The 225,138-nt window shown below is 38.6% G+C and overlaps 4 protein-coding genes across 5 annotated transcripts; all 4 read left to right on the top strand.

Moving 5' to 3' along the window:
- Positions 1-14,458: 14,458 nt before the first annotated feature.
- Positions 14,459-30,575, top strand: SLC33A1 (solute carrier family 33 member 1). Of its 2 annotated transcripts, XM_032225318.1 has the most exons (7): positions 14,460-14,959; positions 15,437-15,643; positions 20,015-20,205; positions 21,578-21,762; positions 23,964-24,081; positions 24,720-24,935; positions 27,268-30,575. In XM_032225318.1, exons 1-7 carry the CDS (start codon positions 14,878-14,880, stop codon positions 27,433-27,435), a joined length of 1,167 nt encoding a protein of 388 aa, XP_032081209.1. In that variant the 5' UTR covers positions 14,460-14,877; the 3' UTR covers positions 27,436-30,575. The 2 variants fall into 2 exon arrangements, with proteins under 2 accessions (XP_032081208.1, XP_032081209.1); XM_032225317.1 differs by having other exon boundaries at positions 14,459-15,643.
- Positions 30,576-35,526: 4,951 nt separating this feature from the next.
- C10H3orf33 (chromosome 10 C3orf33 homolog) lies at positions 35,527-53,221 on the top strand. Its single transcript, XM_032225761.1, has 5 exons — positions 35,527-35,670; positions 39,349-39,408; positions 41,061-41,214; positions 45,372-45,532; positions 51,491-53,221. Exons 1-5 carry the CDS (start codon positions 35,587-35,589, stop codon positions 51,755-51,757), a joined length of 726 nt encoding a protein of 241 aa, XP_032081652.1. The 5' UTR covers positions 35,527-35,586; the 3' UTR covers positions 51,758-53,221.
- A 6,726-nt stretch (positions 53,222-59,947) lies between these two features.
- On the top strand, positions 59,948-181,228 carry PLCH1 (phospholipase C eta 1). The gene is made up of 23 exons (XM_032224816.1): positions 59,948-60,054; positions 72,548-72,664; positions 110,886-111,032; positions 112,229-112,472; positions 117,815-117,944; positions 124,419-124,589; positions 130,587-130,680; positions 134,600-134,803; positions 135,712-135,832; positions 138,254-138,425; positions 148,520-148,627; positions 151,026-151,187; positions 154,783-154,845; positions 156,408-156,502; positions 157,744-157,844; positions 163,643-163,822; positions 165,266-165,373; positions 165,867-165,991; positions 167,510-167,594; positions 169,582-169,728; positions 169,968-170,047; positions 173,836-174,202; positions 178,203-181,228. Exons 2-23 carry the CDS (start codon positions 72,586-72,588, stop codon positions 180,227-180,229), a joined length of 5,010 nt encoding a protein of 1,669 aa, XP_032080707.1. The 5' UTR covers positions 59,948-60,054; positions 72,548-72,585; the 3' UTR covers positions 180,230-181,228.
- A 24,823-nt stretch (positions 181,229-206,051) lies between these two features.
- Positions 206,052-216,751, top strand: LOC116514374 (membrane primary amine oxidase-like). Its single transcript, XM_032225936.1, has 4 exons — positions 206,052-207,618; positions 209,489-209,777; positions 211,630-211,759; positions 216,467-216,751. The coding sequence occupies exons 1-4, from the start codon at positions 206,052-206,054 to the stop codon at positions 216,749-216,751; spliced, it is 2,271 nt and encodes a 756-aa protein (XP_032081827.1).
- The last annotated feature ends 8,387 nt before the right edge of the window (positions 216,752-225,138 follow it).

Here is a 225,138-nt window from a genome sequence, read left to right as displayed (position 1 = left end):
TGGATTGTACCACTTCAGAATCAAGGGGTGGTAATGGTAGGAAAGATGCTGGTTGAAAGGTTCTGTTCTGAGGAAGAAAAACAACAAACATAATTATTCATATGTCTAAAAGCAGTATTGTATAGGAAGGAATGATGAACTTCACAGAAATGCTAATTTATATTACTAGAGATGGTTGTGGCACCAAACTAATAATTCAGGATTCGTTTCACGTAGTTTACCAGACTGAAATGAGTTAGTTGTTTATGGTATCAGTACAATATATAGAAGATAGTATAGCTCCATGGCATTGCTGTTTCATTTTGTTTTGTTTTGTTTTAGGTTGGTGGATACTCAGGGGCTGCTAGCAAACTTTCCTCAATACACTAACAGCTCTCCTAATTACCCTGTGCTTCACATCAAATTGCCATGTTCATCAAAAGTAACATGGGTATTTATACACTACCCCAGATGTCTGCCTCCAGATTTAAGGGACAACTTCCTACTGCCTCAATATGGTCCCAGTCTGTCAGCCAAATATGGGAAGTGGTTTTCAAACTATTATAGATATGACTATTTTGGTAGGTAAACAGGAGAATATGTTCTCCAGTAGGGAACAAACTGCACATGCAATAGGTCGGTATGTGGCAACGTTCAACCTAGTGTGCAAATAGAGCCAAATTGTATTTGCATCATTATGGCTTCTTTCACAATTCTCTGCATGTTCAGTCTTAGAGTTGATTTTTATGGCTATTGATCCCCATTTTCAACTTCCACGCTTTGCTAAAGGAACAATAGATTTTATATGTTCACCAATACTGGAATATCTGAACCTGAGATGAAGATTTAACAAGATTTCCAATAATCAATATGTCTGTATAGGTGTAGTAACATGTGCTTAAAGCCTATTACTTCCTTTAGCTGAACACAAAATTAAAAAAAGATTTAAAAAATTTACTTGATAGGAAGGATGAAGCTAGAATAAACTTAAAAGTCAAAAGTCAGACAATCAGTGGAATATTGCTCCCACTTTCTGAATGCATGTTTGTTAAAGTGATGATAAACTTATTATGATGTGGCAGAACCATGAGATGGTTCATTTAAGTAAAACACAGTTCACTGGTTCCATGTGCCATTCAAATGCAATCAGGGAAAGTATCCGGTGGGAAATACATTTTTCTTTTTTCCCTAGCAGCTGTCCTTAGAAAAAGCTGTTTTTCCTATTTGGGAATCAAATTGGAAGCAACATTAGAATTTAAGAATTGACAGCTCCAGAAGACATTCACAACTATCTCTCCTCTTCCTTATCACAATAGACCATGACCGGAGATCAATTATAGGTAATTGTGTAAGTGTCTTTTGCAATATTCATTTGTAAAATAGGAATATATCTGTATAGTTGTATTTTCAGCTGATGTAAAACCATTCAAAAGTACGTAAAAATAATTCAATAGCTTTGACTTCAGCAGGTTTGATGTTTAACAAATTTGATTCAGTTTTGATTAACTTGGCAAGTTAACAAGGGGGAAGTTCAAGGCTGTGTAGTTGTTTCTATGAGTAATTCTATTTTTTCAAAATTCATTGAGCTTAGTAAAAGAAAAACAGATGTTTCCAGCTTCAGTCACCAAAGTTACAATTTGCTATAAGGGTTGAATTCCATGTTCTGGAAAAAGCCCTTCCTACTCCCAGAATATTCTCAGGGTAGCACATGCCTTATTCCAACTTGTTTCTAATTCTAGACTAAAGTATCATTCAGAAAAGTTGTAACTCAGTCTTCATTGACAAGGTTTTTCCTCTGTTATTATTAAGAACTCTGTACAGCTCTAATTCTCTAGCAGATATAAAGACCTTAGATAATTACATTTAAGAAGGCATACATGCAAACAATTCTTCCATCTATAACAGGGCTATCAAACTCCCAGTGTCAACCCTGAAGTTAGCTGGTCATTTTCTTTTTTGCAGTTTCTAGGGAAGTTTCTTTTCTCACTGCTTCAGGACTGACGCAGCATGGAGTGAAGGGGCCAGGGAGGAGGGGGGTGTAGAGATTAGCTGGGGTGTTGTAGCCTAAATAAAATTCTTTCCCCTGTGAATCAAGGACGTTGGTGCCAGAGATGGATTCCTACCAGTTCAGCCCGGTTCGACCAACCCGGTAGTGGAATTCAGGCCTGGGTCACAGAACTGGCAGTGATCCAGGCTTGACACGCCCCCAAAATGGTTCCCTCACTGCCGCTGATGTTACCACCATGTTGAATGCGCGCAAAACAGTTTCTATTGAATAGTGCATGCACGCGCAGTGCACATCTGGTGCGCACACGGGTTACAAACTGGTAGTAAAACCAGCAGCAACCCTCCCCTGGTTGGTGCAGGTGTCCAAAGGGTAAAGACTGAGGTCACCTAGCAACTGGGCTGTATGCCATGTGACTGAGACTCTGGGAAAGTGATAAAGTTTTACTTTTATTTGGGGGGAAAACGGCCCCAACCCAGAGCTGGTTTTCCACCAGGAATATGCCAATTTGATTTGTCCTAATAAAAATGTTCTTTGAGGAACTTGCCTGCCTCGGAGCTCTTATTGAACGAGATGTGTTACTTGGAACCCTGACACCCGTCTGCGCGGGCTGGATGTATCACGTGCTGACCACGCCCACACCCGGTTTAGCAAAGAGGAAAAAGTCCTGATACATCACGTGATGCTGCCATGACAATGTGCGTTTGACACCCCTGCTCTATAATATGTCCTCAGATTTAACTCTGGGGACTTTTCTTACAATGTTTTCCCCTCAATGGCCATGTTGCCCCTGGATTTGTTTTTCATTACTTCATAGCCAAATCCGATTTACGTTTTGGTGTGACTATGTTTTTTCCTACTTTACTATTATTCTGCCTCATTCTCAAAGAAGTCCTGTGAGTTTATAGCAATATCATATAACAACAACTATAAATACATTGTTGTTATTATTCCCCAAAATAACAAATGAGCTCAAATATTAAAGATCTCTTAAACAATACTGTTTTCACTGCCTTCTTAAATGTGGGGGGAGAGAATATTATGGGAACACTCTAGGAAAACTTTTTCAAAGGGTTGGAGCCATAATCAAGAAAGTGTTTCTTGAAGAAACACTTTCTTGCTCTCCAACCCATCCGAAGGCTCACAGAGATGACGCTCAGCATCTCCACATGGAATATATAGATCAGACAGGTGCTGTCTACTTGAAGCAAAGAGCCATCATATATAATATTTGGGCACCAAACCATGTATGGCTTTAGAGACCAAAACCATTTCAAGTTACCCTTGGAAACCAGAAACTATGGTATTATATACATAGAGTGGTCTTCACCAGCAGTGAGTGGGCTGCTGCATTTTGAACCATGTGCTGTGGTTTCTGGAGGCTGTAGGGGTCTGAATGGGCAACAACAGGCTTTAGCTGTACCCATGCAAGATGGACTCAAGATCTAGTTGTTTATCATGATTAAAGCTGGATGGGGTTGCACTATCCCAGACAGATCCCATGTCAACTTGATAGTTCTCCTGGACTCACAACTCCTGCTCAAAGAGCAGGTGGCAGTTGTGGCTAGGAGGGCCTTTGTGCAACTTTGTGCTGTGGATCTTACCTGGATCATGAGGCCCTGAACATGGTCACTCGTGCTCTTGGCTGGATTACAGCAACACACTATACATCGGGAAGAATACACTTGGAGAGTATTCAGAAGCTTATAGCTGATGCAGAATGTTGTGGTCCATACAGTCCTTGGAGTCTAGGATTGAACATCCCTGAACAACACCACTACTGTGCGAGCTGCATTGAATACCAGTTTGCTTCCAGATCCAATTCAAGATGTTGGTTGTTACCTTTAAAGCCTTTAAAGGCATGGATCCAGGATATCCGAGGAACTGTTGTATCCCCAAAGGGACTAGCCTGCCCCACTTCTGCTAGTGGAAGAGACCTGCTATGGATTCCATCTACTAAGGAATTCCAGGAAGTGGGTTCAAGAAGAGCCTTTTCTGCTGTGGTCCCATCCATGTGGCTATACTGGAGAACTGCTCCCACCCTTTTGGTCTTCTGGAAGGATATTAAAACCTGGCTTTGCAGCTTAGCCTGATGTCTTGAGGGAGGCACTTACTGCTGGGTAAGAAGACCTCATCCCCATCCCATCCATCTTTTAGTTCTGGTCTCAGAATTTTAAAACAGTTTTTAAAATCTTAATCTGCGTAGTGTTAATGTTTTAATGTTCTAATTATTTTTGTACTTGGTTTATAACTTGCAAGCCGCTCAAAGTCACCTTACAGGGGAAATGGCTGGCATAAAAAAAAATAAGAAAGAAAGAGAGAAAGAAAGAAAAAGAGAAAGAAGAAAGAGAGAAAGAAAGAGCAGTCATTTGACTGCAGGTTGTTGCAAATGACCATAAATGTGGTCTGTTGCCTTGTGCCTAAAATGCAATGATTTGACCCTGTGGGGATCAGTTGTCAGAACTTTGAATCCAGGTCATAAGAAGCCCTGGAATGGTCCATTATAACTTTGAGCTGTTGTTAAACACCAGTTGTAAATTGAGGATTACTGGTATAGAATCAAGCAGCTTCTTCAGAGACAATTCTAAGACCAGAATGCAGAGAAGAGAGGGTGACCTGTGCTAGACAATTACCTAAGACCAGGAGTGGGCTTCAAAAATTTTACCAAGGGGTCCTCTGCTGGGTTGGCATGGCCATGGTAGCCGTGGCCTACTTGGTCTCCTGCACTATTGGGAGGGGCATTTTTGCCATCCCCGGTCTTTGGAGGCTTTCCTCAAGCCACCGGGAGGGCAAAAATGGCCTTACCAGACTCTGGAGGCCCTGAAATGAAACGTGCTCATTTCTACCCTTCCTGAACTTCCAGTAGGCCCATTTTTCACCCTCCCTGAGCCTCTGTGTACACTCTGCTCTTACCAGCATCCAAAACAGGCCATGTGGGGACTCCTGGGGGCCGGGTGGGTGGTGCCAGCCAGGACTGGGATTTGGGGCTTCTCCGAACTGCACAGAATCTTAGCTAGAGGTTCTCTTGAACCCCTGTGAACCCCCAGCAGCCTGCCCCTGCCCAAGACTTGCATGTTTGTGAATACAATATGGGCAGACTTGAAGGATTTGGTTTGTTGTCTTTTCTTCCCCCTCATTTTCCTTTCTTTAGTATATTGCCAAATGCTACTAAATGGAGGCTAAATGTTCTTTGCGATGGGAATTTTGCTCATCTGTCACTCTGTCTGCCCACTCTACTTTACTAGTTGCTACTTATGATACTGGGAAACTTCCAATGTGGCAATTGAACATAATTCATTTTTTTACATTTGAGGGCAAACCTATAAGCTCACTGGTGAAACCAGCCTTGCATATATGAAGTTGCTGTATCTTGCTTCTGCTTTTGAAGGACATCATATATCTGTCTAGGACATTAGACAGTCTTTGCCAGTAAGAAGGTAGGACTTGGCTGATATATATACTAAGCTATAATGCATACACTTGTTTGCTCCATAGGCTGTGTCAATCTACTCACAATGATATGTCAGTTTGTATAGGTGTGTAAAGTATGGATATTACAGAATTACAATTCCCAGAAGCTCCAAACCGAGTACTCAATGCCGTGTTTCCCTGAAAATAATACAGGGTCTTATTTTCTTTTAACCCCCGAAATAAGCACTTGGCCTTATTTTTGGGGTGGTCTTATTATTTTTGAGGTGCAGGAAGCGGCAAGGGTGGTCACCTCATGGCTGCTTCTGTGTTGCAATATTTTCAGGGGTGGCTTATTTTGGGGATGGGCTTATTTTAGTGCATGCGCTCAAAAGCCCAATTGGGCTTATTATTCAATGAGGTCTTATTTTCAGGGAAACAGGGTAGTAAGGATGGCAAGGAACTATAGTTTAGACATATCTGAAAGACTTCGTATTGTACACTTACAATACACTTAACACTGGCTAGTGTATTGTGGAAATTCAGCTGCTTGAAGTTTCTTCAGGAACCGTAGCTAAATTAACTACTTCTGAGTTATCTGAGTTCTTTTAAGACATGATACAAGAGGAAAGAAGAGGTTTGACAACCTTCATGATTAATTACAGCATGTGGTTTAAAAGGAAAGCTCTTCAAAGGAGATAATTTTTAACAAGGGATCATTCACATTTTTCAAAAATGGACACGTCTTATTTCTTTTCTTTGAATTGGAGGGTCTTGTCAAATCTTTCCTGCATGCAGAAACATAAGAGTTGGAGGGGAAGGACAGCTGGGCAACATAGCAGTCTTTAATGTGTCCTATGGTTGTGGTTTTTTGTGCTACCAGAGAGAGGAAAAAAGGCAGGGGGTGGGGAAGAAAAGAGAGAACTTGGAAGTTAGCAAAAGAAAAGTGAGATGAGAAACAATAAAATGACTACTGCTTTATAGTTTTTTTACCTATAGTTTCTAATTTCAAAATCTTATTTCAAATTTATTTAAACCCTTAATACCTTTCTAATTTTCTAAAATTGGAACTTTAACTATATAAATATAGTAACTGAATTCCTAGCTTGTTAAAAATTATTGCTACCTGGCACATATGTGATGGACATGTGCAAAAGCAAAGAAGTATTGGACAAAAATACATACATGGTTAGAAAAAAATGTTAAAGCTACATATAGATTATGACCCAGTAATATTTTTGTTAGTTATAGTACTAGAGAAGTATGATAAGGAGAATTGGTATTTAATACTACATGTTTTGACAGTAGCAAGAACTGTATTTGCACAGTATTGGAAAAAATGAGGAAACCACGAGAGAAGATGTAATTAAAAAAATATTACATTGTGCAGAAATGGATCAACTGATATTAAAGATAAAAGAAAAAGAAGATACAGAGTATTTTCGAACATGGTACTTGTTTTATAAATTGTTGGATTATAGAGGTAGAAATTAGGAGCTGGAAAAGTATTATGTATACAAATTGACCCAGACAACTGTGAAAAAATAAGACTCTTGTTTTTTCTGGTAGCTTGCTTCTAAAATATCTATAGTCAAGCTTTCCTATGAGAGTGTCTTGTTCAAGAAGGAGGATTAGTACAAAGGACCAAAGGACAATTACTTGATACTTGGAAGTCAGCAATTTTATATTTGAGTTAATAATTATTGGAGGATTGCCATCAGGACTTCCTCTGCTGGAGAGACTGTTTAATCTGTCAAAGATTCCAAGAATATCTCCTGAGAAGATCAACACAGGCTCAGATATCAATCCATTATCTTTTATGGCAAATACAGATGCCAATATTTCATTCAGTTTATCTGCAATCTCCAGATCTTTCTTGAGTATTCTTTTCACAATACCACTCTTGATGGCCCAATTTCTACCTTTCCTGTTTTTCTTCATTAAATATATTGAAGGAAGCAACTGTTTTCCTTCTTTTTTTGCAATAGTCTCTTCAGATACTTTTTCTGCATTCCACATTATCAGGGGTGGGCTTCAAAAATTTTAGCATGGGGCTCTCTGCCTGGTTGCTGGGTTTGTGGGGCCCTTGTCGACCTGAACCATGGTGAGGGGCCGAATTTTTGCTCTTCCCGGGTTCTGGAGGCTTTCTTTGAGCCTCAGGGAGGATGAAAATGGCCTTCCCAGCCTTCTGGGAGGCCCGTTTTTCATCTCCCTGAGCCTCTACGTGTGTATGCATTTACCTGCATCCAAAACGGGCCATGTCAGGACATCCAGGAATGGGATTTGGGGGTTTTCTGAACTGCACAGAATCTTAGCTAGAGGTTCTCCTGAACTACTGCAAAGCTTCAGCAGTTCACTCCTGCACATTATCATGGTTACTTTTCTTTGTGCCCCATTTTGCTCTTTGTTAGAATTGGCACATAGTTCCTTTCATTTCTCTTTAACTTTTATGGTTTCTTGAACACTGCTAGAAAAACATGCTGGTTTCTTTCCAGACTTGGTTAACATTGTTTGTACTCTGTGGAATACCACCCATCAGTTATCAATCATCAATCCCAAGAATCAAACTGGCAAAATTATCATTGTATAACAGCCTGCCAATAGTGACTAAAATAAATGAATACATTGATGATGTTGTAACAGAGAATTGCCCAAAATTGTGTATTTTAAGCACTACAATGTTAATCCTACACCCAGTTTTAACTCATAACCCTTAGCAATCAGCCAGGTGGAAACTAATCTATGAATAATGTCTTCTTGAGTAGGCACTTCAATTCTGTGGCAATTTTCTTTGCAGGAAAGTTCATTGTCACATTGGTAAAACATCAGTATTCTGGAAACTTTAGAGGTTCTATTTTGGTAGTTTGAAAGAGGTTGATACTCCATAGGCATTTTTTCCAAACCACAACAATGCTAAAAGGATGAACAGTGCAATGTGACATCACAACTTAAATTTTAACCTTCAGTAATAGCATTGTAAGTTGTGGAGTTTTTTGCTGGTCCCCTTACACACCACACTCCCTATAGATGTCCACATGTCTTTGAGCTGTAATAGAAACACTCCCTGCATCATTTCACAAATATTCTTAACTGACTGTTTCTATAGACCACCTACATCTTATGTGAAGCCAGTCTTTTTTGACATTGCTGTGGAGTTTTTTGCTCATGGGAAATTGATAAACATTTTGTCTGTTATATCCAGATACCTCTGGTGACAAATATTGATTTTATGTTACATAAATTGCTATTGTGCGCTATAAAAAGGATGACTTTAGAGTACTGAATAGAATAAACAATCTCATAAGAATGCCTCGTTTAAAAAAAAATCCATGCCTTCTTGAGATCATAGATTTTTTTAAGGTTATGCAGAATTTATATGGAATATCCAATAACAAAAAATAATTGAAACTAAAGTATCAAAAGGAAAATGTGTATGCAATTCCCTTCTAACATGGAGAAAATCTATCAGGATCTAATTATATTTCTAATCTCACTAGAGTGATCATGACTGGATAATATTTTGCTACTTCCTTTGAGGTTGATTGATTGATTGACAAAAATGTATTTTATTCCATAGATCTGCTAGTGCCATGCTGGAGGTGGCTGCTGAATTGATGACAGACTCCCACCTTCCCTCCCCTTGCGTTCTGCTCTCCACCTGTCTATCTTTTTATCATATTGATATATTATCATTGTTTTTTCATTGTTTAGTTTACTGTTTGTTTATTTTACTTCTCTTCTGTTTACACTCCTTTCATTTCCTTCCTTTTTAATATTGTAAGCTCCCTAGAGAAACCCCATGTCTAGATAGATGGCAAATAAATGTAACAAATGAATAACAAATTTAACAAATAAATTTATCAAGAGGTGTCATATTAATTCAGAATAGACAATGGACAGTTCAGCAGAATTTGTGATGCTGATTCAGTGACATCCTTCCTAGGTTGTCATGATATAATTAAACTCATTTTATGTACCATATATGTGTGTGCTTTTGACTTCTGGCGACTGCTTGACCTAGCCTGGGGAATTTTCTTGGCAAGATTTTCAGAAGTGCTTTTCCATTACCAATTTTAAGATAATTTATGTCTTGTCCTCAAATGCATGGATCCAAGAGAAACTATATTATATGACATCACATAACTCTTCCTTTCTCTAGCATAAAACAACTATATATTAAATAACTAGTATTTGACTGCATAGTTATGATACAGAAAGCCAGCTACTTCATACAGGAGCATCACTCTGCCTAATTATAGCACTGACCCCCAATTTCTTATACTCATATAGTTTCATTTTATACATGTAAATATTTTATATTTAAAATATAAGCACCCTGGTATATAGCACTCCTTTTATATATACCTTAGAATGGCAATTACATGTTTAACAAAGCAGGGTTTTTTGAGAATATCTTTTATATTTTCACTGTTATGTTATGATTCTAATAATCTGTTCAGTATCTCCCTTCTCCTTATATACCCATATGTTTTATGTATCTAACTATGTATTATTTATATTTAGAAGACAGTCTCTTTGTTAGTCTTGTGATCAAAGATTATTTGAAATATTCTTATAACTTACTGTTTTCAAACTTGGCTTAAGATGTGTGAAAATCAACTACCAGAATTGCCCAGCAGCATGAAAAACAACAAAATTGATATCATTTCCCATATGTGAAAGAAATGGTTTTGGAAAAATACAATTCTCTCTTCCAAATTAGTGTTGTAATTCTCTCTGAGTCTCACTGAACTCAGCAAGACTTAGGGTACCCCCAGTTAAATGGATAGGTATAAATTTGTTCTTACAGGTATTTAGCAATTGGCACTGGAGAATTCGCTACTCACAAAATTAATGTCTGATCCTTTTCTTTCATATTAATCTATTCTGGAAACAAAAGCCAGGCAAGTTAGCAAATGCAGCACTGTTTACTGAGAACCCAATTTCCATACCTAACATGAAATATGGAATTTTCTTATCTTATATCTTAATTCATCTATATTGTTTCACTTCAGAAATTACATTTAATTTATATTAGAGCAGCCCTTTTTGAGAGTAATATTCTTGGATAGTTTAATTTAGAGGGAAGTCCTAATCCAAACACCTGATATGGCTCTTATTTAAATTAACTGATTAATCTATTATTTGATCTTTATCTTTCTTTATACAATAAACAGACTAGCTTCGTATAAATTGCTAAGTCAAAGTGTGTTGTATTGTATTAATCCAGAAGACATATATACCAAAGATAAGCTCCTTACATTCAAAGATAAATTCTATTTATTGTGATAGTAAAATGCAAAATATATTGCACTTCCCTCCAAATAAGGCATGGCACAATTAAAAGTAGTTAACAATCATGCTGTACTCAATTAATTCTGATTCTCTAAACTAGTGTGATGCAACTCTAACAACTTTAATATATGTAGATTTCAACTCCCAGAATTCCCCAGATGGCATATTAGCTGGTGAAATCTGGGATTGAAGTCCATGCTCTTAAAGTTGTGTTCATACAAGATACTACACTGAAGCATGATAGTCTCCTTTGTGGTTTAACATATTGCCCAAGTACAAGATGTCTCTCTGCAATTCTAAGCAGATTGGTGAAGAAAGTGGGAATCAAAACTATAAAAACAACCTCAAAACAATGGTGAATACAGTCCAGTTGATTAAATGCAACAGTGGAATGACTTTATTTATAATTCTGGAGAAAGACACAAGAGCTTATGCACACCGGACAATAAATCCTACTGGAATGACTCAATGGGACTTGCTTCTATAACGTATATTTAAAAAGCTGAGAGATAGTATTCCATGATCTAGTGCCCTCAGGAACTGCCTGCAACGCCACTCTCCACAGACAAGGGCTACTGTTTGATGAGGGGTTTTTCAGTTCAGTACCTCCTGAGGATAGCAAGTTTGCTATGATGCTTTACCAAAACAAAATTAAGCTAGCAGGTTGCAATATCGCCCCAGAAACAAACATTGTACTAAGAAACCATTTCTTTATTTGTTAAGATTATAGGAGTATAAGTCATCAGGAATCAAACATTATTGATCACTGAAGTGTGGCTTGCTCCAGAAAGTACATAATGCTATAATAAATGTGTTGTCTTTAAAGCACTGTAAAGCTTTAATCTTTGTTGGGTTCGAACAGTTCCATGCATTGCAAAAAACATCAAAACAGACATTCAGTGGCTCAGAGGGTTGATTTCAGAGCTTTGCCTTTCAGTGGAGTGGCTTTGTTCAAATGACCTGTTCATCAATAATTATTTTACTCAATATTAATTCAAGAGTTTTCTGAATTCATGCTGCAAACTGGACCAAAAAATAATAATAATCAACCAGCCAGTCTGGGTTTACAACATAATTTAGGTCATTTCTTAAACATTTTTCTCAGGATCCCTTTCTGCTTTTAAAAATTAAGGAGGACCCCCAAAAGAGCTTTTGTTGTATTGACTATAATTAATGATACTGAATTAGAAATATAAACAGATTCATTTGCTGCCACAGTAGCTTGATAGGATTTTAATATTGTATTATTTTTCAACAAAGGCTGGCACATAATTCTGATTTGGAGGACCCCAGAGGGAAATCCCAAGGGTCCTAGACCACACTAAGAAACACTGCTCTAGACTAGCTAAATGAGTTAGCCAGTCAGGCCCTCTATGTGGCATGTATGAGGACAATTAAATTATCAACCTGGCACCTCATAGACAAAAATCTACAGAATAACAGAGTTGAAACAGATCCTGGAGGTCTTCTAGTCCAACACTGTTTAAGCAGGAATCCCTATACAATTTCAGATAAATGTTTGTCCAATCTCTTCTTAAATACCTCTAGTGTTGTAGCACCCACAACTTTGTGCATGCACCAAGTAAAACAATTACTACCAACCTGCCTTTCATTGAGGACCTGTACACTACACGAGTCAAGGGGCCGTGAAAATATTTACAGACCCCTCGCATCCTGGACATAAATTGTTTCAACCCCTTACCCTCAAAATAATGCTATAGAGCACTGCACACCAAGACAACTAGAAACAAGAACAGTTTTTTCCCGAATGCCATCACTCTGTTAAACAAATAATTCCCTCACCAATATCAAACTATTCACTAAGGCTGCATTGCTATTACTATTAGTCGTCTCATCATTCTTATCACCACCCATCTTCTCCCACTTACGACTGCAGGACTATAACTTTGTTGCTTGTATCCTTACGATTTATATTTATATTGTTTCCTGATTGCTTATTTGTACCCCATGACTATCATTAAGTGTTGTACCTTATGATTCTTGACAAATGTATCTTGTCTTTTTATGCACACTGAGAGCATATGCACCAGACAAATTCCTTTGTGTCTAAGCAGAGTTGGCCAATAAAGACTTCTGTTCTGTTCTGTTCTGTTCTGTTCTATTCTATTCTATTCTATTCTATTCTAGTTGTTCCACTGATTAATTGAACCTAAGAGTTAGGAAAGTAGTCCTTAATTCTAGGTTGGTTGCAGTGGTGGGTTTCTGCCGGTTCGCACTGGATCGGGAGAACCGGATGGTGAAATTTACCGATCTGGTGAGAGGAGGTTTGACCGGTGGACCCGGAAGTAACTTCTGGAACGCCTGCCCCAGCCGTCGCTCCTCGTTCACCCCCACCTGTCCGGAAGCTGCTCCATTGCTCGCTCTCCCCACTATCCTAGCCCAATTCGGTGTCAAGTCCCATACCTGGGAGTGGAGGTGGTGAACGGAGAAGCATGGAGAGGACCAGCAGCACAATCCACCAGACAGCAGCGGCAAGCTCAGGAATTTTCTCCTGGATTCCTGTCTGTCATGCCTCCTCTGATCTCCCAAAGATTTTTCTCCAGAGTGTGATAGCTTTGTCCTGGATTCCCCTCTGTCTTGCCTCCTCCATTCTCCCAAAGTTCTTTCCCCAGCGTGTGATAGCTTTCTACTGGATTCCCCTCTGTCTTGCCTCCACCGATCTCCCAAAGTTCTTTCCCCAACGTGTGATAGGTTTGTCCTGGATTCCCCTCTGTTCTTTCCCCAGAGTGTAGTAGCTTTCTACTGGATTCCCCTCTGTTGTGCCTCATCCCTTTTCCCAAAGTTCTTTCCCCAGCGTGTGATAGCTTTCTACTGGATTCCCCTCTGTCTTGCCTCCTCCGATCTCCCAAAGTTCTTTCCCCAGTGTGTGGTAGCTTTCTATTGGATTCCACTCTGTCCTGCCTTCTCCAATCTCCCTAATTTCGGCCCTTAATCCTCCAGTTGTCTATTTTTGGAAGTTTTTCCCCTCTCCCCCTTCATAGGAGTCCCAAAAAAATTTGCCACATGGCTTGGGGGTGGTGGTCATGTGACTGAGTGTGCATGAGTGATGTCAAATTGGTCATACATGCCCAATCACATGACTGCCAAGCCACGCCCACAAAATAGGCCACACCCACAGAATAGGTTCTAAAAAAAATTGAAACCCACCACTGGTTGGTTGTCTCCTTGATTAGTTTCCATCCGTTTCTTCCTGCTTTGCTTTCAAATGCTTCGGAAAATAAGATGGCCCCCTCTTCTTTGAGGCAGGTAGCCATAAAGGTATGTTAGGTATTTAGCATAGCTTTAGGCCAACCCTGTCCTTCCTGTTCCCATTGTAACATGTAACAGGATGGGCCAGTGTTTCTCAATCTCAGCAGCTTTATGACATTGAGACTTCAGCTCCCAGAATTCCCCAAGCCAACATGAAGCCCATTCATCTTTAAAGCTGCTGAGGCTGAGGAACAACACTGGGGTAGAAGGTACACAAAGTCTGCCCTAATCGCTCTTCCCTGCGTTGAGGGGCGTCTCTCCTCCCTCTTACATGCATGGCTCGTAACTTTAACGGGAACCGGAAGCGTGATTTCGATTTCATTGAACGCGTCGCCCTCTCTAACCGGCAAGCGCCGCTGTCATTTATTTGTTTCTCGCTTTCCTCTCCCGGACCTTTCTCTGATAGGGCAGCTCTTTCGTGACGAAATCACCCCTCTCGGCCAATGAAGTAGGACCACGGCGGCGCGGAGCTTTTGTTGCTTTGGCGGCCCCTTCGGCATTGGCTCGTGTTTCCAGGTAGGACCCTTTTATGGGTCGGACTCAGTCAGACGGGGGAAAGGATTGGCCAATGAGTTGGAAATCGGTGGAGGCGAAGGAAGTTTTGTGGCAGGGACCGCGGACGAACGGAGTCCCCATAGCCCGACTAGCATTCACCAAAAAGAGGGCCATCGCTTCCCGATGCCGAAGCGGAAGAGACGTATTTCATTTGCTCTCCTCTTCTTGTCGTGGTGAGGGAACCTGCCCGCTCGGCCGGCGGAAATAAAGAGAAGCCGCCGCAGGGAATCTGCCTGGGAGGTTGTTGACCTGGGAGCCTCTCGCCGTCTGCGACCAGCGCTAGTAAAAAGAGTCTACGGTGGGGAGGCCCACTGGCCATTCCCCTCGGTTTCTGAAGCAAAGCAGCGCTGGATTACGTGTGTGACATGTCTCCAGTCATCTCCTCTAAGGATAATAGCCGGCATCGCCGGCCAGGCAATTACCAGAACGCCCTGGATGTGATGCAGAGTAAGTCTCTAGATTTCTACGAAGATGGCCCTGTGGACGCCGTCGGAAAAGATGACAGGGAGCCGCTGCTTCAGGAACCACGTATCCAACCTGTGGAGCCTCCCCAAGACTATAGAGCGGAGTTTGGCAATATCTTGCTCCTTCTCTTCCTGTATGTGCTGCAAGGGATTCCTTTGGGGCTTGCGGGTAGCATCCCCTTCATCTTGCAAAGCAAGAATGTAAGCTACAAGGACCAGGCTTTCTTCAGTTTTGTTTTCTGGCCTTTCAGTTTGAAGTTGCTCTGGGCTCCCTTGGTGGACGCTGTGTACTTCAGGAACTTTGGTCGCCGAAAGTCTTGGCTTGTGCCTACTCAGTACATTATAGGTCTTTTCATGATGTACTTGTCCGTGCGGGTGGATTCTCTGCTTGGGGAGGTCGATGGCCAAAGCCCAGATGTGGTGGCCCTGACTGTGACCTTCTTTCTCTTTGAATTCCTAGCAGCCACTCAGGACGTAGCTGTAGATGGCTGGGCATTGACTATGTTATCACGAGAAAATGTCGGCTATGCATCCACTTGTAATTCTGTGGGTCAGACGGCTGGCTACTTCTTGGGAAATGTCTTGTTCCTGGCTCTTGAATCACCTTCCTTCTGCAACAAGTATTTACGCTTTCAGCCACAAGCCAAAGGAATTGTTACACTTTCAGGTAAATGTTGGATACAGACTCTTATGGTTTTTAAGGCTTTTGTGTCCATTTCAAATTAGAAAATTTCACATATAAATATGGTGATAGGTTCATTTCTGAGCCTATTTATTGTACAATTTATATTGTTGCCCATCTCATGACAATATGAGAGTTGTCTGCTTTGCATAAGATCTTTTTATAGGATTGAAGAACAATGTAATAGTTTTCAGTGTTTCCATATCTATCCAGCTTTGAAAATACAAAATCAGTGTGACATCTAACACATGCTTCTGTATTAGCATATTTACTAAGAATGTTAAGTTATTTTATAAAGATCTGGCATGTGTCACTTCATGCCAGATGGCACTTCTTTATTTGAATATCTAGAGTATTCTGATTGGTTATATCATAGCTGAAATGTTTTCACTCATTTACAAAGCTACATCAAGCTAGTTTATCCTTGTCCAAACCTACCAATTATATCAGTGAAAAAGGCAAAATTTCCTATACATGTGGCCTAGAAAAAGAAACTAAATAGTATATATTACATTAATCCTACAAATAAAAGCCCCCAAATTTTAGAGCTTTCTTAGACTATTCTTCAGGGAAGAAGCATATTGGCTCCAGTTTTTCCTGATCAATGTAGCTGGTATAATTGATGACTTGGAGATTTTTATCCAATACCCATGTCTCTTGGGTATAGGCTTTATGCTTGTATGGTTGTTATAAGACTTTCCAGGGCTTCCCTGTGGATTTCTGGACTCTTGGAGGAACGGCAGCTGCCTCAAGCCTCAAAGTCTGAGAAAGAAGACAGGTTAGATTCTACAAGAATTCCTGCCTTTGTCCTAAAGGAAAGGAAGCAATAGAAGATGGATATTGGAAACTTCTTGCTGAGAGAGATTGGAGTAGTAGTCTGTCAACTGGATAGTCTTTAAAGACAAGTGTGTCTTTCTAGAGACACATTTGGAATGTGAAGGAAAGATGTTGAAGACTGATACTTCCAGTAAGAAATATTTCTTTCTGTCATTCATGTGGAAACAAATGAAACAGCACTGAAACATGTAAGGTAGTATGAAATGTTGGGCAGGAGGACGAAGAAGTTGAGGCACAGGTGATGTTTTCTTTCTCCTTTTTATTGGTGTAAATGATCTAAGAAGAGAAAGAGAAGACTACTGGAAGTATACAACAGACTATCCAGATAATGCCAATGGAAATGGTTTAGACTCTTAAATAATAGGATACTTTTCCAAGTTGAGGCACTGCTGGCAAGAGAAAATTGAAAGTGAAGATGTTTGAAAGGTGTCTTGAAAGCATGATAATGAGGAGCAATATGTAGAATGTGTAACCATCCAATAAGCACATAAATCAGGAAGGTCAAGTTACATTTCTGTACAGAATATGGGAAACAAGAAAAGCTAGAAATGTTAACACTGGAATGTGAAAATAATGTAGTATTAATGAAATGGAACTCATAGTATTCAAAGATTTAGTGGTATAAATTATGCAAAGGAAAAAGCTAGACTAGTGTATTGTGTATGAGATCATGTGAAGGAAATGGACATATATATTGAGATCCAGTTAATTGAGCATGGAAAAATTGAAGATAAAGAGCCAGCTTTTCTATAGTATATGAATAATTGAATAAGTGAAATCTGATGCTGATCAATAGGGAAGAACTGACTGGGAAAGTAAAAGCAATAGAATTTCGGGACTGTGTAACCATGCCATTTTCCTGTAATATTATGCTAAGAAAAAGGAAAATTGGACCATAGTCATACACGTTAGAGTTCAAGATAGACAATTTCAGCAAGATTAGAGAAGTAGTGGTTCCCATGGCCAGAAATTGTCAGGTCCAAAGAGGTACACATGGGTTGTGTACAACTTGAAAATAAGATTCTGGAAGTATAATAGAGCACTCCGTTTCAACGAGAGGGAAAAAATAGGGGGCAGCTTAGGAAACTTGTGGATAACATAGATAGCTTTTTAGTAAAGATGTATAGGAAAGGGAGGATGGGTGAATCAACAAGGAACTATATCTATGCAAAGGAAGTTAGAAAGTATAAAATACAAAATGAGATTTAGGTTTGCAAGGAACAAAATGGGCTTATTTGGGTCTGTCATAAGTGAAAGAAGAAAGGGGCAGGTCCACTGTTAGAATGAGTAATAGGAAGTAAGAGGTAATAATGGACCCATCCCTTTCTTATAATTACTTTTTAAAAGGTAACTCAAAATAAGAAAAAAAATATGGTTAAAAGCTGGCTACCATAAATGCTTCAGTTCTTCCTGACCAGACTGATTATATCCAAGTCCTCAAATATTTATAGATGACATCTCAGAGTCCTTTCATGGTTAGTGGGTATAATGAAGAAGGGTAAGGGTTGTTTTTGTCTTTAGAAGAAAGGATTTAGCTAACTGATGTGAGAGTTTAAGAGAAACCAGGGTGAAGCATTTTATTTATCTGAGAAGAGGCAACACAGTCTCAATGGGAAAGATTTGGGAAGAAAGCATTTCAAATATATATAATAATATTTATAATTAGCCTACTACAGCCAAGGATGGGGATTTTTAACAGTTTTTAAAATTCTGTATTTATCCCAGACTGGCATTAACGATACCATCTTGAAACCCATGTTCTTGCTTCTTTAGTTTTGTTTAGTTTCCAGCTGTTTTTTTATTTTTACAACTCAGGAATGATGCTGATACTGGGCAAAATTGAAACAGATTGCTAAGCAGTCTGTGAGCATTTAGAAAATAATGCATTGCTTTACAGGAGTCAGCATGGGTCAGTCATGAATAAATCATTGCCAAACTAACCCAGTTCTTTTGATAGAGGGATCAGTGATTTGACCATGGAAATGCAGTAAATTAGGATTAGGTTAGAATTTTTCCAATTACCCATTTTAATTAAATGATCTGTCACAATACATTGTTTAGTGGTACACAACATGTTTGATAGCTGGACAAAATGTGGCGATATATAAAACTTTTATTGTTATAGAAATAATTATATAAATACAGAATTGCATAAACCTGTATGGGTACTTCTGCCCAACCACCGTACTAGATTTGTATATTTTCTTAACCCTATCAAATCTGTCTACTTTTGATGTATCTGCATCAATTTATATATGTCCTCATTATAGTAGCTGTACTGTACAATTGGTGTATGTATTATACTTAAACAAACAAATCCATTGTAAGCTCAACAGAGTGAAACTTAAATCTCTTACTTTGTAAGGAAAGAAAATAATATCAAATGTCAAAGAAAATCCAAACAAAGATAGTGATGTTATACAGGTAGATCCAGTTACTCATGGGGGTTACATTTCAACATTCAGCTGCAGATAATGCAACTGCTGAAAATGGAATGTTAGGTATAAGAGCCCCAGAAAATGATTGAAAAATCAACAAAAAATCACCATAAATGCAAGTAAAAAGCAGAAAAAAGGATAATGTATTTTGACCACTTCAGATTTTTTGCTCTCATATATTGTTTTATTTGGGCTATAGAATAAGGCAGGGATGAACAAAAAGGAATGAATAATTAGCCTTTCTGCATATTTTAAATACTCTATTTAAAATAATGACTATAGAATAAAATGAAGAATAAAAGAATATTGTTCCTTCATTCTACTGGTGAAATGAGCAACACTATCTCCAAATAAGGATCAAATAAGGTAGCATGGCACATTGTTCCTCTTTTTCCTCCTCAAAATTATGGGAAGTTTTATATTGCAATGTGAAGATGATCAGTTACATAGTAGCTATAACTGTATTTTCAAAGAAGGAGATAATGATGCTTCACAGAGCTCAGAGTGTACAAGATTGGTGATCCTCTCAATTTCATCTCCTGTTGATGGAATTGATTCAGTAGATGATGAGGTGACTGCTCAAGCATTTTTACATTGGGTTCCATCTGTGGAGTATCCTTATTGCAAAAGTCCTAGTCTCAGTGCTGTTCATGATGCTGTCTCCTTCAGAAGTTATGGACTGATGGAGAATGCTAATTCTTCAGCGGGATCCAGCATTGTCCTGAAAGTGCAACAACTGTAGAATGATCTTAGTCAAACAGATAATATTGTATGACAAGATCTGACTTGGTTTCTAACCTGATTTCTTAACCAGAACATTAAATTTACTCTCATCTAAGTGAATTATATCCTTGAATAAAGGTTTGTTAAGTGCAAGGAACTTCTGTAAGACACATGTCCATATTTAAGTGATACATTATTTTATATGGTTCAAGTCTAGTCATAATATATGTACAATTTAGTATTTATTCTGTGCTTAGAATATAGTGGCTTGCCCCTGTCTGGTTTCTTTAGATATATTCCACTATAGTTTCAAAGGTCATTAATGAAAATTTGGGATTATATATGAATATCGTTTCAGATTTCCTCTTTTTCTGGGGTGCTGTTTTTTTAATAACTACTACATTGGTTGCACTTTTGAAAAAGGAAAATAAGACAATAGCACCATCAAAAGAAGAGACAAAAGGAATCATGGATACATACAGGCTGCTTTTCTCAATAATCAAAATGCCAGCTGTCCTTACATTTTGTGCCCTGATCTTAACAGCAAAAGTGAGTAAATAATTTGTACAGTAGTTTACAGTTGGGGATTTGAGCCATTTTTGCAAAAGGTTATTTATCTGTAGACCTATGTGTCAGTCCTATTAAATCATCATGAGTCAGATGACCACTAGACAACATGAACGCTATACAGGGAGTCTTTCACTTATGATGGCATTTGGAACTGGAATTTCTGTCACAAACTTATGCATTTATAGAGTGTCACAACATCACTTGGCGATGGCAAGTCCTGCAGTTCTGGCTCCCGTCATTAACTGAAAGTTGTGATCATTAGGTGAGCTAACTTCCTGCTGACTTCCCACAAGCAAAACTGGTGGGGAAGTTGACAGGACGTTGTAAGTCCTAGACTGGCAGGCAGGTAAGTGGCTTCTGCTGAGTGGGAGAAGGAGTGCAAGGAAGGCACAGTAAAGTTTAGGGAGCTTGTGTAAGAGTGTGAAGGATTGCATGAGAAATGCGACAAAGAATGGCGAGCATTCACCAAGTTTGGAAAGGATGTGGGAGGGGTGCATTGAGAGAGTTCATAAAGTGCAGTGAGGAAGAGTAAGGAGATGCGTGAGCGGCACAGTGAAGGTTAGAGAGGGTGCACGAAGGTCAGGGATGATGTGTAAAGCATGGGTGAGGCGGATTTACCCCAGCAACTTGCAACTTTCCCTGACAGCTTCTCTATTGACTTTCTGCAAAAGGCAGCAGGGAAGGTTGCAAATGATGATAACAGGATCATGGGGTGTGGCAACCACTTGTAAGTGCAAACCAGTGTCTAAATGCCCAGATCACAATGACACGACAATGGTGATGCTAGGACTACCATTCATTCAGCGTCATTCTTATTTTAGTCACTGATAGGTGACTTATAGTTCAAGTACTGTAACCTTAATGTTGTGCCAGGTTACATCTTACACCTTATAAAGGTGTAAGATGTAATAAGATTATTTTTTTTTATAATCCCAAATGGTACTTATTTTTTATTTTAAAGAAACAAGTTTTATAATTATTAGTTTGCATAGCAAGGAATACCTGCTTGATTTTTTTATGTTGCTGAAGAGTTTTTAAAGTATATTTTATGAAAATATAGATTCTGATGGGAAAACAAAGTGATTTAAAATCATGTCTGAGTATATTTCTTGTTGCATAACAGTAAACAGGATGTATAACATTTTTTTGGGGGGGGAAATCAATAGTTTTATAAATTTCACATTATTGACTTCAACCAGGGTACAAGTTTCATTTAAATCAACAGTGGTTTGCCTCCCTATCTGGCTAGTGAACAAGCAAGACCCAAGTTATAAAATTAGCTATCAAGACAAATTTGAGAAAACTTAAAATTAATAATTTTAGAGAAAATTAACAAGATTTTATGTTGCAGGTTGGTTTCTCAGCAGCAGATGCTGTAACAGGTCTCAAACTGGTAGAAGAAGGTGTGCCTAAGGAACATTTAGCTCTGCTTGCTGTTCCAATGGTTCCATTGCAAATCATACTGCCCCTGATCATCAGCAAATACACAGCAGGGCCAAAGCCCTTGAATACGTTTTATAAAGCCATGCCATTCAGGTAAAATGTTTAGATTATTACATTTGATGATAAATATCACACTACCTCTTTTCATGGAATTGTATTTTTATATTTATTAAGTTAGATATATACCTCAAGAACAGGCAAATCTGGTCCAGCAGGGCTGAGGCTTATATTGATTCTTTAAAGATATATCATTTTCTTCCAACCTTTTACTGATCAAGAAATAATATTATGTTCCCACATAGTAGCAAATCTCAACAGTACGTTATTCTGTCTTCGCTAGGCATAAGGATCGTGCGTAACTCAATTGGGTCTATGCTGGCTGGGGAATAGTAGGAGTTAAAAGTCCACAAATCTTACAATTGCAAAGTGAGAAACCCTGAACTAACCAAATAAGAATGGATCTCACCTTGTTTATTTTGTACAGATCGACAATCCCTACACTTCCTCTCTAGACCAAACCAAATTTAGACAAGCCATAGCTTTCAACTTTATCTTGCTGTTTCCTTAACAAGCCTTAGTGCACGAATAACACTACACAAAGTATAAATGAAGCTGTCAAAGCAAGATATAGAAGGACTGTAGTTTCCTGTTAAAACATGTATCAGTTTTATGTTATTTGTAAAAGTGAAATTTTATTTAAGAAATGTTTTACTTGATATCAGCTAAGTGCATCTGTGACTTTGTATTTGTATTTTGTATTTTATTAGGATTTATAGGCCGCCCTTTTCCCTGAGGGGACTCAGGGCGGCTTACAATCATTAGGGAGGGGGTGCAATTCAAAATAAACAATATGTGAACAAAATAAAGTAATAAAAACACAACTTGCATTCAACATTCAACACTCGGGTGGGGCAAATTAGAGGCTTATCCCCAGGCCTGTTGGGATAGCCAGGTCTTGAGGGCTGCGCGGAAGGCCTGGACGGTGGTGAGGGTGCGTATCTCGACGGGGAGATCGTTCCACAGGGTCGGAGCTGCAACAGAAAAGGCTCTCCTCCGTGTAGTCGCCAGTCGACATTGACTGGCGGATGGAATTCGGAGGAGGCCCAGTCTGTGCGATCTTATCGGTCGGAGGGAGGTAATCGGCAGAAGGCGGTCTCTCAAGTACTCAGATCCACTACCATGAAGGGCTTTAAAGATGGTCAACAGCACCCTGAAGCGCACCCGGAGACCAACAGGTAGCCAGTGCAGCTCGCGGAGGATGGGTGTTATGTGGGCGAACCGCGGTGCGCCCACTATCACTCGCGCGGCCGCATTCTGAACTAACTGCAGTCGCCGGATGCACTTCAGGGGCAGTCCCATGTAGAGCACATTGCAGTATTCCAGCCTAGAGATCACAAGGGCTCGAGTGACTGTTGTGAGAGCCTCCCGATTCAGGTAGGGTCGCAACTGGCGGACCAGGCGAACCTGGGCAAATGCCCCCCTGGTCACAGCCGACAGATGATGGTCGAGAGTCAGCTGTGGATCCAGGAGGACTCCTAAGTTACGAACCCTATCTGAGGGGTATAAAATTTGACCCCCCAGCCTGATAGATGGAACATTAACCAAATTGTTGGGAGGGAAACACAACAGCCACTCGGTCTTGTCCGGGTTGAGTACCAGTTTGTTAGCGCTCATCCAGTTCTTAACGGCCTCAAGACCCTGGTTCATCACGTCCACCGCTTCATTGAGTTGGCACGGGGCGGACAGATACAATTGCGTATCGTCCGCATATTGATGGTATTTTATCCCGTGCCTCCGAATGATCTCGCCCAGCGGTTTCATGTATATGTTAAATAGTAGGGGGGATAAGACCGAACCCTGCGGCACCCCATATTTTAGGGGCCTCAGGGACGATCTCTGCCCCCCGACCAACACCGACTGCGACCTGTCCGAGAGGTAGGAGGAGAACCACTGCAAAACAGTGCCTCCCACCCCCACCTCCCGCAGTCGTCGCAGAAGGATACCATGGTCGATGGTATCGAAAGCCGCCGAGAGGTCAAGGAGAACCAGGATGGACGCATGGCCTCCATCTCTGGCCCTCCAGAGATCATCGGTCAATGCGACCAAAGCATGTTTCTCAATTCACATATGTTAAATAGCACACCAGAAGCTGACCCTTTTGTTAGTGAATTAAAGTTACCTCCCACTCATAACTTTGATCTAAAACTTGTGAAAATCAGAGTGTCATGTGGGTTCTGTATATCATAGAAACAGTTTCGTTATTAATTAAAAATATTCTCATCTTTTTGTTATAGGCTACTGTTTGGATTAGAATTTGCTCTCATATTTTGGTGGACTCCCAGAGTAAAGTATGAGGGAGGATTTCCAATCTATTTCTACATTATATTACTGCTGAGTTATGCCTTACATCAGGTAAAGTTGCGTATATGGGTGGAGTTATTAGTTCAGTTTAAGTATGATTGCTTAAAGATCCTGGATCTTTAATGAATGGATTATTGAAAGCAGTAGCATTTCTATTTAGGCTCACATGGAAATCTGAAAAACACTGGGTTGCTTTAATAAATAACAGTTGTAGTCTTCTTTAATAAATACCGCAGTTGTGGAGATTCAAAACATTTTTCAGCATCACTTTTGAGATGTGTATAGCTTATACATACACATATACATGAATGCAGAAGAATATGTATGTGTGTGTTTATGTACAGTATATGTGTATGTATACACATGTGTAGACACAGTAGCATTTCATTTTTATTGACTAATTGGGTGCATTAATTGTTGAAGAGTTATGTGATTTATAGCAATTTTTTGTCATATAATTAATAATTTCATTAGGCAAAGAACAATCCTGATGAAGCTTATTGACAACAAGAATCTTGCAAGGTTCTTTTAATTCAGTGGGATAGGAATGAGATGCATGGGGATCTGTTATATGTGCTCTCAGGAGCAAAAAAATAAAAAGGTTCTTATCCCATTTCTAGAAGATTGAGCAGGATATTAATGTTTTGAATAAAAAATCACATCGTGCCTTGGTGCTTATTGTCTTCCAGGTTACTGTATACAGCATGTATGTTGCTATAATGGCTTTCAATGCCAAAGTTAGTGACCCACTCATTGGAGGAACGTACATGACACTGCTTAACACGGTATCCAATCTGGGAGGAAACTGGCCAGCCACAGTAGCCCTGTGGCTTGTGGACCCACTTACAGTGAAGCAATGTGTTGGAATTCAAGGTCACAGCTGTGGGACTTCAGCTGCTGCAGAAGTAAGTTTGGTGCAAAACAGATTCTCCATCTTAATGGTAGCATGCTGATACTAGATTTTCAGACTGATTATATAAATTATGAGCCCCTTTAGAAACTTTTTAAATAAATTGTTAGTTTGAATTTGCATCCTGCTTACTAGTGAGGTACTTCTCCTTTGTCTTACTAGATCCCATGTTTCATTGGTCCACATAGAATGTTTTTGCTCTGCTAATAATTCAATTGCAGCACAATGATTAAAACTATTTTCTTGAACAGCCTCTTCTACTTTGGCTGCAATCCATTTTTTAAAAAAAATTCTTCTCCTTAACTTGAACATGATAGCTGCATTTGACTAATCACAAGTTGACCTGATTACTTGGGATTACATGCAACCCTTGTGAACATTATGCAATTTATACCAGGCATTGCATCAGAATGGTACTGACAAACAAATTGGATACCTTGCATTGATTGTAATTTCCTGTTTACTCCAAACTAGAAAGTTGTGATTAAAGATTCCAGAAGAAGCTAACATATTAAGCCAAGTTGGGCTGATATCCAAACTTCTTCAGAAGCCATGAATAATATTTTTAAAGGTTAGAAAAAATATCCTGAAAAAAGTCTGTCTGTGTGGTTGCTAAAAGTAAACACTTAAGTTGATAGCACATTATCAAAAACAATATAAAAGTATCATTTATAGATGACTTCAGTGTGCCTGACTGAAACATTCATTCAATTTTTATAGTTGCCCATCAGTCGATAACTCTAGGCAGCTTATCAATCAATCAATACAGTTAAAACACTGAAAACATTTACAACAATTTAAAAAAACAATAATTTACGTGGAGAACAAAATAATAAAACCAAATACAGGTAATCCTTGACTTACAACAGTTAAAGACCATTCAGAATTAGGACTGTTGTAGCATCCCTTTGGTCACATGTTCAAAAGACAGATGCTTAGCAACTGATTCATATTTATGATGATTGCAATGTCCTGGGGCCTCGGAAAGGATGCTTTTCACAGCCTGTAAAGCACTTCTGGCTGTTATAAAATGTCACACTCCCCTCAATCACATGACTGCATTTCAGGCACTTAGAAATGAGCACTTATGATCAGTTGTAGCATCCTATGATCATGTGACTGCTAATTTTTGGCCGTTTTTTGTGGAAAAAATCCACATTTGGGAGAATGGATTCACTTAACTGCACGACTGCTTAATAACAACATGATTCTGACTTACAACTGCATGATTTGCTTAGTGACTGCTATAAAAACGGTAAAAAGATAAGAGTCCATTCATGGGGGTACCTAGACTTATGACCAAAATGAATTAGGACCAAAATTCAAGTCTCAATAGTGATTGAGCACTACCTGAATTAGCTAATTTTATTGAACTGATTTGTAATTATTGTTTTGTTTTTGCGTTTTGTACTAACTATACCATGGGGAAAGCTTATGAGGGTGACCATTTTAGACAGTGGTGGGTTTCAAAAATTGTTTGAACCTACTCTGTGGGTGTGGCTTCCTTTGTGGGAGTGGCTTGCTGCCCATGTGACTGGATGGGAGTGGCTTGCTGCCCATGTGACCAGATATGAAGATGCCGACGACACTAGTCAGAACCACCTTAAATTACCTCACACACAGCACTGGCATGCATAAGAATATGATGTAAACTTGCTTTTTAAAAGGCATCTTTGGTTTGTGTTAAAACAACTTCAACACACGCAATGTTCTGATTGCACCACAAACACAGTAGTCATCCTTACCTTTCACAGAGGTACTGAGTTTTATAAATATGAGCATGATAGTGTAGAATAATCATATCCAAGGACCAGTGGTGGGTTTCAAAAATTTTTAGAACCTCTTCTGTAGGTGTGGCCTGCTTTCCGGGTCCACTGGTGGAACCTTTTCTAACCGGTTCGGTAGATTTGACGAACCGGTTCTACCAAATAGGTGCGAACTGGTAGGAACCCACCTCTGATTTTAGGCCATCAAGACAAAACTCCTGTTCATTAAAAAAAATCCAAATTAAAATATCCCTAGCTATTCTCACTTGTTCCACCTTCAGATTCAAAGATGAATCTCCACCTTTGTAGTGTTCCTCTTTCTTAGGCCAAAGATTGTGGGTTGTCAACAAATATTCTCAGCAGCTTAGTCCATTTTTTAATATTTTACACACTTTTTAAATGTGTGCAAAATGTTTTAAAGTAATGGAAGTTACACATTAAGAAAAATGTTTAAATATGTTACATATGTAAAAAAACAATTAGCTTTTTTATACCTATATGCTTATCATTTGTTCCCTATCGCACCTACCCCTTCCTCCCTTCTGGTTTTCTGTATTACAGCTTTGCTCAAAAGAAGGTGGATCTTGTACTATTACTCTGGATGGTTATTATGTGGAATCCATAGTATGCGTAGTATTTGGATTTGCTTGGTGGCTGTTTCTTGGGCCCAGACTGAAAAGGCTGCAGGATGAGCAACCAACGTCATGGAAATGCAGAAGAATCAGTTAATGAAAATGAAATATCACAAGAGACTGGCTAAAATTGCTATAGCTTTGTCATATATCATATACAAGAGAATAAGTATACACATCTAAAAATGGTCAATTTATACATGCCAAATGACTTTACAAAAGCTAAAGTCAAGTACTGTACGTATGGATGAATTATAAAGTTTGCCCTTATCCAAAATTACCCTTAAAGTTGTTTTTTAAATTACTTTATAAAAACATTTAAAATCTGTTACTATTCTGCTAAATTACAGTTGTTGCCTTCCTTTTATGCCCTTAAAATTATCTTTGAAGAAGAAAAAGTCTTTAAAGGAACTTACAATAATTTTGATTTATAATAAACATTGGATCTACGTGGTTAAAATGCTTTAGAAAGAAAAAAAAGTTTTATATATTTGTATATGTTTAATATTGCTCACCGTAATTCCAAATAGGTCAAAACAATGAGGATAACAGATTTTATCTTTTTTTTTTTGCCTTGCTCCTACAAAATTTAGTTTTATAAAAAATAATATATTTATAATAGTGATAATATGCTTTTTTTTTAAGTTCAAATTTGGTACAGTACTAGTAGTTTACAGCATAAATAGCCCCAACGTACAGAGGCATATTAATTGGTTCTGAAGTTTTTCAAAATATTAGAATCAGATATAACATCGATGACAACAGTTTGCACATGAAAAACCGAACTTATGGTTTATGAATATATATATATATTTTGCATATGGGACCCCAAAAGGACTAAGCAGAATATTTAGTGCCTTCTGGAAACAAGTTATGTAGATGGCGATCAAATATCTGTACTGTTAAATTTTAGAACATAAGTGTCATTCTCATAAAATATACCCATTTCTGCTGATGTCGGGAATCTAAGTAATTGTTTCAATGAACATTAGAGGACATTTTTTAGATTCTAATGATGTACAATATAATGTATATCATATTGAAATGGGCTCTGTATAGCATTTGATGTATTGTATACATCTTTCATATAAACATTTAGTGAAAAATAAAATGGTGTCATACTTTTGACACTAGGACGAAATATTGAAACACTCATATCAGGGATATATACTGTCTCAGTTTTACTGATTATTTCAATAAGTCAGTTCTTTCTGAAATTGACATTTTTGATTCCATGTGAATCTTTATGATTTACACTTTTGTTTGAAGCTCTTTTCAGAGTGTGAATAAATTTTAAAACTCTAGTATTTATGTTAGAAAATATCTTTTAAAACACACTTCTGTGTGTTCCAATGAATAGGAATCCAAGAATGAGTAGGAAATACTTCCAAGAAAATAAAATAGTGTTAGTTTTCAAATACATTTTAACCTTATCAACAGGGGGAAGATAACCTTTTGTGTTTGGTTGACACTTCTCTTAGAATGTGTAATAGAAATTCTGACATGCTGCTCTGAAATACTGATAAAATATTATTTAAATACTATAGATAAGAACAATCAAATTTGGTAACTTGAATGAAAACTCCATAGTGCTCACAATAAAGAGACTTCATTTTCATTACTATTTTACAACAACCTGATTTGGATTTTCTTAAGTTTGACGTATCCTTACTGCATAGATTACCACAAATTCAATAACCATAATTAATGGTTTTAATAAATATAGTGAATATGCTAGAATATGAAGGCCAGGGATAAGTGGCTAGAGATGAGATGAGAGGAAAGGAGAAATATTTAAAAGAATTCTTCCCAGGATTTCCTTCTTTCAGATAAGAGTTCAGTTAATATATTAGTTGTTCCTAGGCCTTTTCAGTAGGAGGCAGGGCTTTCTTCTAGAAAAAACTATGTAACAAGGAGTATTCACCACAAATGATAAAATAGCCTTTTTATGTTTTCCTATTCTGTATTACTGTTAATACAATGTGCCAAAATAAATAAAGGTTATCCATTTAAACAAAACTCTGGCAATGTAAAATAAATTATGTAAATTGGTAAAATTCAGAATCAATAGAAAAGTTACATTTCTAAAAATATGAGCTTTGAAATATCACCTGAATTATAAAAGTTGACATTGAAAAAATTGTGCTCAAGGAGATTGTGGGTGATATTTCTCAAACAGCATTCTCCTTTCCACAAGCATTAAACACACTTTTGAAATGCAAAAAGAAATTTAAAATAATTATTTTAGTCTTGATAGCCAAATCTAAATCCGTCATGTGCCCCTCAATCTAAAATAAACCCAGCTTGTGAGATACAGCATTGGTTCCCCCATCCTGTCCTAGGGCTTTTTTATATATTGATTTAGATGTTTGTACACAATCAGAATATGTCCCTCACAGATACAAATTAAGCAATTATTTCTAAATATTGTTTTCAAGGCTTTATACAAACATAAAAACACACAAATATATTCAAATTTCAAGAGAAGCTTACTATAAGCCTCTCTTCTAAGAGTCATGGGTTAAGGTTTTTTAAATATTACTTTCAGGAACTAATTACTGATGTGATATACAACTGTCCTCAAATCTTTCAAATATAACCTTGGTAATATTTCTATTTTTGCTGTATAAAAATATCTAAATATACTATAGGCTATCATAAGTTAAAGAGATGTTTTTGTGTTTTTAACCTGAACCAACATTAAATGAGAATTAAATACACTATATTTCCAAAAGTATTCACTCAGCCATCTGCATAATCAGAAGCAGTTGTGAGCGAATACTTTTGGCAATATAGTGTACCTGTAGGCCCTAAAAGCTGTGGTGGTGAGGTTTTGTGCTAGTTAATAAAATTTCTGTGGAGACTCCAAATGAAGTAAGCTGGTTGAGAAATATTCTGATGGGTTTTCACCAAAATTTGATTAAATAAGTTACTGAATTGGAATAAATAACATTTATCATTTGCAACTTAATCAGCAGTCTGCCACTGTCTCTTGGTTTGCATTATTAAGATTTATAAAGCTAAGGTTTGGTTTGTTTGTATTAGTTACCCATGCCATGCTTTTATTCTGTCTTGATATTATGATGAACTCATTCTCTTCAAAGTTTAATCAAGCACAACCTTAAAAATAACGGGCAGTATATTATTTCCCTTGGTTTGGATAGCCTAAAATAACTTGAGGGAAAACAGAATACAATCAAATCTATTTTCATGTAATTTTATGAGTTGTAAATTCTTGTTGAAGAAAAGCATTCTCAAATGTTTAAAAAATATTTTTAGTTATGAACAATTTAATGATGGGTAGTAACTCTGAAAATATTTTGATTATAATACAGAATGGAAATGCATATTTGGGAAAATTGCTAATTGAGCTTTGAGGGGATTCCTCGGTAGTGGAGCATAAAATCAGAAAATGTCACTTAAAAGCACATCTTTTTTTAAAAAAAAAACTTTTGAACTAACTGTTAAGCACCTTGAAGAAATTGCTGGCCTTTTAAGATAAAAATTGGTTCACTTCAAAAATAAATTCATGATAATTTAACAAAAAAATTGTTTACTGGATTCTTTAAAACATTTAATATTTTATAAATATTTAATATTTAAAACATTTGCAAACCGGTAGCAAAGGTAAGTTGATTTCACCCCTGGATTGCAGAGATGTTAAACAGTCAAGGTTTCGGATACTCAGATATTTTCCAAGAATCCTATCTCTTCCAATAAGAGAATGGCAAGTATCTGCAGGATAGATGGTGCCAAGAGTATACAGGTGGTCCTTGACTTACAACAATTCATTTAGTGACGATTCCAAGTTAAAACAGCACTGAAAAAAGTGACTTATAACTCTTCTTCGTGCAACCGCTGCATCATCCCCATGATCAAAATTTACATGCTTGGCAACTAGTTCATATTTATGACATTTGCCGTGTCCTGTATCATGTGATCACCTTTTGCAACCTGACAAGCAAAGTCAATGGGGAAGACAGATTCACTTAACAATTGCGTTACTAACTTAAGAACTGCAGTGATTCACTGAACAAGTGGAGCAAAAAAAGTCATAAAATGGGGCAAAATTCACTTCATGTCTCACTAAGCAACATAAATTTTGAACTCAATTGTGGTCATAAGTTGAGGAGTACCTATAGTATATACTGTATAGTATGTACTCAATGGTCAAAGACGAGTCTACAGATTATATTTTTCACTTACCACCCCATTTTCAATCAAAAGGATTTCTAGAATGGCAACAAATTCCTGCTCAAAAGCTTTCACTCTAAACATCATGATACAAAAAGAATATAAGAAAAGGGGAAAAATATTTGCAGATGAAATACTAGGTCTTAAATTATAAGATATTGCATACAACCATGGGAGAGAGAGAATCTTTCGAAACTGATTCACATCATCTCTGTCTGATCCATGGATAAAATAGTGCAGCAGTTTGGTGCAGCCTTGTTTCTATTTAAACAAATTCAGATTGTAGGGATTATTATAATTACTCATTGAGCTCCACAACAAAGTTCTTAGGCTTCCCTATCTTGAGTCCTATTATTATTTTGTCAAGGAGTATGAAGATCTCATTTTCCAGAAGTATCCACAGAATCAATTTAGCAATCTTTATTTTGCCTTTATATACTGATACATCATCACTACCTATGTACAAAAGGGCAGAGGTTATAATGAGACAGTGCTTCTTCATTTGTCCCCAGTAGATACCTCTATCCTTTTCTTGAAAATGTATCTTCATTTACAGATTTCTTTACTGTGTTATATCATTCACAAAGTTTTAAAAACTTAATTTTTAATGTCTTCACCCTTTACCAGCAAAGTATCTCTGAGTCTCACCTGTTGAGTAATTAATATATGGGAATTTGAGGTATTCACCTTTATTTATGGCTAGAAGTAGCAACTCAGTATCCTCCAGATGTTTTGGATTGCAACTCCCATATCTTTCCTCAGGCCCTGTTGGTTGAGGTTCATAGATACAAAACACAGCAGCTTGTCCTGCATGGGGAAATATTTAATTATCTTAAGCTTATCAGAGAATTCGTTTATAATGTGTGCTGTGCAAAACACAACAGGATATAGGCTTCATTAAAAACCCACAACAACTGGATTCAGGCCTATGGCGAATTTGCAGTCTTCCAGGGCACGGTTGTCCCAAATGTGCTTTGTGAAAAGGCAACTGGACTTCGTTTTCTTTTCCTGGAAGATGTCTCGCTTCTCATCCAAGAATAAGGTGACCAGACGTCCCGCTTTTGGCGGGACACCCCCGCCTTTCAATGCATTTTCCCGCGTCCCGCCCGCCTTTTTAAAAGGCACGCTTTTTTTGGCGCTCGCAGCTCCCGCCCATCAGCTCCTAGCTTGCTGGGCTGGCTCATCGTTTTGTTCTCTATCCTACCGATGAGCCAGCCCAGCAAGCTAGCAGCTGATGGGCGGGAGCTGCGAGCGCCAAAAAAAGTGTGCTTTTACCTACCTACAAATTTAAGCCAGCCCAGCCTGCCCGCTCACTGATTGGATTGGCCTGGACTCCAGCCAATCAGTGAGCTGGCTGGGATGGGAAATTTTCAGCACGCCTGCGCGAGTCTCCATTTCCTTTCACCAAAAGACGAAAGAGGTTGCAGCTGCGCTGACTGGTGAGTATTAAGAGTAAGGTGACCAGATTTTCAGATTGCAAAAGAGGGACACCCTTGACCGGGGGGGGGGGGGGGGGCTTGATTAAAAAAATTTTTTTTGTCAAAAGGTCACCCCAGGACACTGAAACCAGCATAAATACGAATCTGTTGCCAAACAAAATTTTGATCACGCGATCATGAGGATGCTGCAACGGTCGCTAAGTGTGAAAAATGGTCGCAACGGTCGCTAAGTGTGAAAAATGGTCATCAGTCACTTTTTTCAATGCCATTGTAACTTTGGTCACTAAATGTTTTCCCCCTCCTCGAGACTCCTCACTTCTTCCTTCATTCCTCTTGCTTATCTACTTTCACCTTATCTGTCTTCTGTTCTTTCCCTCTCTTCCTTCCTCCCTCCCTCCTTCCATCCTCTTCTTTCCTCACTCACTCCCTTCCTCCTTTTTTCTCTTCCTTCCTCCTTCCATTCTTTATACGATATAAAATTCAATGAGGGTGAAACACACCAAATCTGGCAAAGCTGCCTTGCACCAACCTGGCCTGCCCATAGAATAGCAGCCACTTTGAGACACATAAACCTGGTCTGAACATATTGCATCACAAAGATTTGCAAAGATCACATTTGCAAAAAGGAACATTTCTTGTAGTAAATACATTTTATAAACAATTTAAAAGTAAAATTCCCCCCAAAATAATAAAAAAGGTATTCTATAAATAAAAGAAATCCTTAAAAACCATTGTTAAGTATTACACCAGCAATAATTTATACTGTCACCATTTCAAACTATCATCAGAAATACGAATCTGTTGCCAAACATCAACATTTTGATCGCGTAACCATGAGGATGCCACAACGGTCGCTAAGTGTGAAAATGGTCGCTAAGTGTGAAAATGGTCGCTAAGTGTGAAAAATGGTCATCAGTCACTTTTTTCAATGCCATTGTAACTTTGGTCACTAAATGTTTTCCCCCTCCTCGAGACTCCTCACTTCTTCCTTCATTCCTCTTGCTTATCTACTTTCACCTTATCTGTCTTCTGCTCTTTCCCTCTCTTCCTTCCTTCCTCCCTCCTTCCATCCTCTTCTTTCCTCACTCACTCCCTTCCTCCTTTTTTCTCTTCCTTCCTCCTTCCATTCTTTATACGATATAAAATTCAATGAGGGTGAAACACACCAAATCTGGCAAAGCTGCCTTGCACCAACCTGGCCTGCCCATAGAATAGCAGCCACTTTGAGACACATAAACCTGGTCTGAACATATTGCATCACAAAGATTTGCAAAGATCATTTAGTGACCAAAGTTACAATGGCATTGAAAAAAGTGACTGATGACCATTTTTCACACTTAGCGACCATTTTCACACTTAGCGACCATTTTCACACTTAGCGACCGTTGTGGCATCCTCATGGTTACGCGATCAAAATGTTGATGTTTGGCAACAGATTCGTATTTCTGATGATAGTTTGAAATGGTGACAGTATAAATTATTGCTGGTGTAATACTTAACAATGGTTTTTAAGGATTTCTTTTATTTATAGAATACCTTTTTTATTATTTTGGGGGGAATTTTACTTTTAAATTGTTTATAAAATGTATTTACTACAAGAAATGTTCCTTTTTGCAAATGTGATCTTTGCAAATCTTTGTGATGCAATATGTTCAGACCAGGTTTATGTGTCTCAAAGTGGCTGCTATTCTATGGGCAGGCCAGGTTGGTGCAAGGCAGCTTTGCCAGATTTGGTGTGTTTCACCCTCATTGAATTTTATATCGTATAAAGAATGGAAGGAGGAAGGAAGAGAAAAAAGGAGGAAGGGAGTGAGTGAGGAAAGAAGAGGATGGAAGGAGGGAGGAAGGAAGGAAGAGAGGGAAAGAGCAGAAGACAGATAAGGTGAAGGTAGATAAGCAAGAGGAATGAAGGAAGAAGTGAGGAGTCTCGAGGAGGGGGAAAACATTTAGTGACCAAAGTTACAATGGCATTGAAAAAAGTGACTGATGACCATTTTTCACACTTAGCGACCGTTGCGACCATTTTTCACACTTAGCGACCGTTGCGACCATTTTTCACACTTAGCGACCGTTGCAGCATCCTCATGATCGCGTGATCAAAATTTTGTTTGGCAACAGATTCGTATTTATGCTGGTTTCAGTGTCCTGGGGTGACCTTTTGACAAAAAAAATTTTTTTAATCAAGCCCCCCCTCCCCCCCCCCCCCCCCCCCCCCCGGTCAAGGGTGTCCCTCTTTTGCAATCTGAAAATCTGGTCACCTTATCCAAGAAGCTTCTTCATCTTTTGAAGAACAACTGAAATCTTGCAGCACTGAAGAAGCTTCTTGGATGGGAAGTAAAACGTCTTCAAGAAAAAAGGAAAAAAAGAAGACGGTCCAGTTGCCTTTTAAAAAAGGGACAGCTGGATTCGGGATCACACGCAGGGGGAGCGAGCGAGGCTCTCCACCCAACGGCGGAAGAAACGCTCCATCCTGCAGCTCCGACTTCAACGCAGAGCGTCTCCAAAAGGCCTTCGGGTGCTTTCGCAGAGACGCAACTCCTCCCAGCGACCAGGAAGCGGCGCTGCTGCTGCTGCTGCTGCAAGGCCCGAAGAGCCGCGACGGCTGGTAGGTGACCATGGCCGGGCAGCGGGGCGGAGAGCCGCCGAATTATGTCGCGCGTCTTTCCGACTGGGCGGACGCGCATCTCACCCTCGTCCGGGTACGCGCCGGGAATCGGTCTGGGCCGTGTGTAATTTTTGGGCTGCGCTGCGTCGCTGCCTGAGGCTGGAAGCGGGGCTGCCGGAGCCAGCTTTGCTCCGGTTGCAACTAGAGCAAAAATGGCAGTTAATCTATTGTAGGATCTTAGTATATAGTAAGGGGTAGTTAGAGAGGCAGAGTTTCCTTGTGCTTTTCCTCCGTAGCCTGTAACCTTCAACCTTGGCCTTAAAGTGAGACATGTCGGAACGACCATCAGTTCTGGGCTTAAATGACAACCATTGTGGTCTTTTAGGACCTGGTTTATTGCTCTGCGTCTTCTTTACACATCGTACGTTCTAGAGATACAAGAAACGGGCGTGTGTGTTGTTTTGAATGAACGGTTTAATTGCCTGGAAGAAAACCGTCCTGTGTTCCAAAGTTATTGTGAATAACATAAATACAATTTCTATCTGGAAAATGTGTCTTGAGACGGCTTAAACCGAATAATGGTGCATTATGTATCCTTTCAAAGACATTCAGATAACTCATGATCTTGGGGAGATGGGATGGTGGTGGAATCATAAGGGTTCCTAAGTTGAGGGATCTTGTTAATTGATCAGAATTGTTTTACCTACTGTAATTTGCGGAAGGCCCAGCTGTCATTGTCAAAAAGTATGGAGGTTGTAGCTGAAAAGTTCTGGGAGGCATCAAATTCCTAAACTGAATTCAAGGCAAAGCATTTCGACAGAAAAAAACAAACAAACTGATTGCAACATTATGTTTTTCAGACTATCTGAAATCTTAGTGTAAGAACCTAGCAATATAAATCAGGTTTATGAAAAGGTCTCCAAATTCATTGCTGGAAAAGGTCTTTATAATAAAATAATGAAGTAACGATGTTATTTACAGAATTTTTAAATTAGGTTGTAGAAGTTAGCAAGCTGGTGTATAAACATGAGGTAATAATAATGGCAATAACCAAGATGGGTTCAATTTCTGATAACTTCAGTATCATAGTAGTTTGTTACGGTACAGGCAATCCTCAACTTAACAACTATTCATTTAGTGACTCTGAAATTAACGGCATTGAAAAAAGTGACTTATGACCAGTCCTTGCACTTATGACCATTGCAGCATCCCCATGGTCACATGATAAAATTTCAGAAGGTTGGCATCTGGCATGTATTTGTGATGGTTGTAGCACTTTAGGATTATGTGATTGACACTTGCAAACTTGTGAGACAACTTCAAAGTCAGTGGGGGAAGATATATTTGCTTAATGACTCCATGTTTCATTTAATTGCAATGATTCGCTTAACATTCATGACAAAAAAAGGTTATAAAACCAGGGACAACGCAGCAACAAAATTCTGGTCTGAATCGTGGTCATAAGTCAAGATTACCTGTATAGCAGTTATTACAATTTTGGGGATTTTTTTTTCAATTTCCTCATTTAGTTTACCGTGTAGAATTTCCATGCAAGTACTAAACTAGTACAAGCCTGCTTAATTTTTTTGAGGTCAGCCAAGGTCAGTTAATGAAGAACACAAATTGGGTACCATAGGTGGAAACAGTATTAATTACCGAATACCAAAGGAAATACGTTTCAAAGTTTAGAAGTGATGTACAAAAGGTACTTTCTATTTGCTTGCAGCAAGCCTCTGTAAGAGCCAGCATCTTCAAAAGGGCTTTCCTGCAAATTGGTTCTGATCCCTTGGAGAGCCAGATCTTAACCCATAGGACACAATCTGAACCCTTAGAATTGCATACAACTCTTGAAAACATTGTTTATGACCACTTACATTTCTAGAAGTGTTTTCAAGTAGTGATTTTTAACAATGAAATATTTGACAGAAGAACTATGTTAACTAATTTAACCTTTAAATAAGGAAATAAAATCAAATACATTTTGTGGTGATATCATGCACTAATTTGCAGTTTCTATGTGCCACTCAAATGCCACAAATATCCCTCAGCCTGCAACAATTGTATACCCTGCCCAACACAATTTAAGGTTTTAAAAATTTCAAGCAATACTTTGAATGGACTCTATAAAATGGAAACCAACATAACATGATGTGTACAAAATACATATAGTTTACTAATTGCATTTTGCACAGATTGAAGCTTTTGGGTAGCTCACAATAAATTATGTAGTTGTGGGTTTTTTATTTAGAACTATAAAGTGCTTGGGTTCAATCTCCAAAATGTTATAGAGCAGCGATCCTCAACCTTTTTGGCACCAAAGTCTGGTTTAACAGAAGACACTTTTTCCACAGTCCAGAGGGGAGGGATATTTTTTGGTTTCACTCACTTGCCTGCTCACAGTACTGGTCAGTGGCCATGGGATTGGGGACCCCTGTTCTAGAGCATGAAATAACACAAAATGTATGTTGTATGCATACTTAAAACAGCAGCCATTTTTCTCAGGATTATACGGCAAGTAAAGAGACATTTCCAAATTCAAAGCACCTGTCACATTCATCTTCCCTGAGTCTTCGTACCACCTGGTTTCGGGTCGACGTTTGGGACTCAGGACCCCACAGCACCTCAGAGTTTGGGGGAGCTAGTTCAGTTTTTAAAGAGGATATGGGTTAATGTCAGGGTTCCAAGTAACACCCCTAACAAAAGAAGGCTTTGAGGCTTTACTTTCCTCAAAATTCCATTTTATTAGAGATGTCACAGTGGCACATCTGGGAAAACCCGAATCTGAAAGTTTCCAGGTTTTCCCCATCCAAACGAAACTCCAAGTCCCTGCCCAACACCCACATGTCCATCACATTGTCCGATCACTGTCCCAACTGGAGATGCCTCCCAGTCACACCACTCCAGATGCAGGGCAAAACGTCCTTGACTCTCTTAGAAAGGAATGTTACTTTGACTATATCTATTACACTCCATATGATCCCCCCTCCCAATTTCCCACAGCATTAAATGCGGCAGGTCTGAAGGCCCAATGCAAAAGTTGGCTTCCAGGCCTGACAGCAGCCTTCGTACAATAGATTTTAAATACTGGTAGTCCTCAACTTGTGACCACAATTGAACCCAAAATTTCTCTTACTAAATGAGATACTTGTTAAGTGAATTTTGCTCCATTTCTTGCCACAGTTGTTAAGTGAATCATTGTAGTTAAGTTAGTAACAATGGTTGTTAAATGAATCTGGCTTCCCTCATTGACTTTACTTGTCAGAAGGTCGCAAAAGGTGATCACATAGCCACAGGACTCTGCAACCATCATAAATATAACCAGTTGCCAAGCAGCCAAATTTTGATCACATGTTCATGGGAATGCTGCAACGGTCATAAGTGTGAAAAACGGTCATGAGTCACTTTCAGTGCCTTTGTAACTTCAAGCTGTCACTAAATGAACTATTGTAATCAGGGACCACCTATACTCCTCAGCTGAAATTCTTCATACTCAGAATTGTCTAGTTCCAAATTTGCAGAATCATTTCAATTTAATAAAAGATTAAAATAATAAACCTATGAAGTTTGGAGATTTTGTGACTTAGTTTTTTAAAACTTAGATATATTTGTGACTATTACATATTTCATTTTTAGGCAGCAATTGGTATTAAAAATGCACATATTGCATTTTGTAGATCATATTCCTAAGACTGAGATAAAGGATATGCTTAGGTCTCATGCTGTGAGATGGAAATACATGTTTTTGAAATAATTTATGGGTTTTTTCCCCTAGAACATAAGTACTGGATTGGCAATAGCTGGAGTGATTGCACTTGCAAAGAGTATCAAGTTGGTAAGTTACATTTTGAGTATAAATATATATTGAGTATATATATTTAATTTTAGGAAGCACATACCGTTGTAGCCAATAAATTGGAACAATAAGTTAATACTGAGCATGCTGCTTGCTCATGTACAACTTGCAGCCAAGTCTTATTTTAATGTAGCCTGTTTTGTTTCAAATAAATACCAAAAAGTTTTATTACTTATTATTAAACGAGGACTACCTGTTCTGTCTTTTCAAAGCAAAATAGAAAACAGATTTATATTGCTTTGAATCTTGTTTGCCTTTTTGGGCAGCATTTTAAAAACTATCAACCATTATAGGTTTTAGTGATCTCACTTTATTCATTTGGCCTCAGAGGCCATCTTCTGAAATACAGAACGTTGCTGACTGAAATAATGGCACAGAGATTTTTCATTAACAATCCTATTTGATGGGTTTTTCTAAATAAGGAACTTGCAAAATCTTTCACTAATGGATGTAAAAAAAAAAAAAGAAAGCCCTTAAATATTCACAGACGTTTGTACTAATAATCACAATCTTAAAGTATTACTGCTGTACATATTGAACACTGAACTAAGCTTCTGTGTACTTGCGGTCTTCATTTACAATGAAAAACTTTGTGGCCATAAATATTCCCAAATTTTATTTTATTTTAATTTTAAAATATGCTTGTTGCTTTTTTAAAAAAAAGTTGTTTTAGACCTTGAATTGCCATACTGAGTACATTTCTTGGAATTATGTTACTCAGTTTATCTACAGACCTTCACACATTACTTTCAAGGGCTTCTGTGTTGATGAAGAGGCCTTGTAAGAGGACAAGAGAGACATTGTACAAATAATTTAAATCCTGGTGTTCTAACCTTCATATAATAGGGATGGGGTGTTATATGAATAGCATATCTCAAGGACCAGTCTGGTAGGAAATACTAATTGTATAGCAACTCCTTTCTTCTTGTTATTACTTCTTTTAAAGTAGAGTTTCAACTGAAGAGGCTATCTAGGTTTATTTCCCTATAAAGTATGAAAACATTCTTATGTTAAGTAAAATTCAGGGTGATGCTTTTATAAGTTTTCTATAAAGCATGTTCTATTTGGGTATAAATTGTATACACCAAAGTGTTCATTTAGATAAAAATTGCATGTTTAAAGTGTCTTTCCTGAAACCATTGCTATTCAATCTTTATAGCACTTTATAGAGTAAGAATTGTAATAAAAGGAGCTTTTTATAATACAATGGATATATATTGAAAATTTCATCCAAGTGAAACTAATAATGATTTTGCAGTTGTTATATGTATTCTAATATATACATTAAACATGTTGTGTAATTACATAATTAATTTTATAAAGGAATAAATATATAATACATTGATATTTTTATCCTGCCTTTATTATTTTCATAAATAACTCAGAGTGAGAACATACTGAATACATCTTCCTTCTCCTATTGTCCTCAAGACAACAACCCTGTGAAGTGAGTAGAACTGAAAGAGAATGAGTGGTCCAAAGTCACCCAGCCAGTTTTCTTGCCTAAGGCAGGACTAGAACTTCCAGTCTCCTGGTTTCTAGCCTTCTCCATGAGCCACTAGACCAAATACTGTATGCCCACATTTATATTCTTATACTATTTGTTTATATTCTTTTTTTCTTATGAATAGACAGCCAAATTCACAAATGCTTTGGAAATACCTCCAGAATTTATACAGAAGAATGCTAAGCTACGTGGACAATTGCATCGAATAACCGAGCAAGGATTAGAAATTGAACATGTACCTATTACCCTTCCAATCATTTCCTCTCTGCAGAAAAGATGTAAGTACAACGAGTAACTTCATAGTGGCCAAGTTAGTTTTTTTTTTACAGGTTTGAAACATTTTTAGAGGTTTGAATTTAAGGAATTCTAAACATGAGTGAGTTAGAAAACACATATGAAAACACATATGAAAAGCAACCTATATTTTACCATGTACTTGTATGTTGATTAGAATTCTGCAATATTCAGATTCAAAGTAGGCAAGAATGCTTTGGATGTGATATGAGAATCCTCACTGCCTCTGGAGGTTGCTTCTTAAAGGGACTTCAACTTTTCCCCAAGCTGGCACTTTTTCCTAGCACCTTGGTGTTTAAATTGAGGAGGTGTTACATAATAGGGTAGTGGAAGCTCTAACTGTTCCCTAAAACACTAAAACCATTGATAGAGAGTTGGATGGGAATGAAGATAGATATGTTCATGTACCTTTCAGCCATGTGGATGACTTGTGTCAAATGAGTGTCTTTCAGCCTGAAATCCCACAATGGCTTTACAAGTAGTTCTTGTTTAGTGACTATCTCACTTAGCAAATGTTTGAACTTATAGTAGTGATGAAAAAGTAACTTTACGACCAGTGCTTGTATTGGCAGTTCTGTAAAGCAAAGAAAACCTGGAGAAGATAAGCACGCTCATAATTTTACTTAGTGACCACTTTACTTAATGACCAAATTGCCTGTCCCAATTATGGTCAGTAGATGAGGACTACCTGTAAGAAGATAACATGGGGGCATACTTGATTTGAGTTTCTGGAGGAAAAAAATGAGATAAAAAGGAAGAAAAATAATGTGTTTATTTTAGTAGGTTTTTAACCCCTACAGAGGGAATGATTCTTTAGGCCTTTCTAACATGGCTTGACTCTAAACTTCAAGGTGGCTTACATGGAATTTTCTTTAATTTTATCCTTACGACCGTAGCCATGTCAAATTGGTTGGGCTGGGTGAGAACAATGGGTTCAAACTCACATAAAGAATTCTCATGGCTACAGGCAGACTTCAACTTCGTTCAGTCCTAGTCCAAACACACAACATTAAGCTGCACCGCACTGGCTATCCTTGACTGCTATTGAAGCACCCTATTAGGCTGGGTAAGAAAAAGGTTAATCACAGACTATGGGTGAGGTTAAAAATAAAAAAAAAGAACCGGAGGCAGAGATTAAGGTTCAGACTGCTTTGAATGGAGTAGATTAAAGAGTACCGTATATACTCGAGTATAGGCCGACCCGAATATAAGCCGAGGCACCTAATTTTACCACAAAAAACTGGAAAAGTTATTGACTCGAGTATAAGCCTAGGGTGGGAAATGCAGCAGCTACCGGTAAATTTCAAAAATAAAAATAGATACCAATAATGTTTTTGAATATTTATTTCAAAGAAAAACAGTAAACTAGCGGTGTATTCAATGAAATACTTCACTCACCTCATGATGCTGATGTCCCGCTGTGATGATGATGTCCCGTGCAGCCGCGGGAGCGATGTCCCGCCTCCTATGACACACGGCACAGTGATTCCTATCATTGGATCACTGTACCAGAGGAGGTGGGACATCGCTATGTGGCTGCTTGCCATAACAAGGAGGAGGTGGGACATCGTTGCAGAGCGGCAGGAGGGGGAGGAAGGGGAATCGTAAGACAGCCCTGCATTACATTAGAACGTGAGGAGGGGGGATGGTGCGGTGCGCGCTGCGCAGCAAACTGACACAGAGGGAGGGGAAACTCACAGGGGCACTGGGCCATTCACGAGTGTCACCCAGCGGCATGGCCCCGCCCCTTTTTCTCCTCCATTTCGGGCAAATTTTTCACTGACTCGAGTATAAGCCGAGGCGGCTTTTTTCAGCCCAAAAAGTGGGCTGAAAAACTAGGCTTATACTCGAGTATATACAGTATATTCATAATCTTGGAATATTCTATTCTTTAGCTGTCACTGGAATCACTGGCGGTAGCTGTTGTGAGAAGTGCCTTTGTACAGTTATATGTGGTATGCCAACTACATCCCTTTCCCAGCCTCATCAGTTTTGACAGTGATTATTTATGCCTTGACTACATCCATGTTGGCTACTGCAGTGTAACCCTGTAGAAAATAAGGAAAATGATCTTGACAGAGTTAGGCAAGATCTGCTACCAAAGCAACAAGGAAAAAATATGATTTAAATCCCAAACAAGCAGAAAGTCCAAAATAAGTGGCTCAAACAGATCTTCCCTAATTCATTGGATTGTAAGAAAAAGGTTCTGCACAAATGAACTTGCAAGATTCTGTTATGAGAGCCCCTCCATAGAGTATCTGTATTCTTCCTGATTCATGATCTGGTCTATCTGACTTTAAGATGGGACAACCTATAAAAATGTCCCATGAGTTGGGACAATCAATGAATTTTTCATGACATGGAAATGTGCAGAAGTTGTAGTTATGTAAAATATATCAGCTAGATTGTTAAATGGGGTATATTATGTCTACACATAACAAAAAAAAAACCCCACCCTGTGCTACTTGCCAGATGTTTTCTGGAGACAATTTAAAATGCTGGTATTGACTTTTGAAGGCTTAAACTGTTTAGAGTATGAGTTTAAGGACTGTTCCTTTTGTTACGGTTGTCAAGTTGTTAAGATTAGCAGGAGAGGTCCTTTTGAAGAAGCCTTCACTGTCAGAAGCTCAGATTTCTGGGTGTGTGGGAAGGGAAAGTTGCATTTGCTTCTTGCTTTTTCTATGTTTAGGAAATAGATAAAGATGTGGAGTGGGGGAGGGGGGGTGGCTAGACTTGTTAGAAAGTGTTAATGTTTATTTTGTTGTGAATTTTAAGTACCGTATATACTCGAGTATAGGCCGACCCGAATATAAGCCGAGGCACCTAATTTTACCACAAAAAACTGGAAAAGTTATTGACTCGAGTATAAGCCTAGGGTGGGAAATGCAGCAGCTACCGGTAAATTTCAAAAATAAAAATAGATACCAATAATGTTTTTGAATATTTATTTCAAAGAAAAACAGTAAACTAGCGGTGTATTCAATGAAATACTTCACTCACCTCATGATGCTGATGTCCCGCTGTGATGATGATGTCCCGTGCAGCCGCGGGAGCGATGTCCCGCCTCCTATGACACACGGCACAGTGATTCCTATCATTGGATCACTGTACCAGAGGAGGTGGGACATCGCTATGTGGCTGCTTGCCATAACAAGGAGGAGGTGGGACATCGTTGCAGAGCGGCAGGAGGGGGAGGAAGGGGAATCGTAAGACAGCCCTGCATTACATTAGAACGTGAGGAGGGGGGATGGTGCGGTGCGCGCTGTGCGGCAAACTGACACAGAGGGAGGGGAAACTCACAGGATCACTGGGCCATTCACGAGTGTCACCCAGCGGCATGGCCCCGCCCCTTTTTCTCCTCCATTTCGGGCAAATTTTTCACTGACTCGAGTATAAGCCGAGGCGGCTTTTTTCAGCCCAAAAAGTGGGCTGAAAAACTAGGCTTATACTCGAGTATATACAGTACTGTTTTATGTTTTGTTGTTTAGCTGTGTTGAAACTCACCAGAGCTGAAGGGCAAGTTTTGAATCAGATAAAATCTCTTCAGTGTTTTCTTGCTTCAGAAAACAAAAGCTTATTTTTATCCTGCATTTTTATAGTAACAGTAATTGAAGCAACATATATAATATATTTTAAAAATGAATAAAAAGTAATGCTAAAAATACAGAGCCTTCATCTTTCAGATCTGCTTTATAGATTACCTGAATTGATTTCAGTTTACATAAATACACATTACTTAACATTTTCTACACTCACTTGAAGTAGATATTTATTATCATCATCAACACCATGCTGTGAATTCAAAGCCTGTAGTGAAGCAGTTCTTTGTCCTTTCTGTCATTCCATGATTTAGAAAAAGAAGACAAATGTGCAAATTATTCCTGTTCTAGTTTCTCCATGCATGGAACAGTCACTTTTGGATAGCGGATTTCTGAAATAGTTTTTAGCTTTCTTCAGCCATAGAAAATATTAACAGCTTTAGCAATAAGAACATTAATTTTGCCTCCTAGAATCTTTCATTTAAATCGTGGACAACAAAATTCTAGTTTATCTCTCCCCTTTAATTGTTTAGATCAATGACCTAAATGAGGTATTTTCACTAATGCTCTAATAAAACAACAATGCATGTATATCATTTTAGGGCATTCAAATGGTTTGTTGCTTGTCAGGCTTGCTGGTGTGGAGTTAACATCTGATGGTGTAATCTGGTTAAAAGAAGAAATGAAACCTTCACAAATGATTTGGTTCCAGCTTTTGGGCAGAAAAGAATCATCACTTGATTGCTTCGTAATAGTAAATAAGGTAAGTAAATGTTCAGAGGGAATAGAAGAGTTTCCATGAGTGCAAACAATAAGTGTGCTTAGTGTGAAATAATTTATGCTGAGTTCAGTTACTCTTACTCCTAAGTGAAAACTTGCAGTAAGGCCTTGCATCAGTTCTGGATTCAGAGATGCTGGTAATGTTATGCAATGTCCTAGACCCGTAATGGCGAACCTATGGCACGCTTGCCACTTATGGCACGCTTGCCACTTGTGGCACACGAAACCCTCTCTGCGGGCATGCGAGCTGTTGCCCCAGCTCAGCTTCACTGCACATGCACACGTGTCTCCCGCCGGACAGCTGAGTTTTGGGTTTGTGCTCTGCATGCGGGAGATGTGCGTGCATGCACAGGGGAGTGCAGGGGGGCGCGGCACATCCCTTCCACACCCCATTTTTGGTCCCAAGAGGCTCCAGGGAGGTCTGCGATGCCCAAAATGGGGCACGGGGGATCACATTCATGCACAGGGGGTTGCACATGCATGTAGGGAGGGTCGTGCACGCATGCATGTTGGTGAGGGAAGCATGGGGGGTCATGCACGCATGCGCATGGGGTGGGGCACATGGGTTGTGCATGCACATTGCATTATGGGTGTGGGCATGCAAGCGTGTGCTGTTGCGTGTGTGTGCTTTCGTCAGGTGAGGTCAGAAAGGTTACCCATCACTGTCCTAGACCTAGAAAAACATTTGACAAACTATTGTATTGGAAGTGGAGGGAGAAGAGTTTGGTGCACAGGTGAGAGTTTATTGCTGGTCTTAGCCTATGGCAACTGCCCTCCAACATGTTATTCCCTGGAATTCCCAACCAACATTGCCAAAAGTTGTAAATGTAGAAATAGTAGCCCCAGGGCACCCAGAAGTAAAGGTAGTTTTCAACTTACAACTTTCAATCATTCTTGGATTGAATCAGAATCTCTGTTATTAATCAAAGTGTTCGTTAAGTAAATCACAGTCAATTTAAAACCTTTTTTTGCTACAGTTGTTAAAATGAATCATTTCAGTTATTAAAAGAATAATCCAGTCATTAAGCCAATCCAGCTTCCTCGTTGACTTTGCTTGTCAGAAGCCAGCTGACAAATGGGGATCACATGATCCAAGGGTTATCATATGCCAGTTGACAAGTGCCCAAATGTCAACCATGTGACTGATGGGATATATTGAAGGTTGCAAGTGGAAGGACTGTTATAAGTCACTCTTTTTACTGCCATTGTACCGTATTTTCACGACCAAAAGCCGCACCGGATTATAAGCCGCAGTATCAATTAATGTTAATTTTTCAAACTTTTTCCACATATAAAGCGCACCGGGTTATAAGCCGCACGTTTCCCGACGCTTCTGGACATCTGTTGCAGTCGCGAGGAGAGCACGAAGGTTCTTGGCGCTCCAGGAAGCCCCTAAAGCAGCTGGGGGAGGCGCGCGGTTTGGTTTCTCCTCCCTGGATGTCGCAGCAGCAGCCCCAAGCGCACCGATCTCTGTGTTTTTCGCATCGGGGCATGCTCTTGCAGCACACCCCGGTGCGAAAAACACTGAGATCGGTGAGTTTGGGGCTGCTACTGCGACATCCAGGGAGGAGAAACCAAACCGCGCGCCTCCCCCAGCTGCTTTCGGGGCTTCCTGGAGCGCCAAGAACCTTCGCGCTGTTCTCCGCTCCTCGCGACTGCAACAGATGTCCAGAAGCGGATTTTGGGGCTAATGGGGATTGGATTTCCAGCTCGATAGCCCCTGCCGCTTCTGGACGTCTATTGCAGTTGTGAGGAGCCGAGGAGAGTGTGGAGAAAGCGCGGAGGTTCTTGGCGCTCCAGGAAGCCCCGAAAGCAGCTGGGGGAGGCGCGCGGTTTGGTTTCTCCTCCCTGGATGTCGCAGTAGCAGCCCCAAACTCACCGATCTCAGTGTTTTTCGCACCGGGGTGTGCTGCAAGAGCATGCCCCGATGCGAAAAACACAGAGATCGGTGCGCTTGGGGCTGCTGCTGCGACATCCAGGGAGGAGAAACCAAACCGCGCGCCTCCCCCAGCTGCTTTAGGGGCTTCCTGGAGCGCCAAGAACCTTCGCGCTCTCCTCCGCTCCTCGCGACTGCAATAGATGTCCAGAAGCGGCTTTTGGGGCTAATGGGGATTGGATTTCCAGCTCGATAGCCCCTGCCGCTTCTGGACGTCTATTGCAGTTGTGAGGAGCCGAGGAGAGTGTGGAGAAAGCGCGAAGGTTCTTGGCGCTCCAGGAAGCCCCGAAAGCAGCTGGGAGATCTTTTTCCACATATAAAGCGCACCGGGTTATAAGCCGCACTGCCGGTTTTGGATCAAATTTTAGGATTTTCAGTGCGGCTTATAGTTGTGAAAATACGGTAACTTTTTTTTTTTTAAATATATTTTATTCATTTTCACATTCCATTTTACAATCACTTATATACAGAGTATTTGCTATAAGAAAAAAAAAATAAAAAAAATAAATAAAACAAAATAAAAAAGAAAACACAACTCATCATTCACAACCCCACCTGACACTTCCATCCTCCATACACCCCATCTACCCCCTCCAACTTTCCTTTCCTCCCTCTAACACTCCCCTCCTACTTCCCTTTCCCCTCAAACCTTCCTTCTCCCCTTACTCCCAACACGCCCTCCTTACATTCCCCTTACTCCTTCCTTACTCCTCCCTCTTCTTTCCCTCTACCTCCCTCCTTGGTGTATGCCTTTATTCAAGTGTTGTTTAATCTGATAAAAAGTAAAATAAACCAAGGAAAAAAAAATATAAAGAAAGAAAAGAGAAAAAAAAAGGGAAAAAAAACAACCGTATATAAGTGCATTCTTGTTCTTATTGAGACTATGTTAACACCCACCCACCCACCCCCCATAAATCCCCATCCCTAATCCTCCCGACTTCCCGGGGCCCACACCTGGCACTGCCTTCTATCTAAAGTATCTTGTGTTCGTATGGATTAAAAATAAAAGTAATATATTAAAGGAAAGAAAAACAAGAAAAAAGAAAGAAAAGAAAAAAGAAAAAAGAAAAAGGAAAAAAAAGAAAAAGAACTCTTTGTGTTAAGCTCAGCCCCCCATCTTTATCTATGCTTAAATAGTGTAAGTCATTCTATCTATATTTTATTCTCGTCTCTTACTTCTTTGTTATTTACCCCAACCTCCTGTAGACTCTCCCGTTCCTCTTCCTTAACCTTGTATTCAGATAAACATTTGTACAAATTTGTATAGACATCAATATACAATCTAGCTCAAAAATAATCCCTTCTAGTAAAATTTAAGCAGCGTGGATCATTCCACATATTCAAATATTACTTTACAGAAGAATAATCAAACTTTCCCTTCTAATAGGATTTAAACAGCGTAAATAATCTTTCTTAACCTTATTTTCAAACAGTAATTCAAAATAATCTAACCAAACTTTCCCTTCTTAGTAAAATTTAAGCAGCGTGAATCAAGTATTACTTTACACAAAAATCAGTTTACATTCTATCTTAAGATGATCCCGACCGGCTTTCCCTTCTAATAGGATTTAAACAACGTAAATCATTCCGCATGCATTTTACCCTCATCCCTTGCTTGTCTGATATTTACCACTATCAAATTTATGCAGACATTAGTTTAAGATCTAGCTCAAAATAATTTCACCAAACTTTCCCTTCTAATAAGAATTAAATAGCATGGATCATTCCACATATTCAAATAATACTTTCAACAAGAATCAGTTAACCTTCTGTTTTAAAAAATAATCTTGTCCAGCTTTCCCTTCTAACAGAATTTAAACAACATAAATCATTTTGCATCCTTTTACATATATACATTCAATATCACCCCACCAATATACGTAAATCATTCCGCATGCATTTTACCCTCATCCCTTGCTTCTCTGATATTTACCACTATCAAATTTATGCAGACATTAATTTAAAATCCAACTCAAAATAATTTCACCAAGCTTTCCCTTCTAATAAAAATTAAATAGCATGGATCATTCCACATATTCAAATAATACTTTCAACAAGAATCAGTTTACCTTCTGTTTTAAAGTAATCCCTTCTAACAGAATTTAAACAACATAAATCATTCCGCATTCATTTTACATATATACAATCAGTATCACCCCACCAATAAGTTCCGCTTTTTCTACCGGAGAGAGGTCGCAAACCCCCATTCAGTCCACAACTTTGGCAAATATTTTAAAATGTCTAAATCCTCGATCTCCGCTTTTCTGCTTCTCTGAGGGAGGAAAGGCTACCCCCTCCATCTTGCAGCCATGTGGTCTGTTGCTTGCCTTCTCCTTCAGCTTGTCTCTCCTCTTTTCCAAGTGAATCAGGAAGTCCCGCCTTCAAAGTCTTGTAATAGAAATCTCGAGCCTCCGAAACAGAGTTAAGACGAAGTCTTTGATTCTCAAATGTGACCGTAATGCCGGCTGGGGCCTCCCATCTATATTGAATCTGTTGATTTCTAAGCTCTTTAGTTAAAAAAGCATAGTCTCTTCTTGCTCTCAACATCTGGAAAAGTATTTCTTTGAAGACAATCAAGTCCTGGTCATCAACTCGCAGACTATTATTATGAAACTTTTGCATAATCGCGTTTCTGGATTCTTTTGTGGAAAAATATATAATTATGTCCCTCGGGAGCTGTCGCTGTTCCGCTACCAACGAATTCTGGCGATAGATTTTCCGAATCTGCCAATCAAAGTTAAGTCCCGGGCTTCCCACCGCATGGCTGAAGGCTTCAACAAAGGTCTGTTTCAGATTCTCTCGCTCCTTTTCGCGGAATCCTCTGACTCTTATTGCGAATGCCTTCTTATTAAAGTTTATCATCATGAGCTGTTCTTCATTGTCTCTAATTTTTTGTTGTAATATTTGAATATTAGTAGTCAAATTAAAATTAGCCTCCTCCAAGCTTTCCAATTTATTCTCTATTTCAGCAGAATAATCTGACAGGGCAGACACGGCTGCAAACGTATTCGCCTTCATTTGGTCAATTTTAGACTTTAAATCATCATATAGCTCCAATACAAATTCCTTAATTTCTTGTTTAAAATCATTAAGCATTTGAAAGAAAAATTCCTGTGTTAAAAATTCTCCAGTAGAGGGCGTAGGAGACAAGGGCTGCGATTCCAGTATAGATTCTTTAGATTCTTTAGGCACATTTGTAGAGAGACGCTTCGATTTTGACCTGGGTGCCATTATAAATAAACAAATAAACAGCGCTTTCGCTCCCCTCTGTTTCCAAAAAAAGAAGAATTTATTTTGTTAAGGAGCGGTCTGCAGGAAGGTAAAACCGGCTAAGTACATCCCCTATCAGTCACCAATGGGGAGAAATCGCCATTTTGAAGTCCGTTTAAACAAAGAAGCCTCTAAGACAAATGGTGCTGGTGTTTAAGATAGTAATAAAAGCATAAATCTCACAGGGGTGGGACCCGCCCGTATTAATCCTAGCTTCAAACAACTTTGCTTTGTCCTGGGGGGGGGGGCTCGCCTGTCTGGGGCTGCAAAAAAGGCAGCTGAGAAGAACTGGCTGGAGATAAAAGCTCCGCTCATGCTGGATCTAATCTCTGTCCACAGCCAAAAAAAAAGAGAAAGGCTGTGAATTACGAATAGACCCTAGCACACAGAGCTACTCCCTGCCCCTTTCTTAGCCAAAAAGGGGTGATATCTATGATCTTATTTAGATATACAGACCAGATCTCTGAGAGGAGCTCGGTTGAGCCCTCCTCGGCAACAGGCTCCGCCCCCCCGGTCCCCAAAATACGGTAACTTTGAATGCTCACTAAATGGTTGTAAGTCAAGGACTACCTGTATTGAGGTTGGACAATGATGGCGTTACTTAAAAAAATTTATACGGCTGCCGAAGTCACTTGAGGAATTCAACTTTAATGTTTGTTCCTTACGGGAATGGACATAGTATGTAATATGTGAATTATATGTCTTATGCAAAATTCTAATGTCTTTTTTGAACAGGGGAGATTTTCCAGTATTTGTCTAAATGAAGAGATCTTGCGACGGGGGCTTGGCAGGACAGTTTGTATTGAAGGATTGGCTCATGAATCTCAGATATACTGGAAGCTTCACAAGAGGCTACTTCAAGCAGAAATGAAAGCTGTGAAAAAAAAGAAAGGAATCTGGAAAGAAGAGACACTCATTGAAAAGTTCAAAGAACACATCAACAATTATAAACTTATCCAAAAATTAAAGCAGTTTGCAACATGGTTGAGAATGCGGCTATGAAAACAATTGCTTGGAGGAACCTAAATGGAGCAGGGAGTAGCATTGCGTTCATTTGTGAAAATGATGTAACTAAGTTCTTAAGAAGATGAAAACATCTGATACCGATGTCTTAAGAAAATGTGCATATACAATACACATCATTATTGTTAAAAAATGTATCTACGCTTTTCACAAAGAATAACTCTTTAGGCTGTCTAATATGGAAATATGGAATTATTGGTGATGTATTTTACAAAGATTGCATGAAAGTTCAGGGAACGAAAAGAAAAGAAAAAGCAAGGAATGGTTTCCATTATTACTTTTTGTGCAAAAAATTGGTCAGCTTTTTTATGATAGGACAGCTATAACACTGATGCTTGACCTTTGGCAACATTATAAATGTTTCTAGATCAGTGATGGCTAACCTTTTCGGCAATCAGTACCAAAACTGGAGCCTGTGTGTGTCCTGGAACACCGAAACCTGGAAGAGAGCAGCTGGCCGGTGCACATTCGTGTGGTGACCAGATGCTCTTTCGGGTTCCAGCCCGCAAATACACACCAGAAAGCTGGTCTTCATGGAAAGACCCGGAAGAGCAGCTGGTGACAGCACGCATGCCCACAGAGAGAGCTCTGCGTGCCACCTCTCTCACGTGTGCCATAAGTTCGCCATCACGGTTCTCGATGCTGAATTTGGCTTAGTTTGGAAGACTGCTTTCTGGCTTCAGTTTATGATGGCATGATATTATTTAATGCTCTTGGGACAATGGTCTGATTTAAGTTCACACTGGCACTGGTTGAAGATGATTAGCTAATAATTATATAAATTAGCCTCATAAACATTGTGCATTTGGTGCTGTCTGTTCTAGAGGTGGTTCTTAATAGATGTTATGATACCACCCACCACCTATAAATATCAAAGTGTACCAATTGCAATTCTTGGGTCATTGCTCCTATATCAGGTTTCTTTCAGAAAAGGAAGAAATTATATCAGCCAAACTATCTTATCTGTACATAGTGTATGCTCTCTTTGGTCTGTGTCTGTGTGGCTTCATTCCTTTGTTCTGTTTATTTCTCTTTGCTTTGTGATGCCACATGGAAAAATTAAATGCAGCGGCCTGTATAATTTGTTTATCAAAGAGAATAACTAATTTCAGAGAGACCAATGTGCTCAAGAGTCAGTATTACTGCTTATGTTTTATAGACCTAGTGTTTTAAGGGACGAAGAAGGAAGTGACATTGAAATTATGGACTTGTGCTCAAGGCAAGTTTGTGTTGGATTCGAATGTAAAGATTAATTGACCTGATCATAAGATGTGCTCACATGAATAGATTTACTTTGGTAGAACATTATGTATAACTTTGTGTTCTGAACCACTTATTTATATGCTTAACTAGCACTTGACAACATTTTGAATGGTCTTGCCAATGTAGGTAATATATATAGAGAGAATATATCTACATTGAGAATTAAATCTTATAGAAATATTTTTTTTGCTGATCTGTATTGTCTTAAAATTACTTCAATACAAAGCAATATGTATTCCTTAAATATCAATATATAAAATGCAGTTCTTCAATCCCCCTAATATAGTTATTTTTCCTTGTAACTTTAGCTATACTGATAGTAATTTTGATATTGGTAGAAAGACAACTCTGCCTGGCTAGAAAATGAGAGGTTGTGAGTTCTAGTCCTGTCTTAGGCATGAGAGCCAGTTAGGTGACATTTTGGGCCAGTCATTCTCTAGTCACTGAGATAGAGAGTGTGACTATCTCAATGTCACCCAGCTGGCTTTGTGCCTGGGGCGGGACTAAAACTCACAATCTCTATACCCGAATGGCTCTCTTGGGTGTAATAAGCCCAATTCATTTTTCATTGTCTTTAGGGATAAGATTATCTCATTCTTCTCATAGAATGTGTTTAAAGTGTGTTCTTCAGTTAAAAAAACACTGTTCAGATCGGAATGATGACTTAAATAAATCTTATGAGTATTAAAAACCTGTTTTAAGAATGGAACCGGGTAATATAATCTGCAGATTTATTTTCCAGACCCAAAGCTAGCGTAATTTCCACCACAAATTAAACCTTCCTAATAATTTTAAATACAGTCCTGTTGTTCTACCTGATTTAAAGCCTAGCTTTTAAAAAGTGCATTTTATATCGAAGAATGACATTAAATCCTGATTTCTGTCTTCAAGATTTTATCCTGGTCACTTCATTCAGCATGATTCCACTGGCTGGTATCATAGGCTGATAAATAGTAGCAAAATTATTTCTGGGGGATAAAGGAGATTCATTCTGGCATGTTGCTGTTATATTACAAATATTGTATTTAGTAGAACAATAATGCTATAAAACTTCAGTGGGGAATTCCTCTCCTCTTTCTCTCCATTTATGAAGGGTCCAGCTCCCCAACCATGTCACTTCTAATTATCTTTGGATAAAGTTTCTTCAGCTGGAGCCCATGATGCTTTGCTTTGAAACGGCACTCTCTTCAGGCGATTTGAATAACATCAATGGGGTGTTTCTATGGTTTCAGCCAGGCCAAAACTGGACAGTGATGAAAAGGTGAAACTTAAGCTGGCTGCTCCTAGAGGTCACCGTTCCCCCATTCTAGCCTCCCTTCCTTCAAGCTGTCTGCAAAGCCAATGTATCAGATTGACAATAATTCCTTTTTGCAACCCCTAGGATAAAGAAAAGAGTGCCACTTCCAAAACCTGCACTCTTTCTTAGATGCAAGGCTGCTTTGCATATATTAAACATAAGAGCTGATGTGATCTGCCGGTTAAGAATCACTCAGATCTGATTGCAACTGAACTTCCTACTGCTGTAGCCTCAGGCGCATGTAATGACTGTGCTCAATTGCACTAACATTTAATTGGTTTGTTTAGTTTTAGTTTGGCTTGCTTTATGTGTCACATGAACCAGTCATGGGTGATACATCATAATCTATGGTTAAGCAGTACTGGATACAAATTAAAAGTGGTTGATTTAGTAACCATGGTTTAGGGTCTTGTGGGAACCCAGATAATAGAAGTGGAATCCTTTTGCAGCCAGAAAACACATTTAAGATACAAACGCAAAACAATTGTCTAATACAGAGAGTGACATGGTGATACCTCAGGAAGAGACATGGCTAATAATTTTGTCCAATACTTTCTGTGATTCAGGATGTGGGATTAAAGCAAAGTCAATGTTTAGCCTACTATAGGCTTAAAGCTCCTGTTGAATTAAAAAAATAAATAAAGCAAAATACTGCACGCTGACCATCTGTGATTTGCCACAAATTTCATTATGTAATTTTGGGAAACTCCAGGGATCACAAAAATGGGATTGGGGCTTTGTGGTTTATAGGTTTCCCTCCTAGACTCCCTGGGACATGTTCCATAGAAAATGTGTCTAGCTTTGCCTTCTCTGTGGATTTAGATAAACCACTTAAGATCGCCTTATGTCGGTATTTCTCAACCTTAACAATTTGCTAAGAAATTCTGGGAGTTGAAGTCCACATGTTTTACAGTTGCTTAGATTAAGAAACACTGCCTTATGCCATTGCAAATTAGAATCACCATTAAAAGGTTGTTTCCAACATAATATATAATACAGGGGGAAATATTTTGAACGATAGAAATATCCCATATAAACTGAAGAAACAGGTATTTTTTCTTAATTTGTCATGTAAATTAATAGAGCAATTGACAAGGGCAGGATGAAGCAGGTCTTTTCTAGCTGGAACTGTGTTTTGTTTTAAAAGAGAGCACTTTCTTCACTAGAGAGCGATCCCACGCATTTAAAGCAGCAGTTACATAAACAATACACCCCAAACTTTCTTGCCTCTTTCTTATTGGCGGAGAATTTGAAATAGGTGAATGACAGCCACTTGGTTCTCCCAGCAGACTTTGAACCAGCAAACAATAGAGGCAGGTTGAATTGGACAGAGGCGAGAATAATCTGGAATTCCTGGTGCTGGATTATACCAATCCTGGGCTTTTTTAAAATGAAAGTAAAAAGCAGTGGCTCTGCAGCATTTTAAAAACGGGCATGAAATAGGAATTTGCAGCCAGTGATGTAGGACACATATCCAAGTGGACCTACACTAAAACAGATTAGTGCTGTGCTGTGTATTCTTTTTTTTTTTTAAAGAAAAAAAACCCCCATTGATTTCAGTGTGGTTTGCTTTTTCCCCAAAACGAATATAATACAGTGACATTTTCGTAAGATGTGTCCAAAGATTTTGCACTTAATTTAGTGATGAGGTGGCCCGTGTGCATATAAAGGGTCTTGTCTTACAGGTTTTTTTTCTTTTCCTTGATGCTCTGCACTTTAATTATTTAGTTATTTAAAATAATAAAGCCTCTCTTCTCACAAGTTGTACAATGGGCAATCAATAACAATAAAAACACAGTACAAAACCAAGAATAATTCAACAAAATCAAAAATAACACAGACTCAAGGCTGTCAGTGAACAAATACACCTACCACAGAATGGACTCCCTTGCATTTCGGTCCAGAGTGCTAGAGAGAAGCCCTTTTTATGTGTGCTTCCGCAGAATACTAATATGGTAAAAGAGAAACAGAAGGATTTCATTTCAGGATGGGCAGACAAACAGATTGCAAAGGAATGGAAGCTGTATAGTAATTGCTTTACCCTTCTGTTCAATTGTGGTCTCTGAGACTGCTTGGAGATGTTCTTGCAATTTCCTTGGCAGGGTTTTTCAGAAGTGATTAGCCATTGTCTCCTTCCTAGAGCTGAGAAGAAGTGACTGGCCCAAGGTTCCCCCAGTTGGCTTTATGCCCAATGTGGGACTGGAACTCTCAGTCTCCCAGTGTCTGGCCAGTGCCTTAATCTCTACACCTTCCTGTCTCTCTATACCAATAATATCACTAGTTTTATCTAGTACTGCTGCACCTCAGCCAGGGGCTGCACTGCTTACCTTGGGCAATTTTGCTAAAGCCACTTTTGATGCTATCTCCAAGACCTATAGTTATCTGACCCCCTGATCTCTGGAAAGAAACTGTCTTCACTAAATCTCCTTATCAGGAGTTCCCTGGTCATCTGGCAAAGACCCAGAGACCCACCAGAGTGTCTGTGCAAAGAACTCAGGCAGCTGTTGTGGCAACTACTTAAAAGATCCTGTACATTATCAATAAAATAACATTTAAGTTTTTTTTTAAATCACAAGCTTTATCTGTTTTACAGTATGAAAGGAGATTCAGAAACACCAACAAAGGCGCTGTCAGAGGGTAGTAGGAAAACAAAATTTCTTGGAGAAGAGAACTTGCCAGAACCTGGAAGACAAATTTTGACACAGTATTACTTTTTAAAATTAACTAATAGCAAGCAAATGAAACAATATAGTTAACTCTATATGGGTGGACATTGCTTGTTTTTGTTTTAATTTACCTTCTGTGGTGTTCCACGTGGCATTCATGGTACCTTCATATCTTATTCTTACACTGAATGAGGCAAATTAAATGGAGGAATTGGTTTGAATTGCACAACCATTAAATGGAGGAATTGGTTTGAACTATGCATTTGTTGTTCATGGTTTATCAACTAAATCACAATGGCTGAGTTCATAAGAGTTCATTAACCTATAATTTAAAATGCTTAAACCACAATCAATGAATTCATAGGACACACTCAGCCAAACCAAACAATCTTCGGGATGACTTCATGAGCTGACTAAATGAAGATTTAAAGCTGTCTAATTAGAACTATTCCCTGTCTTAATATTGATCCGCTACATCAAACTGATTGGTTTTGAAGAATGCTAATTTTGGTCTGCAAGTATATAGTAAAGCAAAAACTATAAAGCCGTACGATTAGTTTAAGGGAGATACAGAAAATGGAATGGGTTAGCAGCATTCTAAAGAATTGTTAAATTGTATCACTTACATCCAAGGTCAATGTAATTCTGATGTACTACTAGCTTGGACAGGACTAGAACTCACAGTCTCTTATTTTCTAGCTTGATGTCTTAACCACTAGACTAAACTGGCTCAAAAATATACATGTATGTATAAGCAATAAAGGTGGCACAGTGGCTAAGATGCTGAGCTTATCGATTAGAAAGCTCAGCAGTTCATCAGTTTGAATCCCCAATGTCACGTAATGGAGTGAGCTCCCGTTACTTGTCCCAGCTTCTGCCAACCTAGCAGTTTGAAAGCATGTACAAATGCAAGTAGAAAAATAAGGACCACCTTTGGTGGGAAGGTAACAGCGTTCCATGCGCATTTGGTGTTTAGTCATGCCGGCCACATGACCACGGAGACGTCTTCAGACAGCGCTGGCTCTTTGGCTTTGAAACAGAGATGAGCACCACCCCTAGAGTCGGGAACGACTAGCACAAATGTGCGAGGGAAACCTTTACCTTTAAGCAACGTATCAGCATGCCAAGTAATTATACATTCATGTGAAATAATTTCTAGAGATACCTTAAAGCAATTCTTATTAACATTACTGCAATATACTCATTAGTGAAAAGCAGAAAAAGAGTTATTGATGTCACATAGCCTTTTATGTCTCATTTCTCCCATATATTTTTCTTTATTGAGGTTAGTGTCCCAGTTAACTAGACAGGTAGTGTGGTGTAGTGTAGTGGTTAAAGGTGCTGGGTTAGGAAAACCTAGGTTCTATTCCCCTTAGGCATGAGAGCCAGCTGGATCTTGGCTCAGTTATTTCTTCCCAGCCCAAATAAGCATCAGACTGTACAACTGGCTGGCTGAAACAAAGAAACAAAATTGGTCCATCATATACTGTGAATTAAATGTGCGCAGTGCAAAATAAGTGGACTTTGTAGTTGTGTGGAGCAAATCCTAAGAAAAGCAATAATAGTATCCCAATAAAGGATAACTGGGAAACCTGAGTTTTTACGTCCCACAACAAAGGTGTTAGATAAATATGTTTATTAGATCCACCCTTCAAGATATCGGAATATTTCATTATGTTATATTCAGTCTATTATCAAATATATTGTCATTGTCATTGTCATCATCAGCCATTCAGTTGTGTTCAACCTTTAGCCAGTCTATGGATCTGCATTTTTCATGTCCCTCTGTCTCACACTGCCTTCTTCAAGTCCACCATCGTCATCCTGGTGTTATCCTCTTTAGTGTCCAGCCAGAGGGTAATGAAAAAATATTGGACAGGGAGAAAAAAGATGTAGCAATGAAGCCATCAGACCTTTATAAATATGCATAAAAATGACCTCACAAGATATATTGGGGGAAAAAGTATAGAAGCCATATGTTTGCAAAACCCATGTTCAGTCATTAGGTGTTCATGTTAAATAGGTCTTTCCTAGGTACTATTTAATCTTCCTGGATCCTAACGTCTAGGATTCATGGAGTTGATTGAACCTCCACAGGGAGAGAATTCTAGTGTGGAGACAACAGTCAAAAACCCCATTTCCAGTGTTCCATCAGGATGAGACATGAAGGAAGTTGGTCCTGTTGGATCTGATTAGATAGGTAGATAAATACAGGAAGTGATGGTCTTCAATCAACAGACATCCAGATTACATGCAGATGAGATATAATCTACTTGTTATTACAGTATAAGCATGGTTGCCTAAATGTTATGATTAAAAGTCAAGGAAGTCATGGAGTTACGGTATACAATATATTGTACCTTTGCACTAGTTTTGTGAGACACAGCCAGGCTAAAATCAGGTTGATAAACCTGTATTTCAAGTGTGTGTGTGTATGTGTGTGTGTGTGTGTGTGTAAATAAAGATTTTGGGCTGGTCTGAATGATTGTGTAAAGCCAACCCTAAAATAGGTAAATAATACACAACTACATTTCCCCTAGTACAAATCTTTTGTGCGCTCACTGTGCCATGGGGAAGCAGATTTAAAATATTCACGACATTTCCATGTTTGACCCGGGATGGGAAGTGGGGATTGGGGCTTTTAATCAGATTTGAGCCCAAACTGGCAACCAGGCACCATACGCTATCAAGCAATTTAATCCCCAGCAGTTTGCAGGAGCCATTCCGGATTCAAAAAACAAACAAACCGCCGCGCTCCGAGTTTTTCTCCTCGCCTCCGCGCGCCGTTGGGGGTGGCTCGCTGTGTGTTTGAATGAGAAAGCAGGTTGTGGCGGCAGCTGAAAGGGGGTGGCCGGAGTCTTTGCTGCCTGGTGCGCGAAAGTCTTCAAAACCATTTCAGCAGGAGGAGGAAAACAAGAGAGAGAGAGAGAGAGAGAGAGAGAGAGAGAGAGAGAGAGAGAGAGAGAGAGAGAGAGAGAGAAAGAAGAGAAGAACAAAAAAGAAAAGAAAAAAGGCGCAAGGAAAGGGGAAAGCAAGGAACCTGTGGAAAGGTGGGTCTGAAAAGAGCGGGGGCTGCTGAACTGGATAATGGAGGAAGGTGCAAGGGAACTTTAGCAAAGCTATCTCCAACCGGACGCCCTCCAGGTATACTTGGGTCTCCTAACAAACACCCCCCACCCAATGCCTGGAAAGTATGAGAGCGGGACTACTCAACACGTTTGGAGGGCTTGGGGGAACAATTGTTTCGCAGGGGGAGCCGGGTGGTCGCGGCATGTAGAAAGGAAGAGTAGGACATCCTTTGTGCTCCTGGAAACCTCGCAGGCACAACCCCCCTCCCCCCCGGACGGGTTTGAAGGCGGTCCCCTCTTCCTTCGCAGCCCCGAGGGTGCCACCTTGCAAAAGGGGCAGCTTCCCCGGGCGGCCCACCTGCACGTGTCCCGTCGGGATGCCGAGGAACTCCGTTTAACTTCTGGAGCGCCTCCTTCCAGCTACCGTTGAGCCCCCTAACTCCCCAGTGATGAGCCACCCTCGGCGCCGGTGATCACGGAGAACAGCCTCTTGCTTCCGAGGGAGCCTCGATCCCCCGCACTCTCCGGCCTCGCTCCCTTAAATAAGCAAGGCTTCCTTATTTGTATTCTTTAGGGTCGTTCTTCCCTTACTCTCCGGCCCAATGCGCCTTCCCTGGGAAGTATTGTTAAGATCTCTAGAGGCCACCTCAAGGAAGAGTGCCTTGGATTGCAGTCTGCAAAGTGGTGGCAAGTATTGGAGGCTTGCCTTTCCAGCTGGCCGGGGGGGGGGCCGCGGGAGTGCTTTTCCTTGGCCATTTCTCTTATCCTTTTAGAAGAGACAAAAAGCCGCGGAGGGGGCGGAAGAAAGGGGGGGGGGCTGGATTGTGGAGGCTGCTTATTATCTTCCATCTGTTTACTGAGATCTCCTCTCTCTCCCCTTAGTCGTTAAGTAGCCTCGTGTGGATTCACTCCCCTCAGAACACCAGCCTCCCTTGATCAATCCTTCCCTTCCCCGTCTCCCCAAACTTATTGAGGGGAGGGGAGAAGAAAGGTGACTGAGAGCTCCCTTTGTTGTGTTAAATAAATCAGCCTCTGCAGAGACCTTGGCTGCAACAGGCAACAAGCAAAATGAGCTGGTGTGTTTGTTCCCCTGTATTAAAAATTAGGCCAACGTTCTCTACAGATGCCTCTTTCTCATTGACTTGAGTTTAGCGTTTGTTAAGTTTTGGATGTTTCTGCGTTGTTAAATTTGGTTACCCCCTCCCCCTTTAGTGGTTGTTTGTGCTAAAGTGAGGGGCCTTGTATTTGAAGTCATAAATAAAACAATGCTCAGGTTTTTGAGCACTCAAGGAATTGATCAGGCAGGATGAAGGCCTTATTAAATTGGAATTACTTATTTCCAGGAGTGGTTGATAATAGGTATCAGTTGGATCCAAGTTACTAAAAGCTAACTTTTGGAATAGTGTAGCCTGAGTTTTGAACTCTAATGTGAGAGACTGAATTTAAATTCCCCTTTCTGAACCTGTATCATGAATGATTGGAAAAAACAGAGGCTTTAGCCCTGATTGTACTATAAAGTAGGCATAAAAAGTTGTTACATGGAGTAGCTGATAAAAATTCATGCTTTAAACCACCAAGGATATTTAAAAGAAATAAAGCAAATAGTTAATGTAATATTGAGCTTATTTACTCAGAAATTAAGTCCCTTGATCTTTAAGGGACTTAGTTGTGAGTATCTGGTAATAGATAATGTATCCAGAATTTTGATGAGCTGAAAGCTTTGTATACTAATAATATTAAATACTTAAAAGACATTTTATTGAAGGTGATATCATGACCTTAAAGGCAGCTTTGGTATAATGAAAAACTTAATGAATAGATCTCTGCACAAGTTATATAATTGTACATGTATAGATCTACATTAACTTCACTAGGATTTAGGAATAGAAAAGGTAAAGGTACCCCTTGCACATTTGTGCTAGTCATTCCCAACTCTAGGGAACAGTGCTCATCTCCGTTACAAAGCCAAAGAGCCAGCGGCGTCTCCATGGTCATGTGGCCGGCATGACTAAACACCAAATGTGCATGGAACGCTGTTGCCTTCCCACCAAAGGTGGTCCTTATTTTTCTACTTGCATTTGTACATGCTTTCAAACTCTAGGTTGGCAGAAGCTGTGACAAGTAACAGGAGCTCACTCCATTACGTGACACTAGGGATTCGAACTGCTGAACTGCGGACCTTTCTGATCAACAAGCTCAGTGTCTTAGCCCCTGAGCCACCACTTATATTATATTATATTATAAGGAATAAAGGGACTACTTTTTATGTCTTAGATTTCCTAGATATCCATTGGTGTCTGGTCTAGCTTAAATCCATCTGACAGTACAGAAGATTCAGTGTGCATATTGTTCCTCCAAGAATGCAATATTGCTAAAACAGGGCATACCCTAGCTTTAGTGATTCATGTACTTCTCATGGTTAGACTACTGCAGTGCACTTTATATGGGGCTGTCCTTCAGGAGGACAGATACAGTTGGCTGAAAATGCAATGAAAAGATACAGTTGGTTCAAAATGCAACGAGTGACCTGACTGCTGAGAGAAGATCCAGCAGCATCATAGTTACCTTAAGATAGCTGCACTGGTTACATTTAACCTCCCAACTCTAGTTCAAGATGCTGGCTTTAACCTTTACTTTTGTACTTGCAGGATTTCCTCTCTCAACAAGGACCATCCTGCCTTGTGCATTCATCCTGAGATAGGTTGAATGTACAAGGCAGAATGTGAGATGTGGGTGCCTGTAGACACTTATTCTTTTATAGTGGCTCCCATGACATGGAACACCTTGTCACCAGAGATGAAGGAGCAGAGCAGCATCTCATTCCAGTGGGCTTTGGGTACAGACTTTGGATTTGAATTACACATGCAAATTTTATTATGTGAATTATGTTTATGTAAACTGCCTTGAATTATGGTTTTGCAATTGATTGATTATATGCCATCAAGTTGTTTTCGACTGCTAATAACTACATAGATAGACATCACAGTAGATAGTGGACCACACAGATAGTATTGCGATAGATAGATATTAAATAGTTTTTGGGTAGAAAAAAAGACACATTGTGGATATTGTGGCTTTTCAAATATGTGTACCAAAATAGGAATGTATTTATTTTTATGTGGTGTATTTGCTTCTTCCTGTATAAGAACTTGATCATAAGCATCTCTATACAAACTTATTTCCTTGAAACTAAAGCTATCTTAGTTTAGTTGGTTTGCTGTTTAGGTGGGTGCACTTGTGAGTCCTTTGGACAGCAAGGCAATCAAACCTGTCAGTCCTAGAGGAGATCATCCCTGACTGCTCTTTAGAAGGCCAGATCCTGAAGATGAAACTCAAATACTTTGGCCACCTAATGAGAAAGAAGGACTCATTGGAGAAGAGCCTGATGCTGGGAAACATTGAGGGCAAAAGAAGAATGGAATGACAGAGAATGAGGTGGCTGGATGGAGTCACTGAAGCAGTAGGTGTGAGCTTAAATGAACTCCAGAGGATGGTAGAGGACAGGAAGGCCGGGAAGAACATTGTCCATGGGGTCGCGGTGGGTCAGACATGACTTTGCAACTAACAACAGCAACATAAGATTATAACTTTTTTTTTACTAGCAAGTATTTAATGTTTTTACAGTATTTAATATTTTTTTTAAAAAAGGACTCCTTAAATTTCAAGATTTTTTTTGCGAAGACAGCTTGATCCTAAATGGGCATAAGAAGTGTTGCTAAATTAAATGGGAGTTCGGAATAAACATTCTGGAAAAAGTAATAGATCATTACTAGAAGCGCCTTCTTTCTCTACTATCTTATCTCTGGCAGTGTATGACAAAAGATGGCACGTAAATGGGGTTGACACTTTTCAGTCTGTTCTGTTTTGATATTAGATGAAGTTATATCCAAACAATGCCAGCAGTGGTGGGTTTGATTAAGTGCTCTTGTTCCCAAAGGTAACTCAGAGTCTTCTGGGAAGTATGGGTGTCACTTCCAAGTTCTTATCTCCTGCACCATGCCTTATATGTGTTAAATAGATGGATTGTTGTACAGTGCAGGCAGAGCAAAGGGTTAACCTCTTACGAGTTGGTTGATTGCTTTCCCCCTTCACCTCCTATCTTACTACTTTACCCTCTTAAAGCACTGGCAAACTGACAGAGGCTCCAGGAATCTGCTGGAAAGCCCTGTTTCCTCATCTTCTCAAAACAGCCTCCTTGCTCCCTGCTAGCTGTACTTGTTGGTTAACAACATTACATTTGGTCCTTTTCAATACGGTTAATGTCTAGGGTCAATCGTTTTTATAGTTCTGGGGGAGCTTAGCCTAGCTTTGTCTTTAAAAGCAGCCAGACATGCACTTATCAAACCAGAGAACATTTGTTGGTCTCTCTCTCCTTTTCCTTGCATCAATTTTCACTAATCAACATAGATTCCACTTCATGGGCATTTGGTGCTGGTAATGATTTCTTGGCTGTGAAACTGGACAGCATTTTTATTGTTTGAGCAACTGTGGACACCATAAGGCAGTTTTAGCCTGAACACATGGTGTTCCAGTTAACTCTTTATTTTCTTTTCACTGCATTGGGTCACTTTTATCCGCAACATTTTATTAACATATGGGAGGAAATTATGTAAGGTTTGTTCCATGCAGTTCCTAACCCTGCTAAGACCCGGTTTTGTATTTTATATCAATTTCCGTATTTTGAAATGGATTTCATGTCTTCTGAATTGTCATAATATCCTAATTTCCCAGAATAATAAGATTATGTAGACCACTAGAAATAACTCAGTTAGGATAGGAAGTGACTTTCTAGTCATGTCTGTTTAGGGTTATGTAGAGTTGGTTGATATCTTTATTTTAATGGACGGAAATGCTAGAAAAGAAGGTATAAACTTTTGAATTATGCAGAGCTTTTCATCAGGTTAGGTGAAAACACATTTTATTTCAATCCAGTTGGTTAAATCTCTAGTCTGTGTTTTGTTACCTAAATGACAATGTATTTATTGTCCAGAGGATTTTGTAATTCTTAGCATGCTTGGTTTTTTTTTTTTAATAAAATCTGAACATAGGTTCTTTAGTTTTCAGCAAGAGGTATAGTTTTTATTTTCAAAAGCTAACCATAAGATAAAGCAATTATTTAGTAAGATTCCACCCCCCCCAGTGGCAGTTGTGATAAAAGATATGATGAAATGATGGTCCTAGAACTAAATAAGGGATTGAATGCATTGAAATTATTAATGGCTGTATCAGCTCCTGGGTCAGTTTTCACTGTGTATACTTAGATAAGATTTTTGCCATGAAAGAACCATCACCAGGTTTAAATAGTTCTCCATTACTTCAGAATTTCCTTGCTTTTCATTCCTGTAACCTGTATACTTTTAGAGCGATCTTTGCTGCCACAGATGCTAACTGATTTGTCATTTCCACATTGGCAAGTAAAACAACAAATAATTAAAAATTACGTTTATGATCTTTCAACCACACATTTTGCAAAACGCTTTACAAAAAATAATATAACACCTGATATAAAGAAAAAAGTGAAATGGAATTTTATCCATTCTGTGCTAGCTAAAAAAGAAAGGGGGAGGAGGGAAGCAAGAGTCTGGTGAAGAAGCAGGCTTTTTTTTAAAGGCCAGGTGTTGTGGTCATGAGGTCACTGACCTTTAAAAAGCTTTTTGCTTCTTTCCCATTCCCTCCCTTCTGTGTCCCATCATGTGTGATGGGCATGATAATGTGGAAAATTTCACACACTTTGTTGGCATTTGGATTGGTCCTGATAACATTTTTGTCCAACTGTGAATTAGGAGGCTTTTTTATCTTAAATTTTGTACAATAACAGCAATAGCACTTAGACTTATGCACCACTCCACAGTGTTTTACAGCCCTCTCTAAGCAGTTTACAGAGTCAGCCTATTGCCCCCAACAATTTGGGTCCTCATTTTATCCACCTCGGAAGGATGGAAGGCTGAGTCAACCTTGAGCCTGGTGAGATTTGAACTGCCAAATTGCACTCTAACCACTGAGCCACAACGTAATGACTAACATCAACCTTAAAGAACTAACGTGCTATAAGTCGTGAAGTTAAAACCATCCTTCTAATATTTATAGGATTTACTTTTCATTGATAGTAAGTAATCATGCTGATTGTCAAAATAAACTTAGTAGGAGAACTAATAGAAACATATTGAAAGTCCTGACTAATACAAAAATTGCTATAGTGCACACATAGTGATACACATTGTATTAATAAAATTGTACAAGTGGTTTCCTTGTGAATTAATTCAGAGTACCTCAGGACCTCCTTTTTAATGTAAAAGTTTACTTTCCCGTGCAAGCAAGAAAAATGCAAGAATTGCAGAACTATGCCTAGAAGCTCCAATTTATTCTAGAAGTTGAGTTTGAATCTGAAATATTAAAAGTGTAGGAATAATTGTTCCCACATTGTTTTTCAGGAGCAAAATTATTGTTGGCAGTTGATATTAAAGAAGAATGTGGTGCAACAGATTTGTTTTTATTTGTAGATTTTAATCCCACCACTATTATTTTTATAAATAACTTAAGGTGGCAAACATACCTAATACTGTTTCCTCCCCCTATTTTCCCACAACAACCCTATAATGTGAGTTAAACTGAAAGTGAGAGTCACTGGCCTTCATGTCTAAGATGAAACTAGAACTCACAATGTCCTGGTTTCTAGCCTGGAACCCTAACAGTTATATCAAGCTGGCTCTTTAAAAAGCAATTGACCTCAAAGAGAAATCCATTGTTAGAACAGTCGTCAAGAAATTTTATTCTTGGCTTCCTCACTATGAACCAATCATAACAATTAGGACACAAACAAGGCATGTCCAGCTGATCTTAAAATATAAGTTGGCTAGTATTCAGGGTGGTAGTTTGTTAACTGATGAGAACTGCTGTAACAAAATAACACCAATATTGTGGCAGCTACCTGGCCTACAGATGTTCAAGATACTGGGTATTATCTACAAGCTCTTTCTGGATGAAACCTTGTTATTTTTACTACAGGTAGAATCTGCCCATCTGGTATGTACCAAGTGAGAGATCGGGTTGCAGATTTCTCCCCCCCACTTCCCCAAAAAATTAAGTGGTGGAAGCCTAAAAGCAGATATCTTGGTTGAGGCCAACTTTCTTTAGAATGCTCTCTTCTTTATCTAGGAAAGCTATGCATTCTTGTAGAGACTTTGGAATGGAGACATCTTTTGAGGATGGATTTTATGAACTGTAGCTGTTGTGGGTTTTTTGAGACATAAGATGCATAGACTTGGTGGATGAGGTAATGTAGCTGTATACAAAAACATACCGAGTTTCCAAGCCTAAAGACTTGTGGACATTTGTTATTTTTGAGATCCACTGACATAACATTAAATTGCAGAATATTTTCTGTGATGGAAATGATCTTGAGACTGAACTTATGCTGATAACTGTGGATTCAAACAGAAGATATGACACCTTGGTGAAACATTTAACATTGAAAGAGACTGAGATCACCTGTGTTTTACTCATGAAACTATTTTTCCATATTACAGAATAATAGATGATATGCAATTACATATTTTTTTGCTTAACATGGTACAACTTTCTGCTGCAGTTAATTTGAATCAAAAGTAAAAGAGTCATTTTATTTTAGAGATTTATTTAATGAAAAATAGACATATGGATGTTTCATTTGTGAAAGCAAAGTTTAGGTGACTTTACCCAGCCTATTGTAGCACTTCCCTAGAAATATTGCCCCTTTTGGGTGTGAGAGATCATTTCGTATAGATTAAATGGTAGATTTATTTTGAGCATCAGTTATAATGAGTGAACCCTTCATGTGTCAGTGAGCAATGGCTGACATTGGAGAGATACATGAGGATTCCAATTTATTCCCAAGGTCATCTATTGAATACATAGCTTGGCCACATGATCTTTCTCTGGAAAACATTATCTTTCTATTGATTGACTGTTAATGCATAATGTCATTTTAGTAGATGTGCTTTCCGCAAATTGGTACCATCCTGATTTGTTGGATTATAGACCGCAACATTACCACCCAGCATTGCACTGTATATACTTCTCTGAGCTGCTCTAGACAAGATGTCACATTTTGATTGATCGTAGTGTGGAGTACTATCTCCTTATTTCTAAACAGTAGACTAGTATGAAAATACAATTGTGTTTCTAACAAATCAATCATTACTGGAGCAGTTTGGTTTCCCGCAGGAAGTTAAGGAGGTTAAGCCAAGAATTTTTTGGTTTATCAAAACTGACGTAAAAATTTAACATAAGACCCAAGTCAACTCTCATATACTGGAATTGCAGGAACACCAAACAACTGTTGAAAAATGACCCATCCAATTTACTTATAAAAAAAACTAGCAACTTACTCTCCCTCCTTTCCATTGCTACCTTGGTCTTTTTTGTTGTCCAATATTTTAAGCCTAAACTAATTGTAGCTTGCCTTCATCTTGGCCCTCTTTCTAGAATACCAGTATAAATATGTAGGCCTTCTGCCATTGTTCACAGACTTTATTTTGATTGAACGTTTTAGTGCAAGGGAAGCATTCTGACTGAAGTGAGAAATTGCCCAGTAGCTAGAACAAGAAAACATGTTTAGAGACTGGATCCCCAATGTGTTTTGGAAGGCATAATTCCAAGGGACTATTTATATAGATCATGTTGCTGCAGGAAAACTGGCAAGGGAAGGTGAAAACAGCAATGCATGTAAGTTGACTGTTGAAGATCCTGAAGAAAATCTATTCCCTGCTAATGTAATGTCATAACAATGTAGATTGGTGATTGGATTGACACTTTCCATTGGGCCATTAAATGTTTGGTTTTGGTTTTGACCTGATCTCAGCCATTATATTTATACATCTTGCAGCATTATTTATTGATTCAACAAATTGTTATTAAGTGATGTTTTAGTACAATGCATGAATCAAGACAATTTGCTATGTAGGATAAACAGGAGATTGTTAATTATAGTTGCTTTCTGTTTATTCTCTTTCCCCTTATATCTACTTTGCCACTTAATTCTTATGAAGTTTATTTTAATCCTCATTCTACTCTTTATTCTATTTGGTACTTTATTCTTAGGAATAAAATGTTGGATTTTCATTTGATCATGTAATTAAAGAATTGGGAGTTGCATTTTTGCAATAACAAAGTAACATAATTGTGACGATGTCAAGCCCCATCAGACTGTCACATTCAGGCAACAAGAACCACATGGATGTCTGGAAAGATGTGTATTGATAATACGGTATTGTAACAGACTCTTGGAAGTCTGTCAAAGAAATTCTTCAGACAATTTATATCTAATTAATTAAAGCAGATTTACTTTAAGTGTCTTTAAGTGTCTTTTTCATGTTTTCTTTCTTCCCAAGACAATGAATATCCTCCTCCTCCTGATTTGTATGGATTTCCATCTCATTTGATCTCAGCTAAGCAATTCTGCCTGGTTCACAACGTCAAAAACCAATATACAAATATATAAAAACTCTTCATAATCAATTTAAAATTCTCCAATTTTCTTTTTAGCTTTTCCCCGTTACACATTCTGTCATATTTGATAGCTGCATCCACTTGGCCTGGATTACACCCCCCATCTCTCTTTCTCTCCCTTCTCTCCCCCCCATGTGTGTTTGTGTCCGTCCATCCATCCATCCATCCATCCATCCATCCATCCATCCATCCATCCATCCATCCATCTATCTATCTATCTATCTATCTATCTATCTAAAATCTCTAGCACTCAAGATCCTGTTGTGTCATTTTGCTGCATCTATAGATCAAGTCACCATCTAAGCATCAAGTTTCTTCTGGCATGCCGTTTTTCTTCCTCCATGAAAAAACAGTTGCAGTATTGAAACTATGGCTAACATAACTTGAAGGAGAAAAAGAAAGCCAGATGGCTTACTTGTCAGTATTCACTTGTACCATTACCCAGCTGGCAAGCAATTCAGAGGAAAAAGATGACAGCATGATCACATGTTCCTAAAGGATGGATGGAAGGACTCTAGGGAGGCAAAAACATGGAAAGGGAGGAACATGGCAGCTGTCATGTTTTAAAAACCAATAAGGAGGGAGGTTTGTATCTACCACCTGGTGTGTTAAGGTTGCTCTAAGAAGGATAGTAGAGAAGGTTGACTCTCTCCTGGGGACAGTGCAAGAGAAATGGTCAATCTCAGATTTAGAAATCTGGTTATTATATAATCGGCATAGTGCAGGTTTTCAACCTGGTAAAATTTTCCACATGGCAGTAAAACATAATGTGTTTGTAGTTTATAAAATCATAATAGTTTGGGGATGTAAGGTAAGGATTACTTTCAGAAATGACTTGGTGTATAAAGAACCACTCTTGGCAGCTAATCTTATGGCTAGAAAAAAAGCTGAATAATATACACACAGACTATATTGATAATATGTAATCACTTTGCAACTGATTCACATGGCCTTTGCAATTGACATAGTCTAAATATAGATCTGAGAACTTCTGGAGAAGAAGAATTTCTCCCAGGCCATCTGAGGATGAAACATTTATGACATTAAACATTTACGCTGTGTATAAAATTCATTTCAGTGTCCAGTTTAATTAAAGATTGGGCCAGTGCTCCCTTATATTCCTTAGGATAATTGCTTTCTAGGTTGAAGAGACAAACTGAACTGTGACAGTCTGCTGTTCTGATCCAACGGCAAAGCTAAGGAGATCCATGTGTGATGCCATGTATGCTCTCTTCACATAATCATAGATTATCTCTCAGTGAAGGAAATGGAAATGGTTGGTGGTAGGCAATGGAGAAAAGAGGCAAGTTAAGCAGTTGGCAAAGTGTAAGTGGTCCAGGCAAGCTGAGATAGGAATGAATGGTACATTATGATTACTAGGACCATGAATGGTACATTACAGGTTATGGTTATCTACAGAGAAGATACATCATCCTAAACTTGGTATCTCTGTTGCGCTTGTTTTGAAAGAAGAGCTTGGAAATGTTCTTTCATTGAGGCTTTCTGGTTGAATATGGCAAAATAACAAGTAGTTTTATAGAGTACTGAACCTTTTCAGATTTTTAGCTGAAAATGAAAAAAAGCTAAAATGATTTTTAGATTGAACAATTAAGACAATTAACAAGGGGTTAAAGGGATCCTGGTTGTATTTAAGGAGGAATAACAATTGTGATAGTAATTGCGGTAATGAAGATCATAAGTCACTATCTTTCCCCCCTTCTTTTGTTTTAACAGTATTGCTTCCTGCACAACTCCTTTTTCCTCTTCCTTCCTTCCTTCCTTTTATATGTATATTTATTTTTTATTTTATTCAAGTAAAAATTCTCAATAAAAATTCTATATAAAAAAGAAACGTTCTGTCATTGCTTCCATTCTGAAAGGACAACTTCTTCCCAGTTTTGGAATGAAAAGCCAAAGAAAGAGAGCTCAAAGAAATATTGTCTGAAAAATGTAGGAAATAAGGGGAACAATGTGAACTATGTACAGCTGGCTGCCAATATGGATGAGTTCAAAAATGTTTTTTCACCTCCTTTTCCAGTAATGCCTAGGTCAGCTAGATGTCATGTTCATTTGCCCCCAAGATTTGGCATTACCAAAAATAACCTGTTCCACCTTCCGAAACTATTATCCATGTCTCCTCCTTTCTGTCTTTCATCATGAACAGTTAGGTTAATTTTTCGGACTATATGCACATATTATAGTAAGCTTTTGTTTAAAGTGGATTTGAAAGAAAATATTTTTCTAAGATAATCTATCACCCAGCCAGCACATTTATTCTTGGGACTCCAAATAGCCCAATGGTATTTTATGGCCATCCTATAGTTTTATATGTTCTGTATCTAAAAATGCATATGGTAGGATATTGCCATGATAGGGTTGTTTTTTTTTTGCAGACTTAGAAGTGACTCTGAGGACCACCAAGGTAATTTGAGGCCATGCAGCTCTGGGAAATGTGTGACCTCAGTTGCTATGCCTCTCTGAAATTCTTTTTCCAGTGGAAATTGAAGCATGAAAATCTTTTTTTTTTTTTGCACTTTGTCTTAAAATAGTAAGATTGGAATAGATTTCTTGCAAGAATTAAGAGAAATGTCTTAATGGTAAAAGCTCTAATAATGCAATATGGTGCATTGCAGATCCTATATTTAGCAGTAGGTTAGACTAGGTGACCTCTTAGCTACTTTACAACACAGTAATTTCTATATAAAATGAAGCTATTCATCTACTACATTATTAGAAATCAGCGTCTTGCATTTCATCCATTTAGAAGCTTTCCCTGGGGAAATGTAATAATATACAAATTGCTTTAATGATTACACTAGAATGGCCGAGTCTGAAAGAGTAATGGTGGAAACATTTAGAATGAAATTATATTTTTATTTTGTACTGATGTTGGCCCCCAAATGTAATTTCTTTCTTTGAATGAATTTCATTAGATTGTTTTTCTTAATGATTCTCTGTGCATTGCCAACCCTTTTCCCTTCTTTTGCAGAGTAACAGCCTTTGACATTAAGAAGAAAGTTTCTGACAATGAGTTACTGGAACTTGGAGAAAAGAAATTGTCTTCAGTACTGCAGACATTTTTTGGTGGACAATAGTGTGTTTCATGGTAAGATGAATATTATCGCTTCAGGTTTTTTGTTGTCTCCATTTACTTACTTCCATTTAAGTACATCTAAAATTACACTGTGGTGCCTCCTAAATCCATGGCTCCTATTTATTCTTATTTATCTCTTATGAAGCCATATAAAAGCTGAATTTAGTTTTGAAAGTGGATTACTTGCTTACTCATTGGCTGCATTTTGTGCAATTTGTAATGGCAACCAACGTAATGTTTGCATTCTGTGGAAATCTTTAAGCTATTGATCCAGATTCCAGTGTTGTCTTTTGTGTTAGTTGTAGGTGTGTTTCCTATCCTGTCAATTGCAAAATGAATCAGTTTGATATGCCCTTTTAAGTTAGGGTCCAGGATAGAATGTACTAATTTCTATGATTTTACACTACTGAAAATTTTTATTGTCATTCTTGACTAAAACAAAACAAAATGGGATCAAAATGCATTTAAGAATATTTTTTTCAAGATAAAATAGGTTGACAAATATGTCATTTTATCTATTTGATGTGCTGCTTATGGTTCTATATTACTACTGTCCAGTTTGCTATTTTAGAATGTATCTATTATTTCATTTCTAAATTACTATTAAATAGTCATTTACTGTGTTTCCCTAAAAATATGACTTGTCCTGAAACTAAAGCCTTGCCGCATATTTTGGGTGGGCAAAAATATTAGCCCCACTGAAAATAAGCCCCTTGGACAATCCCCCCCTCTGGCCAGGCAGAGCACTGCTCGCTGACCTAGCGGTATCCCAAAGGCGCCAAGCCGCGGGAACGAGGTGGGGGGCAAAGGTGCTCATGTTGCTTGGTGCTTTCAGGGTACCGCTAGGTCGGTCAGCAGCACTGTGCCCAGCTGAAGATGGGGGGTTGCCAGGCAGCTGCTCTCTTGCGAGTGGGCTCCTGAAGAGCTGGGCATAGCCTCAGGGTCAAATGGCTATGTTGCGCTGTTGCAGCAACAACACAGCAGCCATGAGGTGACCACAGCAGCCGCCCGGCAACACCCCTTTCCAGCCACTTACCGACCTAGCAGTACCAGGAAGACACCAAGCAACGTGAGCACCTGTTCGCCGCCCTGTGCCTCCCACGGCTCAGCGCCTTCGGAATGTTCCTAGATGAGTGAATGGGGCTCTGCATGGCTGGAGAGGGGGGGGGGGTTGCAGAAGCGGCTTTTCCGCTCCCCACTCGTGCGACTCTCAGGCTCACAATGCCCTTGGCTAACTTTACAGTACCTGCAGAGCCAGGGCATCTCCGCTGCTGGTGCCGCCCACCGCTTGTTTTTTTTTTTTTTGCGGCTTTCAAAGCAAGGAGGACGGATGCCACTCTGGGAGTACGCTCTATGGTTGTGTGCTGCAGAGCAGCATCCATCCTCCATTGCCACTTCCAAAGCACGGAGATAGGATACCGCTCTGGGAGTACACTCTATGGTTGTACGCTTCCATAGAGCATACTCCCAGAGCAGCATCCATCCTTTGTCAACGGCACTGTGCCCGGTTGGAAAGGGGGGTTGCCGGCGGGCTGCTCGCGAGTGTGGTCACCTCATGGCTGCTGTGTTGCTGCTGCAACAGCACAACACAGCCATTCGACCCTGAGGCTGTGCCCAGCTTTTCGGGAGCCCGGTCGCAAGGGAGCAGCCGCCCAGCAACCCAAAAACAATAAGCCCTCCCCTTTAATAAGCCCAAGGCCATATTTCGTGAGTCAAAAAAATATAAGACCCTGTCGTATTTTGAGGGAAACATGGTAATAATATAACATCTCTTTAGAAACTTACTGGACATACACTTTTGAAGTCAATAAAATATGCAGTTAACCTGTCTAAGTAATCTGTGAAAATCTTATGGTTTGTGTCATACTTAAGGGTAGACTACTCAAGATAGAAACATTCCCAATTTCTTTTTATATACCATTAATTGCAGTATAATGATAGATTGATCTTGACAGTAATGATGGGCAGCGGAGATGCTTTCCATACTGTTTAAAAAAAAATCACGCACATCCCTTGGTCAACTCAGTGGGAAAACAAACAACAATCCTATTAAGTTAATGGGGGGGGGGTCAACACTCTATTGTAATTAAATGAATATAAGTCTAAATGGACTTACATTTATATGAATGTGCTTCTCAAAGTCTATTTTTGCACGCTTGTCCTTTAAAACTATACTACATAACATGTTATATGAACTATACATCAGGGGCAAAAAATCACTCAGAATCATATGTTAAGTTGCAGTTAAGATTTATTACTCATGCCTATATACGAGAATCTAATTAACTGTTAACATTAAATTAGTGCTAGATAAGAGTCAACAGAATCCAAGGAGTGCTGGATTTGGATTGGTTATGGGAACATAATGACTCCAGACTGATTCTTCTCTTGATTCCACTACATGATACTACATATCAGTCTTGTACATTTTTTTAAAAAAGGCAACATGAAAAACAGTCCTAAAATGAGCAGCTTGTATAATTGTGGTGGTGTAAGGTCCTGTAAGAAGTACCTGAATAAATAAACGAAAATACATTAATGAATCCCGCTGAAGGTCAAATTTTAAACTATCTCTGGCAAGAATCAATGACTTGCAAGCACAAGCAAAAACTGAATTTATTGCTTGAACTTAAATCTACAGAATAACTCACTAGAGGGCAGCATATGATTTGGAATGAACAATATCATTTGCAAATGTTTTCAGTTTGCAGCCTGAAATCATTTACAATTAGCATTCTCTGGTCTCGGGATACTATTATTAAGAATTACTTAATTTAAAATAATATATAATGTCAAAGAATGTGATGCTTATAAATGGAGAAAAAGAATTACTAAAGTTATATAAATTATGCTCAGTAAACCATTAAAACAATTGAGTGTATCTAATCAAGTACATTGAATTATTTTATGATATGAAAAAGAATATAAATCTTTGAACTTAATGCCAAAATCTTCACTGTACTATAATTTTTAATACTTTAAAAAAAGAACGAAAAGGAACAAAAATTAAGTACAGGAAAAAATACCTACTAAAAAGTATAAATATTTGGTTTCTGACTTCCAACTTCTGTGTATTCCAACTATTTTACATTGTTTATAATCATAAACTTTAGAAACCTTAGTTTAAATATTTGTATTTGCCATGATATATAGTATACATGGAAATCATTTTTGCCTAAATTTAAACTCTCTCTCTCTCCCACACCCTGTGTTTGTGTGTGTGTGTGTGTGTGTGTGAATATAAGTTCCCAGTCAGATATTGTCAATCTGTCTTTTTCCAATGTTGTGTAAAGTAAAGTGACCAGATTTTAAAATTGGTTAAGCGGGACACCATTGACCGGGGGGGGGGGGGGGCCAGTGTGTTCTTGATTAAAAATTTTGCCGCCCAGCGCTGTGGTTGAGGCGAAGCTGCCAAAGCTTCCGCTGGCGCCCCCGCCCATGGCAGCGGCAGTGCCGCCTCCCTTCCCCTCCGCTCGGAGCACCTGAGCTGGGCACCACATTACCCCTGCTGCTGCCTCCTCCTCCTCCGCCGTGCTTTTGAGAAGCCATGGAGCCTTTTGTTTTCTGCTCCCGCCCCCTCCACCCCCTTCCTACTGGCTCCCGCGGCCTCATGGCTCCTCAAAAGCATGGCGGAGGAGGAGGGTACAGGGGTAATGCGGTGCGCAGCTCAGGTGCTCCGAGCGGAGGGGGAGGCGCCGCTGAGCGGGGGTGCCGGCGGGAGCTTGGTGGCTTCACCTCAGCCGCAGCACCGGGTGGCAAAAGTTTTAATCAATAACACCCCCCCCCCCATTCCATTCCCAGGCAGAAGAAAGAGACTCCAGGGAGGGGGGCTTGGCCGGTCATTGGAAGGCGTTTGAGAAGGAGAAAAGCAGGCAAGGAAACTTCTCAAGAAGTTCCAGAAGCAGCTGCTTCTCCTCTGGGCTGGAGTGAGGGGAGGAGAAGGAAGGAAGGAAGGAAGAAGGAGGAAGGGAGGGAGAAAAAGGAAGGAAGAAAGGGAGGAAAGACGGGAGGGAAGGAAAGAGGGGAGGGAGGTGAAAGGGAGGAAGGAGAAAGGGAGGAAGGGAAAAGAAGGACACCTTTTATTGTCCTCGTCTTGTAAAAGCCCCACAGGCTGCGACCCCGAGCTCGGCTCCTTCCCCGGGCACGGCCCACCTGCTCTGCCAGCCCCGCTTCCTTCCGAAGCAAAGCTCCCGGGCGTCGGCTGCCTCTTTGTCAGAAGGTGAGGCAGAGCCGCCCTGATCGAAGCCGTTTCAAGCAGGGCAGCAGGGAGCAGAGCGGCCATCTGCCCGGGGAAGCCGGTGGGCTTGTTGCAATTGCTGTGGCGGGCTGCAACGCCCTACCTTCCGTGGGGACCTCCACTCCAGGCGCGTACATGCAAAGCGTGGGGCCGAGCTGGGAGGGGCATCACACCGGGGCCGAGAGCACTCAGCCCGCCCCCTGTCTGCGTCCCCCTCCGGGGATGGAGCAGCCGCAGCCCGGCCGCTGCAGGTAAAACAGCCGGGAGTCTCCAGGGTGTTTGGAAAATCCAGATGCACCCCTGGGTAAAAACCCTCATTGCAAGTATTGCAAAGCCCATCTAAAAATCGGAACTTTTTTAAAATGCCAAGAGACGCGGGACAGATTGTTCAAAAGCATGACTGTCCCGCCAAAAGCGGGACGTCTGGTCATCTTAGTGTTAAGTCTGTCCTCCCAGCTGTAAACATATATCTTAGTAAGTTATAGTGTTATTTATTCATATGATATGGGATTACATCTAATAAAAAGAATTGTGGTTTCATTCAAATTATTAAAATTCTCTGAAAGATGCTGTGTATGTGTTTTTACTTACTAATACAGGTGAGCAATAGTTTAAAAGATGAAACATTGTCTTTGAGCCTTGGATTGAAATGCTCCCCCCCCCCCCAATTCTTGTTTCAAGTTCAGTTTTGTTTTCCTATATCAGTTGAATTTATCATGAGAAATGGTGCTAGCTTGGACCAGTTCATGGAAGCCACAGAAATCAATGATTAGTAGTCTTGATGACCATGTGACTGCTGCTGTAAAAACAAAATGCTGGACTAGAAGAGAAAGGGTGTTGCTTATGTTTTTAGGATTCTACAGCTCAACTTTTTGCAGGCCTTAACATTGACTCTACATGCAGTTCTGGGCTGGAGGTTTCTTTGATGCTAGCAATGTCTGCTTTTGTTGCAGTTTATTTTCAGTGGTTTTCTGCTAGCTGTGTAGTAAAACTAGAAATCAAAGCCCTGGCTAAAGACTGTGGATTCATTCAGAAATGCTGAAAAAAGCACAAGCCTAAAGTGCTACAACTTGAAATAACAAGAATTGAAATAGAATAGAATGGAATAGAGTGGGTAGTCCCAAAGGTGCTTTTTCAAGAGGCAACTGGACTTTTGGGGCTTTGAAGATGTTTCATAGAAGCGAAACATCTTCAAAGGAAAACCAAAAAAGTCACTCTTGAAAAAAAAAAAACACCTTGGGACAACCATGACCTGAATGACTAAGAATTTCCATAGACAATAGAATTGGTAGGATTGTCAGTGGAGAATAGATGCAATAGGCTCTCATTCATTCGTGTCTCCCCATTGTGTTAGTTGTGGTTTCAAAGAAAGCTGGTTTAGAGAAGTCAGAAGAATTAAAGACAAGAACACTATCAGAGCTGTCAGACCTGGTGATCCAGATAAGATAAGAAGTACAATCCATGAGTACTAACACTACCTTCATTGTAAAGTCACAGTAACTGAATCTTGCAAGACTGAAAGCATTGATCTTCTTAACTTTAACTTTCCAGGAATATTTCTAAGACGCTTCCTGTACCTCTTTTCAAAAAGATACTTTTTGCACAAAGCTTGTTTATATTGCAGTGCTTCCTTTTATCTGCTAAAGTAATTCTCACAGACCATTACAAGCACTTTAATGCTCTTCTTCTTTTCTCCCCCATAATTACCACAGAACTTGACTTCATTCTTTTTTCCTGTGCAAGTGGTATGCTGATGGTTTTTGGCAGTGATAGTTGAAACGTACACCCACTGGCGTTGCAGATCGTGGTTTCTGAATAAAGTATAATTCAATAGGCTCACACAATGTACTGAAATTTAATTCATGGATTTAACTTAGTGTATGGTGTAAATCTAGTATATTATGAGTTATTCATTTAAGCAAACTATGGTTTAGTTTGTATGTGAACCACAGATTATTTGCATAAATTGACTTTGATTTGAATCTGTATCTCATTTTGATGTATAGAAATGTCCTTGGCAAATGGTCTTTGCCATGGAATTTTATTCAAGCCAGTTGAATGTTACATATTTTCATATCTTCTATTGTTGACTTGATCCAATGATGTGGCCTAGAGAAATTTGGATCCCCGAGCTTATGCTCTCCAGATGTTGGGAATGCAGCTGCCAGGTAGATCTGTAGTCCAACTCAGATGGAACATATCAAATTGAAAAAAAATCTGCTTTAATCATTATTTTTATATGAATGTAAGTACTTGCTTGCTTGCTATTAACAATAATATTTTTTTACGCAATTGTTGTGTTTCCTTTGGGTTAAAAAGGGTAGGTTATTTAATTTTTTGCCTATCTGATCCCTATTTTATTTTTTTGCAGCAGAAACCTGATTTTATGTTAATTTTGATATGAATATAAAAAGGAGCAAAAACTAATATCCATAGCTGAAGCTAGAATTACAATTAGCATATATTAATTCAAATTCTTATCATCTTGGAAACCTAATATTCACCAGGTTGATGGCAGAAGTAGAGAAGACTGCAGATATTAATGATTAGCATCTCATTTTTTATTACGTAAGAGTAAGATATGGAAAGTTTTTGAAACAACTAAGGTGGATTAAAGGGATTAAAAAAAATAGTGGCCTGGCAGTTAACTGAAAATCTGGAACTTCTCTATATTTTCAAAACATTGTTGCTGCTCTCTAATGAGAAGTTGGTGTGTTTGAATGTATATGTGGAGAAATAAGAAAATTAGAAGTTTCGGTTTTTTCTCATAGTAAGTAGATAATAAGGACATGTTCTCTCATTACAGATTACAGGTGGATTTAAATAATAGGAAGGCAGATTCCAACTGAAGGTTAGAAAAACAATTAACAGTCAGAGCATTTTGAGAATGAATGCAGTAAACCAGAAAAGTAATGAGTTCCCCTTCACTGAATATTTTCACCTAGAGGTTAGACGCCCATCTGTCTGAGAGGCTTTAATTTGGATTTCTTAGCAAAAAAAGGGAAAATGATCAAAATACCTCAGTGATATGATTCTTTAATTCTACTAAGAACGACTTCTCAATCATATGGTTAGAAAGTCTTGAAAACTGTTATCATTGGGAATGATTACTTCCCTCCCAATTACATTGCTAGTTTCTAAAATTAATTATTTTTAGTCCATAATTTTCTAAAGAGATAGTGTGTCCATAGGGACTTGAAATATATATGTAGGACGTATAATATGTGTGAACTCACACTTAACTTTTGGGTTCCCTGCTGAAGAGTAGCTAGCGGCAAATCCCTCTGTACCAGAATATGTTAATAATTTTAAAATCTGCTAATTGGCCACAGAGAACTCTCCCACTAGTCTTAATCATGTAACAGAACTATCCAGCTCCCTGCTATGAACAGGCTTCTGGGCAACAATTTTGCAGGCCCAGAATGCCTGGCGGTTGCTAAATTGCAGATGGCTGATCTGTTTGTTTGAATATTAATTTATTTGGAACCATACATTTAGAACTTAATAATTAATAACATTTTGAGTTGCAACTTAACTTGTTTTCATATGAAGCTAATGACGCTTGGTTGATTTTTTTTTCAGTCTCAGTTATGTGAGATCTATCCTAACATTAAGTGGAAAGAGGACATGATTTTTCCAGACAGCTAAATTTGTTTTATTGATTCTGGGATTTTGGGGTGGGTGAGAACAGGGCTGGAAACATAATTGTTTGCCATTCGTTTCATTCCTCACCTAGTGGTGAACTTTTTTGATTGACAAATAAATTTTACAAAATAGTCCTGAATTCACTTTGCTGAAGATGGTTGTCCTCTTTTGATCCCTTCCTTGGATGCATCAATATTGAGCGAACCGAGCAATCTTAGGATCCTGTCATATTAAATCAATCATGCTCTGGCATCCCAGCACCTGCTGTTTTTCTGGTTATTAGAATTAACTACAGTATATCCCTGTACAGGTAGTCCTCAACCTATGACTACAATTGAGCCCACAGTTTATCTTGCTAAGTGAGAAATGTGTTAATTTGTTAATTTCTCACTTGAAATTTGAGTTTTGCCCCGTTTTGTTACTTTTCTTGCCACATTTGTTAAGTGAATCACTGCAGTTTTTAAGTTAGTAACAGGGTTGTGAAAAGAATCTGGCATCCCCATTGATGTTTCTTGTCAGAAGGTCACAAAAGTGGGTGACATAACTCCAGAACATTGCAACCGTCATAAATGTGAGTCAGTTGTCAAGCATCCAGATATAAATCATGGGGATGCTGCAATGGTCATAAGTGTGAAAAATTGTCATAAGACACTTTTTTAAGTGCTGTTGTATCTTTAAATGGTCACTAAATAACATCTCAGAATGTGACAGAACTGTTTTAAGTTGAGGACTACATGTAGTTGATTTAAACTATCATTAGAATGTGTTGCAGATCTTGTTTTATATGTGGGTACTTTATGTAAGAGAACTCAAATGATGAGTCACAACTTTTGGACCTCTCTAGGCAGCCTGAGCTTTGTGCTTCTTTTACTCCTTGCAGAAGGTGATGCTTCCTTACAGGGAAGCCAGTCCATCTGGGGTGCCTAGAAGGGGCAGGTGAGCTCAGCTCCAGGACCCAGGAAAAGCTGCCCCTGGAAGAGAGGCAAAATGAGACTAGGACAGTAAACCTCAGCCATTGCCGGGTCCTCTTGTGCAGCACCAAATAGTGGTTTGGAGCTGTTGAAGGAGCCATTGCTATAAGCACAAAGGCTACTGAAGAAAAGTCCTGGCTATAGGAATGTAATGATATGTGAGAATGACTTTGGCCGATAGAAGGAGGTGCAGCAGACTAGACAATAGATAAGTAAGAAACAGTTGAGCCCACAGAATGTGCACAGTTGCATATGGCAAGCTCTCACAAAGGAACCTCCTTAGTTTCTTGCGTGCAAAAGTGAGTGAGGAAGAGATATACTTTCAGACTTACAAGATTCTGTTGATATAGTTTCACAATACAGTTAGAGCTATTACTTCTAGTGTGCATCTTGCCTGGTCTGCCTTCAAGACTGACATCGATATTTTGACTGATCTTGTAAGTCTGAAAGTCTGAAATCTTCCTCTCCTGTCATCTTCACAGTCCAATAAATTAGGGAGGGTCCTCCCCTGTGGTATTTGGACTCAGTTCACTTATATGGCCATGGTCATCTTCTTCCTGTTCCATGATCATTCCCACATGCCATCACAAGAATTGTGTTCTGACAGCAATCCAAAACTGAATGTGTGAGCTTAGATTGCATAGTAACAGCTGGATAGGGTAGGGATGCCAGATTGCATCCCTACCCTGCCTGACAAGTGTCTTGTCAGAGCATTTTGTCAGTTTTATTCTTACATGCGGACGGTTACATAGATTCATTTATTATTTTATGGGTCATGGGAACACAACATCTGAGAAACCCCTTTCTAATGAGTTTGGATTGGTGGACCTATTTGAAATTTGAAGAGCATATTGTACAGCCTGTACTCTTTAGAAAGATGAGAGGGTGACAAAGAGGAGATTAATAAGAGAGGATCTTTGCAAGGAATAAGGCTGGGGAAGGAATACACTGACTACTTTCTCAAAGATAAGCTTAATACTTGTGAAGGAAGCAGGCACAACAAGCTTTAAAAAAGTATAATTTATAGAAATTTTTCTTTAGGACTAATAATTCTTAAAGCAGGGAAATTCAGATACCAACAATAGGTCGTATGGAGGTAAAAAACCAGCAGGGGAGGGATGCTTTTCAGTTTACTGCCTAAATGGATGATTTGCTACTTTAGGGGCATAATCCATGCTTTTTTTTTTTTGAATGGGCTTTTGGCAATCTAGGAGCAAGTTTGTTCCCTTGAAATCAAATTGTCTGAACCAGTGATGCTTAGATAATGAGAGAGATATGTAGGTGAGACAAATTATATAATAACTTTATTGCCTTCCTAATATTAGTTGCCTGAACTATGAAATGGACAGCAAATATATTGGATGAATAAAATAAATAAATGGTAGCTCTACTATCTTCAATTTATGACTATTCGTTCAGTGCCTATTTCAAATTACAGTGGTGCTAAATCAAAAGAGTTACCACTCCTGTTCAAAGTTATGGCCATTGCAGTGGTCCTTTGGTCATGTGATCAAAATTTGGATTCTTAGCATTCATACCCTTAGGGAAACTTTGTGCAAACTCTTGTAGATCTGCTGAAAGCCCTATGCGAACAGGATTTAGGAAAGAAGGCCTGGTGTGAAGGTCTGGTTTCCTCCGATACGCCTCATGGGCTTCTCCACAGCAGGAGAAAACCACCTGAAGATAAGCAATGTGTGGTTGGTCCTTGGGAGCGCCGAGTGATGGGGGCAATCACGCAGTTCCCCAAGGCTTCCATACTTTAGAAAACAGTGTGAGGCAGACTTTGTGAGTGCACTAGGACTGAAGTAGGAGCCTGGAGCAGTGACAATTGAATGAGACTGCTGAAGGCCCTGGGCCTCCACTTCACGCCAGATGCTGTGGTCGAGTACTGCTGTGCAGAGTAGCCTAGATGGAGAGGGAAATAGGCAGGTGGGGAGTTGTAGTTCCCTCACTTTCTAAGGCATCCCTGTGTTCTGATTAATGACCTGCATGATCTCTTAATGATTGCAACTGAGAGTACCAGTTGGGTGGTCATTGAGTGAAATGATCATGTGGGTGCCTTGAGTTAAAACCACAATGATTTGCAACTTCAATTCCAGTCCCAATTCTGATCACAAAGACCAGATGGTCTGTTCAAAGACCATTGCTGCCTGAGAGAATGACGCAGCCTGAATCACCCTCAGCTTCTCAAGAAAAAGTCATCCCTGTTATTTCAATCTTTTCATTCAACCTTTCAAAGTGGAAAGGGCCAAGACAGATGTCAGAACTGTAATTTTCTGCAATTGAGAGTAGCCTCCTCTCCTACATCTGCAGATTGGAAGGAAAAATAAGTATGGATGGATAGTGCCTGCCAGAACAGATTTACCAACTGGATAACATATTCTGGAATGAGAGAACGCTTCTGAATATTACTGGCAGGGGCTAGCAAATATCTCAAAAAGAAGAATGTTACTGTCCACAAAAACCTGGTCGACCACTAAATAAACGCACAGTCTGTGCTTGTTAAGCTCAAACGTTTTATGACTGAAAAACTGCCTGAAGATCCTTTATTATGCTCTAATGTTATTAGAAAAAAAATGTTCCTATCACTTTTTGCATGATACGAATATTCTGATCTTAACAAATTTCTAGTCACAAACATTCAGGCTGTCATAGTAGTTATCTGTTTCTCCAGGGAGATTCTGTCTGCCCTGAAGGAAAAATTGTCATACATATCAACCAAAGAGAAAGAGAGATATTAAATAATTTTGTCACTGTTTTCATAACAGGATTCTTCAGGATAGTATACAGTTTCCTTCCTTATGCGCCACACCTTGCAATGAATGGATTGGATAAATTTGGGTGTGCCTCACTTCTGTTTAAAATTAATACAAGCAAAATTTGTGTGTGGCCCCATGAAAAGCCCTTCTTGGCTGAAACATAAAGTGTCTGCTATTTAACAACTAGATTTTTTCAAAGTTCAACTATGCTTTGGTTTTTATGTTTCTGTTTGCACCTTAGGCCTTCCATCAGGAGGTTTTCTTTTCTATTCTTTTCATTTTTATTATTTCCAGTCATCCACCTCAATAACATTCTTGTATTGGTTCATCTAGGGCAGTGGTTCCCAAACTTGGCAACTTTAAGACTTATGGACTTCAACTCCCAGCTAGCTGGAGAATTCTGGGAGTTGAAATCCACAAGTCTTAAAGTTGCCAAGTTTGGGAACCACTGATCTAGGGCAAATATTTAAATTAACAAAACAGGGAAGACGGGAAGAATATGGCTTTGGAATTCTTCCCAATCCTTTAAGATTGCTCTGAGTCACATGGCTGGGAAGGAGGACAAAAACATTTTCCTCACATTCACCTCACTTCCAACATGGAAGTCGTGATCATCAGTCTCTGCTTTCATTGGCACCAAGAATCTTGTTTACTGTTAGTATACAGGTAGTGCCAGAGTCTAGACATATGATTGTAATGGAGCCTGCTGTAGGGTTGTATGTCATGATGGTTGTAAAAGGTACAATCCTGTGTTTCTATGCATTTCTTTTCTACGTGAAGCCCTTTGTTAGTTCTTTAAGTAAACAGAAGAAAAGGAAATACAAACAATTCATTATAATAACATTCTCTAACAAAATATCCTTCCTCCCCATTGTGTTGAAATTACAACTCAAAGAATTATTAGTTAGGAGAAACTTTCCATTAGGAAGGCTGTTTTATATTACGTGAAGAATTGCTGTCCATCATTATAATCATTCTTGTTTTGAAGAATCTGAAGAAGCAATTGTGTCATTTTCCTATTCCCAATAGCCAAAGTAGAACACATGTGAGAGATGCATACATAGTTTGTATGTCTCTGCCAGGTTGGGGGGGTCAAATTTTATACCCCTCAGATAGGGTTCGTAACTTAGGAGTCCTCCTGGATCCACAGCTGACTCTCGACCATCATCTGTCGGCTGTGACCAGGGGGGCATTTGCCCAGGTTCGCCTGGTCCGCCAGTTACGACCCTACCTGAATCGGGAGGCTCTCACAACAGTCACTCGAGCCCTTGTGATCTCTAGGCTGGAATACTGCAATGTGCTCTACATGGGGCTGCCCCTGAAGTGCATCCGGCAACTGCAGTTAGTTCAGAATGCGGCCGCACGAGTGATAGTGGGGGCACCTCGGTTCGCCCACATAACACCCATCCTCCGCGAGCTGCACTGGCTACCTGTTGATCTCCGGGTGCGCTTCAGGGTGCTGTTGACCATCTTCAAAGCCCTTCATGGTAGTGGATCTGAGTACTTGAGAGACCGCCTTCTGCCGATTACCTCCCTCCGACCGATAAGATTGCACAGACTGGGCCTCCTCCGAATTCCATCTGCCAGTCAATGTCGACTGGCAACTACACGGAGGAGAGCCTTTTCTGTTGCAGCTCCGACCCTGTGGAACGATCTCCCCGTCGAGATACGCACCCTCACCACCGTCCAGGCCTTCCGCGTAGCCCTCAAGACCTGGCTATCCCAACAGGCCTGGGGATAAGCCTCTAATTTGCCCCACCCGAGTGTTGAATGTTGAATGCTAGTTGTGTTTTTATTATTTTATTTTGCTCACATATTGTTTATTTTGAATTGCACCCCCTCCCTAATGATTGTAAGCCGCCCTGAGTCCCCTCAGGGAAAAGGGCGGCCTATAAATCCTAATAAAATACAAATACAAAAAAAAATACAGGTGAGTTTTTTTCCTTAAAAAAGAAAAAACTGCCTAAGGTGCCCAAATGTTCTGTGAGAGAAATTGCCCACCTCTCTCAGTTAAATCCAGTTTCAAGTACAAGAAATTAAAGTCATTGCAGGTAGCTGCATTAAATTAAGTAATTTAGACATGTCCAGAATGTATTAAAGCTTCTTTTAAATGTTTATATATGTAAAGATCTATATCAATTCATCTGCAAAATGGCTCTGTTGATTTTTAAAATTGGCTGCCATTCACTTTTGAAGTTCTCAACATTTTACAAAAGATTTTGGTATATAAAAAGAAAGTCATTTCTCTAAGTACATTAGTTAATGTATGCTGTGGACATATTAATTGGAAGTATGGAGTTAATTATTCTGAAAAGTTCACCTGCTGTTTTTAACATTTCAAATCTATTTTACAAATCTAGGAACATTCTTTGTTAAATTCATCACTTTTAATAAAATAAGAGGGGAAGAAGGGAAAAGAATTGTGTGCTGGCTTTCTTCTAAGGAAGAAATTAAATTAAAACTAAAAAGTGCATTATTTTAACAAATGCACTTAAATCTTGATTTAACAAATGAAATCTAAAATTTTGCTGATGCGTGGTTATGAATGCTAAATATTGAAAAGCTGTGTGAAATACTAGGTTTCACATAATGGGAAATTGAGTGGAATTTGATTATCACTAGATCATAAAAGTAATGAATTCATTTAATCATTTATTCTGGCTCCTCCAGAGACAGAAAGAACAAAAGAGTTAAATAAAAACTTCAATATTACTGTGTTTATTTTTGTTTCAGTCCAAAGGACAAGTTCACTATCTCCTCTCTTCTATCCTATTTATTGGATCCAATTTTCATCATCCCAACATCACTGGGCAAGGGGGGATTGGAGTTATAATCCAGTGGTTGGTTTCAATTTTTTTTGAACCTCTTCTGTAGGTGTGGCCTGCTTTGTGGGAGTGGCTTGCCGGCCATGTGACTGGGTGGCAGTGGCTTGCTGGCCATGTGACTGGGTGGCAGTGGCTTGCCAGCCATGTGACCGGGTAGGAGTAGCTTGGCAGTCATGTGACTGGGTGGGCATGGCCAACTTGTAAAATGTGGTGAAACTCACTTAACAGCGCTGTTGCTTAGCAACCAAAATGTTGGCTCAGAAACGCTGGCATTGAAGTGTGCAAGTCTTAAAGCTGTCAAGTTACAAGACCCTTGCACCCCTAACCCTTTAGAAAAAAACCCAGGGGTGTTCAAACTTGACAGCTTTAAGACTTTAAGGTTTAGATAGGATTCTTAGAGGCAGGTGGGGGGATTGGTGAGCCAGCCAATCAGTGAGCGGCGGGCAGGGCAAGCGTGGTGCGGATGGGCAGGGGGAGAGATCTGGAACCGTTTTTTTTCTGGAATCATGTGACCACTGCACATGTGAACTTTGAAGTGTTGTGGCTTCTTTAGGGAAGCATCAAGATGTGTTTCAAAAGCCTCCAGGCCCTCTTTGTGGCATTCTCATAAAATAGTTGTTGAGTTGTTGAGATGAGAGGCTTCCTTTCTTATAAAATATCTGCTGTAGTGATCATGACCAGGCATACAATTCCTGCACTAAGAGTACAAAGTACTGTAATGAGGCCATTCCCTCTTAAAGACTCCAAGCTGTCCAGTGTGTTTCAACTCTTACCTGGTTTTTTGAGTTGGGGGAATAGAGAAACTTAAAGTCCTAAGTTGCATTCACCTATCATTTTTGTCTTGGAAGAATGCATATGAAGCTTACCTTAATTTTTTTTTAATTAAGAAATTCTCTCACACACAAATAACTGAAGGAATAAATGGAAGTTGGGTCAAATAGAGCTCCTAGAAGGTGTTCCCAGCTATATTTGAAGTTAGAAATTCCATGTTGCCCATTCTTAACTTAGTTTTTGGTAAGTCTCAATTTACCATCATCCTGAGACAGAAGCATATATGCACACACAAGTAGGTCAGAAAGTAATCAATTATGTCAAATATGAACAAACAATATTAGAAAGGAATGGATGAAGATCATATAGGATACTGGCCTCTGTAAACTCATCGTGTAGAAAACTACAAAGCCAATCAAGATAAAGGCAGTATATGGGAAGAATGTTACTATTCTTGTTTGTATATAGAAGGACCAAAGAACCATCTATTAAAACCTGCTTTGAGACATAGTGACTTAATGTGATTTCCTATAGTCAGATATATAGAGAAGTTTGTGGTTAAACCTAAGTCCTTCTATCTCTTTGGTATTTTTATTCCACTAAGCTATAACTTTATCTTTTTTGGTTTGTTGAAGCTGTAGTTCTACAAAATCAAGTTAATAATATGAGTTTTAAAATGTATCCTTCTATGCATAAATATGATTATGGTCATAATTGGTGGCTTAAACTAAAAAAAATTAGTTGCACTCAAATCCAGTTGAATAGATTTCTGTAATTATAAGGGTCAAATAATTAAAGAAGGTGAAACTATGGTACTATAAGTAGAAAAAAATGAAACAGTTGTAAGAAATGAAGGAACAAAGAGTCACAAGGAAAGAGTTATGGTTGTGCGTGTTTTAGGCAAAAACTGTTAGATGGTTTGGAAGCACTTTTAGTCGAGCAGAATTATGAATAAGCTATATGTGTAATAGGATGAGAAAAATTGAGAAGTTCAATATAGATTAGACATAAGAAATTACTAGTTGTTGTGCAGTGACAACAAAGGTGTTCACCAATGCAAAGTTTTCTTGTCCAAGGTGAGTACATTTAGTGCTGCCCAGAATAAATATTTGAAAGAAATTATCTGAATTGTGGTGGAAGCCCTCTTCTATTCATTTCTAAATATGGAAATGTTTGTGAAAACAAAATAATTAGTATTTTATGCAAATGGGTGCAGAGACACTGTTGATTGATGCTTTTGAAGATTTGCTTGAAAATCAGATGTGGCTACAGAGGGCATTGCCTAGTCAATTTAATCTTTTCAATGATGCCAACCAGGGTACATTTTTCTTTTATCTCTTCCATTCATCATCTGTTGCCTCTTCACATTGTCTATATCATAGGTATCAAACGGACAGTGTCACATTGTCGTCTTGTGACATATTGTGACCTTTTTCTCTTCATGGAGCTAGGTTGGGCATGGCCTGCCTGTTTCCTTTTTTCTTCCTTATATTGTGTAGTTTCCCAACTGTATCTCCCTTCTTCCCTCCCTCCTGGAAGGAGGGAAAAAATATCCATGTATTTCTATATATTTATTAGTTTTCATCTTGTGTCTATATTTTGTGGCTTCTGTGTATGGTTTCTGGAAGTGTATAGGCACAGAGGTATATATACATGCACAAATGTGTCATAGGCACATTTATGTGGCAGGGCTGATGGGATTTCTAGGATAAGTTTAGCTAAAATTGGGAACATTGAACTGCAATATGACCATGCCCATTTCACAGGATTATTATCTATATTCAGATTCCCTCCTCCTGTCTCTTCTTTCTTGAAGAGTGTTCCTTTCAGGTAAAAAGAGACTATATCAGCTGGATAAAGCTGGATACTTCAGAACTACTAATGTTTCTAATCTCTGCTTCTATTATTTTAAGAAATTAGGCCAGGGTAAGGATACGGGACACTAGCTTTTGCAAGACTGGTGGTCCCCAGAGGTATCTAACATAGCCCATTTATTAGTATCATCTTCATTCAGCATGGCTATGGAAGATGGGATCGAGGGAGGGTTCTTTAATGCATCTAATCTTTATAGTGTTGTCAACACCCTGCAAAAACAGACACAAGAACCAGAGGTATCTTAAATCAGTGAAGTATCTTGATCTGGCCAAAGAGTTATATGGAGAATATGTGTAGAGATGCTAGACTCTCATCTAAAGTGGTGTATTAATTATTTTCAAAAGAGCTTGACTCTTGTATTCTGAACTGTGCCTGGATTGATATCCTGTTTAAATGCAACTGATCAACTGATATGCTAATAAACTATCTTCTGCTGTTGCTGCTTTCATACAGCAGCTTTCTCTAAATCCGGAAATGAAAAAAGAAACACCCCAGAACGGCAGGTTATGCACTTCAAAGATCTGCATTTATGGAGGACAATACATTCCGTATGTGTGTTTGTGGTGTCAAAGAGTTGAATCGGTGTAATTCTCTGTCAAGATATTGCCTACATTGTGGGCAAATACATGTTCACATTTTGTCCAACATGAAACCTGTTGAATTTTTGCCTTCTTCATTCAGGGATCCTATTCTCCAAGCAAAACACTGTGAACTTAATGATGCCCTTGCAATTCCCATTCAGAGTTCAACGCAGCATGAAGTGCTGCCTAATTACAAACAGTAATCACATTATTTGTTACTCCTGATATATTCCCAGTAGGGCTCTGAGGGCATTGAATGCTCACCTCTGTGTTGTAAATACAACTCTTGGAGTGACAGTCTCACTTTCCTTCCACTTCATGAATTTCCTCAGCCAGAGATGCTGAGATAGATGAGGGTAGGAAATGGATTCGGCTTTCTTTTCATCTTCAGCAATCATCCTGCGTCACTCCACCCTCCCCACAGAACCCCTCTGAATAACCAGAAGGTGATGGTAGTTTATTCTTTCTGGTGCACCGTGGATTTGCTCTTGACGTTGCAGCTTCCCCACAATGTTTCCTGCACATTTGATGCCTTGAGGATTTTAAGCACTGCACTGTGCATGCATGTCTCATACCAAAAGTGGTCCTGCATTTCCACAAGAACAGCTGCAGAAAGCAGAGCCTTCCAAGGTTTCTGATCAGACTGGGAATTCTTTCTCTTTTTCCCAATTGTGGATTGGAGCAAAGTTGTTCAGGATCACCTTGTGGATTTCTTTAATTCTCCTGAATCCATGCTATGGATAACATGATTGCATTACGTTTCACAGTGGGCAGGATTGTCAAAGTTCTTTAATACTTGTAAGGATGGCACTGCAAATGTATTAACCCTGGACATGTGAATCTGGGCTTTGCTTCAGGAATAATTTTGATTCTGTTGACCAATAATGACTATCAGTAAACAAATTAATGGCAGACCTTGAAGTATATAAAAACCTTAGCCCAGAAAAAGGTAAGGATTCTAAAAATCTTGTAGAGACTTTATATCTGATTCTAAAGATATTACGCATATCTATACCTTTTTAGAATAAAAACATACATGCTTGTTTAAAACGTGTTCTTTACATGTTTTTAAGTTGCTTTCTAACATTTGTCGTCTGACTGAGTGTTGTGTTCCAATGTATGTACCTTTGATCAGGGTAGTGAGTTGTGAAATTATTGTCAGTATGGTTTAATACTTTAAGGACTGGATATCTTTAGACATTTCCTTTTGTTTGACGTAGGAATAAATCTAAAGATCTCCACATGCAAATAGCAGACACTTCTGTTCATACATAAAGGAGTCACCAGGTTGTTGTTTTTTCCCCCGTTCCCTGCAAGATGCGGCATTCTCTTTCCTCTTAACAAACCTCTTTAGAGGAGCAAGGGAATCTCTGGTGTCTGGTAGAGAGTGGCATTTAAGCTGCAGTTTTAGGGAAAAGCTCTGAATCTTCCCAAAAGCGAGACAAAAGTGCCTTTCACGCTTCATTAAATGTAGTAGTATGTAAGATAAAAGTGTATAAGGTTCCAGCCACTCTCATGCTGTACATTATTTGTTCATTCTTATTTATATTCAACTTTCTCTAATTGGTAAGATAGCAATCTACACTAAAGTTTGTTTTTTTCAAAAATGCACTTTGGATGAATTAATTAACTAAACACTTTGAATGTTGCTTTATGCTGGAAAAATAGGCAATTTAATTTTAGAAGTACATTGTGATACGGTACTAATATTATATCTGATTCTACTTATTATCCATAACATAGATTCCCTTACTGTTTCTTGGTCAAGACAAGGTATGGTATTTTGGGCTATTGGGAAATCACACTTTCACAACTAGAATCTGACACAATGTTTTTCCGTTTTAAAGATACCCACAAGTCTCTTAAAAATAAAATAAATCTAAAGTTCTGTCCAAATACAAAAGATGAATAATATATCATGTGCTATGAGAAAAAAAATTTTTGGGGAGTGTTGGCACAATAGCCTTGCACAAGGTTGTAGTTGGGAAAATAGAAGTTGGAAATGTTAGGAATATATGTTGTCGTGTTGAAGTAAAATAAAGATGGGATAAATAATAATACAGTAATAAAGATGAATGGGTCAGATTTATTTTTCTATTCCGTGGAAGAAAACTACTCCCTATGTAACAAGTGAACTATCTACGTAATTGTATATTACTGCTATCCAGTAATAATCAGTGCCAGCTTTGACTACAGACTTCTTTAGATAAAGGATCTTGCTTATTAAGAATTAAGACTTGTTGTAAGAATCAGGTAGAATAACCACTTGTTCATCTATCTCTTCATACCCTCCCCTCAAATAAAGACGAAGGAAGATTTGGGTCACATTAAAGTCACAGGTCCGAATTATTATACATGACACTCCAATTTAGAAGGACACACATAATGCACTTGTGGAGAAAGCAATAGCCAATGATCTCTACATCTGATCATCCTTTTATGTAGGTACTAATGGTTGATGAGAACATCTTTGGGATTCCTCTTTTTCAGTCTTCTCTTTCTTTAACTTCACTTTATTACTAACTGACTGACCTCTATGTCTCTCCAATTATTCAGCATATTCTGAATGACTTACATTCCCTTCTAAACTTGAATGGGGTTATTCCTCAAATAGATAGGGTCAGCAAAGTGGATAGTAATCTGATTCAACTCCCATTTCTTTTGTAATTGACATTCTCTTTTCCATCATGTCATCCTGATACTGATGACTAATACATAAGTGAAGGGTGGGGCTGAAAGCCTAACGAATGTCACTGGTACCTACTTTTATCCATAACTGGACCGAGGAACTAAAATAATAATTACAACTGATGTCACATATTTATTGATAATCATGCATCTGGTCATTATAGGTGAATAATCATTGTTTATGTAGCTACCCGGGAAGAGCATTTGGCTAATACTGGCTTGCTTTGCTTACTAAATGTAGTTTGATTTTAAGAGAGGGGGAGATTTTTTATACCACACTATTTATTTTATTTTCTACTTTTCCCCAGGAGCTCAAGGTAGCTGACTAGGTATTTTTTTTACTCATTTTATCTCCCTAATGACAATCATTTGAGGTAGGCTGGGCTAAGAGACAGAATCAGTGGTGGGTTGCAATTTATTTTACTACCGGTTCACGCATGCGCGCTCGTGTAATCACATGACACTTCTGCACATGGGCAGGTGGCTTCCCACTGCTGCCACTACTGGTTTGACTGATCTGGGGCGAACTGGCAGCAACCCACCTCTGGACAGAATGATTATCATCATAAAAGGACTCTCTGTAGTTAAGAATGGACTTGAATCCATATTTTCTGTGTTCTAATCCATTATTTTAGCAATTGTACCATATTACGTTTGTGGCCTAAGGTAGCCCCACCTGTTCAACACAGTATTTGAAAAGTATTTCTGTATGAATGTTCTATGTACATTCAACAAAACATTTTTTCTGTTCACTAAACAGCTACTATTGATATACAACTTTTTCTTGCTAGCAGTATGTCCTAATGACTTTGAAGGGCTTCTATTGCCTAGATTACGCAGGACGTTTTGGTTAGCTAACATGAAAAGGACAATTATGAAAGAGAGCCTTTGAAGGAAAAGGTTAGTTGGATTAAATTACTGTATAAAAATACTGCCAGATTTTAAGAAAATCTGAGAAAGCGCTTCCTGAAACCATATTCTCTGCATGACATGTTAAAAATCAGATATATGTACAGAAGTGCTGCATTTCATTTTACTTATACAAGTAAAAGCATTGGGCAGGATTATACACTTCATAATGATTGTTTTAAAGTAATGAAGATTAGCTTATTAGCTAATATAAATTCCGCATCACAGCTGATCATCGGAAATATCAGTTCACCTGAACCAGCAGCATTTTTTTTTACTACTGGTTCAGTTGAACCGGTAGTATTTTTACTACCGGTTTGGGCAAACCAGTAGCATTTCACCCCTGGTTTTCAGTGCTACCAGGAATTTTTTTAAAAAAACACCTGTGATTTACAACCAATTGTGGCTTACTGAAACTGTGGTTAAGCAAAGCATGGCTATGTATGAACATAACTTTACTGTAGCTTTCAACTGAAAGCCCTCAAATTCCTCACCATACCTGCCCTATTACCTTTAACTCCTTTAAAACAGATGTATTAACCATCAGAAGGCATTCTTCTCTTTACTAGTGAAAGACCAAGGGAGTGTTTGATTGATGCCCAATATTATGCTCCATCAGAGACCAATTCCTCATCTGTTTCTTCTCTTTTTTCATGTAACTTACATTAGAGTTGAGATGAAAAGAAAAAATGGGTTCTTTGTTCAACTGCCTCGTACTGCATATATATATATAATCTAGAAACTGCAGTGCTCTTGATCATGTCACAAATTATAGAGCAGAGATGTCTCTCTGTTGGATGAAAACAGCAGACCCACTCATCCATTTGTCTCATTTGATTTGTCCTTTAAAAAAATAAATGAACTCTCTAGTCCTCATGATTGAAAGGAAATCTTGAAAAAGGAACAAAGAGAGTTGGTTCCTTGATCAATGAATGGAGTGAGTCACATTGGAAGAGAACAGTTTTAGAATGCTTAGATAATACCTTGTTTCTCTCTGTGACATTATGACAGTTCACCCCACGATAAAAATGTTCCAGACTTTATCTTCCCGTTTTCTCTGCAAATCTAATAATGCTTTAGAAGCTCATTCATGACATTTACTGGGTGGAAAGTCTTCAGGTGCTATGCAAATGCATTTTCACTGAGTATTTTGATAACATTTAACCTTAGCTTACTGGGTATTGTCAATCCCAACCATTTCTTCACAGCCTGCTGTGTATTTCCCTCTTATTCTCTCTCCTAAAATGATGGTAATTGTTGTTTTATTTTACTTTATAACCTTTTGTGGAAAAAAGATGTGTGTATTTTTGCTTTGGAGATTGGCCAAACCAATGGCCAAATTTACCAAGTTGGTTAATATTTGGAATTGAGTTACCTCTAAAATGTATTTTTAAAAAGCACTAAAAATCTTCATTTAGTTTTCCCAATGAAAAATGAAACCAGTTTGATTGGCTTAAGCTTCTTAATGATTTAAAAAGCAGGTTGGGGACAGGAAGAAAGACGATTGAGTTTAGAGTCAATATCTATATTTTATAGATTCATTGTTTGCCATCAAGTCTGAGCAGACCATATAGACAAATTTTCTCCATGAAGATCTATCCTTAAGCTATTCTTTTAAATATCCCAATAGTATACTCATTGCCACTATGATTAAGTCCACCTGGCTGGTCATCCTCTTCTTTTTCCTTCCACCTTTCCCAGTATTAGAGCAGAGCAAACTCAAGGCCAAGGAGAAGGACTCAACCCTATAGAAATGCAGTCACAATTCTAAAAGCAAATGAGATTGTTTCCAAATCATTCCTTAAATCTGTAGAGGTTATCCATATTTCAAAAATGGTACTTCTTACATTGGACTAAACATTCTTTTCCATTTTTTCTCTTAACAATTCTCATTCAGTTTGATGGAACAAAGGTAACTTTTTTTCCTTTGCGAAGAAATTAAGATTCTTTCAAATTCTTGGTGTGGAGTGGATTTTTCTTCATACAACTGAGCTACAAGATGGCCAAGAATGAATAATTTTAATTCTTCAAATAAGAACATTATCTATACACTGATATATGGATATTATTTCCTTGCCATTTTTATTTTCATAATAAGTCATTTGTATGAGGTGTTTAGGGGGTCAATAGTAAAATCGATTACTACTTTTTGTGTGAGCTGCCTTTGAAAGCCAAGCCAAGGCCCTGTTGTCAGGGATTTGCCTATACCAGGGATGTCAAATTTGATTACATGGAGGGCTACATCAGGGTTGTGTTTCACATGGGGGCCTGGGGTGGGTGTGGCCAGCTCAATATCACTCTTGTGGTGGCCCGAGTACTCTGCCAGTTAAAACAGGCTCTCAAGCTCCGTTTTCAGCTGCCATGGCCTCCTGCAACCTTCTGTCAGAGAAAATGAAGGCATGGGAGGGCCGCACACTCTGTTTTCAGTGGCAGAAGCACCGTCGGTCAATCCTTCACTGTTTCAAGGGCAGCCCCATGGTCCAGTTCTAAGTACCCCATGGGCCAGATTTGGACACTGGGCTTTGAGTTTGACACCCCTGGCCTATACAATCAGATTATGTCATTTTCACTCTTTATAAAATCAATTTCCAGACTTAATTCAAGAGATAGTAAACCTTTAAGGACTTAAATGATTTGGAATTGGATAGTCTGAGTCATCTCTAACCCTTGTACATTTGCCTGGACACTAAGCTCATCTCTTCCCTGTGACTATGTGCCAAAGAGGAAGAGACATGGGTTATTAACAGGAAGAACATTTACAGTGACAATATTTTGGATTGTACTTTTCCAAATACCCAATTTATTTTAACTCAGAGTTTGAAAAAAAAAAGGATCGTGGGAAGAGTTGGGCTGTCTGGTCCCAAACATATTATCTTTAAGTTGACAACACAATGCTTGTGGATGTTCTCATGCTGACATGGCCACTAAGTACTGTTATTTACATGTTTTGTTTTTAAACAAGATTTTCTTTTTTTAGTTGTTGTGGCTGAAACCTTGTGCATTCTCTGTGTTTGCTCATGGCACTTTCTGAGAAAGAAGTATATTTCTGTGTGAGAGGAGAGTGTCTCAAAATCTACAAGATAGTAGACCTATTGTGATTTAAGCTTTGCCCCTTTGATATATGGATATCAAAGATGCAAAGGGGTAGGCCTTGAGCATGATAGCGTGACCACCATCTTGAAGATTTTGTCTCCTCACATTTGACAAATATGTCCAAATATGTAGTGGGAATGGAAGGAGCAGCAAAGTTTTAATATCTCTTCCCCTGTCACCTTCATGTCTCATACCACTGCAGGGCTGGGGCTTCGCAGGCCTGATATTGAAATAATTCACTAATTATTTTGTTTTGTATGGGTAACTGTTATTTCCAGGCTGCTCTGAGATAGCTAGCTTTTAATGTCAGTATACAAAGTTCAGTATTTAAATGGGGTTAATAACTGCCTTCTTGAGAAGTCAGTTGCACTGAATAAAAACCAGAAAGCAGGATGGCGATAAGAGATTTGAAGCATGGTTATTTTCACTGACTATAAATGAAGTTGTGATTATGAATAGGGTTTCTGAATAGTTCTGACATTCTTCACCTCAACAATTCAGAAACTTGTGGCCCTTGTTCAGAATTAATGCATTCACAACCAGAGGGAAAAAAAGAATGTTAAGAAAAATGCCTACAAGCTCATGATAGAAAAAATGATTTTACAATAAAAATTGTTATACAACACACTGAATTTCCTAGGAGAAAATTGCTTCAAAATTGTGAGTTTTTGTGTACTGGTTTGTTCAGTTCATAAACTGATGAGACCAGTATTTCTCAACCTTTGGAATTTTAAGATGGATGGACTTCAACTCAGAATCCCCCAACCAACTCGCTAAATTTGTCAAGGTTGAGAAACATTGGATGAGGCAATTGTCTGAAAAAAATACCGGTGCAAGTGAATATGGAAATAAAAAAAAATACATATGATTGCTGATACTGTATCTAGGAACAGGTATACTAATTTATCATTTGGGGCCATTTCCAAACTTTGAGTTTCATCAATATCTATTTCTAATAATTGCTTACTACACTTGCTATTGCTGGCCTACTGTTTTTATTCAGCAGTCTTCTATTTTTCTATTATTTGGGGTCATCTCCGAGCTTTGAGTTTCAAAAATATCCATTCTGATTATTGCCTTCCATATCTGCTATTGTGGCACCTGCTGTTTTCATTCAGTATTCTACTTGCCCTTTTCCATTTAGAGCAGTGGTTCTCAATCTTGGCAACTCTTAAAACCAACTCCCAGAGTTGCCTCGCCAGCCAAAATTCTGAAAGTTGAAGTCAACATACCTTAGATTTGCCCACCTTCAGAAGCACTGCTTCAAAGAAATGGAATGGAGTTATAATAGTGAAAATTAAGCATGTTCCTATGTGGGATGTGCTGTGGTTTGGATCAGAAGCAAATAGTGTGCAATGTGCATTGTTTGGGTGTGGCCATGTTGCTAGCATCTTCTTACCTCAAATATGTATTTTCCTTGGATGCAAGCCCAGGAAAAGATTCAGCTTCTTTCAGGAGATGCTAACAAGTATGGCAAGCGTGCTCCTACCTGTTCCATAGCATTTTTTGGCTTCAGCACAAATTATTTGTCACTGTTCTGATCTTACTGCCGCAAGGAAAGAGACCACAGCAAAAGTAGAGTAAAACTCCTTTACACGGTAGCAGACTCGGCACGAGGTGAGGCAAATTTAGTTAGCGTTACAGCCTTCCACCCTCCAGGTGATTTTGAGGGCTCACCCTGCCCCACCCTGGGAAAATGTTCGCTCCTGCAAGGAATCACGGTCCCTCCTTCGTTGGCAGGCCCTGGAGTTCTTGGCTCCATGCTGGCCTCGAACATTGCAGTTTCATGCCATGTTGATCCAACCCTTTCATGAATCCTTCTCACATCCCCCCCATTGTTCCAAACCTATCCATGGTGGCCTCTCCCTCCTACCCGCATGGGGCAACTCTAAAAAAGGCACACAGGGCCCTGACCTCAATAGTCACCATCTTGGATGTTGGCATTATTCTTACTACATGTATAGATACTGTATGTACACATTTCTATTCTTTTTTCATGCAAGCAACTTTATGAGTCACATTTAGAAGTACATTCTAATACTTTTTCATGTTGGATTTATCTGTTCTCTTCCGAAATTCTTCTATTTTCTCCCTAATTTTTTCTCCCTCCCTATCTTTAAGGTGCTATCTTGACACTATTAAACAGTGAACTATCACTCTTTCAGAAAATCTCATATCCTTCATGTATCTCTCAATCTTTTTTTGAAATCAACCATGCTTTTGGATTATATTCAATTTTTACCATGTGTGTATGAATACAGGTAGTCCTTGACTTACAACACTATGTTTAATGAACGTTCAAACTTACAATGACACTTTAAAAAAGTTACATTTTTTTAAACTTTCCTGAGGCTGGTGATTGGAGCTGTTTTCTACAAGGGGTGGAGTCAGAGAGACAAAGGTAGGGGCCCTTTAACTCCATTTCATTTGAACTTCCCTGAGGCTGGTGATTGGAGCTACTGGCTACAAGGGGGGAGTCAGAGAGACAAAAAGGAATAGGTAGTAGCCCGTGCACCTAATGGCGCACAAATCATATATCTATAAACCAAAATAGCAATAATACATTCTGGATTAGTGCGCTTGAGATTGTGATTTTATTTTATTTCAAGATGACCAGCTTAGTTCAATGTAATAGCTGTTTTGCACTTGTCTTTTGCAGTACTCTTTTCAAATTTGGATACTGTCCCCTTTGTAAACAAATTACTAATCTATATAGACAGATTACCTATCTAGAATCTCTAATCTGTGCTCTCCAAGCAGAAATTAGTTGTCCAATTTGGCCATTCCACACTGTGGAGATGCCACGCTATCAGCCCCCTCTACCGCAAAGATCCTGCAGGAAAAGAGCAGTCTGGACAACCATGGGATCTGGCAGGGTGAGAGCTGTGAACTATAAACACAAAGCTTTTGCTGTGACCCAGAATAACAGATATAGCACTCTTGTTGACCTTAATGGGAACACTAAAGAGACAGGTCAAGGTAATTGTGATAATGATGACTCAAATAAGCAGGGGATTGTGGTCCAAAATGAAGAACTTTCTTTGGAAAGGTGAAATGGGGACGCAGGTATCACACATCAGTCACACAAGAAGACCAAGGTATGTAAAAAAAGAAGTCACTTCTGGTTGGTGATTCAATCATAAGGAATGTAAATTTAGGAAAAGATATGGAGGTTTTAAAAGAGATCAGGTGTCTGCCAGGTGCTACTGCCAGCTGAGACAAGAGGCGTATTCTTAAGATAGTCAAGAATGCAAGCAAGGACTTGACTTTGATGCTATTATATATCTTGGCACAAATGATCTGTCCCAAAAAGATGTACTTTCTGTGAAGAATGATTTACAGAGCTTAGGGTATGAACTTAGTAGTATAGGTTGCAGGCTTATCTTTTCAGAGGTTTTACCAGTATATAAGGAATAAAAAGTGAAGGGCCAGCGTATAGCAGAGTTTAATGTGTGGCTAAAGGAGTGGTGTAAAAAAGAAGACTTTGGTTTTATTAGTCATGATGCCTACAGCTGGTCCAATGAAAAACTGTACAAAAGAGATGGTTTGCACCCATCCAAGAAAGGGACTGAGTTACTTGGCATTAAATTCACAGATTTTCTGGATAAACATTTAAACTGAACAGCAGGGACAGATAATTAATTGATACAGAACAGTTATGTCCCCAGCAATTTAAAACTCATAGGGTTATCAATGCATGTAACGTAGATGTTTGTGCGGGTAAGATTATCACTCCTGCTGCCAAGCAAAACCAAGCATTTAATAGTGAGTGCCATACCATGTGCATGAATCATACAAGTGGCAAGAAAATAGGGGCAGTCAGGCATAACACAGGTTATGTAGACAGTAAACACAGGGTCAATCAAAATGGACTCAAATGTCTATACACCAATGCACAGAGTATGAGGAATAAACAGGGTGAATTAGAAATTCAAATAAATGAGGGCAGATACGATATTGTTTCCATTACAGAAACTTAGTAGGATGAAACTCACAAATGGAACATACAGCTAGAAGGATTTAAATTATTTAAAAGAAATAGACCAAATAAAAGAGGAGGTGGAGTTGCACTATATATAAGAAATAATCACATCTCTACAAAAATAGAGCACAACAATGATGAGAACTATTTTGAATGCATTTGGGTAAATATTAAAGGTTGCGGCGGGGGGGGGGGGAAACGACATTGCCATAGGTCTATACTACAGGCCACCCAACCAAGCAGAGGAAGTAGATGCACTTTTTGCTAGTCAGCTAACTAAGGTATGTAGGAAGCACACCACAATAGTAATGGGGAAATTTAACTACCCTGAATCAACTGGGAAACAAACTCTGCACCAAGTGGAAGATCCAACAGGTTCCTAACGAACCTAGCAGACAACTTTGTTTCCCAAAAAGTAGAGAAGGGAACAAGGGGATCGGCCATATTAGACTTAATTCTCACTAACAGAGAGGAAATGATAGGTGTTGAAGCCATAGGAACCCTGGGGGCAAGTGACCATGCAATATTGGAATTCAACATTATGCAAGCACAAGTAATAGAACAAAATCAAGCTAGAGTCTGGGATTTTAAGAGAGCTAATTTCAATAAACTTAGAGAGAGCTTGGGAAGAATTCCATGGATGAGACTCCTCAAGGGGAAAACAACTCAAGAAGCTTGGGAAATTTTGAAAAATGAGATTGCAAAAGCTCAGTCTAGCACAATACCAATGAAGAAGAAAAATAACAGCTCCCAAAAGAAACCAGCATGGCTGCATAAAGAACACTCTGACAAATTGAAAGACAAAAAAGATAAGTATAAAAAGTGGAAAGAGGGGGACATAAGTAAGGTGATTGACCACTGATATTTATGAAGTTGCAGATACTCTTCAAGGACATTGATTATTTTGCTCTTTTCAGTCTGGATTTAAACCTGTTTTGAGAAATACAATCACTGTATTTGTCTAACAGACAACATCCTGAAAGATGTTCTTGCTCTGTAAATGCTTTCAATATTTTCCAACATGATAAACTTGATGAACCCATTGGTGTCTTGGTCCTTTCTTGCAGGGATAGTCCCAGTGACCCAATGGTGGGTTTCAAATTTTTTTAGAACCTACTCTGTAGGTGTGGCCTGCTTTGTGGGAGTGGCTTGCCGGCCATGTGGCTGAGTGGGAGTGGCTTACCAGCCATGTGACTGGATGGGCATGGCCAACTTGTAAAATGTGGTGAAATTCACTTAACAATGCTCTTGCTTAGCAACCAAAATGTTGGCTCAGAAATTCTGGCATTTAAAGCATGCAAGTCTTAAAGCTGTCAAGTTACAAGACCTTTGCACCCCTAACTCTTTAGAAAAAAAACTCCAGGGGTTTTCAAACTTGACAGCTTTAAGACTTGTGGACTTCAACTCCCAGAATTCCTCCTCTCGCTCTTCATCTTGATGATGTGCGGCTGTGCAGGGGGAAGGAGCTGGAACCGGTTCTAAATGGCACTGTAGATTTGTTAGAACTGGCAGGAACCCACCCCTGCAGTGACCTTAAAACCAGGTTGCTAAATGACCTTTTAGGATTATAACTATCCAAATTGACTGAGTCTACAAGCTAAGCCTGAGAACAAAACCCAAAACTAAATCAAACTAAATTGATTACGTTTAGCATTCTGGGGCAAATGCAATCACCAAATCTGTAATAGATTCAGCAGAGCTTGTTATATAAGCATAGCCAGAGAGAATTACAGTGTGGTATGTTTTTGTACCCTAGAACCTACACTACTTATTCTACAAAACATTTAATACCAATATGAAGTTGTAGGGGGGAAAGGCATCAGAAATGTTCATGTTAAGTATTTACTCTCAGTGCCTTATACTGATTTGTAATGGGAAAGGGAGACAATTGATAATAATAATACAAATGTCATCAATTCACTGATGATATTCAACCCTACTTCTTCATAGGATTTAAATAAGAAAAGGCAGTGCATATTCTGAATCAGAGGCTAGATTTAATGATGAATTAGAGCAATGGTGGGATTCAATTTTTTTTACTATCGGTTCTGTGGGCGTGGCTTGGTGGGCATGGCATGGTGGGCGTGGCAGGGAAAGGATACTGTAAAATCTCCATTCCCATGCAACTCCAGGGGAAGGTTACTGCAAAATTCTCATTTTCTCCCAATTAGCTGGGACTCAGGAGGCAGAGAATAGATGGGGGTGTGGCCAGTCAAAAGTGGTATTAACTGGTTCTCTGAATTATTCAAAATTTCTGTTATTGGTTCTCCAGAACTGGTGAGCACCTGCTGAATACCACCTCTGAATTAGATAGGAGCCAATAAACAAGACACATGAATCCTGATAACAATGCTTTTTTGATACGTGGGAGTAAATAAGATTACAGTCTCTCTGAATAATAGGAATATTTGGTGGTTTTTCTGAAGTTTTTTTTCTTCTGTAGGTAACCCCTATGATTATGATTGCTCTTGAGCTGCCACTGGTGCAGAATATGATAGCCAGAGTGTGATTGTGTAGGGTTCTTAAGCTGAACTAATTGTTCATCAGCTTCTGAGCCACTTATGGGTTTTTCCTTTTGATGTGTAATATTCATAACAACATGGGAACAGACTACCTGAATGTTGCCAAGGACTGCAAATACTTTCTTGGCAGGGATGCCTTCATTCTGGAATACTTTGATTTAGGGGAATTTAAAATACTCTACTCCCTGAATTTTGTGGGGACTTACTAAAATTTATTTCTTTACCCAAACTTTCCCACAATGAATGATATTTGAAATAGTTTATATTTTGTTTTTTCTTCATTCTGTTGCTTTTAAATCAAACATGTACTTTCATCCTACTTTAATAGGTTGTTCAAGTTTTGTATTTTAATTTTCATTTGCATACCAGCTTAAGATTTGTAATCATGGGAATTGGCAGAGAAATATAAGAATGAATCAAATAAACAAAACAAAGTGTAATAGTAACAAACGGATAAGTGGGAAGGAACTAAAATGCAGTAGAAATTGGATGATGAAATGATACTTGTGTTTCTTTCTATGTAACTCAATTTCTTTATGCCTTGATCTTCCTTTCGTTATTATCAAAATGGTATGTGAAAGACTGCGTGCCTCCACTGAAGTAGTTTGACCCAGAAAATAAACAGGTGGAAGTAACTTAATCCACAGTTATAACAAGATGAAGTATAATTATCATCTGTCAGTAGAGACTTCATAATGCATGTAATCAATGTGTTGCATTGCTTAGGGCTATTGAAACAAGCGAATTAAGTATTTTAATAGGAGGAAAGCTTGACTATAAACAAACACATTTTTTGTTATTAGAATACATGATAACATGTTCATATTAATATAGCTAATGTGTATATGTGTGGAGGGTGGGGAATGTGGGCATAATATTTGCAAAGATCTGCAGCTTTCCCCAATAACTTGCTGCCCTCTGGCTGGTTTTCTGCTTGCACAGTACTCTTTCAAAGTCTGCATAAATGAAAAGTATGATAGAATTGACCTTATGCGACTTGATTTAGTTCCTGATTTAGTAGCCAGCATGGAACCTCTTAATTAGGCAGTAGATACCTTCCTTTTTTTTTTTTTACTTTGGGAGTAAAAAAAGAGAAGTCTACTTAGGGAGACTTCTCTGTTTGACAAATTAAAAAAAAGCCTTTAATAGTTCAAAATCCTTACACTCTTGAATTAACTTGCATGAACGTTAGAGAATTCAGTGTAAGGCAATCATAATTTCCTTGATTTTGCATTTAAATCTTTGGGGAAAGGTGAAAGGGAAATTGTTTCTGGGAGGGAAAGATGAAAAAGAGGAAAAATGATTTTTAAAAATAAAAACTAGATGTTTGTATAGGATCCTACCAGAAATCCAGAGATGTTTTCGATCCTTTCTCAGCATACCATACTCACTATACAAATTATCTGGTTGTAAGTGATGCAAGCCCTGGCTTCATTGATTCTGAAATATACAAACTAATTTTTACTTTAAAAAAAACTCATGAGGGGATCCTGATCGCTTAATTACAAATTATTCTGCTTCTCTTGAACCCTGAAGAATATTTAAGTTGAGTTAGATCCCATCAGCTGATGATTTTGTTGTATATTTTCCACTTGACAGCCTATGCTGTCTATTTTGCTGCATCACATACCACAGCTGAAAAAGTATAAGATTACTACTCTCATATCCTTTCGCTGTAATAGGTGGGACCTATTAGTATCTATGGAGTATTGCATGCGCTTTCCTATTACATTATTTCTATGAGAGGGAACTGTCAGGGTTCCAAGTAACACCCCCAACGAAAGAAGACTCTGAGGCTTAAGTTTCCTCAAACTTCAATTTTATTAGAGATGTCATATTGGCACATCTGGGAAAATGGGAGGGGGGATTATACAGAATGTGGATGATATGTAGCCATAATAACATTCTTTCTCAGAAAGTCAAGGTCAACTGGCCCTGCAGCTGCGATGACTTGACTGGGAGACATCTCTAGTTTGGATGGCATCTGATGGACATGTGGGTGCGGGGTAGAGACTTAAACTTTCTTTTGGGTGGAAAAACCTGGAAACTTTCAGATTCAGGTTTTCCCAGATGTGCCAATATGACACCGCTAATAAAATGGAACTTTGAGGAAACTCAAGCCTCGGAGTCTTCTTAGGGGTGTTACTTGGAACTCTGACATTAACCTGAATCTCCGTATAATCACCCCTCCCATCTTCCCACAGTAGAAAATGTGGCAGGCCTGAAATCCAAAAGGTAAAAGATGGCTTCCAGGTTTGACGGGAACAATACTCACGTGAGTGGTAGCTATGCAGCTCCCTCCTTGCTTGGTTTGTACACTATAGAGTATCATGGGAATAAACTGCAGTGTCATAGCTCGGTCGTAAATGGAGGATTTGACGTATGTGATTTTCTCTCCCCCTGGCCCCCCAGACCCAGTACCAATCTTCCTAGAGAACGCCCAAGTATCGAATTGCCATCGTGTCTAATATATGACGTATTAAATGCTTTGCTTAGGCATGTAAACCATACCTAAACCCTATTGTATTTAGATATGTACTGTATTTCCTCAATTTCTGGCTGTTTTTGATAGGAGAAAGTGTTTTAATTTCTCTTCCTTTGTGTTCTCTGCAGGGACATGCACAAAACTGGTCAATGAATGCTTTGTTCTAAGCTCAGAGGAAGCAACTCCTCTTGGAATGTTCTGTCTAAACATTTTTACTGCTTTTCAGCAACCATAAACTCTTAATGATGTGACTGTTGCCTTTTCTGAAATAACAATGCTTGGAATGTTTTGAGTGTTCCTCCATAAGAATAATAGGAACATAAGAGAAGCCCTTGCTCCCATGTTTTTCTTCCTAGGTACAATATGGAATGTTTCTTATCCCCCAAGCTACAGAAACATTGGCTTGGGGAATTTGAAAAACATCATAGAGAAGAAACAGTATTTTGGCATATAGCACTTTTGCAGCCTTTACCTCCATAAACAGCAAGTGATCCCAACAAGCAACAGCCAATGAACCATAAAATAGCAGCAAAATTCCCTTCCCTGGTTATTTATTTGTATCAACCTCCTAATATGTGTGCAGAACACCCATTTGCCTTTGGCAACCTGCCTAAAAGGAAAACAAATATGTGAAACAGCAGATTTTTAAAAAATAAATTTAGCAACTTGAATGAAAAGAAAAATAGGAACAATAGAGAACACATAGGGAGAACTGCATCAAACTGAAAGAGATGGACAGTTAGTTCAGAGATTTGGTCATTTTATAAGAAAATGTAAATCTAATTATTTTTTCTCCCTCTGAATTCGTGAGAGTGAATTATTTTGAAATTGCATCTGGATAGAATGTTGGATAACTAGAGTGTTCGATTGAAGTCATCTGCTCTTTATTCCTCTTGCTTGACTAGTAGATGATGAATATAAAAAATGGGCCAATATAAGAAAATAGGGCCCATTTTCTTGCCACATCTTTAGCATAACCATTTTTTTTTAAAAAAATCCCATTGCTCTGCAGAAATCTATATTGTGAAGATTAAAAGTGGAGAAGTAATTATCTATTTCAGATTACAGGTATTTCAAAATTCCTAGAAAATCAATTTGATTTATACACTTGGATGAAAACACAGGCATACCTTGGAGATTTTGTGGGTTTAGTTTCAGACCATCACAATACAGTGAATATTGCAATAAGGGGATGAGAGTAAGTCTGGCATAGTGGCTAAAAAACCAGGAGACTATGAATTCTATTCATGCTTTATGCATGAAAAGCTGGTTGGGTGACTTTGGGCAGATCATTCTCTCTTAGCCCAACTTACATCACAAAGGTATTGGAGGCTGGGCAAAAGTTGTTGGATCAAGAGTGATCAAAACGTTGTTCTCCAAGGTGCTCTACAAGGTGGCAATAATCACTTCCTCCATCAAAAAGACAACTATCACTTTCTGAATCTACTCTGTCATCCCTGAAGTAGCTCACAAATAAATCAGGAGTGAGGTGGGACCAACCTATAAATACAGCTATTTAAGAAAAACAACTTTGAATCTCTCTCCCTCTCCCTAGGTTCTACATTTACAAAATTATTGATTTACTAAATTAACAATGTACTATATTGTTCATGGGCATTTATCACCAGAAGCCTAATACAATAGTACCACACTGAAGTCAACCCGCATATTGTCATATTAATACATATACATAACTGAGTCTACAAATGATACTGAAAAATAGGTATACAGCAGGAGATGAATGACATCTGTTGAGATTCCATGGGATTGGAATTTCAAAACACTATGTTTAAAATGAATTTTCTGGGTTGCAGAATTTATGTTCTTTTGACCATTGTTTACATCTTCATCAAACTGCATGGAGTATATCTTTGAGGGGATCATGATAGTAATACATTGTTTGCCTAATGCAGTATGCTGAAATAAAATGAAAGTGTACCTATTTTTAAATGCTTCGGGCTAGGCATGATTCAGAGAGAAGCATAAGCTGCTTAAAAGCAAGCTTTATGCTACAAATGGTCAATGCAATTCATAACATCAAGTGCTTCACCGAAGCAATGGCAGGAGGTTAAAGACTTCATTTTACACAGGGATAAATGACAAATGGAAGATGGCATTAGCACAGATTAGGATGCTTTTTGAAAACATGCCATGTGTGTCCTACTGCTCAGGCTTGCAGTTTAGCAATCCCAATCCAACAGCTCTTGATTTTCTCTGTACTAAAGCATTGTTTATCAGGTGGGATAAAGATTGCCTGCCGTTCGCCCAACTTTCAGGCCATCATCTGGACTCTTCTTCCTCCAATGGCTTCCATTCTAGCATCGGAGATCTATCTTGTAGTGGGAAGTGTAGGAACTTCACAAGGATGCTGCCTGACCCAAATGAGTTGGTATCTTTCCTAGAGTTTCAGTGTGAAGGTGTTGGTTTCTGAATAGAGACCCATAATCTGCCTTGGGGGAATATAAGGGAATAAGGGCTGTTGCATTGATTCTGAACTAGACATTTCTGTTACTTTTGGTGACATTCAGTTCTGTTTTGCTTTTAAGACATTATTGGAAATGCTCTTCTTGATTAACGCAAGCATGTTGTCAAACCAATACCATTTAAATGGCAAATAATGTTTTATTTTATTGCAGTAAATTTTTATGTGCTTTGTGTTTTGACAGTGAAATTTAACTACTGTAGAAAATCTTTTCTGATGGCAAAGGCTGTGTAGAGACTTTGAATAGTTTCTTTGTGATTGTAGTACTGTGCAGTAATATGTCCAAAACACCCTTATTCAAATTATCTCTGGCAGTTGCTTCAGAAATGCTTTTGGCTATCTGTGTGTGTGTGTGAGTCCATGCACAGCCACACAGCTGTGAAAAATTATAGGAAAGCGTGTTTTTCAAAAGGTTTATACAGTCATACTTAAATAAATGTAAAGGCCCAATCTTATATATTGAAAATAAGTATATCTAGTGTAAGTATAAGTCCAGTGCCTGTTTGTTTGGAAGTAAGACTTACTATGTTCAGTGAAGTTTAATAAAAGTAAGTATAGAATCACCAAACAGCCTCACTTTCTTTCCTACTTAATAGTCTATTGTCCACAAGAATATAACAATTTTCTATTATCTTGGATTGGTTTAAGAACATTTGATCGGAGGCTTTTGTTAATGCATTGTTTTATCAGAAATATAGCTAGACCAAGTTGTGGATTGATGTATGTGAGCTCAGTTTAGAATCTTTGTGACTTATGCTACAAAAACAATGGTTCTTTAATTTTTGTGTGTGTATTTGATAGAAAGAAAAATCCACCAATCCAAAAATATAAATGTATGTTTTGTTGCATTTGCAAAGCATGTCGAATGAGTTCACAGAGAGCTCTGAAATCTTGTGAAATACATAAGTTGAATTCCTTCCTGCAGATGGAATGATAGTGTCAGATTTTTTTTTTTTTGTAAATGCAAGGAAAATTGAAGGGGACGTCCTATTGTGTAAGCAGAAATTGTAAAATGTTGGGTCTTCTGGAATCCGGCAAACTCTATATATTAGTCTATGTAAGTGCTGTTATATACTACTATAGCCACATGCTGAACCTTATGCATTCTCATCCTGGACTGTATTGCTTTGAATAACTATCCCTAGGCAGAATTTTTATATTTATTCAGAGGTATTTTTATAGCTACAAATATACAAATTTTTATTTTCTCATGAATGTGCAGCGAATGTTGGAATTTGATGACTTATAAATATTGTTAATAATAATAATACCATGAATATTAAATGCTAATCAGTTTTTGAAATGTTAATTGATAGCACAGTTGTTCCCTTTCTCTCATTATTTATTCATTAGCATCATATATTACAAGGCTGTACATTTCTTTGTATATTTCTGACCCTTACAATGCCTGAACAATATTGATATACAATTTCAAACTATTGTTTGAAACAAACAGTAAACACCAGTATACCATTGAATTTATCACTGAATGTATTTCCTTTCTTACTTACTGCTTCTGAATTCTTCCTCATGATTTGATTTGTTTCTCTCCTATCGTAGGTTTCGATTTATTCATATTTGAGAGTATGTAATTTGCCAATGAAACGATATATCAATAAGCTTTTCTACTGTTAACATTCCTTTTAGTGGATAAAAAAAATATTGATTATTTCTTTTATGGGTTTTTGGTGTTCTCTCATAAAATCTTACAAAGTCTCAACAGTGAAATTGTGTAACTGTGTTGCACAATTAATATCTGCTTTTTGATATTTGAAAATTGTAAGACTTTATCAAGGTGTTGATCTCCTGAAAATATTACTGACTTGTAGTCTGTAGTTTATCACATACGAACAGATGAAATAATTCTGCCCAGTTCTGATAAAAAATAATTGATCAATGGAACCATGGAAATGGGCCAAAAGAAAGAGGGCAATGAGATATGCTGATCTACATAGACAGAAGTAAAGGAAATAATGTTCCCATATATTGATGTATGCTTCATGTATGTTCATATATTCATATATGAGTACAAATTTCACTTGTGAACTGAAAATGATGCACTGTGGAGTTTCTTTCTAGCTTTTTCTTCTCCTCTGATCTTAAAGCTTTGGGAAAATATTATATACTCCTAATTGTATGGTGATTAGATGCTTATGAAAATGAAAGATATGTGTTAGGAAAAAAGATATTTTTGAAATGTTTTGTTTTTTATACTCAGTTTAAAAAGACCCACAGAAATCTAGTAGTTCCAGCATTACACGTGTTTATAATTATTTGCCTATTTTTTCATGCAAAGTGTAGATTGAAAGATTAGTAGCAATTTTATAGATAATTATTACAGTAATTATGCAGCAGAGCAAATTAGGGATGCTGGTTAAATAAAATTGTTGCAATCTTTCATCCTTTAGTTGAAAGATGTATGAGTGTTATGCAATCTGGGACTCAGATGATTAAACTGAAGCATGGAGCCAAAGGGTTAGTACGTCTTTTTTATCTTGATGAGCACAGGACGTGCATCAGATGGAGGCCATCTAGGAAAAGTGAAAAGGCAAAAAGTAAGTTCTTTTGAAGTTATTATTTACTTTGCATTTACTTTGCATTATGATGCACTTTTTAATTTGCAAGGGCACGTGTTTTATGTTTATTAAAAATGGGTGCCAGCTCTTCCCCACAGCATTAGTCCGGCGCTAGGAATGATTGTGACTAAGCTTGGTGCCAGTATTAACCACCTCAAAATTAAGACTGGCAGTCCCAGGAAAGAGAACATTTGATCTCCAGTTGTCTTAGGCTAAAAAATTGAGCATATAAGATATATGCATTTAAGGGATCATAATGCAAAACATGTTCTATATTTTCATCTGTGCAGGTAGTCTGCAACTTACAACAGTTTGTTTAGTAACCAAAGTTGCAACAGCACTGAAAAAAGTGATTTATGACTGTTTTTCATACTTACGACTATTGCAGCTTTCCCATCATCATGTGATCAAAATCCGGACATTGGCAACTGTTTCCTATTTATGAGGATTGCAATGTCCCGGGATCATATAATCATTTTTGTGACTTTCTGACTAACAAAGTCAATGGGGAAGCCAGATTCACTTAATAATAAGTCTTAATAACTTAACAAGTGCAGTGCTTCACTTAAAAAACTGTGGCAAGAAAGGTCGTAAAATGGGGCAAAACTCACTTAACAACTGTCTTGCTTAACAACAGAAATTTTGGGCTCAATTGGACTCGTAAGTCCGATTGTCAAAGGGAGTCATGCTTAACTCATCTCTTTTTTACTTTGTTTTGGTGAAAAAGCAAAATTATTTTTGTGTGGGTTTGGGGTAAGTATTCTCTGTCAGCTTTCATGTCTTTGGAATAATATAATAAAAAGGCATTTATAATTCCTGTTACAATTTTATTGCAACTAATCTCTTCCATAGATGTATTTTTTTTAAATTGAAGGTACAAAATGTCTCCTATATGAGTGAAGTCAAATAGTTCATTTCACTGTTTTGTATTTTGAGGAGTTATTTTGGGTGGATTTTTTGGGGCAAGAATGGGTTCAGGCTTAAGGCCACTTTCAGAATGCAAACCTTAACATGAAATGCAAAGCCATAGCTGAAGTTTACAGAAGTTGTGCATTTCTGAATTAATTCATTATCCTAGATAAATTGTTCCTGGATTGATTTATTAATATAAAATGGAATATTGCAATCAGCTATACGATAAACCAGATTGTACTATTTTATTTTTGTTTTTACAGTCATAATTGATTCTATCTACAAAGTCACTGAAGGGCGGCAATCAGAAATATTCCATCGCCATGCAGAGGGCAATTTTGACCCAAGCTGCTGCTTTACAATTTACCATGGCAATCATATGGAATCATTGGATCTGATAACTTCTAACTCGGAGGAAGCCCGTACCTGGATCACTGGGCTGAAATATTTGATGGCTGGGATAAGTGATGAGGACTCTCTTGCTAAAAGACAGAGGACACACGATCAATATCCTTTCAAAGCATTCTATTCTGGGACAATATAGTGATTCTGATTGATCTGTCTTATTTATTTATTTATGAATAATTTTTATGCCCCCTTTATTATTTCATAGATACTTCAAGGTGATGAATTACCTAATACTTTTTCCTCCTCCTTCCTTCCTCATTGTGAGATGAGCTGGGCTGAGAGAGACTGACTCAGGCCCTAAAATCTAGCTAGCTTTCATGCCTATGTGGGACAAGAACTCACAATTATTTATTTCAATGGCAATTCTCATTATAAGCAGGCACTTATAGAGTAACAACATGGTTCAACCTTTTAAGAACATCACCCATTACAAAATAGCTAAATGAGTTCCAATTATAATAACTGATTCCATCTAAGGGAATAGTACTTTATAGTGTTTTTTTTTCTAAGGTACTTAAAAATGATGTGGAAGAATTTCTTTAGATTTTTCATGAGCACAGCACTTCCCTGCTGCATATAAAACAAGCATTTATTTATTTTCAAGCATTTATGTTAGTCTAAAAAAAATAATCTGGTTGCTTTAAGGAGTTGAATTATTAAAGTTAATGCAGCTCATATAGCAACTGTCAGAGGGCTTTCCCCCCTAGACTGCAGCAGGAGTAGAATAGAATAGAATTTGAATTTGAATTTACTTTATTTGTATGCCGCCCTTTTCCCTGAGGGGACTCAGGGCGGCTCACAATTCAAGGGAGGGGGGAAAACAAACAACGTTACAGAACATAAAGACCATACACAGCTAAAAACACAACAATCATACCATTCGGAGTGGGGCTGCAAGTCTTTAGCCCCAGGCCTGTCGGAACAGCCAGGTTTTAAGGGCTGTGCGGAAGGCCTGGAGGGTGGTGAGGGTACGAATCTCCACGGGGAGTTCGTTCCACAGGGTCGGAGCAGCCACAGAGAAGGCCCTCCTCCGGGTAGTCACCAGTCGGCACTGGGCGGCTGATGGAATTCGGAGGAGGCCTAGTCTGTGGGATCTTATTGGTCTAGTGGAGGTAATTGGCAGCAGGCGGTCTCTCAAGTACCCAGATCCAATACCATGAAGGGCTTTGAAGGTGACAACTAGCGCCTTGAAGCGTATCCGGAGACCAATAGGCAGCCAGTGCAGCTCGCGGAGGATAGGTGTTACGTGGGTGAAACGAGGCGCACCCACGATCGCTCGCGCGGCTGCATTCTGGACAAGCTGAAGTCGCCGAATACTCTTCAAGGGCAGCCCCATGTAGAGCACGTTGCAGTACTCCAGCCTAGAGGTCACAAGGGCACGAGTGACTGTTGTGAGAGCCTCCCGGTTCAGGTAGGGACGCAACTGGTGTACCAGGCGAATAGAATTCTTTATGGGACAAGTGTGATTGGACACACAAGGAGTTTGTCTTTGGTGCATATGCTCTCAGTGTACATAAAAAGACAAGATACATTCATCAAGAATCATAAGGTACAACACTTAATGATAGCCATAGAGTACAAATAAGAACGATTTGGGTGACAGGAACAATGAGAAAACTAATAGCAATAGTAATGCAGCCTCAGTGAATAGTTTGACAGTGGTGGGGGAATTATTTGTTTAACAGAGTGATGGCGTTCTTGTGTCTAGCTGTCTTGATGTGCAGTGTGCAGAAATGTGGAAAAAATGGAGTACTTTAATGAATAACAGAGAAGTGCTGATCAATTGTTCTAATTGGCTCCCATCTGTTTGTAATCAAATGTAGCCTTTAATGATTCATTAGAATGAAGCAGCAATTTCGTTTCTAAACTGGTGAGCCTGATCATCCCTTGTTCGTATGAAACTCTGCCCTCTCTTTTAATTTTGTATTGATTGACCCCTTTGGAGGAAATGTGTAATTCTTACCCTCTACTATAATTTCTGTTTATTTATTTGGCTGGTTTTATTTGTCATCACAGCATGCAGAATTGGGGCAATCAGCTTGGTGATTCTGCTTTGTTTTTGTTTTTTTTCCTGTTAATCATGGCAAGAACATAAAACAGAAACATGAAGTAATAGTGTACAGTTCTTTTCAAGGTTCTCCGTGAACAAAGTGGCTTAGTATTTTAATCACATCATGGTCTCTACTCAGGTGGTTTTATAAGATAGTAAAATGTCATTTAGTTTGTGTTGGGTTATTATTCATTGAGTATTTTGTATTTCACTCACATATTGTAATCTATTTGCCAATTCCTCAAATAACCATACCATTGGTGGGTTGCAGGTGGTACACCCCAGTACAGGCGTACCAGAGTCTGCCTGGAGCACCGGGTACTGTTCTGGTACAGTGCTCCAGAGGGCTCACCTGCCTGCTCACAGTCCTTACCTGTCTTTAAACTCTTCACCGCTTCTGCACACACGCACAGCATGTACAGTGTCTGTGCGATGCTCCGCCGAGCAGCTGGAGCATCGTGGAGGCATAGCTGGATGGTAAGACACATGCACGTAGCGTGCATGTGCATGAATGTGGAGAACGCGGGCCCTGTTGCAACCGTACCAGTTGCAACGGGATCCGGAACCCACCACTGAACCATACACTAAAAAAAAAAAAAAAACACAACCACATGCAATTCATTTTAGAACAAAGAAGCAGCAATAATTAAACCAGGATCACAAACATCAGAGTTTCTCTCAGAGACAAAATACTGTATGTATGAAAGTGAAAGGGGGTGAAAACGTAATTTTGGGCATCCTGTTTAATTAAACAGGACCAAATAAACCAGAGGTGTCAAACTCGCAGCCCGCAGGCTGGATGCATCACGTGTTGGACATGCCCATGTCCAGTTTAGCAAAGGGGGAAAAAAGTCACGATACATCATGTGATGAGGCCATGAAGACCCGAGTTTGATACCCCTGAAATAAAGTAACCTAAGGACAAATCCCTAGAGACAAAGATATTTCATTCCGAAAAGATTATGCTCTGGAAAAGCATATTTTCCCCAGTGAGGATATTGGATGATGAAGTGGTTTGATTCGTCCCAAGTTGCCTAGCTAAAAAAAAAAAAAAAAAGAATGCCAAATATTCTCATTTCCGAATTTCAGCTCTTGTTATCGTAAGGCAGAGAAACCCTTGCCAACATTTTATGGCTAATTACTCCATAAATTACTTATGTAATTTCTATCTTTTCTGGCTTTTGGAGGCTTCACATGGCTGCCATGCATTTGGTTATGCAGAAATATTTCTTCAAGCCTTGTTTGCATGATCAGTTCTGGCAGATGGATGACTGCACAGAGGAATGGGCCCTGTAGCATCTCCAGCTGGAGTGAGGATATAACGGCAGGCACTAAAGGGTATAGATTCCTAGCAAAAGTGCCTCTGATCAGGGAGCAACTGAAGAAAAAAAATAAGCAGTAGAATTAATGGGTTATTAAATTATAGAAGAAGAACCAAACCAGATGGAACAGGATTGGTCCATGGAGAACGATTTCTTAAAAATAAATGACAGACCCAGAGAGGGAAAAGAAGTTAAATTGGGTCAATTGTATAAGAGAGGAAATTTAAGCATTTATGTTTCAAATCAGAATAATTCCCTGTGCGTTTATTTGCAATAGAAAGAATATCCTCACTGGTCATAGAAATATTTCGAGTGTAGCTTCCTTTTATTGTGATCAGAAAAGCTCTGTGTGAGGGAAGGAGAATTCACATTTGGACAATAGTGAAGCCAAAGGATTTCTTCCACCATTGTGAAAAGTTGGTGGTCGTGGAAACAATTGCAGTCAAAGACTAAGCTGGGATACTCAGCATGGCAATGTTGTTCTACTAACAGTACTGTTTACAGTACTAGTGGATCATCCTTGTAGCCCCTCAAAGTCTGCTCCAGAAGAATGGAAGAGATTGAAAAAAATCCCTAACTTGGGTTAATTTCTGTTTGTATGTTACTGAGCCAAAAAAAAAAGAGAATGAAAACGAACATAACAAAAACTAGCAAGCCTAAAAGATAACAAAAAGACCAGAACACCCCCCCCCCCACCAGCAATTAGCACCCACAGTGGCCATAAATTAACTCCAAGATTAACATCAGACCAACAATGAAAAAGTAAACGATACCCCAAACAAGGAACTGCCAAACATGCTAACAGGGCAAGATAAGATCACCCCTATCAATACTGGCAGGGCAAGCCACTAGAGGACAGCAAACCCCATTCTGATGATGCTACCTAAACTTGGCTAATGAAACATCTGCAAGAAAACAACCCCACCCAGTAAGTGACAAGGACTCCTTGTTACTGAATTTAATATACGTCCTGTCCTTATAGACAACGCTTAACACATTAGATTAGGCTAAAAGAGAGAGAGGGTTATTTGTAGTAATTAGTTATGCCAACATTGTAATTTTGCTTTGTGAACTTCAGTTGAGGTTTCTTTTCCTGAAAACCCAGCCACTAAGGAAGAAACCCACCTGTCCTGTTTAGAAGACATTGGAAAGTGTTATTATTACTGATGGAAATAGCTTTCTTGCGTTATAACTGAAGTGCCTGCAGGTTCTTAATTTAGAAAGAAGAATGAATGGATGAAGCAAGGTGATAATGGTATATAGTATTAATAAATGGAGTTGAAGAATTAGCTGGCTAACCTAATGTGACACAAAGGGATATCACTAGCGATGATCTCAGTGTATATTAGCAAATTATATTATGTCTTTCTAATCAAATATTCATATCTGGGGAGCTTCTGTGGACCTCCGTTGACACGTGATGGAGTTTGAACGTTAACCTAGGAAGGGAGTTTTTATGAATTTATGAGACCACTGTAACAAATGCAGTGTTCTATGCAACATATACTTGTTAGTATTATATCATCAACTTCAGTTTTGTATCTCTAAGTGCTTATTTTAAATAGGCATCATTTCAAGTTTATCTTAAGACAATGAACATCTTTCCAAAACTGGGCTGCCACAAGGAGAGTTCCAACCAATATGTTGGTTTTTAATTAACTTTGGTTTTAGTTATTGTACAATAAGTAAGTGTAGCCTTCTTCCGAATCTTCCCAAATCCTGGGTAAGAATTTTGAAAACTAGTTTTAAAGTTTTTGTATTGTGCTCAGTTTGGAACTGGTTAAGTACTAGATATTGTATATTCCATTGCATTATAATGTAAAGCAGCACTATTAGTGGCTTCATACCGTCCTTATTTCTTATTAATATGTCATTTGTGCATATTATCCCCTACTTTAAAAAGAAAACAAGCTGATACCTTCTGTGCTTATGTGCTTATGTGCTTACTTACCATTATGCACTGATTTACCTAACCTTTTTTTTACACTTTTGCTTTTTTCTCAATAATGTAAAAGTGTATCCCAATATTTTGATAAAAGGGAGTTATACGTTCCTTAATTTGTCTCCACTTGGGTGAAGCAGACCTTTCAGGAAGCTGATAAGAATGGGGATGGTTTGCTGAATATTGAGGAAATTCATCAGTTGATGCATAAACTGAATGTCAACCTGCCCAGAAGAAAAGTAAGACAAATGTTTCAGGTGAGTTTTTTTTCTTTTTCTATTTATAAATAAAAATATTAGTCTCTCAAAAGAGAAATCTAAAGTTACAAGTACCAAAATTGTCAGCTGATGACCCCAACTGAAACTGTAATTTCTGTAACTAAACTATATAGAAATAAAGCAACGTGTCACATGAACCACATCACTTAGCAACCACAATTGCAACCCCAGCTGCTGTCACAAAACTCAAGGGTTGTTAAGTGGAAGGATCTCCAGGTAAGAAACATGAGAATGCTGCAAGGGGGGGGGGGGATAGAGAAGATGATGGAATGTGCACCTGGAAAAGAGGCAGTACTTTCCATCAGAGAAAAGCCCAAATTAAGAAGCTGCAGAATCCCAAAGTGGATGGGAGAAGGGAGAAGAGATTTAGAGTAGCCACACCTAGAAAATCTCAGTATGTATCTATGAGATTAGAGTTAGAGCTTTAATTCAGCAAGATTCTGTCCACCAAGTACAAGCAAATAAGGATTGGAGCGTGTCATCTTTGGTCCTGGGCCTTTGCTTGGTCCTTTCACTGAGACTTCTTTGGTCCTGGGGCTAAAATCAAAGACTGGGAATGATGGCAGCTGGCTGAGATTGCTGAAGGCCAAGGTCTTCTATTTTGGCCCCAGTATTGGCACTGCTCCGCTGAGTGTTTCTATACAAGGTGGCCAAAAAGGGCATTGATTGGGGGGGGGGGGGGCGGGAATAGTTGGGTGGTGGCATTGCAGCAGCTCTATGCTCATAGGTGCCAAGCACCCAAATCTTGATCATGGAGGATCAAGATCATGAGGAACACCTCATTGGCCATAACTTTGGGCCCAGATGCCCATTTTTTTCAGCATTGGCACAATTTCAAATGGTTGCTGAATTAATACTTGTAAGTTGAGGACTACCTGTATCAATGAAGATAAATAGAGAGTTACTGCAATGTATTTGTTATTCATGGAGGAAATACCAAAGGGAAAGACTAACCAAGGCATGTCAATATTGGCATCTGGCTCTTGTTGGATTGGTGACACATCTCACAGTAGCCCATTCTCAAGGATTTATAATACTGAGATAACCGCAGATGGTACACTTATTTACTGAACATATTAAGAGGCTGGTGATTAAGCATAGTATCAATTTTGCTAGCTGGGGTAAGTGACAAATTTATTGCTGTAACAGCTTTATTGGGTCACCTCAAGTTTGGGGATTATGAGAGGGCAAGAAAAAAACTTCTCAAATTTCATCTTTATATTATTTTATACATTTTTTCAAGTTTCCTATATTTTCTTTTCTCCCTAATTAAATTTTAGTGTGTCATACTGTTTCATTGTAGGGATATCCATCCAGATGCTTAAATAGTGTCCTATAGGTTTTTTAAAAAAATGTTTTTTCTAGTTTTTGAGGGATGCTAATCGGAATGTAGAAAAATCCCAAGTTGTTGCAGGACAGGTTTGTGGAAAGGCATTAAGAGATTGAAAGTATAATTTCATTGATGCTTCTTCTGATGATTTCCAATGTGGAAATCATAGCTGCACCCAAAAGAAACGTTGATTATCCATTATATTCCTAACTGTCCAGTCATTTCTAGCTTTAAATGATCAGTTGAAATGAAATCAGAATTTCACATTTGTGGCTGGATGCCTGTCTCCTGAAAGAGATTCTGTGATTATTATTATTTTTTTGGCTGTTTCTTGGCAACTGCATTATGGGTCCTACAGAGTTCAAATTCATTCAAAGTATTGACATTTATATGTGACCAGGAGGGTAGCTTCTCTGGAAATAAAGGGTCAGCGTGTCATAATGTCTTAATGACATGAAACCTTACTGTCTTTTTAAACCATTCTTGTGAAATTCTACATGTCCCACAAAAACAGGAGACTAGATTGAATCAGAGCAAATACATTGAAGTTGAGTCCAGATAATAACAGAATAACAGAATTGGGAGGGACCTTGGAATGCTTCTAGTCCAACCCCCTACTTAAGCAGGAAATCCTATTTCAGACAAATGTTATAATACAGAATATGTATACAGAAGACAGAAGTATGTTTAGTTTCTGCATTTTGCCACTGAAAATACAATACAATACAATAGCAGAGTAAGAAGGAACCTTTGAGGTCTTCTAGTCCAACCCGCCCCAGGCAGAAAACCCTATACCGTTTCAGATAAATGGCTATCCAACATCTTCTTAAAGACTTCCAGTGTTGGGGCATTCACAACTTCTGGAGGCAAGCTGTTCCACTAATTAATTGTTCTAACTGTCAGGAAACGGGACGCCTCTATGTCGGACACAGCGACGGGGCATCCGAATGCCCTGCTGCTGTGTCTGACATAGGGCGGCTTTTGCCCGCTTGCCTCACCAGCCATAAACCTCACCGCACGTCACTGGTGTTGGCTATTCCTGCCAGCTTGGTGTCATCTGCAAATTTGATGAGTTCCCCATTTATTCCCTCATCCAAATCATTGATGAAGATGTTGGATTGATAGATTCATCTGTTACATGGGGGGGGGGGTGCATCATATGTAAGATATTCTGGTATGCATTACTAAAAGATTCCATCATTGTCATTGTATTTATAAATAACTTCAGAATAGAAGAGTGACTTTTATTAGTTTAGAAAGATGTACAAGCTCCAGCCCTATTTGGTCAGGAATTGAGAGGCTCTCCTAGCCTAGCCTAGTAGTGCCCCAACTGTATAAAACTACCCTTGAAGAGAGAGAGTTCAAAGGCTTCAGCCAATCTGAAACAGAACTGCTAGTTCTGATCATATTTCCTGATATGATCATATGATTCGATAACTTTGGTATTTGCACTGGCTGCCCATCCATTTCTAGAATCATTTCAAAGTGTTGATGATTTTTATTTTCAAAGCTTGAGCCCAGCATATAGAAACAGCTAAAGGTACACTTGATTTTTGTGTGTTGTGTCAAGGGTAGTAAACAGAAACTTAATTAAGTTTAAATTAAAATCAATATTATTTATGTTCACATTAAAATTGGCAGTGTTTGGGTGGCCTGATCAATCATGGGCACATGCAGTTGTGGGACTGGAGGTTGGGAATCCCAAATCTAAAGGGACATTTCTTCCTCCTCCTCCTCCGCCTTAATTCTCTAGAATGGATTAAGTGTTAGTTGACTGAACAGACGAATTAAGCTCATAAAACTGGGACGATAGCTTAAAATGTATTTGTTTGTTAGTTTACTTTATTAAATATATTTAAATCATACTTCAATCACAATGACTCTTAGTGTCTAATATAGCAGTGTTTTTCAACCTTTTTGTGCAAAGGCACACTTTTTTCATGAAAAAAAAATCATGAGGCACACCACCATTAGAAAATGTTAAAAAAATTTAACTCTGTGCCTATATTGACTATATATAAAGTGTTTTTCCCACGGCACACCTTACACTATGTCACGGCACACTAGTGTGCCGCGGCACAGTGGTTGAAAAACACTGTAATATAGAACAAATACAATGTAAAATATATCCAGTAAGTGAGCCTTCTGAGTTATGGCCATCAATATTATTTTCCACCGGTTTAGAATTCAATTATTTTTAGGAAATGACAACTATTTCCCATCCCTTCTTTTTCTACTGAGATTTGTTGTGTTCTTTTGAAAATACTTGCTTATGTCTCTTTTGGGCCTGATTATACAGTAGGTATGTAATCCTGCCAAAAAAAAAAAGCTGTTTAGGAGCTATTTAGATTTTATAAATTAAAAGTACACATTATCCTTGCTTAATAACAAAAATAAAGTCTTGCTAAATGATGTGATAGGTAAGCAAGAGACCATGTGACCACAACTGATGTAGATGTAGATGTAGATAAATTTATTTATAGGCCGCCCTTTTCCCTGAGGGGACTCAGGGCGGCTTACAACGTATAGGGAAGGGAGTACACACAATGACATATAAAGACAATACGTAATTAAAAATAGAAGCAACATTCATTCATCATTCGGGCGGGGATGGAATATAATCTTTAACCCCAGGCCTGACGGGATAGCCAGATCTTGAGGGCTGTGCGGAAGGTCTGGAGGGTGGTGAGGGTACGAATCTCCACGGGGAGATCGTTTCAAAGGGTCGGAGCTACTACTGAAAAGGCTCTCCTCCGCGTAGTTGCCAGTCGACACTGACTGGCGGATGGGACTCGGAGGAGGCCTAATCTGTGTGATCTAATAGGTCGCAAGGAGGTAATTGGCCTTACTTCTGAGATGATGACTAAGGAAATCACTCATGGTCATTAATTGAGACATCACGTGACCATGATTTTACTGCCAGCTTATCTATTGCTTCTGCTTTTGGAAGCACACTGAGGAGTATGCAAATGATGTTTATGGGACACTACACAGTTCTAAATGACCACCAAGTTGCAAAGTGTCCAAATTTTAATCAAATGACTGCAGCCGTTTTGTAATAGAAGTATGAGGATTGATTGTTATTTTTTTGTACCACTGCAACTTCAAATGATCACTAAACAGGGCAATCGTTAAGCGAAAACTACCTGTAATGAAACTATCGCTGTATCTAGCCAGACTTGCACTAGACTTTTTAATGTGATATGAGGGAAATAAGGCAAACCTCAGGCTAATCCATTCCAATGTTGCCTTTCCTTCTTTGAAGCTCTTATTTCAAGTTATAAATAGTCATTAACATGTTGTCAAAACTCTACACTCAGGATATTGTGATCAATGGTTTCTTAGAACAAGTTAGCTTCATAATATATTATGAATTTGGCGGTTCCACCACAAAACCGCGCTCCACTAAACCGCGCTCGATGAAACCGCGTAGCTGACGTCATCAACAGGGTGACAACAGCGCAGAGACAGAAGCACGCTGTAAACGCTAAACCTAAAGTTAACCCCTAAACCTAAACCTAACCCCCCTAAACCTAATCCTAAACCTAACCCTAAACCTAACCCTTAACCTAACCCTAAACCTAACTCTTAACCTAACCCTAAACCTAACCCTTAACTTAAGTTGAATCAGCTTGCTTTCAAAGCACTATTTAAAGCGCCCTTCTTTCTCCGCGCTGGCTGTTTTCGCCCTGTTGATGACGTCAGGCGCGACTTAGTCGAGTGCGGTTTTGACGGGTCACGGAATTTGGCTTGTTTCAAACCTGTATTAACATTGAATGAAGTAGTACACTACAGTAGAGTGTCAAAGTTGCATCTTCACAGCATCATCACGTGACGTATTGGGACTTTTCTCCCCTTTTGCTAAACCGGGTGGGGCCAGCACACGAGTTTGATACCCCTGCACTTCAGCTAACAGAAGAAACAGTCACATAACTCTATTTTCAAAATAACTGCAGAATAACATTGTTGACACATACGTGATGAATTTCTTGAAATATTTTCTTATACATTCTTGAAAGCAGTTCCAGTTAGCCCTTTCTGTTCCACACATGCACTATTGTAGTGTTGTTGGCTCTATCATGCAGTTGGTCCAATAGTAGCCCACATACATACCATAGATATAGCCTGACTCACAATAGCTTCTGTAACACAAATGATGTTCACCCACTTTAAACTTACTGGCTTTATTTGAATCCATACTGAGTCAGCAAATGTAGCATGAGCCAGAACTACATGCAATCTAGATTATGTATAATCTGATTACAAATATCTCTAATTTAATGTAAAAACACTTTACTAGGCAGAATTAAAAATACTATTACTGAAAGGATGCTACAGAGATTCTCTTGCATACCTCCTTTAAAGCTTACAATTAGTTGATTAATATTTAGCACTTACATTTAGCAGTGTAAGTAGACTTTTTTTTTAGTCCATTACTGTGTGGATTTAGCAACACAGAGATAATTATTTTAAAAGACCATTGTGAACATTGTGTATATCTGAAGCAAATCCTCTTTAACATATACTATATTTACAAAACCAAAATCATGATAAGTGATAAGCGAACTCTTCTTTGAGGACAAATCCTCATTACAGTAAAAAGGGAGTTAGTAGTTGAATTTGTTCCTGACAAGCAGTCTCAATATTGTTGAAAATCATAGTTATTTGGTTCCAAGATCACGAGATACGGTTCTCATTACAAATAAATAAATATCAGTCTGTGTTCAGTGCTAATAAAAGATCTTATTCAGCTCAATTGGGTTACGCAGACATTTTGTAAACACTTACAGGATTATATTATACTCTATTCAGTTTGCATGGATCAGGTTGTATTTACACTACAATAAAATAGCCGTAGTGAAATATTTTCAAATAGAAAAACTTTGGCAAAATCTCTTGCATTCTCCTTTTTTAAAAAAATTAAAAAAATTAGGCCTACATTTACATTTAGCAAGGATTAATATCCATTAAACTCAGTAGAAATTAGCTTGAAATAAAAAAAAGGTTAGGGAAATGTTAGTAGCAAATATAAATTGAGCTATTTTTGGATTTCGCAGATGTATTTTCTTTCTATGAGTGTTGTATCTAGCTGCTACAGATAATTGGTTATGCTTTTTCCTTAGGAGGCTGACACAGATGAGAACCAGGGAACTTTAAACTTTGAAGAGTTTTCTGTGTTTTATAAGATGATGTCATTACGCCGTGACCTATACTTGCTGCTCTTGAGCTATAGTGATAAGAAAGACCACCTCACTGTTGAAGATTTTACTCAGTTTTTGAAGATAGAACAGAAGGTAAGATGCAAAACAAAAATGATTAACACTCCAAATCATAACAGAATGTCCCCATTTGCTTTTTGCATTCTGTTGCTTTTATCTTGAAAACATTTATCAAAAACAACTATCTAATACTTGAATCCTTGAAAATATTGACATCTATACTCATGCGCATTGAGACCAGAGAACATTTTATGAATCAGAACTGCATAGATTTCATTTCTTTTATTCTGAGCACTATTTTATTTTCTATATTTTCTGTAGACGCTTATGTAATTTGAAAGTGTCACAACTCATAACTACACTTTTCCAGAATGCAAAGATTTTTTTTGAAGCTGGGGGTAAAAAAAGATCAATTATTTCTTATTCAAGAGACCTTTTAGCCACTGGAACTCATCTTCTCCCATCAGATGTATATGTTGACAAATCCTTTCTTTTTGTCTGTCTCTAAATAGAAAAATAAAATTTGATTGCTTCACACAATGAGGTGTTCTCAGAAAAAGAGAATGTATTGGTTACTAATGTCTTATAGCAAAAGAAGAACACGACGTTTCTGCTCCTACTGAGCTATGGACGCAACTCACTGTTTATAATACCTCCTCAAATTGTCTAGAAATCATGAAAATCAGAATATGATTTACAAATCAATTTCTGCTTTAGAGGCCCTGATGCCATACACAGTATTCATTGCACTATATTCACCTGTCCAAAAGCTTCACATGAAGACCTTGCTTGTCTCCTTTATCATCTGCAGTTAGGCTGGATATTACTAGAATGACAGTTCTTGGACAGATTATATGAATACTGTGCCAGAAAAACACTTAGATCAGTGCTTTTGGGCATTAGGGGGAGATATTTTTAATTTATCGGAGTATTTAAAAAGTTTTTATTGGTGTTTTGTTGTGTATTTATGACTTACACTGGGTTTGCTAGATTGATTAGCTTTGGCTGCCACTTCAATGATATCTATTGTTGTGAAAGTAGTATTGCCACCTCCTTTGCTTTAAAGAGACCTTATATATGTACTAGGTCAGTGATTCCCAAACTTGGCAACTTTAAGACTTGTGGTCTTAAAGTTGCCAAGTTTGGGAACCACTGTACTAGGTAAATGATGATCAAATGGTTTTCCGGTTATGTTAGCAGCTGGAATCACCATTGCATGCGAGAAGATAATTTCTACTAGATTCACAATATGGATTTAAAGGAGACCACATGCTTTTCTTCTTGTTTATTATTAGTGTCATGTTCATGGTGTAGAAGGACAAAAGCTAAAATATCAGTTTTGAAGCATCCAGAAAGAAAGATTATAGGCTTTGGGTATAGCTCAAGGCCAAAGCCAATATTGACACCTGTTATAAATAATTGGTATTTTGTTTCATTGGTGTATCAGCTTTGGATGGTCATCTGTTATTCATTACCAATGCATTTGTCAGCTGTAATATGCCCAGCTTCTCTATCCCTGTCACTATTCATAGGGCTTATCACATATATTCATGCAAGACAGTTATATGGTGTCCATTACTTCACTCTGGATCAATGACTTTGAAAAAACACCTGCTATCCATTCAAAAGATTGCAAACGTGCTCAGCATTATAATTTACTTTCAGGAGACAAGTTGAGCTTTGAAGTTGAAATGAGTAATAAAAATATATATGAGGCACACAGAAGAGCATTGAACCTAAGTGCTTCAGTAACAGAATGTCAGTGATACATATTGACCAGCACAAGTTAGTCCAATGAGGGTTACTTTATAAAGCCAGGGTAGATGAAGTTCAAGTTCAAATGATGTATTTAATCTGTTTTTCTTCTTGCCTGTGTTCTAGACTACCTACTATTACCAATCACACTTTGGTGGCTTAGAACCACAAGCAATTATCTGTATATATTACAGTATACTTTATTTTGCATGTGTTTTTTGCTGTTTGTTTGAAACATCACCCACCTATATAAGCACAAATATTAAGTGAACATAATCCATACTGTGATTATGTCACAAGGTGAACTTAGTGTGCTCATATCACTTTATCAGATTTAGAGAGATTTTAGAGAGATTTATTAATATTTGTAGGCCGCCCTTTTCCCTGAGGGGACTCAGGGCGGCTCACATAAAATAGGGGAAGGGGAGATACAGACATTAAGATAAGACATATAATAAAATAATAAACAACATACATTCATCATTCGGGAGGGGAATTATCCTTGTCCCCAGGCCTGACGGGCGAGCCAGTTCTTCAAGGCTGTGCGGAAGGCCTGGACGGTGGCGAGGGATGTGATTGATGAACACTGAAAGAGAATTCCACTGTTGATATTAGGCTGAGGCTGAAAATAATTGCTTTGTTTTATGCTGAAGAATAGATGCTGAAAGACATTGTATTGTGGAGTCTTTCATTACTTCTAGAATTTCAGCAAATTTGGAAGGATAAATATACTTTCTCATTCATGAACTGATAGAGAGGAAGGAAGGCAAAGTGCTAGTGCCCTGAGAGATCATCGTTCCTTAAACAAGCTTTTTTGATTGGCTTGGGAAATGAAAGAATATGAACATTACAGTTCAACAGAAGCTCTTCATTTAAGATGAAATAATCTCTTGTCATTGACGAAGATTACAATTTCTATCATTTTCAGTGATGCCACTTTATTCAAGTTATTTTTAAAAACTTAGTAAACTGAAACGAAGTTTCCTATTCTGTACATTTTATTGAATTTATGAATAATGGAAATTAAACTTTAGTGAATGATTATAGAATTCGTTAACACAAAGTTTCAAATCAGGAATCACAGGAATACAATCATTTTCTTTTCTCATATTGCTAAATTTAATCCCAGTTTCTTAAATTGAATGTGGTTGAATGTGGTTGTGCTTTCATCTTTAACATTCTATTGCAGTAATACCAGTGTAAATGTAAAAATGTTTAATGTTAAATGTCAGAATAACTGGGTTTTCTGAGAATTATTAGAGAACAATAAATTTGAGTCATATTTTAATGTTGATTAAATGTTGATTAATGTTGAAAATCAACAGATATTTATTTTGCAAACACAGAGGGCAATCCATGTTTAGTTATTTATTCAACTCAATTTCAATGTGGCCCAATCCTTCTGCAAAAACCTAAGGAAAACTTGTAATATGCGTGGAAAAAGGAAGAATTTGATTTAGGTTAAAATTGACCTGCTAGATGAGCAGAACTTTTATTTGGTGCTTATTTCTTGTTCAGCAGTCCCTAGTCTCTGGTGGCCTTGTCATTTTATGTTTTGGCGATGGAACTAAACTTTATAAATATGCATAATGAAACCTACTCATAATTATGCTTCAACACTGGAAATTTTAAAGAAGAGATTGGACGACCATATGTCTGAAATGGTATAGGGTTTTCTGCCTGAGTAGGGGGTTGGATCAAAAGACCTCCAAGGTCCCTTCCAACTCTGTTATTCTGTTATAGATGAAGAAATTGAAGTTGTGGATATGGAATTGGTGGGAATTAGTCTCTCCTTGCTATTTGCTCCTATGTATTTTTCTTTTTTTTCTTTTTGTTCACTTTGTGAATGCATTTTATTGCAGTTCTGAATTTTAATTTTGACTTGTTTTATTTTGTATGCTGCCCTAGGAGCCACTGTTATAAGGTGGCTTATAAATTGAATGAATTAATAGATAATGCTGAGATTGTCTCAAAGGTCCTTTTGCAAAAGGCAACTTGTCTGTTTTTTCCTTGAGAAAGAAGAAGAAGGAGAAAACATTTTGCTTCTCATCAAAGAAGCTTCATTGGTTTTGGCAGGGGATGATAGAAGAATTGATCCATTGTTCCAGTTGGATGAGAAATGAAATGCCTTTTAAAAAGCACCTTTGAGACTACTATGACCTGGATGACTGAGAATTTCCACAGACAATAGTACTGAGAGTTGATATGACTGCTGGACTTAAATAATATTCTTAGCAAAGTTTCCCAGTTTAGTCATATCATAATGTTATAACTTCTCTCTTTGCATATATAGATATAAACATTCCACAATTTCTGAATGTTTTGCCTTTGGAGCAAGAATAACACTTGATAAAGAATTTTATTCTATTCTTGGCGATCTCACACTTTGCTGTTCAACTAAGAAAATTCAGTTTAGCTTTAATACCTATGTAGTGACAGTGTTGTTTCATAGTGATTACACTCTAAGTGGGAGGAATCATTGATGCTCTCTGAGTTTGGTTGTTTGTTTGCAGACATTTTGCTACCAGACTAGGTAATACAGTATATTCAGTGTTAGAAAAGAATGGAGTTTGCTCTCTGTTTGTATACATTAGCTTTCCCTCTCCTTGTTGGTGGGATGTTGTTTTTGTCTTAACAGTTTCTTAATTAGGCTGTTGTTTACTTCATTGTTTACCTGGTGTTAATATCTGCTTACCTTGTTGTTGATTGCTAGTGAAGAGATCCTCTGATCTTTTGTTTTCTTATTAGTTTTTTTTATTGTCTCTTGAATGGTATGCAGATGTTGTTTATCTCTGTGTGCCTGTTGCTGACTGATTTATCTGAGTGCCATGCTTCCAGGAATGCCCCACCGTTTCTGGATTGAGATTGATTTAGGGTGTTCATAGTTTCCCAGCTGAAATTATGGTTAGTTCAGTCCATGTGTTGTGAAATTAAGCAATTTTCATGATGTCTTCTGACAGTTAGTTGCTAGGTGGTGTTCACGGATGTGCTGCAGGAGTGAAATTCGGCAGGTTCTAACAGGTTCTGGAGAACCGGTAGTGGAAATTTTGAGTAGTTCAGAGAACCAGTAAATACCACCTCTGACTGGTCCCAGAATGGGGTGGGAATGGAGATTTTGCAATATCCTTCCCCCAGAAGTAGGGAGAAAATGGGGATTTTGCAATAACCTTCCCCTGCCACACGAACTGGTAGTAAAAAAAAAATGAATTTCACCACTGATGTGCTGTACTGGTCTTCTCTCTGTTTGTCCTATATAGGAGCTATTACAGTGTTTAGATAATTTGTATTTTTCTTCTTGGGCTAATGGGTCTTTTGATTTAACTTAAGATATTTTAGAGAGCTTTAGGTGGTTTGGGTGACCAGAATTCTCTTTCTAATACTGATAGGGCAAGATACCAAATATAAATAGATAGCAAACCCCACTCCCTTCTGTCACTGAAGATGCAATCCAGTCTAATAACAAAATGTCTGCAAACAAACAATCAAACTCAGAGAACATCAAGGACTCTACAGTTCACACTGAGATGCAGTTATTCTCTTCTCATTAAGAGTGTGTAATTTGCAATGCACTGGAAAGTGTAATTGATATTATCTCATGAGCTGAGTCAAAAAGTGATGAGCACAATGTCACCAACCTGGGACAATTGTATCTAGAGAAATGACTCTAATGTTGCTTATGGTCTAGGCCAGTGTTTTTCAACCTTGGCAACTTGAAGATGTCTGGACTTCAACTCCCAGAATTCCCCAGCCAGCATTTGCTGGCTGGGGAATTCTGAGACTTGAAGTCCAAACATCTTCAAGTTGTCAAGGTTGAGAAACACTGGTCTAGGTAACATGAATAACATTTGGGTTTTCCCAATTTCCACAGGAGAATGGATACCCATGCAAAACTGTTTATGTCTATGCTGGGTGACACAGCTATATATAGTTCTTTCCTTTGCTATTATACATACATGTGGAAACATCTGTTGCAGAACTACAGATCTATGCATTTTTTGCTTATAGGCTTTATTGTAACATAAATCCTGTGGTGGTGGTGGGGGATAAATACAATTTGGAACAGAGAAATGCATGGTTTCAGTTATGTTTACTGTTTATCTGCAGTATTTAAAGCATAGTTGTGATGCTTACAAAAACAAAAGCAACATATATAATTTTCAACTCACTACTGTAAAAGGTCATTGAAAAAATCCTGACAGTTGTAGTTACTGTTGACTGCACACCAAATATAACCATGGGATTTTAAACTTTGACATGGAGGTCGCTTTTTCTCAGAAGACAAACAAAAGAAATGTATCAATTTTATCTTTGGTGCAGATGAATAATGTGACAACAGAGTATTGTTTAGACATCATAAGAAAATTCGAGGTTTCAGAAGAAAACAAGAACCAGAATGTCCTGGGAATAGAAGGTAATATATTTTAGCATTTCAGTTCTTTTGGATGCTATTTTTTCATTGCTATTATGGAGCAAAGCTTTTAGAGCAATTTCTTCATTGAGACTTAATATAGTCTTCTGCAATACCGACATTCTAGGAATTCGTTAGATTTCAGCTCCCATCATGCTGATCACTCTTGTCCATGTAGCGGGTGATTGCAGAGATTGTACTTCGAAAACATGAAGAGTGCTGCCTAGAAAAAGATTAGATTAATATGTCAGTATGTAAATGAGAGGTCAGTCTATTAGCATTTTAATTAATGATGGGAAACATAAATGAGACTGAATAATGCAGAATGTGATGCTGTTATGAGACAGAGTTTGTTTTCCATTGAAATTCATTTCTATTCTTACTCTTTAGAATGGTAGATTTAGATTTAATTAGAAACAAGGAGAAAAAACAATGTAAGTGACTGCTGGTTGAAGTAGTATTTAAGCAGAACAAAAAGGGCTATAATTAATTTTCTCTATTTCAAGACTGAACATAAAAAAATGAACAATGCCAGTGTCTGCCAGATGGAGAAAATAGGCTTTAATTTACATAGTATCAGTTCAAATTAAGGTTGTCTTGAGCTCAATATCTATAGCCTTGCAAAAGTCACTTTCTGTCAACCTCCACATCCTAGCTTTTAAACTGGAATTATAGTATCCAAACATTATAAAGGTTATTTTGCACTGAAAGCTAGAAAGCACTTTACAAATAACAAATGCTATCGTTTATAATTTTGCCTTCTTTAAATAAATGGAAAATAATAGAAGTGAGCTGTTCTCACATTATTTAGTGAATATGCTTAGAAATTATACAAGAAATATTGACCTGGTGAATCTAGAAATGGAGAAGTGGCTCCAATAAGTTGAAGAAAGTATTTTAACAGCAATTCATATTAGCGTGCCTGTTTGGTATGAAACATGTTAGTTACCTGTGTCTTGAAAATATCCTATCTCAAGTTCACTTCCCCCAGGATTTAAATTGACAGGCTGACATATAGATTTAGCAGTGGTCTGAAATATTCTCCCTCATGTTTAGAGTTGTAGCATTCCTTTTCGTGTTGAAGGCACCATGTAAGGCGCTTCCAGTTTGAAAGAATTAGCCAATGACATCACTGTTGCCAGGGAGACACCTGTAGAGTCTCCTTTCAAGGAGCTGGAGAAAATGATGAGAGCTCACCCCACCATGCAGTAGCACTCAAGTCTTGAACTCAGATTTGCTAACCTGCAACCCAGCGTCCTAACCACCAGACTCCAGCTGTAGCATTGAACCTGAGGGAGAAAAAAAAATACAGACTAAGGCTTGGTGGTAGTTTTGAGTATGAGCTTGTTGAGAATATATTTAATGAGAAAAGTCTCATCTCAATTTACTCTCAACAAGCTCATACTCAAGACTACCACCAAACCTTAGTCTGTGTTGAACCTTTAGAGAAGCAGTTTCAAATAATTCTCAGGAAACATTTTCTTAAACAGAGAAGGATGGTCCAGGAATTATTTCTTGCAGAATCAGGAGTGCTTCATTTCAGTATTATCTGAAGCAATCACGGTAACAGTCCTATGATTGAGCAACATATTTTGAGATTTACACAAATTATTAGTTACGCTGTAATTAAAAAAAATAACCCAAGTTAGAATACTGTGTATTTTGTGGTGGGTTTAAAGGAATGTCAATAACATCAAAATATCTCAGGCTGGCCAGCAATGCCTGTAGCAAGTAAAAAAAAATGATGACATGATGCAGTCCTGTCCTTTCCAACTTGCATCATTGCATCTGACATAAGAAAGTAGGTCGCAGGTTTACCTAATAATATACATTCCATCCCATTTCTCTTGCTTCATGCAGCTGATCTTGAAGGGTATTCCTTTTGAACATATTTAATTAAATTATTTAATTTTCTGTTCATCCAATTTTGTAAAGGCCAAACACAAACAAAATGTTCATGGGTGCTCCTGCCACCTGGCTTGGAAATTACTTGGCTAATAAGATGCTGCCTATACCTATGTTGGCTTCCTAATTCAAACATTTAGATTATTATAAGTGAAAGAGTTTGGATTGACTGCTTGGTTAGTATGTAGACGCAGTCATTTTAAAGAGCTCATTAGTAATTCATCTTGTTATGGGGATAAAGATCAGCAGTTTAACATTGTTAAACTCAACATTGCTTTAAGCAGCATTAGGCTGCAGTAAAACAAGTTTCTAAAAGATGGAAATTAATTTTGAGGGCAGTTGAGTAAGTTACCATAGTAAGGATGATGACCTGTTTCTGTGGCATGAATGGATCAATGAATGAATGAATAAAATATATGGATGGATGGATGGATAGATGGATGGAACTAGGCAGTGTGGGCCATCTTGCCTGAAACTGCACATCAAAATTGACAAAACAAAGCTCTCCAGGGTCTTTGTGAAACTTTTCTTTTTTCTTTTCATCACAAACATCCTTTCTGGTAGGCTGGAGAAAACAATCTGAAAAGAAGGTTAATATATAAGCTTAAGCATTTTGGAACCTCCAAAGCCTTACTGATTTTTTTCTTTTGTTGCTCTACTCGAGTATCTCCTTGTGTTCTTATTTTCCATTAAAAAAGACCAAAACTAATATTCTATGTGACTAGAATAATTTCTATACTCAGTTTGAACTGGAAAAACTTTTTTTTAAAAAACCTGCACAGTCTTTTGTTCTTGTTGTCATTTTAAATTAGTTTTGTATGCCATCTGTGTAACATTACTATGTTCATGATGAGCCAGCTTATATTTCAATGTTAAGGGACCAGGAAATTTGGGGTTTGAAATGTTTAATTAAAAATTATTTCTTCAAAGACATTCGCTACTCCTTGCAATTGAAGGGGATATTTCATCATGTGACCCTTTGTGCAAGAAGGGCAGTCTCTCAATGATGAAATGAATAGGACATGAATGGGAACAGAAGAGAAGTGAGCAATATTCATATCTGAAGTGATCTCCTTTTCTATATCTGCCAGTTATGCAGAAAGGAAATACGGCTTTTCTTAAGGTTGTATGGAGACATTGTGTGTTCTGGGAAAAAATGGATCTGATTAAAGGAGATGCTACCACATTGGTTATGGCGCAGTTGTGTTGCACGATCCTGTCACCCGCCACCTCAATGGCTGCTTTACTCAATTGTATTATATTTCTGATCTTGAATGACTAGTAAGAGACCCATTAAAAGGGATATCTCCTTTAAGAAACTACTAACAGCTACAGAAAGCATTGGATCCAAAACATTTCCATCTGCCTTGGATGTATTGCCTGCTTTTAGAATGGAACAACCAACGTATACCTCAGATCAAAAGTCATAATGTATGACACTTGCCACAGTTGGGCTGTGTTTTCTAAATCCTTGAAATGCTGTCAAATAAATTCCAAAAATAGATAAAACAGCCATTGCTTTTGCCTTGTAAGATTCAGGTCTTAACAGACCATAGACAAGACAAGGAAAGCACTTCAGCATTGAATATGCTTTGGATGAATTGGGATGTGTATCTAAAATCTCAGTTTTGGCTTACTTACTGATGGAATGGAAGTGATTAGTGACTTATGATTATGCATCAAAATGTATTATGAAACTGTTCAAGAATCATCACTCAGATACTTTCTTTCAAATGTCATGCTAGCAATCGCCAAATGGTTACCTTTGAGATCTCTTGCTTTAATGCTTTATACATTTTGATAAAGCATAGTATCAAAATGTATAAAGCATTAAAGCAAGAGATCTCAATGGTAACCATTTGGCGATTGCTAGCATGACATTTGAAAGAAAGTATCTTAGTGATGATTCTTGAACAGTTTCTATTTTATGGTGTTACTCCTTTCATGAATGACCTAAATTAGTGCACTTAATATACAACTTTTCAATATTTTGCTATTTTTTAAAATAATTTTATAGGCTTCACCAATTTTATGTGCAGTCCGGCCTGTGATGTGTTCAATCCACTGCACAGCGAGGTACATCAGGATATGGAGCAACCTCTTTGCAACTATTTTATTGCTTCTTCCCACAACACATATCTAACTGGAGACCAGCTTCTGTCTCAGTCTAAAGTAGAGATGTATGCCCGAGTCTTACAAGATGGCTGCCGATGTCTTGAAGGTGTATTCTTTATTTCACTTGGTGGTATATTGCTGTGGAGTTTCCACTATTACAATGAATATGTAACATTAGATCCTTCCAGACAGGTATTCCATATATGTGCATACATGTCCATTTACTCTGTTCTAGTCCTACAAAATATTTAAAACAGAATATGACCAAATGCTAGTAACTTATGCTTCTGTATAAATAAACCCAGTGGCTCAGTGGCTAAGACACTGAGCTTGTTGATCAGAAAGGTCGGTCGAACTGCGGTTCAAATCCCTAGCACCGTGTAATGGAGTAAGCTCCCATTACTTGTCCCAGCTTCTGCCAACCTAACAGTTCAAAAGCATGTAAGAAAGCAAGTAGAAAAATAGGGACCACCTTGGTAAGGTGGGAAGGTAATAGTGTTCTGTGTGCCTTCAGCATTTAGTCATGCCGGCCACATGACCACGGAGACCTCTTCGGATAGCGTTGGCTCTTTGGCTTTGAAATGGAGACGAGCACCACTCCCTACAGTCGGGAACGACTAGCACATATGTGCGAGAGGAACCTTTACTTTTACCTATAAATAAATATTTCAGAATACAGCACAAAAAGTAATACTTTGATATACACAGCTATAAATAGAAGGTTGGGTAGTATTCTCACTTGTACATTCTGATGTACTTTCCTTTCCAGCAAAACTGTTGCTGTTATTGTGTGATAATAATAGCTTGTCAGTTTTAATCATTTGCCAGCATGAGCTTTATAGATTATGAAAGATGAGACTTGATGCATATAATAAGAGAATGTCCACTTGTTGAATAGCATCTTCAAATGCCAAATATATGCTTGGGGCATTGATCTCCTTTCAGCCTGTTTACGTGGAAGGGAAAGTATCAGCAAAATATTCATTTAACATAATAATGTTCTTGTCTTGATAGTTGATTGCTGGGATGGCCCAGATGGAGAACCAGTTGTGCATCATGGTTACACCCTTACTTCCAAAATACCTTTTAAAGATGTAATAGATGTGATAAACAAAAATGCCTTTACTAAGAATGAGTAAGTACAGTACATTCAGTATGCAAACAATACCTTCTGATTTGTGTATTTTATGCAATATCGCAATCAATTAAAAGAGAGATGTGCAAATCTCTTCTCATTACTATGTTTGTAAATAATATGTTAATATATGTGTTTAATTGATAACAGATTTCTTTCTTCAAATGTAAAGCAAATTTTATTTCTCAATCGTATTTTAATAACAGAGTGTCCAATTTACTGTGTTGTAAGGTTTGTAAAGTGAATCTGTATATTTTTTGTAGGAAATGTCTTTGTATTTAAAGGGATTTATTTTTCAAGGATAAATGACTTGAAGATGTAGGGTAGGTTAGTATTTTTCAAACAGAGGTTCTCTTAATGTTTTAATTATGGTTTCCAGAATTCTAGATGTGATGCTGGCCTGTGTAGTTTATTGGGGTAGTGATGGCTTCCTCCAGTATCTCATAACCAGTCTTTGCCATCACTTTTTTCCTAAGATGGAAGTAAAGAACCACCAAATTCACTTTGCCTCCTGTTGACTTCATGAACACAATCATGCAATTTCCTTGATAACTGTATAGAAGTGCCATGCCTTCTTCCAAGATGTTTTTCAACTTTCCAATCTTGTCTATTGCTATCTTATTCCTTGATGGTCTCCCTTCCAGATACTAGCCAGCACGATCCTGCTTAGATTTCAAGTTAAAACATTATCAATTACCTGCTGAAACACTTCTGCTATCCCTTAAGACATTTTTTCCCACAGTACTGTTGTCAGTGTCAATTTAATAATATAGATAGCCCTCGAACCTATGATCACAACTAAGCCCCATATTCTGTTGCTAAGCAAAATAGTTGTTAAGTGAGTTTTGCCCCATTTTATGATCTTTTGTGCCACAGTTGTTAAGTAAATCACTGCAGTTACCATATTAAGATAGTAACATGGTTGCAAAAGTGATCATATGACCCTGGGAACCTCCAACTGACATAATTACATGCAGGTTGCCCAGGGTATGAATTTTAATCCCATGACCATGGGAAGGCTGCAGTGGTCGTAAGTGTAAAAAGGTCATGAGACACTTTGATCAGTGCTTTTGTAACTTCAAAGGAGTCATTAAACAAATGGTTGTAAATCTACGAGTAATAGAAATGAAGGTAGATGGAGAAAAATATGGAACTATGTACTGCTTCCTCTCTTCCTATATTATCCATGATTATCAAACATGATTTTAATAAAAAATGAAATGATTGATGTCAAATCTCTGCTCGGTGCACTTATTCAAATTCAAGTATCGCAGACAGAGGGTGGTTTAGCCCAGTGATGGTGAATCTATGGCATGCAGAGCCCTCTCTGCAGGCATGTCAGCCATCGCCTAGCTCAGCTCTACCATCCATGCATGCGTGCCTCCCGCCAGCCAGCTGATTTTTGGGTCTCTGCCAAGCATGTGGGAGATGCAAGTCTATGTGCAGGAAAGGTGGGTGGGTTTACATGTGCATGCATGGGAGATGGGGGAGAGTGCGGTGTGCGGGGGAGGTAGGGGGGGTTACATGTGCATGCATGGGAGATGGGGGAAAGTGCAGTGTGTGGGCGAGGTGGGGGGTTACATGTGCATGCATGGGGGACAGGGAGAGAGTGCTGTGTGCAGGCCCCCCCTTTTTGGTCCTGGGAGGCCTCCTAGCCAATTTTTGGTCCCAGGAGGCTGCAGGGAGGCCTGCTAGGCTCAAAACAGGGCACAGTGGTGGTGGTGTCGTGCACGCACAGCATAATGGGTGTGGGCCCACATGCCCGCACTGCCGTGCGCACACACACACTTTCAGCAGGTGAGGACAAAATGGTTAGCCATCACTGGTTTAGCCATCACTGAGCCTACTCAGTCAAGAAGAAAAAACTACATTTTGCGCTAATTAGTTACGTTCTTATTGTTAGGGAGTTTTTCTATCTAATTGGAATCTGCTTTAGTGAAATCCAATATTCCTTGTCCTGCAGTATGGAAGGTAAAGAGAAGAAATCTTGATCTTCGGTATGACATTCTTTTAGAAATTTGACAAATCTATATAGTTCCCTGGATCTTTCATCTTAATTTTTGAAGATGGGGAAGATACAGTATGTCTTCTTGAAGTCATCTGGCACTACCACTACTCCAGGATTTTTCAGAACTAATATATAAAAGTTTTGCTAATCATTTATTAAATTTTTGCTAGTCCTTTATTAAAATGTCTTCAGTATCAGAGGATGTAACTCATCGGCCTCCTGAAATTTAAATTGATTCTAAATAAATATACATTATTTCACAACATGTACCCATTAGTGTCTTTCTGTCCTCAGTGAACAACTGGTGGATTGATTGTTTTCTTTTGTGAACTCCATACTCATAGAAGTTAAAAATAGTGTTGCCCTGCAGTGGTTTCAATGTTTTCAAAATATGATTTCCCTCTCATTTTTAGGTTTCCGATTATATTGTCTATTGAAAATCACTGTAATGTTGAGCAGCAAAAGAAAATTGCCCAGTACCTCAAGGAGATTTTTGGTGACAAGCTAGATTTGACTTCTGTGAACATCGGGGATCTCAAGCAACTTCCAAGTCCTCAGAGTTTGAAGGGCAAAATCCTAGTCAAGGTAAACAGTTACAAAGAGTAGTCTTCTGAAAAGCTGTAATTTCAATCTTATATCTAGCTTGGTTTTTCTTTTCAAATTCTATCTACGGATGAGATGTCTCCTCCAGAATCGTGTTCAGTGTGTAGGGATGTATGTGTGTGATATTAAATAACTGGATGTTACAATGGAAGTGATCATGGGGTTCTTCTGTTAACTGGAAGACCCAAATAGTGTCGGTAAAATGTTGAGGATCATTCTCAAAAGTTAGCAATACCATGGTCTATTTTGAGAGGGTTTTAAGGAGCAAACCATAAGTATATGCAAGTCTACAGATATTAATTTAGGAGACTCTTAAAACTCCAGCCCTGAGAAAGCAAAAGAAAGAATGGATTGACACTTTTAACCCATTCCTTATTTGGAGACCTCCGAAGGGGTGGCATGAGAATGATATTGAAGTATGGCCCCAGTCTGTACATTTTATATCCATGATCGAGTTCAATATCCTTTGTCTGTTATACATAGGAAACTGTTCTGTCCCCCCTTCTCTGCTCGTTAAACAGACGACAGGCAAACAACTTAAAAGGAACTCTCTTTATCAGTTCTCGGCTCAGACTGGCTGCAAACCCAAAAATAACATAAATTCAGTCTCTGACGAGATAACAGAATACCAAACAAAAGCTCTTAGAAGGCAATGCACTTCTCCAAGTGTATCCTTGAATCAGGGTTACAGAAAACAAAGCACTTCTTCAAGTGTATCTTACATAAACCACAACTGCTGATCAATCAATGTTGAACAAACCAAGGAACATTGACTCCTGCAACTAAGGCTTGGCACCATCCGTCCTTTTATCCCCAGAGTATGCCCATAACGAGTCCCAGCTACATAATTAATCTTGCATCCCGAAAAGACTCACAGAAGACTGCTGCTGAGTCACAACAGGAAACAGGTATACATATTCTGCTGAATATCTCTATTGAAGGAGAGTCCATCACCACTCAATGTAATTTATCTCTCTGTTGAATAAGTTATATGACCAAACATTTCCCAGAGTTTAGTTTAAAAAAGCTCTGCTTCCTTACAATTTCCTTTTTATATTCTATTTCTGCTCTTCAAAACATTGCACAATAGATCTTTCTTTCCTGTAGGTAAAACAGAAGACACAAGTAGATAAAAGACTTCCAGATATTTGAAGCTAGCTGTTAACACTTAATTACTTCATTAATAATATTTCATGAAGTCCTCTTATCTCCAGATTAATACTTTTATTTATTAGATAAAGTTGAATTGCCAGTGCATCAGATCCCCAACATGAATGTTTTTGACAACATTTAATCAAAGTGTTTATTCAAAATAAGAGAATTTTTGTATCTTTTAATAGAGTATTTGGGATGCTCTAGATTGATTATTATTTATATTTGAATATATTTCATTTATATACAGTATGAAATCATGATTGTGTCAGGGTTCCAAGTAACATCCCCAATGAAAGAAAACTTCGAAGCTTGAGTTTCCTCAAAGTTCCATTTTATTAGAGATGTCCTATTGGCACATCTGGGAAAATCTGAATCTGAAAGCTTCCAGGTTTTCCCACCCAGTTGAAAGTTCAAGACCCTGCCCCAACACCCACAAGTTCATCACATGGTTCAATCATTCATTGCCACGAAGAAAGATTTCTCCCTTCCACATCTGTCCAGGTGCAGGGACAAAGCAACCTTGACTTTCTGAGAAAGAATGTTATTATGGCTACACATCACCCATACTCTGTATAATCCCACCCACATTTTCCCACAGTAGAAAGTGTAGCAGGTCTGAAATCCAAAAGGTAAAAGATGGGTCTGACAGATTGACAATAATGGTCAATGCACCTAACCACTGGAAAAAAAACCAGTAAAGATTTGTCCACTTTTCTAGGCTACCTATAGCTTCCTTGTTTGGATCTTAGATGAACCATTTAGCAACATCCTTGTAGCAGCCTTCTCCAACCTGCAAATGTGGATGCTTCAGCTTCCAGAATTCTCAACATCCTTTTGGAATTTTGGGCAAAAAACGCTATTCTTTTTTAGGGTACCCAAACTAGGGAAAACTCTGATGGAAAACAGAACCACCACACTGGTCGCTCTTTATCTTTTGCGGAAGAGAGTTTTGTATTGCTTTTGAATTCCATCTTTTGAGAGTGTGCTATCTATATCCGATGACTGCCCTTTGATACTTCTAAAGAAAAGACTTTAGTGGGGTGAACACTACAGCCTCAGTGAACCCAAAGCCAAATCTGTGCTTCCTGAATGTGTCTTTCATTTGACTAGGTCCGTGATGGCAAATCTATGGCCCGCGAGGCATTTGTCATGCAAGGCACGTAAGGCATGTGTGTGCTGGCCAACTGACCGGCCTTCTTTTGAGGCCATTTTTCATCCTCCAGAGGCTTAGTGCAAAAAAACTGGCCCTATGGGCAAATCAGAAGTTTGGGAACAGACTTCCAGTTTGCTCGTAGGGCCGGTTTTAGCCCTCTGGAGCATTCAGGAGCCCTCAGGAGCCCTACGAGCAAACTGGAAGTCACTTCTGGGTTGCTCGTAGGGCCGGTTTTAGCCCTCTGGAGCCTTCAGGGGCCTTCAGGAGGCTTCCCTGAAGGCTCCAGAGGACGAAAAACAGCCCTACAAACAAACCGGAAAGGTGGGGCAGGGGAGGCTGTTTTCGCCCTGCCCAGGCTCCTATGAAGCCTCTGGAGCCTGGGGAGGACGAAAAAAGCACACCAAAATGGGGGAGCGCTTGTCATGCGTGCATGCGCGCTGTGGTCAAGCTCATAGCATGGGTGTGGCACACCCGCACACAACCCTCCTGCACTCTCCCTGCTTTTGGCACGTGAGCCAAAAACGGTTTGCCATCACTGGACTAGGTCCATTTCTATTTCATGTGCTTCTGCTTAGTACAAAGGCTATTGCAGTGCTGATAAAAAGATGACATGAAATAAATAAATAAGGGGACAGTGTCTTCTGTAGAACAGTACGTTTTTATTGGAATTTGGAACTAATCAAAATTGAATGAGTCATATCAGCGCACCTTGTAACAAGCAGGTTTAATTTCCTGAAGATCAATCTCAGTCATACTTTTTATTAACAAAATGCTTCGCCAAATCTCAGTTAATCAGCTCCTGCAAGTAACACACTGCTACCCCTAAATAACACTACTAGGTTTGCAAGCTACATGTACCAACTGCTTTTTAAAGTAGCCATAACTGCTTCTCTGATGGAAAAGGACATTTAAATCCATCATTGTGCAGTTATGAAGACAAAAGCTTGATAAGGAAAAATGAAATAATTAAGAGTTCTGGCACATAATTTTCAGTTAGCCATTTATTTGTCTCAAATAGCTTATAATACAAATGATATTATGCATATAAAATACCACCAATATGCGGACGATACGCAATTGTATCTGTCCGCCCCGTGCCAACTCAATGAAGCGGTGGACGTGATGAACCGGGGTCTGGAGGCCGTTAAGAACTGGATGAGTGCTAACAAACTGGTACTCAACCCGGACAAGACCGAGTGGCTGTTGTGCTTCCCCCCCAAGAATTTGGCTAATATACCAACGCTTAGGCTGGGGGGTCAAATTTTATACCCCTCAGATAGGGTCCGCAACTTAGGAGTCCTCCTGGACCCACAGCTGACTTTTGATCACCAGCTGTCAGCTGTGACCAGGGGGGCATTTGCCCAGGTTCGCCTGGTCCGCCAGTTGCGGCCCTACCTAGACCGGGGGGCTCTCACAACAGTCACTCGAGCCCTTGTGGTCTCTAGACTGGAATACTGCAATGGGCTCTACATGGGGTTGCCCTTGAAGTGCATCCGGCGACTGCAGCTAGTCCAGAATGCAGCCGCGCGAGTGATAGTGGGCGCACCGCGGTTCGCCCACGTTACACCTGTCCTCCGCGAGCTGCACTGGCTACCTGTTGGTCTCCGGGTGCGCTTCAGGGTACTGATGACCACCTTTAAAGCACTCCATGGTAGTGGATCTGAGTACTTGAGAGACCGCCTTCTGCCGATTACTTCCCTAAATCGACCAATTAGATCGCACAGACTGGGCCTCCTCCGAATCCCATCTGCCAGTCAATGCCGACTGGCGACCACACGGAGGAGAGCCTTTTCTGTTGCTGCCCCGACCCTGTGGAACGAGCTCCCCATGGAGATCCGTACCCTCACCACTATCCAGACCTTCCGCGCAGCCCTCAAGATCTGGCTCTCCCAGCAGGCCTGGGGATAGGCTTCCAATTCACCCGCCCGAGTGTTTGATTGTTGAATGAAAGTTGTGTTTTACTATTTTTTCTTTGTTCACATATTGTTTTGTTTTTGACCTTGCACCCCCCCCCCCTGTGGTTGTAAGCCGCCCTGAGTCCCCTCAGGGAAAAGGGCGGCATATAAATCCCAATAAACTACAAACTACAAACTACAAACTGCATATGGAGATACTTAGTGTAATTTATTGTTCCCTCATTGTTTTGTTTTATATGATTGATTGATTTCATGTTTGTGTAATATATTCCTTGTTAGAATATCTAATTAAGTTTCTTGGGGTAGCATATAAAGAGAACAAAAAAAGTGCAGCACAATATAAAAAAAATGTAGCTGAGATCATAGTTGGATGCAGTTATGTAGGCCACCAAATTCAACTCCCTCCTCAGTATAGGAATCAATAATAAATGAGCATAGTTTAAACTCATACCATACACATGTGGCTTAAAACTTTTAGCATCCCCCAACGTCAGAAGTCTTTCAGAGTGACTAGTTTTGGGTGTTGGTCTGAGGAGTCATTTAAAAATCTGGGAAAATAATAAACTTTTACCCTGCCGCTGAAAAGATTATAAACTATAGTAGGTATGCATTTCTATGATAGGAGCCATTCTGCAAATGTGCCATTAATGAAAATGTAACTCTTTCTATGCACATGGCAAATGTTTCTCTAAAGAAGTGTGCAGAAAGTGATTTAACAGATTTAACAGAATAACAGAGTTGGAAGGGACCTTGGTGGTCTTCTAGTCCAACTCCCTGTCCATTTTGGACAATGCCATTTCTTAAAAACCTTCAGTGTTGGAGCATCCACAATTTCTCGAAGCAAGTTTTCCCACTGATTAATTGTTCTGATTTTTCAGAGCAATCTGAAGATCCAGATACGTATCTGTTCTGACCCGCACCTTGTCCGTTCAGAAATGAAAGCCAAACAGAACGTTCAAAGGAATGTTTTTTTATCAGTCCCGGCTCTTGCTGGCTGCGAGCCCAAATAAACACAGATAATTGCTCTGGCAAAAGTCCTATAACTCATAAACTACTGCAAAACAGGATTATATAAATCAAGTCACTTATCCAAGTGGACTTTTCTTGATGTTTGTATGCGAACGGGGAACGTTGACTTCTGCAACCAGGGCGTGGCACCATCAGTCTCTTTTATCAGCAGGAGGAGATCCTAACGAGCAACAGCTCCTCGTTATCATCTCCTGTAAGTCCTCAATTGTTCCTTATGTCGGTAAGCCCTTCTCCTGCGTGCATCCCGAAACCACTCACAGGAGGTTTCTGTGTCAGCCTCTCTTGTCACCTCCCCACTGATCCAAGGCTCAGTCGTTACCTGGGGACCAACTAGTCTCTCTGCACCCTGCTTGTAGTCAGAACCCTGTCCAAGGTCCTCCGCATCCTCCAGGGCTGACTCATATGACCCCTCGCTGTCAGAGTCTGATAGCAGCTCCAAAGGCTCCTGCCGAGCCACAACACGTATGTATAGGAGCCTTTGAAGCCATGTTAAAATAGTAACAGTATGAGATTTTCCCAGGAATGGAGTAGAGTTGTTGATAACATTTAGCCATTTAATTTCACTTAGCAGCTTTGGTGCTCTATTACATGGGTGTCAAACTCGATTGCGTCACGTGACATCACATAACATATTGTGATATTTTTTGCCTTTGCGGAGCCAGGGTGGGCGTGGCCTGTGTGTGATGCATCCAGCCCGCTGGCTGCCAGTTCGACACCCCTGCTCTATTACAGTTTTCTGGTGATTACTATATATAATTTTTCTGCCTTATGCTTAAACTGTTTCAATAGGTGGCAGTATCTCACCAATGGCAGTATCAGTTACATTCTTAAAAGTTACTTTATCAGCCTTGGCAGTTAAGTAGGGCTTAACAGGAGAAGGCATTGACAGAATGATTGGATTCAGGCAATCATTAGGAATTGAACTTAAGGGAGCCTTTGCCTTTTTTATATGAACTGGGTGGAAGTGGTTTATCTACATTCAGGCAAAAAAGTTTTGGAACTGCTGTTTATTACTCACCCTGAGATGTTACTCACCCTGTCACTTTGCGAGCAGTAAGCCAAATAGAGGCTGATTAGAGCACACGTGTCTAACAGATTATTTTCCTGCTCATTCATGCTGTTAAAAAAGAATCATTTTCATCCAATTTTTCATTTAGACAAGTATGCCTTTCCGGTTTCTAATCCTGATAAGCGTAATTCCAAGACCGTATGTTTAGGAAGTTCTGAATTAAAATTTTTGAATGAAGGGTAGCCAAAGATCATATCTGTGAGGTTTGGCTTATGAAAGGATACTACAGTATGTGACTAATGTACCATTTGGAGCCATTTCGATGGAAATGCAGAAGGCACTTTTAGCTAATGACAATTTCTTAGGTCACCTTTAAATCCCAGAGTAAAATGTGCTGCAAATCACCAGTCTGTTACAGGGAGCTACATGGTCTGTGCACCACTTTAATGGTCCTTTTTTTCTTGCCTATATGGGCTGTCAGAGGCCACTGCTTGCCTTTTATATCTTCAGTATTAACCTTAACCTTCTTATAGCACAGAACAAAAAAGCCCAACAAAGATTAGTAGGAAATAGCCACCAGTCCTTTTATCAAAAGACAAGCAGTTACAAAGGGCTGTTCAGGGAGGATCAGGTTATGGCAGTGGAAAAGGATTTTCTGAAGAGCTAAGCTCTCCATGAATTTACTTCTTAAAGGCTTTCTTACTCTTGTCGGCTTTTAAATCCTGACATCCTTTTCAATAACTCTGTCAACTGTGCAAAAGAGATATGGGGAGTCTAGAACTATAAACCCAGGCTATATTATAGTTTTATCATTATGCCTGTCATGAATTCTTTTCAACTAGATCCAGCTTGGTGGCTCAAATCACAAAACAGCCAATAACCGCACAGATTCCTAAACAACACCCACAAGACAAGCCTCATGTACTCACACTGTTACTTACTACTCATTCTTTGACACTCTTCCCCACTGCTACGTTACTCTAGCTACTGCTACTCCAACTACTTTAAATTCAACTGCTTTGACTTTAAACCCTTACCATAGTGTCTTCTACCACCATTATTGCTTTGTTTCCCTCTGCCTATACCCGTTTTAACCAATGGGACCATCTCAGTCTGCCTAAACACATTAGTGTTGTGGTCCACTGGTGGCCTGCAGAGCTGGCAGCAGAATCAGCCAGTGAGGAGGTTGAGGAGGAACATGGGTCAGTTCTGGAGTCTGGGGAAGGCTCGGACGAGGGCTATGCATTACAGGCAGAGAGGGGGGCCCAGGGCCATCTGATGCTGCCTACAGAACCTCCAGAGTCAGACATCAGCGAGGCAGAGGAACAGGGATAGCATGTTCCCAGTGTGTGCATGCGCAGAGCTGCCAGAAGTTAAGACAAAAGGGACAACTCGAGAATAAGGCTTGGAGATTTTTGGCCCCTCTCATAAGACATAAAGGAGGAGAAAAGGCATGTGAGCTTTTGCAGGAAACAACTTTGTTCATGCTGGTTGGTTTAAATTCTGAAGCTCCACTTTGACTCTGTGCTCCATGTGACCTTGCAAAGCTAATTGCCAATTAGATCTTTGGCAGCGTTTCAAGAGAGATAAAGGTGGGTGCTTATCAACCTTATTCCGAAAGACTTTGGCAGAGTTTTGTCAGAGTCTTTATAAACTAGTTGTGACTCATTACAGGCTGAATGAACATAATTCACAGCCGGTGAAATAAAAAGAGAGTTTTTGAGACTAAGTGTGTGCTTTTTACTGTCTCAGGAAGCCTAGATCAGAACAATTAACTTACTTTTTCCATTAAATGAGGACATACAATACTAACACCTGTCTGTTCAGTATAGCTGATACACTTCAGAAATCTCCAGTACATGTGACTTGATGTACTCTCATCAGTCCTGTTTTAATGGGGTTTCCAGACTTTTATTAAATTACTGTGTTATAAAATGTAGCGCAACCATTTGATCGAAAATTAAACCATTTGTTGCCTTAACCAACAAATATTAAGAAACTATGATTAAACGAGACTTTATGAAGAGGTGCTCATGAAGAGAGATCTATTTATTACAGATACAGAAGAGATGTAGGAATAGTCTTGAGTTACATTATATTTAAAGTTGCTTCATTCACAGAGCACTTTAGAGCTCTGGAAATTTCCTTTTATTGACTTGGTTCCCAGCCCAAGATTGATTACGGCTTTTCAGGGCTTTAGACAGTTATATTTTTTCTTATTTATGGGATTGATTTATCACAGTTGGGTTGAACGTTAGGCTGTGCACTGTATCCAAATCAGGAACTGCTACTAAATTAGCAAAACAAAGTATAGAAAGTATGATAATACATCTAGAAGTGTATAAAATTATGTGCCTGAGCAATGAGAGATATACTTTTTCAAATGTGTCAGCTTGTTCTTTAATGAACAAGCTAATTACTAATTAGAAAGTTTTTTAAAAATAGGATTAGATAAATTAATGGAAGATAACAGGTTGTTTGTCATTAACCGCTATATATTGAATTCAGACTATGAAAACTCGTTAGAGGGGGGCATATTATATTCATCTTTTGCTGGTGAATTTCCCAGGAGGCATCTGGCTGGAATACATCCCTGGATCGGATCTATTTTTGGTCCAATTCAACAAGTCTATTGTTAAGCATGCAAGTATGTGATATCCCATGCTCAGTTAGAGGTCCTAGAAACAGCTGTTCTATATGCCATGGAGAATATGTAACTTGGCTTTAGATGGGAACAGATTCTGAAAAAGTGATTGAGAAACTAACATGGACAAAAGGTAGTATCTTCAGTCACTTAAAGCTATGCTCTGGGTCAAAATTATTAAGTGTCTCAATCTCAATCTCAATCTTACATGGAAAAAGACCTGAATACAACATTACCAGTGTGTGTATGTATGTATGTATGTATGTATGTGTATCTCAGACTGCCACACAAAGCAAACTGACACATACCATGAACACATGGCTAGACCGCAACCTCGGAGACAAACCAAAGCCCGGGATGTTACACCATAGCCATCTGTGCAGGACATTACATCACAGAACTCACGAGATTACAACACAAAGGCTCAGGATGTTACAATGCAGCCAACCCTCCAGGAGGTTGCAGCACAGGACTCAGGATATCATTACAATAGAGCTCAGGATGTCATCACACAGCCCATTACCCATGTCGTTACAACAAAAAAGAACAATAGGCACACAGCCACTCAGGTTGTTATGAAACAGCCGACTAATCTGCAAACATCAACTCCATCAACTAATCAAGATGTTACAACATAGCCAACCAATCCCCTTACAGCAACAAAGCCAGCACTCCACACACAAACACCAATATTTATAGAAAGACAGCAGCTCTGATCACGCTTTGCTCACACAAGCATGAAGCCAAAGGCACCAGCTGAAGATGGCGAGTGGGACCTCGTCGAAACGTCGCCAAGATACTCTGAATCTTACATGGGAAAAGACCCGAATACGCTAAGACCTGCATATATATATGTGTGTGTGTGTGTGTGTGTGTATCAGAAAATGTGAAGGGTCTGTTTATTTTAATTTAGATAACAGAGAGTAGGAGAACATTTACAAATTCATTAATTAAAAGCTACTGGAATAAAACTGCATATTTTTACCTGCTCTCATAATTTTTTAAGTAATAATTTCATATGATGCTACTGTACATATCATTGGATCTACTTAGATTTCTAATGTACATTTATCGGAAGCTATTTTTTTTTTTTTGCTGAACAAGTAAGAGTTGAATTCCTTATCAGAAAAGCATTTTTTTAAAAAAAAAATGTATTATTTTCATTTTCAGGGTAAAAAACTCCCATATAGTCTTGGTGCAGATGCTGAAGAAGGAGAGGTTTCTGATGAAGACAGCGCTGATGAAATTGAAGATGACTGCAAGTTAAATTTTTCTTATGTAAGTCCATATAATAGATCTGGTACAAGGGTGTCAAACTCACGTCGTCACAGCGGCATCACATGATGTATCGAAACTTTTTTCTACTTTGCTAAACGGGGCATCAGTGTGGCCAGCCTGTGATGCATCTGGCCTGCGGGCTGGGAGTTTGACAGCCATAATCTAGTATATTTTCGGATGGAGGCTTAAATCTAGATTTTCCAACACTGCCTCAATGTAATGCTCCTATTCTCCCTTAACGTATAGCATATAAAGCAGGTGTGGCCAGAACCAAAGTTCACTTTAACTTAATGAAGTGACTTTGAAGTTAGTGACTTCCTGGATAAGCCTTAGTAGGTGTGTGTGTGGTGGGTTTGTTTGTTTTTTTGCAATAAGGTGACCTATAATTGCTTTTCTGGAATGCTTTCAGCTTCCCAGTCTATTCTACAGCTATAGGATTTCCTGTTGGTCTTTTATCCAAGTGGTTAGATCTGCTTGCACCAGATACCCTGATTAAAGTTATCTTTGCATTTCACAAACCCCAAGCAGACTTGTGAAGTAACCTATTTTTTGGAAAAATAGGAAGCCAAACATTAAAAAAAAAACACCTCTGTCTAACAAAACCAAGAAATCCTGCTGTTTTTACAGAACAATTCCAAGATTTCAATCATAGATGTATGTGTTGTTTCTGCCTTTTTAAATTAACAGCTATGTGGCTACATCTCCCTGTGGCCTTTGTTTTTTCTGCTATGAGAATCAGACGTGACCCCATCAGACCTTCTGATCCTAGATAAAAGTCGCCAGGTGCTACCATCATTTGAAACTTTTAATTTACTGCAATTTTAATATAATTAATTTCAAAATTACAGGAATTAAATGCCATTAATATTATTACTTCATCATGAAAAATATGATACAGCAGCATGTGTGGGAGATGCTCCAGAAATATGTGAAACACTTACCCAAGAATCAGCGTATTTATTATTATTAATAAAAATAATTGCATGTAGAAGTGGCAAAAGAAAGCAAAGACAGTACCATGAGTGCAACCCCAAAACATCTGGAGTATCACTTGAATAGCCTCGGCCTTTGCAAAATCATCACCAGTCAATTGCAAAAGGCAGCTTTACTTGGAACTGTTTACATCCTGTGATAATATCTTTAACGCCACAAACCACAACATCTGCTTTTCTAAGATCCTTGAGAAGGATTTGATAGGTGGATGAAAATGCCAAATTGAATCTGAACATCTCACTGACTTTGTGACCAACCACAATAATTCATGAAATACCTGCCATAAATATTATTAGAGTGCTGAATAATAAGCATAAGTATAAATTATACCACTGGGTAACTTGTTTTTTTAAGCAACCTGTGCTGTCTTCCCCATCAAAATTTAAATTGTAAACCTCTTGAGGAAGAGGCATAGCTTTGATAGAGCTATGTAAAATATGGATATTTGATTTGATTTTATAAAATAGTGAAGTGCCCTTTGGTCAATTAAATCTAGATTAAATGAAGATGGATGCAGGCATGGACATATAAATGTATATTTTATTATCTACATTTGCATCTCTATCTCTGTCCTCATCCTACCCCAATTTCATAGTCCACAGTAAAATGAATCAATTTCTTGGATTTCTAATGTATACCTCAAGATAAAATTCTACTGAATACTATACAAGTCTAATTGCTCACATTGCTGTGTGCATTTATTTTCTATGTCTTTTCCGTAACATTTTGGTTGAGCTGTGTGTTTCCAAACCATAAGAGGTTCGCAAATGTCATGTGTAGGTAAAGAGAAGCCTTAGTGTAGACAGGAGCTCTGCTTCTGAGAAAGCCCAAAGGGAAATGTTCTTTTATGAATGCCATTGTGTTAAGGAGATGGTAGGAAGATAAGAAGGCTGCAGACTGCTGGGGAGCCATTTGTACAGAGAAAGTCAAAAGAATTCATATTCTTCCCTTGGCCACCTTATAATAGAAGAAGTGCAAGACTACCATCCTCTACCCTAAGAATTTCTCCAAAATTCTCTTTTCTTTGAAGAATGTCAAATTCTCTTTGATCAAGTGGAGTGATAATTTATTGGAGAAACTTTAGTTTTTACTTGGTACTCATAAAAAGCCACTTGTGATAGATAGATTGCAGCATATTTAGATTATACCTAAAGGAAATAAAGGAAATGGTCAAGTAGTTTTTCTCTCTGTTATATCAGCAGCTGTTATCTCAGATATCTTGTATATGGACCAAAAAAGTTAAATTATTTTCTTGCTCTAAGTTACTTCAAAAGAAAGGCAATAGAATGTATAAGAAATCATCTGTTTAAATCTGTCAATACGTTTCCCAACTCTGTTTGCCTTTTTTTTTATTTTACAAAAATCCGATTAACAATTTGTATTGCCGCGTATTGATCTCTTTCAGAGCAATGGCACAACAGAACATCAGATAGAATCTTTTATAAGAAAAAAACTTGAATCCTTACTCAAAGAGTCTCAAATCAGAGACAAAGAAGACACAGATAGCTTCACTGTGAGGGCCCTTTTAAAAGCAACGCATGAGGGCTTAAATGTGAACTTTAAACCGGTAAGACATTTTTCTTACTCTTCTGGGAATATCTATTGCTGCTATTCTGACATATAGTTATAACTGATTGCAGAAATCACGTAAAAATGGCTGTTCTTTCATTCATCATGTATTTATATGTATCCTGCCTTTTTATTTTTACAAATTACTCAACGTAGCAAACAGATCCAAATCACCTTCCTCCTCCTATTTTTCCCAGAACAACAATCCTGTGAGATGGGTTGGGACTGTAACTGGCCCAAGGTCACCAACTGGCTTTCATGCTTAAGGCAGGATTACAATTCACAATCGCCTACTTTCTAGTTTGGTGCCTTAGCCATTAGAACAAACTGCATACAAGAAATATGACTTTAAAAAGGAGAAGTGATCATTATTTCCACAAATAAAGAACTTTTGCTGCTAAAGAAAAACAAAATCAAAAGAGTTGGACTTCATTTCTTTTAACTGGACTGTTTGAGCAGAAGGTTGGACTTTGTTGTTGTTAGTTGTGAAACCGGGTCTGACCCATTGCAACCTCATGAACAATGTTCCTTCAGGCCTTCCTGTTCTTTGCCATCCTCTGGAGTCCATTTAAGCTCACACTGTCTGCTTCAGTGACTCCATCCAGCCACCTCATTCTCTCTCATCCCCTTCTTCTTTTGCCCTCAATCTTTCCTAGCATTGGGCTCTTCTCCAGTGAGTCCTTCCTTCTCATTAGGTGGCCAAAGTATTTAAGTTTCATCTACAGGATCTGGCCTTCTAAAGAGCAGTCAGGGTTGATCTCCTCTAGGAACTAACTGGTTTGATAGCCTTGCAGTCCAAGGGACTTGCAGGAGTTTTCTCCAGCACCAGAGTTCAAAGGCCTCAATTCTTTGGCACTTAGCGTTCATTATGGTTCAAACTTCACAGCCATGCATTTCAACTGAGAAACAATAGCCTTGACTATATACACTTTTGTTGGCAGGGTGTTGTGTTCTCAGGTTGGACTAGATGACTTAAATCTATTATTCTATTTTTTATTTCCCAGAAACTGGAAGTTGCTTTAAAAAAAAAAACTTATTATTTTGAATACCAAAATGGTGAGCTTGTGTATTGTGCAAATGGCTATTTCATCTTTTTTGAAATCTTGAAAGCTTTATTTTGTTAGGTTATCTTAGCCATACCCATAGAAATGAAAATATGCAATATACATTAGTCAAAACTGTTTCATATTCATTTCATCAGCATCTTCTCAAAAGTTATGGAGCCCCACAACTTTAAGAGGCAGGCTGTTCCGTAGTTTATGAGCTTTTAGTATTTTCCTTATTTCAACTTTGGATCAGTCACACTAAAGCTTCACCTACTGGTTCAAATGCTCTGGAGAATTCATCCACACCCTCTTTCTTGGTCTTTCAGTCAGTCAAAGTATTGTTGTTCTTTCAGTCACTCAAAGTATTGTTGTTTCAGTGTGGATATATCCTTCAGTCACATGAATATGTGCTTTTCTCCTTTATACTCTTATTTTTATATGCTCGGTGCCACCTTGGAGTTTCCAAGTAGCGTGTGAAGAATGTAGGTGACTTGATGTATTATTAAAGATATTCCCACATTATATATGCACCCTAAACTGGAAATGAATATCTGCAATTAATGGTTAGCCTATAAATTTTGACTAAGACTAGAAAATGGGCAGGGAAAAATCGTTCCTTGTTCTGCACCAAAAAGTGAATGGATGTTGTATATGTCAGGCCACATGTTGTATAATGGAAACAACTTGCACTGTGAATAGCTGAGGGAATGTATCTCAGTGTCTTTTTCAGCTCTGTATGAATGCATGTTCTGACAGAAACACTAGATCCTGTCACATATCATCAAGCTGTTGACTCTAGGGAGTTTCTTTTGTGTGAATCTCAGATGGGCTAGAACTATGACTCCGGTTCTGTTTTCTTGTCTTTCCTATTTATTTCAGAATGTCAAACGATAGGATTGGTCCTCCTGGGTAATATTTGGTTTGACTTCATTTAAGTGTCTGAGTACAAAACATGTTTTGGGAGCATTAGATTTCTGTAGGTATTTTATTTACTGAATGTATCTACAATTTACAAATATATAGAAAATTAAATAATATTTAGAGTCTCTATTTCTGTGCATAATAATATAGTATATACTTGTTTATGCAATAAAATGAAGATTTGCTAGTACTACTATTGCTGTGCTCAATGTGGTTTGTTACACTATTTCTTTGCCTTGTGACTGAAAAGTTTAAGAATGCACAGTGTTCAGACAATTGAAATCCTAGAGTAATCTAATATCTGCTAACAACTACTTTAAAATGATAAAATCTCATTTGGAATAAATAATATAATTCATAATATCTGGCTCTTGATGCTTTCTCCTTCCTCCTATAACTCTACTGTAAGCCTTGGTTTAAGGGATATGTGATTTGATCTACAATACCCAGCTAATAACTTTTGAGAAGATGCGGATGAAATGAATATGAAACAGTTTTGACTAATGTATATTACATATTTTCATTTCTATGGGCATGGCTAAGATAACCCAACAAAATAAAGCAACCAAGCATTGGCTTCTTAATGAGCTTATTAAGAAGCTATTATTAAGACACACACAACTGGAACTCAAGCTTGTGCCATCAATGAGACAATCAGAGATCAAAAACTCATCAAGGCAGAAAAACAATATCTTAAAGGAAAAATAACTAAAATTATTATTCATACAAGTAGATTAATGGGAACAACAGTTCTTCCCATTAATTCTATTCTATTCTAATCTTTGGGGATAGGAAAAATATTTAGAAGGTTTGGTAAAGTGGAATTCAAATGAGATGTGATGATTATGAGACAAAGATGAAGATCTTAAAATTATTCTTGGGAGCAAGCGAGAATTTGTTGCAGTTAGTATCTGTTGTTTCTTTTTTACTCTTTATGTTCTGATAGTATAAGCCAGAGGTGAGATTAAGTTGGAAAATTAGCTTTAGGGCAAGAAATACAAGGAAGGAAATCGGTTCTATTCTGAAATAGATTTTGGTATAGTTCTAATATGCAAGGGTGTTCTTTCTCTACATTGTCTATAGTGTCCAAAACAGTGGTGGGTTCCGGATCCCGGTGCAACCAGTATGGTTCAACGGGCCCGGCATCTCCGACATGCACGCGCACAGTGCATGCATGTATCCTTACGTCCGCGACGCCTCTGCAATGCTCCAGCTGCTTGGTGGAGCATTGCGCAGGCGCTGTATCCTCCAGGCACGTGCGTGGAAGCACTGAAGAGTTCAAATACAGGTAAGAAGCTCGGGCGGGTGGGCAGGCCCTCCGGAGCACTGTATGGAATGGTACCTGGTGTTCCTGGCAGGCACTGGTACGCTCGTACAGGGGTGTACCGCCTGCAACCCACCACTGGTACGTGTACACACACACACACACACACACACACACACCCCTACATGGAAGGCACTTGAAAGCACTATAGTAGATGAGTTTTTTTTCTTTCTACCAGCCAGCCTCTTGGAGTAGAAACTGGGCTTACAAATATTTTACTAGTTGGTGAAATTGATGCAGAAGCAAACATGGTAACCAATTAAATTAGAAAATGGTTTTGATGAATTCACTGTTTTTCACAGCATTCAGGTTTGAAGGACAAAAAATCCCACAGTAAACTCATGGGCACCTTTGGTAAACATAAGGTAAGCAGTGGTCTGATTATGAATCTTTTCCCCCTGACCTCCACGTCTGTACTAGCCAATTAAATCAGCATTTCTCAACCTTGTGAACTTGAAGATAGGTGGACTTCACACAATCCAGGTGAGGAATTTTGAGTTGAAATCGACACATCTTAAATTTGACAAGGTTAAGAAATACTGATCGACCTAAAGAAAAGCTTCCAATAATATATTTGTTTATGATTGGAGAGTTAAGGTTAAATATCCACTAACAGGATCCAAATCTGTCTGGTAATTCAAAATGTGAACGTGGAGAAACTGATAGATTTGTAACTATTTTGTGATGTGATAATTAGATAAAACTTTAGTTTTCAAAAAACAGAACTTTTTCTTTAATAATCTTAGAGAAATGAGAGAGTTTTCATGACACATTGAGGGTTAAATATTTAGATTTTATTACCTTGTAACAATAAAGGTTTTCAATGATTTTGTACTGGAAATTGTGAGTATTTCAAAGTCTCCACTTCATATTTTTTAAATGTTGGTTTGAATGGTTTTTCACAAAGTGGTAAAAGAATAATCTAGCCAGAAGGTGTTTCTTATTAAAAATATATATATATATATCTGTAACTGTCCTCCAGATTGATTTTTCAGCAGATGCCCTTTCAAAAGGTAGCACAGGTAAAATGTTACATTTTTTCAGACTTTTGCTAGTGGTAGTCGTTCTTATGTCACTACTTTCTTAATCAATATAGCTCCAATCTTCAAAATATGGAAGCTTGAGAACAGACAAATTTATACAGGCTGCTGACAGGGAATACAAAGTGTTTAGACCCATGATGGAGAACCTACGTTAGGGCACGCGAGGTTTCGCCCTGTCAGCTCTAACGCACATGCACATTTGGCCAGCTGACTTTGGCCTTCTTTTAAGGAGTTTTTCACCCTCTGGAGGCTTCCCTGGGGCGTCCAGAGAGTGAAAAATAACCCAACGCACAAACAGGTTCGGGAACAGAACTTTCCCTGTAGGACCGTTTTCGCGCTCCGGAGACTTCAGGGAAGCCTCTGAAGCCTGGAGAGGGCAAAAAACAGGACTATCGCGTGCTAAAAGCGGGTGGGAGGGCGGGGGTCATGTGCATAGCATTATGGGTGTGGGCACACACACACACACACAACCCCCCTGCATTCCCCCAGCTTTTGGCATGTGATGGGGAAAATATTAGCCATCACTGGTTTAGACAGAGGAAAGAGGAGGGAAAACATACAGTTAGTTAAACACCTGGACTGCAAAGTGGGTTTCTTTGCTTTGTTTTGTGTAGATTTCCCCTTCGGGGAAAAGGGCGGCATATAAATGCAATAAATTCAATTCAATAAATTCAAATTCGATTTGTCTACCTCTTTCTTTCTCTAAGTGGCTTGCAGCACACAAATCACCAAGTTGCTGATCATAGTACATCAGCAAACTTTCACAAAAATTAAAAAAATTTGGATTTACCGTGTAGTAATGGTCCATGATTATATTAAGATAAACGTTATCAACTCATTTTGTATAATTGAGGACATTGTTAAGACTTTAACTTCTCCAACAGAAGGCAGGTAAATCAAAGTCCAAATCTCACTGCGGATCTGATGATGAAGACTCTCAACAAAATGTGTCTGGAAAAGAATCTGGACAATTATACAGGTTAGTATACAATCATCACATCCATTGTTGTTTTTTTAATACTAAATAGAGCTCATTCATTAAAGTGCACTTCTCCAGCAATACATGTAAGCTATACATAACTGTTCCCCTCGCACATATGTGCTAGTCCTTCCTGACTCTAAGAGACAGTGCTCATCTCCATTTCAAAACCAAAGAGCCAGCGCTGTCCGAAGACATCTCCATGGTCATTTGGCCAGCATGACTAAATACTGAAGGCACATGGAATGCTGTTATCTTCCCACCAAAGGTGGTTCCTATTTTTCTACTTGCATTTTTACATGCTTTCGAACTGCTAGGTTGGCAGTAACGGGAGCTCACTCTGTTATGCGGCATTAGGGATTCGAACTGGCGACCTTTCTGATCGACAAGTTCAGGATCTTAACCACAGAGCCACCTCGTCCCTTCTCAATACATGTAGCGTTTGCCTTTTAAGAAATGAACAAATACAGCAATACACTGCAGGGCAGAATATGGATCCATTCAGCTGTAAATGAAATAGAAGCCAATAAAGCTTCATGTCTTAACTCATTATGTAACACTTTAGCTATGATTGTTTCAAGTGTATGTTTGCGTTGAAGAAGCTTCCTATTTATCTCGCCTATGCAAGCTTCAAAACCAAGAAAGATATACTGAGGTTCTTCTAAGCAGTTTCCTTTATTGCGCCTCATCTATAAACAAAGTCTCGCCAAACCATAGCAGACACCACTTGCACATTAAACATACTGAATACTCTGTGAACTCCTGGGGATGAGCAATCTTAACTCTTCATCCCAGGCAAACTACCTAAACTTTATTATTTTTTGGCTCTTCAGAAATGCACTCCCTTCCTTCTGGGAATCTGGACCATGTTCCACCACATTTTCCCAAAGTATGATAACCGATAGGTTTCCAGCATTCTTTAATTTTATTGTATACAGCTAAATAGAAGGCATGTACATGTAAAGGTTTAGGGTTGAAATGTAGCGTTAAAAAATAAATTAGAGTCCCTGAAAAAGGTTCCATCTTTCAACGTGTCTCTTTTTTCTCCTTCCCTTTTTCCTCCTCTTCTTGTTCTGTTTCCCTCTTTGCATTTTTGATCATCAAATAATAATTATTAGTTGTTTAACGAAAGAATGATATGCTTGCCACACTAATTTCAGGACACAATGGAAAGATAATTCATGATAGAGAGATCAATTTATAATTCCATTTACCTTTTGAAAAACCCATTCTTTCCCCAGCCGGTTGGCTCGGCGGAGGAAAACGATGAAGCTGTGCCGTGACCTTTCTGATCTAGTGGTGTACACAAACTCTGTGGCAGCTCAAGACATAATTGATGATGGTAAGGTTGTGTGTAATTTATATTAAGGAACATATTAGTATTGTGTGCGCAATAGCATAGCACTTAGACTTATAGACTGCTCTACAGTTCTTTACAGTGCTCTCTAAGTGGTTTACAGAGTCAGCATATTGCCCCCAATCATCTGGGTGCTCATTTTACCGACCTTGGAAGGATGGAAGGCTGAGTCAATCAGGATCAAACTCCCGGTAGTGGGCAGAGTTAACCTGCAATACAGCATCCTAACCACTAAGCCAACACACTCCTTAAGTATATATGTGTATGAGTGGGTGTGTTTATTATTGTATATGGAAACCTGTGAAAAAGTTTCTTGATATGATGTGATGGCATTTAATAATTCTATCACTTCATTTATGCAAGCAAAGGATAAATGAGGCTTCCAGTGGTTGTTGCTTGAAGGATTAAATCCAAAAAGCATTTTTTGTAATTACTATAGTCCTGTAGATAATACTTGCCTCAGGTTGGTAACATCTGGCTGATCATGATTGGTCTCGAAAGAATTGGACCTTGTTAATGTTTGCATAGGATTCCTCTAGAGATCAGGATTTCAGGCTAGATAGGAGGTTTGGGGTGGGGTGGGGAAACACACCAGTTTACCCATTTCAGAATGGTTTAGAACATTATACACCTTATCCCTAGCCTTATAAACTGTGAATGAGGATTATTGGGCTGCAATATAAAATATGCTCAATTTATGAGATCTCCCAGAGCAATGGCTAACTAATGTCGGAATCTTTAAAACAGAAAATCATGCAGTATTCATGAGAAAATGAAAAAAAAAAAGAATCCTTTGACCCTGAATTTAAAAAAAATCTTTTTCACTCATTGTGAAGCAATCTGGGGTGCCAGGATGGGCCAAAGTTGACAGAGAAGCTACATTATAATGCTGTAACGTTGCAACAGGTATAAGCAGAATTTGGATCGCTAATGAGAATATTTGTGATTTCTGCAATAAATTAAATTGATTTCAAATGTGTCAGTCTTTAATTACCATATACCGCAGCAAGTGTGCCTCATGGGAATTTTAAAACAAGGCATTCTGAATAGAGTTAAGAAATGTCAATCTTAATTAATAAGAATGTTTGAGAAATTCTGATTGTTATTGTCAAAGAGATGGCAGACTAGTAAATGGGGCAAATAGATTATCAATTATATTGTTGTTTGGATATATTAGGGCTGACCTCACACTCCCCTGACATAATTTTTCATCCATTAGTGACCATCATTTCTCATGCATTAAGTTGATTTTAAAAGCTAGCCTATACATTTGATAAAATAGTAGGCAATTTTAGAAAACATTCTAGTTTGTTACAAGTTCTGTGACTTTTAATTCCTGCAATGTGCCATTTTCTTCTGGTATAAAATAAATACTGTGTTTCTCCAAAAATACAACATGTCCTCATAATACAGCCATGCCACATTTTTCTGCTGGGCAAAAATATAAGCCACCCCCTGCATATAAGCCCCCTGGACAATCCCCCACCTCCGGCCAGTCAGAGCGCTGTATCCCAAAGGTGCCAAGTCGCGGGAACCTGGGGGGAGGCAAAGGTGATCGCGTTGCTTGGTGTCTTCGGGATACCGCTAGGTTGGTGAGCAGCGCTGTGCCAAGCTGAAGAGGGGGGGTTGCCAGGTGGCTGCTCTCTTGCGAGCAGGCTCCCAAAGAGCCGGGCACAGCCTCATGGGCGAATGGCTGTGTTGTGCTGTCGCATCAGCGCAACACAACAGCCATGAAGCGATTACGCTCATGAGCAGCCACCCAGCAAACCCCCTTTCCAGTAAGAGAGCAGCGGCCTGGCCACCCCAAAACAATAAACCCTCCCCCCATAATAGAGCCCAAGCTATATTTTGTAGGTAAAAAGAAAATAAGACCTTGTTGTATTTTCGGGGAAACATGGTAGAATTTTTAATCCCAGGGTTGGCATGGCAGAGATAGAAAACAGAGGAAGATACCATTGAAGTGCAATATCTCTTTGGCAAGGGGATTAAGTGGGTGGATTTAGATGCTGGCATCTCCTGTTTGTGACGAAGCTACCCATGTCTCAGTTTATTCTTGTTGATTCTTGTCTATTGGTAATTCATCTCTGACAACTGTTTACAGTGTTTGTTTCACAATTCTTCATTTTTCTTCCAGCATGTCTGTGGTATCCTCTTGCCTGCTTTTCTTTGACTTTAAAGTTTTATGTCACTTGCAATCCCTCCAGGCTTCTACCCAGCTCCGCCGCTAAGCTTTTCTCTGGAATAAATATTTGATAAGCAATGTCACTGCATAGGTCTCAGCATGTATAGATACTGATATCTATCTTTCCACTCAGCAGCCCATCCCAAGAGAGTGTTTTGGCTGGCTTTTAAACACCAGAATAGCTATCTATAAAACGGATGGCATACATAAGTACTTACACTTTAGCAATCTTTAGCAAAGAATTTGCCATCTGGATTTAGGCCTGCTGGGGTATCAGATGACGGCTGAGGTGAAATCTCTTGATAAGCACTATGAGAGCAAATGAAAAAGTGCTGGCAGACTATTTTGTAGAACAGAGTAGGAGGGGAGGATCTTATAATGACACTTCTTATTTTGTCATGAGGCAAGTGTGTCTTCTGCAATTTGTCAAATTAGAGCATCACAAAAAAAAAAAAAAAAAAAAAGAGTCCGCATTCAGGGTTTTCATTCCCCTCAAAGATCACCAGACGGATATATCAGGTTGTGGTTACATACCAATTTCTGTGAGAACTTTTAAAGTAAACCATGCTTCCCTATCTCTGTTGGCCCAAGTGTCAATTACTTCTGATTGCAAAGACAGAGCTGAAATTCTGCTTGTAACATTAGTAAAATTTCAAACGTGTAGACATAAGGTTTCGTTTCTTTAATTTCCCCTCTGACTTAATTTCAGGCAATCTACATTATTATTAAAATGTTCAGGCCACAGGTATCTGTCATGTGAAAAATTAGTTACCTTGGTTTAAAAATTATGAAGCTTTTTGAAGTACAGACTTCTGGTACTGACCTTTGGGATTAAAACCATCTGTTTTACTGAATTGTTTTTGAGCGGTTTGATTATGTACCTTTTGAATATTCTTCACAGCCTTATATTGAAAGCCAGAAAGGCCTTTTAAATTAATGCTGTGAGAAGAATATCTCCTCATCTGAAATTCACTGAAATTCTTCATTTTGATCAACTGATTAGTATTCAGAAATTTAAGGGAAGAAGAAGTAATTATGTCATGGTTTGAAAATGCCCACATAAATATTTATGTATGTGAAACTAAATTTATTTTGTAGCTTTGCTGCAGTGATGGGTTTCAAATTTTTTTAGAGCCTCTTCTGTAGGTGTGGCCTGCTTTGTGGGAGTGGCTTTCCGGCCATGTGACTGGGTGGGAGTGGCTTGGCAGTCATGTGACTGAATGGGCATGGCCAACTGTAAAATGTGGTGAAACTCACTTAACAACGCTCTTGCTTAGCAACCAAAAAGTTGGCTCAGAAACTCTGGCATTTGAAGCAGGCAAGTCTTAAAGCTGTCAAGTTACAAGACCCTTGCACCTCTAACCCTTTAGAAAAAAACCCCAGGGGTGTTCAAATGTGACAGCTTTAAGACTTGTGGACTTCAACTCCCAGAATTCCTCCTCTCACTCTTCATCTTGATGATGTGCGGACGGGCGGGGGGAGGGAGCTGGAACCGGTTCTAAACAGCGCTGTAGATTTGTGGAACCTCTTCTATAGAAAAGGTTAGAACTGGCAGGAACCCACCCCTGCTTTGCTGCTATTGGGAACAGCCATACAACAGTCCTCACAGATCAGCATTGGAATACTAAAACAGGAGATATTGCTTGTGGCCTTGACAAATGGATTGCAGCATTCACTTTCCTCTGTTGTTTAGAGAAGGCAAACAGTGCATCACATTCATTTGCCCTAAATGGTGGCACTGACTAGTCAATCTCATGTTGCCATCATAGTCACAATGGGATCCCTGAGACGACTCTTCCTTCCAGAGCCACTTTGGATAGTAAGATAGGCAGTATCTAAATTTAATAGATAAATAAAGAATCTCAAAACCATTGTAAGTTAAACATATGGTCCTATATCACAGATAACAAAAAATATAAAATACTGTATAAAAGAATATAATACATAGCCTCGTGGATACATTGCATAGCTTAGTCTTATATTTGTAGGAAGCCTTTCCTAAACTTGAGAATCTTTACTACCAGGGGCAAAATGGCACAGCTAATATTTAATATTACACTATGTTAAGAAGCTGCGGTGGCACAGTGGTTAGAGTACAGTACTGCAGGCTACTTCTGCTGATCACCGGCTGCCTGCAGTTTGGCAGATCAAATCTCACCAGGCTCAAGGTTGACTCAGCCTTTCATCCTTCTGAGATCAGTAGAATGAGAACCCAGATTGTTGGGAGCAATATGCTGACTCTGTAAACCACTTAGGGCTGTAAAGCATTATGAAGTGGTATATAAGTCTAAGTGCTGTTGCTATGTTGCTAGAAGAGGGCTATAATAAATAAAATCATAAGATTGGAAAGGACCTTGGAGGTCTTCTATCTATTCCCCGGCCCAATGCAATAATCCTCGTGCCATTCTGGACAAATGCTGTCTTATCTTTCTTTCAAAATCCCCAGAGATACCCATGACACTAGAAGGCAGACTCTTCCATCACTCAATAGCTCTCACAATTAGGAAATTCTTCCTCACTTAGTTTTGGACTCTCGCTGTAAAATCTACTCCCTCTTCCCAATGCTATCTGTTTATATGTTGGAAGACTGCTATTATGTTACCTCTTCTCTTATTTAAGCTAAATTTACCAAGCTCTTTTAACCACTCTTCATAGAATTTCACCCCTAAGCCTCTTGCCATTTTCGATGCTCTTATCTGAACTCTTTCCATTTCTGCAGGATTCTTTAAGTATTGTGGTGACCAGAACTGGTCATAGTAGTTCAGATGTGGTCTGCCTAGTGCAGCATTGGTAAATTTAGTTTAAGTAATAGAAATTATCACTTTCCATGTTCTCACCACTATTTATGCAATCTAAAATTACATTGGTCCTTTTTAATGATACAGTATGTGTCAGACCTGCAGTCATATTCCTTTTAGGATCTTTGGCCTGCCACACTTTCTATTATTTTTCTATGCTGTTTCATTAGTGGGGAAAGGGAGGGGGGAAATAGTAAGGAGTAGAATGTGTTTGTTTTCAAAACAAAACATTCCTTTCTAGAAGTTCAAGGTCATCTTTTGTCTCCGTACTTCTGCACCTGACCAGAACTAGATGGGTGGAAATGCCAGCGTGGCAGAGGAACATTGGACCACGTGATGGATTTGTGGGGGGGGGGGGGGGGCAAGGTTTTGAACTTTCAACTGGGTGGGAACCCAGGAAGGTTTCAGAATTGGGTTTCCACAGTTTGTACCAACATGTCTGTCTTATTAAATTGGAACTTTGATGAAAGTTATGTTTTGAACTCTGATTTAATTCTGGATGATATTTGGAACGCTGACAATATGTATGTTTAATGATATGTACGATCAAGTTGTTAATTAGAATTTAAGGATTATTTTTTTCAGTGTTTGAAAGCCTATTTTCATTTCCTTGGTGAAAATTTAGTGCACTGCTAAATTTAAAGATGATTTTACAATTTCTATTTTGAACTAGAAAAAATAATAATGGGATATTTAGCATGTTTTTATTGTAGCGTAACAAATGTCTTTTCTTTGGAAACCCTACAAATTCAAATTGTCCTGTCCTGTCTGTGTCTTTTCCTGTTAATTATTTTAACGTTCAGGATCAGTGGGGAATGTATTATCCTTCAGTGAGACAAGAGCTCATCAGGTGATCCAGCAGAAATCAGAGCAGTTCCTCCTTTATAACCAGCAGCAGCTCACCAGAGTCTATCCATCTGCCTACCGGATTGACTCTAGCAACTTTAACCCTGTACCATATTGGAATGTTGGATGCCAGCTTGGTGAGTGATGCATGGTATTGTCTGTTATATAGGTGCCCAACCTTGTTTTTACCCCATGGACAAGCGCTCTTAATTATCTACCTACATTTATTCCATATGTGAAGTAATGGTAGTTCACATAGTATAAAAAGTATAGACTTACAAAAATGTATTTAGAATATTGCTTCTTTTGCTCAATAAAAAGAGTTAGTAGTTGTGGATTAACAGAGTATCAAATCTATTACTGTTCTGTTGTCTCCTTGGAACCAAAGCATCTCAGAACTTCTACAGTGGACTGAATCGGTAATTTGGATTTATTTGATGAACTGTTGTATGTCTTTGCTCTTTAGCAGCAAGCAGGCAATGATGCCCGTCATTGTTCTTGAGTCAAATCAGACTTGACTAACCTGATATCCTCCATGACATTTGGGCTATATTTTCCAGAATGGCCAATCAGCTTGGTGAAAGGAATTCACTCCTATCTGGTGCCAAGATGAAGAAGGCTGGAAGCCACTGATTATCATATGTTCATTACCTTCTACTGCTTGAATGATCTCTGGCAATTTGACATTACTAAACATGTGCGCATGAGTTAAGGATTAGGTGGCTCCACTTTCATTTTTACCCAAGGATGAACTTTTTGTACCTTGGGAAGGACAAACCTCTTCCCAATATGCATAACTTTCTAATATGCATAACCAATATGCATGAAGAATGAGCAATTGAAAAATGTATGTTTCTTTAAATTGTGTACTTTGGTCCCAGTATCTTCATCTGTTAACTAATTCAGCTACTTAATATCTGTATGAAGTATTCAGGCCTCTCCTCTTCCTTGTCCATTCAATTATTACTAATGCTCTTTGGGCTTCTGATGTGTCCTTTATCCATTTTTTATTTAGATTCATGGATCTTTAAAAAGAATAGAAAGTGCATAGGTAGGAATTGGATCCAGGCTAAAAATATTTCATTAACACTGATAATGTTACGTAGTGTGAGTAATGAAATATTTGCAAGAAAACAACCAAGTTCAGAGAGTATCAAGGACCCCTCATTTCAACCTTGATCTACAAATATTCTCCTTTATTAAAAGTATGTCGTATTTAAAAAAATCAGAGAATGATTTTTTTCTATTCAAGCATTTCTGTTGCTCCCAAGGTGGAAGTAACAAGCTTTAGCTGAATGAAAGCCAATCTTTCCTCACTTCTTCATATTATTCTCAGCACTGGAATTGCTACAGGAAATAATATGTAACCTCACCACTTGAATTTGATCTAAGATACATGTTGGACTTCTTCAAATAAAAAGTTTAATTATAATAAATAATTAAATTAATTAAATCATGTTTTAAGATACTAAATGAAACTAATTTAGTTTGGATCAAATCCTAGAAGTATAAAGCTACGTAACTATATGATTATAGCCAGTAAATTTCATAATGAATATAAATATCTGCTTATTCGACAGTGGCATTAAATTACCAGTCTGAAGGGCGGATGATGCAGTTAAACCAAGCCAAGTTCAGGATGAATGGCAACTGTGGCTACATCCTGAAACCGCAACAGATGTGCAAAGGTAATACAAGGCAGTGCACTAAATATATTTAATGTTCTTACACATCCATTTATCAACCATATCTTGGGTAATATTAAAATATGACACCTGTTTGGAGGAAGATGGTAACATCAAATAGGTTAGTTTGGAAACTTTGATCAGAAACAAGATATGACATATTCATATTTCAATAAAAGAGAGTTAAATGAAAAGCTGCACTTTTTCAAACAAATGAAACATTTAACACAGTTCTTGATATGGATCTGCCTAATGAATTGTATTTGCTTACTTGCTATCATTTTGTACTTGTATTTTGATGGACAACAAAAATAGCGAAACACCCCAAATTTATTGATTATTTTCATCTAGGAATAAATTTGACATATTAAATTCTAATGTTAACTTATCTTTATTTTTTCTTTTAATCTTCACTGTAGGTGTTTCTCAAATGTACAGAAAACAAGTTGTATTTCTTATTTTAAGGTAATACATTTCCAATTCTTTCTATCTATAGGCACTTTCAATCCATATTCTGGAGATCCTCTTCCTGCTTTCCCTAAAAAGCAACTTATACTCAAAATCATCAGTGGTCAACAACTACCAAAACCCCCAGATTCCATGTTAGGAGACAGAGGAGAGGTAAACTATATTGGTGATAGAATTAATTTAGTTCACTTATGGGAGAAGAAATTCACCTGAAACAAGGATGTATATATTTCTAATTTGCATAAAGATGATAGATAGATAGATAGATAGATAGATAGATAGATAGAGAAAATTGTTATTAGTCAACAATTACTCCATAAAGCTCATTGTATATATAAAACTAATAATTAAATAAGTATGTCAATTTAGGTATTTTAATAGAACAATCAATGTGCTTTGCTGGACATGTGCTCCGTATGAGTGAGCAATATCCAGCAAAGAGTGCAATCAATTGGATTGATCACACGATCAGAGAAAAAGAGGAAGACCAAAGAAAACTTGACACCAATTTAAGGAAGACCTGAAAAGAGCAACCTTAAATGGAAGGATGCGGAAACTGGGGCTGTGGATTGAGAATGGTGGAGTACGCTAGTAGTCCAAAATGTGCTACTTAGGACAGGATGAAAAAAAAACAAAACCTAAACACCAGTCATATGACACACATCTGAATTTATGTCATTTAAAGCTGTTCCTTAATTTATAATAAATTTCTTGTTAGTGTATTCTTGCTAAAAATGAATTCTAAAATATACTTTGCATTTCATATTAATAATATAGGTGCACACATAATACAAAAACGTTATATCTTGGAAGTTTGCAAGATTTAATTTGTGATTTTTATAGTTGAATAATTTTCTTAATGCAAAGGGAAATTATTTGGTTTATATATAAACTACACAGAATTATTGAACATTATTTTGCTTTTTAATTGTTTTGGGTTTGTGTTTATTTTCATTCTTCCCGCTGATTTAAATAATAGTAACCTGAAGAAAGGAGAATTAATTTATTAATAATCTTTTATTCAGAAATATATGTGAGACTTATATAGGATTTAGGTAAACATTTTAAAAAATGTTTTTATAATAAAAGTTCATTGTCAGAAATTAAAAAAAAGTATAAGTAATTTTTGTGGGAGAGGTTTTTTTTTAAAAGCAAAGATTATGATCCAAGAGACAATTATTGGAAACACTGTTGGACTGAAATAAAAAGCTTTAGTTAATTTTTCAGTTTCATTGACCATGATCCTTTAATTGTTCCATGTTTCTAGAACCACAGATTTTATTAGTACAATTTTTCCAGCTATTTAGTATGCCATGATAATCACGTAATAATGCTATATTTGCATGCGCAAAGAAATCCCTTGTACGAAATCCAAAATGGACTATTTCAGCTTGGCAGTTGCTTTGCAAGTTGTCAAGGTAACATTTTTCTTCAATAAATCTAATTTCAACTCTTTTAAATGGTCCTGTCAGAAATTCCAGCAGTTGGTTCTCATTTCATCATCTAAATCTAAATGTCTGAGCTGTGATATAGTATCACTATAATCTAATGCAGTAGTTTACTCTGTCTTTAAAGTCTGTGGGTGCAATATAAGAAAGATGGGATATTTACTTTAGATATTTATGAACAGGTCTCAAGCAGATTTTGTATTTCTAAAAATGTTTCAAGCAGATAATCGATCCATTTGTTGAAGTTGAAATTATCGGGTTACCAGCTGATTGTTGCAAAGACCAGACCAGAGTTGTAGATGATAATGGTAAGAGATACATCTTGCAGATTTTCAGTTTGTCACCAAAAACTCTGTCAACAAAATTCAGCCATTTTGTTTTTCAGTTTTGATGTCATGATCTTGTCAGGGTTCCAAATAGCAAATTAAATCAGAGCCCAAGACAAAGTATTGCTCAAAGTTCCAATTTATTAAGAGAGCCATGTTGGCTTATCTGGGAAAACCAGAATCTGAAAGCTTCACGGTTTTCCCCACCCAGTTGAAAGTTCAAGATCTTGCCCCACACCCACAAATCCATCACATGGTCCAATCTTCCACTGCCATGATGGCAGGTCCACCCATCCAGTTCTGGTCAGGTGCAGAGGTACAGAGACAAAGGATGACCTTGGCTTTCTAGAAAGGAATTTTATTTTGGCTACATAGCGTTTAACTCCGTACAATCTCTCCTCCCATTTTCCCATAATAGAAAAGGCATAGTAGAATAGTAGAAAGTATGGCAGGCCAAACATCCAAAAGGAATATAGCTGCAGGCCTGACAGATCTCTTGGCACACTGACATCTATAAATGAGGTTTAAGGGCTGCCAAAGGGTCCTCACCCATGTTTTAAAATAGAAGGTTTAGAACAGGGGTGTCAAACTCAAGGCCTGAGGGTCAGATCCAGCCTATGAGGTGTTTAGATCTGGCCCATGGAGTACCCCTGGAAACAGTGAAGGACTGTTTGCGAATGTACCTCTGCGAATGAAAATTGGCTCCCAAGCTCTGTTTCCAGCTGTGATAGACTTCTGCAACCCTCTGCCAGTGAAAACGGAGGCCCTCCGAGCTCCATTTTCACACCAGAGGATTGCAGGAGGTTTTCACAGCCAGAAATGGAGCTCGGGAGCCTGTTTTTTTGGCTGACAGGGCACTCGGCACTCGCGCTCCTGACATGAGTGACATCAAGCAGACCATGCCCACTCTGGCCACCATTCCCTGAGATCAAACACAACCCTGATGTGGCCCTCAATGAAATCGAGTTTGACATTCCTGGTTTAGAACAAGTACAGGAGGGAAGAGGGAGTATTTAAATATTAATTCTTTAAGCAGGATACAATTATCAGAGAAAAGACACTGGTTAAAAATGATCTTTCAATTAGCAATAGCACTTAGACTTATATACCGCTTCAAAGTGCTTTACAGCCCTCTCTCAGCGGTTTGCAGAGTCAGCCTATTGCCCCCAGCAATCTGGGTCCTCATTTTACCGACCTTGGAAGGATGGAAGGCTGAGTCAACCTTGAGTCTGGTGAGATTCGATCTGCCAAACTGCTGGCAGCCGGTGATCAGCAGAAGTAGCCTGCAGTACTGCACTCTAACCGCTGCACCACCACGGCTAGGTATGGAATGGAATTAGGGTATGGAATGGCCTTGTTTCCCAGCCTAGCTCCCTCTTCTTTGCCATCTGTTCTGGGACTGAAGCTGCAGAGATTCTGACTTGAAAGTTTCAGTTCTAGAAACTTTGATCTTGATGGATAAGGCTGTATCTTAGACCTGATAATAATGTGGGAGGTTTTATACTATTAGATAAATGAATGGAACAGTTGGTCACTCATTCAAAATTCAGCCAGTGGGGTTAATGGAATGTTGAGATAATGCATTTGGCTTGTCATTCCTTCTTGGTGTTGGAAGCAAAGCATGAATGTATTTGATTACATACTTAGCCAAGAACAATGCTTATGATTTTTTTAAAGTTAAAGTTTTAAAGTTAATATACAATTATGATATACAATTAATTTAATTTAAAATGTTTACATATAGTATAATTGTGTTTGCAAGTGATTTAAATTAAAATAACCTAAAGCAGAAATACTTTTATTTTATGTCATAAGGTTTTATCTATTTGTACACAATCAGGAATTAAATAAAATTCCTCTTAGATTTTGCATGTAGATGACTTGTAAATTGATCTGTAAATCAAAAATAACACCTATTCTTTCCAATTAATGCTACCTTAATATTTGCTATATATTTTGCTCCTCACAGGATTCAACCCTGTTTGGGAAGAAACCCTGACTTTCACTATCCACATGCCTGAAATAGCTTTGGTCCGATTTCTAGTTTGGGATCATGACCCCATTGGCCGAGATTTTGTGGGGCAAAGAACTGTGGCTTTTAGCAGCTTGATGCCTGGTGAGTCCATTGGCTTTTCTTTCTTTTCTTTAGCTGCTTCACTAGCAGCTAAATGAATATGTTTTGATGTCATGATCTCTTGGCACATTGAGGTCTAGAAATAAGGGCTAAGGGCTGCCAAAGGCTGCCCACCTGTGTTTTAAAATAGAAGGTTTAGAACAAGTATGGGAGGAAAGAGGATAGCATCTTAACTATGAAATATACCATTTAATGTTATTGATGATGTTCACCTTCACCAGGTTATCGTCATGTTTACTTAGAAGGACTGACTGAAGCATCAATTTTTGTTCATGTAACCATCAATGAAATTTTTGGAAAGGTAAGAGATAAATATTCAGTTCTACGTACTGAACAGTTAAGATTGACATTAGTATTTGATAACCACAGGTTTAAGCTACAACTTCAGCCTTCTGGTTTCAAAGTGGAAATGTCTGAATAATGTTCAGGTTTTGACAGGTTTTTTTTAATACTTAAGATACATTTTCTTTCACTTAGTGCCATATACCCAGATATATTGGCACTCCTAATATTTCTGGAGGGCATCAGACTTAAGTTTCAAATCCATGAATTGTGATTTGTGCTTATAATGGAAGTACAATGGAAGTAAATGACATTAATTTACTTCATCTTAATAGATGCTACTTTCCTTAGATATAAAATAATTTATTATTTTGTTGCTGGGCAAATAACTGTGCCCTAATATTTATGAGAACATTCCTTTCCTACCTACTTTTTCTTATCACACCCATCTCTTTATTTAAAAAGTTAAACTGATACCCCCCCCCCCCCATTTTGGGATTAATAAGCAAAATTAGGGGGAGGCTAATTTTAATAACTGGGGTGATTTCTCACTGAATTGTAAAAATACTTCTTCAATAGAATTTGTTTCTTTTACTGGCAATTGCTTTGTGCTTAGTTTGAATCAATTTTAAAGCAAAGCTGCTGCTGTTCTCTTATGTTTCTGAATTTGGAAAATTTTAAAACTTAGTTTAAGTTTTAAAATGGCAAATAGTTTATTTTTTGCAAACTGCTTTTTCTCAATTTCTGTTATGGAAGAATGTTTTAGTTGCTTAGCCCCCAGTACCACCTCATATCATCAATAGGCATTCTAGTGGATCTTATATAGCAATTTCATTATTTCTAAGTGAGCTACAAAAGACTGAAACACTGGTCAATTGAGGGCATTAGTTTGCAAATAAGGAATTGAAATGACTTTGATATTTTCTGTGTCCCTGGCAACAATATTAAAGGTACTTGAGTTGCTATCATTGCAAAGCAGTTGCAAGCAATTGCATTTATGAAAGACAGTATAAACTATTCACTCTCTTTGTTGACTATATTTAGGAAAGTTCAGTAGTTCTAAACTCTGATTTATTGTTAAAGATGACAGCCTAGGTAAATCAGACTAGAGGTTCACGGGCTGTAAATCAAAGTGAACTTCAGGATTGTGTGTCACATTTTCTTGGGTGCAGCCACAAGAAGATTGGATCTTTATTACTTATTAAATGGATCCAGCTGATCCTAACTCTGGGTTCAGTAAATGGTTACCATTGTATCTGAATTCAAACCATGATTTGGGAATAACCGACTTTTTCCATTTAGCTTCATGATCTTGATGCCGAAATATGCATTTTTAATTGTTCCAAGCAACTTTACTTTTAGTGATTCAAGAGGGAAGAAGAACCAGAGGTTCTTTAGTCTCTTGTGGCAATAATTGTACCACATTTCAGCCAATTTCAGTTTCATAAACCAACAAAAAATACTTTCCAGCATTGCAAAAGAGGCCTTCTCCAATTTGATAAAATCAGATTTTGCACAGTACATTTTCTAGGATGCACTCATTAATCCATTTTACATCATGGGACTCCTTGCTTCGTTGAACAGCCTAATTCACCGAATTAATTCCGTGCTGATGTTATAACCATTGCCCTACTTTTCCTTGTTTCTCCCTTATCTGCTTAAAAATTGGAGGGAGAGTTCTTGGTTTCTTGTTTTGAGGAGCTTTTCTTCCTTTTGCTTGGTGCACCTCCCCGTTATCCATGAATCTAGAACTCTGATTCTTGACTTGGATCATTATTCAAAGAAGTACAAAATAGATGGGTATTTTAAGCCTGGGGAAATATTCAGAAATCTTCTCCCCTGAAGCTGTTGTGGTTTGCTAGTGGCTAGCGGAGCTGGCAGCAGAGTCAGACAGTGAGGAGTTTGGGGGGAACATGGGCCAATCCTGGAGTCTGGGGAAGGCTCTGATGAGGGCTCTGAGTCAGAGGCAGAGAGCCGTATGCCAGTTATCAGCTGTTGTCAGAGTCAGACAGCAGTGAGGCAGACAGACAGCTGGAGCCTGTTCCCAGTATGTGCATGTGCAGAGTTGCCAGACAAAAGGAACAACTAAAGAGCAGGGTCGATTTGGGAGTAAGGCCAGACAATGAATGGCCCCTCCCAGAGGAAATAAAAGATGAGCGAAAGGGGAGTGGAGTTTGCAGGAGACAATTAGTTCACTAATTGGTTCGGGACTCTCTGAGACTCCTTGCCAAGTTCTGCAGGTATCGGCCTGTCAACTCTCCAAGCCATAAATCCTCCTCCGAAAGTCTTTGCCAGAAGACAGAAGCCTCTCATTCTCTGTTCTTTAGAATGCTCTGGGTACAGAGATTAGCCAGATAACTTTGTAAGCCTTTGAAGTGCTACCCATTAGCTATTAACAGCCATGCCAAGGATTGCTAGGGATGTAGCTACTTTGCAAAGGAATCTCTGACTTGGTCCTTCATGAGTTTGTCCCCTTTATTTTCTGGCAGTGATTGACAGAGGTGGGAGAGAAAGAGAGCCATTTGACGTATGTTTCTTTAAGGGGAAAATTTCCCCAGGAAGTAGAAATCTTAATAGGAAGGCTGTACAGTTAGTCCTCAATTTATGACCACAATTGAGGCCAAAATTTCTGTAGCTAAGTGAGACATTTGTTAAGTGAGTTTTTTCCCCATTTTACGTCTTCTCTTCCCATAGTAGTTAAGTGAATCACTGCAGTTGTGAAGTTAGCAACCTGGTTGTTAAGTGAATGTGGCTTCCCCATTGGCTTTGCTTGTCCGAAGGTTGAAAAAGGAGATTACATAGTCCTGGGACACTGCAACCCTCATAAATATGAGTCGGTTGCCAAGCATCTGAATTTTGATCGCATGACCACAGGGATGCCGCAATGGTCATAAGTGTGAAAAATGATCATAAGTGCCGTTGTAATTTTGAATAGTCACCAAATGAACTTAGTTAGGACTACCTGTATCAGCTTAGTTCAGATTCTGGGAGTTGAAGTCCACAGGACTTAAAGTCGCCAAGGTTGAGAAACACTGGCTTAGTTGTTACATTCAGTTGGACGTGTCCATTTGAAGGAAGCAGTGGAATGTCAATAATAATTTACTACAACATATGTATTTTCTTGTGATTCAGATAAAGAAATTGAGTTTGACATTTCTGCTTTTTTTTTTTTTTTTGCCTTTCAGTGGAGTCCTTTAATCCTCAATCCCAGTTATACTATCATGCATTTTCTAGGAGCCACAAAGGTAGCTTTTAATTTAGCATGCAATTTTGCACTGGCTGGGTGCCTTTCCCCCACCCCCCACTCCCTTTTTGGAGGCTTCCTGAATCGCATGATCACCTACTGCCCTAGTGCTTTATTTCTCATCATGCATTTGAAAGTTTGTGCTGCTGCTTTGAAGGTCCCATGTGATAAAAATACATGTTTTTGGGCCAGGCTAGCTTCTCACCCAAGGAAATGTCTTGCGAGCTTGTCGTATGCAATTAGGATGTGTCTTGTAAAACCTCTTTTGCTTCAAGGCAGGCTGCCTCTTTTTTTCTTATACATGCATGAACTCATGGCGAGCTTCACCATTTTTTGATCAGCTAGATGTGGGCTTGCTTCAATTGATGGCTTTCCTTGATTTGCTTGGGATTTTCTTATCAGTCACTGCTCAGATATTCTTATCGGTCACTGATCAGATAATGTGTGCAAATTCAGCAATGTAGAAGTTCCTTTATGTAAAACAGGCCATTCCCACCTCCAACCCTCCCGGCAAATCTCTACATCTTATCTCCTCTCCCATTTTCTTTTTCTTTTTCTTCCAGAACAAGCAACTAATAGGACTCCGAGGGCTTTTTAATAGGAACTCCAAACATAATTCAGTGGAAAACAGCACTAATTATATCCGAAAAAGGTCACTCGGGGACCGAATCCTTCGACGCACAGCCAGCGCTCCAGCAAAGGCCAGGAAAAAAAACAAAATGTGCTTTCAAGAGACCACTGACCTTAAGGAAAGTGTATCTGATATGCTGGACTTGAAAGAGAAGGAAGGTGGTTTCAGGCAAACAAGCAGAAGTTTACAATTGCGCCCCATCTCCATGCCAGTTGGAAAATATCTCCTGGCAGGATTGCCACCACCAGACCAGGATGCTAGCAGAGTTGTTGAAGTTATCAAAAGTGAAAGTACATCTGGTGAGTTCCCACTATGAGGTTTTCAGGATAATAATTTTGAGGCATTTTGATCTTTTGATCAAGTCAGTTCTTGTTGCTTGAAAATTAGTTGTACGGACATACAAACATAAACACCATACCTTAGTGTATACCTAACATGCTATTTCCTTTTGAAACAAGGCATGTAGCCCAGAAAAGTGGTGAGTAGCAAGCAAAATTAAATTAAATTCAAGATAGGAATGGAAAGCTCACTAATTCTAATTCACAACAACTTTTTTCTATTGTACCTCTCCATACTTTTCTGTCCTTGCAAACCGTCTTTGTTACCACTATATCACTTCATTGCTTTTTGTTCTGTAAACCTCTTGCCTCTCTCTTTTTGAAAGTCTCATTAGCTCCATGCAATCATTACAATCTTCGTCTTCTCCTTCGTCTTAGTACTCACTCTTTCATATATTTGTTTTTAAATATGATCCTCATTCATTCTCTCTATATAACCAAATCACCTAATTGCACTTTTTTCATATTAGTCCTTCTCTTTTCTAATCAATCCACATTCATTCATTAACTACCATATTTTTTGGAGTATAAGATGCACCGGAGTATAAGATGCACCAAGGTTTTGAAGAGGCAAATTTTAAAAAAAGTAGGTAGGTAGATAGAAGGATAGACAAGGAGAGAAAGAGAGAGAAATACAGTAGGTAGGTAGGGAGAGCGAGAGTAGTTAGGTAGGTGGGTAGATAAAGGGTTAGAGAGAGAGAAATAGAAAGAGATAGACGTGGCACGACAAAACCGCGGTCCACTAAAGCGCGCCCGATTAAAGCGCGTCGCTGACGTCATCAGCAGCGCGACAACAGCGACTGCAGAGAAAAAAGGGCGCTTTAAAAAGCGCTTTGAAAGCAAGCCGATTCACGTTAAGGTAAGGGTTAGGTTAAGCCGTTAAGGGTTAGGGTTAGGTTAAGCGTTAGGGTTAGGTTTAGGGTTAGGTTAAGGGTTAGCGTTAGGTTTAGCGTTAGGTTAAGGGTTAGGTTTAGGTTTAGGGTTAGGTTTAGGGGGGGTTAGGTTTAGGTTTAGGGATTAATTTTAGCTTTAGCGCTCACAGTGTGCTTTTTTCGTCGCGCTGTGATGACGTCAGGTACGCGGTTTCGTCAAGCGCGCTTTAGTCAACCGTGGTTTTGTGGTGGAACCGAGATAGAGAGTGTAGGTAGGTAGGTAGAGGGATATATGTATGTATGTATGTATGTATGTATGTATGTATGTATATTAGATTTTTACAACCCCCGGTATGCCCAAATATGGGAGGAAGATCACTACTTCCATTCTCTGTCCTTCGGCTCGTCACAAGAGACCATCCAGGCAGAAACCCAATATTTTTACTGTTGCCTTTTTGTTACATTTGTTGTATTTGTGCTGATAAATAAATAAATAAATAAATGTATGTATGTATGTATGTATGTATGTATGTATATGTTTGTGTATGTTTGTGTGTGTGTGTATGTACGTACGTACATACATACATAGAGAGAGAGATACAGTAGATAGGGAGAGAGAGTAGTTAGGTAGGTAGGTAGGTAGGTAGGTAGAGGGATAGAGAGAAATAGAGAGAGAGAGAGAGAGAGATAAATACAGTAAGTAGGTAGGGAAAGAGATAGAGTGTAGGTAGGTAGGTAGAGGGATAGAGAGAGAGAGAAATAAGTAGATAGGTAGGGAGAGAGAGAGAGGGTAGGTAGGTAGGTAGATAAAGGGATAGAGAGAGAGAGAAATAAAGAGAGAGAAATACAGTAGGTAGGGAGGGAGGGAGAGATAGAGTGTGTGTAGGTAGGTAGGTAGGTAGGTAGGTAGGTAGAGGGATAAAGAGAGAGAAATAGAGATAGAGAAAAATACAGTAGATAGGTAGGTGTTTCTGCTGGCACAGCACTTGATTAATGTAATTTTCATCAATCAGTTAAAGAGCTTTCCAAAAGGAAAAAATTTTTTTTGCACTCTGCAAACCTCCCAAAAATGGCCCGTTGTTCATGAAAATGGGTCCTTTAAAAAAAAAAAAAAAAGGCATGAATAGCCGGGGGGGGGGCTTGCAGAGTGCTTTTCGGGGGTGGGGGGCCAAAAATGAGCAAAAAACAGCCTGTTTTTCATGAAAAAGGGCCCGGTTTTTGTCAAAAGAATTGCATGCATAGCCTTATGGAGGCTTATAGAATGCTACTGGAGGCTGTGGGGGGCACAAATGGCTCATTTTTTTCTCATTTGTGCCCTCCCCAGCCCCTACGAGCTCTTTGAAAGCCTCCATAAGGGTATGCACGGCCATTTTGATGAAGGGGTGGGGCTTCGAGAGGGAAAAAATTCTGTATTTGATAAGACGCACCCAGATTATCAGCCTCTTTTTTTAGGAAAAAAGGTGTGCCTTATATTCCTAAAATTACGGCATTCATTCTTGAATCCACCTTGTTTTGTTTTAACATCTTAAATATCCCACTGCATTCAACTTGTTTTTATATCCCTACTGCCGTATCTAACTCTCAATTCCATATAAAATAATGGACAGAAGTATGCTACACATATCTCCATTATCCACTACCATTCATTATCTTTTTACTAGCATTTGTATGTCTTAAAATGTTTTCATTTCCCCATCTTTACTAAACATTCTCCCAAAGTATACAAATTCATCTACCTGCTCCAATTTCTTTCCTTCATGTACTTAAACAACTTGCAATTATTACTCCATTTTATGTGTGAATTGTAGTTGTGTTGGTCAACATTAATTTTCAGATCCATATTTCCTTTTACATTATATAGTCTGGCTAATATTCACTGCAAATCATTCAAAGTGTCAGCCAATAACATGGTCATCTGCATATACATTTGCAGTTCTCGGCAACATCTCTCTGTTTTTAACCACAAACACTAGGTTTTTCATGTGTTGAGGTCAAACCTTCACTAGAAGAAGCAGCTTCGGTAACCACAAGCATTCATTGCAGATTAATCCATCAATACTTTAAACAGTCAAGGAATATCATAAATTCTTGTCTTATTCTCTGCTCAGGGTTGAATCAATGTTTTATTCTCACACGTTTTACTTCCATCATAGATTGCTCTTATCACAGCAATAAACTTTCTCCTCTGTATTAATATCAAGTATTTTGTAATTCACAATGGCTATAAAGAGCAGTCTGCTTTATAACCTTGAAAGTCTAGACCAGTGATGGTTAACCTTTTCGGCATCAAGTGCCAAAACTGGAGTGCACGGACATGCGCCAGAGGGCAGAACCCAGAAGAAAACAGCTGGCCAGTGTGTAAGCGTGCAGTGGCCAGCTGCATTTCTGGGTTCCGGCACGTGCATGCCCATGGACACGAAGACCAGCTTGCTGGCACGCATGCATGCATGCAATGGAACCCAGAAGAGCAGCTGGCGATGGTGCACATGCCCACAGAGAGTGTGCCACCTCTGGCATGCATACCATACATTCGCCATAATGGGTCTAGACTATATTTTAAATCATATTAGAGGTAAAGGGAAAAAGACAGTATTTGTATATTATTAGCAATACAGGAATCTTGCTGATGCACAGAGTGCAAGTTTGGGGTGTATAATTCAAGAGTTCTGATAAATATGCCTCTTGTTGCAGATGGTGTTTTAACAGAGCTATTTTATTCTGTCTTTGTTTGTCATGCTCCTTTATAGTACAAATCTGAATAGGAATACAGCTGAAGGTAATTCCACATGTCTAGATTATGATACCTCATTGACTTTCTTTATACAAATATTACATCATGATTGCAGTGATGTAATAAAGCATTGAAGAAAAACTTCAGTGAAATGCCTCCCCACTGTATATTTTTTTCCATTTCTTCACATCACATGGATAATTTATAGTAAATACACACTCACAAAATTAATTTCTTTTTCACGCTGTGACTGATTTTACATTCTCCATTTCTCTGTGGATAAACTAATCTTAAGCAAGTAAGATAATATTTATAACCAAATTTTGGTTTTTGTTTTCTGTTTGAATTGATTTAGCAGAAAGCAGAAACAATGCAAGTGAGGATTGTACAAATGCGAAGAAAACCATCACCTCTTCTGAGAAAAATCCATCTTTTACATACCTCCTTAAGAAAGATGTACCCAAGTCTGGTACATGTGATACCCTTTGTCCTGATGAAAAAGGAGAAAGCCTAAACTTTGCAATTGGGATAGCTGAAACCTATTTCTCCACTGAGTATTGGAAAAGTAATCTTCCCAATGAATTTGTTCATGTAAAGGAAGACCTTGAAAGAAAAAAACAGGAAGACATAGGCCGCATGGATCGAAAGACATTGGAGAAAACTGAACTTTGCAAAGAAAAGCGGAAAATAGCAGATGAAAAAGCTAATATGGAATCCCTACCAATATTAACTACAACAATAACTAATGTGTGTAGCTTTAATGGTACACCAGCTATCCCAGATAGTGACATTTCTTGTCTGATTAATGAGGTTTCTCTAGCTGGCGAGAGAGAAAGGGATAACTCTATCTCAAAGCTGATAGAACAAGTTGATGTCACAAGTGACCAAACTGACTTAACTCTTGTTTCAAGTCCCCCTGATATTAATAAAGAGAACAATAATCTAAAGTCCATAAATCTACCATATACATCATTGGATGAACCAAGCATCATTTTGGATGATAAGTCCTTAAACTTAAAATCAGCTGGATCAGCTTGTTCAACTGGTCCAAGAACAGAAAATACCATAATATCCACTCCTAAGACAACAGGGTGTTCTGTGTACACAATTATTCATGAGGCTTCTCTTTCTCCAGTTTCTCAGTCTGCATTCACGGAGAGATCTGTTTGCAAAGATACAGCCAAGGATGCAGAAGACAGTTGCTTAAATCAGGGTGCTACACACACTTCCTGTATTTCACCTGTCACCATGCAGAAAGCAAACCCTAAAAAAAAATGTGGAACAAGCTGGGAATTTCTCAGCAATAGCAACTCCTATACTTCTGACATACAGAATACCATAGTTGTCCCAGTCACTTGTGCAAATTCTACAGGTAGTAGCCTAATGGAAATTGATGGGGAATTACAAGACCTCTTGATAACTGCTTTTGAATATAAAATAGAAGATATGAGCCAAGTTGCTTCTCCTCTGAAACTTAAGCATAGTCAGGATACACTATACTATAACAAACCTATATGTGAACCCCTAAAGAGCATGGACTTTCCCAGTGAAAACCTAGCTGAAGATTTAAAGTTCAACAATGATAAGAACCAGTATTTTCCATACCCACGTCAGCAGAGGTTTGAACTTTTGTACAATAATTGCTTGCAAATTTCAGATGCACAAAATGAATTGTTAAACATTCCTCAATCAGCCAGCATCAATGCTGCTCTTAAGCCCAAAAATGTTCTGTCTTCACCCTTTCCTGGAGCTCAAAAGCAACAGAGCCCTTGTAAATCGAAAAGTCTTGGTGACTTAACCTCAGAAGATATCTCTTGCAATTTTGAGAGCAAGTACAAATACATTAGTAGAGGTTTTATTACATCTGGTATGAGAGACAATATGGCGGCCACTCTGAAGGCCAAGAAACCGTCAACTACAGACATTCTGACTGAACAACTGCGAAAACTTGTGTCTTTTGAGCAAGAAGAGAGTTGCCAGTCATTTTGTTCCAAACAAAATGATGATTGCCCAAAAATGCTGGTCAGAAAACTTTCATCCAGAAGTCAGAGTAGAGTGAGAAATATTGCTAGCCGTGCCAAGGAACGACAAGAAGCCAATAAACAAAAACCTTCTAATGTTAGCAGTAATGTAACAGACATAGTCCTTCGAAATAAGCCCCCAATACCACCTCATATCATCAATAGGCATTCTACTGGATCTTATATAGCAAGCTATCTAGATAACTTCAACACAGATGACCTAGAACGCAGAGGGGTCCCAGAAGGTGCCTGCTCATCTTTGCATTTGGGGTACAGTGACCGGTTTTGTACAGATGACTCTCTTTTAGAGACCAAGCCAAATGAAAATGACAAACCAGAAATCTATTTTCTCCTAAGACTATAAATTGTAAAAATGTATATCTTCATTGTTTACAAGCTTTCTCCCTGAATGAAGGATTATCAGTAAGCAATGCGTCCATTAGCCTTTCAGTTACTCAGATTTTTTTTGGTATGGCTTGAATTGTGTAATTAATTAGTGTGTCCATTCTGACAAATGTTTATGTAAATAGATGTGGCAATATGTCATGTAGTTGTCTTTCTTTTTGAGAATCTACATATTTGTTGCTTTCTACATGAAGTGAATTCTCCTGTCTAGTCTTTGCAAACTGTACCCAACAAAATTTGGTACAGGTATGAAATGCTAAGCTTGCTGCATTTTTGAACTTCTAAAGACTTTTAGAGTAATTATCACCCATCATATGCCCTTTCCAGATTAAATAAAATGTAAGATATCTTAAATTTAAATTTCATACCTTCCATATTTATTAGATAAATTTCCTACACTGAGGGGAATTGAATGTTCTTTCAAAAAGTGCATAAACTTTCATTTTTACAAGTTCTGTAGTGTTTATTTTATTAACAAATTAATTTATTAATTTGTTGGATTGTGTATCCCATTTCTTCTTCTTCTGTTGCTGCTGCTTTATTTATTTCAACTAGAGTCCCCAGAAATCCAGTTCTTCCCTTAATTGTTTTCAGCAATACAAGTGTAATTTAGTGTGATTAAGGAATTATGTGACTTGTTTTCTCTATCATTTCTTTATAGATATTTGATTGTTTTGATACCGCTATGTTAGAGCACAGTAAATTGTGGATATTGTCCCAAAGAATATCCTCTGGAGTGATGTAAAGATTTGTGCTTCTTTCATTGGCTGTTTAAATTAAGTGGTGCTGTGATGTCAAAGAGCTCATGAATTCAATTGTTTTCTGTTGTTGATAATGAGATAAAAAGAAGATCCAGCAAAGCATTGACAAAGTTGCTTTGAAAAGCCTTCTTATGCAAGCAAACATCTCTGCTCAAAGCATTAAAGCAGCTGCATCCTCTAGCACAGGGGTGTCAAATTCGCTGCCCGTGGACCAGATGTGTCATGCATTGGCCACACACCCCTGTTTTAGCGAAGGGGAAAAAGTCATGATACATCACGTGATGGCAATGTGGTGCCGTGAGTTTGACACCCCTGTTCTAGCAGGTTCACACAGTAACTTTGAAGACAGGCAGCAGCTATCTCTACAGGGAAATCTGAGTTGAAATGTTGTGGCTGTTGCATTTGTACCTTCAAACAACCAGATAGTGAGCATTCCGGAGGATGTGGCTGCTTTACCCTTTAGACAGAAATACCTTATTCATGTTAATACTCTTGGCACAGCATGATTGAAGATTGGTGGGTTTTTAGAAGTATCTCCTTGTTCTTCTTAAAGGACATGTTTATAATTTACAACTATCTAAAGGTATGGCTACAATTATGTGACCCACAACAAGCCCCCATTGCAGTTTCGGTTTAAAATTTCAAGCTAATTAAATAATCTATTCACAGATGTCAATACAGATGAATATTACTTAATGTCCTAGGAACAGCATGCTACAAGTTCTCCCTATATTGTTCTTACCTTTAACCATATATAATGTTCCATCTGAGATAGCTATGTTTGACGTGAAGCAAAATTAGCCAAGTGTTGAAACTGGAATTTGATAACAAATTCTAGTTTCCTAATTCCTGATTTCTAGAATACTGTATGGGGAAGGGTCTGTAAAAATGAATGTTATGTCTTCCCAAACTTTTCTGTGGACTGTTTCTATTTCCTTTGAACTTTTGACTTAAAGGTTCAAGGTTCAAGGTTCATTTTATTTATATGCCGCCCTATTCCCAGCGGGACTCAGGGCGGCGCACAAACCCAAGGAGGGGAAGGGAAACACAAAAACTACAACAAGAAGTACAGGGCATTTAAAACAACCAACAGCCACACGATTCGAGAAGGGAAGGGAACTCATCAACCCCAGGCCTGCCGACACAGCCAGGTTTTAACGGCTTTTCGGAAGGCCTGGAGAGAGGTGAGGGTCCGAATCTCTGCGGGGAGCTCGTTCCAAAGGGCCGGAGCCACCATAGAGAAGGCCCTCCCCCGGGTAGTGGCCAGATGACATTGGCTAGTAGACGGAACCTGGAGAAGGCCTAATCTGTGTGATCTAATGGGTCTTTGGGAGGTAATTGGCAGCAGGCAGTCTCTCAAGTACCCAGGTCCAATACCATGAAGGGCTTTATAAGTGAGGACTAGCACCTTGAAGCGTATCCGGAGACCAATCGGTAACCAGTGCAGCTCGCGGAGGATAGGTGTAACGTGGGTGTACCCAGGTGCACCCACAATTGCTCGCGTGGCTGCATTCTGGACAAGTTGAAGTCTCCGAATGCTCTTCAAGGGCTGCCCCATGTAGAGCGCATTGCACTTGTCCAGTCTTGAGGTAGTCCAACCTTAAAGGTTGACATTTTTTTTGCTTTTCATGAATTTATTTTCTGTATTTGGCTATGAATGTACTTAAAATGCAGTAGCAAAGTGGTATGCAATAACATTATAACTTCACACATAGAAACAAAAAAGCTTTATCTTGTTGTGGATTTGAGACGAGGGCTTTTTCTAGTTAATGGTAAGGATGGAAGGAAAGTCATAGCGAAATCACCTCAATATTATGTAGCAATGTTTTAGCAGCTTCATTTGCATTGTGTAATGAGAAACCTTGTTCAGTGTAAAAGATATGTACACCTCTTTTGTAATATAGGATATTATTTGTATTCATGAAAGGGAAACCTTAAATAAATTTGTAATACCCAAATATATGCTTCTGAGCTATGAAACAGAGAAATGCTGCCAAGTAAATGAAAATTTATAATGGGAAGGCAGTTGTTATTTACAGACCTTTATTCATGGAAACTACTATTTCCAATTCACAAAATGGGTATTGATGTAACTTTTTGAAGTCTATTTGTGTCTGCGTCTTTGTATATTTAAATTGAAGCTTGGGAACTATTGCAATAAACTTGCATATTATTTATATTTTTAACATGTCTATGAGGCAAAGTATAGTACACAAGGCAAAATCAAGGCAGAAGACAAAAGGCAGCCCGCAGGGCAAGGCAGGGCAAGGCAAAAGGCACAACTCAAAGCTGAGGGAATGTAGGTCACAACAAAAAAAACTGTACTTGGCAAAGACTAATTCCCCATGGCTTCTCCTTAAGTCAATCTACTCCAGCTGTTCTTGTGAGGAGGGCTGGGGCAACCATTTCCTGAGTAGCCTTGCAGCCCTTCTCTGAATTTGCCTATGCTCCGCTATCTGTGCCCTTGAATCGAGTGGGGGAGGCAGCTGTTCCTCATTAGAGGGGATCTGCTGCCTGTCAGCACCACCTGTCAGCAGCCAATCCTGTCCTGTGATGGCAGGCAGCTGTCTATCTGGTCGACCACCTCCCCCAATGCCTGAAGGACCTGCAATAGCATCATCCTCAGCCCCTGGCTTCTTCAAACATGCCAAAGGAGATGTGCCATCCCCATATCCCCATCAGATGGTCCCAGTTCCAACTCCTCTTCTTCCTCCAAACCGGGCTCTGATGGAGCCATGACAGAAAGAACATATATCTAAAGCAGCAGATTTGTGACTGAGTCACAGACTGGGAAAACTTGCATGATAGGCAACTTCTCAATTAACAAAAAGTAAATCCGTGAAAGACCAACTCTCAAACAATTTGCTTTTTAGAGATTTTATTGTCATTTATAGGCTGCCCTTTTCCCTGAGGGGACTCAGGGCGGCTTACAATTCGTGGGAAAGGAGTGCAAGACAAAACATGAAATAATATGTGAATAAAATAAAACAATAAAACACAACATTCATTCAACATTCGGGTGGGGCGGATGAAAATCTTATCCCCAGGCCTGACGGGATAGCCAGATATCCCCGGGTGGGGCGGATGAAAATCTTATCCCCAGGCCTGACGGGATAGCCAGATCTTAAGGGCTGCGCGGAAGGTCTGGACGGTGGTGAGGGTGCGAATCTCTACTCTTTTGCAAAGAGGAAATTAATTTTAATAGAAGAACATTTATGGCTGTTTCTGGCCATTTATGCTTTAAAATGGAACATCCAGTTCTACAAGACTGTAATTGCACAGGTAGAATACTATTGTAATGTAGTTATTAACATATTTCCATCATTTTGTTTTAATAGATTCTCCTTGTAAAGCACATCATGTCTACTTTCCTACCGGTAAACGCAATTTAGTTTTAGAAAATTGCAATGCATCATTGTTGATTACTATTTGTTTATTTTCCATATAATATTACGGTATCATTTTTTATCATTAAAAAATAAGTGATGGGCTCTAGTTCAGAAACCAAACACGGAGTTAAAAGTAGTGAAAACTTCAAAAACATGAGGCAAGAAGTCCAGTCTAGATCCAGGGAGGCAGGGCAACAATTTTTTAAAGTATAATTATTAGGGTAAAATGTCTTTAACAGAACTTACAAGAGCAGCTGCATTTTGGCTTTACAAAAAAGAAAGGTAAAAGATTTACACTTGGGCAAGAAAATAAAATAGAGACTAAGTGTGAAGCCAAATGCAGTCATTGGGGACATACTGGGTGTGAATAATGTATAAATCTGTCAAAATAGGCCAATGAAGGTTTTCCTCCTTTGTCTAGCACAGAGAATGGATTGTTTGCAACTAAGGAGACCAGAAGAAAAAAGACCAGGACACCTGATGAAAAGACTTTTTTCTACCTTCTGCCTGAAAATAAAAAAATGACATTTTTATTTCCAGGACAAGTTTCAAAGCAAAGCTAATTTTGAGAGGAGCATAGTGCAACAAAAACCTAAGTAGACAATCTGGAAGCAATATAATTAAATAAATGAAATAAAAATTTTAGGCAGACTACTTGATTCTACTGAAATCAGAACATAATGCCAAATACTAGCAATTCAAGAGGAAAATTCTGAAAGAAAATTCTTCAAAAGTACAGTAGGCATACATTTTATTCAATAACACATCACATGAAGTGATGTGTTATAGTCAGGTAAGTGAGCACCTGTCTACCCTAGACAATGTAGAAAAGATGTGGAGACTCTAGAAAGAGTGCAGAGAATAGCAACAAAGATGATTAAGGGACTGGAGACTAAAACATGAAGAACGGTTGCAGGAACTGGGTATGTCTAGTTTAATAGAAAGAAGGACTAGGGGAGACATGATAGCAGTGTTCCAATATCTCAGGGGTTGCCACAAAGAAGAGGGAGTCAAACTATTATCCAAGGCACCTGAGGTAGAACAAAAAGCAATGGGTGGAAACTAATCGAGGAGAGAAGCAACTGTCTCCAGAAGTTGTGAATGCCCCAACACTGGAAGTCTTTAAGAAGATGTTGGATAGCTATTTGTCTAGAATGATATAGGGTTTCTGCCTAGGAAGGGGGTTGGACTAGAAGACCTCCAAGGTCCCTTCCAACTCTGCTATTGTATTGTTCATACTCAAGAAATCATGAAGATAACAAGTTGCTAAAAAGAACAACAAATGAAATCCAGGTAAGTAGCACTGATTGACTAATAGATCCAATTTTCACTTATATTGCTCTTCTACAACTTGGTGCAGAGAAAATTGTATAGTATTTATTTTTTCATCCATTTCAGATCTTTTTTGAAAATTGTAATTAAAATTATAGGACTTAGCTCTTTATTATCTTGGGAAACAGCACAGAGATTTTTTTATTTTTCTTCTTTTGGTAGTGCAGAATTATCTGACAGTAACAGAATACGATAAAAGCAATCAAAATTATACAATTGCAGACTAAATCATATCTGAATATGGCCATGCATTTGTCTATAATAGGATATGAAATTGCCAGGGAGAAAATAATTAGAAAACCAGAAGAGAGAATATTTGTATCATTTGACATCTCTCACAAACTGAAAATAAAGATGTGTTGCACGTCACAATTAACTACTAAATATCCTCTTGTGATGGAATCTGATATGCATCATGAAAATAATAGTAGGAGAATAGACTCTGGAATGACAGGTTTGGTTATGGCTTGAGTTCTTGTTACCTGCTGTTTAATTCACATAAAATCTGTCCTCCTTTCTGTATTAATCAAGAGGGCAGGCTGTGGATTCCTCCCCTCCATCATGTTGGTTTGGAAATAATCCTCAATAGTAGCTCGCTCACTCTGGAATAGATTCCCCCAATTTAGGCTGCCCCCTTTTCTGCTAATACCTTAGAACAACTGTCCTTTTCTCATTTTCCAACAAGCCTTAGAACAAAAGATCCAACTTAAATATAGGCAGTTACTCAGAGAGGAAATGGAGTTAGTTTGACTTATAAGACTCTTAGAATTTCTGTATTTGTTTTACTTGTCTTTGTGGCATGTTTTGTTCTATGAGCCATCTAGACTTTTTGTTCGACAACACATACATTTATGTTTGTTTTGTTTTTATTTTTTAAAAAGTTTAAAAATTGACTGGAATTGCAAGATTCTGTTATTAAAGCCAGTCTTGATAAAGCTTCCTCTATTTACAACCACAATTGAGGCAAAAATGTATGTTGCTGAGCAAGACGGTTATTGTGAATTTTACCCCATTCTACAACTTTTCCTGCCACAGTTGTTAACGTGAATCTGGCTTCTCCATTGACTTTGCTTGTCGGAAGTTCTCAAAAGATAATCAGATGACCCCAGGACACTGCAATCGTCATAAATACATGTCAGTTGCCCAGCATCCAAATTTTGATCCTATGACCATAGGGATGATGCAACTGTCATGTGAGAAATGGTCGTAAGATCCTTTTTCTCAGTGCCATTGTAACTTTCAGTAACTAAATGAATGATGATAAATCAAGGACTACCTGTATTTATACCTTTTCTGTGGAGTTGATTTCCTGGTCTGGTCTAGTCTATCTGGTGGGGCCAGCATCAATCTTGCAAGTCTGATTGCACTGACTGTATCTACTCTTCTTAAAATCCAGTAAATCAGGGCGGCATCTGAACTGCTTCTGAATGTTATCTCATTTCTCTGAATTTAAAAAAGGGTTCTGCCTCTTTTGTCTAAATAATTGTTCTTGCATAGTCCACCAAGTCTTCTTTCTTACTTTCTATAATAATTTGCAGTGGGAACTGAGGGGGAGGTCAGTGGTATTAAAACAGATTATTTCTAGGGAGTCTACACTAATTTAAAAACTATTATTCACCTGGGTGTTTCCTTGGTTCATGCTAATTTGGGTAATAAAATAAAACACGTAATATTTCCACTAATTTTTTTTTGTCCTGTAAAGGACAAATCCTATCATTTTTAAGAAGTTCCAAATCTAACCCTATAAAGGTTTGGAACGCATTAAAGATTATCTGTTACTCTGGAAAAATGAAACACTTTTGTGAGGTCAAAAAGCAAATAGATTGAATGGGATGCAGAAGATTTTGTTCCTTCTGGATTCTTTGCTCTCTGTACCTTTCAGAGTCTTAGCCCCCCTGCTGAAGCAAACAAAACTTGACCGAAATCCAATTCCCTTAAGGTCTTTCTATTCAGAAAGAAAAACAATGTGCTGCCAAAGCTTCCTATCTGATTTTTGAAAGTACCCATAGATTGAGAAAGTCATGTACTGAATGTTCCTCTAAGAGCAAAAAAAATAGGAGCTGCTTCTTCAGTGGTGATTACTCACATATTGGTCCCCCCCCACAAGGCTATATTGGCAATAATAACAAAAAGCTGTGACTGTCCAGATGTTGCTAAATTTCAATTCCCAAGATTCTCGGCTAATATATAGGTAGTCCTTGACCTACAACCATTTGTTTAGTGAAGTTATAACGTCACTGAAAAAAGTAATTGGTGACTGTTTCTCACACAATTGTTGCAGCAACCTTGTAGTCACAGGATCAAATTTCAGATGTTTGGCAATTGGCATGTATTTAGGATGGTTGCAGGGTCCCTGAGTCATGTGACCACTTTTGCAGTCTCCTGACAAGCAAAGTCAACAGGGAAGCCAGATTCACTTAACAACTGTGGCAAGAAAGATTGTAAAATGAGGCAAAATTCACTTAACTGTCTTGCTTAGCAACAGAAACTTTGGTCTCAAATGTGGTTGTAAGTCAAGGATTACCTGTAAGCAATGGTAAGAAATATTCAAAGATATTGAACAACCTTTGAATGTCCATGGCTTATATTCCACAAGAAAGATCTTACTGGAAGGCTTCTGGTTTTGTCACTAATTTTGCAAGTAACGTTTGCAAAACACATTGATAAAAAGTGGCTCAAAATGGGTTGTGGTTCTATTTCTCACTTAATATCTACGTTTGTTGAAATAAAACTATAGAATAATCAATAACCTCAGGAATAGAAGTACCGGATAGAATTCGTCAGGTTAATTTTACTTTTTGAGTGAATACATTCTAGGGCAGTGATGGCAAACCTTTTTGGCACCGAGTGCCAAAAAGGTCGAATGGAAATGTGGCGTGCATGCACGCTCATTGGGATTGCACTCCGGAAAAGCCAAACTTCCAGATTCTAGCAAGCTCGTGCACCCAACAATCATTTGGCTGGTACACGTGCGCAGGGCATTTTTTGCCACTGCCACGCACATGAAGGATAGCTGATTGTCGTGCACATATGCATGCCAAAACCCCAGAAGGCTGGGTGACATGGCTTCACGTGCCTCTTTGGACACACTTGCCATCACAGTTCTAGGGTCATGTAGACATCTGAATTTGAAGAGCACCATATGACTTTCTGCATACATGGGTGCACTCAAAAAGCAGTACCCGCATATACCACTGTAAGCCAAATATAACTTTAGCCATTTTATTTTTGTCTCTTGTTTATTCTTTCTTTTTGTTCTTTTTCTGTTATTCTGTTTCTATGGGGTCAATATCTTTATTGTTGTGATTTTTTAACTTTTTTGAATTTATTTGATTATTTCAAATAAACACTTACATTTATCTCATAAATGCTGTCATTCTCAGGCACCAACATATGGTAGGTCTTTTGTGAATAAGTAATGTTGGATTAATCTTGGCTGTCTTTTATGATGAGTAATTGTTTTGGTAGACATTTGTACAACACATTGTAGACAATGTGTTTTAATTTGGTTTATCTTGCTTTCGGTGAAGTATTTGGCAAACCTGTCATGAAATCAAGCATATTTTTCTGGATGGAACACAAGGAACAGACTCTACCTGAAATAAACAATTCCATAGATGACAGTGACCTAAGCCATAAAGGGCTTTCTGAATCATCACCCAATCTTTGAAATATACTCAGAAAGCTATTGACAGCCAACACAGCATCCACAAAAGAAATGTCACCAAGGCCTCAAACTGTGATTTCATATAGATGGTTCAATAAGATAGAGAAGAGCGTTAACCTTTTGGTACCCAAATACAAGCACTTTTAACCTTACCACTCCTAAAGGAGTGATTTAAACACAAAATACTGTGTTGTCTCAGCGGGTGGTGGTACCTAATAAACCTGAGCTAAAAGCCTATTAAGACCCTAACCAAAGTTAGGAAATCTTTGCGTAATTCCAGAGCTATCATGTAGGCTGGGGGAAAAAAACACACCCAAACATCAAAGCAGAACATGAAGGAAAACTATTTCTATAACATTGCCAAGAAAACTGATGGATAGAGAAATCCAGATATTAGCCTCTGATGCCTCTTTTATTTATTCCTATCCATTCTTTCCCCCCTTTTTATGTGAAAGAATCTCAATATTTCCTATCCTACAGTTGCAAATGTGTACATCTCTTAAACTTCTACTGTAAAAGATCAGTGCAAAATTCTACATGAAAATCCACATTTTTTATTTTGTGTGCAATTTAAATGTGCACCTTTATATCCACTTTTGAATTATGAAGCTTGATATATTGATGATGCTCAGAAATGCTTCTTGATCTTCATTATGGCTGTGTACAAGGTGATGGATTTTACTGATTACTGTTATGCTCCAATATGAAAAAGCTGGAAAAAAGGGAGAAAGCACCTACATTTATTAATGGTATTATCCATTATGCCCTTTTTTTGGATGAAGAAATGAATTAGAAATCAGAAAAGTAAGTGACTCAACTTATTGAGCCAGAATGACTTGACTTCTCAGTATTTCAGAACAACTTTAAAGTTTGATTCATATCCCCATGATCAGAATATATGTTGAAGACAGAAAGCACTGAAAATTGGAAACATTAATGACTTTGAACTGAATACAGGGATAATCTTACTTGGAACTGAATCACAGAAATCAATAGGTCTTAAGAATAATGAAATATGAGTTTTGGAGTTGTCTTGAGATAGTTATATCTACTGAAAGGAATGAAAAGACTATTCCAATTATTTTATTGTCTTTTTTCTCTCTCTAAGGGAAGAAAAAGGCTGCTAGTATAATATAGAAAATAGCTGAATCGAAAGAAAAATAATTTGGAAAAGGGTGTATATATACTTTGTTTGTTTTAACTTTTATTTCTGAAACAAGACATACTGGTTTGGTACATGCACAAACCACTATAAAACTTAATTTCATACTTCATGCCAAAAGAAGCCAAACACAAACCTTAATATGCTTCAGCAACTGAAATAATACAACAACCACATCACACTTCCTCTTATTCTGCATATTGCCACTAAAGATGCAGAAAAAGGCAACAGGTTGAAGTATGGAGATTCTTAAAATTTTGACTAGCAAATTTTAAGCGTCTTTTGCGTAATTCCTTTGTTGAGCATTTGTTTGTTCCTTTCTTTAGGCAGTGGTGGAAGTAAATTTATGGCGTTACTTATGTTATTTCTTTTTCTGATCTGCTCTAGTTAACCAAAAGCTTAGGAATTTTAACAGCAGTCCCACAGCCTGTTAAACCAGGATATCTTTGGATATCTTTGAGGCTTTTTTTAAAAAAAAAGGCTGATATACATAATCACACGTATAAATGTATATGTTACATCAAACGTTGGATAAATATGCTTTTTGAGCAGAAGACATGAAACAATTATCTTAAATTCAAATCAGCTAATCTTATCCATTGTATGGCCACAGATGAAATTGCATGCAAGTATATTTTCTTCTGCTGGGTTTTAATCTTTTTATTTTATTTTATAAAGATTCTTTTTTTCCTTTTCGCATTCTTCCTAGGAGGGGAATTAATCAGGTTATTGAAATAAACATCATAGAAAAGTGTTTATGGGACCTGGGAGAAGATCAAAATTAGGCACCTGCTAAAGGGAGAATTTTTTTCCAAATAATAAAGATAGGGGAAATAAAATTCTGAGTTTGAGAAAGGTATAAAAAGCTGTGGAGCTTGTGGGAATGACTTTGGGAGGCAGGAGGAAGAGCCGCAGAATACACAACCATTAGTATAAAAGATATCTCAGCCCACAGAAGAAAAGAGAAGGAGAGAGGGAAGTGATTCGAAAGGAATCAGTATTAGTTTACCAGAAAGTAAAAGGAGGGGAAAATACTTTCAGAGTTTCAAGATTCTGTTGATGTAACTTTACAATAAAGCTAGATTTAGTACTCTAAAAAAAAAAAGCTGTGGAGCTGAGATACAAGACTCCGATATAGGCAAATGAATACACACATGTGTGGAGGAGAAAAGGCTTTGCTTGAAAGGAAAGCTAGAATAGGAAAGAACTATAAGAAAGAAGGAAAGGAAGTGGTTAGCTGAGGAGGAGGCAGCTGGGTGAGATAAAGGGATTTGGAACAATGTTTTCCAATTAAGAGAAGGAGAAGCCACTCATGAATAAGTGGCAAAGAGGAAAAACATGAAGCTTTTCTAACTCTACCATTATGTGTCCAGCTGGTATTACATTTTTCACAGTTAACAAGGAGGTTGGCAGCTTGCAAAGGGCAAGAGAGCTGAATCAGTAGGTCATCTGGGCAAGGAGGGGGTAGAAAGACTGGTAAAGTTCACCAACTAGGAGGCCTAGAAGGGTTGGCTGGGGAAAGAGAACAAGAATAGATTTAGACAAACCAGCAGGAGGGCATTCCAAGAGGGGTTAATATACAACCAAAGTTGGAGTGAAACAAAGGCATGCAAGCTGTGAGGAGCAAGAAGACTTTTGAAGTGTGTAGTCTCTTGAAGGAGGCTGGTCCTTAAGTTAAGGAAATGCTGTCTCTGAATAAACTTTACAGCATATTCTGAGGTGGGTCACTCCCAGTGGTGGGATTTAAATTTTTTACTACTGGTTCTGTGGGCGTGGCTTGGTGGACATGGTGTGGCTTGGTAGGCATGGTTTGGTGGGCGTGGCAGGGGAAGGATATTGTAAAATCCCCATTCCCCCCTCCCGAACAGCTGGGACTCGGGAGGCAGAGAATAAATGGGGGTGGGGCCAGTCAGAGGTGGTATTTACCGGTTCTCTGAACTGCTTAAAATTTCTGCTACCAGCTCTCTAGAACTGATCAGAACCTGCTGAATACCACCTCTGTCATTCCCACTATTATTGTTTAAAGTTATTCTTGAACTCATCTCTAGATAGTTCTCAACTTACAACCATTTGTTTAGCACTATTCAAAGTTAGGGACTTACGACCATCATCACAAGACCATCACATTTTGATCATGATATCATGTGATCAAAAGTTGGCAACTGGCATGTATTTACCATGGTTGCAGTATCTTGGGATTATATGGTCACCAGTTGACTTCTGACAACCAAAGTCGGTGGGGGAAGCCCAAGTCACTTAATGACCATGTGATTGACTTAACTACAGAAAATTCACTTAATAACTGTAGAAAAAGGGGTAAAATTGGGTGCAATAGCAATAGCAATAGCAGTTAGACTTATATACCGCTTCATAGGGCTTTCAGCCCTCTCTAAGGGGTTTACAGAGTCAGCATATTGTCCCCACAGTCTGAGTCCTCATTTCACCCACCTCGGAAGGATGGAAGGCTGAGTCAACCTTGAGCCGGTGAGATTAGAACCGCTGAACTGCAGATAAGAGTCAGCTGAAGTGGCCTGCAGTACTGCACCCTAACCACTGCGCCACCTCGGCTCTGCAACTCATTTAACAACCAACAAGCTTGCTTAGCAATGGAAATTCTGGCCTTAATTGTTGTCATAAATCAAGGACTACCTGTAATGTTGTCTATATGGTGGTTATTTAATTAAATCTCTTTGTGTACTACAGAAACACAAATACATACATATACACACATACACATATATATCCTTGGTAATAGGGATGTTTATCTGTTAAAAGTTTAAGAAGTGTATCTATGGCTGTAAGAATAAGATCATCCTTGTGTAAATATAGCGAGCAATATACAGCACGCTTATGGATATTTTAAGCCTCTGAATTGATTTTTGTATTGAGTAAATCCATTCAGGTAGTCTTTCCCAATTTTGGATCCTCTGGAGGTAGTAGACTCATTCCAATAATGTAAGACCAAAATGTCTGGAGGTCCTCAATTTCTTCATATCAAGTTCTTATATCATTTAATTATTTAAAATGTTTATACTGTGGTCAGCTGACAAAGGATAAAATAGTGCAATAGAAATAATAGGAACAGAAAACAATGAAAGCAGAAACAGAAAAACTTGGCACCACAACTAAACTTCTGTGATGCAACCACAACACCCTCTTCCAATGCTGACCCCATCCTATTCCAACATTTAGGATAAAAGCCAGCTCTTTGATGTTTTTCAGAAAGTTACAAAAGTCCTTTGGTTGGTTTGGATCTTAGCTAATTTAACGTTGCTGTTTACCAAAGAAGTTAATATCCTTCTTGACTGTGTGGTTTACAGCTCTCAGAAGATCTATTATCATATCAGGTACAACTTCCAAACTGACCCATTACATTTACAATTATTAAATCATGCCAATAAGACAATGGGGACACAGAGCTAAGATGCTGAGCTTGTCAATCAAAAGGTTGGCAGTCCGGTGGTTCAAATCCCTAGTGCCATGTTAATGGAGTGAGCTCCCATTACTTGTCCCAGTTTCTGCCAACCTAGCAGTTCAAAAGCATGTAAAAATGCAAGTAGAAAAATAGGAACCACCTTTAATGGGAAGGTAACAGTGTTGCATGCGCCTTTGGCATTTAGTCATGCCAGCCACATGACCACAGAGACATCTTTGGACGGCGCTGGCTCTTTGGCTTTGAAACAGAAATGAGCACTGCCCCCTAGAGTTGAGAACGACTAGCAAATATGTGCGAGGGGAACCTTTACTTTTACCTTATAAGACAATAAGAAAAAAAGATTTCAAACCTGGCACATTTGATGATCAATAAGACAAAGATAGCAAGAATCCAGACAGCATTAAATTTTCAGGAAAGGAACTGACAAATATGTTGAAGAGACAGCTTCCACCGCCAAACCTGATTGCTATGGACTTGTGATATTACTCACTAATAAATGGTCTTCCTATAATACATGTTCTGGTTTTCCTCTAGAATCCTCTTGGCATTTTTGTTATAAAAGAAAATATTCTAGGTATTCTACTGGGACATTTATTTCTTTTCAGCATACTTCAAGGAGGTCCATTTTTTGGAGAATCATGATCTCTTAGATAGTCAAGATACCCCATAATGAACACCATGAGGCTCTGATAAATGAGTTCCTGCTTTCTTCATAATGCTAATCTCCTGGATGCATAAACAAGCTGCCAAACATGTTAAACAAGTGGCTAGGAGCCAGGTTTACAAGATTTTTCACTAATAATTCTGCCATTGGGTGTGAAATAATATGCTCTAACTGTCAAATCCAGTCTGTCTCATACATACACAAAGGTTGCTTTTAGGCAAAAATTTGATAGCTTAAATTGGGGTGGTATAATAATAGACAGTTGCACAAAACTTTTCATTTATTAAAAATACCTTTTGTGACTGGAGAAGAAAAGTCTCCGTAAGGGGGAAGAGATTTGCATTCTAGCTATAATTTTGGGCAATTTGATCATATATATAAACCAAGGGGCTTTGGGTCCTATTTAAAAGAAAACAGAACCATTTGTAGGAAGGCATTCTCTTCCATTTCCAGGGTACTCCAGTAAAAACTTTACTTCAAACAACAGAAAAACGTTGCACACCAATATTTAAAGTATCTGGAGAGGATACCCATCATTATCTCAATGGTGGGTTAGATGGTTTTTTAAAATCATCAATCAAAGCAATAGCAATAGCACTGAGATTTATATTCCGTTTCAAAGTGCTTTACAGCCCTCTCTAAGTGGTTTACAAAGTCAGCATATTTTCCCCAACAATCTGGGTCCTCATTTTACCCGCCTCAGAAGGATGGAAGGGTGAGTCAACTTTGAGCCTGGTGATATTTGAACTGCCAAATTGCAGTCAGCCAGTAGTCAGCAGAAGTAGCCTGTAGTACTGCACTCTAACCACTGCACCACCGAAGTAAATAACAGTATCTGAAAACCTTGTAATTTTTAAAAAATGAAAAAAATCTTTGTGTCATTTGCTCCTCTTTTATATCTAGTACTTTGTTTATTTGGTATGGATTAATTAGTCTGATCATTTTTTCAATATTGCTCTTTACAGCTTACGTTTTTTTTAAAAATGTTGCATGTGCTGCCAAACCATAAAACAACTGACTAAGGTTCACCATATTGTACAAGATGAGATAAATTGCCTAATGTTACTCAGTGAATATATGCTTAGACTACAATCATCCATCCTTCTATTAATGCACCACAGATGAGTTTATACAATATGCTCAGCCAAATTTGAAGAAACCACATTATGGTTTTGCACGGTGATCAAATCCAACCAGTAATACATACCGTACATTACAGATTAATGGAAGGGACCTTATAGGTCATCTAGTCTAACCCCCTGCCCAAGCAGGAGATCCTACACCATTTCTGACAAATGGCAGACAAATCTCTTCCTGAAAGCCTCCAGTGATGAAGCGCCCACAACTTTAGAAGGCAAGTTGTTCCTTTGGTTGATTGTTCTTACTGTCGGAAAGTTCCTCTTTATTTCCAGGTTGAATCTCTCCTTGGTTAGTTTCCATCCATTATTCCTTGTCTGGCCTTCAGGTGCCTTGGAAAATAGCTTGACCTCTTCCTCTCTGTGGCAGCCCCTCCAATATTGGAACACTGCTATCATGTCTCCCCTGGTCCTTCTCTTCACTAGATTATCCATGCCCAGTTCCTGTAACCATTGTTCATATGTTTTAGTCTCCAGTCCCCTAATCATCCTGGTTGTTCTTCTCTGCACTTTTTATAGACTCTCAACATCTTTTTTTATAGTGTGGTGATCAAAACTGGATGCAGTATTCTAGGTGTAGTCTTATTAATGCTTTATAGAGTGGTATTAGTACCTCACGTGATCTCGTTTGCATCCCTCTGTTAATGCAATTTAGGATTGTGTTGGCTTTTTTGGCTGCCATGGCACACTGCTGGCTCATACTTAATTGGTTGTCCACTAAGACTCCATGATCCCTGTCACAGTGACTGCTATTAAGCCTGGATTCACCCAGTCTATATGTGTAATTTTGGTTTTTCTTGATTCAGACCAATCTTTATACCAGATGTCCCAGCATACTGAGAAATTACCTGTTGGAAAATGTTATCTCTTTTCTTAGTCTAGTCCATAAAAAAGGAAGAAATATTCATCATCCATGCATCAGAATCCATTGTCCTCATCATCATCTTGAACCAATTTCATGCTTACTCTATAGCTATAAAATTCTTTCCAGAGCATGATATCACATGGAGTTTGAAATTAGAATAGAGAGACAGCATACTTTATGATGGACAGAAAAAAAAGAAAAAAACTCTTCTTGTTCAGAATTGAATAAGAATTGAATCAGAGGGATTCAGTCAAGATCACATGAAGTACTATACCATTCTATAATGGCTTAGTAAGGCCACTCCTGGAATACTGCATTCAGTTTTGGTCACCACACTATAAAAAAGATGTTGAGACTCTAGAAAGAGTGCAGAGAAGAGCAACAGAGGACTAGAGGCTAAAACATGTAAAGAATGGTTGCAATAATGGGCATGGATAATCTAGTGAAGAGAAGGACCAGGGTTGGCATGATAGCAGTGTTGATTATCAAAGAGAAGAAGGGGTCATGTTATTTTCCAAGACACCTGAAGGCTAGACAAGGAATAATGGATGGGAACTGATCAAGGAGAGAGGTAGCATTCAGCCAGTTCTGACAAGTTCTGGAAAACTGGTAGGAGAAATGTTGAGTAGTTTGGAGAACTGGCAAATAGGTTGGCTCACCCCCGCTGCCTTCCAGCCGAACTTCTTTTGTTGCCCTGCAAAGAAGAATGGAGCTGGAAAGCAGATTAGTGGGGTGGGGAGGGAATGGAGATTTTGCAGTATCCTTCCCCTGCCATGCCCATCAAGCCATACCACGCCCACCAAGCCATGCCCACAGAACTGGTAGTAAAAATTTTTGAATCCCACCACTGATACCAAGTTGATACCTAAAGAAAAGGGCCAGGACTTGGCTATGATGATTCAGAGTTTCTCAAATGCCACTGATGGTATCTTAGCAACAGCAATAGAACTCAGACTTATATACCATTTTACAGTGCTTTACAGCCCTCTCTAAGCGGTTTATAAAGTTAGCATCTTGCCCCAACAGTCTGGGTTCTCATTTTACTGTCCTCAGAAAGATGCAAGGCTGAGTCAACCTTGAGCCAGTCAGGATTGAACCCCTGGAAGTGAGCAGTGAGTTTGCCTGCAATACTGCATTCTAACCACTGTGCCACCAGGGCTCTATCTTCACTTACTAATGATCACTGACCATTTTTGCAATGCAAAAAAAAAAAAAAAAAAAAAAAGTGGTATAGCTTTTGTTGATTCAAATCAATTTCAAGTCAGAATCTCTTTTGTTAGTTGAGAAAACCCAATGGCTCCATAGGACACACCATCTACCGGAAAAAAACACACACCAACCGCTACTTAAACGCACAATCCCATCACCACCCTGCATAGATCAACTCTGTAGCCAAGACCCTCATCTCCAGAACCAAACGTTAAAATCAGCAAAATTCTCCACAAACACAATATCAAGACAGCCTTCATCACTGACCAAAAAATACCCAACATCTTAAGAAACCCCAAAGACAAAATCCAGCTAGAAAACAAAGGAGTCTATGAAATATCATGCAAAATCTGCCCTGCAACATACATAGGACAAATGAACAGGAGAATAAATGCATGCATTGCAGAACACAAGAATGCAATAAGGAAAAAAAGAAAAAACTTCCTCCCTTTTCCAGCACCTTAAAGCTATAGGACATGAAATTAATTTTGAAGGAACCAGGTTAATCTGCAAAACAGAACACTTCAACAAGAGAATAGTTATGGAAACTATCGAAATAGAGAACCCCCCCCCCCACAACATGAATAAATGTGACGATATCTCCCACCTACCAGACATTTGGAAACCAGCCCTAGTCAACAAACATGCCCCACCCACCACCCAGGCCATTACAACATGAAACAACAATAGACACACAGCCAGCAACAATCAGCAACAATCTACCAATCATGATACAACCACACAACCAATCATTCCACTTACTGAAACAAAGCCAGCACTCCACACCCACCCACCAAGATTTATAGAAAGATAGCAGTTCCGACCACGCTTTAAGCCCAAAACCCAGCCTGAAGGTGGCGAGTGAGACCTCGCCGAAACATTGCCAAGACGATCTCAATCTTACATGGGAAAAGACCTGAATACAACAAGAATACAACAAGACCAGCATACACACACACACACACACACACACACACACACACACACTTTTAATAAAAGTTTTAAAAACAAGTTTTAAAAACTAACAAAAAATTAATAAAATGAAACGGAAGAAACGCGGGAGAGAAAAAGGGGAAAAAAAGAAGTAGAAAAAGAAAAGGTAAAAAGAAATAGAAAAACCTTCCAATTTATTTCTAATCATCAAAACTACAAATCATAAGGTCATTGATAAGGGGTTTCTGATCAGCAATAAATTTAGATATTGCCTTTTGTTCAATCAAGAAAGTCAGTGTAGCCAACTATGCAAGTTCCATATTTTTTATACAATATTTTTATTAAAAGTTTTTTTAAAAGATAAAAACTAACAAAAAGTAACAAAAAAAAGAAAAGAAAAGAAATCGACCAGATCTTGCCATGACAAAGAGATTGACTGCTGTGGAATATAGTGACATTTCCTTTGACACAAAAAGAAGGGATTAAAAACCATATCCAAAATTGCATTAGTTTTTTTCTTTCGCTGTTGCCATGTTACATTATCGATTCAAATTGTGTTTTGGTTCATTTATCATATGGGCTTCTCCATTTTGAAATTTTCAGTGAGCTATTTTTTTTATTTTTTGTTTTGCCTCTGAAAGTTTCTGATTCACTCATTACTTTCTCAGAAAAATAAAATCCTGCGCCGGTTTGCTGCTTAACTGTGATTAAATAGTTCTCCTTAATAACATGCAGCCATGTGGAATCAATGATCGTGATTTAAATATATCCAGAAGCCTTTTGAAATCGGATGACAGGTAGTTTTTGATTTGCAATCACAATTGGGACCAGAATTTGCATCGCTAAACAAGGTTGTTGTTAAGCGAACTGTACCCAATTTTATGACATTTTCCCCATGCTTGTTAAGTTAATCACTGCAGTTATTAAGTGATTCTAGCTTCCCTGCTGAATTTGCTAGTCAGAAACCATAATCACATGATCCTAGAAAGCTGAAAACATTGTAAATACCTGCTGGTTGCCAAATTTTGATTGGGTGACTGTGGGGATGCTGCAACGGTCATAAGTGTGAGGACCTTTCATAAGCCTTTTTTTTTTCAGTGCTACTAGAACTTTTAACAGTACTAAATGAATAAGTGTAAATCAAGAACTAGCTATAATCCAATTCCAGAAATTCATTGTGACTGATTAACCTTGATAAATTTGTAGTCGTTTTAGTTTTTATGTATGAGAGAACCTGTGCTTTTAAGCAGCCCATCAATGCATCAGGTTCAAGCTCCATTCTGTCATCATCTTGGTAAGGCAACCCTTGGAATACGGCATCCAGTTTTGGTTGCCATGATATAAAAAAAGATGTTGAGCCCCATCCATCCTTCCTGTTGTGGCCCGCCAGTGGCCAGCAGAGCTTGCAGCAGAGTCAGACAGTGTGAAGGTTGAGGAGGAACATTGGCCAGTCCTGGAGGCTGGGGAAGGGTTGGACAAGGGCTCTGCGTGGGAGATAGAAATGGGGCCAAGGCCGTCTAGCAGTTCTCAGCTGCCTTCAGAGCTAGACAGCAGTGAGGCAGTGGAACAGCTGGAGCCTGTTTCCAGTGTGCACATGTGCCAGAAGAAAAGAACAGCTAAGAAATCAGGGTCGACTTGGGAGTAAAGCCACAGATGGATGGTGAATAGCCCCTCCCATAGGAAATAAAAGAGGAGTGAAAGGGGAATGGACTTTTGCATGAAACAATTCGTTCATTCGTTAGTTCGTTTCAGGAGTGTGAAGAATCTATGCTTGAATCTCAGAGACTCTCTGCCAAATCTTTCCTTGCAGAGCACTGAGTTTGGAAAATATTTACATGGCAGCTTTCCAAGCTAGATAAAGTCTGTGGTCATAATTTCACCTTTGAAAGACTGTTTACCAGGCCTTGACGGGACAAGGAATCTGCTTCGTGCTTTTTGGGGAACCTTAGGTCAGAACACTTCCTGAAATTGTGGAGCCATGTATTGATCCCTTGTGTTTTCTATAAATTACTGTACATTCCATTTTTACTTAAGATACCCATGCAAAAGAAAGGAAAGAGGTAGCAAAGGCCTTTTATTCATGATTTATCAGGTCTTAGATGGCAGCTTTTACAAGTGTTCCTAAAGCTATTTTGCCTATTAATCATGTTCTCAAAATCCCAGATGTGGTTACCAACCCAAAAAACTGCTGTCTCTGGTTTAGCATGTTCTGCAAGCAGTCAACAAAATATCTAAAAAAAAAATAATGACTATTAAATCACTCAGCAAACTTATTTTAATGAAGAGAATGCCTGAACCACTTTGCTCGTAAACAATCATTATACCTTTAATTTTTCTGCATACAGAGTGGATTTTGTCCTCTCCCTTGCTGAATTGTACTTAATATAAAATCTACTTTTCTTGATGTGTTTTATAAAAGTCAACCAGTTTTGAGTCATCATGGAAGAGGAACAACTATTACTGCACGAGACTGAGACAGATTTGAAAGTGTAACAAAACAAGGCAGGTACAAGAATGTTATGGCAAACAATATGCAAAGAAACTTTAATAGTTAAAAGGGATAAACAGTCAACAAACCAAAACAGTGACCTGCAAAACTTTCCTTTATTGGATTTACAAAAGAGACTTCAAAGATTCTTCTTAGAAGATTTTTTCTGAGAAGGAGCAAAGAAAAAATGGAAAGAAATCAAGTTGTAGGACATTATTCGAAGGGATTAAAGATTAAAATTCTTAAAAGTAAAAGAAGGGAATAGAAAATTGGCATATTTATTCAAGGTCAGAGAAGAAGGGTGGTTATATCAGATAACTCTTAATAGACTTTTGCTGATCAGGACTAAATGACAAGGTTTTAATGATTTGTTTATAGATAAGAGATGGAACCTGGGAAGAAGAAATCACTTGTATTTTAAGTGAAGATAGTAAGAGTTACTAAAATTGATGATATTTTTGAGGAGCGGGAAGTCGTTTCTTTATTTTTATTTTCTTTTTCTTTATTAATGTTTTTCTATTTTCTATCCTGCTTTCCATTTTTTAAAAAACTTTTCTGCGCTTTCATTTTATTCTTTTATTTATCTGCCTACATTGTTTTTTTATCTTTTTAATTCTAATGTTTAATGAAATTAATGTTAAAAAAAATAAGAATCAGTTTTGTTTCCAACTGAAAAGAAGACTTAGGGTGCCACGACTGAGAAGCCATGACCCTTGAGACAACCTTGTTTAATAGAAGGAATCTGGAGCATGGTCTCTCTTCTAGATCTGGTGGGTGGGCAGAAACAATAGGAGAAAGGTCATCTCACAAGTAGACTGGCCCTGGTGCTATGACATGAAGGACTTTGTAGGTAATCATCACCATTTATTAATTTAATCCTGCATGCCACCTGTGGCACACATGCCATAGATTCACCATCACGGGGTTAGAGGCTTTGCAGCCTGTCTCCTAGAATCATATTGTACCAGTGTTCCAAACCAAGGTTGTTTAGGCAGTTGGTCTACAAGATTTTGAAAGCAATATATTCAGCAATACCCTCCAGTCTCAGTCATTAAATTAATAAATGGAAAAGTCAAATGTTGGTGTGGAATTTGAAAGAGGATAAAAAGCAAAGTGCTCTGAATTTTAGACTGTATGATCATGCTAGAAGTTTAACATGATTTCACAATGGATTATCTCTTCTTATAGTTCTGTCCTTTTTGTACAGGTTTATGTGCACTGACACACATAGAAATAAACAACCTCTAAGAGATCATGCAGTTCTCAGTAACCTATTGAATGTTTGGAATAAGTACAATAAAATAATAAATCTGGGTTTTTTCCTCTCTTGCTATGTTATTCAATGGTTATTTTTTATAAAGGTGAAAGATCCCAGAAATTTATTCAGAAAAGAGATAATAATTTATTCAGATGGCAAGATATTATTAATAACAGGACAGAAACAAAAATTATTGAGTCTCAATGCTATTCTACAGTTGATTAGTTTCAATATCTTCAATAAGCTATTTGGCAGCAATAGAATTGCTGAAATAAGGGGCAATATTGAGATGTTTGACTGAATTTGGCAGTCTTAAAGCATGTCCTACTGATAGTGGTTAAGCATAATTTATAAATATTAGTGAACTAGGACTAAGAATCCAAACAAAATAAAGACTGTGGAGTTAAATGGGTGCTGAGCAGGAATATAGTTATAGTTTCAAACTATGGGAGTTTTAGTGGAAGAAGAATATTAAATCTACTTTGAACATTATCCTCAGAGAATTGGTATAATAACAACAGCAACAACAGCAACAACAGCAACAATAGCAACAATAGCAATAATAGCAATGATAGCAATGATAGCAATGATAGCAATAATAGCAATAATAGCAATAACAGCAATAATAGCAATAATAGCAATAATAATAACAATAATAACAACAATAATAATAAAGTCAAGGAATTAACTTCAGCCAAGTACATTCGATGAATTCGCAAGCTATTAAAGTCCAAACTGAATGGAGGAAACATCATAAAAGCCATGAATACCTGGGCTATACCTGTGATTCGATACTCTGCAGGAATAATGACTGGACCCAGATGGAGCTGGACAATTTGGACAGAAAAACAAGGAAGCTTGTGAGAATGAATCATGCTTTGCACCTTAAAAGTGATGTTGACCGATTATATCTACCAAGAGCAGAGGGTGGTCGAGGACTCCTACAAGTAAAACAGACTTTGGAAGAAGAAAAGCACAGCTTGAATGATTACATCCAGAAAAGTGAAGAACCAATGATTAAGGAAGTAAATAAAGGAGGCCTTTTAAAGACAACTGTCAAAAGCTGAATATAAGAAAGAAGTAATTGAGAAGTGAGCTGAAAATTGGAAAAACAAAGCTATGCATAGCCAATACTTGAAAAGTATTGAAGGCAAAGCTGACCAAAAGCTAACTTGGAACTGGTTAAGATCAGGAGCACTAAAAAAAGAAACAGAAGGCTTTATTTTGGCAGCTCAAGAACAAGCCTTAACCACAAACTGCATGAAGGCAAAAATTCAACATGTTACCACCAAACAGCAAATGTCACCTCTGTAATGATAAAGATGAGACAGTGGATGCAGCAAAATTTCACAAACTGACTACCTACAATGCCATGACCACATTGCTAAGATCATTCACTGGAAATTGTGCCAAAAGTTTGGATCTGAGTACAGCAAAAACCACTGGGAACATCAGGTTCAGAAGGTTTTAAAGAATGAGAAAGTTAAGATCTTGTGGGACTTCAGAATTCAGACTGACAGGCACTTGGACCACAACACACCTGACATAACAATAGTTGAAAAAAAAAGTATGGTTCATCGACATTACAATACCTGGACATGCACGAATTGAAGATAAACAGCAAGAAAAAATCACAAAGTATTGGGACTTACAAATTGAAGTTGAGCGACTGTGGAAAAAGAAATCGTGTGTTATCCCGATTGTAATTGGAGCCCTTGGAGCAATACCTAAAGGGCTACCTCTCTATTTGGAAATTTAAAATTTATCAGACTTGAACATTCTGATTCTACAAAAAACCACCCTACTTGGAACAGCTTATATCCTCCGATGCACAGAACTCAAAAAAGGATGGTGGTGGTGGTGATGACCAGGCAACTGGTTCGGGGGCATGACCAGCCTGGGTCACTGCTGGTTCTGTAACCCAGGCTGGCATGCCACTACCAGTTCGGCCATACTGGGTTGAACCGGTAGAAACCAGTAGCCCCATGCTAATGTGATTGCAGTTTGGACACTTGGCAATCAGCTCACATTGACATCTGATTGCAGTATCTTGCAGTCACATGATGGGAATTCACAACTAGGAAAACTGCCATTTGTTAATTCAGATTCACACAACTGTGTGACTCAATTTATGACTGTGGTGTTTCAACTTATGACCACAGTAAAAATGGTTGTAAAATCAGGTCCAATCACACGATGACTCAACTTATCAGCACAATGACTGACACCAGAAATGCTGATCCTAGCTGTGATTGTAAATCAAGGACTACCTGTATGTGCTGTCAGACCCGGAAGCCTTACATGGGAAATGACTTTTAATCCCTTCTTTGTAAAAATAACTTAAATGAATTGTGGGAGTATATCATGCCATCTAAAATAAGTTTTTTTAAAGCAAACCTGAATTTAATTCAAAATTGAAATCATTTTTGGATTGCAGTCTCATTCATGGAATTGCCACAATCAACATTTCATTTTTAGATCTCATATTTTCACTCATGGTATAATTTGTACTATTAGTAGAATGCATTATTTATGATTGTAGTTAGATAATGTCATATACTTCTGAATAGTTTAGGTTTAATGATAAAGGACTCAATCCTGTGTTGATATAGACTTTATATGGATCCTGGGTTGACATAAATATATATTATATGGATTTCTTTTTTATTTAGGTTTTTTCCTTTTTAAAAAATCGTCAACTATCATTTGTGCATTGTTTTCTCACTACATAATCAAAACAGCATTTTTTCCCAGTTGGTTTTGTAGTTGTCTGTATTCCGACATTAGAAATAATTTCAAAGATTAAATACCAACAAAACAATTTTTGTTGTTTAAAAGTCAAGTTCATTTAAAAAAAAAGAGGCAAGTGTGAGTCTCATTCTTTAAATACTTAAAGGGAGGGACATAAATTTAGCTGTTGTATAAAGAATATAGCATCTACCTAACCATACTTCATTTGGGAGAAATAAATTATGTTGAATGCTGACAGCTTAAAAGAAGATTAAAGGCTGGCACAAGAGCACTCAGAAGTGCATTCCTCAAAATAGAAGTTTGTTGTTTCAATATAATTTGCATAAAGGTCTCCTCCCTTTTAAACAATGTATAATTTCCTGATAGTAGCAGCAGATTACTGAGTGCATTGTAAGAGATTGCACACCAACTTTTTTTTTAAAAGGTAAAATCTCATTTGAATTGAGCGCAACATCTAGTCGTTTTAGAAGCTTCCTGCCATTGTCTTTTTCTGACCTCCTGGTTTTAACTAAAAAAAGGAGTATCTTGGCTAAATGGTAAGTTTATTGAGGATGTGAGCATATCATTGATAATTTTGCATAATTCCTGGAATATTTTGTAATTGCATTTGAATTTATATTTTGGAAACTTACATGCTCAACAAGTCTTTTTAATGTGTGTGTCCAGGACTAAAATTATTTAGGATTTAACAGGCTCTTTTTTCTATGTTTCTGTCTGTAGGTTTGGGAAAATGAATTGGAAAGTGATTTCTTCCATCATAGCAATATGCATCACCATCATTGTCATCTTTGTTTTGGCTTTCCGAAGTAGAGGAGAAAAACCTATGGGTTGTCAGAGCTCTTCCCAAGGGCAAGAGGAAGCAGGTCAGGCTGCTGCCAGCCAGGTATTTCGAGATTTAACTCCAGAAGAGATGAAGCAAGTAAAAAAGTATTTACAATCCAACCTGGGAGTGCGAATGGTAGATGTGTCAAAAGCCAAGCCATCAGACAACTGCATCTATTCCATCACCTTGCAGCTGCCTCCCAAAGCAGCAGTGCTACAATTCCTAGATTATCAAGGAGTCAAGCCTGCACGGGAAGCTCTGGTTGTGGTTCATTTTGGAAATCAGCCAGTCCCGAATGTCACTGAATTTGTAGTAGGTGCTCTTCCAAAGCCATCATATCATCAAGATATTACATTGCAGAAATATGGAAAGATGTTGCCTTATTCCCAAAGGTTTCCTTTGATGTCTGATGTGGTTGAAGTATATAAAATGTTGATGCTGAAGGAATATTTCAAGGCTCCAAATTTCATGAGAAAAGTCCTTAATTTTCCAAAAATTTTCATGATCACTTTTGCATTGCCACCAGGTCTAAAATCAGGAGACCGCAGTGTCTGGCTAAACCTCTTACAGTACACTCCTGGCAGCTATTTGCATCCAGTTGGATTGGAAGTCCAAGTGAACTTTAGCAGCCTGGATTATTCTCAGTGGAAAGTGGTAAAAACATTTTATAATGGACAATATTTTGAGGGCATGAAAGATATGGAAAAGCAATTCAATATGGGAAAGGTTAAAGTAAACAAGGTTAAAACAGCTCCTCTTGATGGGGGATACTCATCACTGAAGCCGAGGGTGCCACCCCAAGGACCGAGCCCTTTGCATTATGAACCTCGTGGACCACGCTATAGAATTCAGGATAACCATGTTACCTTCATGTCTTGGAGTTTAGCTTTTGGAGTTGATATCCACAGAGGACCACGTATCTTTGACGTCAGATTTAGAGGGGAGAGAATAGTCTATGAGTTAAGTTTACAAGATGCAAGTATTATCTATGGCTCCAATGGTCCTACAATGATGTCTGTCAGATCCATGGACATGGTCTTTGGATTTGGGTCTAGAATGTACACACTCACACAGGGGGTGGATTGCCCCTACCTAGCTACTTACCTGGATTTGCACACTTTTCATGATACTTCATCCCCTAAGACCCATAAAAAGGCCATGTGCATCTTTGAACATAATTCTGAGTTGCCTCTGAGACGTCATTTTGAAAGCATTCAGTCTCCATTTTATGGAGGGTTATCTGATTCATCTCTGGTTATCAGATTCATATCTGCACTTGGTAACTATAACTATATCTGGAACTTTGCTTTTCATCAAAATGGAGCTGTTGGTGTCCATCTTCTTGCCACCGGATACATTCAAACTGCTTTTTTCTTTGATGATGCCACAGACTTCGGCAACAGAGTTCAACAGTGGGTATCAGGGTCAATTCACACCCACAATGTCAATTTCAAAGTGGATATGGACATTGGTGGTGAGTTGCAGCTTCATTTGTGATATTTTAAAAACACCAGTGATTTCTAAGCTTTATTGTACAGTGGTTCTTTGGAAATGTTTGCATTCCTTCTTGGGTGGATGTAGTATTGATTATGTGAAAAAAAAGTCTCATGCTTTAGTTTGAATTGACAACATTATCTCCATCTAACCAATTTTTTAAGATTTGAAAAGTTAGTGAGACAGAGTGTTCCACAAGTTTTTCTACCTCTCTAGGGATTAAGTTTTAATTTCTTAACATTATTTCTTTGAATGAAAAGTATCTGTCTGGAGGTCAATTTAAGTATTAAACATTGTGTAGAATCCAGAGCAGTTGCTTCTACCTAAGAAGTGAAAGAAGAATGTTCTGACTGACATTTATTAGAAGTTGAGCCCATTTTAGGACCTTACTCCAAAGAGATATTATCCTCGCACTTCTTGGATGGTTTACTTGAAGAACTATCTGGGAACATTATTTGCATTTCTTTTCATATACTGATGTGCCACAGAAAGCTGCCTCTTATGGAGCCTGTTAATACATCCCAAGTTAGCATTTGGCTTTTTAATATTTGCATCATAATGTTGGCTCAGGGTTAACCTATTGCCAAGGATATCCAGATTCCTTTGGCATGTACTAGTGTCAAGCCCATTTCTCTCCATTCTACCCTTGTATCATACAATTGTCCTACCTAGTAGAACTTTAAATTTCTTTAAATTTCATCCTATTCCCTTCTCCCTACTGCTTGAAACAGTCTAGAGCTCTTTGAATTTTCTTTCATCTAGTTACCAGTTAGGTAATAAAAACAGGGCTAGTATTTCTTGGAGAAAAAGTGAAGTGAAAATGCATTCTTGCCATCTGAATTATCTTTAGTTTTTTTTTCTTAATAGTCTTTGATTTGGATTCTCCTCTAGAACCACACACACTTTGAGGCCAAAGTAACTCTATTCAATTGCCTCTTATTTCTATCTCCAAAGTAAATTTGTTTTCATTGAAAATGCCAGAAAGTAAAGAAGCGAGGTACTATGTGAAATAGTTTAGAATGAATGCGGGTGGATGAGACTCCCCTGAGTTTGAATACAATAATGCTAATCCAATTTGCCATTGTACATGTTAAATTCCCCCCCCCTGAAATACTGTCAAAACTGCAGAAAGCTAACCATAGACAAACATGGATCTCCTTTTGCAATGTCTGAAATACAATGGTAATTAAATAATGCCAAACAATTATCTTCAACTTTATTAAACTTTTATCTTTGTTATTTTGACAACCTGCTATTTAATGTCAGTGCTGCTTTTAATTAGCACCTACAATTTCCCACAATGACTTTAAATGGGTTTATATTCATGCTGAAAGGATATGGCTAGCTGATGAGAGCTAAATAGCTTGAAAAAGATCTGTACTAGTCTGCCTTCATATATTTATCAGCAAAAATGCAACACAAAAATGGCTTTTCTGCCTGGAAGGCTCCTGGAGTGGGGCTGAAAGGCAAACGGGAAGCAGTGTGCTCCTTCCCATATTTGGGTATACCAGATGCTTTGACAAAACAATCATTTCCCTGGCTCAGTTGATAAGGGGGAGGAGAGCTTGTGGCTTAGAGGTTAATATAACTACCTAATATGTAAAAGCTGAAGTTTGAATCCCAGTAAGGATATGGCTAGTTGTTGAGAGCTAAATAGCTTGAAAAATCTAAACTAGTCTCCCTTCATTTATTTATCAGCAAAAATGCATATATATATAGTACAAACATACATAATATATACATACATACATACGCTCCGTTTCTTGTCACTCTGCAGACAAATGCAGCAGGAGCAATCTGATCTATATTGCTAACCAAAAACTAATGAACACATTTATTTTCCTTCTAAGGTGTGGGCAATATGCTGGTTGGCAATGACATGGCCTTTGAGACACTGCAGGCTCCTTGGAGCCCAGAACATACGATCTATCGAATGAAGAAGGTGAGGAAAGTTTTCAATACTGAGAACCAAGCCGCATTCCGTCTCCGTGATGCTATGCCCAACCATATTTATTTTGCTGCCAACGAGAGCAACAATAAGTGGGGCCATGAAAAAGGCTACCGCATTCAGATAGTCAGCTTTTCTGGAGACCATCTATCAGAATCTGATCCATTGGAGCCAGGCTTCAGTTGGGGCAGGTATGTCATCAATTGCTACCAATCAAAACTTCTCAGGCTGATGATTATTCTCTTGTAATAGTATAAAGTGTCTTCCGGGTTCTTCTGGGTTCTCCTAAAGCTCTTGGTAGTGCTAAGAATGTTTGGGTTATGACTTATTCTTCTCCAAGAAGTTAGCAATAGCAATAGCACTTATATACCACTTTATAGTACTTTACAGCCTTCTCTAAGTGTTTTTTTTACAGAGTTAGCATATTGCCCCCAACAATCTGGGTCCTCATTTTACTCACCTTGGAAGGATGGAAGGCTGAGTCAACCTTGAGCCTGGTGGGATTTGAACTGCCAAATTGCAGTCAGCTGATAGTCAGCAGAAGTGGCCTACAGTACAGCACTCTAACCACTGCGCCACCGAGGCTTTCTTTCTAAGGTGTGGAAATGTAGCTATGGAACATATAAAGAAATACAGATTGACCTCAGTTAACAATGGTGATTGAGATCAGAATTCCCATCGCTAAGCAATGAGATTGTAAAATGTGATGTCATAACACGCCTTGTTTAGCAATGGCAATCCTAGCAGTCCCTATAGCCACTGTAAAACAAGGAGTAGGCTATTAAGCAAGGGCCTCCTGGCGAATTTCCTGCTGGCTGGCAGCAACCAAAGTAAGTGGGGAAGCCAGCAGGAAGTCTCACGTCCCAGATGGTCAGTAAGAAGTTGCAAGCTTCAAGTGACACGCAAGCTGGCTGGTAGGTAGGTAAGTGGCTCCTTCCAGGTGTAGAAAAGTGCACAAATGTGTGCAGGTGACTGGTGCAGTGTGAGTGTAATGGGACTGGGAAGGCTGCTGCCTGGTCGGGGAGACCTACCACAGTGACTCATGACCTTCCCTATCAGCTTCCCAATTGATTCTGTTTGGAGGAAGCTGGCAAGGTAGGTTGCAAGTGGTGATCATTTGACTGCAGGATGCGGCAACTGTTGTAAATGTGGGCTGGTAACTAAGAGTCCAGATTACAATCAGATGACTGTGAGGGTCCAGAAATTCACAGACCAGTAGTTAAGTACTACAGGTAGCCTGTTTCCCTGAAAATAAGACCTCTCCAGATAATAAGCCGAATCGGGCTTTTGAGTGCATGCACTAAAATAAGCCCTCCCCCCAAAATAAGCCCTCCCTAAAAATATTGCAACACAGCAACAGCCATGAGGTGATCATGCTAGCCGCCTCATACAGCTCAGAAATAATAAAACCTCCACGAAAATAAGGCAAAGCGCTTATTTCGGGGATCAAAAGAAAATAAGACCGTGTCTTATTTTCAGGGAAACATGGTACTTATGACCACAACTGAGTCCAAAATTTCTGTTGCTAAGTGAGACATTTGGTTGTTAGGCAAGACAGTTGCTAAATGAATTTTGCCCCATTGTACGACCTATCTTGCCACAGTTGTTAAGTAAACCCTTTGCTCATTAAGGCAAATTTGGCTTCCCCATTGACTATGCTTGTCAGAAGCTGGCTGGGTAGGTTACAAATGAGGATCCCATGACTCTGGGACACTGCAACTGTCTTAAATGCATGCCAGTTGCCAAGTGTTTGAATTTTGAACTTGGAGGATGCTACAATGGTCATTAAGTATGACAACCAGTCATGCCACCATCGGTGGTGGTATAACTACAAAAAAGTCACTAAACAAATGGTTGTAAGTCAAGGCTTATCTGTACTGTATTCTTTCAGTTTGAGGTTTCACATTTCTCTTAGGAGAATTTTATCCTCTCTTTCCATGCTGCTTTCCATGGCCACATATGAAAGAGGAACCCATGCACTTTTAAAAGAAAACAAATGGTAAATCCAATTTCCCACAATGCCACTGTTGCTTTGCTTTTCAGGTACAAGTTAGCTGTCACAAAGCGGAAGGAGGAGGAGCCGACCAGTAACAGTGTCTACAGCCAAATGGATCCGTGGAATCCTCCTGTTGACTTTTCTAACTTCATAAACAATGAGAGCATTGTCAATGAGGTGAGTCACCCCAAAAAGGCACCAGGTCTTATTTGCAGTGCCCCCGGCCTCCTTTTCACTGCCAGAGGCCTTCAGGAAAGTCAAAGTCTTCTTTTGTGGCTAGAGAGGCCAGCAAGGCTTTCCTGAAGGGCTCTACAGCCAATAATAGAGCTACGGATTCATCCGGAGCTCTGTTGTCGGCTACAGCGTGACCCGACAAATGCGCGCACAACAAAAGCACGCCGACAAAACCGCAGTGACAAAACCGCGACATCATCAACGCGCCGACAACAGCGTGCTGACAGAAGCGTGATTTAAGTTAAGGTAAGGGTTAGGGTCAGGGTTAGGTTTACGGTTAGGGTTAGGGTTAGGTTTAGAGCGCGCTTCTGTCGGCGCGCTGTTGTTGGCGCGCTTCAGCGCACATTCATCGGCGTGGTTTAGAACTCATGGTTTTGTCACCGTGGTTTAGTCGGGCACGCTTTTGTCAGTCGCCCTTTTGTCGGTGAACCAGCTACAGAGGCCTTCAGGAAAGCCTTGCTGGCCTCTCTAGCCACAGAAGAAATGGGGCAACAAGGCAGGTGTTGGGGTGTGCGAGGCCTGGCTGCAACTGTCTGAAGTAGGGCAGCTCCACCCCCCGTCCTCACCCTAGCTTAATTTTTACCCATGCACCCTGGAGTGGGTGGGGGCCTTGATTAGGGCTTATTTTGGGGGAGGGATAGGGCTTACATTGGGCACATGTAAAAAAATCAAACTAGGACTTACTTTTGGGGTAGGTTGTACTTTTGGGAAACAGGGTAGCAAAGAAAACTGTTTTCCCACTCTTCAGTTTTATTGGTTTTTCACTGTCAGAGGGTAGAGCAATAAAAAGTGGAACCCCAATATATCTGGACGAGCAGAGGTCAGGTTGGAAAAAGAACCAAAAATCACTTAGGAGTTGGGCAAATGCTATCAATGGTTGTAATGCTATGTGGGAAAGATGTGGGCAGATGAGGCAAAGAGATTCTGCTTAGGGAATGAAAGTGTCCCTTGGTCCTACCTCACAACTAGATTTTGCAACTGAAGCCTCTCTATTCCTCTATCCTAACAGCATCGCTTACAAGCAGGGCAAAGCTTACCCACCTTCTTCCTCCAATGCCAAACAAGAGAAATTCCATCCTGAGCCTCTTACCCTGCTCGCTAGCCATCTGTGGACTATGCTATCTCTTATTTGACCATTCCCTAGGCAGCATCTCTTTGACTTTTCTCTCAAGGCCTTCCCACATACCATTACAATAGGTCTTTTTATTTAATGAAGCATTGGTATGAGCTATCATGGGGCGTGATGACTCAGCGATGAAAGCTGCTGAGCTTGTCAGCTGGAAAGCTGACAGTCCACGTTTGAGACCAAAGTGCTGTGCAATGGAGTGAGCACCTGTTCCTTGCCCCAGTAACTGCCCACCTGGCAGTTCGAAAACAGGCAAATGCGAGTAGATTAATAGGTACCACTTCAGTGGGAAGGTGACAGCGTTCCATGCACCTTTGGCATGTAACCATGCTGATCACATGACAATGCTGGTTCTCTCAGCCAAGAAACAGAGATGAGCACAATGTGCTCTAGAGTTGGACATGACTGGAAAAAGAACACTTTGCCTTTTTATGAGCTACCCCTCAAACATTTTCAAAGCTGTTTACAATAAAATGCAAATGAATAAAACAATGAGTTTAGAAAAATTGCCAGCAGCATGCTGGCCTTCGAAGAGATCATATATAAACCATAAACACTTAAAAAATAATTTAATCTCTATCAGAAATAAACAAGAGGTAAAAATACAACATATCTATATCTATATCTATATCTATATCTATATCTATATCTATATCTATATCTATATCTATATCTATATCTATATCTATATCTATATCTATATCTATATCTATATCTATATCTATATCTATATCTATATCTATATCTATATCTATATCTATATCTATATCTGTGTGTGTGTATGTGTTTGTGTGTGTGTGTATGTTTGTGTGTGTGTGTGTTGCATTTGTGCTGATAAATAAATAAAGGGAGACTAGTATAGATCTATTTCAAGCTATTTAGCTCTCATCAGCTAGCCATACCCTTACTGGGAATCGAACCTGAGCTGTATTTATCAGCACAAATGCAACACAAATGTAACAAAGGCAACAGTAAAAATAATGGCTTTCTGTCGTGATGGTCTCTTGTGACGAGACGATAGACAGAGAAAGGAAGCAGTATGCTTCCTCCCATATTTGGGCATACCAGGGGTTGTGACACTATATATATATTAGATTTCTTTTACAACCCCCGGTATGCCCAAATATGGGAGAAAGATCACTACTTCCATTCTCTGTCCTTCGGCTCGTCACAAGAGACCATCCAGGCAGAAACCCAATATTTTTACTGTTGCCTTTTTGTTACATTTTGTTGTATTTGTGCTGATAAATAAATTATATATATATATATATATATATATATATATATATATATATATATATATATATATGTGTGTGTGTGTGTGTGTGTGTGTGTGTGTGTGTGTGTGTGTGTGTGTGTGTGTGTGTTTTATTTGACAAAGGCAACAGTAAAAATATTGGGTTTCTGTCGTGATGGACTCTTGTGACGAGCCGATTGACAGATGATGGAAGCAGTTAGCTTCCTCCCATAATGGGGCTTACCAGGGATTGTGACACTATATATATATATATAATACAATGGTTTAGTTTAGAAAAAGAGATTGCTCATAAGTTTTAAAATTGCCTTCTTTTAAGTTATGTAGTTATATTTATCCCTTGCTTATAAAGACACCCTGTAATTAATTCTTTTTATGCTGGAGAATAATTATGCTGGATAATGATAATATGTCTGCTATTCCCCCAACAAATATAGTCATTATAAGTGAGATGGGAAGGCATGCAATCATGACAAACAAACAGCCCTTAAGAGACAGATGAATTTTTGAACTCTAATTTGAAAAAAAAAATTGTTTTGCTGCTGTTTTAAAAGGCAATTAATTAGAAAAGTTGGATTATCTCTGAAGTGAGGTTGGACAAAACATGTATTATGAGAAAACATATTTTAAGACAGTTTCTTGATATTCTAAACACAAATGCAAAGACGGCATTTTCAGTGACAAATCAGTGGCAAAGAATACTGAAGCTTGACTGGGTGGCACAGTGGCTAAAGCACTGAGCTTGCCAATCAGAAAGGTCGGCACTTTGGCAGTTCAAATCCCTAGTATAGGTCTCCTGCGTGAGCTGGGGGATAGACTAGATGACCTCCAAAGTACTCTGTTACTTTTCTCACTGTCAATTTGTAAAAATAATTCATTTTTTCTCTACCCCACCCCATTCTCAGAAATAGTCTTGACAGGAAGAGAGTAATGCATTTTTGGGAAATTTGCTCAGAGAAAAATGGACTCTTTCTGATTTTCCAGCATTGACACTAGCTTTGCTGCCTCTATGTACTTGAAACCATATTAAGATTATTATGAGCTTATTTCTTTTAAAGTTATCCTGAGCTGGATTCATATTTGTCATTCAGCAAAATTGCTTTTTAGTATTATTCCTTCCGGGGATGAAAAAAAGGAAGACTCTCCTCAGATTTGCAATTATCACTACATCCTACCTCTGAAAAGAAAATTGTGCTATCACATTATTCCATTTGACCAGATCTTACTGATGCATCTTTCAGCGAACACTCAGTTCTTCCTTCCTATGTTAGCTCAGCATTTATTTTATTTTTATTTTATTTATTTAGTTTTCCAAACATGTACAGGCTAGCAGGTTTAAGTATGAACACCGACATGAAAAAAGGAAATGAGTACAAATAAATGGGGACAGTAGGACAGGGACGGACGTCACGCTGGTGCACTTATGCACACCTCTAGTAACCTCTTAGGAATGGGGTGAGGACGTCCACGGTAAGCTTGAAACTGTGAGGGTTAGAGGATGTAACAATGGAGTCGGGTAGAGCATTCCAAGTGTTGATCACTCTGTTGCTGAAGTCATATTTTCTGCAATCTACCATATTTTTCGGAGTATGAACCTTTTCCCCTCAAAAAAAGAGGGTGAAAATCAGGCTGCATCTTATACACTGAATACAGCATTTTTGGCCTACTGAAACCCCACCCTTTTTTGCAAAAATGGATGTACGAAGAGTTTGGGAGGCTTGCAAAGTGCTCCTGAGGGCTGGGGCAGGCCATTTTTGCTTGTTTCCCCCCCCCCCAGCCCCCAGAAGCACTCTATAAGCCTCCCAAAGCCTCTGCATGCTCCCCCTTTTTTTGCAAAAAAAGACCCACTTTTGTGAAAAACGGGCTGTTCCTTGCTCATTTTTGCCCCCCCCCAGCTGCCAGGAGCACTTTAAGAGCCTCCCAAAGTTCTGCATGCCCTCCCTTTTCCCCCAAAAAGTGAGGCATGCAGAGGGTTTGGGAGGCCTGCAGAGTGCAAAAACTTTTTTTTTTAAATTACCTCTTCAAAATCGTGGTGCGTCTTATACTCAGGTGCATCTGTAGTCCAAAAAATACGGTAGTTTGGAGCGATTTACATTGAGTTTGTATCTATTGTTTGCCTGAATATTATTGAGGTTGAAGCTGAAATAATCGTTAACAGGTAGGATGTTGTAGCAGACAATTTTGTATACTATGCGTAGGTCAGACATAGTTCCAGGTTGTCCATTTAACAGGATTATTTTTTTTTTAAAAAAATCTTTCTCTTTCACAGGATCTGGTTGCCTGGATCAATACTGGCTTTCTACACATTCCACATGCTGAGGATGTGCCCAACACTGCAACCATTGGGAATGTGATCGGTTTCTTCTTGAGGCCCTACAATTATTTTGATGATGACCCTTCCATGTATTCTCCAGATAGTGTTTACTTCAACAAACTGCAAGATCCCACTTCCTGTGCAGTGAACCAACTTGCATGTCTGGCAAAAGTCGCTTCATGTTTGCCCGATTTCCCCGCTTTCACTTATGAGGGTTTTGAAAACCTAACAACTTTCTAATATCTTCTAGTTTTTGACAGATGGATTGGATGCAGGAAAGTGGATTGGAAACCACTGTGTCATATATAAGACAAGCAGTGGTGGGTTTCAATTTTTTTTAGAACCTCTTCTGTAGGTTTGTGGGAGTGGCTTGCTGGCCATGTGATTGAGTGGGAGTGGCTTGCCAGCCATGTGAAATGTGGTGAAACTCACTTAACAATGCTCTTGCTTAGCAACCAAAATGTTGACTCAGAAACTCTAGCATTTGAAGCACGCAAGTCTTAAAGCTGTCAAGTTACAAGACCCTTGTACCCCTAACCCTTTAGAAAACAAAAACCCCAGGGGTGTTCAAACTTGACAGTTTTAAGACTTGTGGACTTCAACTCCCAGAATTCCTCTTCCAGTCATGTTGGCTCAGGAACTCTGGCATTGAAGTGTGCAAGTCTTAAAGCTGTCAAGTTACAAGACCCTTGCACCCCTAACTCTTTAGAAAAAAACTCCAGGGGTGTTCAAACTTGACAGCTTTAAGACTTTAAGATTTAAATAGGACTCTTAGAGGCGGACGGGGCGATTGGTGAGCCAGCCAATCAGAGAGCGTCGGGCAGGGCAAGTGTGGTGCGGACGGGCGGGGGGAGGGAGCTGGAACTGGTTCTAAATGGCACGGTAGATTTGTGGAACCTCTTCTATAGAAGAGGTTAGAACTATGAGGAACCTGAAGACAAGCAGCTTCTAATCCTGCAGGGTATCTTATAGTATCTTTGAAACTTGAATCTCATATTGTATTTGCAATGTTGTGTGCATTTGAGTTTTTCTGAATACAATTCAATAAAAATACTGTATAATTGTGAATATATAACAATATGCTGACTCTGTAAACCACTTAGAGAGGGCTGTAAATCTCTGTGAATGGATATTTATGTCTAAGTGCTATTGTTAAATACTATAACTTTACAAAGTGTTGAAAAGCAGAACTGTTGGCAATAAGGAAAAGATACATTTAAGTCAAATCAGACTTCTGGCAACTGGTTTCCTGCAATTTTTGTAACACATTCATGACAGTGATTTCCCACTGCCATTACCTGGAATGTGGAATAGATGAGACATTTAATAAGAAATTAAAATTCTCTGGGTGTGCCCAGAAAGGGGAGGTGAAAAAAAATCCATGAGTATTTAAATGTTTGAGGTTGTTTTATGGCCTAATCCTAATGCAAAGATGACTTGTATGCTAATTTTGGAGTGAGAAAATCCTTGGAATAAACTAGAAATACAGGCATTGCATGTAATAAGGAAAGGATTGTTTCATCAGCTGGATATAATTATAGTCTAGTGCTACCAATTTCACTGGTTGATGATTGGACAAAGTACAACAGTCAAATAAATCATTCTGATGCAAATTATTTTTTTTTAAATTGGAGTGATGTTAATTAAACCTCACTGTAGTCATACCTCACTTGAGTAACTATTTTATCTATGAAAGTAATCTTTAATTAAAAACAAAAAAAATCTTCTTTGGAATTGAATCAAAGCAACTTTCTGCTCTTGAATGTGACATATTTGTTATTACCAGCAAGGATCATATGTTTTACTGCATATGATGATTTAGGATGACAAAAATAGGCTGGTTATTACTTCTCCTAAAACCAGCTTGCTGAACAATTCTTGGCCTCCAATTTTTATTGAGATCATTGACATACCGTATATACTCGAGTATAGGCCGACCCGAATATAAGCCGAGGCACCTAATTTTACCACAAAAAAACTGGAAAAGTTATTGACTCGAGTATAAGCCTAGGGTGGGAAATGCAGCAGCTACCGGTAAATTTCAAAAATAAAAATAGATACCAATAATGTTTTTGAATATTTATTTCAAAGAAAAACAGTAAACTAGCGGTGTATTCAATGAAATACTTCACTCACCTCATGATGCTGATGTCCCGCTGTGATGATGATGTCCCGTGCAGCCGCGGGAGCGATGTCCCGCCTCCTATGACACACGGCACAGTGATTCCTATCATTGGATCACTGTACCAGAGGAGGTGGGACATCGCTATGTGGCTGCTTGCCATAACAAGGAGGAGGTGGGACATCGTTGCAGAGCGGCAGGAGGGGGAGGAAGGGGAATCGTAAGACAGCCCTGCATTACATTAGAACGTGAGGAGGGGGGATGGTGCGGTGCGCACTGCGCGGCAAACTGACACAGAGGGAGGGGAAACTCACAGGGGCACTGGGCCATTCACGAGTGTCACCCAGCGGCATGGCCCCGCCCCTTTTTCTCCTCCATTTCGGGCAAATTTTTCACTGACTCGAGTATAAGCCGAGGCGGCTTTTTTCAGCCCAAAAAGTGGGCTGAAAAACTAGGCTTATACTCGAGTATATACAGTAATACCTGTGCAGCACAAGCAGTGAATTAATTGGCTATAATTATAAGAATCCATTCTAACACATTTTAGTGGTCATTTGAGTTCTTGTGGATGGCAATTAACAATAATTCATTTTTGAAAATAGGGTTGTCAGGATGGGCATTTGCCCAGTAAGTTTTAAAAATGCAGATAAATCAAACCAATGACTATGGCAATTTATGTGAGATATTGTGCTTTATCTAATCAAAGAAATCAGTTTATCCATCTCAGCGCATTCTGTTAATTTTACCAGTTCTTCCTCCATAGTTGGTAATGCTGGGGTTTTTCATATTTTTTCATATTCTCACCTCAGTAATCATACATTGAAATAATTTCCATGGCTTTTTAAGGATACAGACTAACAGAGTTGAATGGGACCTTGGAGGTTTTCTAGTCCAACCCCATGCCCAAGCTTGGGACTCTGGCCTATACCATTCCAGATAAATGGCTATCCAATTTCTTCTTAAATACCGCCAGTGGTGCAGAAGCTACAACTTTAAAGACAAGGTATTCCACTGATTAATTGTTCTCATCAACAGGAAATTTCTCCTTAATTCTAGGTTGAATTTCTCTTTGACACGTTTCTGTCCATTTTTCTAGCTGTTTATCCATCAATCCTATAAAATAGCTTCAATTGAATCTTTTAAGTTCTCTGTATCAATGTATGTTTTGAGGATGAATTTTTACATTTACAACAAATAATAAATATTTTTTCACGGAATGAAAAGATTCCTGATAGCTGGAAAGAAGCTAACACAGCATTAAAGATGTACCTGAATAATAATATACCTAAAATAAGACATCTAAAATATATAATATAATATATAGAGGGTCAAGAAATTTTTATCAAGAAATAATTCATCAATATCTTTACTGAATAATGACTATAAATAGTTTACCCTGATTTGGGCTGAAAAGTTGAAAAATATTTTTTATAGACATTATTCATGGAGATCAATGTGACTTTTTACCTAAAACACATTTTTGAGAAAATATTAAAATGTTTTGAATATTTGAAAACATTTGGAACAATTTTGTAGTGGAAAACATAGGCAGAGCCTGGGGAGGGCGAAAAGAGAGTAATTAGCCTGGAGTTGGTTTAAGTCCAAACCATCTAGTGCCAAAATAGTGTTGACAGTTAGTTGAATGGATTCTTGTCATGATATTATAACAAGTAGCCTTGATATTCTTAGATGCAGAGAAGACCTTTGACTTGAATTGGAATTTTGTCAGGGTTCCAAGTAACACCCCTAACAAAAGAAGATTCCGAGGTTTGAGTTTCCTCAAAGTTCCATTATATTAGAGATGCCATTTTGGCACATCTGGGAAAACACGAATCTGAAAGCTTCCAGGTTTTCCCACCTAGTTGAAAGTTCAAGACCCTGCCCCAATACTCCAGTGGTGGGTTTCAAAAATTGTTCGAACCTACTCTGTGGGTGTGGCTTCCTTTGTGGGAGTGGCTTGCCACCAATGTGACCAGATGGGAGTGGCTTGCCGCCCATGTGACCGGATATGAAGATGCTGACGACACTTGTCAGAACCACCTTAAATTACCTCACACACAGCACTGGCATGCATAAGAATATGATGTAAACTTGTTTTTTAAAAGGCATCTTTGGTTTGCGTTAAAACAACTTCAACACACGCAATGTTCTGATTGCACCACAAACGCAGTAGTCATCCTTACCTTTCAGAGAGGCACTGAGTTTTATAAATATGAGCATGATAGTGTAGAATAATCATATCCAAGGACCAGTGGTGGGTTTCAAAAAAGTTTGGAAGCTCTTCTGTAGGTGTGGCCTGCTTTCCTTTCCTAACCTCTTCTAACTGGTTCGGTAGATTTGATGAACCGGTTCTACCGAATAAGTGCGAACTGGTAGGAACCCACCTCTGCAATACTCACAAGTCTATCACATGGTCCAATCAGTCATTGCCACAAAAAAAGATTCCTCCCATTCACATACATCCAGGTGCAGGGTCTTCTCAGACTTTCTGAGAAGGAATGTTAGTTGGGTACCTATCTCCCATGCTCCATAAAATCCCCCCTCCCAGTCTCCACAGTAGAATATGTTGGAATATGTGGCAGGTTTGAGCCCTATACAAAGATGGCTTCCAAGCCCGACAATTTTATTATTATAACTTCTGTAACGTATGCATCTTGGAGGCCATTTTATTAAATGTGTAATATCAATTTATACTTCGCAAAAAATACAAAAAATTGTTAATGGAGAACCAATAAAACTTTGTGTCCACTCTTATTCAATTGAGGCCTTGAGGTACTGAAAAAATATAAGACGATGAGAAAATCAAGGCAATTAAGATTTTAAAAAAGAAAAATTAGAAGTTAAGAACATTTGCAGGTTACCTAATGTCAGTTTTGGAAGATCTCCTAGAGAAACTAGAAACAATAATGGGAAAAGATAGAATTTGAAATATAACTTGGTGATAAACCTGTAATTGCTAAAATGTATGCATTTTTGTTGAAATTTGAAACAGAGGAAAAAGAAATTAAAGTATAAAGTATATGATTACAGTGGTTAAGCATGTTGGTTATAATATATACAGATAGATCAATGGAAAAATATGTGGCTAAAAGGATATGTGGCTAAAAGGATTGAAATTTACATTATGTTAGGATTTTAAAGACAATTTTTATAAAATGATATATTATTGGTATGCGACACCAGAGAAACTATGTGGAATGTATAAAGTCATTTCAGGTTGAGGAGATCTTACACAGAGCAGAACAAGAAGAACTAATCAGCTTTCAGATAGATGTTAATGACAAAAAATTACTTTTATTTTTTAATTTAAGAATTCTCCAGGATCACTGAAAAGGAGCATTTAATTAGGGATTATTTCTGAAGTATTCATAGTTCACTATATTTAACTTGTTTACAAACTTTTACAGCACAGATGACCAATTAATATTGGAGAAACTACTGGAAGAGTATTATCAAGTCCAAGATTTCTCTTGGGAAGAAATTCCATTTTTCCCTCCCTCCTTCCCCCATCTCTCTTATATATATGGAGACACTGATCATCTCTTTTTGTATACCTCATATAACTCTAAATTTGAATAAGATAATTTTTCATGCAATCTTATGTAGATTTATACATTTTTGGCAGAATCTAATGTAGGAAATACAGCTTGTCCTAAATAACTTTACATTTATTGCCACATTTTGGACACCACCTGACTATTCTGCTCTTTTATATTTAAAAGAGGCATATTCCAAAATGATTGATTAGCAATTTCAACAACAAATAGTCACATTCTCTTCCTAGGCCAACCATTATCCAATGGCTGGTAGGCCTCCTCATTTACTGGTTATCATCATAACATTTCTCTCAAAATTGTCCTATAATTTCCAGCCTTAATATCCAGCCATATTCTGAAACTATGTTAGGTATAACTAAGATACTGAAATATATTTTCCCCAAAGTAAGCAATTTACAGTGACATTTAATTTCTAATGAGCTGAGTTTATTAGCTGAAATGATGTTATTCTGTATACATTGCCTGACAGGACTATGAGCTAATCTTTCTGCCACTCCAAATACAGATTCATTGAACAAAACCTCAGCAGTTCGGGGAAATGAAGCAAAAGACAGGTATCTTACAGGAGGAAGAGGCATAGCAGCAGCTGGCTTATATGTAAATTTGTAATTCGCTATTTCTCCAAGCAGCAGTAGTCATTATTGTTTTAATGGATACATGTCAGTTCGGCAGATAGTTTTGTTACTGTTTTATTGAAAACCAAATTGTCATTTTAGAAAAAAAAGTCAGATAAGATTGAAATACTTAGGTCTACAAGATTTTATAATGTATTATTTTGTAAGTGTCAAGAGAAATCAATCATCAGACTTCATGTCAGGTCCCATAGGTAATCCTAGCTGATTTTTAAAAACAAACATTTTGGCATCTTTATCATTTGCAGGCTGTCACACTATAAAAGTCTGCTCAAGCCTAGTTACCATGTTTCCCGGAAAATACGACATGTCCTGATAATAAGGCCATGCCACATTTTTCTTCCAGAAGTAGCCGCTCTGGGCGTATGCTCTGTGGTTGTGGGCCAGGGCAGAGCATACAACCATAGAGCATATGCCCAGAGCAGCCACTGCTGGAAGACTCAGTTTGGAAGCCACCGAAAAAGCCATCCTGGGTTGGCGGCGGTGGCGGCGACAGCAGTGGAAGTGCCCTGGCTCTGCAGGGAGAGCTGGGACAGGGCATCGTGAGGCTGGGAGGCGCGTGAGCGAGAGCGGAACAGCCTCTCACACAACCCCCCTCTCCAGCCGTGCAGAGCGCCATTCACTGTCATTTCCAAGGCGCCAAGCTGCGGGAGCCAGGCGGCGGCAAACAGGCGCTCACACAGCTTGGCGATACCCCTAGGTCAGTGAATGGCATGGTGCCTGGCTGGACAGGGGTTTTTCCGGGTGGCTGCTCATGAGCATGGTTGCTTCAACCATTCACCCATGAGGCTGTGCCCAGCTCTTTGGGAGCCTGCTCGCAAGAGAGCAGCTGCCCGTCAACCCCAAAACAATAAACCCTCCCGTGATAATAAGGCCCAAGCCATTTTTGTGGGTAAAAAGAAAATAAGGCCCTGTCTTATTTTCAGGGAAACACGGTAAGAATCTTGTATTTATTGTATAAACATGTCCATATGTTGTGGCCCGCCAGCGGTCAGCAGAGCTGGTGGCAGACTCAGACTGTGAGGAGGTTGGGGAAGAACATGGGCCAGTCCAGGAGTCTGGGGAAGGCTCTGATGCGTGCTCTGCATCAGAGGCAGAGATGGGGCCAGGGCCGTCTGACAGTTATCAGCTACCTTTGGAGTCGGAGATAAGTGGGGCTGAAGAAGAACTGTAGCCTGTTCCCGATGTGTGCATGCACAGAGCTGTCAGGAGAAGAGAACAATTAAGGTAAGAACAGAGGTCCTTGGGAGGAAAGGCAAGGGGATGCTGAATGGCCCCTCCCATAGAGAATAAATAGGAGCAAAAGGAGAGGTGTTTGCAGGAGACAATTAGTTCACTAGTGTGAAGATTAGCTTATCTGAGAGACTCCTTGCCAAGTATTTCTTTGAGTCTGGAAGCTATCAACCTGGCAACTGTCCAAGGACTGATAAGGTCTGTGTTTGCATTTCACTCTTGCAAGACTGTTTGCTGGGACTTTGCTGGATGTGAATGCTAGGAATTCACATTAGCCAAATAAAAAGGTTTTTTTTTTTTTGAGGACAAGGAATCTGTTTATGATTTGGTAAAGCCTAGGTCAGAACACCATATCTCTTGCACATTCTGAATGGGGAGAAATGAGTAAATTTGCATACATTTATATTACACTGATTTAATGAAATTGGAATGAAATCTCCTTATGCATTTTTAAATTTTGAGGGAAATAGAAAATAACAGATTAAAAACAGTTTTGATTCATTTAGTTAGTGAGGAATTACTATCATGTTCAAAGTGCAGAACGTTAGTTTTAGCTGGCTAGTGTTGCTTACTGAGGTCCTGTTAAAATGAAGGAAATAACATAATATGCATGTGCTGTGCATGATTACTTAAATTTTGGAATTTGAAAAAAGGATGAGAGATATAGTGGTTTTGTATTTGGCTTGGTCTAGCAGGCGTGTCAAACTGGCAACCCATAGGCTGGATATGTCACATGCAGGCCACACCCACTCCAGCTCAACCAAGGCAAAAAACTTTGCGATATGTCATGATTCAGCCTGTGATATGATTGAGTCACTAAGCTGGTCCAGAAGGACATCAAGGTTGATGGTGCATAATCAAAATACAAAGCTCTAACTCCCTCTTGCTCTCTGTATATGTGCCACTTAAAAAATAATAATTCTAATTTTCCTTCCAAGAACTTCAGCTTTTCAATTTAACATGTTGACTAAATAAACTTTAAGATAAGCACACCCATATTTTACTAATCCGATCAGGTCTTTTACTGTCCTCTGCTGGTAGCAATTTAATATACTTAGCAAATTGCCCTTTAGTCTGATAATA

Source organism: Thamnophis elegans, chromosome 10 (assembly GCF_009769535.1).
Source record: "Thamnophis elegans isolate rThaEle1 chromosome 10, rThaEle1.pri, whole genome shotgun sequence".
NCBI lineage: Eukaryota > Metazoa > Chordata > Lepidosauria > Squamata > Colubridae > Thamnophis > Thamnophis elegans.
The sequence above is the reverse complement of the archived record's forward strand: the minus strand, read 5'-3'. Positions and strand labels throughout refer to the sequence as shown.

Bases quoted from the DNA above. Each gene is read 5' to 3' on its own strand.
- C10H3orf33 (XM_032225761.1), top strand. From the start codon at position 35,587: ATGGCCGGGCAGCGGGGCGGAGAGCCGCCGAATTATGTCGCGCGTCTT. The intron at 39,409-41,060 runs GTAAGTTACATT...TCTTATGAATAG, and splicing joins TTGCAAAGAGTATCAAGTTG to ACAGCCAAATTCACAAATGC. The intron at 45,533-51,490 runs GTAAGTAAATGT...TTTTTTGAACAG, and splicing joins GCTTCGTAATAGTAAATAAG to GGGAGATTTTCCAGTATTTG.
- PLCH1 (XM_032224816.1), top strand. From the start codon at position 72,586: ATGAGTTACTGGAACTTGGAGAAAAGAAATTGTCTTCAGTACTGCAGA. The intron at 151,188-154,782 runs GTAAGACATTTT...TGTTTTTCACAG, and splicing joins TAAATGTGAACTTTAAACCG to CATTCAGGTTTGAAGGACAA. The intron at 157,845-163,642 runs GTAAGGTTGTGT...TTTAACGTTCAG, and splicing joins TCAAGACATAATTGATGATG to GATCAGTGGGGAATGTATTA.
- SLC33A1 (XM_032225317.1), top strand. From the start codon at position 14,878: ATGTCTCCAGTCATCTCCTCTAAGGATAATAGCCGGCATCGCCGGCCA. The intron at 20,206-21,577 runs GTGAGTAAATAA...TTTATGTTGCAG, and splicing joins CCCTGATCTTAACAGCAAAA to GTTGGTTTCTCAGCAGCAGA. The intron at 24,936-27,267 runs GTAAGTTTGGTG...TCTGTATTACAG, and splicing joins GGACTTCAGCTGCTGCAGAA to CTTTGCTCAAAAGAAGGTGG.
- LOC116514374 (XM_032225936.1), top strand. From the start codon at position 206,052: ATGAATTGGAAAGTGATTTCTTCCATCATAGCAATATGCATCACCATC. The intron at 207,619-209,488 runs GTGAGTTGCAGC...TTTCCTTCTAAG, and splicing joins AGTGGATATGGACATTGGTG to GTGTGGGCAATATGCTGGTT. The intron at 209,778-211,629 runs GTATGTCATCAA...TTTGCTTTTCAG, and splicing joins CCAGGCTTCAGTTGGGGCAG to GTACAAGTTAGCTGTCACAA.